The 288358-nt window shown below is 37.8% G+C and overlaps 1 protein-coding gene across 1 annotated transcript; it reads right to left on the minus strand.

Moving 5' to 3' along the window:
- Positions 1-18692: 18692 nt before the first annotated feature.
- Positions 18693-232232, minus strand: PRDM5 (PR/SET domain 5). Its single transcript, XM_080797672.1, has 16 exons — positions 231891-232232; positions 212398-212481; positions 159135-159257; positions 135116-135290; positions 132674-132848; positions 131401-131493; positions 131011-131132; positions 127201-127280; positions 122444-122528; positions 120835-120992; positions 102000-102093; positions 97521-97681; positions 94343-94436; positions 68728-68813; positions 29028-29132; positions 18693-19881 (listed from the first exon to the last, which is right to left on the minus strand). Exons 1-16 carry the CDS (start codon positions 231981-231983, stop codon positions 19717-19719), a joined length of 1893 nt encoding a protein of 630 aa, XP_080653798.1. The 5' UTR covers positions 231984-232232; the 3' UTR covers positions 18693-19716.
- Between the last annotated feature and the right edge of the window lie 56126 nt (positions 232233-288358).

A 288358-nucleotide genomic window follows, 5' to 3' on the forward strand; every position in this document is an offset into this window, starting at 1 on the left:
GAGCTTGAAGTCTGGAATTGTGATGCCCCCAACTTTGGCTTTCTTTTTCAACATTCCTCTGGCTATTCAAGGTCTGTTCTGGTTCCATATAAATTTTAGGATTATTTTTCCATTAAAAAAAAAATGGAGGGTATTTTGATAGGGATTGCCTTAAACGTGTAGATTGCTTTAGGTAGAATAGACATTTTCACAATATTTGTTCTTCCAACCCATGAGCAAGGAACATTTTCCCTTTTTTTTGTGTGTCTTCCTCAATTTCTCTCATGAGTACTTTATAGTTTTCTGAGTACAGATTCTTTGCCTTTTTGGTTGGGTTTATTCCTAGGTATCTTATTATTTGGGGTGCAATTGTAAATGGGATTACTCCTTAATTTCTTTTTCTTCTGTCTTGTTGTTGGTGTATAGAAATGCAACTGATTTCTGTGCATTGATTTTATATCCTGACACTTTACTGAATTCCTGTACAAGTTCTAGCAGTTTTGGAGTGGAGCCTTTTTGGGTTTTCCACATATAGTATCATATCATCTGCAAAAGCGATAGTTTGACTTCTTCTTTGCCGATTTGGATGTCTTTAATTTCTTTTTGTTGTCTGATTGCTGAGACTAGGACTTCTAGTACTTTGTTGAATAGCAGTGGCGATAATAGACATCCCTGCCATGTTCCTGACCTTAGTGGAGAAGCTCTCAGTTTTTGTCCATTGAGAATGATATTTGCTGTGGGTTTTTCATAGATGGTTTTGATGATATCGAGGTATACCCTCTATCCCTACACTTTGAAGAGTTTTGATCAAGAAAGGATGCTGTACTTTGTCAAATACTTTTTCAGCATCTATTGAGAGTATCATATGGTTGTTGTTCTTTCTTTTATTAATGTACTGTATCACATCAATTGATTTGCAGATATTGAACCACACTTGCAGCCCTGGAATAAATCCCACTTGGTCGTGGTGAATAATCCTTTTAATGTACTGTTGGATCCTATTGGCTAGTATTTTGGTGAGAATTTTTGCATCTGTGTTCATCAAGGATATTGGTCTATAATTCTCTCTTTTGGTGGGGTCTTTGTCTGGTTTGGGGATCAAGGTAATGCTGGCGTCATAAAATGAGTTTGGAAGATTTCCTTCCATTTCTATTTTTTGGAACAGTTTCAGGAGCATAGGAATTAATTCTTCTTTAAATGTTTGGTAGAATTCCCCTGGGAAGCCATCTGGCCCTGGGCTCTTATTTGTTGGGAGATTTTTGATGACTGTTTCAATCTCCTTACTGGCTATGGGTCTGTTCAGGATTTCTATTTCATCCTGGCTCAGGTGTGGTAGTTTATATGTCTCTAGGAATGCATCCATTTCTTCCATATTGTCAAATTTGCTGGTGTGTAGTTGCTCATAATATGTTCTTATAATTGTTTGTATTTCTTTGGTGTTGGTTGTGATCTCTCCTGTTTCATTCATGATTTTATTAATTTGAGTCCTTTCTCTTTTCTTTTTGAGAAGTCTGGCCAGGGGTTTATCAATCTTATTAATTCTTTCAAAGAACCAGCTCCTAGTCTTGTTGGTTTGTTCTATTGTTTTTTTGTTTTTTGTTTTTTTGTTTTTTGGTTTCTATTTCATTGATTTCTGGTCTGATCTTTATTACTTCTCTTTTCCTGCTGGGTTTAGGCTTTCTTTGTTGTTCCTTCTCTACCTCCTTTAGGTGTAGGGTTAGGTTGTGTATTTGAGACCTTTCTCATTTTTTGAGAAAAGCTTGTATTGCTGTATATTTTCCTCTCAGTATTGCCTTTGCTGTGTCCCACAGATTTTGAGCAGTTGTGTTTTTATTATCATTTGTTTCCATGAATTTTTTCAATTCTTCTTTAATTTCCCGGTTGACCCATTCATTCTTTAGTAGGATGCTCTTTAGCCTCCATGTATTTTGGTTCTTTCCAAATTTCCTCTTGTGATTGAGTTCGAGCTTCAGAGCATTGTGGTATGAAAATATGCAGGGAATGATCCCAGTCTTTTGGTACCAGTTGAGACCTGATTTGTGACCCAGGATGTGATCTATTCTGGAGAATGCTCCATGTGCACTAGAGAAGAATGTGCATTCTGTCCCTTTGGGATGGAATGTTCTGAATATATCTGTGATGTCCATCTGGTCCAGTGTGTCATTTAAGGCCTTTATTTCCTTATTGATCTTTTGCTTGGATGATCTGTCCATTTCAGTGAGGGGTGTGTTAAAGTCCCCTACTATTATTGTATTATTGTCGCTGTATTTCCTTGATTTTGTTATTAATTGGTTTATGTAGTTGGCTGCTCCCAGGTTAGGGGCATAGATATTTAAAATTGTTAGAGCTTCTTGTTGGACAGAACATTTGAGTATGATATAGTGTCTTTCCTCATCTCTTACTATAGTCTTTAGGTTAAAATCTAATTGATCTGATATAAGGATTGCCACCCCAGCTTTCTTCTGATGTCCATTAGCATGGTAAATTGTTTTCCACCCCCTCACTTTAAATCTGGAGGTGTCTTCGGGTCTAAAATGAGTTTCCTGTAGACAACATAAGGATGTGTCTTGTTTTTTTTATCCATTCTGATACCCTGTGTCTTTCGATTGCGGCATTTAGCCCATTTACATTCAAGGTAACTATTGAGAGATACGAATTTAGTGCCATTGCATTGCCCATAAGGTGACTGTTACTGTATATTGTTTCTGTTCCTTTCTGGTCTACTACTTTTAGTCTCTCTCTTTGCTTAGAGGACCCCTTTCAATATTTCCTGTATGGGTTGGTTTGGAGTTTAAAAATTCTTTTAATTTTTGTATGTCCTAGAAGCTTTTTATCTCTCCTTCTATTTTCAATGATAGCCTAGCTGGATATAGTATTCTTGATGGTATGTTTTTCTCATTTAGTGCTCTGAATATATCATGCCAGTTCTTTCTGGCCTGCCAAGTCTCTGTGGATAAATCTGTTGCCAACCTAATATTTTTACCATTGTACATTACAGACTTCTTGTCCTAGGCTGCTTTCAGGATTTTCTCTTTGTCACTAAGACTTGCAAGTTTTACTATTAGATGACAGGGTGTGGACCTATTCTTATTGATTTTGAGGGGGGCTCTCTGCACCTCCTAGATTTTGATGCTTGTTCCCTTTGCCATATTAGGGAAATTATCTACAATAATTCTCTCCAATATACCTTCTTTCCCTCTCTTTCTTCTTCTTCTGGAATCCCAATAATTCTTATGTTGTTTTGTCTTATGGTATCACTTATCTCTCGAATTCTCCCTAGTGGTTCAGTACTTGTTTGTCTCTCTTTTGCTCAGCTTCTTTATTCTCCATCGTTTGGTCTTCTATATCACTAATTCTTCTGCCTTATTTATCCTAGCAGTAAAAGCCTCCATTTTTTATTGCACCTCATTAATAGCTTTTTTAATTTCAACTTGGTTAGATTTTAGTTCTTTTATTTCTCCAGAAAGGGCTTATATATCTCCAGAAAGGGTTTCTCTAATATCTTCCATGCTTTTTTCAAGACCAGCTGGCACCTTGAGAATTGTCATTCTGAACTCTAGATCTGACACATTACCAATGTCCGTATTGATTAGGTCCCTAGCCTTCATTACTGCCTCTTGTTCTTTTTTTTTGTGGTGAGTTTTCCCGCCTTGTCATTTTATCCAGATAAGAATATATGAACATGAGAATAAAATACTAAAAGGCTGGTAACAACCCCAGGAAAAATGTGCATTAACCAAATCAGAAGAGCCCCCAAATTGTGGGGAGAAGTAAGGGGGTAAAAAGAAGTTCAAAAAAAAAAAAAAGAAAGAAAGAAAAAAGAAAAAGAAAATATGTATATTAGTCTGGTGACTAGCACAGGGTCACCCACTTAATTTTGGGAGTATTTTGGTTTCTTAGAAGAAACTACCTCCCAAAATTTTAAAGAAAGAAAGAAAGAAAGAAAAAAAATATATATATATATATATGTATATATATATATATATATATATATGTGTATATATATATATATATATATATATATATATAATTCTTAAGTGTCTTTGCCCACGGCGGAATTGCAATGCCCTTGCCAGGGGTCGGGCTAAGTAATCTGCTCCGGTTTGCTCTCAGGATTTTGTTCCCTGAATGCTTTCTGTAGAGCTCTGGAGGATGGGGATGAAAATGGCGGCCTCCCAATCTCCAGCCCAGAGGAGCCGAGAGCTCGGGGCCTCACTCCTCAGTGCACCCTCAAAGAAAAGCACTCAAACACTCCTGTCTCCCTGGTCTCCAGCCATGCTCTGAGCTCACCCAGCCTGTGATGAGCATTTCTGTCTCTGGCACATGGCCCCACTTGGAGTCTCCAAACCCAGCAGATCCCTGCCACTCTCCCCAGAGAGAGGGGGGGTCTCCCCAGATCTTCCACTTATAGAGTCCCTGCTCAAAGAGCAGTGGTCTGACTGTGCCATGGATCACAGTCCAAGGTAACCCCAAGCTGAGAGCTCACTCCTCTGCTCCGTCTCTGTAGCCGGCTTCCCCACTCTAATACCTGCAAGCTCTGCTACCCTCAGATACCCCCGATCCCTCTGTGACCCTGCGGGACCTGAGACCACACTGTCCCTGCGAGGACTCCACCCCCGCTTGGCCTCTGGAGTGATATCCTTCAGTGGAGCAGACTTCTAAAAGTTCTGACTTTGTGCTCCATCTCTCCACTGCTTTCCAGGAGCCGGCCCCTCCCCCTGGGGTCTATCTTCCTGTTGCTTCAGATTCACTTCTCCACAGGTCCTAACTTTCAGAAAGTGTTCTATTTTCTGTTTCTAGAATTGCTGCTCTTCCCTTCGATCTCCTGTTGGATTTGTAGGTGTTCGGAATGGTTTGATAACTATCTAGCTGAACTTCTGCTACCTGATGTCATCTCAGCCTGCTACTCCTCCGCCATCTTGACTCCTCCCCTATTTATTTATTTAAAGTTTTATTTTGTTTTGTTTTGTTTTAGAGAGAAATAGAGTGTGAGTGGGGAGGGGTGAGGGGCAGAAGAAAAGGGGAAGAGAATCTCAAGCAGTTTCCATGCTCAGGGCAGAGGCTGACACGGGGCTCAATCCCAGAACCCTGAGATTATGACCTGAGCCAAAAATCAAGAGATGGAGACTTAACCAACTGAGTCACTCAGGCACCCCTGATCATCTACATTTCTATATGAATTTTAGAATCTCTTCATTAATTTAAAAAATGACCTACTTAAATTTTTGTCTGGATTGTGTTGAATCTATAGATCAATTTTGGAGGAATTGTCATTTTAGCATTATTAAGTCTTCCAATCTATTAAATAAAGCATACCTCTTCACTTACTCAGGTCTTTCAAAATTTCTCTCAGTAATATTTTGTAATTTTCTGATCTTGCACATCTTTTATTAGATTTATCTCAAAGTATTTTGTATTTTTAATGCAGTTTTCAATTTCATTTTTTAATTTCCATTTCTGATTATTCCTAGTATATGGAGATAGCATTGATTTTTGTATAATGATATTATAGCCTACAAACTTGCTAAACACACTTATTATTGAATTGCTTTCTGTAGATTCCCTTAGGTTTACTATATAGATGATCCTGCTGTCTGAGTGACACTGACTAGCACCTTCAACACAGTACTGAATAGAAGTGGCAAGTGCAGGTACCCTATCTTACCACAGATCTCAGGAGAAAAGTATTCAGCCTCTCACCAAGAAGTATGATGCTAGCTATTGATTTTTACTTTTGGTCTAAATAAGGTTCAGAAAATCCCATTCTATTCCTAGTTTGCAAGAAATGTTTGTCAGATAATGATGTTGAATTTTGTCAAATGCTTTTTCTGGGTCTATTGAGTTGATAGTTTCATTTTTTATTTTTTACATTGCTAACACCATGAATTACATTTATTTTCAATTGTTAAACCAACCTTGCTTTCCTTGGCACCAATTCCATCTACTGACTCTATGGTTTGTGAGACATAAGAGAAAAAGTATCCACCAACTCAAGTGGGCTTGTATCAGCAAGTTGGAAGATGAAGCACAACATCAAAGAAAACTAGAGGAGAGCTTGCTGACAACAGAGAGACAGTTTCATAAGATACAAGAGAAGGGTGAGGGCAGTAACAGCAGTGCTTCAGGGTGGCTGATGGTGAACGGTGTGGGTTGTGTTAGGAACATGATGATTCGGAGCATTATAGGGATGAAAATATGATAGAGCATTTAAACAGTTGGGAAACTTACACCTTGAACATTGACTGAAAGTGCATGGCTTAGATGAATGCTCTGAGAGTCCAGGAGCTAACAGAATCATCCTTTATGTGAAATCAGTTGTGGCAACTTCAAGTATTTGCAATATCTGACTCTTGCATGTTCTGAACAACAGTTCAGACACCGTGGTCTCAATACATGCAGATTCTTAGGATGATGCAGGTCCCAGAGACCGTGATATCTGGCATGGCGTAGGCGAGAGATGGCCACAGAGACTCATGCCTGATATGGCATCTATTGAATCTGAAATACTAAATGGTCTCCATCTCATTTTAGAAGGACACTGTCTACATAAGCTCTGGCCAATCTTTGCTGCCTTAGCTCCTGACATCCCATCCTTGAACCTTAACTCAGCATCTAGGAGCCTGCTTCTTGCAGATCAGCACCACTCCAAGAAGGCAGTTGTTTTCCAATCCATTCCCAGACTCCTGTCACTGGGTCTGCCTATCTGCATAGTATTAATGTTACTTATGGTGCTTCCAACCTATACAACAACATGAGTGGCCTGAGCATTTATTAAGAGATGCTCAGAATGGTATAGTATACCTGTTGAAAATTTCTCTGTATCACTCCCCTCTCTACTTCTCCTATTATTGACCTCCTTATTTTAGGGGGGTGTTCTAACCCTTTCCATTCCCACTGAAGTAAATTTTGCTATATCCAGTTGTATCCAGACATAGAAATCACATTACAAATGTAATCCCAGAACCCTGATCATGACCTGAGACAAAATCAAGAGACAGAGGCTTACCCAACTGAGTCACTCAGGCACCCCTGATCATCTGCATTTCTATATGAATTTTAGAATCACTTTATTAATTTAAAAAACGGCCTACTGAAATTCTTGTCTGGATTGTGAATTATTGTGAATTATTGTGAATTCTTTTGAATTATGATATTTTGTAAACCTCTGCCACTGTTCTCTCTCATTGCTGAGTTAACATTGGGTTGATCAATATATGATCAAGAATATTATACTTATGCTCATTTTTACTTATATCTGAAAGATATATTCAAGTCATACTTGAGGAGTTAATATGCTAGACTGGAATAAAATGGACAAGTTTAACTTTCATTTTGGTTACAGCCATGACTTTGGCATTTGGTGGTCAGCAGAACAGCAGAAGTATAGTAAGAACTAATTCTTAGTTAAGAATTAGTTAAGAATAAGAACTAAGAGTATAATCCATTTCACAATTAAATGCCACCTGCAGATGGGAAGCAATTGAAGCAGCCCACAACATAGCTCTACCACAATAGGCAAAAACTCCAGGGCTGATCCCTTGACTTCTTCAAAGTGCAGGTTATCCTGCAGGTTATCGCTAAGCTGCCAGTCATATTTGCAAATATCTTTTAGATCAGTTAACACTAATTAAATAGCTGTTGTTTAAAAACTATAAAAGCCATCAAGTAAAATATCACAGAAGTTTGTAGTGTGTGTATATTCAAGTTGATGGTCAGTAGGAAATCTTGGACAGGAATATGTTGAAGGTTGCCTTCTGGAAATGGAGCTACAAATAGCCACAGTTGCTCAACACACTGACAAGATTAGTTCTAGTAATGCTAGTTGCTCTAGAACTTAGTATATGTTTTGTTTTCTATGGAATCTCAGTATTAGAAGCCAATGGCTCCTTGAGCAGCTTTCTTTCAACTAGTTAAATGCTATGTTGAGTTTAAAAAAATGCAATTTTTAGATTGCCTCGGTGGCTCAGTTGATTAAGCATCTGCTTTTGGCTCAGGTTATGAACCTGGAGTCCCAGGATAGAGCCCCACACTGGGCTCCCCACTCAGTGGGGAGACCCCTCTGACCCTCTACCACTCTCATGCTCTCCCCTCTCTCAAATAAATAAAATCTTTAAGAAAAAAAAAAAAGAAATTGCAATTTTCTTAGTGAGAAACAGTTGAGAAGTTCCCCACTTAAACACTGCAAGGTAAATTCTCTTTACCCAAATTCTCACCAGTTATAAAATCTATTGTTATATAGCACATGAAAAGGACATTAAAAATAATTGGAGCCAGGGGCACCTGGGTGGCTCAGTCAGTTAAGTGTCTGCCTTTGGCTCAGGTCATGATCTCAGGGTCTCTCCACTCAGTGGGGAGCCTGCTTCTCCCTCTCCCTCTGACCCTCTCCCTGCTCATGCTCTCTCCCTCTCAAATAAATAAATGAAATCTTTAAAAAATAATAATAATTTGAGTCAAGCTCTATAGACTAGACCTTGTCAGTTGTTTTAAAAGATACTCCAAACCCTTGGTTCTCTGAAATATAGTAAGTAAAATTCATTTTGAGACCATTATATTTTTTCCAGATTCCAAAGGGAGAAATCTAAAATCTAAGAAAACGATTAGAATTCCTTGAAAGTGTCTTAGGACATTTCTGTATAAAGCTTGCCATGTGTATGCATGTACACACACATATACACACACATTAAATGCACAATTAGAAGACATACCTCCAGAATGCAGTCCAGCTGTGGATTTACCTTTGCAAACTATAAGTTCTTAAAATAAAATAAGTATATATATAAAGTGTGTGTGTGTGTGTGTGTGTGTGTGTGTGTGTGTGTATAATCTCCTTTTGGCCTGTTTCTCTGAAGAACCCTGACTACTGTGGGGGACTACACAAGGGAGTAGATACTGAGAGGCATGATATATCAGGTGACAATCTATTGCAGTTTGTCCTTGGGTCCTGTGTCATTTCCTGTCTTCCAATAAGCAGTTTCCAAGATGGGATTAGACAGGTATTAAATTTATTAGAGAAAATGTGAAAGATAGAGGAGGAGATAGCCAGAGAATGCACAGAGCACCTTCAGATTGTGATTCAGGTCACTCCTTCCTCTGTGAAAGAAGAAAGAAAAGAGTTTGGGGTAGTATGAGCCTCAGACTCTAGGTGGGTCTAAGAAAGATTCATCCAGGCCAATGAGGAGTCTTTAAGCCAAAGTTGCACAGAGGTGTCCTGAGGCTCACTGGAATGGCCTCCACTATTACTCCTGAAGTCAGAATCCGAAGCATGGGCTCAGCATGAAAGCAGTGGAGGACCTAAAGGGGCAATCCCTAGAGCCATCATTCGGCTATGCTCCACACAGGAGAAGCTCTGAGTAGTACATATTCATGGCCACCGCAGCCCCGAGAGATCCCTGTGCTTTCCATATTGAAAATACATTTAATTTCTGTCAAGACTCCCAAGTCTCATCCAATCATGGCATTGGTCTTTGAGTCCATAATCTCATGATCTGTATCTGGTGCAGGTGTAATTGAGGATCCCCACATGAACTCTTCTTTATCCAGAGACCTGAACAAAAAGACAAGTTATCTGTTCCTAGTAACCTGGTAGGTAGAAGTGAGATAGGAATGAATGACTGCAATAGACATTCCCCTTCAAAGAGAAGAATGGGGTTCATTTTCTGGGAGAAATGGAAGGGGAGTGCCTCTTTCACTGAATATAACTATCAAACCTGGACAGACTGTATAGAACAGTTATTTGAGAAATCTGAAATGTAAATGATGGTAAATGGATTATGGAAGAAGATCAGAATTCAAGCCTGAATAAATCTATGGTGGGTATAGGACATTTTCCCCCTGGTATCCCTGAACAAATGAAGTGGGCATTAGAGGGCAAATAGAAGCCCGCTAGTTCTGGTGCACAAAGCAGGAAAAGAAACAAATAAGACTCTGAGAGAGTAAAGAAATACTCTTATTCCACCCCTTTTTCTTTTCTTCTGTTCTCTCATACTCCATCCACTAAGTCATCCCATGGTGATGAGACATAGCCAGAAAAAGAGAACTGCAGGAGCCAAAACCCTGAGGGAATAAAAATGTGCTCTCTGTTCAGTGGAAGCTTCCATACAAGAGCAGTGTCCAACTCTCCTCTCACTGCTTTTTCCTTTGTTCTGGGAATTGACTGTGGATGCAGATGAAGTTGCAGAAGTATACAGCAGAGCAGAGTAATGTGGAGTTGGGGACCAAAATGAGGAGCTGTAGGGAACTGGAAAGACCAGAAATACTGTGGAAGGGGAGAACTCAGAAAAGCAACCTCATAAAGATGATTATGAACTCTTGGGCTGAATCCTAAGCTGTGAATCTGATCTGATCCTATTTTACACGCCAAAAATTTTAGGAGCTGAAATAATGATATGCTACTACACAGGTCAAGGACTGACTACAGGGTGGCACACATGTGAGGTAAATCCAAATAGCACCACAAAAAGGCAATGCAAGGAAGTTTGAAAACTGATTTGGAATGGACACTGGAACAATAGCCTACAGAAGGAAGATTGGAACTTGTGAACTGAACTCAACCAATTCAACTGCCTGCTTAAACAAAAATATCAACATTCTACATAGGATTTAAATAAGACCCAAAGTTTAAAATGTCCAGGATATAACACAAAATTACAAAAAAAAATAACCAGGAAAATCTCAACATATATGGGAAAAGAAAATGAACTGATGGAATGTGAACATGACACAGATGTTGGAATAATCTTACAGCAAGCAATGGTGAACACCTTGAAAACAATGGAAGTTTAGAAATGCTCAGCAAATAAATAGAATATTGTACTAACTGGGGTTCTCCAGAGAAACAGAATCAAGAGGAAACTTCATTCTCCTATTCTCTCCCCCTCTCTCTACTTAGTAAGAGATTTATTACAAGATATTGGCTCATCAGTTATAGAGGCTGAGAAGTTTGACAATCTGCTGTAAATTGGAGACCCCCCCCAAAAATAAATAAATAAATAAAAATCTGGTTTTGTAGTTCTAAGGGATAAAGAAGAATATTACAAGAATAAAAAGTTCAATTCACCAAAAACCCCATAACATTCCTAAATGAGTATGCACCCAATAAATAGAATGTAAATAAATAAAGTAAAAACTGACGGAACTGAAAGAAGAAACAGACAAATCCACAATTGGAGACATCAACATTCCTCTCTCATAATAGAAAGTAATAAATAGAACTAGCACCAAAAAAAATCAGCAAGGCTGATTAACGAAAGAATCTAACTCTCGACTCTACAGAACTGACTCTACCCAACAATAGAATACATTTTTTAAAGTGTACATGGAATATTTTTCAAGATATATCATACCTCAGATCATAAAAAAAATTACAAAATTTTAAACATTGAAATCATACAAAGTATTTTTCTGGTCATAATGGAATTAAATAAGAAATCAACAAGAGAAAGGTAACAGAAGTCTTAAGTACTTGGAAATTAATCAATATACTTCTAAGTTATCCATGGGCCAAAAAGTAAATCTCAAGGAAAATTAGCAAATATTTTGAGCTGAATAAAAATGTAATGTATCAAAATTTATGGAATGTAGAGGGAAATTTACAGCATTAAATGCTTTTTTAAGAAAAAAAAAAGTCTCTGATCAGTCATTTAAGGTTCTACCAGAAGCAACTAGGGAAAAAAAAAAAAAAAAGAGTAGTTATTCTAGAGCAAGCCAAAGGAAGAAAACAAGGATAAGAGCAGAAGTCAATGAAAGAGAATACAGAAAATCAAAATAAAATTTAAAAAAGTTGGTTCTTAAAAAAAAAAACAACAACAATATGACTGATAACCCCCTAAGTAAGACTGACCAAGAAAAAGAAGAAAAAATAAACTAATTATCAATATTAGGAATGAAGAAGATATTGCCACCTCAAGATAGTAAAGCAATCACAAAAGAATGCTCTCAACAACTATGCACATAAATTTGACAATTTATATAAAATTGTCCCATTGACCAATTATTCAAAACCTACAAACTACTAAAACTCACCCAAGATGAAATAGATAACTTGAATAGTCTTACAAGAAAATAAAACTGTCTCTATTTACAGATGACAAATTTGGAATGAGAGGCACACAGGAAGTCCTTAAAAATTCTGAAATCCAGCTGGACACAGGCTGTCAGAACTTCCATTCAGGGCCTGGGCACTTTTCTTGATTAGATCCCAGGTCTGGTCTGTAGTTGTGGTTCTCATCAATCGTTCTCCTTCTTGGTTCTATCCTGAGGGAGGTCTTTCCTTTTCCATAGGAAATGGCCTGTGTTTGAAATTTTTTGAATAACTAAATAGTTTTTCCAGTCTGCTTCCTTCCTATAGAACATTGGTGTCCAGATGCTTTTTCATTTTGAACTGACTCAGTCCCTTTTAATCCAAGCTGATGCTCTTTGGGTATTCTATGAATCTAACTGAAACTTACTCCATGTCCCCAATGCCACATCAATAATTCTTTTTCAGACATATGTTTCTGTACTTTGCATGGAATGACAAAGTGCCATGGAACAACACCCTTAACATGCCTAAAAATATTTTTTGTCTAGTAGAACTGGGGCCTACCAGGCACCACCTTCAATCTTTCTGAGTTTGTAATGAAGGCTTTTATAGACAACATTTCTGACTTGATTTTCTCCCTAAGGCTGTTTCTTACTTTGAGAATCTGTTGGCTAAAGAAAAAGGCCCTGGCTGGAGAGATTAGAAATGTAAAACCTTTCTATTTTCCTCAACCCAGCAAGATTTGAATAGATATTTCTTCTCAATCTTGTTTGCCAACTTATCTTAAGTTTCTTAATTTATCTCTTTTCATATCTTACTTACCACACACAAAGAAGTCAACTGCAGTTTCATCATCCTGTTGGAAATCTCCTCAAGCTAGATCCACAAGTTCATTAGGTACAAATTTCTAACTTCCATTTTACTACAGGGATATTCATGAATTGTTTTATGATGAAAACAAAAAACAAAAAACAAAAAAAACCAGATCACTATTTTTCAAAGTTCCAAGAGCAGTTTCCCCAACATTTTTTCAGCATCCATTAAAATTTGTCTGCCATTGCTCCAGCTTCTGCCAGCAGCTTGTCACTTTTTCCAGCCTATATATCCACTGCCTGGTCTCAAAGCCTATATGTCATGTATTATAGGTTTTTCTCAAAGTAAAAACTCTCTTCATGCTAATAAATACTGATTTCTGAATGTGTTATCTGTTACAACAACCCACCTTAAAACTTAATAATTTCAAACAATAATTACCTCTCACAATTCAATAGGTTGTGTGAGAGGTTCTTCTACTAGTCTTGCCTATGCTTCCTCTTGTGACTGTGTGCAACTATGTTGACTAAGAGCTGGGTTGGATAGAATGGCTAGGTCTCGCTCTTCTTATGTTCTCTCACCTTAAAGATGCTGACCTGTCTTTCTTTACATGATAGAGGTTGGCAACATTCCCAAGAAGTGAGACATAGCTTTTTGATTATGTTTGTATATGTCCCATTAACCAAAGTATGTGATAGGCCAAGCAAGGGCTGAGTCAATATGGGAAGAGACCTCATAATGCAGAATACATTTTCTGATTTATTTCTTACAGCAAAGCCAATAAGTAGATCCTATTAAATCCACTTCACTGTTAAGGAAATTAACATATATCAAATTCAGACTCAGATTTGGTGTTGTATAAGTGTGATGTGATTGATCTCCAGTAAGAGAAGAGAGAAAAAGAAGTCAGGAGATGGGGGTTTACTCTATGTTGTATAACATATATGCTTTAGGAAAGACATCTGAATCCTATATTGTAATACTTTTACCTGAAATTTTAACTCCAATATATCCAGTTTTAGAAGAGCATTATACTCCTGTCTATAGGACATGCACTTTGAATTTCTCTTTTAATCCCCATGATTTTGTGCCATCCTCTCTCTCAGGATCTCTAGTAGGCCATAAGCTCCATCCCCTTTATTGAATCAGCATGATTAGGGGTAAGAAATAGTTTTTATCAGTATAAAGCCAATTGGCTCAACTCACAAATTATTTTAATGATATCATAATCAACTAAATTCGTCTGCCCCAATTTCATATCTTATAGTCCGAGCAGAAAGGATACAACTTAATATCCTAAATATCATAATTTGAGTCTGGGAACAATACCAACTTGTCACTCTCAAAGCCCCGCTGAAGGTGAAACTGGAGAGTACACTAAAGTTATGCAGAAGCTGAACAGCGCAAGAAACAAATTCCACGTGAAAAGAGCAGGAAGGGCTGAAGGGTGCACTTAGCTTGTTGTTCTTGACACTGCTCTATTTTAGTTCTAGTCCTGGAGAATGCCATGTGCTCTATTTGCCAGGCAGAAGATGAGCTGCGAACTGTTAGTTCTTTCACTAAGTGATAAAACTCATTAGCAAAAATGTGAGGTCAAGAGAGGATTTCTTAGATTTCAATAATAAAACTAGACTTGAGGCTGTCGAAAGTTGTGACTGGTTAATTTCAACATTTAATTTTTTGGAAGTCTTTTTTACTATATGAAGCATTCCACAGAAGACTCACCAGTCTGCCAATTTAAATAGGAGTTTTAGAATCAATTAAATGTGGTATCTTCCCATCTCCACACTTTTATATTCCTACTTAGCACAGGAACTATATATTTTGCTTTGATTTCATAGAAGTTAATTTCAGGCCCTCTTTTCATCAAAGTCAATTTCAGCTTTTCAGATGATTGCTAATATTTACTTTAGAAAGGAAAAAATATATATATATATGGACTCGGAAGCCAATGAACTTCCTTTTTTTATGGGTTGCTTTATCAAATATTAAAGAATGAACAGAGAATACATTGTTTCAACAACTGAAACCCAATAAGGGTGGAGTATTTGTTCAGACTTCAGCAGTTATACCTGCATCCAAGCTATCAAAGCCCCTGGAGTATCTTTTAAGGAATCTCTTTTGCTTTAAGCTGTGCATCAGTAGCTACCTTGGGTCAGTGAAAACCACACAAAGGAGGGTTTAGGATTATGTCTACAATGTCAGGCTTCTATCAGATTTACACGTTGGTGATTATGAATTTCATATGTTGGGCATCCGAATGGAGGCTACATGAGACTGTGGGAAAGGCAGGGGAAATTCATCATCACACAGCATTGCCAGACAGGATAAAAATGTGAAATCTTACCATAGGTTGTTTATTAGAAACACACCTACAATTTACATATACACACAGAACAGTTTTCAGTAGAAGAAATGGGGGGAAAAGGTATACCAGTCAAACATTATGCAAAAGATGTCAGACAAAATTAACTTTAAAGAAAGGGCATTACTTGATATTCTCCAAGAAGACAAAATTTAAAAATGAAGTAATGTAATGTTTCAAGTGTCTCCTGTGAGCTGGGATTCTTTTCATTTTTATATTATTTTGTAAAGGCAAATGGATTTTTTTGTGTGTGTACTTTCTAAGTGGAATTAATTCCTAGTAAGTTTATAGTGCTTCTGTCAGAAACAGTGATATTTCATATGAACTCCTTTACTTTAATTTAGATAATCAAGTTTCAGTGGTCCCACATCCTTTCTCCATTTTCAGCATATAAATTATCAACATTACTCAAAATCTCAGTTTCCCTCTGTTATGTAATATGCCAAGGTGGCATGGGCCCAAGGAATAAAATCTTATTCTAATTGCCTACATGTTTACAGGATTAGTCAGTTAAATATGCCATCAAATATTTAGGGATACTGTTTTGTAACAAATATAAACATTTATTTTACAGTATTGTGTTAAGCATTTTTTTTAAGAAAGAAAATAAACTCGGACATTGGATCAGCAATACCATTAGTATAAGATAGCAAGCTGTTGCACTCTGTACTATTTCATGAGTCTAGGAATTTAGAATATTCTAACATGGCCCAAGCTGAGGGCTCCAGAGTTAGTTTCCTATTTTGTCATACTACAAATTAACAACCTGGGGTAATAACACAGTTTTGAGCCCAAGGTAGTCAAAGCTGTGGGAGTCTGCTCCAAAGAACTACTGCCTTCATTGACTCTGAGAAATCAAATTTAAATGAATGCATCATCTCCAAATCCACTCCTTGGAGATATATGGTGATAAGAAGGATGAAGATGATGATGATGATTTTTTGTATCAGGGAAGACTTACAAGACTGGGGCAACACCAAGAGAATGAAACACCACTTTTGAAAAAAGGAATACCTAAAACATTAGCTATAACTTTTAACACCCTTACATTATACTTGTGAACTTCAGGATATTTTTGCTCAGAGATGGTTCTATGAATCAAGTTTCCTGAGTTTCCTTTGTCTTTAGTGATGTTCCTTTTCACCTGCTGTTTATGTATACCAACAATGAGATGAGATTTAAGGAAGTCGTTTTTTCTTATTGCCCTGAGACCAACTCGGCGTAAATTTAGAGATATTTTCTAGATTTAGAAATGGTTAGAAGTAAACTATAAAGGCATGAGGCCTGGGAGTAAGAGCAATTATATTTCCTTCTTTCATTAAAAACAAATTTTAAATATTCATTTGGATTTTACTATAGAACTGTGCTAGTTAGTTTTATAGTAAAATACAATGCTAATACCAACTGTGGTAGTGATTTATACAGATTTATTATAGATTTATAGAAAAATAAAAATGCTATTGAAGTTCTGCTATATTTACAATGCTACATTTATATACATGCACATATACCTCAATATTAATGATAAAATCTTATCGTTTTAAAGAGGGACATTTCCTCCCACCCACCCATCTCTGTATACTCGCAACCATAAGATAAGTTTTCATAAGCAATGTTTAGATTTGTGAAGGAAAAAAGTGAGCATTTCCAATACCTAACCTCTTTCCTTTCTTCCTTTCCAGCTTTGGGAGACACAAAAGCACACAGAATTTTATGCACAAATTAAGGTTTATAAGACCTGTGATCTATATTCACATATACCCAATGAGTTGGCTGCAACAGGTCAGAAGAATTAGAGCAAAGTAATGTCCTTGCATTGTAAAGCACTGAATAGAAGTGATCCTCTGCAGACGCACATAAACCCATGATATAAGAAACATGTTTCTTAAAAGTAGCATTTTAACTATCCTGTATAACCCTAAGAATGAATCACCAATGAATACTTTTATGGTGCAACTGTTGATCATAATTAATCAATAAAGTCTCCCACCTAGCCAAAAACAACCAAAAAAAAAAAAAAAACCAAGATGGAAAATAATATAAGCTAGTGATTGTGAAACAAGAAGGAATTCAAGATATGTAAATATCTTGAATGTTAATACCCAAAGGCAATGATTATAAGAGGATATCTGAACCTACCCATATTATTGAATACCTCTTAAAATTATGTACCCCTGACTTCATGGGTACCTGAGACTTTGGCCTGCTCCCAAGAAAGTACTTGAGCCATAGTCTTTTATAGCAGAAAAGCAAAGAAAGACACTTCCAAGTGGGTATCTGTACTCCAATTTGCCAATAGAACTTCTCCTCTGTGACTATTTATATTTTTAATTCTCAATCAAGCCTAAAAAAAAAAAAAAATCAATTCTCATCTTTTTGACATTCCTGAGTGATTTAAAAGTTGCAGGATGTGAATACTAACATATCTGAAATGCTTATAAATAATCATCTTTTGGATAAAGGTAATAGCACACAGCCTTCTAAGGACTTGTTTTGGTTTCAGGGCTTTGAAAAGAAAAGACTCTGGACCAGTAGGTCTTTCCACACCATTTTCTCAGGTTTACTTGACTATGAACCTTAGTCTGGTAAGGCCCAGTACCTCTTCCTCATCAGTTTTATTCGGCAACATGGTGACAACATGGTTTCAAGGATAATTTCCAATTACACCAGATCTGTCAATTTTGAGTCATTGAGACTATACAAAATTGGATTTGCCTTCTTTTCAAGTTTCACATTCATCACATAATCGGGATATGAAGCTTCCCATACAGAGGAGGTAGCATCCAAAGGAAGGAATGCGCTTAAATAATACACACTACCCAATTTTACAGCTGTTCTTTTATATTCAAATGATATTAAGCACACTGTCATGTTAAATTGAAAACATTTTAGATCTAAAAATATACTGTTGAAACAAATGACATAGTGAGAAACAAGGCCAAAATCTATTTTTATAAAATATAGTCTATAATTTCAGATAAAAAATGCTACATACAACCATACTTAGATATCTTCTAAATTATAATCTGAGATTTATATTTTTTAAAAGTTTTCTCCAGTGAATTTCAAATTAGTATTTTTAGAGTTTAAATCTCTATACTGAATCTTTATGTTTCTCTTTAAAACTGGAACTGAGCAAAAATGTAATTCTAAAACAAGATTCCTGACTTCAAAGAAATGTGTCTTCAGATAACCTTTCTCCTTAAAACATTAGAACCAATTCCCTTAAAACTATACTTCCTCTTTTTGACTGAGCATTAAGTAGAAAAACTCATGATTTGGACTTCATTTTTATTTTCTTCTGGTTTTTGTATCCCTTCATGCTATTTTGACATCACCATTACATTTTATCAAACCTTCTCTCAAAACAAGTTGCTCATTGTATGTTGCTCTCAAGTATGTTATTGAAATATAACCTAAAGGAAGAGATTAAGCTTCTTGCTTCAATTTCCCTTATGTACCAGTGATAATTTCAACCATAACAGTTGCCAGATTTGTATTTTTTATTCTGGATTCCTAATTATATAGGACAATTGAGGGTAATTCAAGAGTGTTTCAGAATCACATACTGCCAAGATTCTGGAAAATGTCTTTTGCAAAACAGAATGTTAATGCTCTGAGGACTCTATTATATCTGCACCAACACGTTCTGAATGAGAAGGTAAAGGGCTAGGTCCATCATAACTAATACTGTAATGCCACTATGTGCTGACACTGTCAGTCAACAAATACTGAGAACCTATTTTGTTTCAATTTTTAGTTACATAGGTTTGTATGTTGTAAATTTCCAAAGATAACTGGTATAAACTCAGGAGGATCAGTTTGATATATATTTAAGTGTATGGTCTTGTACAGATCTTATGAAAGTACTGCAGACCATGAATCTCTGTATCTAAATGATTAGAGGAAATAATGTTAGAATTGTCTAAAATGAATCTAATTCAATAGATGCTTTAATTCTTAAATATCTCTTTATTTTAAACTGAACTATTGTAGGGAGCTATAAATAAGATCAACTTTTGGTCTGTTTCACAAAATAGCAAGTTTTATCCTGTTATCATGCTTGATGCTTTAAAAACTCTTGACCTTATCCTCATCTGCAATGAAATATTTTGGTATGTTAATTTCTTTCTGGCTAACTCAGTAGTAGCCAGTTGTAGTAACCAGCACGTGCACACACAAAGATGACAATAAAATAAAAAGGCCCAATAAAGAGTGTGTTAATAAAGTTCATTACAGAGAGGTGGCCCAGAAGGAAAGCCATGACTCCCTTTTCCATTTTATAAAACAGAGCACAAGTAGTATTTTGCAAGGCTACAAATTTGTACCATTTTTTGGTAGAAGTAGGATATTCGTTCTTTCTTTCTTTCCCTTTTCTTTCTTTTTTTCATAAGCATCTACAAACTCTAAAGGTAGGCAAATAAGAACTATGAGACCAGTGAATTACTTTAAGCTACTTCTGCTATGCTAATCAGGTGAGAGAAATCTGGGTTTCATATTAGGAGCCCTTCTAAATGGTTTAATTCCTTTTCAGCTACCATTAGCTGTCAGCTTCACCGTGGATATTGTCCATGTGCACTTTGAGGTAGTCATTCCTTGTAAACTTCTTATGGCAAAACTGGCATTCTGCCAGTGGACGATTGGGATTGTGAGTCATCTTGTGTCGGATCAGCATTTTCTTTAGGCTAAAAGCCAAGTCACAAACCTAGAAAAGACCCAAAGATACCAATCACATTATGCTGAAAAACCTGAAGATATGCCAATTTATCATTTATACAATATACATTATGCATCGTCCTATTATCAAGTATGTACTGATGGGCACAAACACAAAAATTGCTTGAAATAAATGGAATTTAACATCCCAACTAAAGGGTAAAGAAAATTAATTACAGTTCCCAAAAGCTGTTTGCATTTAATGTGTGTGTTCTTTATACCCTAGCCACCCTCCCTCCCCCTCTGCTACTGTATTTAAATATGTCTAGAAATACAACTCCTTAGGAACAATGTTTTTCTTCCCATGATGGAGTGTATTGACAATTTCATATTAAACCTGTTAAACAAAAAGCCTAATGGCCCAGAGGGCACCGCTCCATATGACATAAATAGCATAAGACATGTCTTACCAGTGATCCCTTCGATTTAGTCCCATTTATGAAGTAAAAGGTTAACACTGCTTTAAGCACCCTAAGTGGAAGTTTTTTACCCACAACTCTAATTCTTGATTTCTTATTATATACACTCATTTAACTAAGTCATCTAACATGTTTATTTCATATAAGCTCTGCCGCATTGCCACCTGGCCCAACAGACATTAACATTCCAATAAAAATATTAAATTACCACAGAAGATGTAAGGTCTTCCTGCGTCAGTACTTTCCCACTTCTCCTGAGGTAGCTTCCTCTTACTGATTCCTCAGGGAAGCCTATATGTTCTGTCTGCCAGAAGTCCTCTGTTAATTGCTTTCATAGTAGTTTTTACTTTCCCCTTTTAACACTTACTCTGAATGTAATTACTTATTAGGTGATTTTTTTTTTAAATTGCCTCCTTACTGGTCTAAGAAACATTAGGGCAAGAGTAGTTATTCCATAAATATTTGTTGACTTAAAGAAAGAATGGTAGACAAGATGTTAGATGATAGGTAAAAGTCTTATGAGCAATGTAAGTACATCAAAGGCTGTGGAATAATTCCAGAGATCGAAGCAGGTAACTATAGAGATTATGTTCAAATAAAAGAAACTCTAAGTTTTCAAACGGCCTTATAAGTATCATCAAAATTTGTTATCATAAATAACACAGAATTATAATGAATCCCCTCTTTTCTATTTCCCTGGTTCCTTCTCTAAGCCCCACGTAATGAACAATTAATGAACAATAGATACCAAATTCTTCACTGGCTTCCCACTGAAAGTAGATTCAAAATAAATTCCTTACCATGGTGAAAAGGCACATCAATTTGCTCTCCAACTTCACTTGCATCCCTTCTTTCTCATGATGCTCCAGCTCCACATGTCTTCTTACCTAATACCCAGACTCAGTTCCTTCCCACAGGCCACGATTTATACTGTTCCCTGAGCCTGGAATGTTCTCTTCCCTGTGGCTGACTCCTTCTCATCTTTTAGGTTACTTAGAGTTACTTTCTCAGAGAATTCTTCTATAAGTATTCTTTTATGCCTCACCCTTCTCCTTTTTAAAACTGTTCTCAGTCTTTATGACAGAATGCAATTAGGTATTTATTCAGGTTTATTTGTTCAATGTCTATACCCCACAGGAATGTGAGTTCTGTGAGCAGAGGGGACATAGTGTCTAGTTCACTGCCTCAATTCAATGTCTGGCACAGGGACTAGGTTGAAGGGCTAACATCAGCTTTCATTATGTGCTAGGAACTACTCTTTGCAATTTATAAACAGTAACTTGTGATATCCTCACCTCACCCTTTTAGGCAGATATTAGTACTATGAACCTCATTTTACAGAAGGAAACTGACACAGTCACTTCAGTGTCTCAAGCTGGTTGCCCAAGGTCACAGAACTAGGAAGTGGTTTCCAGGATTTAAACCCACGCAGTCTGAGTTCAGAGTTTTTACAACCCCAAGGACAGACTATTATTAAAGGCTAGAACTTCAAACAAAGATATGTGAGCTGACTGTACTTTTTCCATTTGCCTGGCTGACACCATTTTTAAGAAATAAAAACCTTTTTGAAAAAATAAAGGAGGTTCTCAGTTCAGCCCACCAGTGTATTGTGAGGGATATAAGTCAAGTTCACTTACATGGTCACCATGGGAAAATTACAGCAGCAGCAAGCTGAAGAAATGGAAAGAAAGTTGAGCAAGATCCTGAAGTCATTGATAACGGCTCTGAATTAAGGAATTCTAGAAGCTCCACATAGGAGCTGTGATGAGAACAACCCAATGGATTTTTGAATGAGGGCCAGGTAGAGGATTAAGTGTCAGCAGAGAGTAGCTGATGTCACAGTTGTGAAAGTGACTACCTACACATTAAAAGCTATGTTTTCATGAACTTAAATGTAGTCATTAAGAGACTTCAAACTGATGTTCTGTATAAATCAAATGCAAGGACATTCATGGTCATTTTAAAGTTATGGGAAAGCATGAAAGAATTCAAATAGTGCAACAGGGATGCTTCCTTTTCTTTATTTCCACTTTAAGTTCTTAGCCAACCCATCCACCTACTCCAAATTAGTATTAATTCACCTGCCAAAGAATAGGAAAATATTTATTCTTTCTCTAGGCTGGCAATAAACTAATTTTGTTTTAAAATGAAGTGAAACAACACATTTATCTAAGTATCTTGAGAGATAATATTAGAATTCTATACAAACATCTTCAGTTAACATTTATCAATAGCATACAATGTGCCTTGCCACTTCAGTTAGAAACAGAATGACAATGAGTACTCTGTCCTGCCCTGTGGAATCCATAGTCTTAGTCTTAAAGAGAAATATTTTTTGATGCCATGAACATACTGCTAGGAGAAGGAACAGAAGAGAGGACAATCAAGTCTTCCTGGATGTATGGACGTTGTCATGTTGTAAGGTGGGGAATGATATCCCAGGGAGAAGGAAGAGAACAAGCAAAGGTACAGGGGAGTAAGAAGCACGGCCTAGGTAGGGAGGTGAAAACATTTCACTAAGGCTGAAGAAATAGATTATTGGAGCAACAAACTGACATAAATAAGTAGGAGAAAAAAACCTGAAAAAGAAGTTAGAGTTGAAGGCTGGAGCCAAACTCTGGAGATCCTGGTAATCATAATAAGACACTGGAAAGATCTTCTCCAAGTTGTGGGGATTCATTAAAGGATTCTGAATAGAGACTAAAACGAAAATATCATTTAGTCACCAAGCTCAGAGTATGACACTGGAGTCAGCATGGCCAGTACTGTGATTCTACTCTAAGTCAGAAATTACTTGGATATGAACTAAGATAGCACTTACTGTTACATTGATTCATGCTTTTAAAAATATTCACTAAACGTTTCTTTATATGCCAGGCAATGTTCTAGGCCTGGGGACACAGCAATGAACAAGAAAGAAAAAAGCTCTTTTGTCATGGAACTTATATAATAGATGATAAATAATTAAACCAACAAATATGTAATATTTCACGTAGATGTAAGTGTCATGAAGGTGAAGAAGAATAGGGTGTGAGGGGTGCCTGGGTGGCTCAGTGGGTTAAGGCCTCTGCCTTCGGCTCGGGTCATGATCCCAGCGTCCTGGGATCGAGCCCCACATCAGGCTCTCTGCTCAGCGGGAAGCCTGCTTTCTCCTCTCTCTCTGCCTACTTGTGATTTCTGTCTGTCAAATAAATAAAAAATCTTAAAAAAAAAAAAAAGAATATGGTGTGAGGGTTAAGAAAGTAATGGAAATAAGGAAGAGAAGAATTTTACCAGAGAATTGAAATAAGTACAGGAGAAGGTTATAAAGATACCTGAGAAAGGTATCCCAGTCCAGGGAAGGAGCCAGAAAGAAAGAAAGAAAGAAAGGGGCCCTATTCATTGAAATATACTTAGTGTGTCTGAAAAACAGCAAGGAAGTGCTGTGGCCAGGGTGAGGTGGATGGTGGTGGTGAAGTCAGAGAGGTAGGGGCAGAAGGGCAGGGGTGCAGATCTGTAGGGACTTTCAGACCATGGCAGAATTTGGTTTTCACTCTAAATGGGAAGGACAGTCACTGGAGGGTTTGAGCAAAGGAATGAAATATAATGCATATGCAATCTATATCTAAAATATATAAAATCTGAATCAGGTTCTAGAAAGATCACTCTGGGTCGCAAGCTTAGGACAGACTGGGAGGAGCAAAGATCAAAGACAGATAAATTAAAGAACAACTGCATTACTGTAGGAGACTAAGATGTAGCTGGGGAGATGTCAAAAGTGTTCAGATTCTCAACTTACTTTATTTGTTTTTTCTCAACTTACTTTAAATGTACATCCAATCAGATTTGCTAGTGGATTGGAGGTCAGAGGTGTGAAAAAGAGAAGAGTGAAAGTGGCAATGAAAATTTAAAGAAGGTAATAAGTTTGAGAAATACATAGAGGGAAAGACTGTCAGGAGTTACTGGGACTGAATGGGAGAGCTAGTTGGGTTTGGGCCCTAGAATCCTGACTTGGCCAGTTACAAGTGGTAGAGAAGAGGTAAGTCACTCAACCTCAGTGAGCCTCATTTGCTTCACAGAGGTGGAAATAATACCTGGGTACTTCTGGGGTACAGGGCAGATCAGTAAGAATATATATAAACTGGATCACTGTGTCTTTCTCACAATAGAAGCTCAACTAGACGATGCTATTGGTCACGGCTTAGGGAAAAAATGTCTGGCACAAGCCTCAGAGCTTTGGTTTGGGTTATATGGAGATGGTGGGGCCCTCAGAAAGATGTACAGGTAAAGAGAACATGTTGAGTGACTGAGAAGGCTGGGAGATACTGATTTCAGTCTGGAATATAGGAGAGATGTCTTCCAGGCAGCTTCAAAGTATCTGCCTAGAGTTCGGAAGAGAAACCCAGGCAGGAGAAAGAGAGATTTGGAAGTCCTCACCATAGGGATAGTAGCAAAGATACTAGAAGCTCAATATCTGTGGCACACTGGGGGAGCTGCACAGCATGGAATGACTGCATCTAAGGGGCTAGTGTTGATGAGTGAAGTGGCATTTGAGCAATATTATAAAGAACTGAGGTCAACATATATCAGTTTTTTCTTTACAGTTTTGCTCAAATGCCACTCAAATGTCATACGTATGTGTGTTTTGTGTGTGTGTTTGTAAATGCCAGTCAGGAAGTGTGAACAAGAAATAAAGAGGACTTTCCAGGAGGAGGAAGTGGTGCATGATACCATAGGGACAAGGGACAGAGATGCAGAACAGCGTCACTGCTTCAGGTGACTCAAGAGTTCCTACAAATAAAATGCAGACTACTGACAGATAAGAGATTATTAAAATTTTAGTAGTAAGAACTGACAAAAACCAGAATAACTTTTCAGTCACGTAAGAAGGTGGATTTTACCCTATGGGTTGTGAGACACTGTCACAGAGAAGCACATGATTAGGTTTACTTTGAGACAATCACACTGGGACATAAAAAGGATTTTAAGAGAATACTATGAACTGTATGCCAACGAGTTAGATAACTCAGATGAAATGAACAAGTTCCTAGAAGAACACAAATAATCAAAACTGATTCAAGAAACAGAAAAACTCCAGAGACCAGTAACAAGTAAAGAGATTGTATAAAAAAACAAATAAACAAACAAACAAAAAAACCAACCCACCAAACAAGAAAAAAACTTCCCAAAAAGAAAAGTCTAGGACAGTTTCACAGATAAATTCCACCAAAAATATAAAGATGGATTAGCACTAATCCCCTCAAATTCTCCCGAATAACAAAGAAGAGGGAGTACTTCCTAATCTATTCTATGAGGCCAGCATTACCTTAATACCAAAGCCAGGCAAAAATATTACAAGAAAAGAAAACTATAGGCCAATATCCCTTTTGAATATAGATGCAAAAATCTTCAAACAAACAAAAAACAAAAAAAGAAAAACTCTAACAGGCCAAATTCAAAGTCATGACCAAATAGATTTATCCAGACCACAACGGTTGATCAACATAAGAAAATCAAACAATGTAATACACCGCATTAACAGAACAAAAGATAAAAAGAATATCATCTCCATTGATGAAGGAAAGCCTTTGACAAAATCCAACACCCTGTCTTGATAAAAATACTGAAAACTAGTTAAGAAGGGAGCTTCCTCAACATAATAAAGGGCATTTATAAAAAATTCACAGCCAACATCACATCGAATGGTGAAAAACTAGAAACTAATGCAAAAGAATGGACCCCTACTTTACACTACATTCAAAAATTAAACAGATCAAAGACCTAAATGTAAGAGCTAAAACTATCAAACTCTTAGAAAAAACAGGAGAGTAAATCTTTATGACCTTGAAATTGACAAGTCTTAGATCTGTCAAAAGCAAGCTCAAAAGCTTGCTGAGAAAAGGAAAAAGGAAAATGTTGAGAAAAAGGAAAAAAAATAAATTAATTAATTGGATTTCAACATTGAAAAAAATTTTTTTAAGATTTTATTTTTTTTTTAAAGTAATCTCTGCATCCAACGTAGGGCTCAAACTTATAAGCGCCAGATAAAGAGTTGCACGCTCTACCGACTAAGCCAGCCAGGCACCCCCAACATTGAAAAGTTTTGTGCATCAAAGGATATTATTAAAAAAGTGAAAAGATAACTTACGGAATGTAAGAAGATGTCTAGTATCTAGAAAATACAAAGAACACTTACACTCAGCAACAAAAAGACAAAAAACAAAATTTTAAAATGGGAAGAAGTCTTGAATAGATATTTCTCCAGAGAAGATACAAATGCCAACAAACAAGTATATAGAAAGATGCTCAATATTATTAATCCTTTAGGAAATTTAAATCAAAGCACAATGAGATATCACTTCACATGCCCTAAGGAGACTATAATTAAAAAAAAAACAGAAAATTACAAGTGTTGACAAAGATGTGGAAAAACTGGTATTCTCAGGCATTGCTAATGGGAATGTAAAATGGTGTAGCTACTATGAAAAACAATACAGAAGTTCCTTGAAAAATTGAACAGAATCACCATTTGACACAGCAATTCTACTCCTAGGTATATGCCCCAGAGGATTTAAAACAGGTACTTAAATACCTGTAGGCACATGTTCTTCTCAGAGCAATTCACAACAGCCAAAAGGGAGAAACAACCCAAATGTGCATCAATTATAAATAAACAAATTGTGGTATATACATACAATGGAAAATCATTCAGGGAGTGATGTACTGATACAAGCTACAATGTAGATAAACCCTGAAAACATTACGCTAAGTAAAAGAAGTCAGTCACAAAGGTCACATCCTGTGTGATTCATTTACATGAAATATCCATAACAGGTCATCTATTCAAATGAAAGAAGATTGGTATTTGTCAGGATCTGTGGAAAGTAGGGAATATCTCCTTAGTGGGTATGGAATTTTATTTCAGGACATTGATGTCTGGGCATGAGATAGAGGTGATGATGGCACAACATTGTTAATGTACTCAAGGCCAATGAGTTGTTCACTTTAAAATTATTGATTTTATGTTACGTGAATTTTATCTCAATTTAAAAAAAATTATGTTGGCTGGGTGGAGAACACAGGGAGGGTGCAGGCTATGTACTGCTAGTGGGACTGGAAACTGAGAGGAAGTAATAGATCTGAGTATTATTTAGGAAAAAGAAAGACGGGGAATGGGTGAGAAAGGATGACTTCTATCCAAAATTAGTAGGTTAAGAGGGTAAGATTTTGGAACAAAGACAGCCTCTACTGAGCAGGCTGCATTTCAGGGAGGTTCTGGAGGCCCTCAATCTCTATTCAGTGGACCAGTTTGAGCCACAAATAAGAACCAGAGACTTTTGAAAAAAGGATAGAAATAGATGAGATAGAAGTAAATTGAAAAAATAATGCTTGTAACATTACAGTTGTTGTTGCTGTTTTTTAAATAACATCATGGTCCAGTTTACCTCAGGAAGTAGTCGACAAAAATATTGAGCATAAAATGAAAGTTGAGTTGAATGTGATGCTAAGAAGGTGTCTGTACACAGTTAATATTTAATTTCTATGTCCCATCAGTTATTTGTGTAGCTGTACAATTAGGTAATCTAAACAGGTTTTGCCTATATGAAAAGGTTTCCAATAAAAGCACTAATGAATTAAACTAATTGAAATTATGAAGCTGGGGCTGTAATTCCAGTTCAGGATAGAGCTACATGTGTAAATTTCTTTCTTTGCAAGTATTTCTTGCCTTACAGAAGTTCACTGTTCATACAGGTATTTTTATGAGTAGGCCCACCGGGAGTACATTGTTGCCTTAACCTTACCACCAGAGTTTCATGGACGGACAAGGAAAACATCTTGCGTTTGTGAATTTCCTTTCATGTGGACTGCTTACACCGTACTTTATCCGTTGGGATATGCTAATGGGACGAAGTCCTTGAGTTTCCCTCCACATTTAAAGAGAATTCTCTACTGTGCAATTTCACACACTACAACTTTAATGTTTCTTCTTCTGCTGAGAGAAGCTCTTCTTGCTATTTTTGTGTTAGAAATAAGCATCCAAGTGTTTTCCCTAAAGCCTGTGTCAATCTTCTGTTGACTGTCAATCTTATACAGAATTGTGACACTGTTTATTGAGAAACCAATTTTTTCCCTTAATTAGTTAACGCTCAGATTCATTTTACTGATGGTGGTAGTATTTTTCCTTTCATAAATAGTGTAAACAACTGTGTTTATAATTTCATTTCAATTCAAATGTCATTAGCAGAAAATCTAAACAATTAGCAATATTATTGAAACAAGTAGTTTGTTCATGTTTTAGAAATTGATGGTTAGGCTGTAACAAAATAAATAGTATCTATGACCAGTTGAATCTCTGATTTAAGTATCATGAACCTATCAAAACTCTGGGTAGACACATGAAAGCTGCCTTGAATCATCACACACTTATATCTTGAAAGAACAACTCAACTACATTAAAAAAGGATGCAAGCGTGCCTTAAAGAAAATCAGTTTATTTGCTGCCAGCAAACTAGGATGAACAAAACAACTCCATAGTGGTTACATGGATATTATGCAATTAAAACATACCAGCAGTGCAAGATCTCAACAGAAAGAGCAGCCTGCAAAACATACACACACACACTCACACATAAACACATCATGTGCAGACACACACACACACACATACACACACACACTCTTCCAGCACATCTGTTACTGGAGGACACTGGGGAAAGAAAAGAGAAACCAAACTCACGTCACACTGAAAAGGCTTTTCTCCAGTGTGCGTCCTCTTGTGCTCATCCAGGCCTCGCTTCTGGCTGAAGGCTTTGCTGCACTCTGAGCACTTGTATGGCTTCTCCTGCAGTCAATGGAAAGAGATCGCCATGAATCTGAGTGAACTTAGAGCCTTCCCTACTAAGGTATGCTGGCAGTGGTGTGGTATTTTATCTAGTTCTGTAGGGTGCCACAGCAAATCCAGAGGGGTACCATGAGTTATTTTAAATGCTCGTGAGGAATAGCACCACTCCACCTCTGCTGGACAAACCGTACTATATGTATATGAATGAATATTATGCAGCCATCAAAAATGAAGTCTTGCCATTTGCAATGATTCAGATGGAACTGGAGGGTATTATGGTAAGTGAAATCAGTCAATAAGAGAAAAGACAATCATCATATGATCTCACGGATATCAGGAATTTGAGAAACAAGACAGAGGATCATAGGGGAAGGGAGGGAAAAATGAAACAAGACAAAACCAGAGAGGGAGACAAACCATAAAAAACTCTTATTCTCAGAATTCCCCCATATTTTCTTACATGTTTTAGATTGATGATTCCCCCCCCCCCCGTATTATCAAAGAAGTTATGAGCACTATTTCTCTTAGTGGTTATCCTTAACAATTCTACCATATACATTTAACACAATTTAAAATTTATCCTACTGAATAACAAGTCCTGAAGAATGCTCCTGTCTTACATGTAACGGGTAGCAGTATTTTATTTGTGTCTTGATTTTTAATCCCGATACGGAATCATTATTACTTTACATACCAATGTGGTTTAGTTTTATACATGCTTAACAATTTCTTCACTTCTCATCCATTCTTATCTGACTTTGAGAGGATCTGATGATGGTAAATTCTGTTTTTATTGGATTGAAAATGACTTTATTTCTCATTTGTTATTAAATGAAAGTCTAGAAATCCAATTAGATGTATAACAGACTCTATTTTTCATGTCTCTTAACCATTTCCATCTCTTTGTATTGTGCCATATGTAATTTCCTTAGATTTAGTTGATCAATTATCTTCAGGTACGAATAACCTGTTAAGAGTTTCATTTGAGTTTTTAATTTATATTTTAAACTTTTGTAAATTATTTGATTCTTTTTGATTATGCTTAATTTTTGATAAAATCTTATTTTTTACTCATGTTTGCTTATATATATTTCAAAATATTCTGGACATTTGTATAATTTGCCTCATCTGATAAATCATTATCTTAAGTTTTTTGGAAATTTAATTCTGCTATTTGTGGTTTCTCCTGTCTCCTGCTCATGGCTCTTGTTTCCTTGGGTGTTTTTGGAATTTGGAATCATGGGCTCATGTTTGGTGGTCTTTATCTGTTGAAATTCTGTGACCCCTAGGTTGAGGGTAAGTCCCTCCAGACAGCATTTGTGTTTGCTTCTGCCAGGCATTCTGGGATGCTATCAATCAAAGACCATTTTAAGTTTATTTCTTGCCTTAGGGTTTTCTGGTCAGAGAAGCATTTTAAGTCTGAACTCTAAACATACTTGAGGGAAAGACTGTGGTTACAAACTCTAAGGAGAACTCTTTCTCTAGCCAGTAATTACTCTGAGACAATTAAATGTACAAAGCACCTCCATTTGCCAAGGTAGATTATTTCCAGCTCCTGATTTCATTTTGAGTATCATTTTTCTAGGGTCCCAGCACTGTGGTGGGATGTGGTTCCATCTTCCCCTATAACCTAAGCCCAGACCTTGCTTCCTTTTCCATCACCATTAAAAACCTAAACTTGAGTTTACAAATACTGGCAAACACCCCGAAGGTGTTCTCATTCTCAACCTCACCTTATCACTCTGGCATCTGGCTGCAGTTTGCTTTGTTGGATCCTGGGAATTACTGTTACCTCTCCGCCCCCCTGCCACAAGTTCAGATATTTGCTATTTGCTTTAATATATCCAGCAAGGATAGGTGTTTTGTATAGGGTCTCTATATTTTAAACGACTGTTCAAAGTTAACAGAAAAATACTACATTTTCTTGGCAGTCCAAAAAATATATTTACTGCTTTTTTCATATAGTCTAAATCAACACAATCTCTTTTCATATATTGCATGGTTTATGGTGCCTATTATTTCTTCAAATATTGCCCAGGGGTTTTTGTTTTGTTTTTGTTTTTTTTAAGAAAAACTTGAAAATGTAACTGTAAGTATTTAAATCAGAAATTTCCTGGAGTTCCTGGGACTTGTTATATCCAAACATTTTACTTAAACTTATATTTTAAAAACATATAAAGATATATCAATATGATGTATATGAAAAGAAAAAAAGGAAAGCTCTTCTCCCTACCCACAATTTACCCACAGAACAAGATCTTGTAAAGAAGTAAGAGGCACATCACTGTGGCAACTGCAATGACAGGTAAGTATCTGTCAGAAAACAATCCAAGAGGAGGGGAGGAGTCAAGATGGCGGAGAAGTAGCAGACTGATATGACATCAGGTAGCAGGAGATCGCTAGATAGCTTAATCTAACCATGGCGAACACCTACAAATCCAACGGGAAATCGAAGAGAAGAAGAGCAACAATTTTAGAAACAGAAAATCGATCACTTTCTGAAAGGTAGGACCTGCGGAGAAGTGAATCTAAAGCAATGGGAAGAGAGACTGCGGGGGGAGGGGTCGGCTCCCGGCAAGCGGCGGAGCAATGGAGCACTAAATCAGGACTTTAAAAGTCTGCTCCACGGAGGGACATTGCTCCAGAGGCTAAACCGGGGGGAAGCCCACGCGGGGTCAGCATAACCCCAGGTCCCGCGGGGTCACAGAAGGATCGGGGGTGTCTGAGTGCCGCAGAGCTCGCAGGAATTAGAGCGGGGAAGCTGGCTACAGCTACAAAGCCGGGGAGTGACCTCTCAGCCCGGGGTTACCTTGAGCCAGTCGCAGGCTGGGTGGGCTCGGAGCGTGGCCAAAGGCCACGGAGACGGAAGTGACCGGGCGCTTTTCTCCAAGTGCCAGAATTGAATGCTTTCCTCCAGGTGCGACCGGAGACCAGGGAGGCAGGGGCGGTTGGGCGCTTTTCTCTGAGGGCGCACTGAGGAGCTGGACCCCAAGCTCTCAGCTCCTTCCGGCCAGAGGTTGGGAGGCCGCCATTCTTCATTCCCGTCCTCCGGAACTCTATGGAAAGCGCTCAGGGAACAAAAGCTCCCAAAAGCAAACCCAAGCGGATTACTTAGCCTGGCCTCTGGCAAGGGTGGTGCAATTCTGCCTGCGGCAAAGACACTTGAGAATCACTACAACAGGCCCTTCCCCTAGAAGATCAACAAGAAACTCAGCCAAGACCAACTTCACTCACCAAGAACAGCAGAATTCCAGAGGAGGAGAAAGCAAATCTTATCTGGACAAAATGACAAGCCGGAAAAACTCACCACAAAAAAAAGGACAAGACGCAGTACCGAAGGCTGGGGACCTAATCAATATGGACATTGGTAATATGACAGATCTAGAGTTCAGAATGACGATTCTCAAGGTTCTAGTCGGGCTCAAAAAAGGCATAGAAGATATTAGAGAAACCCTCTCCGGAGAGATAAAAGCCCTTTCTGGAGAAATAAAAGAACTAAAATCTAACCAAGTTGAAATTTAAAAAGCCATTAATGAGGTGCAATCAAAAATGGAAGCTGTTACTGCTAGGATAAATGAGGCAGAAGAAAGAATTAGTGACATAGAAGACCAAATGACAGAGAATAAAGAAGCTGAGTAAAAGAGAGACAAACAAATACTGGACCACGAGGAGAGAATTCGAGAGATAAGCGACACCATAAGACAACACAACATTAGAATAATTGGGATTCCAGAAGAAGAAGAAAGAGAGAGGGGAGCAGAAGGTATATTGGAGACAATTATTGGAGAGAATTTCCCTAATATGGCAAAGGGAACAAACATCAAAATCCAGGAGATGCTAAGAATGCCCCTCAAAATCAATAAAAATAGGTCCACACCCTGTCACCTAATAGTAAAATTTATAAGTCTTAGCGACAAAGAGAAAATCCTAAAGCAGCCTGGGAAAAGAAGTCTGTAACACACAAGGGTAAAAACATTAGATTGGCAGCGGACCTATCCACAGAGACCTGGCAGGCCAGAAAGAACTGGCATGTTATATATTCAGAGCACTAAACGAGAAAAACATGCAGTCAAGAATACTATATCCAGCTAGGCTATCATTGAAAATAGAAGGAGAGATAAAGAGCTTCCAGGACAAACAAAAGCTGAAAGAATTTGCAAACACCAAACGAGCTCTATAGGAAATATTGAAAGGAGTCCTCTAAGCAAAGAGAGACCCTAAAAGTAGTAGATCAGAAAGAAACAGAGACAATATACAGTAACAGTCACCTTACAGGCAATACAATGGCACTAAATTCATCTCTCTCAATAGTTACCCTGAATGTTAATGGGCTAAATGCCCCGATCAAAAGACACAGGGTATCAGAATGGATAAAAAAAACTAAACCCATCGATATGCTGCCTATGAGAAACTCATTTTAGATCTGAAGACACCTCCAGATTTAAAGTGAGGGGGTGGAAAACAATGTACCATGCTAATGGACATCAGAAGAAAGCTGGGGTGGCAATCCTTATATCAGCTCAATTAGATTTTAAGCCAAAGACTATAATAAGAGATGACGAAGGACACTATATCATACTCAAAGGGTCTGTCCAACAAGAAGACCTAACAATCTTAAATATCTATGCCCGTAATCTGGGAGCAGCCAACTATATAAACCAATTAATAACAAAATCAAAGAAATACATCGACGGTAATACAATAGCAGCAGGGGACTTTAACACTCCCCTCACTGAAATGGACAGATCATCTAAGCAAAAGATCAACAAGGAAATAAAGGTCTTAAATGACACACTGGACCAGATGGACATCACAGATATATTCAGAACATTCCATCCCAAAGCAACAGAATATACATTCTTCTCTAGTGCACATGGAACATTCTCCAGAATAGACCACATCCTGGGTCATAAATCAGGTCTCAATCGGTACCAAAAGATCGAGATCATTCCCTGCATATTTTCAGACCACAATGCTCTGAAGCTCGAACTCAATCACAAGAGGAAATTTGGAAAGAACGCAAATACATGGAGACTAAAGAGCATCCTTCTAAAAAATGAATGGGTCAACCAGGAAATTAAAGAAGAATTGAAAAAATTCATGGAAATAAATGATAATGAAAACACAACGGTTCAAAATCTGTGGGACACAACAAAGGCAGTCCTGAGAGGAAAATATATAGCAGTACAAGCTTTTCTCAAGAAACAAGAAAGGTCTCTACACAACCTAACCCTACACCTAAAGGAGCTGGAGAAAGAACAACAAAGAAAGCCTAAACCCAGCAGAAGAAGAGAAATCATGAAGATCAGAGCAGAAATCAATGAAATAGAAACTAAAAAAACAATAGAACAAATCAACGAAACTAGGAGCTGGTTCTTTGAAAGAATTAATAAGATTGACAACCCCTGGCCAGACTTCTCAAAAAGAAAAGAGAAAGGACTCAAATTAATAAAATCATGAATGAAACAGGAGAGATCACAACCAACACCAAAGAAATACAAACAATTATAAGAACATACTATGAGCAACTCTACGCCAACAAATTTGACAATCTGGAAGAAATGGATACATTTCTAGAGACATATAAACTACCACAACTGAACCAGGAAGAGATAGAAAACCTGAACAGACCCATAACCAGTAAGGAGATTGAAACAGTCATCAAAAATCTCCAAACAAACAAAAGCCCAGGACCAGACGGCTTCCCAGGGGAATTCTACCAAACATTTAAAGAAGAATTAATTCCTATGCTCCTGAAACTGTTCCAAAAAATAGAAATGGAAGGAAAACTTCCAAACTCATTTTATGAGGCCAGCATCACCTTGATCCCAAAACCAGACAAGGATCCCATCAAAAAAGAGAATTACAGACCAATATCCTTGATGAACACAGATGCGAAAATTCTCACCAAAATACTGGCCAATAGGATCCAACAGTACATTAAAAGGATTATTCACCACGACCAAGTGGGATTTATTCCAGGGCTGCAAGGTTGGTTCAACATCCGCAAATCCATCAATGTGATACAATACATTAATAAAAGAAAGAGTAAGAACCATATGAGACTCTCAATAGATGCTGAAAAAGCATTTGACAAAGTGCAGCATCCCTTCCTGATTAAAACTCTTCAAAGTGTAGGCATAGAGGACACATACCTCAATATTATCAAAGCCATCTATGAAAAACCCATTGCAGATATCATTCTCAATGGAGAAAAACTGAAAGCTTTTCCGCTAAGGTCAGGAACACGGCAAGGATGTCCGTTATCACCACTGCGTTCAACATAGTACTAGAAGTCCTAGCCTCAGCAATCAGACAACGAAAAGAAATTAAAGGCATCCAAATTGGCAAAGAAGAAGTCAAACTATCATTCTTTGCAGATGGTATGATACTATATGTGGAAAACCCAAAAGGCTCCACTCCAAAACTGCTAGGACTTGTACAGGAATTCAGTAAAGTGTCAGGATATAAAATCAATGCACAGAAATCAGTTGCATTTCTTTACACTAACAACAAGACAGAAGAAAGAGAAATTGAGGAGTCAGTCCCATTTACAATCGCACCCAAAACCATAAGATACCTAGGGATAAACCTAACCAAAGAGGCAAAGAATCTGTACTCAGAAAACTATAAAATACTCATGAAAGAAATTGAGGAAAACACAAAGAAATGGTAAAATGTTCCTTGCTCCTGGATTGGAAGAACAAATATTGTGAAAATGTCTATGCTACCTTAAGCAATCTACACATTTAATGCAATCCCTATCAAAATCCCATCCATTTTTTCAAAGAAATAGAATAAATAATCCTAAAATTTATATGGAACCAGAAAAGACCTCGAATAGCGAAAGGAATATTGAAAAAAAAAAAGCCAAAGTCGGTGGCATCACAATTCCAGACTTCAAACTCTATTACAAAGCTGTCATCATCAAGACAGTATGGTACTGGCACAAAAACAGACATATAGATCAATGGAACAGAATAGAGAGCCCAGAAATAGACCCTCCACTCTATGGTCAACTAATCTTCGACAAAGCAGGAAGGAATGTCCAATGGAAAAAAGATAGCCTCTTCAACAAATGGTGCTGGGAAAACTGGACAGCCACACGCAGAAAAATGAAATTAGACTATTTCCTTACACCACACACAAAAATAGACTCAAAATGGATGAAGGACCTCAATGTGAGAAAGGAGTCCATCAAAATCCTTGAGTAGAACGCAGGCAGCAACCTCTTTGACCTCAACCGCAGCAATTTCTTCCTAGGAACATCGCCAAAGGCAACAGAAGCAAGGGCAAAGATGAACTATTGGGATTTCATCAAGATCAAAAGCTTTTGCACAGCAAAGGAAACAGTTAACAAAACCAAAAGACAACTGACAGAATGGGAGAAGATATTCGCAAACGACATACCAGATAAAGGGCTAGTATCCAAAATCTATAAAGAGCTTAGCAAACACAACACCGAAAGAACAAATAATCCAATCAAGAAATGGGCAGAGGACATGAACAGACATTTCTGCAAAGAAGACATCCAGGTGGCCAACAAACACATGAAAAAATGCTTCACATCACTCGGCATCAGGGAAATACAAATCAAAACCACAATGAGATAGCACCTCACACCAGTCAGAATGGCTAAAATGAACAAGTCAAGAAATGACAGGTGCTGGCGAGGATGCAGAGAGAGGGGAACCCTCCTACACTGCTGGTGGGAATGCAAGCTGGTGCAACCACTCTGGAAAACAGTGTGGAGGTTCCTCAAAAAACTGAAAATAGAGCTACCCTATGACCCAGCGATTGCACTACTGGGTATATATCCTAAAGATACAAACGTGGTGCTCCGAAGGGGCACGTGCACCTGAATGTTTATGGCAGCAATGTCCACAATAGCCAAACTATGGAAAGAACCTAGATGTCCATCAACAGATGAATGGATAAAGAAGATGTGGTATATATACACAATGGAATACTATGCAGCCATAAAAAGAAATGAAATCTTGCCATTTGTGACGACGTGGATGGAACTAGAGGGTATTATGCTTAGCGAAATAAGTCAATCGGAGAAAGACAACTATCGTATGATCTCTTTGATATGAGGAAGTGGAGATGCAATGTGGGGGGGTTGGGGGTAGGTAGGAAAAGAAAAAAATGAAAGAAGATGGGATTGGGAGGGAGACAAACCATAAAAGACTCAATCTCAAAAAACAGACTGAGGGTTGCTGGGGGGAGGGGGGACTGGAGAGGGTGGTGGGGATATGGACATTGGGGAGGGTATGTGCTATGATGAGTGCTGTGAAATGTGTAAACCTGGCGATTCACAGACCTGTACCCCTGGGGATAAAAATACATTATATGTTTATTAAAATAAATTCATTAATTAAAAAAAAAAGAAAGAAAAAAAAAAGAAAACAATCTCAGACAGGACCAATTATCGGGATGACATCCTAAGAGAGTGATGGGAAGTTTCCAGGAGAAAAAGGCAGTGAGAAACAAGGTCTGAGCATCACTGATTAAGAACATTCTTCTCATTCATTCCTAAATTTCCTCTTAGCAGGTACTGTGTGGGTAAGCACCCTACAGTGCCCCATGGGTACTGAGAAATGTTCCAAGTCAGCATATGGAGATTTTGACAAGACAAGGGTTTTGCAGTTATCATGAGTTTTCAAAAACTCAAATATGTATTATACATTGGCTCGGATTGAATAAGTAACATTTTACACACACACACACACACACTCACCCCCTCATATATTAGTATTTTTCAAATTGGTCTTTGTCAAATAATCACTGTTGATTATTTTAATACACTTTATTTACAAATGCCACTGAAATTATATTACCTTCACTTATTCATTTTCACCTATAAAAGAACAATCATGTGTTTCTATGTGTGCGTTAGCAGGGAGGTGGGGCTGAAATTGATAATGTTAGGTTCCTCCAAGTAAAAAAAAATTGAGAATTATAGTTGGAAAAGGGACCCATTTGATGAAGTAGTTCTGGGTCTGCCTGCATTCACTCTTTTCTACCAGGAACCATTTGAAACCAAAGATTCCCTGGGATTTTGTCCTAAGATTATTAGCTCACAAAGGACTTTGTAATCACACTTCTACGTCAGTCTAGAAAGAAAGGTTCTCTGAGTCCTTAGGCCATAGCAAGTATAGTAGGAAGAACCCATGATCGCCTTTCATATGTCTGTCCATCTCTTTTATCCCCAAGTCTTAAACAATCTATAGTTTTCCTGAAGATAGTGCAAGGAAGGTTATAATTCCCTGACAGATTTGGTGAGAATGCCATGTACTGCTTCTTGGAAAGAACTTTAATGCCCACCCTTGAAAAGATTCCTTTTTTTTTTTTTTTAAAGATTTTACTTATTTATTTAGAGAGATAGATAGCATGTGTGCCTGCAAGTGTGTGAGAGCAAGTGGGAGGAGGGGCAGAGGGAGAGAAAATCACAAGCAGACTCTGTGCTGAGCATTTGAACCTGATGTAGGGCTCAGTCCCACGAACCTGACATCATGACCTGAGCTGAAATCAAGAGTCAGACACTTAACCAACTAAGCCACTCAGGCATTCCTGAAAAGATTCCAATTTACAGAGAATGGTACCAAAGCAAGTATGAGGGAATTCCTGACCCAGTAACCAGCATTTATACCAAAGGCAGAGCCAGATGATCACAGATCACTCATCTCAAATTTAAGAAAACCAAATGAACAGAAATAGGAAGGAAAAAAAAAGTGCATTTTATTTTTCAGAAAAAAAGAAGCAAAACAAAACCCTCATCCCCCTTCTTTATTAATTTCTTCCCAATTATTCCTAGTCTGCCATATGAAAGAGATACCACCTCTCCTATGGTAAACGTAGTTGGGCACAGAGAGTAAGCTGAGTGGTACAAAGACACCTAAACCTGTTCTTCCTCTCTTTCTCTCTGGGAATTGTGAAAAAAATCTATGTCACCTCTAGAGCATTCCTAAGTATTCCTACCCCTAACTTCTCAGTCCAGAAGAATCCACGCTTGTGTGCAAGGAAGGAAGAGAACTTCAGTCTCTAATCTTCGCTGTCTGCCCTTACTATAAGGTTCACTGAGGATGACAGGGACTAGACAGCTACGTAGTGGTTGATGCAGCAAGAGACCATGTGACATAGGAAGCTTAAGAGATCTTTGAGTTCTTATTGTCAGGTTAGGCAGCAGAGGTAAGGCTGAGGTACCTGCCACTTTCCCAAGTACACACTGTTCCACAATCTACAGGCTGGTGTGGCTGAAGTGTTTAAGCAAGTTCGGATACCAATGCACTTCCAAAGGCCCCATCGCTCCTCCCCCACGAAGAACCCATACACTAGCAGCATTTTAACATTAACCATCTCCTAACTCCACTAATTCTCTTCCTCCATCTCTCCCTCCATTACAAAAATCTTTAATATGGGTACAAAATCTGATTCAATAAAATATCATGGAAATTATAACACTGTTTCTGGGGGGAATATGTAGTATAAATTACACATTTTAACTCATTAGCTGGATTTAACCAGAGACAAAATGATTAGGTCCTTGATTAGTTCTGTTTCTGAATGATTACACAGTTTAACTGACAAATAGCTGTCCTTTGTCATCATAACTGGGGAATCATTACTAAACGGAGGCAATCTATTTGTCAGTTAAACTGTGTAATCTGTCAAAAGCAGAATTAATCAGTAGTCTAATCAGTTCTCTTTAATCAAACAGCATTTGGCAGAATTCATTCAGAAGGTAAGATTTATAGAGCTCTACATCTTGTACATTGTTATGTAGCTAATAATAAGTCCTATTTTTGTATTGCTAATGACCGTCTATGTAAAAAAATAACTTCAAATGCTATCTTTTTTCCCAACATGAACTGAATTAATAAATCTCAGAACCATTTTAGAAACAAAGTCACATTTAAGAAATCTTGGAGGGATCTGAATGTTGAAGTTCTTTAAAATAGTAATTTATTGGAGGCTTCCTCTTAGTTTAGCTAAGGATCGCTTGCCAGGAGATAAAGAAGCATGCCCCCCACTACAGACTAACAAAGATAAGGATGGGTCATGGGTAGATTATCTGCATGCCACAGGTAGGCATTGTGACTATTACCTTGATTGTTTTATGTTAGGCCCAATCAAATAGAAACAGAAAATATAACAAGTGAGCTTTTCCCCTTGTAGTCAAAGGTCAGGTAAATGGTGTAAGGAAGTCATAGAACGATGGTTAATAAATGTTCTTTCGTGACCCTGGTGGCCTGACTCCAATGATTGAGAAATAAAAATTAGTAAGCAATTAAAACAGGCCAACGAGTAAGGACGGCGAAGACTGGCAGAGCCTGTGGTATTCTGAACATACATAAACACAGTTGGCTTATGACAGGGTTCAACCTATGAGCAAAACACTGGCTTCTTGGTTGTTATATAGTATGTGGGTATACTTGATGGACAAACCTTTCCCCTATTTGTCTTGCTCAAAGCTATACTTAGGCCAGAGTGCCCACACTGTTGATGAAGTAACTTCCATGTGAGCAACCTGAACATCAAATACAATCTGAGAGAAGAAACTCATCGAAGAGGAATCAGATGTGGAAATAAGTCTCTTTGTCTCTCTCTCTCTCACACACACACACACATACACACAAGTATATTAGGATATAAAAGTTATCTTTTGTTCCAAATTAACTTCATTTGATTATCTTTTCTAGACTAAATATTTCCAGCTATTAATATTTCCCCTATCAGAGTTCAGAAAAATGATGTCTTCTGTCAGATGATTATTTCTCATTTCTAAATTTAAAAGAAAATCTTAAAAACCTCATGACAGAGGAATTTGGCATAAATTTCTTAAATATGAAATTTCTAAGTAAACAAAAATTTTATATATCCCTAGTTCCCCATTTTCTCAGCTGCTGCAGCAGTGGCTGACTTTCTCCTGTTGGGCACATTACAAACCCTGGCAGAGATGAAGTGGACAACTTTGACTAAATGTAAAAGCATCATATTTTTATAACATTTGGGACAAAATCATTTAACTGTCAAACTCTTCAATCTGCAAAAGGCCTCGCTAATTTCCAAAGCAGAATGTAGAGACTCTCATGTAAGGGCAGGTCACATACAAACAGCCTTAGACTCTTGTCAGCCTGGTAAGACCCATTTGCCAAATCTTCCTTAGGCAAGGCACAGACAGCCTAAGTCCTCCACAGTGGTCTAGAGCAGGATTTCTCAACCTCAGTACCACTGATACTTAGGGTAAGATAATGCTTTGTGTTAGGGAGCTGTCTTGTGTACCCACTAGATGTCAGTAGCAAATACCTCTCCCCTCCAAATTTATTCCCCAATTGTGCCAACTCAAAATATCTCCAGATGTTGTAAAATGTCCTTTCAAAGGCAAAATCACAGAAGTGCCATACAGAAGAGTACTTCCTGAGTTATCTGCAGTGAAAGATTGTACTTCTCTCAGTGTGTTGCTGACTGATACTGTGGCAAAGTAGGATGAAAATGAATTACTAAAAAAATGATCATGCACTTGGATGTGCAACAATGCCAAAATGTTACAAAAGTCCTTAGTACTTCCTCACAATTTCTGTACCTATCTCATCACGGGTCAGAAACAAAGAGTTTGTGGGCTGGTACCAGTCTTCAAGCCACATGTTGGCTAGCATGGGTCTAGACCAAAAATGTCTGATCACAGATCCCCATGATTCAGTTGTATCATCTTCTAAGTGAACAAATTATGTCATACACCTTATACAAAAGATAACTACCGAAAGAATTACATCTAAATCTTGGATTAAATGTCATTTTAGTATTATATATACAAATTCTAAATTCTATGGTTGGGGTAGTGGAGAGGTTATAAATGGGAAAAAAAAATGTTTGTTGTATCTGAGTGAGGCTCCATGTTGATTTACTCTCCTATTCTCTCTGTTTCTGTGGGTTTAAATATTTCCTTACAAAAAGTTAAAGGAAACTACAAAAAGTTGCTTTCATTTTATTATAAAACTTAAAACATCATCATTCTCCCTCTGCTTCAAAGATCTTGTGTGGGTTTTTTTTTTTTTTTTTTTAAGGGAAACTGTTTCTGGTATCACAAAGATGGATCCTGTAAACATTTAATCATCTCAGAAGTCAGAAACGCTCGGGGCACCTGGGTGGCTCAGTGGGTTAAAGCCTCTGCCTTCGGCTCAGGTCATGATCTCAGGGTCCTGGGATCGAGCCCCGTATCGGGCTCTCTGCTCAGCGGGGAGCCTGATTCCCCCCACTCTCTCTGCCTGCCTCTCTGCCTACTTGTGATCTCTGTCTGTCAAATAAATAAATAAGATCTTTAAAAAAAAAAAAAAAAAAGAAACGCTCAGAAATGCGTGCTCAGAGAAGACCAGTGCTCCAAGGCCCGGTCCCACTGCCAGCCACAGAAACACATTCTCGCAAGTAGATTCCTGACACCCAGCTCCTCTCCCCCCAGGCCCGCACACCCGTGCTCTTCATTCAGATTCCTGTCCAGAGGAGGGGGTCTCTTGTGCTCTTGTCTAGTTGGCTCAGCATCGTACCTTACGTGGTATTACACACGAAAGGTCCTCCAAGAAAAATAAATGAGAGCTCCAGGCATCAAGCGTCCTGCGGTGGCCCTGACACGGACCAGAGGTCAGCCTGGACACCTGCTCTTGAGGGTGGCAGAAACTGTGAAGCCCATGCTGATATTTCCAGATTTTTCTGCTTTACTAGGAGCCAGCTAATTCTCTTGGTAAGACTGGTTTTGTGACCAAAAGAGGACTACTCAATTCCATAAAACATCCAGTTCACGACAGAGCCGCAGGTGGAATCAGGGGAAACTTCACGAGAGCGGCCCCACGGGCTGCTATTACACACAGCTGAAGGGACAGATCTACGGCCCGCAGGGCGGCTGCCATATATCTAACAGCTCCCCTTAATGGCCCTGTTTCTGGAAGTTCATGTGCCACCAGCTGCACACAATCAAAATGCACCGAGTTTCCCTCTAACGAGCAGCCTTGCCTAGAGAACTTCTTTTACAGATGTTTATAGCTTTCGTGGCTTTTTATTCACCATCTTATTTTTATAGCTGGTGTGATCTTTCAACATATGACAAAACATACCCATGGCCTAGTAAACAATGCACCTAGAAACTGTAACTCTTCGGGAAGCCTACAGAAAGCTAGGGGAATATTTAAAGCAGGTTTCTACATAACACATCCATAATTGGTTTTGCATTGGAGCTAATGGAAAACACACTTCCTATAAACTAGGAAAATGACTGCACAATTCACATACAGAAAACTAAAAATAAGCACAGTAAATAGAATATAATTCTTATATTAAAGCGTTGTATACAAACTTTAAATAGAAACAAGACGGCACTCAGTCCCTTTTTAACACACTCTTGAGGCCTAAAGAATAATGTATATAAGTTAAATAGCTAGAAAAAGTTCTTTATCACTTGCACGGAGGTGACAGAAGAGCTTGTCTGGCATCAAGCAAGCAAAGAAGCATAAACCAGCTCAGAAACCTTGTTTTCCTGGGGCTGCACTGGTGACTCAGACTGGTCATCTGGAATAATGAGGCAAATGGACCTAACTACATTTCTCCCTCGTATTCTCCCAGTCTCTGGCCTGTGGACTGTGGTTGCCTGCACACCTCAATCATCCAGGGAATCTTTTTAAAAACGCTGATGCCCGGGCTCCAGTCTCAGAGTGCCTGACTTAGCTCATCCGGGGCCTTTTTTAAAGCTCCTGAGGTGCTTCTAATGGGCAACCAGAAGTGAGAACTTCCAACTAGATCCACCGTCCTCTCAAGTAATAATGATACTACTATGAATAAATACAACAGCAGCAACAATAATCCTGTTTCCCCTCCTCTTCCTATGGTTCTCTCCTACCAAGGCACTACCATGTATGTTAACAGAATGTCTATTTCATGTTGGCTGGTAAAGCGCTAGGAACTTCTAAGCATCTTTTTTTCCATTAAACTGTTAAGCAATGCCACAGATTTGGCACAGTTATTCTCACTTGCAGATGAAGGAGTATTAGTTTTAAAATATGACCAAGGTTACATGATCGGGTAGGGAGGGCAAAACTCAAATTACGGCATGCTTACTTCAGCACCAATGTCTGTAGTGACCTCGTCTTGCGGCTTCCTCCCCATCAAACCCCTTCCTCCAGGTCAAGCACTGCGGAAGAGGCTCCCAAGCCCAGACAAGAGAAAGAATCTTGATAAGGCTGAGCTGCCTGCATGTGGAATCACGTGGGAGCTTCCAAAAATGTTGATGCCTGGGGCCCACCCCTGCAGAGAGTGTGATTTCACTGCTCAGAGGTGTGGCCTGAGCTTTGTCATTTTTAGAGGATCAGAGGTGACTCTAATGTGGACTCACGTTTGGAACAGCTGGGCTAAGAGAGTGATGGTAATTCCATTTCCTTTTCAGTGATGGGATGCGTTTAGATCGGAGCAGGTCAAGCCACTGTGGTTCCTGAGCAGAGGAAGTAAGTTAATGGGGGATTCTGGAAAAGGCTCTTTGGCCTCTTGAAGCTGACCAGGTGCGGATGTGAAGCGTGGGCTGCTGCAGCCACAAGATAGCAGGAGAGGAGCTGGCCGAGGACGGCAGGAGATGATAGAACCTGAGCCACTGAAGACCTGTGGAGCCACCATCTTCACCAACCAGGAGGCGGCCCTGCCTCTGAATTCTTGTTATGTGACTTACTAAATCTCTTTATCATCTAAGACCTTTTCAGTGGGGCTTTTGGTTGCTTCGGAATGAAAGTATTCTACCATTTCTTTCTTCCTCATCATCGTGCCATATTCCAAAAGCCCTAGTGACACCGAAACTTCTTGCTCAGACTGAAGTACAATGCTGCAACAGTAAATCAAAAACTCAAAGTCAGTGGCTGGCTATTAAAAATGACCATGCACAACCTAGTTTAAGAGCCCCAGCTCTAAAGATGGGAGTGAGCGTTCTTTTGGACAGCAGCACTTATCTGATACACATGAAGAAAGTTAGAAAGGAGCTGAAAATATATTTGCTGATAAGAAGTCTGAGAACAATGTGAGATTTGGGCATTGTAAAGGATGTTCTTTGTAGTCCTTGAAAGAAAAGGAATGCTGGTTAAGTGAAAGAGTGTTGTTATTTAAATTATCTAAAGGGAAGAGACTCCTTTCCCTGCATAATAACTATTTAGATTTTTTTCTCAAAGATCTTACAAAAGAAGACTAATCATATGAACACAAAAATTTTATAATAAGGAAAAAGTTATTCTCATTGATCTTACAAAATTATAAATGAAACTCTGAAATATAAATGCAAATTATAACTAAAATATGAGAATATATTAGGGAAAGAAGTAGACGTGAGTAGAAGGGAAATAAATATAAAAATATAAAAGATATATGGAAAAGATAAATGTGTATGTGCATCTATATTTCTATCTATATGTTTTGATAAATATACATATAGTGTCCAAAAATACTGAGTTTCATATAACAATCAGAAATGAAGCCAATCAGTGGTGCCAGGGTGGCTCAGTCAGTTAAGCATCTGTCTTTGGCTCAGGTCATGATCCAGGAGTCCCCGGATCAGGATGGAGCTGGGAATGAAGCTCCCTGCTCAGTGGGGAGTCTGTTTCTCCCTCTGCCCCTCACCCTGCTCGTGTTCCCTCTCTCTCAAATAAATAAATAAAATCCTAAAAAAAAGAAAAGAAAAAGAAAAGAAGTCAGTCCTGACGAGACAAATTGTTAGAGCTGTGAGAACATAGGACGCTAATGTGACTGCCTTATTAGATGTTATGTATTGTCTTCAACACTTTTGTGTGTTGTATCCTAAAAATTTGCTAATGAAAATCAAAGTAAGTCTTAGAGATTTGAAACAGCCTCAATTTTTTGGGGGGGTGGGGGGGGGGAGATGTTCTAGGTTGTTTCATTTACCTATGGGATATTTCTGAGAAATTTGGTCTCAAGACACAATAATGCACCACCAAAGGCAAACTTAGGAAAAACAAATATTAATTACTTCCTTTAAAAAACATCCTTTTCTATATTTAGACTAGTAGCTTAAGCCTACCTACCCGTTAATTTAAATGTTTCTAGCTCTATTTACAAGTGATCTGATAGCAATCAGAATAACCCCCATGATTAGATGGTGGTATAATTGAGGGTAAATTCATCAGCAAAAGTCTCTGTTGTGTACTGAGCCAGACACTGTGTTAGGAACTGTGGGGGACACAAGCTTTGAGACACCATCCTTATTCTCAAGAAGACTCTAAGAGATTTGCAAAGGGCAGAGGCAGTAGATGGAGTCGAGGTTTACTTGTCCACCAACCTTCGATTTTTGTGGCTACACAATTTGAAATATAATATGCAGCAAATACCAAATATCCCTGTCAATTAAGGGGCCATAATACAGTGGTACGGGCTACAAAGAAAAATGTGAAATGAGAACACAATATAGTCACAGACTCTCACATTTAAGAAGCAGATCCAATTAGTCCACAGAGAAGTGATTTAATTCAACTTGCCTACTTCCAAAAATAACAAGCATGCTTTCTGACTTATGTGATGGTGGCAAGTGTAATCCATCTTTGGACAAAACTACAAACTTTATTCAGAGGTCTACAGGAGAAAGGAATTATGTAAATGCAAAACCCTAGAAAAGGGATATCTAATTCTAAAGGAATAACATACTTATCCCATTACACAACTTTGAAAATAATAAGAACACAGCAGAAAGGTGCCATCACACATGCAACTAATTCGCCCATGGCCAACGGAGCATTCATTTCAGCCAAGTTTATGTCAACAGGTGAAACACAACCATCAAGGCACAGGCAGAAGTCAGAGGAAATCATATCATCAATATAAATTACATTTCTGAATCAACACACTCCGCAGATGGCAGCGAGCTGGTAGCATAAACCCACCCCTTCAAACCTCAAAAATTTTGAAAAAAAACAGTGTCTATTTGCACAGGTGAGGATTCCAAGGCTGTCCTGGCAAAGATCTTGCTAGATTTGAATGTGCTCAAGTCATACAATATTTTTTTATTTTTTTTTAAAGATTTTATTTATTAATTTGACAGAGATCACAAGTAGGCAGAGAGGCAGGCAGAGAGAGAGGGGGAAGCAGGCTCTCTGCTGAGCAGAGAGCCCGATGTGGGGCTCGATCCCAGGACCCTGAGATCATGACCTGAGCCGAAGGCAGAGGCTTAATCCACTGAGCCACCCAGGCGCCCCAAGTCATACAATATTTTGACAAAAAGTCAATCAGTCTATAAGGTTAGGAAGAGAGAGAGAGGGAAAGAAAGGGGGAAAGAAAGGAGAGAAAGAGAAAGGAGGGAAGGAGGGAAGGAGAGAGGAAGGAGAGGAAAGAAAGATAGAAAAGAGAGAGGGAGGGTGGAAGAAGAGAAGGGAGGAAGGTGGAAAGGAAGGAAGGAAGAAAGGGAGAGAGAACAGGATTATTATAATAAATGGGAATATTTTTGTTTCCCAAATTTAAGTATCATAAACATTTTTAACCCAAAGGCAACCACAGAACATTATTTTTACTCATAAAATTAGCATCTTCACTCTTTCCCCTTTTCATCTGAATGGTTTTGTTCTGCAGGTAAATTTGAGCTCAGTCTTCTTTCACAAATGGGTAAGTATCTTGTGAAAAGTTTTTGTAATCTCTGGCGGTACTACACAGACTCCACAGGCTGATATATACTTCCTACCTTTTGCAATATACCATTCTTACCCCCAAAACAAAATGACCTACCATCACCAACAGTAACCAGTAACAAATCTGATTTTGCCTCTTTTTTTTTTTTTTTTTTTTTTTAAGATAATGGTGACTTCACTCACCAGCTTCTGATTGTCTGGGGTTTGGTATGTTCCTTGAGAAGAGACTTCTCATTAGTTTATTTTAAGAACTCTGACTAGTATGACCAACTGTCCCCATTTACCCGGGATGAGCTGGGTTTCAGCCCTGGAAGCCCCACACCTGAAGAATCTCCTCAGTGTGGCAGAGTGCAAGACGATGACAAGTCGGTTTCTACATTAAACATCACCACTGCCTGCCTTTAGGAATAACGGCCAGTTGTAACAGCCCATTTACACACCATTGAGGGACTGTAGGAATCATCCTGACAGATGTGCTCCGCTGTCACTTGATAGGACAATACACTATGATTCTGTAACACAAGGCCTGCCTACACTCCTCCTTGATCTGTCTCCTGCTCTCTTACTCCAGGTACAAACAGTCAGTCTGTCACCTCATTGGCAGGATGAACTCAGCTACTCAGGACAAGCACTGACTGTCCCCGATGAGAAGAGTGGCTTTTCATCCCAGCTACCATAAGTTAAGATGCTGGAGGACGAAGGACAAAGGATGGCTGAGGAGTAAGAAGACCAGTACTTCCGGGGGAAGTGCCAAGTGTTTGATTGGACCAATCAAAACGCTTCCCCCCCACAAAAAAAGGTGGGTTTCGTTTTGTTTTTTTTTTTTTATTTTTTATTTATTTATTTTTTTGTTGTTTTATTTAAAGGAAGAACATTTTGACAGAGAGAGCTACTTATGAGCTGTCAGAGTTACTCAGAAATCATCCAACACATTCTCTCTCAGCACATATTAGGTAAAAGAAAAGACTGTATTGAGGCAATTTCCTTGTTTTTACTCAATTGCAAGGCACAGAGAGCCTAATAGAATTGCAGATCTCAATTCTGACCCATTCCTTTGCATACTAAGATGATCTTGTTTAATGTTTTCATTCTTTGTAACTGATCCTTGGTTTACATACACCAGTCCCCTCAGAGGATGCTAACATTTAAGAAAAGAATTGCCAGAACAATCTCTTAGAAATTTGTTCTCTCTTTTTATCCTTGCAGTGGCATTCGTTTTTCTACTGGTAGCCAAATACCCTCTAAATCAAATCAATGTAAATGATACATTTGGTGGAAGATTCAAATACCATGATTTTTATCATGTGCACAAAGGAACTGAGCCACAAAGAGGCCCAAATCTCCAGAGAGAGGTCAGTGAGTGCACGGATTTCCTCTCAGATTAAGTACAGAACTGATCTCCAAAGACCTCTCCCCAAAGAGGGGTCAAAGAACATACACTGGTCATCTCAAGACACAAAAATGAGGGTGGGGATGGGCAGGAGGCCAGGCCTCTGGGGCTCCAGACTCAGGACTGCATGAAAAGGAACAGCCATTGAGCACGCGGCAGCCACAGCTCCAGCAACAGCTCTTAACAGGACACATGTTGAAGAACTAACTCATGTCCTGCCAATGGGGAAATATAAACAGAATTTAATATTTTGAAAATTCAAAATTTAGCCATTGAGTCATATATTACTTGGTGATAAACTGTCCCGCATGTTAAAGACTGTGCTGTCGATGGAATGTCATTTCTTTGGCAATGACTTGGTATGCTACTTACATGTCTAAAAACACATGTTAATTTTTGTTCCTTCACTTCTGTTGCCTCTACAAAGCCAAATATATATAATAGATCTGAAGCAGTCATGCACGTCACATTCCAGCAAAATGTTGCTTTTAATTTGTACTGGAGAGTAAACCAAGTATGTTCACTCCGTGAATAGGAGGAGCTGAAACAGCAGCCACATACATAACAAAGGTCTCTGTATATATGTGTATATACGTATAGTCATGCAGAGATCGATACATATAGATACGATGGATGTGATAATGACGAAGGTTTGAGTTAAATAGAATTAATTCAAATTAATTCAATGTAATGCATCTTGAGGCTACTCCTGGGAAAACCTCTAGAACCGTCCTCACTGATGTGCTGAGTTTTGGCGCTGGGATCCACCTGCGTCTGGCACGAATGCTCTGGGATGTTTGAGACCTGGAGTAAATCCAGGCTTTAGGGCTTTAAGGCTGGGCAGCGAGGCAATCAGGGAGCCTCAAGGTAGTTGTCAATCTCAAGGAGGTTCTCAAGCATCTGTCACTGTTTGGTAAGGCAGAAGGTACTTTCCACTCTGAAAGTACCACTGAAGGACCTCAGCCCATCCATTTTCTGGCATGATAACAATCAGTCCTTGGATGAGTGGCTTCTGTCACTCCCAACTTTAGCCTAGCTCATCCACTAACCCTGGAGAGAAGGGCTGCAGGTCTGATTACCAGCCTCCAGAATCTCCTGCCCATGACCTGCCTCACGATTTCCAGAACACCCAATCTCAAATCAGTAATCTATCCCATGCATCTGTTACAATCTGGCATCAAGACCACAAACAATGAGCACCATCATAATCATTGTAAAGCAGAGTTTTACAAAGAAAAAGAAAAACTTTAGAAAAAACAATACCTCTGATAGATCTTTCAAATGCAGATAAATTTTAAAAATAATAAAAAAGTACAAATAACATTTCATGACAAAAATTCATTGAAAAATTGCTCTTGATTTTGGTTCCTATTATTTATATTTATAATCTTGAACATATAATCATATAGGGAACTAAGTTGAAAAATATATATATATTTATATTTTATTTGTATATTTGTAAAATTATTAAAAGTCTATATTTATCTTCATATATTTAGAAAATTATAAACATTATATATATATATTTATATATTTATTTGACATATATTTGTTTTATGTAAAAGAATCAGAATATATATTCTGACTCCATGCAACAATGATTTCAGAGAACACTTACACTAGGAGTTTCCAAACATTCATAAAAAGAAAAAGACCAATTCATTTATTCTTTAAGTGAATTCTGTTTTTGTTTTATAAGCACATGACATCATAGAACTTGCTATAGTCCTTCTTTTGTAGAAACTCCTATCTTTTACTTTTCCAGCAAACACCACCCAGCCCACCTGCATATTCTGCCTTGTGTGGCCTTAGAATCATGGTATTAACTTTATTTTTGTTTGTTAACTAGTTGGCTGATCTGTTTTACTTTTTTAATGTTATTTTTAATTTAAATCCAGTTAATTAACATAGAATGTATTATTAGTTCCAGAGGTAGAGGTCAATGATTCATCAGTCTTACATAATACCCAGTGCCCACTACATCACATGCCCTCCTTAATGTCCATTGCTCAGTTACCCCATCTCTCCAGCCCCTCCCCTCCAGCAACCTTTGGTTTGCTTCCTAAGATTAAGAGTCTCTTATGGTTTGTCTCCCTCTCTGATTTCATCTTGTTTTATTTTTTCCTCTCTTCCCCTATGATCATTTGTCTTGTTTCTTAAATCCCACATAGGAGTGAAATTATATAATTGTCTTTCTCTGACTGACTTACTCTGCTTAGCATAATACCCTCTAGTTCCATTCTTGTCATTGCAAACGGCAAGAATTCATCTTTTTGATGGCTGAGTAGTATTCCATTGCATATACATATATACCACATCTCTTTTATGTATTCCTCTGTCAATGGGCATCTGAGCTCTTTCCATAGTTTAGCTATTGTGGACACTGCTGCTATAATAAACATTGGGGTGCGGGTGTCCTGTAACTTTTTTTTTTTAAGAGAGAGTTGGTACCTGCAGGGGTGATGGGGCAGACAGAGAGGGAGAGAATCTTAAGCAGGCCTCAAGCACAGTGTGGAGCCCAGTGTGGAGCCCGACACTGGGGCTCCATCTCATGATCCTGAGCTGAGATCATGACCTGGGCCCAAAATGAGAGTTGGATGCCTAACCAACTGAGCTACCCAGGCTCCCCCATGGCATTAACTTTTTAATATTCATACTTGAAGACTCTCTGGAAAGAAATGAAGTCACAAGAAAGGATAATATCTGCATTACAGATTTCCTAAAATGAGTAAACTAACTACAGAGAAAAAATACACAACAATAGAAAATACCCAAATCTATGGCCCCCAAAAAAGATAATTTAAAATTGAGAACTGAAGTTGAGATTAGGACTGATGGAAAATGGGATTTGGCAAGCAGCACACTTAAATATTCTTCAGGAGCAGCGTGGCTGAAGCCTGTCTACCAGCTATGACTCTCACACCCCAGAAGGAGATTTTCACTCTACTGAATCACAACTGATAGAGAGAATAAGGATTGAATCTGAAGCATAAAGACAAGAAAGAGATAGCCAGAGGTTTAATGCTTCTCAGGGAAAGCAGATTTTTACTTCAATATAAATATGGTTTGGTTCAGACTGTAATGATATATTCTGGGAACCACTAACTGCTTCATAGATTATAGTGAAAAATAAAGAAATCAAAGAATAACACCTCTTTTATGGAGAATAAGAGTATGTTATAGATATAACTAGGTTAAAGTTATGGATATAATAAAGTTATGGATATAACTACAATTTAAACTATAACCAGAATAAATGACCTCTATCCTAACGGCCCTTTGCTTCCTTCATGAATTTAAGAATAAATCTCACCCTAAAAACCTAGAATTACTGAAATCAAGGCTTTTAAAAAATATTCACAACCTCCTTAAGATGAAGGCAGTATGGCTGAGAGGCCCAATACGTCCCTCAAAACCATAATTCACTCAACCTGACCACTGGTCTTCATATCAACTTACCATATGTCCTACTGGGAGTCATTTCTGGCCTAGATGTATTTTCCTGGAGGAATATATCTAAAATAGTCTAAAATATTATGCCAAAAATCGACCCTCAAAGATCTGAAAGGTTCTTACATTGAAAATGCTGTTTTAATTTCCAATGATGCAGAGCAACTACAAATGAGGAATTTAGGTAAAATGTGAGGAGTAAATCTTCCACGTTGAAACTGCACTTATTAAGATGGATTACAAGGGGCATGAAACATCCCTCCCTGATGGCTTTCAAAGGATTAAGAATATTTTTTTACTGAAAACAGCTTGAAAAGTGCAAGTGAAGGGAAAATGCCTGTAGAGGTCATACTGGTACTGTGGAATAATTTTTGATGAGGAGTGTCCTTGTAAGAGTCCTCTTGGAACATCCTCACAGCACAAACCCTGGGGACTCTGCAATGCGGAAGGAGGAAAGGACAGCAGTGGACTTAAAAGGTACTTAGCAGTCACAAGTTGTTTTTGAACTGAATGAGAACTAGGCACCAGCTTTCTTGGGGTATTTGTAAAAGATGGGTTCATACAACTTGGAAGTTAATCCTTTAGAACATCTTGATAACTATATATTTATATATAGTTATATATATATATAGAGAGAGAGAGAGAGAGAAAGAGAAAGAATAAAGATTTTTAGTGATAAAGGCATCTAATTTTTAATCTTTGTGCTGCCCACTAGTCATATGACTGGACAAGTTACTTAATCTCTCTAAACCTTACTTCCCTCTTTGGAACATGAGATTTTTTACCTGTGTCACTGGATTTTGCTTAATGTCATGCTTGGCTCATAATAAGAATTCAATAGGGTATTTTATATATTACTAACCTGCTTTTTTCTATGTATTATTAAAATACACACATAAATAATGTAATTCAAAATTGAAAAAGGCACACAAATTATGAAAATATACCTGGGGTGATTTTATGAAGAAAGGAAATGTATGAACCTCGATACAGCATTGCTCTTGAAATCCATTAATGGAACCTTCATATAAATAGTCCTTTATTTCAAGATTCCTATGATACTTCAGTAATTAAAGTCCCTGAATAGAGTGCAAGATGAATATAAAATTCTGTTTCAGAGAGAAACTAGAATAGAAAATGTGTTACTTTTCTAAGAATAATGGCCCCATTTCTTTTAAAAATTAATTGTATATTGCCTATCTCAAAAACAAAGAAAAATTATCTTTATACACATCACACAGCATGTACTTTCCTTTAAATCCTGAAGTATATTATTAAAGTCTAAAGATAATATAGTGGTAGCAAGGCAGCAATCATCATTTAGCAGAAATGCTAAATATTTATAGAGTTTTCTTTTAGCTAAATCTGCAAACTGCCATACATATACTCTTTGTTGATACAGCACGTTCACAAAGGAACTGAGTAGATGTCTCTGAAATAACGACATTATTATTGCAAAGGGGCTGGCCAAGCCAGGGGGATAAAGTTTTTCTCTGACACCACTCTGCCCAGCCGGTACAGAAACAAGTTCAACTGGAGAGAGCAACCCCAAGATTATACGCCAGGTTTCCACTGAGGGCACCATGGGGAATGAAGAGACAGTTGTGTCCTATGTTTTGTTCTCACAGTAGGAATAGTAGTAACTACAGCTTTAACAACTGAGTTGCATTTTGTTAGTCTTAATATGAAAGATAGTTTTTGTATAAAAAAATCTGATACAAAAGATGAACAACATGTTAGTTTAGGGGATAGAGTTAACTGGAGGAAACACTTGTCTTTATTTCACAGTTTTGTATTTGTAAGCAGAAAACCTCTAGGATTCTTGCTTCTATTCTTCCTTCATTTCCTCACTGGGGGAAAAAAAAGCCTGTGTTGACTCATTACTGGCTATGGAATCAATCGTATTTTCCTGTCTCAGCACAGAAATCTCCTCGTGGTCTTGTGGAACTTGCCTAGTCCCCCACCTTATGCTCAGTTCTCTTCAACACACACCACGGGCTCCCCCACTGGGCTTCTCAACAACTCACAAAGCACAACTTCATGACTTTGCACACAGTGCTCCGTTGATTTGGCATGCCCTACCCCCAGTTCTGCTTCTTTCCTAAGAAAGCTCATACTCCTGTTTTCTGACCCAGTTCAGACTTCTTCAGTGAACTCTATCTGGTCTCCCTCGGGCAAAGTGAGCTGCTATATTTTGCACATTCCAACATTCCTCTTATACATGGATCCTCTCTCTGGAAGAAGATCCATTTAATAATGTGAGAGTCTGTCTCCCCACCAGGTATACAGAAAACTCTTGGTGGCTGAGAACAAGTTTTAGAAAGTGTGTCCCTTCACCACTAATGAAGACCTATTTAGAAAGTCCATTTTTACAGAAAAGATATATAAATACCAGGTTAGCTATAAAATTATAAAACATAAAATTACATTGTTGAATGAGTAAATGATATAAGCTCTAAAGAAAAAAGAAAGAAAAGGAAAACTAGGCTCTAAAACTGGAAAAAAAAAAAGAACAAATATAGTATAATTAATGTATCAGTAAAGTATGTCCATGGCAGAGGTGGTAGAGAAGGCTGGATAGAAAGTGGTTCCTGACCAGGAGCTTTAAGAAGCTAAGATCTCCACAGACAGAAGTGGGAGAGGGGGAGAGGATGAGGAACAAAGAGGCCAGGGAACAAGGATTATTCTATCTGTACCGTCAAGAAACACTGAAGCAGAAAACATTGTGAACCTCGGGATAAAGATGCCTGGTCCAGACCAGCCAAAGCTGAGAGTGTGTGTGTGTGTGTGTGCACGCGCGCACGCATGCACATGTGTGCTCAGGGGGAAGGAGGGCTGGAATGGGGAGCTGCAGGTGTATGACCAGTGGGGCACGGGGCACCCAGGGCCACCCTGTCTGTGGACCAGCCTGAAAGTAGTGAGAGATCCTTTGGGGTTGCTTCTGTCTGTTGTGTTTTCTTTGGTAACTGAGACACGTCATCAAATCAGACCTTGTAAATATGACTGTGGCAGCCATACATGGGATGGATTAGACCAGCATTTCTCAAATTGTGTTTTACTCAACACTAGCCCCAGTGAGATACAGTAGAACATACATACATCCCCCCACACACATTCACTCACTCACTCACTCTGCTTAAATTGGCAAATGCTAGGTTAAACAAACCGCAAGAGGTATCTTTACTGCTGGGCTTTCCAGAACCTGTAATAGGCTTCCGGAGATGACAGAATTCCAAGAGGATGACCGCACATATGGCTACTACTTCCTCTCCCTTGGCTTTAATGCCATCTCTTTTCTCCTGGGTCTCCTTCAGCTACCTTAGCTGCTCTTCCTCGGTTTCCTTTTAGAAAATGTTCTGCTGCTCAGTCATTTTCTTTTCAATCCATGGAGATTTCAGGAATGAGCTTTCTACTCCCACAGACTAAATTCCCATGTTTTTCCTGACACCTTTCTTGGTCTGCACTCTTGTCCCAGAGTGAGGCAAGTGCCCCTCTTCTGTACCCTGGGGACACTTCTATCACAGGCCCTGCCTTGCTCTAGCTGATCATCTCCTTCAGATGCTCTGTCCAGAATCCTTCAGGGCTAGGACTTTTTCTTAACCCTTCCTTGAATACACAGTACATAACACAGAAGTTGGCTCAATAACATTCAGTTGGCCAACTGAGACTAAACATAGGCTCTCCTAAATCTTAAAGAGTTGCAATCAGAAACCTACCACATTGGTCAAAGGACGTTTCTTTAATCAGGAGTCCTCTATATATGCAACTAATATTTGAAGTCATTGTTAAGCAAAGTTAAAATGAAACTGTCACAGAAACCTCTATGATAAATTCTTTTTGTTTTTGATTTTTAAGGCTTTTGTGAGATAATCAAGATAAACCGTATGTCATCACAAGTATTTGCAACTTACCACATAGGGATCTGATTTTATTTCCATCATTCAGGATAACACTAATGTCAATCAGTTAACCAAATATTCCATAAATAATCCCTTCAAATGAAAATCTATCTAAATTTTACGTTATTCACAACCTCAAAGTTTCATCAATACCTCAGCTAAAATATCGTCTCAGCTGTGGGAAGAATCCCAGACTGAAGGTTATGTGACAGATGGGGGGGAAAAAAGGCACTTACATCTGTCTTTGTGTACCCTGCTGGGGCAGGAAAGAGTTGCTCACTTAAGATGCTGAGAAGCGCTCTCCCATCAGGTCTGGAAGGAGGATGGGAAATGAGGCCTTTTGATTTTAGGCACAGTTGTTGTACTCCTTGCTCTAAAGCAGTGGGAAAAAGAAGGGAGACCAAATGGATCCTAGGAAAAAGCCACCAGAAAAGGATTTGCTGTTTTTCTAGGAATGGTTAGCCTGGGGGTATTTTCCTGAAACACTCCCTTATCTCTACCCAAAACTCCCTGCACAGAATAATCAAAACTTATTGGCAAGCTGAAGTGAGTCCAAGGGATCACTGAATCAGAGAACAAAGAGATCTCTAAGATTTAAGAATAAAGTAATTTGAGGGGCGCCTGGGTGGTGCAGTGGGTTAAAGCCTCTGCCTTCGGCTCAGGTCCTGATCCCAGGGTCCTGGGTTCAAGCCCCGCATTGGGCTCTCTGCTTAGCGGGAAGCCTGCTTCCCTTCCTCTCTCTCTGCCTGCCTCTCTGCCTACTTGTGATCTCTGTCAAATAAATAAATAAAATCTTAAAAAAAAAAAGTAATTTGAAAATCAGAGTGGGGCTGGCACTAGCCAATAATCAGCTAGAAACAAAGTATTTAGCAGAATCTAACAGAGCCAACATTCTAAGGCCACAGACCTCCCAGGGCTTCTCCATGGTCTCATCATCCATCCCCTCTATTCACTCTGGAAGCCTCCTTTATTAAGATGATGATGATGATGATGATGATGATGATGATGATGATGTATGCCATGATCCATCACATAAAAAAATCACATAAAATTACCTGAAACTCCCAGGCACCTTGTATTATAGATTGAACCACGCATCCCTCGCACCGAGCATAACTCTGGCACACAGTATATATAACAAACACAGGCAGAAGAAATAAGTTCTCCTAAATCCTGGGATCTAAGAGAGACAACCTTTAGATCAATGGTCACAACCTCAATTCCTTGGCACAGTGATATATTTTATTTGTAAAATGATTTCTCATTACTAAGAAGGTACTAAACCTTGCAAATTACCTACTTTCTTTTCTGCGAATGAGATGGGTTTTCATGTTATTCCCTAGTAACATTGTTCTCATTGATCTCCATCCAAATGCTGTCTTAAATGAGCAATGACCCACGGGAGACGAGGCTGAAGCTCGAAGGACTGTATATGGTCTACGCTGCAGCCTGAGACACACAGCCCACGTGAGCTTTGTCTGCCAGGTGTGTCAGGGCAGACAAATGGAGTAGCGTGGTTCCATTGGAGAACCCCAGACTTTCAGCTTCCCTCTTCAGCAAACAGAACTCTGAGGACAAAGTCTTTAGAGCCAGTTAAGAATAGCCCAAGAGGGCAATCAGGGAAAAGCTGGCCCAGTGTACATCCACATGGTACACAAAGCACAGAGCAACAGGTGTCTAGTCATCCATTGCCACCTGGACAGAAAGGACTGCCTCCCGCTCACTGTAACCTAGGGAAAGGCAGAGACGCAGGTATAACAGCAGACAACAACACAACAAAGAAGGTCCAGCAAGACACAGGAGAGGGCCATGACAAAGGCATCTGGACTTCAGGACGAGGTTTGGTGCCGGTTATAGACTTGGGACCCAGTACCTTCCCACTCCATCACTTGTACACCTGTTACTGTTTATGACTTAAAATAATGTCCTTATTGCTTATCTTTCCTGATGGACACAAGGCAGGGCTTGTGACACGACAGTTTCTGGCACACAGTGGGCATTATCACAAATGTCTGCTAAATGCACATGCTCTTGTCTTCTTGAACCTTTTGAGTATGAGAAGAAATGTCTGATTAAGCAAGAATTACACTTCCTATCACAGACGGGCTCCAAACACTGAGGGCAGGGATAATGGTTGAATTGTCTATTGCTATATTCTCAGTCTGTAGCACCCTGTAGTCCTTCAACAAATGATTGCTAAATAAATGAATGAGTGAATTCATATATCTTAGTTAGCTATAGATTTGTTGGTAAATTAATATAGTTTACTTCTGATATAAGTTTACTTCATTCATTCAAAAGTCTATAACCACTAGGAGCCTGGCACACAGATGCTAAGGAAAAAGGACTGGGAAGATTTCTGTCTACATGGAAGTCACGATCTAAACAAGAGAAACATATAAACAAATTATAACAGTAAGTTTGTTAAATTCAAAAACTGAGGTTTGTGTACTTTAAACAGCTTCAGTCAGAAAGTGTCCTAAAAGTCCCAAACAGGAGATGTCCCAATTGTTTATTCATGATCACTACATGGGAGCAGAGACTACCTGTAATTGTGTTTGCCAGACCACCAGCCCCAAAGGCAAGAATTACATATTCTGAATTACATCTGAGATGCCCAAACAGATAGCATTCCCGATCATAACACTGCCAGGTAACCCAGTTTCACACTCTATGGTCATCATTTCACTTTCTCAAAAGCATTGCAAAGAAAATTTATGATGGTGATGAACCTATTCACTTTAGCCATCCCAAAATCACACATATTATAGGGCCTACTATTTAAAGGAAAGGTCTTAATTTAGCTCATTTATATAAATTTATATATTGCGTAAGCAGATTTGCCATCAGACTTTGAATGCAAAGTACTGAAGTAGTACGTAAGTATCATGAGAGACTTAGTGGTCACACATTTCTTGATCTCTGGAGTCCTTTTCAGAGCACCATATACTTTTTAGACAATTGTTAGTACTATTCTTTAAACTATATTTTAAAAATTGTATTTCCTCAATTACAAAACATTGCTAAACATTGCTAAATGATGATATCACAATCCAACAGCTAACTTATGCTTAGAAACATGTTTGTATGTGCTTACTTTAGCACTTTGTCCAGAAATGTCAACCACTTTAAAAGGCAGAAGCATATTATATAATTAAGATTGTACTTACTCAGCATTGTGCAACATTTAGCACTTGTTCCAGTTACCTACTGATGCATAACAAGCCATCCCCAAACCTAGTGACATAAAGTAAGTAGTTATTTCTCATGGTTTTGTGGACTGGGTTTGTGGACTGAATGTGGGCTGACATGGTTTTGAGAGCTGACTGTTAGAGAGGCATCAGTTCTCAGTCTCTCTTATAATTGCAGTCAGTTGGCTGCAGCTAAAGTCATTTGAAGTTTCAATTAGACGAGGTGTCCAAAATGGCTTCCTCACATGCCTGGCAGTTTGTGTTAGCTGCTGTGTGGAGCGCCTATCTGTGACATCACCACAGGACTTGTGGTCTTCACAGCATGGTTCCAAGAGACACAGGCAAAAGTTACAGGCTTTCTCAGGATGGAGGCTCTGAACTCCTAGAATATTAACTCTGTTGTATTCTAGTATTGGTCAAGCAAGTCACTGCAGCCAGCCCACATTCAAAGGGAGGGAAGTTAGACTCTACCTGTGGACGTAAAGAGTAGCATGCGCATGCAAGAAGGGAAGAGTGATGGCAACCATCTTGAAGACACCATTACCACACTAACATACATTATGTTTCAGGCAAAGGGTTCTAGGCTTGTTCATTTGTTTCCAAAGTATCAAGTTAAGTAGAGAAATACTGAATGATAATGTAAGTACCATTAAAAAAAAAAAAAACCCTCTGCATAAAAATCACATTTGATGCCTGCAACCAGTTCAGTCCCTCACATCAATATAACTCTAGCCTTGTAACCCTAAATACAATAAAAAGAATTTAAAACTCACAAAAGACTTTTGTCTGTTTTCCTATAGGATAATTTACTTACCGAATAAATTTGTCAAAAGTATGAAATGCAATTTAAGTTTTCATCTCTTACTATCAAAGCCTACAGAAATTCAGGGAACCAATCATCACATTCTAGAATGCCTGGACCAGAAGTCCTATTTAAAATTGGGAACATCATTTGATGTGCCAGAAAAGTATCCCTAACCAGGGAACCAAAATGTTTCTTTGCTGGGGATTTTAAGAGAGCTGACTAGCTCATGAGCATAGTTGCCCAGAGAATTAAAAAAGGAGGTGCTCTGCCAAGTGGGTCGATGACCATCAAAAAGAATTTTCACAGAAAAGAAAAAGGGAAAAAGAAAAAGAAAATGATGCTGTCAGTCCCTGAAAGGGGAGTTATTTTTCACATGGTCTGATTTCCCTTTTACAAAGGGAAAGGCAGCTTACTGCGATAGAATAAGAATGTTCAATTTCATGCAGGTGCATTTTCTGAGCCAAATAAAATACAACAGTATCTCAAAGCCATTTATCTTAAATGATTCATTTGTAAGGCCTCTAAAATTCCCCAAGAAATATGTGTAGAAGCAACCAAAGATTTATTAATTCCAAAACCGCATTAAAGATGTTTTCAAGAAGAGTGGCAACGAGCCATACCCTTTTGTCCCCACAAGCACAAAAGCCGGTGAAATTTAGAAAAATCCAAAATAGGAACACATTTCAATGCTTTTTCTCAAGTCATAATAAACTTTTAAAAGGTTATTAAATTCGTTTTTAACATCTTCCTCTTTTCTAGATATAAAAACACTCTAAATCTAAATTTCTAAACCTACTAGCTACTCTTCCTTCTCTACATGGAACATCACCATATCCTGAAGTGCCCCTTCCAAGCATTTCAGGTTCATCTGGGACTCCTTCCTAGTCTTCACCTCCTATACGTGTTACATGTCTATATGTACTTTTCAATACTATTTTAATACTTTTTCAAATTTTTTCAAATATTTTTCGATACTATTTCAAAGGTGTCTCTCATATACGTTCCTACTTTCAGGTCCAATGGACACCTGGTGTGGGCTCCCTGTCTAGCACAGCTGGCTCCCTCCTGCCTCCTGACTGGGTCTCCCTGCCTCTAGGATGGCCTCCTTTCATTCATACTTGAAGACACCTTCTGAGCAGTCTTTCTAAAAGAGGGCTAATTGTGTCATCCCTCTACTCAAAATAAAACATATTCACACAAAATAACTCGCTCCCAGGATCCATCTCAGTTCCTCAGTCCCAGCCTGTCGCAACTGCAGCCGGACTCCGACATGTATCCTCACACTCAGTCACGGTGGAGAGGCCACCCTACTGGATCTGGAGCTACTCTCTCTCTCTCTTTCTCCCTGTGGTTACATCTGCCTAGCATGCCCTCCTCCCTATTCCTCAAAGCTCGACTCACATACCACCCTCTCTCTCTAGCGTTTCCTGGAATGAATTTACCCACTCCTTCCTGATTCAACAAGCTTGCTTCTGCATTTGTCTCTAGGTTTTTAAGGAATGCCTCATAATGTGTTCATGAAGATTGTAAGCTGATTCTTACCCTTAAAAGACCCCTTTTTGTTCTCCACCAAGGCTACAAAAATCCTATACACTGTTCCTGTAGCTGGGAAAATTCTTCTTGCCTCTTCTTCCTCTCAGTGTCCACTTCTCACTCCTCCTCTAGCATTGGCACCCACAATGAATGAACGCTTCTCTTTCCTTCAACATCATGCTTACATTACATCCACATGGTGTGCCTGATGGGTGCTCTGGTTGGATATTTTTGTAGAGTTTCCAAATTGCCTCATTGGCATATCACCCCCAGAGCCTCCAGATAAATTCAGCAGTGCCTGATGCCCAGGGACTCTGAGATGTCCCACTTCAGTCTGGCCTCAGGGCCCAGGGTCTCACTGCATGGTGTCGGAAAAAAGTGCCAAGTGCACATGTTTGTTTAACCCACCAAAAACCTGAACTACCTGAGGATCAGGGACAGGACATTTCATGAAGGAAAATTAACAAAATATAAAACGACATAAAAGACTTGCTGTTACTGTTAACCACTGGCAATTACTTGCGTTTTCCTATTTGTAAGAACTAATCTGGCTATTCCCACAAACAAGGCTGGACAGACAGCTGTGATCTTGAAACTTATGTAAGTTAATTGGATTTCTATGTGGTGTTCAAAAGGCAGCCTCTCTGAAATAACTTTCTAATTGGTCCAGGTGCTTTCCATGTTGAAATTCAAAAGTGATTAAGTAAGATGTGAAGCCTTCTGTAGTAAATAATTACAAAAACGATTCCTTGTTTTTGGACCTAATGTTTACAAAATGGATATTTATGAGCAATGTGCCACACTTCAGTGAGAGTGTTTTGGCTCAATGTGTCTAAGGCAATAAAAACCTAAGGTCCATAATTTCCAGATGATTTTTGTTTCTAAGTGTAATTACTAACTTGGGACTTGAGACATTACACATAAAGATATCTACCTCAGATATAATTTAGGGTGCTCAATAAGACCTTTCAGACAAAAGAACTACAGAGATAAGGAGGGGAGGGTTGGCCAGAGTGCCTAGAGTACCTCTAGGCTTAAAATCCCTGGGGAAATTAACACTGCCTTCTGAGGTTGTTCATCGAAAAGACTTGGTTTGAAGCCACAGTGTCCCAAACTTAAGAATCCTTCCCACCCACATGCAAAAGAAGTCTTCCTCCCCACAAAAAGCTGTCTCCTTCAACACCCAAGCAAAGAAACCAGCCCATGAATGGGAAGGAGTGAAGTTAGATAGGAGAGAACCTAGACAGAGATGAGAAGTGGCTGATAATGTGTCGCCCCGTGGGAGGCCTGCCAAGCTCTGCCCTGAGGCAGACTGACCTTGTCACATCCTGGGAAACAGAATCCCTTTGTCCAAACCTAACACAATGGCCTAAACCACATGGGCCTATAAACGGGGATGCTTCCCTTACTAAATGGAGGTGTTGACTGGTCATGGAGTATAAGACTTTCTGCTTCCATCTGCTTTCTAAGCAGAAAATTAATCTAGAGACTTTAAGTACAAGAAGTTATCCCAACAAACCTAGACAACTAAGATAAATTACTGCTTTGAAAATGTGAAAAAAAACAAAGAACATCACTTTCACCCTAAAAAGAAAAAAAAAACCACAAAACACAAAACAAATAAACAAAAAAACCCCACTGGATAATCTACATCATTGTTTTGAACCTGAGGTCATGGGATGTTTTGTGAGTCCCCAGACAAGAAGGTGAACTGAAGGCCGCAGAGAAAGAATGCAAGAACTCTTTCCCCTGGTCACAGCACCAAGGATGAGGCAGCTGTCAGCTCAGTCAGTGGGTAGGAAGAAAACAAGTAAAACTTTCAAGGATTCTTAAAGGTCCACGGTGGGCTATCGGGATGGTTCAGATCAGAACGGGGGGACCCAAGGACACTGGAAGTCCATACCATCCATAGCTTCTTTTCCCTTGGCTCCACCAGGTGCTGGTGAGAAAGATGAGGGGCAGGCCGGGAGGACTGGAGAGCCCCGTCATGATGCTGGCTGCAGGGCCTGACATGGTTTCAGGGTGGAACAGGCCCACCAAAAGGCACTTACCTGTGTTCTGGTCACTGTGTGGCCATGAGGTGGTAACTGGCCACTGCCAGGGTATAAGCACAAGGCCACAGACCCTTCTGACTCAGGAAATGAGCGACTTCAGTCTCTGCCATGACTTCTTATCTCCATCAGGAGGCAAAAGCCATCAGCAACTGGGGGTGAGGCAGGAGCCCCTTGCACATGCTGGTCCCAGGTGAGGGGCTTTGCCTCTGGGGAAGAACAGAAGCTTGCCCACACCCTGCACCCTGCAGGAACTCAAAGGAGAGGCACTCTTGGACCTGCTTTTGCTGGAGATACACACTGATGTGGAGAAGAGGTCTACCACTGCCAGAAGAGGAGCAGCAACCTCACTTATGCCTAAAACTCTCCACTGACACAAGGCCAAGTTCAGCCACCTGCCCTGTCAGACCTGTGCTATAGACTCTTCTGTGATGACAGAAATGTTTTATAACTGTGCTGTCTAACACAGGAGCCACAAGCTATGTGTTCTATGAATCAGCTTTAATTTTGATTAAATTCCAATTCCATGTACTTACAATTAATTACAATTACATTTTCAATAGCCATATGTAGCTTGTGCCTAGGACACTGCAGCTCCAGACCTGAACAAAAGCAGAGGCAGAATTTGCCCACCACTGGCCAAGGGCAGGAATGCTGAGAAAGTTCCATTTCAGAGGCTCAGGTACATAGCACCTGCCTCACTCTATTGCTTCAGCAGGAGAACCAAGAGAGCCCTCTGTCCCACTCACATCTCATGCTGAGTAACATGTACTAGCAGACTGCAATCAGTAAAGGGACAATGACAGAGAGAAACCTCTACTGTGGCAAAGGCATACAGCGTCTGTTTGGTAGAGGAGAATTACTGTAGAAAACCCCTGACCATCCAGACTTCCCAGTAAGAATGTCAAAATTGCAGCCCACCATGGGAGAAGCTTAAAGCCCACAGTACCTATAGCAACAATAAAACCCAAAGCTCATTCAACTATGGACTAGATTGGCTCAACCCCTTACATTAATGGCCTGGAAGAAAGAGAGGTGTACCTATTTTTAGGTATAAATTATATTTAGCTTGGTATCTACTGTTCTTTTACACACAGTAATTAGGCACTGAATAAAAATTTTGTGTGCCATACAAAAAGCAACTCACCCAAACCCATTATCAATAGGCAGAACAGACAACACAACAAGATCAAAGGATGGCCCAGATGGTGAAACTCTCAATCTAAAATAACTATAATTAATGTGTTAAAGGATCCAGCGAAAAGGTGGACAACATGCACGAACAAATGGGTAACAGCAATGTGGAAGTAATTTTTTTAAAGCCAAATGGAAATATTATTAGTGAAAAACATGGTATCGAAGATGAACTCCTTCAACAGGCAGACTGGTAACAACAGGAAAAGTGAAACTGAAATTACATGAAACACAAAGAAGAAGAAGAAAAACATGGTGATTAAAAATCAAAAAGCAACCAAAGCAAAACGAAACCAAAAGAGAACTATCAAGAGCTATGGAACAACATCAAATGATCTAACACATGTACTCAAAATCTTCTAAGAAGAAGGAAATAAAGGGACCAAAGAAGTAATATTTAAAACATAGCTGAGAGTTTTCCAAAAATATAGTTATTAATAAAAAACAGGATGGATACAAAGAAAAACACATCTAGCCCAATATAGTGTTAAAAACCAAAAATAAGGAGAATGTATACTACATTGAAGGAAATGGATAAAAGGACTTACGCTGTGGCCTCTCCATAAAAGACCAATGACTATTTAGCCTTTTAGTAAAATGTGGATTCTAGCAAAATCATCTCCCACACTTGTAGCCCTTACTAGACCACATAAACGATAACTAGAGTGAAAGCATTTTGTGTTCCCTCGCTAAGGCATCCGTGCAGTAACCACAGAATGCGAATCTGAGGGTACAGGCATGGCATGGCATTTTGTGCAGACTAACCAAAACTTCTCAAAGATGTAACTTGCTGAATAGTACAGTTTTTGTTGTTGTTCTTGTAACGGAATTAAAATGATCTTTTGAAATAGGACAAAAACTCCCAGAATTAGAACTATCTAAATACTAAATGTAATGTAAATACAAAACTGAAACTGATACGTGTTATGGTCCAAATGTCATGATATCGTTTTTGTATTTGGTCCTATAAAACCCAAGTACTATTGGGAAAAATGTGAATTTGCAGAGATTGTTCCTCTAGAACTTTTTAAAAAAGTCTCTTGGATCTTGATATTAATTAGATTGTATCAGCTGATAAACAGTTTTTGGAAAGCTGCACTAATATGCGAAGAATATCTGTATCCATTCGATGTTTAGGAAATGTAATTTCAAAACTAAAGCTGACTGTGATAAAATACAAATAATGCATGATAAAGAATTAAGGAAGAGTTTGAGGCAAAACCTGAGAGGCTCAGATCTACTTACCCTGTTCCTCTGGAGTGCTCCACTAATTGTATGGGTTTCTGTCTAAAATCTGGGTGCTTGTAGTTGAGGCCCTGTCAGGTGTTCCCTTAATCAAAGGCTGGGATTTGTTTTCTATAGTGCTCAAGAGCTGTTAAGAGATACCACCTGCACCTGGACACCTCCAGGCAGTTTCAGGATCCTTGAGTCAAGGCTCAAATATTCAAATGAACATGAGGCTTTTAAATTTGGGGTCGTTACTGTAGTTTGTTTAGTTTAAAAATACACAAGAAAGTACACCAGTCAGTAGAGTCAAAATATTTAAGTAGATGAAAGGCAAACATATGTACTAGGTAAGGGGGTCGACTCTCCAGCTGATCTACTTGGGTTCCCATCTCAGTTGGGCTCCTTACTGACTTTTAAAAAAGGGATCATAATAATATCTACCTTATAGAGGCCTCAAAGAATTTTTAAATTTATTAACAGGTTGTTATGAGATCTAAATTTTGGGAGGCTTCTTAAATGAATATGAGGGTCCAGACAAGTACCTGGCATGGGATTAGTGGTCTTGTATTTATAACTATTTGTATCAGCCTCATTAATAAACTTTATATTGAAACAAAGTAAAACACTAATTAATTGAATTGGAAATATCACACTCTCTTGAGAGAACCCAAAAGGTAATTTTTTCCTGCAGTGATTTTCTTCTGTCGTATAATCCTATCTATCATCAGCAATCATGTGCAATAATATAGTTATGTATCCCATCAAGCCCAGATATTGGTTAATATCACTAGTTTGGCTGAGAAGAACCAGGGTCCCTTAGTTTGTGCGCTGGCATCTTTAAAACGTATTATTAACACCACTATGAAAACTGCACACATAAGATAACTTCCCAAGCTGAACTAAAACTAACTTAAATCTCTTTAATAATGTTCAAGGTGAAATAAATATTTAAGTCATATCATTATAAGCAGTCATATTTGTCTAATCCTTTATTGTTTATGAAGTAATTTTATATTCAGTAAGTACTCCAATTACTAATATTCATGTAATATAAATATGATGTTATAAACCAGAAGGAGAAACCTGCTATCGATTTGGTTTAATGAGTAGAGAAGCTGCCTCTGTCCTCCACCAGAAAGACAAAAAGAGTGATTTTCTTCACAAGACCTCTGGGGGTATCTTTTATGGCCTACAGAACTGAAGCGGAAGGCCAGAATATTATTATACTGGAAAGGTTATTATTATTATGTGTTTTCTCTAACGTTTTTATTTTATAGCTAAGGTAAAAAGTGAAATCCAGGAACGGCTGAAATTAGAATTGCTCTTAGGGGATGAAGCAGGTCTCTTCAAAGCTGGAAAACATGTCATTTATGTACAGACAATAAGCACCTTTAAAAGGCCAGACTGAGAAGGAAGAGGGTGGAAGATAATGCAGTGAAAAGAAGGGTAAAGCAAAATCAAGAACTATTCAAAACATCAAATTTCCAAGTGGAAAGTTCATATAAAGTATCTCACCGTGCCCTAAACGGAATAGTGATTAAGAAATGTAGCTGGATGGAGGGCAAGCTGCTCCCGGGTTTTTCCGTAGCCAGGGAGGCACATGCTTGAGTTTGGGAAAGCCGTATGTAACAGAATGACAAGAGAGCAATGAGAGGTGTTGACAGGCTAAAGAACACAGGGCACCCTTGGAAAAGAATGGAAGGCAGTACCAGGCAGCACCATGTGAAGCGGTGAGTTGTCCTTTCCTGTTTTCTGCCCCTTCCAATAGCTTACATTATTTTCAACATCTTTCTTGCAAATGTATTTGCTCATGGGTATTAAATAGTGGTCACGTGCTTACAGACACGCCTCTATTCAAGAATGTTCCTATTACTGTCAAACGCTCCGCGAGGCAGTGTCTTTTATACTTTTCAGTCTCAAAACGCTGCGATCTATTTATTTGGCAGTTTGCCATTTATAATTCCTGTTACTCCTAAACACTTATTCCTAATTCAAAGAATGGGGACCCATTTGGAGTTTGGACTTTTGCTTCTTTCATTATTTTGTCTTTTTTTTAGAATGGATCCCCAAATGTCCATCATAAATACAAACATATAATTTTAGATATATCACTTTTACTTTCTCATGTCAAGTTAAATGACTTCTCAAAAAAACTAAGTATAGTTTTATAATAAGTATTAATGAGACAGAAAATCATCTTACCCTGGTGTGAGTCCGAATATGCATCTTCAGTCCATCATTTTTACTGAATCCTTTTTCACAGTAAGGGCACTGATAGGGACGCTCGCCTGCAAAGGAAGTCTTCAAGTCAGAAAAAAGTAAACCAGCAAAGCAAGCACTGCCATCACTCCCTCAACTTGCAGCCTCATCACCACATACACTCTTGGCACTGCCAAAAAGAGGCTCCCTGCACACCTGGGCTGACACACCATGGGGGCTTCAGGGTAATGGACCATGCCTTCCCCTCCTGTGGAGAGAGACTGAGCCGCAGAGAGGGACTGAGCCCAGAGTGTGTTTCAATATTGGCCAGGAGCAGGCTTCCTGTGTATTCCTTTTATTTATTTTTATTTATTTATTTTTAAAGACTTTATTTATTTGAGAGAGGGAGTGATTGAGAGAGCAAAAAAGCAAGGGCAGAGGGAGAGGAAGAGGGAGAAGCAGACTCCCCTGCTGAGCAGGGAGTCTGACATGGGGCTTGATTCCAGGACACTGAGATCATGACCTGAGCAGAAGACAGATGCTTAACCAACTGAGCAACCCAGGTGCCCTGGCATATTCCTTTTAATACTTGAGCCCAAATTAAATCTCCTGATTTTAAGAATCTCTTAAAAGGATTTTACATTAATCCATTCATTCTGTCCTGCACTACTCATTTCAGGGGTTTACTGATTCTTTGTTTTAAAAACAAAGACTTCATATTATCTCTCAGTTGGGGTGATGAGTTTCAAAAGAATTTCACACATTGATACAGGTTAAACAGAACCATTGGCAGTTAATAATTGATCCATATCTGCTGATGTAAGTGAGTCTCTTGCATCTAGAGGTCATTATTTAGAAAAGAGCCATGCCATTTTTTTAAAAACAAGTAAATATACACATCACATTTAAAAAATTCTATTATGAAATAGCAAAAATGTGACAAAATTTAGTCTCCAGGAGGAATCCTCTAGTCAAAGCCTAATTATTTAGGAAGAACAGTAACTCAAATCACTACTTATTCTTTATTCTCTCATTTAGCAATGCACTTAACACTGCAGGACGCTGGACGCTGCAATCAAAGACGTAAAACTTCCTGTATGTCTTTCCTTTCCCTCTGGGACAGGGAGTTTCACAAGCAGCACATGTTAGTCCTTTATTCCTTCAGGTCCCATTTGATCGTCATTCTTGTTCAACATGGGTATCACTCACATTACTCTAGCTAACTTCCCTATCAGGTCAACAATGAACTCCTTGTTGCTCCAATGGTCACTTTTCATTGCGGTCTTCCTTGACCTCTCCCTAGTCCCTGACACTGCTTCATAAGATCACAGTGACATTCTTGAGGGACCTTGCTCTACGAACTGTGTGTTTTCAGCAGTAACATCACCGGGGAGCAACTATACAGAGGTCCCAGCACAGCTGCATTTTCCCAGCCTCTCCCTGAGAGGGAGCACCCAGGACTCTCCCCTTGAACTGCGCACTGTAAAATGATGACAACTATCCAAAATGGAAATAAATAAACAAATAAACAAATAAAATCACAATGGCAGTACAGATACAGGACTCTTTAAAGAACTATCTAGACTTGCCAACTTCTTCATGATATAAAAATCAACCTTTATACTAGGTCGGTAGAACTGGAAATTTTGACCTTATGATAATCACCACCCTAGGAAGGTGTTTCTTCATTGTCAGAAGAATAAGGTGTGTAGAGTCCAATTTATTTGAAAAAAATTGAAAGTATAATCTTATTCTAACACTGAGTTGATAATACATATTTATCTTAATTCCAGACCTCTCTGTTGAGACCCAGTCTTGAGATAGCCATATGTCAACCAGGTATCTTCATTTGGATATTCCATAAACAGCTGAAATACAGCATTCTGAATTCATGTCTTCAACTTCTGATCCTGGATATCCTGCATATCCTGTCCTGATTAGTTATACCACACTCACCCAATTACCAAATAAGACACTTAGCCCTCCAACATACTTCTTTTTACTCACTGCCCCCGACATTGCAGTCTCTAAGTCACACTGACTGCCCTTCTCTGATTATTTCTAGAATTCTCCTTGAGGATGTGATAAAAATGAAAATAATATTAACAGCAGTAGCAACAGCATCGACAGTAGAAGGAGTAATAGCAACAACTATCATTTATTGAATTCTTGACCATCTAACCTTTACCATGCATACCCACCCTCACAAAAAAAGAACTGAAACATACAGTAAAATGCTAATGCTGATGGTGGTAATTCCTGAATCACAGAATTCCAAATAGTTTTTTTTACTTCCTTCTTCATAAAGTATGAAGAGCAAAGTAGTCTTTTAGATTTTCAAAATTTGTTTTATTCTAGTGATAATGAAGAATACGAAATGTTTAATAATAAGTCAATCAACAAATCAAATCTAGATTACAAATAAAGCATGCTAAAAACAGTAAAGTGGTTTACACTTACAAAAAGTCATTTCAAAAGTTTTCTAGCAAGCCTAATATAATCTAATATTCATGGCTATTCTCTCTGTATAGCTTTAGGTGTTTTCTTGCTCTCCAAATACCAATAGAATAGCCAGCAAACAAAAATCAAAGACTCATAGTCATCAGGTGAATTATATGTTAATTAAGCCTAATATAATATATACCAGGTTATTATTTTCTTTCATAATAGCTAAAATGATTAAGCAAGGAAAGAGATATAGTTAAGGAATTTTAGAGAATGGAGCATAACAAATTCACTCCCTACTTTACCTAGTGTCATAATATAGACATTTTCTCTATAGACATGAAAACGTTGAGTTTTGTTAGAAGCACAGATTTTCTCCTTTTTTTAGAACCTGATTGTCCTGAATTTGAATAATACTTGTCCTCTTTCTAGTTTTAACTCTGGGGAAGTTATTCAACCTCACTGAACCTCTGAAAAATGGGATAAATTGTATCTATCTCATAGGGACAGTGACCATATATTCAGGTTTGCCTAAGGCAGTCAGTTTATGCTGGTTATCCCAGAAAAATGATTAACAGTACTCCCTTCACTTTCACCGGTGTCCCAATTAGGACAATAAAAATACCCAGTTAACTATTATGGTTTGAACTATGTCCTTCCATTCATATGTTGAAATCCTAACCTTCTCCCTTCTAAAATGTGTCCTTGGAAATGGTATTTGAGTAATGTGGATCCCTCCTCTAATCTGACTGGCATCCTTATAGGAAGAGGGCCATGCAAAGACAGGGACATACACAGAGAATGCCATGTAAAGAGCACAGCGATGCTGCCACAGGCAAAAAACTACCAGAAGCCAGGCCCTACAACAGATTCTTCCCTAGTGCCTTCAAAGGGGATGTGACCCTGCCCACAGCTTGATCTCAGACTTCAAACCTTCCAAACCCTGAGAATGACAAAAACCATTGTTCAGCTACTCAGTGTGTGGTACTGTACAACAACAGTTGTAGCAAACTAATACAGTCACCTGATGCACGATGTTAGCTATTATTATTTTCAGAGAGGTATGTCTACCTCTCTGCTGCCCATGAGACCTATGCAAACTACCCAGAAGGGAAACTGGTACCTCTAGAGGACTGAATTTCTGTCACATCCCTACTCCAACTCTGAGATCCAGTGATACTGAGCTGGTGTGTTTGGGAAACTTGGGAAACTCCAACTCTACTCATTCATTCTACTCTCCCAGAATAGAACTCCAGTTTTAAAGGATGTCCCTGGGTAAATGGCTTTGATAAACAAAATGCACTTGAAATCTAGAGTGTGTGGTTTGAAAATCAGCCCAATACTGTACATGAAACTGCTATCTTCTTTACCCATTTGGTTGGAGCACCTTTCCAGGAATCCTGCCCTTAAGACTCTGAGGACAGATTCTCGGTCCCACGGAATCTGAAGCTGCAGGTTACCTGTATAAGTCAACATCCTAATAACTACTAAAGTCATTTGCCTAATTTTCCTATACTAAAAGAAGCTGTTATTCTTACTTTTTTTTTCACATTATACATATGATACCTTCCTTATTTCAAATTATTGTGATGAATATGTCTCTGGGAAACACTTTTGTCTACACATAAAATTATTCTGGAGCAAACAGCGACCAATCTTCAACTTGAGTTAACCCTGAGAATATAAATCTTTCTTTCTTACTTGAACACCCCCAGTATATAGGTTCTGATGTACAATATGAAGCAAATCCAAGAAACTACTATTTTTTTTAAGACTTTATTTACTTATTTATTTGAGAGAGAGAGGGAGAGTGTGTGTGTGCGTGAGTGAGGGGAGGGGCAGAGAGAGGGGAAGAAGCAGGCTCCCTGCTAAGCAAGGAGCCTGACATGGGGCTTGATCTCATGACCCTAAGATCATAACCTGAGCTGAAACCAAGAGTCAGATGTTTAACTGACCCAGGTTCCCCAAGAACTACTATTTTTTTAATATCTCTTATAGATTTAGACATTGTCTTCATTTTGCTCAGGCTAATTAAAATGTTCAAATTTTGACTAACCTGAATATTAATTAATCTAGGAATTAGCTAAAAACTATAGCTAAAAACAATCTAAATGGAAATAATAATAGCTGAAACATATAGAACCTCTGTTCTATTCAGAATGCCTAATGTGCATTAGCAATTTTAATTCGTGCAACCTTATGATCTAAATATTCTATTCCTAGCTACAAATGAGGAAAGTAAACCACTGAAGGGATAAGTACTTTGCTCAGGATGACACAGCTATAAAGTGGTGGAATCAGAGTTTTAACCCTTAACTCTAATGCCATTACATAAATTAATAATATGGCTAGTATTTTGCATAAATTAGATTAGCCTTTCTAAAGTTTTTGACAAAAACTTGGCTTCTTGTAATATCAGTTAACATTAACCAGATCTTTCTGGTTGGTAAATTCAAGCATTCTTTTACTTATCAAAGCTCTTCAGGAAAAAATAGGGGGCAGGTCAGGAATGTGTGTTATGTCTCAAAGCAGGTCCCAAGTGAATGCAAATAGTAACACAATATAAAGCTATGCATTGAAAACTATATATAGGTAGCCACCTTCAATATTTAGAAGATAAATACAATATTGGCAAATATCTATGAGATTTAACTACCAATAGTCAAATTTAATGACCATAGTAGCACAAATAATATTGATGTGTACATAATGGCAAAATATTTTCCACTTAACTAAGGAAAATAGATGAGTTCTTTGCAATTGCTTTTTTCTTTAAATTACGTTCTGACACTAAGCATTAAAATCCACTTGTGTTTTCTTCAAACATACCAAGGAACAAACAGAAGCACTGATGGCAATTGTAGAAGGTTAATTTCAAGTTAACCTTGAAATTATCCAAAGTGAATACTCCAGGAAGCTACTTTTGTCATGTATTAAATATTTTTTGAGCACATACCCTCTTCTCATTACTGTTCTGGGTTTTGGGAATGCAGCTGCAAATAGACTCACAAAGCCACCGCCTTTTCAATTTTGCTAGTGTAGTGAGAAAGACAAGAAAAAGTAGAGAAAAACCCCAAGATTTTCAGATACTGATAAATTACATGAAGAAAATAAAACAAGGAGATTGGTTTAAGGAAGACCTCTATGGGAGTGGGCCTAAGGACTGAGCTAAGGTTGTTAGGAAAGGCAAAAGCAGTAAGTGAATACCAATGCCAATCCTTGATGTTACCTTCATATGACTGAAGCACACTCTTTTTTTTTTTTTTTTTAACTCTTCATATTTGAATTAGAATTATTTAAGCTTACTGGGCTTGAAATAAGTGCCTCCAAATTCTCACTGCTGGCATACCTGAGATGGGAGTAGCTTAAAAGTATTTGAAATGTGTGGGGAGAAGTGTGGAAAATGTCCAGAAAAGAGCTCCAGAAAACTGGAGATGGCCTTCTAGATGCAACTAGTGATAATGAGAGGGGACACCAGAATGCCACATGGAATACCTTATAGACTCTAGGCTGGCCCCAAAACAAGTTACCCAACTTGAGTCTTTGAAGAAGAAAATGCACTACAACAACCACCATCCACTGGCAAATATAACTAAAAAGAATTGGAAAAAGCAGATTCTAGTTTAATATATGCCATTAGAACGATGATTTATTGATGTTACCATTGTTTTATGAAATATAATTTTAATTAAAGACATCAGAAAGAACTCTAACCTTCACCAAGGGACTAACATATTAATTTTGAAACAGAATCTTAAAATGCATGAAGGGAATACACGTTAGCATGCATCTCCATGAGAAAAGGATCTTAAAGCCAAGCATCACTGACTACCCATCTATTGCTCCAAACTAACTCAATATTCAACATCTTCATCCAAACATTTTCTTAAGATCAATGTTCATGTAATATGAAATGAATAAAACAAAATCTTGCAAACCTTGATATTCTTAAATTAGCCCCTGGATTTGATTAAAGAAATAAACTTGACCACTCTATAAAGGGGATCAGAGATCAAATTTTGTTTCAAGCTACTAAACATATTGAATACAACACACTTAGCAATAATGACCATGATCAACCTTGAAAATTAAAAAGTGTTAAAATGACTAATGGTTAAAATGATAAATTTTATGTTTTGTATATTTTACCACAATTTTAAAAGAGAAGTGTAATGCCAATGAGCCCTATGCTTTGAAAGACTTCGTACAAGCAGAAAAGCTTCGATATATAATGCATACATTTTAAGAGATTTTGACTAAAATAAAAATGGATTATTTTCAGAAAACAGTTTAATAATTTTAACTTTTATTTTGTCAACACGTTTAAAACCTGTAAGATTTCAGAGAACTCTCATAATTTTCTAAAAAGAGAAAAAGATATATATACACAGAAAATGTAATTTAAGATGCAATAAAGTTAAACTCTCACTTTCAATGACTCCAAATTAAATAATGTTTAAATAATTAAATAAGGTTTAAATATTTTGGAGCCACAGTTTTACTTTTTACATTGAGTTTTCTGACAAAAATCAATTTTGGAGAGGGCAATTTTCACCTTGAAAGTGTGTGTTTCATGAAAAATAAGATGGTTCCATGTTGCTGAACTTCAAAATACAAGCTTTATATAGGAATTCTTTAGAACGTTAAATTTGTTTTCCACAATATCATGAGACTGGCTTGTTTTGCTTTTGTGGACTAAGGAAATTGTTATAAGACATCAAAGTGACTTATTCTAAATAAAAATTAAATAAAAATGTAATGGGGCAAGCACCAACCAATCACTTTTTCAATTCCACCATTCCAATCCCCTCAATTTATGGAGCATCTAATAAACTAAAACTACACCACAGAGAGAAGTGAAATGCTACCCTGACAGATGGGAGTAGCTCAAGTTCTTCTTGGCACTTTTCTATCATTTGAAATACTTCTTTTTTTCTCCTGTAGCAAAAAGAGCCATGAAACCCCACTCACCTCACTGAACCTCACATTGTTACTCTTGGAATTCTCCTATTAATCAAATCCTGCAAAAATATCACTTGATCTGAAGAAATTAAGTCCAAGGACACCGTCTTTGAAAGAAAAACAAAGTCTGAACTTGACATTTTCTCCTTGAGTATTTACAGAGATACTCTATTTTTAAAAGTTTAAAGAGCTTACTATTAGAAGGAAATGGGTAATGGAATATAAAAACAAAAATTTACTAAATGTGGAGATCTTTACTTCTCAAAATACTTTTGCCACCTGAATCAAAACAAATCAAGCCTTTTTTTTTTTTTTAATGCAAGGTTCTATGAATGAAGTTACCAAAAAAAAAAAAAAAAAGTAAAGTAAAAGATGCAGTCTTTTCCTTAAGAATCTTACAGTTATCAGTATCCATCCCTCATTTCTGAAGAGAAGCCAAGTCAAATGAGATGAGGGTCATAAGAAATCAGAAAAATAGGAGAGTCACATGCTCACTAATTTTCTCGTCTCAAATAAAGACGCCATAACTATTTATGGGTTGAAGGCAAAACAAAAACTGAGTTTTATAGATGTAAACAAAATAGAATACACGATGCAGAATAAAAAAGGACAAGAGTTACAGAATTATTAGAAATATGTAATTAGCTAGGAAAAGAAAGTCAAAGACTCCCGACTCAAGGCTTCAGTCAACCAGGTGTATAAATGATACCTATCACATGTGATTTGTCTGAGGGAGCACACCACCTTCACGAAGACCTTCATGTGCACACCAACAGAAGCAAAGGGGACTGCTTCACAAACAGGAGAAACATCTGAACAATCCAGACACTAGCAAAGTTTTCAGTGTTCTGACCAAGAAAGAAAAACTCCTATATGAGTCCTCCCTAATACTGTGTAGAGGGACACCGTAAGGTAGGTAAGGAGAGAAAGGGAAGGTAATTACTGATTTGGTTTTGTTGGTAGGCAGTGGGAAAACTAATCCTTTCACCCAGGAGTTCCCCGTGTTTAGGAATTTCTACCAGAAGTTTTATTTAGCCCCATATTTATGAGCATAGTTTGGGAACAGTGGTCCTGGGGTGATGAAGCTCTCTCAGGAGCTGCATTTGGAGGGGCTTTCTGTTAACAGTGCCAGCAAGAAACAATCAAGAGTATATAACTTTGAGCAACAGGAAGCCCTGAATTCTCCTCACCCCCAAACTAGAAAAGGAATAAAACCTTCCCCAGCCCTGATGCACACTTGGGAGTCGTGGGAAAACAACACACAGGAAAGTTGGTCTCAGGGGAGAAACTGGTAGCAATGGCAAGAGGAAGCAAGTATCAGAGGAAACCTAATCTCTTGTACTTTTCCTAAACTAAAGGACAATGTTGGTATTCCAAATTAAACAGAGGTACCTATATAAGATTAGGTAGTAATGGATTAATAGATAGAGCTGCTGAGACACAGTTCATGAAAACTGTTGCCTGGGCCACTTCCATTTTTTAGGATCTCAGTTAAAAAAAAAAAATGGGGAGGAAATAAGATGGCAGAGGAGTAGCAGACTGAAATAACATCAGGTCCTAGCAGTTCAGCTAGATAGTTATCAAACCATTACAAATACCTACAAATTCAACAGGAGATAGAAGAGAAGAAGAGCAGCAATTCTAGAAACAGAAAATAGATCACTTTCTGAAAAATAGGATGTGAGGAGAAGTAAATCTGAAACAACTGGAAGATTGACCGCTGGGGGAGGGGCCGGCTCCCAGCAAGTGGTGGAGCAGCAGAGCACAAACTCAGAACTTTTAGAAGTTTGCTCCACTGAGGGACATCACTCCAGAGGCTAAGCGGGGGTAGAGCCCTGGTGGGGACAGTGTTGTCTCAGGACCCACGGGGTAACAGAAAGACCAGGGGTGTCTGAGTGTGGCAGAACTCCCAGGTATCAGAGAGGGGAAGCCGACTACAGAGAAGGAGCCAAGGAGAGAGCTCTCAGCTTGGGGTTACCTTAAACCATGATCAAAGGCACAGTCGGGCCACTGCACTTCGAGCAGAGACCCCCAAAAGTGGCAGATCTGGAGAGACTCCTCCTTCCTCCTCCAGGAGGAGCAGTACAGGAGCACACGGCAGGAATCTGCTGGGTTTGGAGACTCCAAAAGGGGCAGTGTGCCAGAGATAGAAATACTTGGTCATAGGCCGGGTGAGCACAGAGTGCGCTGGAGACCAGGGAGACAGGAGGGATTGACTGCTTTTCCTGAGGGTGCACTGAGGACTGGGGTCCTGGGCTCTCGGCTCTTCTAGGCTAGAGATTGGGAGGCCACCATCTTCATTCCCACCCTCCAAAGCTGTTGGAAAGTGTTCAGGAAAAAGCTCCTGAAAGTGAACCCGCTCAGATTACTTAGCCTGGCCCCTAGCAAGGGGGGTGCAATTCCGCCTCGGGCAAAGACATTTGAGAATCACTGCAACAGGGCCCTCCCCCAGATCAGCAAGAACATCCAGCCAAGACCAAGTTCACCAATCAATGAAAACTGCGGAACGCCAGAGCTAGGGGAAAACAACGCACAGAATTCACAGCTTTTTCCCCCATGATACTTTAGTCTTGCAAAGTTAAATATTTTTAATTTTACATTTTTCTTATTCTATTTTTTTAACTTTACCTCTTTCCTCTTTCAACTTTTTTTTTAAATAGTTTATCTTAATAATACCTTTTAGAAAACTTTTATTTTCATTGTTATACACATAGTTTATCCCTTCATTGTGTTTAACCTTATTTTTGGTATACATATACTTCTTTTTCTTTAAAATTTAGGGATACAATTTCTTCTAATACATCAAAATATACCCTAAATCTAGCACATGGCTTTGTTCTAGTCTTCAGCCTGATCACATTCTCTCCTTTTTTTTTCTTTTTCTTTCTTCTTTTTTTCTTTTTCCAACCAACTTATCAATTCTTTTTTTAGAATCTTTCTTTAATTTTTATCTTTACAATCATATTCCATCCCTTCATCATGTTTACCCTTATTGTTGTATATATGTGTTTTTTGTTCTTTAAAATTTGGGGAGATACTTTCTTCTAAAAGAACAGAATACACTCAAAATCAAGTGGGCAGCTCTGTTCTATTCAACAGTCTAAAATATATCCACACATATTTTAAAAATATTTTTTATTTTTTCATTTTTATTTTTCCCACTTTCTTCTCCCCCCAGTTTTGGAGTCTCTTCGGATTTGGTTAACATACATTTTTCTGGGGTCTTTGTCAGCCTTTTAGTATTTTATTCTCTCATTCATATATGCCTATCTGGATGAAATGACAAGGCAGAAAAACTCACTACAAAAAAAAGAACAAGAGGCAGTACCAATGGCTAAGGACCTAATCAATATGGACATTGGTAATATCTCAGAACTAGAGTTCAGAATGACGATTATAAAGGTACTGACTGGGCTCGAAAAAGGCATGGAAGATATGAGAGAATCCCTTTCTGGAGAAACAAAAGTACTAAAATCTAACCAAGTTGAAATCAAAAAAGCTATTAATGATGTTCAATAAAAAATGGAGGCTCTTACTACTAGGATAAATGAGGCAGAAGAGAGAATTAGTGATATAGAAGACCAAATGATGGAGAACAAAGAAGCTAAGCAAAAGAGAGAAAAACAAGTACTGGACCACAGGGGGAGAATTTGAGAGATAAGTGATACCATAAGATGAAACAATATTAGAATAATTAGGATCCCAGAAGAAGAAAGAAAGAGGGGGCAGAAGGTATACTGGAGCAAATTATAGTACAGAATTTTCCAAATATGGCAAAGGGAACAAGCATCAAAATCCAGGATGCACAGAGAACCCCCCTCAAAATCAATAAAAATACATCCATGCCCCATCATCTAAAAGTAAAACTTATAATTCTTAGTGACAAAGAGAATCCTGAAAGCAGCCTGGGACAAGAAGTTTGTAACATACAATGGTAGAAATATTAGATTGGCAGCAGACCTATCCACAGAGACCTGGCAGGCCAGAAAGAACTGGCATGATATATTCAGAGCACAAAATGAGAAAAATATGCAGTCAAGAATACTATATACAGCTAGGTTGTCATTGAAAATAGAAGGAGAGATAAAAAGGTTCCAGGACAAACAAAAATTAAAAGAATTTTCAAACAGCAAACGAATGCATACAGGAAATATTGAAAGCGGTCCTCTAAGCAAAGAGAGAGACTAAAAGCATTAAACCAGAAAGGAACAGAGACAATATACAGTAACAATCACCTTACAGGCAATACAATGGCAATAAATTCATATCTCTCAATAGTTACCCTGAATGTAAATGGGCTAAATGCCCCAATCAAAAGACACAGGGTATCAGAATGGATATAAAAACAAGATTCATCGATATGTTGTCTACAAGAAACTTATTTTAGACCCAAAGACATCTCCTAATTGAAAGTGAGGGGATGGAAAGTGATTTACCATGCGAATGGACATCAAAAGAAAGCTGGGGTGGCATTCTTTATATCAGATAAATTAGATTCTAAGCCAAAGCCTATAATAAGAGATGAGGAAGGACACTATATCATACTTAAAGGATCTATCGAACAAGAAGATCTAACAATTGGAAATATCTATGCCCCTAAAAAGGGAGCAGCCAATTATATAAACAAATGAATAACAATATCAAAGAAACACATCAACAATAACACAATAATAGTAGGGGACTTTAACACCCCTGTCACTGAAATGTACAGATTATCTAAGCAAAAGATCAACAAGGAAATAAAGGACTTAAATGACACACTGGACCAGATGGACATTACAGATATATTCAGAACATTCAATCCCAAAGCCACAGAATACACATTCTTCTCTAGTGCACATGGAACATTCTACAGAAGAGATCACATCCTGGGTCACAAATCAGGTCTCAACTGGTACCAGAATATTGGGATCATTCCCTGCATATTTTCAGACCACAATGCTCTGAAACTAGAACTCAATCACAAGAGGAAAGTTGGGTATCTTCTTTGCAGAAATGTCTGTTCATGTCTTCTGCACATTTCTTGATTGGATTATTTGTTCTTTGGGTGTTGAGTTTGATAAATTCTTTATAGATTTTGGATACTAGCCCTTTATCTGATATGTTGTTTGCAAATATCTTCTCCCATTCTGTCAGTTGTCTTTTGGTTCTGTTGACTGTTTCCTTTGCTGTGCAAAAGCTTTTGATCTTGATGAAATCCCAATAGTTCATTTTTGCTCTTGCTTCCTTTGCCTTTGGCGATGTTTCTAGGAAGAAGTTGCTGTAGCTGAGGTCAAAGAGGTTGCTGCCTGTGTTCTCCTCAAAGATTTTGATGGATTCCTTTCTCACATTGAGGTCTTTCATCCATTTTGAGTCTATTTTTGTGTGTGGTGTAAGTAAATGGTCTAGTTTCATTTTTCTGCATGTGGCTGTCCAATTGCCCCAACACCATTTGTTGGAGAGATTGTCTTTTTTCCATTGGACATTCTTTCCTGCTTTGTTGAAGATTAGATGACCACAGAGTTGAGGGTCTATTTCTGGGCTCTCTATTCTATTCCATTGGACTATGTGTCTGTTTTTGTGCCAGTACCATACTGTATTGATGATTCCAGCTTTGTAATGGAGTTTGAAATACAGAATTGTGATGCCACCAGCTTTGGCTTTCTTCTTCAACATTCCCCTGGCTATTTGTGGTCTTTTCTGATTCCACACAAATTTTATGATTATTTGTTCTATTTCTTTGAAGAAAGTTGATGGTATTTTGATAGGGATTGCATTAAACATGTAGATTGCTTTAGGTAGCATAGACATTTTCACAATATTTGTTATTCCAATCCATGAGCATGGAAGGTTTTTCCATTTCTTTGTGTCTTCCTCAATTTATTTCATGCATATTCTGTAGTTTTCTGAGTACAGATTCTTTACCTCTTTGGTTAGGTTTATCCTAGGTATCTTTTGGTTCTGGGTACAATTGTAAATGGGATCAGCTCCTTAATTTCTCTTTCTTCTGTCTTGCTGTTGGTGTATAGAAATGCAACTGATTTCTGTGCATTGATTTTAGGTCCTGACCCTTTACTGAATTCCTATATGAGTTCTAGCAGATTTGGGGTGGAGTCTTTCTGGTTTTCCACATAAAGTATCATATCATCTGCAAAGAGTGAGAGTTTGACTTCTTTCTTTGCTAATTCGGATGCCTTTTATTTCTTTTTACTGTCTGATTGCTGAGGCTAGGACTTCTAATACTATGTTGAATAGCAGTGGTGACAGTGGACATCTCTGTTGTGTTCCTGACCTTGAGGGGAAAGCTTTCAGTTTTTCCCCCATTGAATATGATATTCACTGTGTTTTTTTTTCATAGATGGCTTTGATGATATTGATGTATGTACCCTCTATCCCTACACTGTGGAGAATTTTGATCAAGAAAGGATGCTGTACTTTGTCAAATGCTTTTTTCCGCATATATTGAGAGTACCATATGGTTCTTGTTCTTTCTTTTATTAATGTATTGTATCACATTGATTGATTTGCAGATGTTGCAGATGTTGCAGCCCATGAATAAATCCCACTTAGTTTTGGTGGATAATCCTTTTAACGTACTGTTGGATCCTACTGGCTAGTATTTTGGTGATAATTTTTGCATCCATGTTCACCAGGGATATTGGTCTGTAATTCTCCTTTTTGAGGGGGTCTTTGTCTAGTTTGGGGATCAAGATAATGCTGGCCTCATGAAATGAGTTTGTAAGTTTTCCTTCCATTTCTATTTTTTGGAACAGTTTCAGGAAACTAGGTATAAATTCTTCTTTAAATGCTTGGTAGAATTCCCCTGGGAAGCCGTCTGGCCCTGGGCTCTGGTTTGTTGGGAGATTTTTGATGACTGCTTCAATTTCGTTACTGCTTATGGGTCTTCCATTTCTTCCTGGTTCACTTTTGGCAGTTTAATGTGCCTAGGAATGCATTCATTTCTTTTTTTTTATTTTTTATTTTTTTATTTTTCTTTATTTATTTGACAGACAGAGATCACAAGTAGGCAGAGAGGCAGGCGGGGCGGGGGGAGGAGGCTCCCCGCCGAGCAGAGAGCCCAATGTGGGGCTCGATCCCAGGACCCTGAGATCATGACCTGAGCCAAAGACAGAGGCTTAACCCACTGAGCCACCCAGGCGCCCCGGAATGCATTCAATTCTTCCAGATTATCTAATTTGCTGGTATAGAGTCACTCAAAATATGTTTTTACAATTGTCTGTATTTCTTTTGTGTTGGTTGTGATCTCTCCTCGTTCATTCATGATTTTATTAATTTGTGTACATTCTCTTTTGTTTTTTGTCAGTCCAGCCAGGCGTTTATCAATCTTATTAATTCTTTCAAAGAACCAGCTCCTATTTTTGTTGATCTATTCTACTGTTCTTTTGGTTTCTATCTCATTGATTTCTGCTCTGATCTTTATGTTTTCTCTTCTTCTGCTGGGTTTAGGCTTTCTTTGCTGTTCTTTCTCTAGCTCCTTTAGTAAACAGTTGGGTTGTGTATTTGAGACTCTTCTTGTTTCTTGAGAAAGGTTTGTATTGCTATGTACTTTCCTCTTAGGATCACCTTAGCTGCATTCCAAGGATTTTGAACAGTTGTGTTTTCATTTTCATTTGTTTCCATGTATTTTATTAATTCTTTAATTTCATGGTTGGCCCATTCATTCTTTAGTAGGATGCTCCTTAGCCTCCACATATTTGAGTTCTTTCCAACTTTACACTTGTGACTGAGTTCTAGTCTCAAAGCACTGTAGTCCAAAAACATGCCAGGAATGATCCCAATCTTTTGGTACCGGTTGAGACCTGATTTGCAACCCAGGATGCGTTCTCTTCTGGAGTAATGTTCCATGTGCACTAGAGAAGAATGTGTATTCTGTTGCTTTTTGATGGAATGTTCTGAATATGTCTTGACGTCTATCTAGTCCAGTGCTTCATTTAAAGCCTTTACTTCCTTGTTGATATTTTGCTTAGATGATCTGTCCATTTAAGTGGTGGGGGTTAAAGTTGTCTACTATTACTGTATTATTGTCGATGTGTTTCTTTGATATTGTTATTCATTTGTTTATATAATTGGTTGCTCCCATGTTAGGAGCATACATATTTATAATTGTTAGATCTTCTTGTTGGATAGATCCTTTAAGTATGATATAGTATTCTTCCTCATCTCTTATTATAATCTTTGGTTTAAAATCTATTTGTCTGATATAAGGATTGCCATCCCAGCTTTCTTTTCATGTCCATCAGCATGGTAAACTGTTTTCCACCCCCTCACTTTCAATTGGGAGGTGTCTTTGGGTCTAAAATGAGTCTCTTGCGGACAGCATATTGATGGGTCTTGTCTTTTTATACAATCTGATAGCCTGAGTCTTTTGTTGGGGCATTTAGCTCATTTACATTCAGGGAAACTTTTGAAAGATATGAATTTAGTGTTATTCGAACACTAATATATTCTAAATGATCCCTCTTTTTAGAGTCTTTGTTTCACTACTTCATTTGGTTCATGATACCACATTCCAAGACCAATGTCACTCCCTCACTCTTCCCTCTGTGCCTCTATCCACCCTCTGACAAACCCTGACATAACCATTATAGCTTTTGCATTAGAAACTAGGGCCTTTGATATTTTTGAAAAAAATATTTAAAATTAGATAATAATACTGTCAGTGAAAATCAAAACTGATATTTCTCCCTCTCTCTAAGTTGTTATATGCACTTGTCACTAACCTCCCAAATCAACCAGGGGAGCAATGTACAGAAAGAGAAAAAAGAATAGGAAAGAAACACTACATTCCACTGATGTGATCAGTGTTCAAAAATTATCTGAAATGTCAAAATAACATGGAGAACAAAAATCATGTAGTTCAAGACTTTACAAATGACTTCTTAGGGAAAATCTAAGGCTCTGAAAGTGTGATGTTGAGACTATCATTTACTTCTGTGCAGATTCTACACTCAACTCTTCTGTGAATTCTTAGTTTATCTGCAGGTAAGAGAACATTCAATATGAACTAACGTTAGTAATTAACCAGTTAGAAAATAAATAAAGCAAAATAAGCTTCCTCTCAATATAGGCAAGTTATCTTATTCTTATAAAAATGTGATAAACACGCATTAAATTTTCATTTGTGTTCATAATGACTTTGCTAATTGTCTATTTTTATTTATTAATAATTGTCATATTGTATTATTGTTGTTTATAATTATAGCTACCATTTTTATAATTTTGAACAAATATTTGAAAAAGAATGAATAAATTCCTTTAGAAAAAGAATTAGAAAAACAATGGCTAAAATCCAAGTATAACCAAATTATAATATACTGATCTTTTATTTCTAAGCTGATCACATATATTTACTAAAAAAAAATTAACTATTTCCTAAGACAATGATTTATTACTATAGTCAAACAACAGTGTGCAAGCAAGCCTAGAACAGAAGGGCCAACACAGCCGGTATCTATTAACACGAAAAGTTGGTTGGAACTGTAGGCAAGTAATTAACCTTCTGGCCCAGAGCTTTAAAACCCCAAAAGCAGTTCCTAGAATTTCTTTCATAATTTATGAACAACTGATGGAATTTATGTCACAACTGATGGAATTTATGTCACAGTGCATGGATTCCCTTGTGGAATTAACCCCAGCTCTCACTGACCCTAAGGAGTTATAAACCAACAGGAGAATGTGCTCTACTATTTTGGCTGACCCACAGAGTGCCATCCCCATCACTGTAGCATAGGAAATCGGATGATAAATTACAGAGCTGCCTGCCAGGCACAGACCTAAACATTTCACCTTCAATGATGGCAACAGCAAAACACACTACATGCACCCTCAGTCACCCCAAACCAGCCATGTCTGACAGCAAACCCTCTTCTATGTTCTATAGATGATCTATATTCTGCTGCTAAAGGTTATAAAAAGATGATGATGATGACACTGGGAACAGAAGGTCAGACCATATATCAAGGGAGGTTGCATAACTGTGGTTAAATATGGGCGGGAATAACGAAGACAAAGCAAACAGCAGCCGTGGCAGCAACAGCTCACATATCGCATGCACACACTATGCTAGGCACTGGCAAGGTTTCTTGACATAGACTTTTCATTTGTTCCTCAAAGCAATGCCATGATGCTGGGACTCTTGTTCTTTTGTTTTCTTTTTCAAGACTTTTATTTACTTATTTGACACTGAGAAAGTACAAGCAAGAGGAACAGCAGGCAGAGGGAAAGAGCAAAGAGGACTCTGCTGAGCAGGGAGTCTGATCTGGGGCTCGATCCTAGGACCGTGGGCAGAAGGCAGATGCTTAACCAAGTGAGCCACCCAGGCATCTCCACTGGATCTGTTCTTACCCCTGTTCTTTAGATGAGGAAACTAGGCTTTGAAAGGTTAAGCAATTTATTATAAAGCTCACACAGGGAGGAAATGAGTAAAATGGAATTTGAAAGCCTAGCTTATGACTCCAGGATCCATACTTTGGATATAAACTAGGTATTAAATACCAAAAAGTAGAGATAGCTCACTTTGTGGTGGGAAAGTTTCTCCATAAGTGGAATTAAATAACAAACTACAGATCCTCAAGCTTCCAAGTCAAGATTAGTAACCTCAATTGATTGCTATATCAGCAAGATACTGTCATCAAATATTATGGAAAGAATGTATGTAATTCTACAGTAAGTTCAAGAGTAACAGTAAAAATCAGAATAAGAACTAAAAATACTAGCAAAGTGTATACTGAACAAAGTTGAAGCCTTAGTTTAGCTCTAGAGGAACAATATACAAGTAGTGTAACCTTACCAAATCACTACATTTTGTGGGGCATGGGTTCAATGAAGAGGCTTAAACTAGAAATTTATGAAATTCTTTTCTATTCTAAAAGTGAAGAGTACTGTATTTTAATAATCTATAAAAGCAAACGCCTTGTGCACACTTGCTATGCATGTTCTTATTCTAATCATCTAATTATGAAGAATGAATGGACTTCAGAAGGCAAATACAGGATTTGTAAAACATAACATTTTCAAAGTTAATGGGAAAAAAAAACTCACAAAGTTTTGCTAGACTTCACCTTAGCAGTACAAAATGGAGTTAATCGGAAGGAGAGAGAAAAGGAGGGGAAAGAAGGTGAAGTGAGGATACAACTGGTTGATTACTTAAGGTAGTAAAGAATAAAACCAATCAAAATGTGAATTGGAGAAGTTTTTAAAATTTTTTTAAAGCACTATTAACAAAAAATTACAATAGAGATATAAATACTAAGACTCCTCCCAGAACTAACAGCAATAATCCAATAGCTATGTTCTCACTGTCTTATAGAATGGCCATTAGTCATGAACCAATAAAATAAGACCTGTTCTGAGAAAATTTGTATGAAGGAAACTTCCTTTAATACTCCACAAAGCAATACCATCACTATACTAAATAGGAAATGATGAAAGATACCAATTGGCAAACTGGAAGGAAGAAACACAGACAGGAGTCCTGTTTTCTCTTCATAAAACTTGATGTTATTTGATGTTATAAAAAAAAGAGAATTACCTTCCCAAAATATTGATGGATAGTTTGAATACCACAAAAACAAAATGAAATTGACACCTTCAACATAATGGGAAAACCATGAAAAGATTATTATCTCTATAAAAATCCTATCACATTGCACTGTATTCAAATGTACATCCACTCACTAAAAATCCCAACTGTCAATAATCATTTCCTAGAAATTAAAAAAAAAAGTAATCCGTCCAACTACATGACATTCTGAAAAATGTCAAACTATATAAACATCAAATGGTTTTCTGGAAAACGAATCTATGAAGACAGTAAAATTATCAGTGGCTGCCAGGCATTGAAGGTAGGGGATAAACAGGCAAAGCACAGAGGATTTTTAGGGCAGTGGAAGTACTCCGTATGATATCATATTGATGAAGACACACTACACATTTGTCCAAACCCACAGAATGTACATCAAGAATGTACATAACGTAATGTGGAGGGAGGGAGTAGGTGGGAATATCTCTGGATCTTCCCCTCATTTCACTGTGAACCTAAAACTCTAAAATATATAGATGTTTATATCTATATTATTATATTATAACTATATACATAATATGCAATTATATATATTTATATATAAATATATAATATTATAGATATATTTATATCTAATTATAGATAAATATATTCTAAAAAATAAGGCAAATAAAATCTTAAAAAAATAAGGCAAATCTAAAAAAAAGGCAAAAAAATCTGGAAAATTAAATTTAATGGTCATTTTCTCTGTACGTTATTGCCCCTTATAAAGGTGACTCAGGAGAAAATGAACACGTGAATGCAAAATACACACACACACACACGCACACACCTTCCATTTCACTCTAAAAGATAAAATTTTCATACTACTAAAATAATATGTGACTTTTAGAATTCCATTCGTCATCTTTTATACTGAAGAACTTACAGAATGTGTGTAATTCTTATAATTATAACAACTGTGTAGCAGCTGTATAGCAAAAAAGAAGAGATAACACAAGAATAAAATAGAACTAAGTAAAATAAAACAGAATAAAATAAAATAGAAATAAAAGTCAAAAGATTTGGGTCTTATTACCTTGACTCGATAGGTCATTTACTTCTCTGAATCTCATCTTCCTTAACTAGAAAATGAGAATGGTCTTAGAAACCTATCACACTTACTGTGGAAGGATTAACTCAGATATTTGAAAGAGCTTCTCTCCTTCAATAAACTTGATTAAAAACCTGAGCCTGATCTGCCCTGCCCTCTTCAGCTCAGAATCCAGTCATGGAGCAGATATGCAAAGTAAGTATAATATCACAACTGAAAAGAGATGTTTATATATAGTAAGCAACGGAATCCCCAAATCTCTACTAGATGAGAGGCTACGAAGAGCAAGAGACTATAATATCCTCCACAATTGTTTGTAATTATTTCAGTTCCTGTATAGTGGACTTTGTCAAACAAAATGGACAGGGTATTTGTCAGGACCAATTTCCTCTACCTTTTTTCTAATAAGAATTTTAAAAACTAGGCAAGTCCAAGTTAAAAAGAGTCATGGTAAGTTTTTAGTGCTGGTTGGCCAAATATTGTTCTTTATTCCTTAATTTAAGCACTGTAATTTTACATATATTGGTGAGCTAAATCTTAACTATTAGTTAACCATGCCATTAACTGTCATTTATTATACAATTGTTTCAACCTATAGCATGATAAAGCAATGGGGTAAAGAACAGAAAGGAGAGCAAAGGGCCCAACTTTATATTTATAAATATATGCTATATAAATATTTAATATTTAATATTTATATAGCATATATTTATATATTATATATTTATATATTTAGTAAGTTTTTTCTTTGATTCTAACATTTCTCAAAGTGAATTCCATGATTGTATAGTTAATTTATGAAAAAATGATTTTATGGTCAATTAAATTTAGATTAAAATCCAGGACTTCTCGCTATGAAGCCAGCATTCTTTCCACCACCCCACAGGTACAGTAATTGTTTGTAGTTTCTTTTATTTATTCAAGAAGCATTTGCTAGTTTCTTTCTCCATGCCAGGCATAGTAAACAAGTGAGTTATCAGATATGGGCAGAGCTCTAAGGGAACAGAGAACTTACAAATGACTAAAGAAGTATGAGCACTTGGAAGTGTGCTGTGTTGAAAGAAGTTCAAGACAGAGCATACCCACCTAATGTGGTGGGAGTGAAGGATGGTCACGTGACATATCATGGAGAAAGTTACATTTACTTGTAGACTCGGGAAAAGTGAAAGAAGCCTAATAAGTGAGCCTGGAATGTCAACTGGAAGAGGAATTAATAATTGATGAGTCTCGTGATAGGTAAAGGACAGTCATTTTGCAGAAAGCCAGGGTAAACCACGAGATTTATAGTAAGATAACAGCGTGACTGGGTAAGCCTTACCAACTCTTTAAGCCTTCTTTTGTAAAAAACAGATACACTTTACAATGTATTTAAAAAAAAAAAAAAAAAAACTCCTAAAAACTCTACGCCAATAGCAAATTTCATGGAATTCCCTTTTTGAGATGACTAAGCATGCAGTAATGAAGTTCTGCTTCTTCAGAAGAATCTGAGTTTTCTCTGATTGGCATGACTGTTAAGTGATGGAACAAAATAGAAAGTCTGTTTATATTTAAAGAATATAAGTCTTCCTGTCGAAAGAACTAGGCTTTGAGGGACATTCGAACAAGATGAAAGCTGTGAAGCTGGATGTTCAGGAAACAGTTCTTAGCAGCACTTGGCTGGCATCTGCATACACTGAGTTGTTCTTACTGGAATAGAACACTCCCACTTTTAATTACGAAAATTTTCAAACACGCAGAAAAATTGGAAAAATAGTACAATAAGCCATATATATCCTTACTTGGATTTAATGTCACCATATTTGCTTCCTCACTCTTATTTGTCCCTTTTTAAAATATATTTTTGCACTTCTTTTTGCTGCTTCATTTGAGAATCAGATGCAGAAACATGTCACATCTAAATAATTTATTTTTTCTTATTTATTTTTTAAGATCTTATTTATTATTTGACACAGAGAAAGCAGGAGAGCACAGGCAGGGGGAGCAGGAAAGGGAGAGGGAGAAGCAGACTCCCCACTGAGCAGGGAGCCCAGGTGAGCCTCAATCCCAGGATCCTGGGATCATGACCTAAGCCAAAGGCAGACACTTAACAACTGAGCCACCCAGACATCCCAGATCTAAATAATTTAGCATAAATCTAATAATAGCAGTTACATGTATAATCATAATGTTAACATATTTTAAATATCTTATTAGACAAGAAACTTATTATGTGAAGACACAGAAAATCTTCAAGAAAATTCAAGTTGTCCATATTTATAATAAGAAGAAATAACCAGTTAATGATTTAGCACTTAACCTCTAAGGCCTTTATATATAAATATATTATCCTTACAAAAATATACCATTTTGTTTTTGTAACTTATATTTCTTTTCATGGTAACTAATACATGATGTACTAGTATATCATATTGCTCTTATTGCTTACAGTATATTCTAATTTACAGATATACCATAATTTATTTAACCAGACTTCTCAATGTTGAATTTGCAAGCTCTATTTCCATTTTTTTTCCACTATTATCCACAGCTCTTCAAGGAACAGGAGACTGTTCTTTTTTTTAAACAAATTTTACTGCCTATGATCTCCTTATGGACTTAGAAATCAAGCATACTATGGGTTTATGCCTAATAAGGAAGATAAAAAGCCAAGGACAACTTTTGATGTGACAACATTTAATTTTAAGAAAGAAGTTGGTGAGAAACACATAGTTCAGAATTTAAAACACCACTAAAAATAATTTTTCCAACCAAGTCCTTCTTTCAACATTTATTAAACAAAAAGGTCTGGTTAATCAGGAACACAGCCACCTAAATGCATTTTTTCCAACAAAAATGCATTTTTCAGGGTAATACATTTTTTTAAAATCCTGTGATTATTTATGCCAGACAACATGATAGTAAATTAGCTTCTTATCAACAGTCAATCAAGATTATGCTTATAAATTATTAAAGTTTCAATATATTTAATGATTTAGGATCTTGATAAACTTTGAAAGGAAAAGGAAAGATATTGAACATAATATTCTCAGAATGATATCCTGTAAGAAGGAAAAACCTAAGAAAAGGAGAAAACAATAATATACGAAATTATATCAATCACTTGTTTCTACAATCAGGACATGGTGCTAAGCCTCTGGCATAATTTTAAGTCCACCGGCCCTCAACATGGCTCTCTACTGCTCTTTTCCTTTTGCTTCTCTCTTTTCTTTTTGTTGTTCTCTGCTTCTGTTTTGGTCCCCAAAACTTCACTTTCCCTGGATACCTCTAAGCAAGAAGACCTCCTTTCTCTCATTAGGATATCCTATTATTCTACATCCATCATGTATAATGTTTGATATGTTCTTGGTTATAGGTGTCATTTAAAAGTATTTAAGAGGCCATGCTAAGATTACAAATACTACTTTGACATTATGTCTTTTAGCTTTAGCCAAAAAATTTCCAGAATAAGAAATCATGTTCCACTGCTGTCCTTTCCTTTGCCTATGTGTAATAACTGTACTATTGATTCTTTGGCCTAAGTAAGCTAACATTTCCTCACCCACAAAATAGTTACTATGCTAGACATCTACTGCCTGAGATACTGGGAGTACAGTGATAAAGTCAAATACTCTCCCTCTTGAATAGGGAGCAATGTAATCCAGTTACATTTTATCATATACAGTCCAGCTACTGAAAACCATTAAGATTCAGATAAAATAATCTGGCTATCAATATTTAGAGTATTTTTTCAAGTTTTTTCAAGTATTTCTCTACATGATAGACAAAATCCAGACAAGGTTCTGTCAAGAATATTTAATTGTTTAAATATATTTGCTAATGACATATCCAATTCGGGATTAGTATCCAAAATATGCTAAGAACTCATACAACTCAAGACCAAAACAACAAATAATCCAATGAAAAAATGTGCAGAAGACATGAACAGGCATTTTTCCAAAGAAGACATCCAGATGGCCAACAGACATGAAAAGATGCTCAACATCACTCATCATCAGGGAAACCCAAATCGAAACCACAATGATATATCTCACATCTGTCAGAATAGCTAGTATCAAAAAGATTAGAAATAGGGCGCCTGGGTGGCTCAGTGGGTTAAGCCTCTGCCTTCGGCTCGGGTTATGATCTCGGGGTCCTGGGATCAAGTCCCGCGTCGGGCTCTCTGCTCAGCAGGGAGCCTGTTCCTCCCCTCTCTCTCTGCCTGCCTTTCTGCCTACTTGTGATCTCTCTCTGTCAAATAAATAAATAAAATCTTTAAAAAAAAAAAAAGACTATAAATAACAAGTGGTGGTGAGACTGTAGAGAACGGGGAACCCTCATATAACTTATTGGTAGGAATGTAAATTGATACAGCCACTCTGGAAAACAGTTTGGAGGGTCCTCAAAAAAACTTAAAATGGAAGTACCATATGATCCAGTAATAGCACTTCTGGGTATTTACCCAAAGAAAACGAAAACACTAATTCAAAAAGATGTATGCACCTCTATGTTTACTGCAGCATTATTTACAAGGGCCAAGATATGGAGGCAACACAATGTAAATATCTATTGACAGATAAATGGATGAGAAATGTGGTATATATACACGATGGAATATGACCTAACCATAAAAAGGAACAATATCTTGCCATTTATAAGAGTATGGATGGACCTAGAGGATATTATGCTAAATAACTGAAAGACAAATACCCTACAATTTCACTTATATGTGGAATCTAAAAAACAAAGAAACAAAAAAACAAATACCACCACCAACAACAAAAAGAGAAACAGACTCATAGAGAACTAACTAGTGATTGCCAGAGGGGAAGGCAGTGGGGGATGGGTGAAATACGTGAAGAAGATAAGGGAACAAACTTTAGTCACAAAATAAGTCATGGGAATAAAAAGTGCAGCAGTGAGAATATAGTCAATAATACTGTAATAACTTTGTATGGTGACAGATGGTATGTTAGACTTATCCTAGAGTTACCATGGTGAGCTTTTTATAATGCATATAACCATTAGATCACTATGTTGTATACCTGAAACAAATATTCTATGTCAACTATACTTGAGTTAAAATTTTAAAAAAGAATATTTAGTTGTTTATTCAGGCTTCACTAGGGCACAGCCCTCCTTCATGGGAGAAATTGCACAAAAAGTCAGAAGAAATCAAGGGACGATCCCTTTAGGAAGTAATCCATGGCATACCGGACATTACGGTTGCATCACCCTCATATCCAATAAAATCCTACAGCGTCCAGGCAATATTCCAAGAACTTTCTAAATTTAAAAAAGCCACATTTGATGTCAGTTATAGGAAGGAATTTTGAGAGGAGGCCCTTAGCCTTCTATAAAAAGTCAAACTGCTATTCCCTATTCCTCTATTAGAACAGAATATACAGTAAATCATAATTATATCACAACCAAACATTAGCCAAATTATTTCCATTTCAGATATTTAACTTAATTGGGAAAGTAAACTTATTAAAAATTTTTCTCCAGTAAGGAACTGGATTCTATAAAATCTGAAGGAAGAGAAAACAGCTAAGACTATATTTCTGGTTTTAAAAGAATTTGATTTAAGTCGTTTTTATCACCAATTACAATCTACATACCTGTGTGGCTACGGATATGAACTCTCAGTGTACCACTGCTGGCAAATTTCTGGCCACAATATGGGCAGACTTTCTCCTTTTCTCCTGTATGTGTCTAAACAGAAAGGAATAAAAAGGGTCGAGGATAAATATAAAGAATTAGGTAAAAATGATTAAGTGCCTCTGACAATGGTAAATCCTTTTTTTCCAGGATTATGTTTCATTAAAATGATTTAGTATCACAATGAGATTTTAAACAATTTATCATGAGTATTCCCACTGGTTCAAAAAAAAAAAAAGAAAAAGAAAAAACCCAAAACCTTAGAATCATGCATTAGTGCTAATTTGAAAATAATTCTGCAGTTTACTTTTTAAGCCTTTATGGAGCCCCCAAGTAAAAACGATTAAGTTATACAAAACCAGTATATGCTGGCAAAACCACATAATCAAAATGGGGTTACAGCTGCCCTTGACTGCTGCCAAGAAACACTTCCTTAGAAGCATTTTTCACATTCTTTGTGTGTATTTAACTCTTGAGGACAGAATTAATCTCAATAAAGTAATCTGTTATTTGCATTACGCTTGCCTGACTGGATTGATTTTACGGCAAAGCAGAAAGAAATATAAATCTGACTTGATCTTGAAAATCAGCAGGTGTTAATTGAGCAGTCAGTTTGAAAGAACATCCTTGCCCTCAACATACCTTTAATCTCAGCATAAAACAACCACACAAGGAAAGGTGAATATGTATCATCAAAAGTGAATTTTGACAGAATGTTAGAGAGTTTAAAGAAAAGAGCAAGCTCTTCCAAAGAAAGGAGACAGATGGAGCTTTTTAAACTTGTCTCGCAATCTCATCAGGAGACCTTATTCTACCAGCATCCAAAATAGGTCATTCCAATAAATGAGAGGTCAGAGCTACTTTTCAAGTCCCATTGTTTTTCAAACTTAGGAGAAGGGGAAAAGAAGGGAGAAGAGGGAAATTACTTCAGATATCTGCACAGTGTCAGTGACACTTTTTAAATTTTTTTTTTTAATTTCAATGATGACCTACACATTAACGAAAGCATACAGCAGATCATCTGGGTTACCACCACAACACAGAGTTTCTAGGGCCTGTGTTTGCATTAGGTTTGTGCAAATTACTGGCACTGCCATGGGCTAATGTAAAAAGAATGGGAAAGCTTTTTTGTTTTTCTTTTTTTTAAATATGTTCCCAGAAGGGACACACTGGCAGGGATAGAGTGAAAGGAGTAGGGCAGTCTCATCTCAGAAAACCACCAGTGTAGCAAAACATTCTCCATATTAATTGCTAACTTTAATATAATTAGTTTTATAGCCTTATTGGTATTTAATTTGAAAATTTCCACATTTGAATTATAATCTGCATTTGGATAGACACTATTGTATTTGTGGTTTTTAAAACAGTTATAAACTAAATACCTTAGTCAACATCAGTGTCCTTTTAAATATTTTTCCATTGAAAATGATTTACATTATATTCAAATTTCAGAAATATAATCTAACCAACTGCCACACTAGCCAATGACACCGGCTACAACAGACATCTCCTTGATTCTGCATTTGGCAGGCACTTAACTTTCCATTTTCACTCTAAGTTCTTATACAAAACAGTTATACATTCTTTATAGTAACAGCCGTTACTCCCATGGTCCCCATTATGGCTCATTTTAAAGGAAATGGTATAGCATTTTAACATAGAGCAGACCTATATTCTTCTCATTCCCTGACAGAAGGGGCAAAATACATCAATTCTTTCTTGACTAGTGTATATTTGCTTAGAAATTGTGTATATCTATTATTAAAACATTGGATTATTCCAAAGAGGCAACTACCAATTTATTTATTGTATCTTTATAAATTCCACAGAATTTCTTTTGCTGCTACATAAGTATTTCATGGCTCACTTACATGACCTGACTTGTCAGTGGTACAAGTTTCAAACCAAACAATATTCAGTCAACAATAGTGAAAAGAATTAAAATGCTTCTTTGGTTTAATTCAAAAATATAACTTATTATTAGGTATGGAATTTGGTTAACTCGTTTTAAAAGACATTTAAGGTATAACATTAAAATATCTTAAATATAGATAAGAAAGCATGATCACTATGACAATATTGGTAAATGTATGAGACAAACACAAACAATGCTCCGCCACGACAATCTGTGATTGTGGACAAACAACTATTATCTCTCTTGAAAACTCACTATTTTTTCCCAGGTTGATTAAACATAACACAAATTTATCAAATTCATACAAAAAAATAATTCAAGCAAAGAAAGGTGAAAGACTATCCTCTCCAGAAATTTGAAAGGAGACAATATTATTACTGAACATTAAAGAAACAGGTAATGGACAATTCAGTCCTTTGATACAGCCACACTAAGGACAGGTACCAAAATAAAATTCACACTGAAATACGAGTCACTTCCTCACACTCACTTAGCAGTGCACACTAAGTAGCCGCATCTATTACACTTCATAGTCATTTCTAAAGTCAACATTAAAATCTATAACGGTGTTTGTTATACTATGAATATTGCTATTTTTGAAAATACCCCTAAAATGTACTTACAAACCAAATAAAAATAACCTCTTGATTTGTTTAAAGTAATTAGCATAATGTGAAAAAGATAATCTCCAAATCACTGTAAGAACCTCATTTTATTTGAGTTAAGCAAATACTTATCAAGTCCCTCTTCTGTACCAGAACTTCCCTAGGCCTAGAGATGCAAGATGAAGAATAGTTCCAATCCTAGAAAAGAGCTCAATCTAATAACTTGTCAATAAACACCTGAATTAGCTCTGAAAAATAAAATTAAGGCACTGATCATTTTTATGTAAAAACCTACATTAATTCAAAAACGTACAAAAACTGACAAACTTTCACTCATCAAATACTTTGTACAACCCATCTATCACCATAGCTCAGTGCTGTGGTGAAGAATTCACACTTCAATCTAGGTTCACCTTCATCCGAATTATAAAGCTCTTCTGAAAAAGTAAAGAGAACAGACATTTTCTGAAGAGCTCATATAAACCATGCATCCCTTGTCATTTGGAAGAAATATGTTGATTAATTAATATAAAATTGATTATCACATTATAATTAGCATGCATGCCCATACTGTTGAAGTACATAATTCATTCAAACTCACAGAAGGCTTCTACTTACTTTCTTATGACTTCTAAGCACTGAAGGTGTAACAAACGCCTTATTACAGAGCTCGCATCTGTATTTCTTGTGTCTTTCATGGACCACCTGGACGTGAACATTTAAGGTATCCTTCCTTTTAAAGGTAGCATCACAGTGATGGCACTTGAAAGTCCTCTCACCTTAGAAATGAAAACATTAAATAAGAGAAAGATCAGATGCAAGAGCCGAATGACGTTATCTCCCTCTCATGGGTACCAGATATAGCGTTCTTTTCTCTAAAAAGTTAGCCTTATTACTAACAATTTATCATAGTCAGAAAAGGTAATTTTTCACATCTTTCAATTCCGCATTTGCTCATTCATTGTGTGACCAGCGGGAAGTGCTTGAACCCTCTTACATTCTCAGACTCTTTAACTGGAAAAGGTGGAGACTCAATTAGCTAACTTTCTAAAGGAGCCATGAACTTTCTTTAGAAGTGGGTCTTTCTCGGGCAGGGGCTCAGGGTTGAGGCAGATTCTCATGGTGACAAAAGGCTTCTGTCAAGCAGAGTAAGTGGCCTTTGGGGCCCCTCCTAAACTCCCCTCACTCCCACCACAGCCCTTACGGCCTTTAAGGGACAGGGTAGAATAGGGTCATGGGTAGCGAGATGGGGAGGGAAGCCCCTGCAGGCACACAGAAATGGGTCAGAGCCAGACCCCTGTTAAGACAGGAGAGGACTACGACACCCCTTTCTTCCTCAGCACTATCTCAGGAATTTGGACTCGAGGCTCCCTAACATGGTCCTTGGTCTGCTAATTAATTTAATTACCTCCCAGGCTCTCATCAGACAGGTTGGCGGGTTGCCTCTCAGAAAGGCAGCTGGATTGGGGCAACTATCCTTTTCTACCCTAGAGCCCCTGGGTACCTGTGAGGATTTTCACCTTGTTCTCATTTTACAGCCTAGGCCCACAGGAAAAGCAACTCCACAAACTCTGTTTCGGGATGTATGGTATGGTATTTTTTAAACTTGCATATGCATGGGAAGTACCTGATTATGCAAGTAAGACAGACTAGTATTTGAATATATCTTCCCCTTTTAAAAAACAATTATATTAGTACAGATTCACATATTATATTCACTATGAGACAAGATAACTTTCTACATTGCAATAGATTACCTCAATTTCAACCAAACTCTTCCTACTTCCCTCCATTATAACTAGCACAGACTTAGAAATGTGAAGATCCTACTATTTCTTCATACCAAATTTAAGGAAGGAAGGACAAAAAGAGGTGAAAAAGAAAAAAAGAAAAAGACAAACGATGCTTTTCAAACAGAATTATGGCTCTTAAACTTAAAATCTTCGAGAGCCCTGATGAAATTTGATGCTTGGAACGAAGCTACATCCAAACCATGCAAGAATTGTGTAGATTCTCAGAGGTATGTTTATATGTTGCCTTTGTGCATTTTTGTTGTTGGGTACTGTCACTATAATCGAGTTTGTCTTTATATATCATTTTAGATTTAAATACCTCATTTGTATAAAATATATAATCAGTAATAGTCAAAGAAATGATCAATGACATAAGATTATAAATAAAGCAAAGCAACTCAGGAACAATTAAAAAACAAAAACAAAGGTCGCCTGTATAGCCAAGTAGGTTAAGCTTCAGACTCTTGGTTTCAGCTCAGGTCCTGATCTCAGGGTCACCAGGTCCAGTCCTGTGTCTTAGAGCTCTGTGCTCAGTGGGGTGTCTACTTAGGATTCCCTCCCTCTCCTTCTCGTTCTGCCTCTCCCTGTCCTCCTCTCAAAATAAATGAGTAAATGTTTACAATTAAGTAAATAAATTAAAAAAAAACAGTAATTCTCCAAGATTTCTCCTATTAAAGCATTTCCATTATACTATCACATGAATCAAAATATTGATTCCTATACAAAAACCTCATCAAGCTATACCAAGGGAGTCCTTACCTTTCTTCTTTCAAATTTTAATTCCAGATTTCTTTGTTTTAAGCTTATCAGAATTTTTTTTTTAACTCTGAAGAGATTTTATCTGATGTTATCAGATTTCTTTGCCTTAAAGAAATAAACATAGGATTAAAGATAGGATTTTTCCTATCTTAAAACCAAGAAGCAAGCTAGTAACCTGCCTTTCAGTTTTCCATATGTTAGAAAATAGCAATAATTTCCAAAATAATTACGACGTTATTCTTCATATTTTGAGCCAGAATGCTGATATAAGTTTCTAAAACAGCCTGCATGTTTTGAAGTTAAATAGGTTTTCATTTTCATATTGTGTAAGATAACATTTAGTATTTTGTCTTATTCTGTCTCCTTCTGGTTTTTCCCATCCTTTTAGCTCACTTGCCTTATCTGATGTTTAATTTTACCTTCAATAACCCACTTGCTCAGTCAACTACAAAGCTGATTTCCCAACCAAATGTCTTGGTGCAGCTTCATAAAGCCTGTGATTAATGTGCTGACCAACATTATAATAAATACAGAATGTGCAAACACAGTCCACACCGCTGTTTCAATCCTCTCTCAAGTGTATGGGAACCAATCAGCAGAAATCAAAATTAGTAGGTTCCTTATAATAAAAATTCCTTGTTGTTATTGAAAGTAAGTAATTTTCATCTATCCAAAGAAAAACTTCCTGAGCATACAGGCCAAATTTGGCCACAGAAGTCTTAATAGTAAGAATGAGGTTCCCTCACCCCAATTCCTATTCAAAAATCCATTCATCCCATAATGATTTTTTTTCTTAATCAAATGAGAGCGTGATGGGATGGAAATTCCTGCTGTTACAGGGCAAATTTTCTTTCTTTTTTTTTTTTTAAGATTTATTTATTTTTTTGAGAGAGAGAAACAGAGAAGCAAGGGAGAGCACGAGTGGGAAGAGAGGGTGAAGCAGGCTCCCTGCTGAGCAAGGAACCCCAATGCAGGACTTGATCCCAGGACCCTGGGATCATGACCTGGGCCAAAAGCAGCAGCTTAATCAACTGAGCCACCCAGGCACCCTAAATTTTATTTCTTAAATGCATGGCTGTCCTTAATAAAGAAAGAGAAAGTTGTGTTGACCAATTCTCAAATGTAGAGTGGCACGGACCTTAACACTATCTTTTCTGTAGGAAAAGAGGCATTTCATCATGATCATTGCCACTTAGTATTTTCAAAAACTTTACTACGCTGAGCGAAATAAGTCAAGCAGAGAAAGCCAATTATCATATGGTTTCACTTACTTGTGAAGCATAAGGAATAACACAAAGGACACTGGGAGAAATCAGGGTTGGGGAGACAAACCATGAAAGACTGTGGACCCTGAGAAACAAACTGAGGGTTTTGGAGGGGAGGGGGTGGGGGGTTGGGTGAGCCTGGTGGTGGGTATTAAGAGGGCACGGATTACATGGAGCACTGGGTGTGGTGCATAAACAATGAATTTTGGAACACTGACGAAGAAATTAAATTAAATTAAATTAAAAAAAAAAACTTTACTATCTTTGGCATTTTGAATTGTAGACACTTCTACCTGACCAGACAAAATTTCTTCCAAGATACTATCTTATCTATACTGTTGTCATAATTGATTAATTGTTTTACTTTCCTCAGAAATATTAAAAATTTAATCAGCAGTAGTAACTTTGTTTCAGAAGATGTTCCACTGATTAAACAACTCAAAAGCAAACAATACAAATATCGCCTACCTTATGCCATTTTTTTTTTTTACTTTTAGATACAGTAATGTAACAAATGTCTGGTTCTTTCCATATCTGAACACAGAACTCACTTTAAAACTCAGCTTAGTAATAGCATTTTCTCTGAAATAACATAATATAAAGTGTCCTTTCAGCAATGTGGGTATAAGGTGTTGTATTCTAAAAATAGCTCTTTGCATGGTATGTATGTGTATAACTTCTCCCAAAAGAAAAAGAAGTGTTCCTACCAAAAGAAGTTAAAAAGTCAGAGGCAGCATGTAGTAAGAAAAGAAAGCACCTGACTGTTGGAATCTGGATGCTGTCTCCAGAGCTAGAACCCTACGTATGTCACCATGTTTCTTTGGGTCTGCATTTTCTCTACTCCCCTCGCATTAACAGGTTAATTTAGATGTGCACTCTGATCCTTTCCAACTTGAAAAGTCTGTGAGCTAATAAAATCATTCCAGACATCTGCATATTTTAACCATTATACTTGAAAGGGAGCAAAAATGTCTATTTCAGACAAATTTCAAAGATACTTTACTGAACATAAGATAAGATTTTATACACAAAATTTAAATAGTGGAAAGAAATGATATAAAATAAAATGTCTCATAAAACAATTTATCTTTATGTGGGAAAATAAAGCAAGGATAAAGGAAGAAAAAGAGAAAGGCAGAATTACCAGCCCTTTTTACGTTCAAAAGCAGATCATGTAACTACATACAGGTCCACTTTTGTGATGCCAACATTCTCAAGAGTTATAAGAACGAAGTATGAGATAATTCAATTTGCCCTCAACTGCTTGTATTGTGACTTACTGTTATGTATGAGCAGGTGTCTCTGCAAAGAAAATGGGGTTCGGAACAAAGCTTTACATTCCTCACATTGGAATGGTCTCTCTTCAGAATGCGTCTGCAGATGAAAGAAACTGAGTCAGGAGGGTCTAGAATCATCTAGTCATGACAATAATTGGAAATTGTATTCATGATGCGGGAGAGGAAGGGGAAGGTAGACAATATCTTGTTTCTTCTGGTGACGTTCTTTTACCATAAAACTGTAAACACAAATACACTATGTTCACAGGAGAAAAACAACTCTATTTTTAAATTCTCACATTAATTATATATTTGATAAATAATAAAGGAAATTGTTCCTCTAATCTCAAAATGCTAATCTGAATATACCCAGACTTCTCAGGATTTATGCTGCAGAGTAAAATGATTTATAATTTCTCTGAAGACTAAACCTTCATTCTTACTGGACAGGCTTTCACTATGGTAGTACAACACTTTCAAAATAATCAAAGGAAAATGGTAAAAGGAGACAGTTTCCACCTTCTCCCCTCAACAGCACTGAATAAGTTCCAGTAATTTTTAGTCCTAGATACCATTTACCCCCTAAATTAAACTAGAACATTTGCTCATACTTAAACCAAGTAACATTCATTAAATATTTATTTTGTGTACTGCTATACTCAACACTTTACATGAATTTTTTCACCTAATTCTAACAGTAACTTGATGGACAGTATACTATTACTGTCCCCATTTTACAGTAACTCAAAGAGTTTTGGTAAATTGCCAGAGATCAAACAACATAGACGCAGCAAGTACCTTTAAACATGGAACAAACAGAAATACACTGAGAAACAATAAACAACAGAAAACCAGAAATGAAAACAAAGCAAACAACAAAACAGTATGCTTATTCACTTCTCCTGTTTTTTATCACACATCAGTATTAACCTGTTTGGCGCAAGTCAGTATATAAAATCCTATTCTACCATGGATGGCAAGATAAATGCTAAAAACCAAAAACTGAACTATATTCTCTTAAGATAATAAAACACATCATATAATTCATTAGTTTTTATGATACATGTGGTATAAAAATAAAGGGAATAAATAAAGCACTTTATTCACAGCATAAAGATTTAAAAATTTTCTTAGTTTAATGTACATTGTAATATTCAAGATGTACATATTACCTATTAACATAATGTGGGTGAAAAGGGATTACCATGTCTGTTTTCAGTTGTAAAAAATATAGAGAAAGGATGAGGGGAGCAAATATTTAAAACTTGGGAAAAATTACATGTATTCAAGTGTGTTATTTAGCCTCATAAATGAACATGATAACTGGGAAAAAACAGAACAAAGAGTAAGTTTCTTTCATTACATAAAATATATGGACACTTAGTATAGCAAAACATGGCATTTCAAATTGGTAGAACAACAGTGGACAGTTTGGTAAATGGTTTTGAGGCAACTGTATTGGCATTTAGGAAAAAATTAAACTGGATCTATTATTCATTCACCCCTTTCAATAAATCCCATTTTGATTCAGCTTTTTTTTTTCAAATGTGAAGAACAAATCCTCAATATACTAGAAGAAAATATGAGTGAATTGTTAAATACATTTTGAGCAGGAAAAGGCTTTCTAAGCATGCAGAAGCTCAAATATGCAGATGAGAGAAGGCATTAAATTTAAAATCATAAGGCAAAAATGTTTGGTGGCAAAGAATATTTGCAATATGAAATAAAAATTTTAAGCTGATAATATAAAGAGTTATGGCACATTTACAGGAAAAGATGAAAACTCAAAAAAAAAAAAAAAAGCAAAAAGATTCCTCCAAGTAGCAATATCCTTCATTACTTATTTTGTGCCCAGGCCATGCTATGCACTTCATGCCCTTATATGTCAGTCCTGTTTTACACACGGGGAGATAGCAGTAAAAACAGAGGACTAAGTCCTAGCTATCACGGAGCTCTCCCACTGGCAAGGAGAAAAAGACAATGAACAAACCATAAAACATGAAGTACATGCTATAGAGAAAAATAAAGAAGGGAAAGGGGATAGCAAAAGTTTCAAAGAAAGGGGTAGCAATTTAAGTGGAAATTCTAGCTGAGAAGGTGACTCAAGAGAAGAACTGATGGAAGTGAGGGAACAAGGGCATGTCTCCCTCTGAGGCCTCTGGGCAAGAAACACTACGGAGGCCAGTGTGGTGGAGTGAGAGGAAGAAGTACACAAGTGGGGAGATGAGGCTGGAAAAAAATGGAAAAAGAAGGAGAAGGAGAAGCAAATCGTGTAGGATCTGGTTGGGCACTGCAGGAATTTTGTTTTTTACTGGAAGAGATAAAAAATCTCAAGTGAGTTTTGAGCCAATTACATTTCATAGGATGCTTTTGTCAACAATGAGTAATATCCATTTCATAGGATGCTAAGGTGGGTATGCTGAGAACAGGAGAGAGGGGGACATGGGAAAGCGGAGAACCCAGAGAAGCAACAGCAAGAAACCAAACAAGAGATAATCAAGTCCTCCATCAGAGTGGTAGCTACCAACGTACAAAGAAGTGGTAGATTTCCAGATATATGATGAAAGTTAACAGGTTTTTGTGGAGAGACTTGAATCTCCCTTCGCAGACATGGATCTGGTAATTATTTACATAACAAAAACTCTTTTAAAAAAACACCTAAATGCCTACTGACAGACATAAACCTGGTTAACTAAATTTGAGTGGCTACTGTATATTTATTTTGATATGGAAAACCCACTAGAACATATTTTGAGTGTCAAAAGAACGATGCAAACCATTATAGGTAGAATACCACAGCCGCAAACATATACACATGTAGAATGAGGTGTGGGAAGATGTCCTACGAAACACTGAGGAGGGTTTTCATAGTAAAGCAGAGAGTGGTATTTGATGGAGCCTTTGCTTTCTTCTTTATACCTTTCTTTGATATTTAGTTTTCTACAAAGGGTAGATAATATTATTACAAAAAGAAAGAAGCTTTTGTCTTACAGCATTCATATTGGAACAAAGGGTTGCTTTAGTCTTCCAAAAGTATGATATTCCGCCCTAACCAATTCTCTCCCTTTTTCCAAATCTAGGACAATATGACGTGTGGCTATGATTTAGTAGCTTGATGATGAAATAACTTGGGATAGCATGAAGGCTCACACCTCTGTTAACCAAACCGAAGCCACAACATCTAGATATGGCCTGAAGTCAAGAGCTATTTTATGTAGTAAGCCGTTAGTGCACAGCCAGGTGAATAAATATTTTTGTCAAAGATTCCAATACCACCAACAGAGTTGTGATGGCATGATCTGTCAAAGTCTCAGCATAATATACTTTACAAGTACCAAATAAAATTCAACTTTTTAAAGGGTGCTTATGTTTCCATTTTTCATCACTAAAGGGTGCCGAACTTTTCACTGACTTATTAATTACATTATCCTCCCCCCACTTAAATGCCAAGTCACTGATGACATAACAAATGAACTTGTCCATGAACTGTATGTATATCTTATTATGTATCATATCATAAACATATATCTTTTTATGCACCAAGTCTGATTGTTGTTGCAGATGTAGAAAACACATAAGAAAATATGTTCCACTATTTATAACACCTAATAAAATGTCTCAAGAATGCTTCAGGTTTTCAACATAATTTTTATACAATCATCACCAAATTAGCACGTTTCTAGCCATACAAACCAAATATTAATTTCATGAGAACAGAATAAAATTCTCTTTGGGCCCATTCACAATTAAAAATTATAACCTGGACTATCACCAATATATATTGCTCTGTAGTAACAGTATTATTGGTAATGATATTTCTTCTTTGGGTCATGTACAAAGCAAGAAACTATCTTAAAATTCAGGGGAAATAACAGAAATAAAATACATTTGGATAAAATATTCCTGAGATACATGTGTCAGAACTATTCTTTTTTCTTTAAAAAAAAAAAAAAGAGTTTTGTTATTGAAGTCTCAAGTCTGCATATCATAAGCATATTACGATCCCACTGGGTCACATAATAAACCTAAAGCTGCATAAAATGTGTGTCATCTGGCTGTTTACAAGGTCCGTGGATTAAATTTTTACTGTCAGCTTTATAAATGGCTTCCTTAAAGGGCCTCGTCCTCACAAAAATGAATGGAAACTAGAGAGATATCAAAGAAAGCAGCTCAGCGCAGGAAAAGGTAGCTCATTTCACACAGATAAGTTAAGATTATAAAACGGAGGTTGTGCTCTTACAGAAGTATAGCCTTTCATGGACAAGCCCAACCTTTCCTCTGCTTGAAAAGCCACAATTCCATTAGTACAAAGCCGTAACTCCATGGATCCAACTACTAAAGCCTCAAGTTTATACCCTGATCAGGGCAAAGGGAATTTGCTAAAAGAAGGAATAATCACAGACTTGCAGAAGTCTTCCTTGGAGGACAGCAATTCAGACTACCACTCAGGGAGTTCTCCCCCCTACAACACTGCTAAAACATGGCATCTCATATTTCTAACCAAGGATGTTTCTAACAAATACTGCTTCAAATGCATGACCCTTCAGGCTAGCTGACTTGACCATTAATTTCAAAGTTCTGCCTCTGCAATGGCCACTATTTATTACAGGTAGCCCAGAGTCATTCAGAAGAAGTTTACTCTCTCTCCCACAAGGAAGCTCTTTGAATATATGGAAACAGCAACCATATCCCTTCATAAACAATTGTAATAATGAGACACCGGCAGCTTCATTCATGAAAATACGGCTGTCGGGCACACCACAGGAATTGTGAAGCAGAACTTTGTGAATAGAAGTAGGCATTCTAATTTTTATAACTCATATGGAACAACTCACAGCAATTATACCAGCTCCTCTAGTGGGTAACTCGTTTGCTATGCAAGATGGCTAAATAAATCGGTAATTCTGCAATGAACTTTATGTGCCATCCAAAAATAAACAAGCGCAGATACCTAAAGTACAAACAGACAAACAACAATGGATTGTTGGATTTTATAGGATTCTAATCTTATATAAAATTATACTCTAAAAATTAATACCAGTTGTTGTGTAATAAAGTTTTCATTAAATGTAATAGGAAAATAATAGTAAAAATAGGATAAAAACTAACAAATAATAAGATAAAAATAGGATTCTCACAACACACCCCTCCCCCCAGCAACCCTCAGTTTGTTTTGTGAGATTAAGGGTCTCTTATGTTTTGTCTCCCTTCTGATCCCATCTTGTTTCATTTTTTCCTTCCCTACCCCCCAGCCCCCAACTCTGCCTCTCAAATTCTTCGTATCAGGGAGATCATATAATAATGGTCTTTCTCTCATTGACTTATTTCACTCAGCATAATACCCTCTAATGCCATCTACGTTGCTGCAAATGGCAAGATTTCATTTCTTTTGATGGCTGCATAGTATGCCATTGTATATATCTCCTGCACATTTTCTTTATCCATTCATCTGTTGATGGACATCTAGACTCTTTCCAGAGATTGTGGACATCACTGCTATAAACATTCAGGTGCACATGCCCTTTCGGATCCCTACATTTGTATCTTTAGGGTAAATACCCAGTAGTGCAATTGCTGGGTATGTGATATGGTGGGTGCTGTGAAGTGTGTAAGCCTGACAATTCACAAACCTGTACCCCTGGGGCAAATAATACATTATATGTTAATAAAAATAATTATTAAAAAAATAGGATTCAAATATTTGGCCAGACAAGATAGATAAATAGACAGATGCTAAAATGTGTGTGTGTGTATGTGATGTTTGTGTGTTTAAGCCACCATCCAATTATCTAAGTGTCACATCACCGGAGGACATATTCTCAATGAAACCCTCATGAAAACTAATCTATTTTTCACCCTAATACAGATATAAACTAAATTAAAAAAAAATCACAGTTTAGAGTCAGTTTCTAACTTTAAATATAAAACATCCAAGATGGGATATTACATTCAAAGTCTATTCTCTACTGAAAATACTGCACTTCAGCATATTTTAATTATTACATACAGTTCTCATTTGTACATTTTTAGTTTTCATTGATTCAGATTTATGACATTTGCTGGTATAATACAAATTTTTTGTTCATTTGTCTTGTTTTTCACATTCCACATATAAGTGAAATCATATGGTATTTGTCTTTCTCTGCCTGACTTATTTCACTTAGCATAATACCCTCTAGGTCTATTCATGTTGTCACAAATGGCAAGAGTGCGTTCTTTTTTATGGCTGAATAATATTCCACTGTGTATATACCACATCGAATTTATCCATTCATCTATCGATGGACATTTGGGTTGCTTCAATATCTTGGATAGTGTAAATAACAGGGGCACATACATCTTTTTGAATTAGTGTTTTTGTAATCTTTCAGTAAATAGTAGTGAAATTACTGGATCATATGGTATTTCCATTTTTAATTTTTTGAGAGCTCCTATACTGTTTTCCATAGTGGTTGCATCAATTTACACTCCCATCAACAGTGCCAAAGGGTCCCTTTTCTCCACATCTTCACCAACACGTGTCTTGTCTTTTTGATACTAGCCATTCTGACAGGTGTGAAATGGTATTTCATTGTGGTTTTGATTTGTGGTACAAATTGTTATATGAGAAGAGTATCTATTTTTCAAAAATATATAGCTTTCCATTTAACTTAGCTTCCAAATTTATATTACCTGCCACCAAAATTTTGATATCATTTAAAAATCCATTAGAGAATAATATGAGAGCAGGGGTTATAAATCAGGATCTCAGGGGTGCCTGGGTGGCTCAGTTGGTTGGGCAGCTGACTCTTGATTTCGGCTCAGGCCATGATCTCAGAGGTGTGAAATCAAGGTCCACATCAGGCTCTGCGCTGAGCAGGAGCTTGATTTATTCTTTATTCTCTCTCTTCCTCTCTCTCTGCCTCTCCCCAGGCTGGCTCGCTCTCTCTCTCAAATAAATAAATCTTCAAAAATAATAAATAAAATAAATCAGGATCTCATTCCATACCTAAAAACAAATTCTTCATGGATTAAAACAGTAATAAAGAGGAAACTAATATAACTTTTAAAGGCCTTGATAAATGCTGTGTAGTGTTGGAATAAGAAAGTTTTCTGAGTAAGACCTAAAACTCAGAAGCTTTCTATACTCAAAAGCCATAAAACTCATAACCCATGTCATACTTCAAAACATAAAAACGTAAAACTTCTTTATTCAAAGGATGCAAGTTGATAGATGGGGACAAATATTAGAAACAAAAATAGCAAAGGATTAACATTCATAATACCTATAGAGCTCCTAGAAACCAATGAGAAAACAGCCAAATGGTCCAATAGAAAAGTGGATGAAGAGAAACCTATAAGCATTTCTAAAAAGTAATGTGAATGGACCATAAAATTATAAAAAGAATACAACTTCACTAACCATTGCTTAAATGCAATGAAATATCACTTTTCCATTCTCAGATTAAAAAAAAAACCCTGACAAAATCAAATGTTGACTGTACAGATAAAGGGGCACTTGAATCACTGCTAAGTGAAAGAGCTTGTTCAGAAGGCAGTTGGGCAGGAGCAAAACTTACTATTCTATTAAAGAAAAACTTTAAAGAAAGCTATTACTATTCATAAATTTCATAACTAAGATATATTTGCACTAATGCTCTTGATATACATATAAAGTTTCATGTAAAAGAATATTCACTGAAGTATTGCCCAAAATAAATGTAATAGTTACAAAAAATGAGTAGCTTTATATGGACCTACCTGAAAAACTCTCCAAGTCATGTTAAGGCAAAGAAGTAAGTTCCAGATGACATCTATGTCCTAATATCACTTACATTTAAATATACTTATCTCCCAGATGGGCAGCTAAAACCTTGTGCTTTTCTCCAAGCTCTATCCAGAAGAATGTTCTCTTATACAAAAACAACAGTGTGACATGTGGAAGTTACTGAAGATCTGACTAAGGACATGAAGGAGATGGCTGGTATGCATTACACTTGAAAAATTCACGTCTTATCTAACACTGTGGAATCTCTTTCCAATAGTTGGTTTTCCCTGTTCCTAGACTATCTTTCCAATTCTGCTACCCAAACACAACTCTCACTTTCTTATTTCTAATCTTCACACTCCAACCCATTATAAATAGTGAGAAAATATGTCAAAGGCATTATACTGAGGATAACAATTATATTTTACTCTGTACAAAATAACCTCTAATTATTAGGACCACCAGCCTTCAGATATAGTAGTTAAGTGTGGTCATAATTATCAATTTGTAGACATAATGTGTACAGATTTAATATATTTAAGAAAACCCCAAAAAGTAGACACAGGGGAGTGAACTAGAATTGTGGGGGACCAGGGAAGGTAGGTGCTGTTAGGGATCACGACCTAAGTTGCATAACTAAGTACCCATGCGTTCATGTGTGTTTTTGAGATTTTATTTTCTTAAGATATCTACTACCAAAAAAGGAAAAAAAATTTTAATCATATTTAAAAAATAACAAAAAAGGGGTGCCTAGGTGGCTCAGTCATTAAGCATCTGCCTTTGGCTGCCTTCAGATCAGGTCATGATCCTGGGGTCCTGGGATGGAGCCCTGTATCAGGCTCCCTGCTCAGCGGGGAACCTGCTTCTTCTTCTCCCACTCCCTCTGCTTGTCTTCCCTCTCTTGCTGTGTCTCTCTCTATCAAATAAATAAATAAAATCTTAAAAATAAAATAAAATAATCCAAAAAATGTCATCGTCCTCTCTTTCAATATTTCCAGCTTTAAGGTTTTAAGGGGGTTAGGGATGTACACTTGATTAGGCAGGTTAAGTGAAAGAAGTTCGAAATCCTGGACTGGGCTGGGCTAGGCTGTAAAAAGCAGAGCAGAGAGTAAAGCTGATATCCCACTTAAGGTGAGCTCAGGAGGTAAGCATTAGTCTGAAACTTCAAGGCAGAGACAAGACTTGGAGGCCAGAGGTTTAGGAGTCGAGGCCCTGTTCCCAGAGGAATACAGATGAAGGAAGCTCTGAAGGGCAATGAGCAATGATTTGGTTCTGGCAAACAAGAGGAGGTACGGTCTCCAGTCAGTGACTCTTAAGTTAATATCTGGGGGTGGGAAGAGTGGAGGGAGTAGAATAAAGCTAGGAGGGGGGTTTCTCTATTAACATCCAAGAATAAAGGGGAATCACTGATTTGGCAGTAAGTAAACACCAAGTCAAGTATTTATCTCAAAATTACAACAGCTCAAATTAAAGGTTTAAAGAGTAGTACTTAGGTATCTCAGACTGTGTAAACTCAATTAGTGTAGAATGAATACAACAAGGATTTCCCAGTGTATCACCAGACCACTAATACCCTCTTAAAATCAAGAAAGAAGAGTATACAAACAGCATTGCAAATGTGGCAAAATGTACTGCAAATATATGTATGTTTTAAATCACATCTCATATTACAACTACTACTAAGAACATTAAATCTTATTTATTTGCTATGATCTTTTTACGGATTTTATTTATCCATATTATTTATGTCACATTCAAAGCACAATGTGGCCAGTAAGTGCTACGAATTAAAGTATAGAATCTATCTTCAAACTTATAGTTTAATCTGGAAAATAAAGTGCTTATGTTAGAAAGTATACAGTGCTATCTCATCATTCACTGCAGAAAAAATTGTTTTAATAGGGTAAGTGATTTGCCATTAGCTAAATAAGCTTCAGACAAACATCTATCTCTTGTTTCTCTCTGTCAGATTCAATTCCTGCATGCCTCTCTCAATGTGAGCATCTCATCATTGTGAATGTGCTTCCAGAAAACAAAAATAGATAATTTTGTACAACTGAGCACCTTGAATGAACCACCCACTGCTTTACTTATAGCAGATGTAAGGGGAAGAAATGTGGTACAAAGTCAAAGGAAAAACTGACTGTGATGGACTTACTGAGTGATTCTTTCAGTCTACAACATGACACCTTCCTTAGAGATTTTCAAAGAGTTTTTTTATTATATAAAATTTATGCCATATTTTATATAGTTTTAGAATCTAATCCATGATTCATTTATGGAGAGACTTACGCTTTCCTTTAATGAAGGCTTAATAAAATTTTACATGGGCAAAATCTGATCTGCAATGTCTGTCAAACAGACCATGACCAAAAAAGTACTTTTTATATTGAAATTCAGCATACATACACATACACACATGAATGTATTATTTCATTAAATTGCCCTTATTCTTATATTTTCTATTCTATTCTTTAATGTCCATTCATGACCCAGTAAACTGATTTCAAAACACAAAGTGGTCATGGCCCAGAGTTTGGAAATCACTGAATGAGATATTAATATAGAAGGCCCAAAGGAATTATTCCACGAAAGGGTGTGACCAGGGTTCCTCATAGGCTTCTAAAGTTCATCTCTGGAGGGTTATGTAAAGGGTCAGAAAAGGCCCTTTATTTGAATAGACATTCCTCTGTCCCCTGAAGCTTGTTCATGACTTCATCAGGACAAAACCTCTCTGTATTCATTTCCATCATCAAGCATGTAGTGCCAGCTTCATGATCCAGGATGACTGAGTCCATCTAGAGGTCCTGCCTATAGCAGGAGGAGGGGAGCCCTATACACCTTCTCTCATTTTGCTTTGCAATAAATTTGATAAGGAACAAAATGGAGGGTGAAGACTACTTGACTAGAACTACAAGTTCTAAAGTGACTGACTGTCCAGTTATGATTTATAGATCTAGTTAGATCCAGATGAACAATCATTATTTTAACTAGGTCCAAAAAATTCAATTAGTATTCAGGTCAAATAATTGTCAGAAAGGGTTAGGGAGAGGAAAAACTAATTTTGACCTACTGAGCCTATATAATTGGCAAAATGATGGAACAAGTTATTAAGTTTTAGAAACAAAAACCATCCCTTTCAAGTTTGGCATTGTCATAATCACACTGAAAGATAATATTTCCTTTTCAAGCAAATCCAAATGTTAAGAGAAGAATGACTCTAAAATGAATAAAGTAAGTATAATAAAAATGCAAAAGTTACATAAACAAAGAAACCAAAAGAACAACTATTTTATTTAAAATAACCACCTTTGGTTGTGCTATATGATGGAGATCAGTTAGACTCAGATTTTTTTTTCCCCCTAATTTCCTTGCATATCCTTATTTTTCAGTTTCCTAACTGGCCATTAATGAATAATGATGGAAGAAAAAGTTTATCTGCTTTTTCTACATAACTCTTGGAGCATATTTTAGACTTTTTCACTTAACCATATACCAAATACATGCTAGGATCATACAGTCAGAAGCACATTTGTCTGTAGTAGAAGGATTGAATGTGCTTTTCACTTTGGAAATTATAGGCATCATTGTTTCTATCCTTCCCAAGACATCATTATTACTTTCATATGATTTATGGCTGAATGTATGCGAGATGGTGCAAAGATCCTGTGCCAAATTCCCATATGGCATATAACATAAGCCAAACTGAAAAACTCGTAAATGTGGGTAGATCAGTTTCATCAAAGAATGGAGCAAGAGAGTTCCAGAGACTGAGCAGGAAACTAGCCAGATAATTTTTTATAGTCATGCAATTCCAAAGCAGCAGTAATGAATGTGGTCCTGTCCCTGATCATTTAATGCTTGAGTTAAACCTAAGGGCAGTCAGCAAGAAATTAGGCAGAGACAATTTGGGACACTATCAATCAACTCTTTTTATTCTCTGGTAAATCTAACTTTTTTTTTTTCCTTTTTAGGCTAAAGCTAAAATTATGTCACTAACTTTTTAAATGATTTAAAATAAAAAGAATGATGCTTTGATGTCTCAATAAATATTGAAATAATAACTATAACTCCAATGGACTGGTATAAGAGAAACATAAGCAACAAGTCATTTTAAAAGATGCTATATACATATTACTTAACAGCATGCTAAAATATGTTAACCAAAATCAATAAGCAAGCAGTGCCATAGCCAGCTGGGCAAGCACTCCAAGCCCCCAAGCTTCAACTGCAATTCCACCACAGCCAGTGAGCACAAAAGGCCCACAAAGGGAACATCTCTCCAATGTCTGGGGCTGGGGGGAAACTCATGGCCATGGGGATTATACTTCTGAGCCCAAGAGTTATAGTAATACAGGCCTACAATCAAGAAGCGAGAAAAATCCCAAAAAGCAAACTTATCTTCCACCTGAAGGAGATAGAAAAAGAAGAACAAACAGAGGCCAATGCCCGTAGAAGGAAGAAAATAATAAAGATTGAAGGAGAAATAAATGAAATATAGAATACAATAAACAAACAATAGAAGAGATGAATGAAACCAGGAGCTGGTTCTTTGAAATAATTAACAGAATTGATGAACTTTTGGTCAGACCCATTAAAAAAAAAAAGGAGAGAGAGAAAACAAGTAAAACTGGAAGTGAAAATATGAAAACAAAGTAATGATTATAACGTTGTTCACTGAACTCAGAAGAATGGATGAAAACTCCAAAGCCGAGATAGAAAATATAAGAAAGTACCAAACAGAAGTCACAGAACTGAAGAATATAATAACTGAACTGAAAAATACACTAGAGGGGCTCAACAGCAGACTGGATGAAACAGAAGAACGGATCAGCAAGCTAGAAGACAAAAACAACAGAACTCTCCCTGATAAAGCAGCAAAAAGAAAAAGGAATTTAAAAAAGTAAAGACAGCTTAAGCAGCGTATGGAACATCATCAAGCAGAATAACATCCACATTATAGGGGTCTTAGAAGGAGAAGAAAAAGAAAGTGACATAAAACTTTTTGAAGAAATAATGACTGATAATTTTGCTAATCTGGGAAAGGAAACAAACATGTAGGTTCAGGAAGCCCAGTGAGATATCCACACCAACCCACGTTATAATTAAGATGTCAAAAGTCAAAGAAAGAATCTTAAAAATAGCAAAAGAAAAATTATGTGTTATATACAAAGGAAACTTCATATAGCTATAAGCAAAGTTTTCAGCAGAAATTATGCAGGCCAGAAGACAGTGGCATAAAGAATTCAAAGTTGCAAAGGAAAAAACTCCCAACCAAGAATAGTCTACCTGGCAAGGTTATTATTTGGAATAGAAGAGCTAAAGTATTTTCCAGATAAGCAAAACAAAGGAGTTCATCACCATTAAACAAAACCTAAAAGAAATGTTAAGTGGACTTCTTTAGCCTGAAAAGAAAGGGTGCTAAGTAGTAACAAGAAAACATATGAAAGTAAAAATCTCACTGAAAAAGGTAAATATATAGCAAAAACAGTGGATTAATCATTTTTAAAGCAATTATAAATGTTAAAAGACAAAAGTAATAAAATTAACTCAATAGTTAAGGGATACATAAAAGATGTGGAATGTGACATCAAGAACATTAAAAAACAGTAGTTTTTTTTAACACCATATTTATACCAATGATAAGTCATCCAAACAGAAAGTAGAAATCATATAGAGAGAAACTCTATAAGTAAATATAGGTTTACAAGACACGCCACATTATACCAGATGTACTTAACAGATAAATATAGAACATTTCATCCAAAAGCAGATATAGGGACATTCTTCTCAGGTGCATATGCAATCTTCTTCAGGATAGATCACATGCTAGATCATAAAGCAATCTCAAAAAATTCGGAAAGACTGAAATCATTATCACACATTTTTCCCAACCATTAGGAAAAAAAAAAAAAAAGAAGAACAAATGAAACCTAAAGTTAGTAGAAGAAAGGAAATAATAATGATCAGAATAGAAATCAGTGAACTAGAAGGTTCTTATAAATAAAATCAGAAAGAGGAGATGTTAAAACTGATACCACAGGGTCCTGGGATCGAGACCCACATCGGGCTCTCTGCTCACAGGGAGGCTGCATCCCCTTCTCTCTCTGCCTGCCTCTCTGCCTACTTGTGATCTCTCTCTGTCAAAATAAATAAATAAAATAAAATAAATAAAAAACCTGATACCACAGAAATAAAATCATCATAAAACTACAAAAAAATTACATGCAAAAAAAATGGATGATCTATAAGAAATAGAAAAATTCTCAGAAATAAACTTTTAAGACCAAATCATGAATAAAAAATAAATAGACAAATTATAGTAAGAAGACTGAATCAGTAATCAAAACTTCCCAGTAAACAAAAGTCCGGGACAAGATGGCATCAGTGAATTCAACCAAACATTCAAAGAAGATTTAATACTTATCATTCTCAAACTCTTCCAAAAGAAAACTGTTTAGGAGGGAATGTTTCCAAACCAATTTACAAAGACAATATTACCGTGATACCCAAATTAGACAATGACACCACAGAAAAAGAAGATGAGGAAGTGGAGGAGATGAGGAAAAAACAAAACAAAACAAAACAAAACATTATAAGCCAATATACCAGGAAAAAAAAGACACAGAAATCCTTAACACAATATTAGCAAACAGAAGTTAACAACACATTAAGATCATATACCATGATCAAGTGGATTTATTCCAGAGATCTAAGGATGGTTTCAATATTCACAAATCAATCAACATGATAAACCACATTAACAAAATGAAAGCTAAAAATCGTATGTCCATCCCAAAGAGATGAAGAAAAAACATATGACAAAATTCAACATTCACTTATGATAAGAATTTGAACAAAGTGGGTATTGAGGGAATGCAGCTCAACATAATAGAGCTGTACATAACAAGTCCACAGCTAACACCAAACTCCATGATGAAAAGCTGAAAAGTTTTCATTTAAAATCAGGAACAAAATAAGGATGTCTATTCTCTCTGTTTTTATTCAACTTAATACTGAAGTCCTAGCCAAAGCAATTTAGTAAGAAAGAGAACTAAAAGGCATCCAGATTGAAAGGAAGAAGTAAATCTGTCACTATATGCAGATGACATGATGCTATACATAAAAAAATCCAAAGACTTCACAATAAAGCCGTTAGAACTAATAAATGAATTCAATCAAGTTTCAAGATACAAGATTAACACACAAAAAACCCACTGCATTTTCATACACTAATAAGAAACTATCAGGAAGAGAAATCAAGAAAACCTATTTACAATTGTATCAAAAAGAATAAAATACTTGGGAGTAAATTTAACCAGAAGTGAAAGATCTGTACTCTGAAAACTGTAAAACACTGATGAAAAAAGCTGAAGACACAAATAAATGGAAAGATATGTCATGCTCACGGATTGGAAGAATTAATACTGTTAAAATGTCCATGTTACCCGAAGCAATCTATAGGTTTAATGCAATCGCTACCAAAACTCCAATGGCATTTTTCACTGAAGTAGAAACAATAATTCTAAAATTTGTATGGAACTACAGAAGACCTCAAATATCCAAAGCGATCTGGATCAAGAACAAAGTCAGAGGTATCACATTTCCAAATTTCAAACTATATTACAAAGCTATATAATCATAACAGTGTGATGTTAACAAAAAATAGACACATAGATCAATGGAAGAGATTAGAGAGCCCAGAAATAAACCCATGCATATATGGTCAAGAGAGAAGGCAAGAATATACAATGAGGAAAGACTAGTCTCTTCAATGAACGGTATTGTGAAGACTGGAAAACCACATGCAAAAGGATGAAACTAGACCACTATCCTACCAAATATTCAAAAATCAATTTAAAATGGATTAAAAGCTTGAATGTAAGACCTGAAACCATAAAACTACTAAAAGAAAACATAAGCAGTAGACTCCTTGACATCAGTCTTAGCAATGTTTTTCAAATCTGGCTCCAAAGACAAGGGCAACAAAAGCAAAAATATACAAATAGGACTATATCAAACTAAAGAACATCTGCACAGCAAAGGAAACCACCAACAAAATGAACAGAATGGGAGAAGACATTTGCAAATCATATATCTGATAAAAGGTTAATATCCAAAATATATAATGAACATATACAACTCAATAACAACAACAAAAAAATCCCATTAAAAAATGGAAAAAGGATCCAGAAATGGAAAAAGGATCCGGATAGACATTTTTCTGAAGAAGACATACAGATGTCCAACAGGAAAAGATGATCACATCACTAATCATCAAGGAAATGCAAATCAAAGCAACATGACATATTATCTCACACCTACCAGAATAGCTATCATCAGAATGACAAGAAATAACAAGTGCTGAAAAGAATGTAGGGAAAAAAACCCATATACTGTTGGTGGGAATTTAAACTGGTACAACCACTATGGAAAACAGTACTAAATTTCTTTAAAAAATTAGAAACTACCTTATGATCCAGCAATTCCACAGATGGGTATCTATCCAAAGTAAACAAAATACTAATTTAAAAAAAATATAGGTACCCCTACATTCACTGCAAAATTATTTACAATAGCCAAGATATGGAAACAACCTAAGTATCCATCAATAGATGAATGTATAAAGAACATGCAGTACATGGCTATACAATGGAATATTACTCAGCCACAGAAAAGAATAAAATCTTGTCATTTGAGACAACATGGATGGACCTTGAGGGTATTAGGCTAGATGAGATAAATCAAACAGAGAAAGACAAATACTTAATAATTTCACTTATAAGTGGAATCCAAAAAAAAGAAGGAAGGCAGGCAGGAAGGAAGGAAAGAAAGAAAGAAAGAACTAATAAATAGAACAAAACAAAATCCAGATTCATAGATAGAGAACTGAGTGGTGGATGCCAAAAGGTGAGGGGGTTTTAGGGGTAGTATGGGTGAAGGGATCAAGAGACACAAATTTCCAGTTATAAAATGAATAAGTGATGGGGATATATGTACAGTATAAGGAATACAGTCAATAATATTGTATTCACTTTATATGATGACAAATGGTAATTAGACTTACTATGGTAATCAGTTTACAATGTATACAAATGTTAAATCATTATTTGTATACACTAAACTAATAATACGGTATGCCATTTATACCTCAATAAAACCATTTTTTAAAAATCAAGAATTCTTTATCACATCATAAATACATCTTAATATACATTATTAAGATGTTGAATGTCTTTGGACAAATTTTCTAAATTCAACTAAAACATTATTTATTATCAACACAGAGTAGATAAGCTAAAATTAATACATTCTGAAATAAGAACCAGAGTAAAGGTAAAGCATAGGAAATGCAAAGAAAAATTAATTAAGAAAACTCAGAGATCATAACTTAGAGTCTTATCAGAAAAGAGGAAGGGGTGGGGCACCTGGCTGACTCAGTCAGTAGAGCATGTAACTCTTAATTGCAGGGTTATGGGTTCAATCCTACTTTGGGTGTAGAATTTAGCTAAAAATAAAATAAAATAAAAACTTGAAAGAAAAGAAGAAGGGGAAGTGAGGTCATGCTGACTGAAGGCAAATGTCAACTTGTCTTAGGTATTACTAATGCAGAGAAAAGAAAAAAAATCTAGAAAAATAAGCTAAGGTCATGGGTAGAAGACTCTGAATGACAGGATAACATGCATGCACCATAACTTACATAGCCATTGGAAATCTACTCCTAATATTAGAGTACAAGAGTGATAGAGTTGCACTGTGGAAAATTTATCTACGAGGATGGATAAGTGGAAAGTGACAAGTAGTAAGAATCTAATTACATGGGTATTAAAGTAATGAAGATGAGCAATAATCAGGATGATAGGATGGCAAAGGAACGAATGACCATGAGTCAATGTAGAGGGTAAAATCTTTACAAATTGGCTTCTAAGGGTGCCTGGGTGGCTCAGTCAGTTGGGCTTCCAACTCTTGATTTTGGCTCAGGTCATAATCTCAGGGTTGCGAGGTCAAGCCCCAAGTCAAGCTCTGCACTGGGAATAGAGCCTGCTTAAGATTCTCTTTCTTGGGCCACCTGGGTGGCTCAGTTGGTTAAGCAGCTGCCTTTGGCTCAGGTCATGATTTCAGGGTCTTGGGATCGACCCCTCAGCAGAGCCCTCAGCCCTCAGCAGAGAGCCTGCTTCTCTCTCTCCCTCTGCCTGCTGCTCTGCTTACTTGTGCTCTCTCTCTACCTCTCTGTCAAATAAATAAACAAAATCTCGAAAAAAAAAAAAAAATCTCTCTCTCCTTCTCCATCTGACCCTCCCCTGGTCACTCTCTTTCTCTCTCTAAAAAAAATAAATACATATGTACATACATAAAAATAAAACCAATTTTTAAAAAAAGAGCTGGCTTCTAATTTTAAAAAGGGTCTAAAGCTGACGAAACAGACAGGAGTAAGTATATGCTTCTCTCATTAACAGATAGGAGAACCTCCAGAAGAGATGTTATCTGGGGCATAAAGAACGAAAAGGTCATTCTGGAACATGCTAAATTCATTAGGTTAAAAGATATCCAGTTATGTATCAAATAAAGAAAAATAAATGTGAGTCTGAAGACGGGGTTAAAGAAAGAAATCATTTGGGATTTGCTGATATAGAGTCGATGGCAGAAGTCACGGATGTAGCTGACACAGAACCTAGAAGAAGTCCACCTCCTGGGGGAGGAGACACGAAAGTGTCCAGAGAAATTGGCAGAACACCTAGCCAAGTATACACCAAAGATGAAGAGAATTTCAAAAAAGCTACCATGAACAAGGGTGTCAAATTTTAGAGAAAAAAAAGGAAAAGAAGAAAAGACTTTGCAATCAGTACAACACTGGGAACATTGGATGACACTTTGCTCTACGAACAGTTTCAGCAGGAGGAGGAAGACAGAAACAAGGCCAGGGTGGGGTTATGGCATGAGTGAGGAGGTACAAAGTATAAGCAACATCGTCCTCTAATTATTCCACATGTACAGCATGTCCACATATACAAAAAACCCTTTAAAAAATAAATGATTAGAAATCAAATCAGGAACTCAGCAAAAATAATAATTATATTAATAAGGTTTTACCTTCTTGTGATTCTTGTAAACATTTCTGTGGGCAAATCCCTTTCCACAAAGCTTGCATTTGTAAGGCTTATCTTCACTGTGTATTACTTTGTGGGCACCCACTTGATCGAGTCTCTTGAAAGATTTATTACAAATCTCACAATTGTAGGGTCGTTTTTCTGTGAAAAATGAGTGGAGACAATCTCATATCTATATAAAGGTAAAGGATAAAAAGGGAAATAGCCTTACCTTATACTACTTCTGATGGATAAGTCAACCAAAACACGATTGAAACAACTGAGAAAAAATCTACTTACCAATCCATTTCTGTTAGATATAGGAGCCTATTCACAAAAGAAATGTGAGCTAGTTCTCTTATAGACTCATATTGTAAACTACATGCATAAGGCAGCTGAGATCTAAGGATAAAATTTGAATTCAAGGAAAAAACCCTACTTCCGGATGAAAAATCCGCTGATAGGTGTGAGTTTAAACCAGGGTCACAACTCCAAATGTCAAGAGTGGCCTGACAGTGATAAAAGTAAAAGACAGACCTGCCTCCTACTCAAACAAGTGGACCCCATTTGAGCACACCTTCAATTCTCAGCAGAAACGACACACCTAGGTTATTGTATAAAATCCGTATTCATGCCATGTTCATGTAATGTTGATCACCAGATTTAAAAACCACTGTTTGTTTCAAACAAAGCATATCTGAACAGACCACCGGTGTCTGATCTCCTATTTTCATTTCTCAAAATATCTATATCTGTCTCCAAGCAAAGTGGATATTCAAAAACATTCTGACTTCAATGGCCTCCAATAACAGACATTCTAAACCACAGAAAGATACTTCATAAAACAAAATTTATTCTCAGACCAAATTTTTGAAAAATCTGTTTAACAGACCTATTACTCAAACTTGCTTAAAATGGGGGCGCCTGGGTGGCTCAGTGGGTTAAAGCCTCTGCCTTCGGCTCAGGTCATGATCTCAGGGTCCTGGGATGGAGCCCTGCATCGGGCTCTCTGCTCAGCAGGGAGCCTGCTTCCCTTCCTCTCTCTCTCTGCCTGCCTCTCTGCCTACTTGTGATCTCTGTCAAAATAAGTAAATAAAAATCTTAAAAAAAAAAAAAACTTGCTTAAAATGAAGTTGTAGGTTTAAAAACGTATTCTCAAAATGCATTTATAAATTTCTCATTAACATTTATCAGTACCCTAGTTAGAATATAAAAGTATGTAGAAAGGTAGAAACCATAATTGCTGAATTCCTCCTAAAATTCGGACACTATACTAACACAATACATGATGATCTCATTTAATCTTCACAGCAAATTTGAAAGGTAGGATACCTTTTCACAGATAAAGAAAAGAAGCTAAGGTTCAAACAGGAGTAGATTAAAAATTAAATGGTGACTCTGAAGATTTTGTGTATCATTTAGTCCAACCACCTTGGCTTTATAAACAAACAGGTCTAGAGAGGCTAAGTAACTTGTTCAAAATCACATGACTAGTTAATGACCAATCAAGTACTAAGAGCCAGGTTTCCTGATTACTACTCTCAGAGCTCCTGAAAATGACAGAGTGAATCTTTCACAGTGATTTCAGTTTGAATGGAAAATATATATTTTACCTGAGTGAGTGATCATGTGACGTTTTAGCTGATTAGCTGAAATAAATTTCTTCATACATTCTTGACAATCAAATACTTCATGAATCTGCAATAGGTTAAGTAGACAAACTATCAAAGCCAAATAAATTAGAGCAAAAGTATAAACATGTGGATAGCTGTTACTGTAATATCAATGTATTATAATTCAGCCCTAATTTGTTCACAGTGTCTTATATAAGTTGAAAATGCAATGAACATGGTACCAAGTAAAAACATATCATTAAAAGAAAATACAAGATTGGAGAGGCACCTGGATGGCTCAGTTGGTTAAGTGTCAGCCTTCAGCTCAGGTCATTGATCTGTCCTGGGATCCATCCTTATATTGGGCTCCCTGCTCAGTCGGGAGTCTGCTTCTCCCTCTCACTCTCCCTCCCCACCCTCTCTCTTTCTCTCAAATAAATAAAAAAAATTTTAAAAAAAGGAAAGAAAATACAAGATTGCAGCACACTATTTAAATATGTTAAATAGCTGACCCATTTAGTGCACATTACATTTCTACACTCTGTAAGAAGTTATACCTAATATCCATTAACTCCCTGTTATGCACAAATTTAGATTTGGAAATATGTAACCTATAGGTAATAAGATTCCCTTTACAGTAGTCAAACTATTTCATATTTAAATATATATAGTACAGAACAAAACATTATTTACCATGAAAGGCAAGAAGATAATATGATTCTGAAAGACATTTAGCTCACAGTGAGATTCTTACATGACAGGAAGGCCACAATAAAAAGAAAAGCTCAGGGTGTCTGGGTGGCTCAGTTGGTTAGGCCACTGCCTTCAGCTCAGGTCATAATCCTGGAGTTCCGGGATGGAGTCCCACAGAGGGCTCCCAGCTCTGCGGGGAGTCTGCTTCTCCCTCTAACCTTCTCCCCTCTCATGTTCTCTCTCACTCTCTCTCTCAAATAAATAAATAAAGTCTTCAAAAAAAAAAAAAAAAAAAGAGGGGCGCCTGGGTGGCTCAGTGGGTTAAAGCCTCTGCTTTTGGCTCAGGTCGTGGTCCTGGGGTCCTGGGATGGAGCCCCGCATCAGGCTCTCTGCTTGGCGGGGAGCCTGCTTCCTCCTCTCTCTCTGCCTGCCTCTCTGCCTACTTGTGATCTCTCTCTCTATCACATAAATAAATAAATTAATTTAAAAAAAAAGAAAAGAAAAGCTCAAAAACCATAATGAGTAAGATGAGGAGGAGCATAACCTTAGCAAACAACTGGCTAAATAATTATTATAATTGGATATTAAATTTAGCTCTTTCCCTCCCAGACACTACATCAGAGAAATCATATAGGTGGTATGAAAAAGTAGAAGCCCAGTTTATGATCAGAAACAATGCACAAAGTTCTAAAAGGAATGTATTACAAGAAGTCTTGTATGAGAAATATCAACCGCCCCAATGAACAAAAGCATCACTTGTTTTGCCAAAGATTCAAAAATAGTGTTCTTGTTTCAACCTCATGAAAGGTAGAGCTCACAATACTAAACACCAGAGAAGCAAAGGCCCTTCTGCAGAAAGCCAGGTACTATGCTTATCCCTGCAGAATAAGTAGGGCCCCTACAGAGAAGTCAAGGCAGAGGACCATGAACTGGCACAGCAGTGAGTCATGAGGGGAGGCTTGGGTTGTATTCTAGAGAATGTCTCCCTTGATCTAAGTGGCCATGGAAGAACTCAAGACAGAGAGAGTGAAAAGAAAGGATAAGGCAGGGAAACAAAAGCTAGGGCAAAGTTAACAGATCCCAGGTCTGCAGTCTGTGCCTTAATTCTGTGCCCAGTCACATGGCAGGTCTGAGACTGCCTACCCACCTCCTGCTTCTATCAGCCCTGACTCTTGGTGAGTCAGTTAACTCATCTGGGAAGAGCAGAGAAAAGGTAGATAAACAAGGCAGAGGCAGAACGATGTCATTCCACTGGAGTCTAACTTATGTCCCCACTTACATACAGTGCCACCTCATCTCAATGGAGTCCAGAGAGTTCTAGGATTCCTCAGAAAACAATGTGGGCTCTGCACAAGTACTCAGAAAGCAAGAACTATGCAGTACAGAAGAAAAACTTTCAGGCTGAGCCATTTTAAAGACAGCTTCTTCAATCATCAAAGACCCTCACCATGGCTTTGGTTGAACTATGTTTAAGGAGCAATGATATTATGGGTAATGTCTATTTAAAGACAGTATAAAGAGATTCTTATGCTTAAACTCTTTGTTTCTGTAATATGTGCCTTTTATAATAACAATATACCCTTAAAAAAGATGATGTGCCTTCTAAACCACACATAAATGAAAACATATTTAGTTTATTTTCATTTTAATATGAAATTTATATTAATATACTAAATTTTTAAAATTATTCATTGATATATAAAATGTTAACTGTTAAATAAAATACTGCAGCATAGTACCCATACTTGTTCACTTCTTAACTCTAGTGGCTCCTGAAACATGAAGTATTTTTAAAGGTTCAATTGAACTGATTTTCCATAATTACAAAATAGAATGTTCACTGTACAGGAAAGCATTTTTGTATTGACTATCTTACTTAGAGTGGAAAATTCAGGTCCAAGGTATGTTTAAAAATCCCCAAAAAGCTGAATAAAACAATCAGATTTCAAGTGAAAACGACAGGTAATAACACCATTTATTTATGCCTAATGCTAAATAAAGCACAATTTTCAAAATCTCCAGCTTACTAATTGATATGGTGGGTAACAACTACAATCTGAAGTCCCTAGTTAGATAATTTTCAAGAAGGATCATAATATGTCTAACTGTAACACAGGATAGTATACAGTAATTAAGACACCAGTTTAGATTATGATGTAATTTGGCATATTCATAAAGCACCCTCTACTGGCAAGGGAAAATACTGCAACCAAACTCTATTAGACATTCAACATAGCAGCTGTTAAGAGTCAAAAATGGTAGTCAGTAAAAGCTGCCTATGGATTCTGAAAGGCTAAGTTAAAGGAGCCATGCTAAAATGAAGGAAGTGCCACATTCACCTAATAAGTTAGTAGCATTTCGCAGAGATAACTTGGGTGCTGTGTTCTACCACCACCAGGTAGTATTTAGATTTGCCAAAATACTCCTTGGGGAAAAGATTCTTGTATTATGAAAAAAATAAATGGAAAGTAGAACATTTTTCAGAAATATGCCCTACAACCAACTTTGCTGAAACATTCTATTGCGCAAAAATCTTTAATTTGGCAAAATATCTTACACTTCAACTTCTTAAGATTTAAACAGACCAGAAATACGTACAAGTACAAAGATATTTAAAAAATATCTATTCAATTGGATTTAATCTCTTTGTCTCAGACCAGGGTCTTCTTCAGAAGCCATACCTGTGAAGTGAGCAGTACAAGTACTAAAACTGGAATGATACAGTGAAGATAAGAATGGTCTGTGCACAAGAATTATGTACAAATTCTTCAAGTGTTCTATAATTTTTAAACAATCCCATAAGAAAACCATTTGGAAACCGAAAAGAAAAAAAAAGTTTCATGGCACTCAGAGAAAAAAAAAAGTTCCAAGTCACATTTAATAAAAGAGAGAACAGACACCCAATGTACACGGAGTGTTAGGGACAAAAGAAGATGTCACCCACTATCCTCAGTCTCAGTCCACCGTTTGTTCCATTATTTCCCCCTGAGGATCACAATCACCCAACATATAAAATAAAACCTCAGACATCTTTTCCATCTAACTACCTCATGTGTTTGTAGATTAATCCATGACATATGGTTAGAGCTATCAGATTGAATATCATATGAACTTTAATGTCTGTCAGATTACTTTGGAATATAGCAATATACAAACAAAAAGATAAATTAATTTTGTAAACCACAAGAAAAGTAAAATTTTATATTCACTAGTACCATCTCTTCTCTTCTTCAATATTAAATCACTAAAAGAAAATATTATATGTTCTTAGATATTCTGACAAAACAAAATGTGAAATTATAAAATAATCATTTGTCTTTGTTATTACAATATAAGACAATATGATATAATATGAATTTTTCTAGACTTTGCTATAATAAAAACAAAAATTGCAATTCTACTTTAGTTCTATTCTATTGTAAATTCTATTAATGAGGGCTATTGTTGTTAGGGTTAATAACTACAGTGTATTTTTCAGGTTAAATTTCCACATAAAAAGAGTAACTTAGTAAGTTTTATGCTTATTACAAAATGTATTAAATCTATTTTCTGCAAATATAACCATTTGCTCCTGCTAACAACCCTCTGACATACTTGTACATTATTTTTAGTTCTTCAAAACAATGGAGTTCTTGTTTTTGTTTTGCCAGATTTAACCATAATATGCATCCATTTTAATAGCTAAGTGCTATTACAGTGCATATTATAAATGCACAAAACTATATGTTTTCATCAAATATATGGTATTTCCTGAGCAAACAGCAATTGACAAAGCTTGAAACCAGGATGAGGTGTTGCAGTGACAGGCTCAACTAGATGTCACATTTTGCATTGGAGAAATATTTCTACTAATTCTGAGTGATTAAACAACCCAAAATTTATTTTTGCAAGAGCTTACTTTTCTGTATTATCAGCCTTGCATTTTAGAATATGTTAGTATATAAATTAATGACAGAGCTCTGTCTCTATAAGTATAAAAAATCAACTAAAATTTTTCATGGCAGACACTATAAATGACTAAAAGATCTTATATTCTGATGAGCATTAATCTTTATCTTACTGACCTTTCTATGTTCCTGCAGGCTTGATGCCGAAGAACACTTTTTATTGCACACTGAACATATGAGCTTTTTCTTAGGGTCCCCTAAAATGGAAAGAAAATGTCGTCATGATTTAAATGAGAAAATTAGAAGGAGCATCAGATATAATGTTTCTAGGTGATACATAATTTCTAAACAGGTATTTCATCTTCTTAACTTAGAATTTCAAAACTGTCAGTGTTATAGTTATATCCATTAAACTGCATTTTAAACCCTTTCTTTTTAAATTAGAAAAATATTCAGCATGATATACCACTTTCTACATAAATAAAATAGTCTTTCACCTTTCCATAAACTAATGTAAAATTTTTAAAAGCATACTTATATGGAAAATTGTACTTGAAATTAATCAAATGTGTTTACAAAAAAACTTATGAGATTTATTAACTCATAAGTTGATTTTGCTACTTGCTTTAAATTTTAACAGAATATTTCATTTAATCATATGGATTTTTTAAGATGGAATTCATAGATTATTCTTTCCAGCACTAGATTCCTGCAAAATCTATGAACATACACTTTCTCATACTAATATTAAAAACCAGAAAATAAAATCAAGTACAATAAAACATTAAACTGGCATTCATATTAATATACAAATCAAAACAAGCCCAATTTTGTCTTCCTACATAGTGATTATAGTTGTTCATTTCATATTTCAAATTTCACAGTGGTTATAGGAATGAAGACTCAATAAAACATTTTTTCAAATATGATGTAATAATAGTACCATCTGCACTACCACAAATAACTGGAGTGGGTTTTTTTAATGTTTAATTAATGAATTTCAAACATATAAAAAGTAAAAAATAATATGAGGAACTACCATGTATCCATCACCTGGCCCCAACAATGACAAATCCGAGGCTATTCCTGCCTCAACTGCAACTCTATCTCCTATTTATCTATTATTTATTTTATCTATTTATTTATCTATTTATCTATTTATTTATTTATCTATTTATCTATTTATCTATTATTTATCTATTATTTTGGAAAAAAAATTTTTTAAAGTTTTACAGGATGATTTTATCATCCAACTGTGTTTATGAAAGAAAAATACTTTTAGAAAAAGAAAAATATGAATTTTGGTCTTATCCTTCAAGTCATTTATTTCAAAAATAATAGCACTATTTTTAGCATGCTGAATATTATAGCCAAGAAAATTTTTCTTAGTGATTGACAAGTAATTTGGCTACTGAGGGAGAAAATTCTCACAAACAAAATCAGTATTCGCTGTACATATAGACTGAATACATGAAGGTCGACTGAGAAAGAATATTCCTTCTTTTCCAGCTCCTACTAGATGGCATTTCCCTCCTTCAATCCATAATCTTTTATTGCTCTATCTTATCCCTCAAACCAGCTGCCCCTTGAGACTAGATCCTATCCTTTCCAAACACGTAGGTCAGAGGCTGAGGGAAAGAAGAGAAAAAGAAGTGAGACCTCCCCAACCATACCTCTTACTTTACTTTCATCTTCCTGCCACTGTCCCTCCAGCTATCATAGGCAGTACACCATACCCTCACCCCTACCCTGTAACCTTTCCTTTCCTCCTCATGTCTTCTATTCTTCATCCTAGGACTAAAATCCCAGTTCTTTTGAGAAAAAAAAAAAAAAAAGTTTTTTAAACTTATGACAATTTGCCTGAAAGTACAGACAAATGTTATCTCCCATAAATACAAAACCTCTTGGTTTTAGTATCCACAGAACCGAAACAGAAGAAAAAAATGGAATTGGGTTAAGGAAGTCCAGCCTTTCTATGTATCCTCTGTTTCCTCTTTGGTAACTTGAAGATCTTCACCACTCTACCAGCCTCCCTAGGTTGAAGGACAAGAGCATCTACAAAACCGTAACTACACTTTATACTATTTTAGTTTTGCTATATTCAGGTAAGTCTGATTTTTGACTTTCAGATTCAACTTTCAAAAACATTCAGGAACACATTATTTATGACGGTAGAAGATGTATGAGAAATTAATACAACCGTACTGAATACATAGTCATCTAAGTACTGTGAGTTTCAGTACAATATGGGTTAGGTATGCTGCCAGGCATTCTACAATCACGTGTGTGAACAGTGCTTTGCTTTGCTATTCTGAATGTGGAATACTCTTCCTCCAAATGTTTGTGTATCACACAGAAGAAAGAGGAGAAGCAAAAGAGGGGCTATGAATGAGAGACTTATTATGTACTGATCCCAACAAAAGGTACATATAGTAACCTCTGACTAATAACAGTATGTTCCGTATTTTCTATGTTTCCACAACACAGAAATATTAAAAAAATTCATCTTATAAATTATTTCCTACAAAGTCAACATGAATTTCCAGAATCCGTAATATTATAATATTCAAGGCAAATTACAAGAAGCCTCAAGAAATTATGCTTATAGCACAGCCTGAAGACCACATGCCCAATGACAAGAATGCAAGTTTCCAGAGTTTCAGTATGCATCTGGTTTTTTACTTAGTTCAGCAAAGTTAACTTTAAAAATGACATGAAAGATTTGTCATAATACATTGCAGACAAGGATGGAGAAAATTAAGAACAGCATTTTAAACATAACAGCTTAAAAAAAAAAAAAACTACGAAGACAGGTCTATCAAAAAGTTATGCCTGCCTTTTGTAAGCACAGGGAAGGCCCAAGTATAATGAATTCAGGAAAATGCCATCTTCCCTAAATCATCCGTATATTCTTCAAAAGGAAAAAAAGAAGTCAGAACACTGTAAAGTCCTACTGAAAGCATCCTGAAGCTGTATTTTGCAAGCCATCCTTTCTACCACTTAGAACTTCCATACAGAGCTCAGACGTAGCATGAGGCCCACACAGGGATGCCCAGTGGGAGCCAGTAGTCACACTCATACTCGCTTCTATATAACTTTAACATTAAAGGACAATGAACAGAGGATATGGAGGCTGAGTACTGATTACCCTTTTCTCATGCATGTGAGAATAAACAAGACAGGAGAAGAGAAATCCACTTTCCCCATATCCAGAAAGACATCTTTCCACACATTTCCCAGAAGCCAAGGACAAATGTAAACACATGAGAAAAGCGTAGGTACGGACGGATATGAGGAGTTCCACGAAGGTCGGCCTCCTTTAAGGAAAAGACACCGAGGAAGCAAAAAGTTAACTCTGACAATACAGCCATCTGTTCAACTCGGCGCCATAGATTTGGTTCCTGAGCCAAAATACATTTACCATGTGCTAAACAGATACAATCTAAGTGACAGTCAAATGTTGTCTTTGTTTTATTGTTTAGCTGCCCATTAGAAGGCATTCAAATAGTATCTGCTTTATTAATCCAAATACATTCAATTCCCATGTCAAAATGCAGTAATTTTCTCCAATATAGAAGAAATATAAATTTAAAAAATGGAATTTTACTGTAAAAATATTAAGACATGAGAGCATTACACAATAGTTTTAAAATATGTTTCTGTAAAGAGAAATTTCGTATTTCACCTGTAAATTGTTACTTAAAAATAGTAATTCTTAATACACCTGCCTACCAAGCTCCAGTAGATTCTAGCTTAGGTTTCCAGCTATGATTACTTTAGACATAGGAAAAATGACAAATACTGCTGAAATCAACTTGAACAAGAAACAGTGTTCAGTGAAAGAAAAAAGTCCCCTGCCAGAGCTCCACATCTGTGTGAGTCCAATGGAAAAGCAAGCTCTCTCCTTGAGAGCAAGAATTAAAAACAGATCACTGCAGCCCAGGGAGAGAAGGCCCCTTTAAGAACGACCCTGCAGGGACTTCTCACCAGCATGGACATTTTCCTGGTGTCTTCGGAGAGCATCCCTGCTCTTCAGCCTCTTCCCACAGCTGTCGGCCTTGCACACAAACCGGGCATCTCCCCGGCAGGTCTCCTGATGCTGCTCAAAACTGCAAGACAACCAGGCAAGGGGAAAAGGGAGAAGAGATGGTGAAGCCATACTTAACTAATTCTTACATCATGGCCAAGCTTTTGCAATGCGAGCTCTCTAGCAGAGTTTCTGGGTCATTTCATGCACTACCTGGGCAGGTAAAAAGGAAACATTTAAATTCCCACTGCAGCCCTGTGATACTAAGTCACTACAAAGCATGGAAAGCATGCATGCTAAAAATGACCCACAATTAAGTAAAAGCCATCTGAGAACTCAAGACACAAAACCTCGATGCTGAACTGAAGGAAGAACTGCAAACGGAACACTGAAAACTTCGTGAGGAATCCTTCAGACTGCTTTTCGCCGTGCACTGAAGAACACTGAGAGAATACAGAAAAAAAAAAAAAAAGAAACAAACAAAAAAATAAATAAATAAAAACTGGAAATGTAAGACAAAAACTTAAGAAAATCTCTCTACTTTAAACAAAATCATATTTGTGATCTCTGTTTTCATTCTGTCTTTTGCCCTGTAAATTTTTTATCAGTACCTCATTTAACTGTAAGACCCAGCTCAGCAAAAGTGTATTTGGTTAGATTCAATAAAAGCTGACAGGACTGCAGTTTTAAAGTCTATTCACTAAAAAGTATATAGCCCATGCTTTTTTTTTTTTTTTTAAAGCCTGTAACAGAATTTCCAAATGTTTAATCTATTGCTATTATAAAAGTTCTTTTTAAGTTTTGAGCAGAAATTCTTCATCGCAAATTTCATAAGCAACGTGGATGCATATAGTATGTGAAAATTATCTTAATATAAAATATAGCATGCTTCAGAATTTTACTTTAATGAATAAATAAATGAAATCGTAAGTCTCTATTAAAGATTTCTTGCTCATATACAAAGTGACATTCTTAAAATAAAAATACATGTATCTACCTTTCACTTTTAATGAGTGTAAAATATTTAAGTAAAAGACAATATGCTATTAATATAAAGTCAAAATAATAAAGGATGCAGAGCAATGTGTGGGATCATTTAATGCATCTTAATGTCATATCCTATACCTATTCATCTTTAAATTATTCCTCTTAAGTTGTCATGGAATAAACAGTGCTTTTTTTCCAAAATGTCCATTTCCTTGATACTCTGAACTCTCTCCATTTCTTAACTTTTCTTTTACTGATTTCTGAGAAGATCAAACGTAGACAACTGAAACTTGATCTGTAACCTCAGAGCACTAACTAAATTACACATAACTGAATTTCAGCTTAGTAAACCAATGAGCTTGATATTTAATGGCAAGTAATTAAATGGAGAAAGACTTATTAGCATAAACAATGCTCACTCGCTGAAGTTCATAATCAGAATGTTTCAAAATCAACATATTATACTAAGATAAGTTAATGACAATGACAACATAGAATGTTTACTATCTTCCTCCTTCCCTATCTCTTTCTCACATGCACACACGCATATGCGCAAGTTAGAAACTGTAAAACACATCAAATGGAATAGTTAAAGAAGTATTAGCTTATAATTTTGATATTCTTTGCTATACGCACTGTCTTTGCAAAGCCTGCTTAACTGGGAATTTCTTCCCACAGTTCTTGCACTTAAATTCTTTCTCCTCGGTAGGTTTCTGGTGCAATGTCTGAAGATGCTCAGCAAGAATTTCCTCGCTGGTAAAACTCGAGTCACACTGGGGACAAGCATAGTCCTCTTTACGGCCAAGGGAATCTGCACATTGACAAGGAAACAGATTTATAAGACAAAAATTAAGAGTCAAGAATTGTTCAATTTTAACTTCATTTTAAAATCAAAATTGTGTTTAACAGTAACAGAATAGTAAATGCTAATCTCTGAGTATTAATAATATTGTCCATGAAAAATAATAGGAAGTGTTACTAGAGAGAAATACATTATCATTTAATTCCTTTCTCTTATTCCAGCAAATTAATACAAAATCAAAATCAATTGTTAATTTACCCTATAATGTTCACTTTTCACATCAAAGAGATATTACAAATGTTGAATGAGAAAGCAAAAACTTTCCATGAGACAGGTCATCTTGAGTTCACTGAGTGCACAAGGAGAAAAAAATCCAACCAAGGCAAACTACGTGGAATCACCAAGGGGAATCTCACATACATGTGAAAAAGACCAAGGTCATAAAAACAGCACTCATTATGGTAGGTGTAGTGAGACTCCACTGCGTCTCTGGCTTGTCAGTCCCTATGGACCGTCACAGATCCACCCAAATTTCTCAAAGTACACTATTTACATCACAGACTTTTTTCTGTATTAAAATTGTATTAAATAAAAAGAGATTTAGAAAATTTAGAAAATGTGAAGAAAATAAAAATGACCAAGAATCCTGTAAGGAAGAGAAAACCACTTAATATATTCTCAAGTCTGATTTGTCTTTTGTCCATTCATATCTTCCACACAGTCTGATAATTACATTTATGATCATACTTTTTATGCAATTTCGTCTGTTGCTCTTTTTTTTTCCATTCAACATTTTCTCAATTAAAAAAAAATAGCGTACCATATTATTTAACTAAACTCTCCATGGTTTGACATTTGAGTGGATTATTTGTTTCTTTTGTGTTGTGGGTTTGTTGTTCTATGTTCTGGGTTTTTACTGGGGGAGTTGCTTTTATTAATAAAAACTAATTTCTAAAATAAAAATAGCAATAATATTAATAATGTAAGTACCTGATTCATACGTTTTAAGTCTCTTTAAGTTTCTGTTGATTATTTTTACAAAAGTAATGGAATTTGGTATTTGTTAACTGAAGAAAAATTCAGGATGATAATAAATAAGCAGGAGACTCATTTTTAAGCTAAAATAGTGGACACAATAATAACATGCCCGGGGGTGTGACATTAAAAAAGTAAATACTAAAAGTACATCATAGGGAAAGACAGAAATATTGTAATTCACATAAATAAATAAATACCCCTCAAAAAGAAAACACAGAATAATCAGAAATAGTCGCCATCACCCAAAGTCTGAAATGTAAAACAGCAAAATGCATATTTGAAAGACAGAACAGAAAGCCTGTCCTCATCTTCCCCTTAAATAATCCAACTAAAATAAAAAAACATAAGCAGAGGCTGGCAATGCTGGCAATCCTTATACTTTGTCAGCCAGTAACATACAGTTCGAATAGGAAATTCCTACCATGGTGACTAAAGAAACTAGTGTCACTTCTGAAATGGCTTTGCTAAACAAAATGGAAAAATAGCCTCTGGTAAATTTCAGCCCATTACAAAATGTGAATACCTATAACATCACTCATATTTCTTTCAAACCCCAGCAGGAGTAAAACACAACATAACAGAAACAAGTCCCAATAATAATTGATTATTCCCCAGCAGATGGCAAACAAGCGACATCCCTGGATTGCAGGCCTGATCAAAGCGGGTCAGACCTACAGTCCACACACTGTTTCTGGTTACCCAGCTGAAACAACCTAACAGTTCTGCAGGCCTCTACAGTCAGAACGGAAAGAGATTTCCAGAAGCTCCAGATTCTCCAAGGATCTCTAACAAGAGGGAGGCCAAGGAATAATCCCAGAGGGTCCATCTAGCAGTGCCCTCTGGACACCTCTGCACTTGCCCTTCCCCAGATGCAGACGAGAACGTAACATCTCCAAGAGTTAGTGACTTGCTCAGTTACAAGACTGACTAGTAGCAAATTCAAGGCTGGAGTACAAAATTCCTCATTACTCACCACCCCGGACGTACCAGGGAGAGCAGTGAGAGCCAGGAGCTGGCACTGACCTTAGCAGTCCTATAGGGTACATCTATCACCCACGCCCTACATTCTCCTCCTGCTGGAAGAAAGATGGGCTTACAACCGGATATCCTCTGAGAGTAGTTCTAACCACAGCTATTTTGACAACACCCTATGATAATGCAACTATAATTCACCCACAGTTCAAACCGTATTTCTCCTACAACTTCCATTCTCTCAGATCACCAGTTAGAGGCAATACCTTTTCTGCCAGCTGTTGATTGTCCTTTAGAATTTTTAACGTCCCCTTCTTTGATCATTGTCATAATTTGCTGTTCTTCCTCATCGGCCTCCATGTCACTGTCCAGGTAGCCGATCAGCAGCTCTGTATCTGTTTCTATATCTTCAATTGCCAAATAGAAAATGTTTTCTCCTTCCTGAGACAAAATTAAAAAATATGCTGTTGTATGACAAATAATTTTAAAAATGTTGATCCACTCATTTGTTTCTAATAGTAATGAAGAAATCATTTTAACATACATTGAGTACCATGTGCCCGCTTTTTATATCTCCACCTGATCTAGATATTGAAAAAGGAAACTGACAACATTCAGTCACCTGGCAAATAAAATACAAATATATATTACAGACAGTGACATTTATAGATATCAAATGAAAGGCTATTTCCATTTCTAAAAGTGAATTTCATATTGTTAATTTGCCTAATGCAGTAACACCTTGTGGAGGTCCGTAAATGCAGTAAGAAGAAATTTGTTAAGTAATGGTATCATTTCTGCACCTAGAGAACAATGTGCTATCAATGACCCAATTATGATTAATATTAAGTCCAAAACCGGAAGAAAAAAAATTACAATTTATAATATAAGCCAGAGGAAAAGCAAATGAACCCTAAAAGAATTTCCAAAAAACCTAGACCAGAAATAGAAAAAAGACCAGGCACCTGAGAGGTTCAAAGAATTGACTAAATCATCCTGTGTACCTAAATTCCACTGAAATGACAGGAGAGCAGAAACGAAAGGAAGTTCTGCTATCAATACATCAATTTTTTTTTTCAAAATTCTAGAAGATTAGAAATCAGGGTTGAAATGATAGATAACTACTCAGAAGGAATTTCAACCCATAACAGACACAAGAAAAATGTTACAAAGAACCTACTTCCCAAGGAAACCCCAGAGAAACTTTACACTTGGAATGAACTGGTACAAAAAGCCCCTCTGGGCCTTCGGCCAATCACCAGGGAGGCCAGAACTGGGGCTGCTTAGCTCGCTGTCCCCAGGAGAAACACCCAGAATTGCCGTCTTTTACATAGTTGAGGATTTGTTTTGGGAGGGCTCCTAGTTTGGCTGCTGAGGATAAAGAGAAGCAAAGCATAGCCTGAATTTATTGAACCTTGGTGGTAGGCAAGGGGAGGGAAGGACAAAGACAGTAAGTTCCACCAAGGAGTGAAATTCAATAACGGAGAGAACAAAGAACAAAGCCTTCCCTCTTTGGCATTATCACCACACTCTTGTTAAGGAGGAAGAGACAAGAGGAGGAAGAAGAGGTGAGGTGAATGGGAGAAGGAAGAGGAGAGGGAGAAGAACGTGTAAGACACGTATGTGTGTGTGTATGTATTTTTACATAAGCAGAAGCCTCATGAAAAGTCGGGAAAAATATGCATCAAACTGTTACATGGTTATCGTTTGGAGGCTGGGAGGAAAAGTAGTCTATATTCAATACTGTTTTATGTTTTTTTGTTTTGGTTTTTACAATGAAAAGAATCTTCATAATTTTTAAAACAATATATATTAGAAAAATCCATGCAAGAAATGGAAATGATGATCATATTCATCATTTCTGGTCAAGAAAGCCTTGATGCAAAAGTTCGAGTTATTGAACAAATCTAACCATCAGCCACAGTTAATTAAAAGATGTTTCTATAATATTTAGAGCATCCTTGGAAGTTGTTTGAATTTCAAACCTGCAGAAACTATAAAAAAGTTATTTCTAATTAAGAACACAATGAACTTCTATACAATTGTTACTCTTTGTGCAACAAAAATAAACAAAAAACAATACAGACACTCAACAAAAGAGAGGTCTCTTTTTAAATTAACTCAGAAGTGGCAATTTCCAGAGTTTGGAAACCACTTGCCAAGAGTTACCCAAAGCAACAAATGAAGATTTCAGAATACAATCATAAATTTTAGTGCTTATCTGATCAATAGACAAGAAATTTAATTGAACCATCCTCCAGAATATTAATCATCAACTTTATGATGGCCTTCATAGCACCAAGAAAAGATAACATTTTTTAATTTTGAAACATGATAACATTCACTTAAACTGCAGTCATAAAACACAGCATGCCTATTTAGGAACTCCATAATTTTAAAAAATTAATATACCAGTTAAAACCTCAATTTAATAATAAAAATAATAGCATTATAGCCACCAAGGGCCAACTACATGTCTTATCTGTATGCCAAGATATGGTACGAAGAGGTATTACATTACAGGTATTATCATTACAGGTATTATTCCAATCTATTTATTTTATAGAAATATAGATACCTTTCTATGTATAATTCCTACCACTACCCAGTCCAAGAATCTCTTCCTTTCATTTGCTACCATAATAATTTTAAGAAGTATCCTCTTAGATGGCTTCCTTCCATACACTTCACTAATTTAATTGCATAACAACTCTTCATTAATATTGTTCTCCTTCTTCAAAAGTTTCCATTGCCAGAACCTGCCAGATTCCTAATCACTGGAACTCTCTTGAGCTCTTAGGGCGTATTCCTCACCTGTAGGCTCACCCCCAAGCCCAATTCCATGTCCACTGGCAAGAAGGATTTAAAAGGTGTTGACCCAAAGTCCTGGGACTCAGCATCAACTCCCTGTTGTCATTAGCCTGGCTCTGACCTTGCGTTTCAGCTTTGATGACTATTCTAATATTCAGATCCTGAAATTTACTTCTTCTTATAGCCATCATTTCTGGTCATTGGGTTTGTGGCTTATTCCCCTGAACATAGTTCCCTCCATAAGAAAATCACTCCTTACATTTACACGTTAGGGTTTAACACCTTTCTGGACTCTGCTTGGGGTCTGGGGAACTGCTTATGGTTCCTGTTATGGGGTCCTGGTGTTTTTGCTGAAAATGCTTGAGCTGGGGGCACCAGGATGGCTCAGTTGGTTGAGCGTCAGACTCTTGGCTTCCACTCAGGTCACAATCTGAGGTCTGGGATTGAGCCTCCAGGTAGGGCTTTACACTCAGCACGAAGTCTTCTTGCCCTTTTCCCTCCTCCTCTGCTCCTCCCCCTGCTCATGCTCTCTCTCTCTCAAATAAATAAATAAAATCTTTTTTAAAATGCTTTGGCTGAAAGAAGCTGTTCAACATGATGATCTGTTCAAAAGCAAATATTCCTTTTAAAAAAAAAATATTTATTTATTTTAGAGGGAGACAGAGAGTGTGTGTGTGAGCACAAGTAGGGGGAGGAACAGGAATAGAGGGGGAGAGAACCTTCAAACAGAATCTACACTGAGCTCACAGCCCCACAGGATGGGAAGCCAATCTCACAACCTGAGATCATGACGTGAGCCAAACCAAGAGTCCCACACTTTATGAACTGAGCCACTCAGGCACCCCAAAAGCAAATATTCCTCAGCCAGTGGTTTTCATTGTGTTGGTAATCAGGATACAACACAGAGTGAGTGGTGTTACAATTGTTATCCATCTTCTGCATTACTGCCCATCGTTCTGAATTTGTTTCTTAGTCTTGTTTCAATTTGCTTTATTTTTGTATATCATTTTCAGCTAATTATTTGTACTGCAAGCTGCTTGTAGCATCAAAAAGCTGCAGTAGCCTAAATGTCCAGCAACAGAAGTTGGAATAAATTAAATACCTAGCAATTGGTTTTAAAATTTACCAAATGTAATTTTGAAGGGAAAAAATATATATGTCGTGTGTGTGTGTGTGTGTGTGTGTGTACACACATACATACAATGTGCCCCCACAAAGAAAAAGATATAAACAAACATATTAATGGAGCTTATTTCTAAGTAGGGACAATTTTAAGTATTTTGCAGAATCTTCTGCTAGTCCATACGTTACAGTGTTTCTAGAATTAACAGGTGTTACAATAAATAATAAAGAGACCTGGTTCTTGATATCCTGAAGTTGTACCTCATAGGGACTAAACAGCACAGGCTTTGGGCTGGCCAGGGTTCAAAGTCTCAAAACACCAGTTTCTTCATTTGCAAGATGAAGAAAATTAACAATGCTTATCTCACAGGCTGGTTGGTTGTAAGAATTAAAAGAATATTTGTAAAATCGGGTAAGGTGCTTGGCATATGATAAACATTCATGAATGGCAGCTCTGCTATTATTATTATTATTGTTGTTGTTGTTTCATCATGATATAAAACTTGAAAGACAGTGGTTAAAACAGTCCTTTTTTTCAAAATTTATTTCAACCCAAGTGCCACATAAAGTTGCTATGACAATGCTGCTTTTGACTAAATTTCATTTGGCCAAATTGCTCTTGGCCAAAATATAATTCAATTCCATTGACTGCCTACCAGAGCTCTGAATTACTTTGGATTTCTGGTTGTCACGCTCTGTTCTCTTGTTAACACACTAATGCGTCACTCTGGTTTGGACCTTCGATCCCAGTCACCCGTCTGAACTATTCCTAACGTGACCAGCCATCTGCTTTGCTTGCAACTGAGGGGTTTCCCAGGACATGGGGCTTTCACAGTTAAAACTGAAAGAGTACTGGGCAAACCAGGACAGTTGGTCACCCTAACTACACCCATCATATTCTCCAAAACCACATTCTGAACTCTACTTAAGATTTCCTACCAATAATATTGACTGGGTCCATCCCCCAATCTCTAGCTCCAACTGAGGGTTTTCAACATATAGAATGAGTCCTATCTCCAAATATGGCTCCAAAGTCTTATCAAATAGACTCCCATAATCTGAACCCACTTTGTCTTCTCATCTTCAACTGTCCTTCAAACAAAACTGCATCCTATTCTTTAGACCAACTGGTATACTTCCTCTCAGAAAACACTGGTCTCATTCCTGCCTTAGTACAATTGCAAAAACACCACTTGGCCTCCCTGCTACAACTCCTTAGCATCATCTGAGGCACAGACCATTTTCGTCCTTCTCCATGAAACCTTCTCTAATCTACTAAATGCATGTAGATTCCAGGGGTTTTCTCTATACAAAATGCTTTAACTTTATTGGGCATTTATAATTTATTTCTGGGGGCTTCATCATTTAATTCATATCAGGAAATTCTAATATGTGTGATCTTATCTTCCCAAAGATAATTTCCTCAAGGCAGCAAACAAGAATTACCATGTGTTGCCCACAGCATAAGCTGTACTCATAACAGTTGTTCAACATTTTACAAATAATGAAAAGTACAAAAGAATACTAAAATGCTTGTGTCTATGGAAGAAAACACTTATTAGTAAAATGTCTGCAGATACTTTCCTTTATGTGCCTTTGGTGGTAGGCTATTAAAATAAACCAGGTCACAGACAGTGGTGACTTGGAAGGATGATGGCAGACAAATAACGGAGATGGTGAGAAGTATTAAGTATGATCTGAAGAGAAAGCAGATGCTATTTCCTGACAGAATGTACATGCAGTATGAGAGTAGAAGGGTCGAAGATGAGTCCGCGGTGTTACAGTTTTCCCTCAAGCATTCACAGATGTTACTCTATTTAATAACAATTCTTTTTAAGGTCCAAAATAAAACACCAACTTTAGATTTTTGTTTTGAATCTGTATCTTTTCTGTAGATGTAAATATATTTTCACGTGGTCCTTCACTCAGGTGCCCAAGAATATTACCCAATTCAACCATTTTTTTAAAGATTGTATTTATTTATTTGAGACAGAAAGAGCGAGAGAGAGAGAGAGAACAAGCTGGAGGAGGGTCAAAGGGAGAGGGGAAGCCAGGCTCCCCGCTAAACAGAGAGCCCGATGCAGGGCTCGATCCCAACACCCTGGGATCATGACCTGAGCTGAAGGCAGACACTTAACCAAATGAGCCACCCAAGCGTCCCCAATGCACCATTTTTAAAGTTAATTATTGTTCTTCAAGAAATCTGCAAAGTAAGAGCGGTTCATAATCCCCAATTGAAAAAATATATATATTTTAGTCATAAACTACTTTCAAAGCTCTTCCTTTGGACAGAGACAATATACTCAGATAAGTAAAGTATGGGAGAACGTTATCTGTTTCTCTGAATGATACTAAAAAAAAATAATGGTGGCTTAGATTTTATTAGAGTCATCATTTTGGTAACATCACATATGGAACTAAAATTTAGAGACAAACTTACACTCACAAGAGCTTCTCTGAATATCTTCATTGTCAGGGTTTTTTAAACAAACTTAGGTAATGAAGATAAATAAATCCAGAAAAAAGGTAGTAACCTGGCTGGGATGATTCAACAGAAAGCTGGAGATGGTGCCATGTGGTAGAGCTGTTACAGAGCATTCTCTTGAGGCAGGTGCTCCACCAAAATCCTAATGCACCAAAATAACCATTTCTGAATTCATAAAGTAGAAAAGGGCAGCCATATAAATACTGTTATATTCAACTGTCACGTAGTCTGAATAAGTAACTGTATGGATATGGTCCTAAAAACAGATACTATCATCAATGTCATTATCTCTTTCCATACTAGTAACCTACTCTTAGCCCACTGGGTGTCTTAGCACACCGGTTGGGAAGTTCCATCACAGGAATGAGCCCAGGGGTGATGAAATCAGCCCCTATGCCAGAGTAAAAACTCAGATCTAGAGAGGAACACGAGGAGGCAGTCTTTAGACTTTAAGGCTTTAGAATCAGACCACAAACTGACACAACTCTGTCAGTTTCTGCCTAAGTAGGCATCCTTCCTTATCCCTATGGGCCTCAACTGCCTCATCCATAAAGCAGAAAAAATACAATTTATTTATGCCTTGGATCTTACTGCTAATTTCTGGTAAGTGGCTAAGAACACATTAAAGAAATAATACCGGGGTGCCTGGGTGGCTCAGTGGGTTAAAGCCTCTGCCTTCGGCTCAGGTCATGATCCCAGGGTCCTGGGATCGAGCCCCTCATCGGGCTCTCTGCTCCGTGGAGAGCCTGCTTTCTCCTTTCTCTCTGCCTGCCTCTCTGCCTACTTGTGATATCTGTCTCTCAAATAAATAAATAAAATATTTAAAAATAAAGAAAGAAAGAAAGAAAGAAATAATACCTCACACCAGTAAAGCGCTTTGCAGTTTTCTAAAGATTTCAATTACTTTATTTCATCAGATTTTCACAGTAACCTTGTAAGATACAGATGGAAATGTCAAGTGAATTTCCTAGGACATTGGACAAAGAGATTCTACTTTGGAATCATATAAACTAACTTGGGATTCTAGCACACAACTTATTAGCAATGTATCCTTAGGAAAGGTTATCTTAACTTCATTTAATTACCTTATCTACAAAATGGGATCAATAGCACCTACCTAAAAGATTAAAAAATAAGAAGTATATAAAGTAAGCGTGATAGACAGTAGGCACCTAAGAGATGGTCAGCATCAGGGTCCATCTCCCAGAAGAACTCCTCCAACCAGTGCACATTTTACAAATGGGAAAGTTGAGGCTCATAGATGAGAAATGAATTGCAATGCTCACACTTAGTAAATTCTAGAGCCAGTCTAGAATTAGAACTGTGAGAACTGGCATGATGAGGTCAGGAGTGAAATAGAATTAATCATTACAGCTACAATTTCAATTTTACTGGATTAAATATTTCCTAAAGGAGCCTAAAATAACCCAATGCATTTAAGGGCTAAAGGGAATTTGTCTTCACATAATTTTTTTATTTTTGCTGCTTACTTTTCAATGACTCCTAAAATAATTTCCTTTTTTAGGAAAAGTTCAGACAATTATTATTTACTATGTTGCCTCAATCTCATGCACAGGAAAAATTTATATCCTGTTATGTAGATATGATATTAATATATTCTTAAAATAGCCACTTATATGCCATATACAAAGTAAGAACGCTTAATTAGGAGTCAAGATGGTTCTTCTGCCTTTGGCTTTCCCACTTGGGCCCTCTCACCTTGGGCGAGTCTCTTACCATCTTTGGAACTCTTTTACTTCATCTGTAAAAGGATGGAGGTAGACTTCATTATCTTATCCCTTCCAGAGCTAGATTCAATCACAAGTGAAATAACTTCTTTTTGAAGGGCTAGTTAACAAAGCTAAAGAGGGAAACACGCATACAGAATGATGTGATCACTGCTGTCCCTCTCAGACTTCACCCTGTGAAGAGGAATGCTGGTATGGAATTAAGAGTGGAAAGCTGGGTACACAACCTTGTAAGACTGGGGGAGGGGGCTTCTCTGAAATTACACAGAATAATGAAAGCCACCACTTAATAAGATTTTCTCAAAGTGACTGCTTCTGTATTGTGGCAGTAGCTAGAACCAAATAAACTCACAATGCCTTCCAGTCTAATTCTTTCCGATTCTATCACTATCACAAAGCATTTACGCTTGGATATACAGGTGTACCTACTTTTCAAATTTCCTATCTCCTTCCAATACCCAAAATCTCAAAAACCTCAGCTTTCTTTGACAATTTGCCCACTGTCCCTTCTCAAGTACCATGCCCCACTAGGAAAGATTTCATGAACTCATGCATTTGAGGTTCAGTTCTGTTATTTCAAAACAGCAAAAGTAAATGACTCTTGTTTTGCAAGGAAATGTCATCCCCACTGTGTGCAAATAAATAAAACTCTAGAAGAGGCCAAGCGTGATTCGGTGTTCCAGCTGCGCCTGTATGTGACTTAACTTGGTTTCTGTTTACTTGTTGGCAGACTGTTGTGCACATATGGATGATGTAAGAAAAAATCGTGATTGTGAAACTGGAAAAGACACAATTCATTGTATTAAAAAGGTAGTAAGTAGTGAGAATTCAGATTCTCCAGCCAAAATGACTAATGACTAATCAACACAATAGGAAATCAACTTCAAAATTCTAGAGGTTACAAACTGAAACTCTACCAGTGTGGATGAAAAGAAAAGTTTGGACTCCTACTTAGTTATCGATAGAAGCAGGAGACAAGTGACAAAGGTGGAGAAAAGAAAATGTAATGAAATAGGAAGGAATTCCATATTTACTATCTTCTCACTTAATTCTTCTTTACAAAAACTCTAATTCAGTCTCCACCTGTGTATCAGTATCATTTCTGCAGAGCTCAATGTACAAAGCTGAAAAATATCAGTAAAAATTCATTTCCACAGTAAATTTCACAAAATATATTAATACTCATGTAACAATAAGAACAAAAACCTTTAAAATAAGGTCTAACTGTAATAGACCATCGCATTCTTATTTATTTACTCCCATCCCGGGAGGAAGACTGTACCAAATAGCGATGTAGCTCAGAGTCTCGCAGTGGTGTCTGTGAGAGGTGGGTACTGGATCAGGCTTGACCGCATGACTTCTATCGACCCATGAAACATGACTGGAAGCAAGGTGAGCCATGTCCAAGAGAAAGCTTTAAGAGAGTCATCATGTCTGGGTGACTGCTCTTTCCCTTCCTCCAGGAAAACGCATGTCTCTGGTAAGGGCTGTTCCTCTAGAACCAAGTGGAACCGAACGTTGGAAAAAGTCACAGCCTCCAATAGCCTGAACTTGTGTGGACAAGAACTAAATCTTTGTTGCTATAAACCACTAGGACTTCAAGGTTACGTGTTAGAGCAGTCTTCTTGGCAAAAGTTGACTGATACAATGATTTCAACAAAATAATACTTTTTAAATTATTTTCTTGGTGAATAAGAAGAAAATGTCTTGAAATCAAGGCAAATCACATGCAGCAGGAAAATGACAGGTGTATTTTAAAGAGTGAACTGTGTAAAGTAATTTAATTTCATGTTTATGGTGCATTAATCAGGTCCTATAAAAATGAAGTTTTAAACAAATGTAAATGAAATGGTCCCCTTTCTTTTTTTAAAAGATGTATTTATTTATTTGAGAGAGAGAAAGAGAACAAGCACATGGAGGGGCAGAGGGAGAAGAGCAGAAACAGACTCCCTGCTGAGTGCAGAGTCCTACACAGGGCTCGATCCCATGACCCACGAGATCATGACCAGAGCTGATCAGGTGTCAGATGCTTGACCAACTGGGCCACACAGGAGCTCCTCAAATGGTCTCTTTTTTTTTTTTTAATTTTTTTTTTTATTTAAAGATTTTTATTATTTATTTGACAGAGATCACAAGCAGGCAGAGAGGCAGGCAGAGAGAGAGGCAGAGGCAGGCTCCCCGCTGAGCAGAGAGCCCGATGTGGGGCTCGATCCCAGGACCCTGGGATCATGACCCGAGCCGAAGGCAGAGGCTTCAACCACTGAGCCACCCAGGTGCCCCAAATGGTCTCTTTTTTAATCACAGCTCATAATCGGCCACAAAGCAAAGAAACTGTTTAATATGATTCCCAGGAATGAGATACTATATTAGGCAAAAAACTAAGTCCATAAATAAAAAACAACAATCACTAATCACTAATATATACGCTATCTTTCTCTGAGGGGCTCAAGCAAAGATAGTTATCTTCGAAGCATCTTACAGAGCAAATCTGACATCATGGAGAAAAAAGTCAACAAAAAAACCCAGAAGAATAAAAAGAAAATTTTGCTACATAGAAAACATATGATTTGGTCCTGGGAAATGGAGGTTCTTCACAGAAAAAAACCTGTAACTCAGTTATTTTACTTAGATATAAGTTATCAATATTGATAGACCAAGACACTTTAAAATAAGATTATGCTACAGGGAACCGAGTGGCTATTTTATACACAATCAATTAAAGAACATATTGTGTTTGCATAGTATATTTGCTCTATTTTACATCAGAATCTCTTATAACCGACCTCCACTTAACACATCCCCAGATTTACCCAACACTCTGCATCAAATCTGCCGAACGATGTCCCAAGTCTTCTCAGTGAGCAGCCTGCTCTCTGCTTTGCCCACACACCTCTGCCCTCACCACCTGACTTGTGTGCTTGCATCCCAAGAGTCCGTTGTGTTTGTTCCCACAGGTTTATGTCACTTGTACAAGCTATTTAATTAGTAACTTAACTAAATGTTACATAAACCAAAGACATGAGTAAGAAAAAATGCAATTGTTTCTAAGAAAATCAGTTGTGTATTTTGAAAAGACTCAAGGTAAGGCTGTAAATAAAAAACTGTCAAGATACAGAAGGCAAAGCAAATCTAAAAGATGGGGGAAAATCATAAATCTGGACTGCACTCAGGTTGCTTTACAAGAAAGAGGATTTACTCATACTACTTTAAAAATAGCAAAACTGAGTGCTTTAAGGAGTCATTATGAAAAAAATATGATAGCAAACACTAGTGAGAAAACCTATACTCATATACTCATGGCTTTGGTCATAAATCAAAAAAAATTAAAGAATCAATGTATACTTATAAAACTTAAAATAAAATGGTTGAAATATCAATTCTATGATCCCTACTAGCACAAACTTTTTCTATTACCTGACCATGTATTGGTCCATATCATATCAGAAAAGAGAATTTCAACTAAATTATCATACAACCGAGTCTGGGCAAAAGTTCCCCACACATGCCTCCCTAACCGTCTATGCTGTCCCTATCAAAGTTTACCATCCTAATCTGTATTTATTTAGCTCTATCCCCAAATGGGGCTATAGGCTCCATGCGGGAAGAGATTATAACCTCAAATTATATATAAATTATCATTCCCAAAATATTTATTATTCTAAATGGGATCAGGATTAGCTAAACACAGGTCTCTCCTACCCCAAAGATCGCTGGTTCCCTGTGGGCAGGCCCTACATCATATCCACTTACATAGAAATATCAGTACCTGACTCAACACCTTGCTCATGGAGGCGATCCACAAAGGATCCACTGAACTGAACTAAGTAAGAGAAAAATAACTGTCCTTTCCTTTTGAATTAATAAGACCATAAAGGCAAGGGTGTCATTCAGGAAAGTGGAAGTTGCTAAAAAGGGTTGGGGGGGGGGCGCGCCTGGGTGGCTCAGTGGGTTAAAGCCTCTGCCTTCGGCTCAGGTCATGATCCCAGGGTCCTGGGATCGAGCCCTGCATCGGGCTCTCTGCTCCGTGGAGAGCCTGCTTTCTCCTCTCTCTCTGCCTGCCTCTCTGCCTATTTGTGATCTCTGTCTGTCAAATAAATAAATAAAATCTTTTTTAAAAAGGGGGGGGGTTGGGGGATCAACTTCCCCTTCCCAATGAATTCTTAAGAATTCAAAACTTAGCCAACAATTGAGAGTGTTTTAACTAACTGGAAATAAGAGAACAGATTAGACAAGCAGATGTGCTTCCTGGAAAGAGAACCAGAATCAGGCCAAGCACACTCCACTCAACATACCAAAACTCAACTCAAAAACCTAGGGGAGAAGTTGAATGTCCATTCAACACATCTATTGCTGCACATAATGCACACAGTACCGCAGATACCCACACTCACAAGAATGCCCAAGCCAGTTCCTACTCTGTAGAACTTTACATGCTCTTGGTGGAAAAGGAATAGAAATTGGATAAATTACCACAAAGAGCAAAAAGGGCCCAAGACAGTTGTACAGAGAGCAGCAGCTCTGCAATTTTTAGAGGCAGTTCCACAACAGCGTTTGAAATTCACTCTGAACCCTGTAAGCTGGGTAAATTTTCGACAAGGTAAGATCGAGGGGTAATGGGTCTATTAAAATAGGGAAAACGATGGGGCGCCTGGGTGACTCAGTGGGTTAAGCCTCTGCCTTTGGCTCAGGTCATGATCTCAGGGTCCTGGGATCGAAACCCACGTTGGGCTCTCTGCTCAGCGGGAAGCCTGCTTCTCCCTCTCTCTCTGCCTGCCTCTCTGCCTACTTGTGATCTCTCTTTCTGTCAAATAAATAAATAAAATCTTAAAAAAAAAAATAGGGAAAACGATGTTGGCAAAGTCACAGCATTGCGAAGGGTGGTTTAGGTTATGGCAAGCAACAAACCTAGCTATAACCCTGGGTATTGCAGAAAAGTTGCAGACAAGTCCACTGAAAAGGTAGCTTTGATGTTTGGAGTGACTGAGAAGTCAGGCACAGATGGAACGTGCCCTGCGAATTGCAGCATTTGAAGAAAATTATAAGGCAACCACCTCACACTAATGAGACAGGGGGAAAAAAGGTGGAAAAGTAGAAACTTAGAAGAAATTCTGTCCATCCAATCAATATGACTATATATTTTATGTATCAACTTGACTAGACCACAGGATGTCCAGATATTTGGTCAAACATTATTCTGGGTATATCTGTGAGAGTATTTTCAGATGAGATTAACATGTGAATTCACTGACTGAAAACAGGAGCTTGCCCTCCCCAATATGGGTGGGCCTCATCCAATCAGCTGAAGCCCAACAGAACGAAAGACTGACCTTCCCCTGAGTAAAAGACAATTCCTCCTGCCTGACTTCCTCCAAACTGGGACACTAGCTCTCTCCTGCCTTTGGACTTGAGCTGAAACATGGGTTGTGTCTCAAGCCTGAGAGTCTTCTGATTTAAACCACAGCCTCAGTTCTCCTGGTTCTTTGGCCTTCAGACTCAGACTATTACATCAGCTCCCCTTGGTATCTAGCTGGCTGGCTCACCCTGCAGATCTTGGGACTTGTCAGCCTCCATAATCATGTGAGCCAATTCTTACAATAAGTCCCTCTACACACGTATCCACTGATTCTGTTATTCTGGGGAACCCTGACGAATACAATCAAACTTGAAATTTAAGATGTTTGTTACATTGCTACAATAGAATCTATATGATAAAAAACTAAAGTACATTTGATTAAACTTCTAGTCAAAACATATCAACCTAGACAAAAATGTAACATTAAATAACCTACAGATAATTTCAGAGCAATAATCTTTCAATATCAATAGTTTTTAATTCTACTTCTTTTCATTTTAATGAAGATAGAAGCACTTCTTATAGAGATATGTAATTCATTTGAGAAAAAAAAAAAAATTAGCCTATATGTGCCAAGAGCTATGCTAGGACGAAGTATACCACAGGGAAATAAACTGCACACAGCACCCACCCTCAGAGCTTATAGACTAAGTGTATGCCATTAATCAACCACCATCTTGTATGCCATTAATCAACCACAAAAGAAACGGAAAATAACCTGATGAATCCAAAGACAGTGAGAACATGGTGCTTCTAGAGTATATAATGGAGAGAGCTGATCTCAACTGGAGTTCAAGGATGGTTTCCTGGCAATATGATGACTTAGCTCAGATTTGAAGGATACAAACAGAGGAATGTAGCAAAGGGAAAAGGGAAAATGCATGTGTGCAACAAGTGGAAAGAGCTGGGACATTTAATAGCTGGGTAAAAAGGAGTATAAGCTGCAAACGGAATGAAAATGAGTGGCTAGGAGATGAGAGTACTTCACAACAGATGAAAAGCTCTGCTCCCCTACTTCCAGGCTCTATAAACTTGAGCTCAGCCTTTTCATCTGCAAAATGGGGATATTACTCCTTTGCAGGGAGAAAGGCTATTAAGAAATTAAGTAAGATAATGTTGACGCAAAAATATGACAAATTTTTAAAATGGACCAAAATAGCAATTTGAAATCTCACTTCATAAGTACAGATAATCAGTTTTTATTTTTTTTGTTTTGGTTTTAGTTACTGATTGACTTTCTAGGGGTTAAAATTATGATAGGGTTTCCTCTGGCTTTTAGATGATGTCGAAAGAGTTAAAAATCATATGTGTTATTGAATGGCAAGATGTGAAGTATCTTCAGGGATTATTATATATCACTTTCGTATACAATATGGCATTGGTCATACCATGAATTGAAACAAAGCAAAATATATTTACAGAAGTTTAATACAAGCATAAAATGTCCAGTAGTATGATTCTAAATCTAATAAAGAAAAAAAAAATGAGGAAAGAGAAGAAAAGCTACTTACAAGCACACTACATTCCAAAGTCTAGAAATGGGCACATGGAGTTAAGTCACATAGGGAAAGCTCTCAGGAGCCCAGTTGGTTTACATGCTATTGCTAGAAGAAGAGTCAGGTTGAGTCTCACCAAGAGTGACCATGTTTCTTTTTCCATCCTGAAAAACTAATAGAATGGAAAGAAAGAAAGAAAGAAAGAAAGAAAGAAAGAAAGAAAGAAAGAAAGAAGTAAGTCAGTGAGGGAGGAGGGAAAGGAGTGAGGGATGAAGGAAGGAAGGAAGGAAGGAGGGGGGAATGAGGGAGGGAGGGAGGAAAAAAGAAGGAAAGAAAACAAACTAATAGAACAGACGGATATGTAAACCACCATTAACTGTGCGTAGCCATATGTCAAAGGACTTACTTAACCGCAGGAAAAGAAACCAGGAAATGGTGCTTTAATCTCTGTTCATTGAGAAGAATTCAATAAAATGTTCATTAAATACCAACTTAAGAAATAATGAAACATTAGTCATTTGATTATGCATTTAATTAAGTATAATAAAAAGTGTGTATAGTTTTGACATAAGTCAGCCATGATGATGATATATTTAATTACTTCCTAGACTCTTGTTAAACTCCAGAAAAGGGAAGGCCACAACTCAAAACTCAGAACTCCTCTTTCATTCAACTCTGCACCTTCCCGATGCAATAAAGCACCACAAAGAGTGGCCTACAACTCAGTAATGAATCTTCCTTTTTCCCTTTCCTCAAGCAGTCTTTTTGGGATCATGTGAGACTTCCCAAGAGGACTAAGACACAATTAAGGATGACTAGATTAGGTTCTAAGAAACATGTTTCCTAAGGTTCTGTGAGCCGGTTTCTCAAATTCTCAGAATTTAATATACTTAGCTGAAAACAGTATAACTTTATTGTTTACTATAATCTTTGTTGAATTGAACTGAAAGACATATAAATTATAAGACAAATTTTACACCTTCTTTTGAATATTTTATTAATCCAGTGATGGAACATGAAACTTCATATATTTTTTGTATTGAAAAGTAGTGGCTGAACCTTTTATGAGAATTCACTCATGTACTGGATGGCGTACACTTTTTTTTGAATAAAAATTTCCCTAGAAAACTCAACTCCCCTTCATAAAGAACTGTCACTAATTCTAGAGTTTTGTGTTTATGCATTAAATTAGCCTCACTTTGCAGCTTGTTTATTGACTATTTTAATACCAATCATTAAAAAAATGTAAGACTCATCATAAAATGTATCTCCAATTTTTTAAAAAAAGCCATTTTCTTCTTTATGTTCATACACAAAAAAAATCTTGCCTGGAAATGAGTGGTATGTATGCTTGGCTTTAGTTGTCTAAATTTTAGATTTAAGACTTAAATGTGTGTGTGTTTGTATGTGTGTGTATTATTTTAATTTCCTCCTCTGATAAATGGGGTATTCATGTTATTTGCTTTACTGAATCTAACACAAATGCCTCTTCTTTTCACTATATTTTTAGCGACTAAAAAATTTTAAACTTTCTTTTTAGTCTTTACCATATCTCTTCTTAAACCTTGTAATGATATAGCACAATCCCAGTGTATTTAATGCAATGTTGATTAATTTTTAAATACTAATCTTTCATTATTATTATTTATTAGGTAATTCAAAAGAAACTACCAGTTCACAGCAAATACCATCTTTCGCATGAACCTTTGCCATTTCACTATTCTATATCCAGGTTTCCAAGTTAGTCCAGGCTGGACTGCGGGGTTCTTAGTCAATGGAATTATCTTAATCTAAGGTTCTGATTATCGGTGGTAACAACTATAAAAAAGATCTAGGACTTAACAACAAGGTGCTGTTGGCCACACAGTTATCTGGCTAAGAGACAAAGTACTTACAGTAGACTGAATCATGTACACACACACCAGTTACATATCCTGCACTCACAGAGTAAAAATGCAATACTTTGCCACACCAAATACTCTCACGTCCCTAAATTACAGACCAGAGTTCAAGTGGAAGCATTTGCCTTCTGTTATTTCAAAAGAAACAGACATAGCTTTCTTCCAAATTGACAAGGCAACTTCAGCCAGGTGTCCCACATCAGGAGAGAAGCTACAGAGAGCAGAGGAGGCCAGGTCACCTGGCACTCGCTGAGCCCCAACTGGATACACCCCTGCTCACATGGGCGGGGAGAAAACAAAGAGCGCCGAAACGGACTGTTCTTGAGGAACTCAGCCCAGTGACAGAAACATACAGAAGTTAATCATTTCTCTAAGTCAGCCCACGGCTATATCACTTAGTTGGGATTTCTATTCTGGAGATACTGGGGACATTTTAAATAATTTTGTTTCAAATTTTAAAAATTTTAAAGTAAATATTAAATAGAATTTAACTTTAAAATAGTAATAATAAATTTAAATTAAATATAAAATAGAAGAGTCAGCACTTTTCCTCCCAGAAGAATAATTTCACAGAATTCCCATTTTAAATTCTACTTCATACTTTCACAATGACCAATCCTGTTAACAAAGGTCCCACATCAACCAGAAAATGAACATTCTCCAGCACTCCAGCTTCTCTTTGGTTGATGTCACAGAGGTGGACTTTGCTGGCTTAGGAATTATGAAAGCATAGGAGTCTCTGAAATGATTTCTAGAGACCCTACCTACTCACAACAAGCATTCCGCATTCTATTTCTTTTTAAGACTTTATTTATTTATTTGACAGAGAGAAAGCACAAGTAAGCAGAGCTGCAGGTAGAGGGAGAGGGAGAAGCAGGCTCCCCACAGAGAAGGGAGCTCAATGCAGGGCTCCATCCTAAGACCCCGGGATCATGACCAGAGCTGAAGGCAGACACTTTAAGGACTGAGCCACTCAGGCGTCTCACAGCACTCTGCATTCTGAAAAACAGATGAGAGCAGGCAAAAAGAAAGTCTTATGTGTTCTCTAAGAAACAATCGGCCTGCACAAAACCCGCTTCTCTACAAACGCTGAAAAGTGGCTTAACATCATCATAAGGATCTCAAACCTGTCTTTGAGGTTGCCAAACCACTCTTGCTAATAAAGGTCTCTGCACAGCACAAGCCACCTTCCCCACAGGACACTCCTAGCAATCTTTCCAAGGAGAAGACAGGTCACAGAACCACAGCCTGTACAAGGGCACAGTAAACAGTTTTCAAGGGGCCTAAGTGGACATATGGTTTCCTGGGCATCCAACAACTGAGGAGCTGAGGGGCAGGGCACCAGGCTCCAGCTGCCATGGTCTAGGGCAGGCCCAACAGGATTTAGTCATGGCGCATAGCAGGCCTGAGTGGTTATTTGCTAGCACGTCTCCGACATGCTTGGTGTTTACACTAGATACCCTGAGAAGATTTTAGAATAAATAAAACAGATTTTGCTCAGTTCTATATAGAAACAAAACTATAGAGACAAAAACTATAAATGTGACAGAGCTGTGATAAAAATACTTGCTAAATTATATTGGCACACACAGGGTCCAGGTGTTTTGCTTATGTTATCTCGTTTAATTTAATCACCACAAAATCCAGTGAGGTAGGTATAGTGATCATTAATTCACAAGAAGGGGGGCACCTGGGTGGTTCATTCGTTGAGTGTCTGCCTTCCGCTCAGGTCATGATCCCAGGGTCCCAGGATCAAGCCCCACCTCAGGCTTCTTGCTCAATGGGAAGCTGCTTCTCCCTCCCCCACTTCCCCTGATAGCGTCTTGAGTGGAAGTAGCAGAAGAAACCACCTGTATGGTTTCTGGATTGAGAAGCTCAGGAAGTCCCACCTACTCAAAACTTTTCCCTACACCCAAACTGACATGCTCTGATCCTGAAATTTTCCTATCACTAATTTCAAGAGATCTAAATGCTAACTTTAACACATTTTTAACACGTTAGGTAGCAGCTGAGGAAAAAGGAAACAAAGGGAAAAAGAGGCAAGGACAGATATTGCCTAAGCATGACCTCTGTATAAAAGAAAAGAAGGTGCAATGCTTTTGAATGAACACAGGATAGTTTGAGAACTTAACATTAAGATCAAGGAATACCTGATGTAAATAACTCTAAAATACGTATATCTTTAAATTAAACTGTTCTGCAAATGTTCAGTAGTTTCAAAAATATCCAAATAGTAAGTTGAGAAACATGGCAGGTTTTTAAAATCTGCATTTACTCCTTTGTAAATTATCTCAACTCTAAGGTATTAGAGCACAGTGGTTTTAGAGGGCCGGCAGGGAAGACAGATCACCTGGCTTCAATTCCTACCCAGCTACTCAGTGGCTGTGTGGCCTCGGCTAGTTACTTAGACTCTGAATATCAACAACATCATTTGGCAAAGGGAGGCAACAATTGTAGCACCTCCCTCATAGGCTCATGGTAAGTATTACGGTTATAACATACCTAACCACTTATTAGCACACAGTAAGTATTCAGTTAGCTGCCATCGCCATCATCATTATTAAGGATTAACAGATACATTTCAAGTATCAACTGATACATTATCACTACACATAACTTAAAAAGGATATTTCTATAAATACTCACTTGACCTGCCAATAAACTACAAACTGAATTAAAAGAATAAGTTGATAAGTAATACAATAATTCCAATACTTCCCATGAGAATATGTGGCCACAGTAGGACTAGTACTTAAAACCTCATAGGACCAACTGCTTGTAATTGTACCTCAGTTTAAACTTTTACCTAATGAAAGACAAATATGTACATTACTATAAGATAATCCATTAAAAGATCTGCAAGTTATCTTACTGATATTTTTGTGGTGTTACTGAAGAAATCATTAGACAGCTGCACCTTAATATTCTATAACCGATTCTAGAAAATATTATAAAAATACCATTTATATAAATCTGATAGGAAAAAACAGAAATATAGAAGAAACTGAATTAAAGAAAAGTATAATTTTTATAAATGAAAAATCCTTTCAATTTTTTTTGGTTGCTTGGTTGCTAGGTTGGTACCACTGTGATTTGAGTGCTGCATCACCATTCAATAAACCTGTGGATCTTGTTTCGATGACAACGGAGAAAGTCTTGTCTGTGCTTTAAAAACATTCAAGTTGCTTCTCTCTTAGGGAATCCACATCTGATCTCCCAGCTCCACCATTCTGAAATATCACATGTCACCAGAAGACTCCAGGATAGACTGCCTAAGACCTCGCACAAGGCAGAGGAAGGAGAGAAAATAGTATGTAATAAAATAGCTCTCCTGGTAATGGGAAAACTAAACTGACATCAGAATTGGGACAAAGCTATGCTGACATCACAAGTTTGGCTCAATACCTGGAGCTCTCTTAACTTATTTAGGCAATCCACACAACCTGACATCCCTCGTGAGGTGTACCAAAACCCAGATGTTTTTCCATATGCTCCTTTTTCTTATGACACCAAGCCACCTTTTCATTTATGTTGATAACATACTGCAAAAAAGTCCCAGGGAAGGGATGCCTGGAAATATGTCCTTAAATACATCTCTAAAATATCCCACTGGGGCGCCTGGGTGGCTCAGTGGGTTAAAGCCTCTGCCTTTGGCTCAGGTCGTGATCCCAGAGTCCTAGGATCGAGCCCCACATCGGGCTCTCTGCTCAGCAGGAAGCCTGCTTCCCCCTCTCTCTCTGCCTGCCTCTCTGCCTACCTGTGATCTCTGCCTGTCAAATAAATAAAATCTTTAAAAATAAAATAAAATAAAATATCCCAAGAATTCACAGTCTCAACTTTGAATAACATAATTCTGTACCTAAATAAATAATTTTCTATGAAAAGATAAGAAATTTTTAAAAGCCTGTAAAATCCTGAGTAGGTCAAATATTTTTTTAACTGTTACTTTTTTTCCTTTGGTGTAACAAAATTAATTTTTAATAAGAGTTGCCCATTTTTTTTATGTAGCCTAAGAATTCTTTTGGTTCATTTTAAGCCACATCTTTCACACTTAGAATTTTCTGGTTCAGTTGGAAATACTTTTCAGAAGCCTGAACATATAGTTCAACTAATGATTCTGAAATGTGTGCATGTGGGAAGAATTTTGTTGCTTACAAGAGCCTTTAATAATTCATACATTTAAATCATCATTTCCAAAGCAAATTTTCCAAAATCAAATAAATTGCAAAACTACAAGTAAACTAGGTCTCCAAAAAGGAGTTCCAATCATCTGCCAAAACAGACCTCAAATTCTTAATCCCTTGTCCAAAAAAATTGGACCAAGTATTGACGTTTTCCACCAAGCAAGCCACATAGCCACAAATGTTTCTCATTTACTCCACTCCTGGGACATACAGCTCAAATAAAAAATTTCCTGAATACCCCAAATTTCAGATACAATTTGGAATGTAAATGATTCATAATGTTATGCAGGAAACATTATGATCTTCTCCTACCAACTCAATGTTTCTGGAATGTAACCCACAGGAGATTATCCCAACGAATCAGAAGGCTGACATCACCGTCAGCCTTGTGACCCAACTATTATGTCCCCTGCCCCTAGCTCAGATGTGATTTTGAACTCTGAACACTCTGCTACTCCAGCTACCGTTCAAGTAAAACAGACATTCCACCAAGGGAGCTAACGAAGATCCATACTGTGCTCTGTGGCAAGTAACATGGTTACAGTGCACTCAACCCCCCTCTAAGGAAAGGCCAAAACAACATTAAAAGGAATTAAAGGCACTGTCATCACTTGTGCACCAAAAGACTCCCCCAGTGGCCTCTGAACAGATTCTAATTAAATTCGAGGGTGAAACTTCACAGAACCTCTAGTTAGTTTATGAATCCTATTCCAATCCCACCCTGCTTTACCTCCTCTAAGTCAAATAATTTCTGGGAGTATCAAAGTTGCAACAGTCATCCTTTTGCAGATTCCTCCTCTCTTTCAAGGAAAGAAGCACAGCGGAAGAAGAACACTGTACTAAAGGCCCAAAGGAACATGAAAACTGTGTGACTCTTAGCAACTGTGGTTACTTAAAAAGAGAGACATGCGGGTGGTCCCATATCATGAAATAAATAAACAGGGCGTGCAGTCATGAATGTCGGTAAGAGAAGATGAAGATAAACACCTACTAACGTAGCATTCCACTACCTAAAGGGATCATGACAAGCAAAATGTACAGTGAAAGGTAACTCTCCAACAAGCCTTATCTGAGAGAGCCTGACACAAAATTCAAAGCTGAGCGGGCAAAACCTTGGAAGTCTGGGCAAATGGAGAGAGTTACCGATGCTACAGAAATAACAGCCAATAGGAAGAAATGTCTCAAACAAAAGGCATCTGAGCAAAGGTTAAAGCTATTATTTAAGCATAAGGAGAAAAGAATCTAGTTTAAATAGAATAACAGTCTCTAAAACAGTAATAAAGAAAGAACACAAAACAGTGGGTTTGCCTAAAGTAAATTTCATGGGTCTGTAGGCTTTCTGATAGTGGTAACATTCACAAGGAAATACTAAAACTGAGTCTATAAATTAAAATTATGAGTTAACTGGAGATGCTGTGAGATGACTGCATCAGGAAACCACAAAAAATATATATAAAATAATTGAAAAAAAGGTTAATATTTACACATTTTAAAAAATCAATTGAAATCTGTGGTTGGATCAATGTATGTCACGGGTCATCTAAAAAATGGCTTGAATATCTCTAATTGCCGAAAGATCCTGTTTTCCAGCCCAACCTAGACTGTTGGTAAGAGGCATCTCTCATTTATCCAGACCAAAAAAGACAGTAATCACATTGGTCATCCAATACTTATTTAAACTGAGAAAATGTGGTTAGCTAGTAACATCAGGAAATGGAATATTCTAGATGACCATCTTTTCTGGTTACTTTAAAACCCAATTCTGCATATTTTCCCTCTTGTGACTGTTGGTTTTACACTTGAGTGAAATCAGCATAACCCTCAGCAAATATTAAACCTAGAGTTTTTCTGATCTAAGTAAATGACACGATGTTTATGAAGCTTCTAGAATAGTACACATGGTAAATACTTAAGGAAATACCTTATTCTTTTCCTTCTCTCTTACTTCTACCAACCATTGTTTTGCTTCTTCTTTTGCAGTTTAGGATCCAGAAGCTGTGTTTTCACATGTGATCAGCCAATTTCCCCCAAAAATGCAATGTTTCTTTTTCTACTAATCATCTGATCAAAGAGTTTTAACTAGAGGACCCCTCTAAAAACATATTGCCTTAACTTTTTCTCTTCTTGGCTTAATTTCTACTGAGGAATCACCTAAGTTCAAACATAGTTTCTATCAGAGCCCAATGTTATATGAAGCACTATACTAGAATACAGGAATACAGAATTCAATAAAATATGGTTCCTACTTAGGATGGTTAATTTTACATGTTAACTCAACTGGGCAACAGGATTCCGAGATAGCTGTTCAAACATCATTCTGAGTGTTTCTGTGATGGTGTTTTGGCATGAAATTAACATTTAAGTAGATGGACTTGAGTAAAGCAAATTGCCCTGCACAGTGGGGGTGAGCCTCAGCCAATCAGTTGAAACCACCCCCCTACCTCCCACCCCCCTGCAAATTAGAGAATTCTCCTACTTGACGACCTTCACACTGGAATACCTGCTCTTCCAGCCCAACAGCATGTGAAGTGGAACATTGGTTCTTCCTTGTTCTACAGCAGCCCGTGGCTTCTAGATTCAAAGTGGGACATTAGCTCTGCAGAGTTTGGATTTGGCCAGCCTCCTCCGTAACCACATAAGACAATTCCTTAAAATAAATCTCTCTATAAATAGATAGATAGATATAGATAGATAGATATAGGTATAGATATAGATATCCTACTGGTTCTATTTCCTTGGAAAACCCTGACTAATATACTATCTTCAAAAAGCTCAAAATCCATTCATGAGGATATACCCACATAAACTTTCTCCATGAAGCCTTTCCCAAAAATAACACAGAATATTGCACGATGAGCCAAATAAACCGTCCAATAAAGAAACTATCAATAAATGTTCACTGAATGAATTAAAAGTACTTGAAAATGAGATCTGCTAAGGACAATATCAGACCACATAATTCATTCCCTCAAGAATTCTCATAAAGAGAGTGATCTGGTGTCAATTTACAACTAGACTTGCCCCTTTCCTGCATAAGCTGAATGGATGGGATTTCTCTGCTTTATGAGTTAGTTACTGTTATTTGAAGCAGGTCATTGGGAATAAATTTAAAACAGGGAGTGCAGTTATAAATTAGTTCATTCCCCTCACAGTGCAGAGTACAAATAAGAAGCAAATAAGCTCACTTGAATGGCAGCCAAGTTCTTCTGTTCCTGAGATGGTGCCTCATGAACAAAGCGAAGCCAGTTGGAGTGTCGTGGGTTGGTGGCATCCAAAATGTATAGAACTTCTCCCTTACTCCCACGAACCTGAAACATAAAAAGCTCCTGAATTTGTACCTGAAGTCCGTATTGGTCATACTAAACATATCAAGGGTAGGATATGATATTTTTTCATAAGCATATACCTTTGTTATTGACAGGTGTTGAATAGATGCTGGATTAACATCCAGTCTTCCCCTTAAACATGTGTACAAATAGAGTCTCCTATTTTATTTGGCAGATGTCTAGATGACTCACAATTGCAAGCAACTCTCAGAAACATCCTGTGTTGATAGCTCTTTTCTGGTTAAAATTATTTGTTTGTAGGTATATTTTAATATACGTGTTGCAACTGCAATCACTCAGGGGATAACCATAATTGCAACCTGTCCCCTTTTTTCCACAGAAGAGGCTGGTTCCCAGTTGAGGGGACGGAGCTGGAGCAATCCTTTCAATTCCTCTCTCCACCTGTTTACTGAATCATTTCCATATGATGAGAACTTGCTAATGAAACCAGTGGAAGTGGACTCCACTGAGCCACATTTTCACATTTTTAACTAGTTGATGAATAAAACAGGTTCCATTTTGTTTTTTCATGGCCTGCTCATGGCTTGCTGAAGACAGTGGGCCCACTGTCTTTTGTTTCATGCCATAAACCCTCCTGGTCAGACCCACTGAAGATTCAGTTGGAGAGAGGGAGGAAACTTTGAAAGGAGTGGAGAGTCCAATGGACATTCTTGAATCCAAGTTGCTTCAAATGGAGCTTCTCCAAAGCCTCTGGACTGTAGGTTATCAGGCACTGCTCAGTTCAGTAATGCATATGTCAATCTCCATCCAACTCACTCTGTGTTTATATTCAACTGGAATCCAGGGGAGGGGGAAAGAAGGAATGAGTGATCAGCACTTCAGATCTCTAACACCAAGTAACACAAATATAAGAACAAAAATTCATCTCTGCAGACTTGGGGTGGGGATAAACAAATTCTACATTTCCAAAATCTTATTTGATAAAATAAAGCACAACCAGCCTACTAAGGTATGTATTTTCACGACACATTTGGCCAATCATGCAGTCACTGGACATAATTTATTGATTCCTACCACAGGCCAGCTTCAGGCACTGGGAATCTTTCAGTGAACAAGACAGTTGAAGCTTAGTATCGCAGCACTTAAGAACAAACAAGCATAGAATATAACTTCAGGTAAAGAGAAGAGTTGTGAAGATAATGAATGCAGAGAGAGAGGAAGCAGAGTGAGGAGAGCCCAGAGATCTTAGAGGAGACTGAGAAGAGTTCTAATGAAGGCAGGCACCACCAGCAGCCAGTGGAGAGCTGGAGAGTGCCCCCAGACAGACGGAACAGCACAGAAAAGGCAAATAGAAAGGCTCTGTGAGTGGAACAGAATGAGCAACGGAGAACACGAGGGGCACTGAGACCAGACAGATTGCACAGGCCCAGTCACACACTGATGTACAGACTAGGAAGCCATCTACAGAGACCTCATTATCCCCCCAAAACTTAGACACTGAAAAATCTGCTGCACATTACAAAAACTTGTGTATCAGGATTTTAGCATATATTGTCCAGAAAAAAGAGTTTGCCTGTCCCTACTACCTTATACATTCACTGCCATGTTTCTCAAACAATTCCTGTTTTCTTCAATGCCAAACGATCCTCAATAATCATTTAAAGATCTCGCTAATGAGATGCCAGACCTCACTAAGAAGGAGGAATTTAATTTTTGTTATTATAATTGCTAAAAGAAGAACTTAGGACTATAAACACCTACTATTTATCTCTCGCATGTTTAGGTGAAGCTATGGAAATCTGTAATTTCTCATGAAAAAAACTCACGCTGAGAAGATCTCCTTTGGGAGGCAAGTGAAAATTGTACTGTTCCTGCTTACCCCTTGAGGTGGAACCCTCACTGCCCACTACCTCACTGCCCACTGATAGATCGAAAGGACCTTCTGTACCTCTCCTCAAAGAGGACATCAGCTCAACTTTCTTTAAGCAGAGTAAATAAATCATTTTAAATATTTGGGTATAAAGTCTCCTTTCTTGGTTCCTCCACAGCAACAATAACAAAATTGTTTATACTGACAAACAGCTAAATTAAGCAGAAGGAAAGGCAAAGCCATTAAATACTTGAAAGAAAAATTTCAGAACCAACTGTCAGGTGGAAGCTAGACTCTAGCAGAAGGACTACCCCAAGGCAGAGTCCCAAATCCCTAAAGGGGAATTATAGAGACAGGAGTTGGGGTGGTAAATAAACTACACATTAAAAGCCTGGGAAGACAAACATCCTGACCTTGTAGCTTCCAAGACCTTGGGGCAGACAGATCAAGAGCCAAAGTGCAGAGCATGCCCTCTCTTCTTCGACCTCTGCCCCAGGGTAACCCCTAGACTCATCCTAACTCACTTGCACTATGGGTACAACCTCCCCTCCCCCCAGGAGGAGGCTGCCAAGAAGGTTCTGGCACAAACCTCACAGGGTCAAACTCTCCCTCCCAACCTGTGGGAGGAGTTTCCCAAATGACTGGAAGCAGCCTCTAATCATTAGAGACCAGCCCACTGTTAAGGCAAAGCTCCTCCTCCCCAGAGAGACCCAATAATACCTAATCCCAAAACAACCTAGGACGGGATTTCACCTCCCAGAATATGTCCCCTCTCCCATCTTAAGAGTGTCCGTTAGCAGCCTCTAATCATTAGAGACCAGCCCACTGTTAAGGCAAAGCTCCTCCTCCCCAGAGAGACCCAATAATACCTAATCCCAAAACAACCTAGGACGGGATTTCACCTCCCAGAATATGTCCCCTCTCCCATCTTAAGAGTGTCCGTTTGCTTTAATGAACTGCTTTGAACTACTTTGTGCTTGCTGCTTTCCTTCTGGCTGTCTTTACTGGAGTGCAGATCCCCACATAAATCTTCTGGGGAATCCAAGGACTGAGACCTCCATTCACACAACAGACTCTCTCTCACCCTTAACACTACTACTGTTGAAATCCACACAATCCAGCTAATTTTATGTAGGGAAACACCAATGGCTCTGTCAGTGACATATCTCAGTTTGAGAGGATAGCACTACTTACAGAAACCAGTCAATGGCCCTTCTAAGTCATACATTTGTTGCCTGGTATTAAGTACAGTATATATCAGATGTGCTTGACATTTGGAATTCTTTCTTCAAAGATGTGAAATATAACAAAGATTTCTCCATGAATTATAGTAAGCACATTTTACCAGGGGCATTGTTTGTTCTTTGTGTACTTCAGCTTTCTCCCAGGCCCTTTGGCTCCAACTATGTCCAATTATTCAGTATTAGTGACTCATTTCCAGTCCATTAGATGTAAGTAAGCACTCTCTGGTTATCTATAACCTTCTCACACCATATTACACCTTAAGAGACAAGTACAGTTTAATTTCATATTAAAATCCCGATGAAATCTGTCACTTCCAATACATCCAAAAAAATTTTTTTTAAGATTTTATTTTTATTTGTCTCAGAGAGAGAGAAAGAGCACAAGCAGGGCGAGTGGCAGGCAGAGGGTGAAGCAGGGTCCCAACTGAGCAAGGAGCCTGATGTGGGGCTCAATCCCAGGACCCTGGGATCATGACCTGAGCCAAAGGCAGACATTTAACCGACTGAGCCACCCAGGCGTCCCTAAATACATCCAAATTTATATATTGATTCACTTTTACTTATATTTTCATAACAACACTATCATGTACTATAGTTGCTTACATATTCATAGTTGAAATAATTTTTTTGGTCACTAACAGACCCACTGACTGTTTATTTTATTCTGAACACCCTACCCAAATGACTTTTAAGTTCCTCCACAATCTTTGCGGGCCACCTGTCTTCTCCAACTTTCAAATGCCTCATTCCCCTATCCCAGTCTTCAACACTTCACTGAACCTCTTAGATTATCTGCACACATGACTTGAACCTTCCCACCCTAACCACAGCATTCTCCTCATGAAATATCTAAAAGAGATATTCAAAGATCATCTAAGCCATCCTTCTTCTCCAGAAAAATCAAGTAAAACCTCTCCAGACAGATGGCTACTATTAAAGTCTCCATTTATCTATTTCTAATTTAATACTGAATGCTGAGGTAATAAATTGAACATTTTTAAAGTCTAACAAATGAAGAAGATATTCCTTAGTATCATGTTCTAACATCTAACTAAGCTCTGGAGCCAAAAGTGTATTTTCTTTCCTGTCGAAACTGGTCTTCCAAATACCATCATCTTTCATTTGAATTTTCATGAAAATGAAGTGTACTGGTTACTGTCCTAAGAGGATCGTCTTCTGCATGCCTGGGGGCCTGTAATGAAGTAAACGTCCTCCTCTTGAAATAAAAACCATCTCAATCCCAAACCCTGTTTGATCTGCACAGACTTCATAAGCCAGCTACACAAAAAAATTAGCTAAGGTAGGGAAGGAAAGGCAAAAGAAATCCTCATATAAAAACAAAAACATTCATACTTCCACATAGTTGTTTAAATGTCAATGAATTTGCCACTTAATGGTAAGTGTAAATTATAACTATGTAGGAATTTGGCAGGTTCCAGTCTCTGTTAAATGCTACTGACATCACTTTTGAAGTGTCCAAGAGAACATGCTAATATGCCTCTCTCCCTTTTTTTCATTCCAGAGATTAGTAGTACTAAATATGTCACACTTGATTTTATCTTCCTACCCCGTAAAGAACAGACAAAATCACAACAAAAACAAACAAAAATCAACTCAATAAGAAAAAATCCTAACTTGTTTTTGTTTTTTTTTTAAGATCTTATTTATTTATTTGGCAGAGAGTGTGAGTGAGAGCACACAACAGGGGGAGAGGCAGAGGGCAGAAGGAGATGGAGAAGCAGGCTCCCCACTGAGCAGGGAGCCCGAGGAGGATCTCCATCCCAGGACCCTGGGATCATGATCTGAGCCCAAGGCAGATGCTTAACCTACTGAGCCACCCAAGCGCCCCCTAAATTGTAACTTAAAGGGGAAAAAATGGCAATTTTTTTACTAGGTAACCAGTACAAATTTTTTCTCCTGAATTTAAATATTTTCTGTGTTAAATTGGGTCAACTACAGACAGAAGAGCTTATTTACTATGTGGATAGTTAATTTTCACAAGAAAAAATCCACAGTGTTATTTACTCTACTATTCTCCTTCTCTATTATTCTGAATGCCTGGGGAAATTTTTACTGACTATATAATAGGACATCAGGGCAAAGCTAATCAGTCTTATTTGTCCCCAGACATGGCCAAATGTAACCAAGTGAATTTTATTTAAAATATGGTAAAACATAATGGCAGTGAAGTACAGTCAGTTCCAAAATATATAGTAATAATGTCCTTAATGAGAAGTCCCAGCATGTTATAGGTTTACTTCTTAAATAAAATATATTTCCCTTCCTATCTTTCCACAAGGCTTTTCAAAGAAGCTAGTTTTAAGTACTAAGATTTAAGGTATGGATATCTTTAGAGTATACAATGTCATCATATCTTTATATTTAAAATACAGGCATTTTCTTTTGTGATTGTTTTTAACTGAAGTTAGGTCAGATGCCCTGCCTTCAGTGTCTAATTAAACAGATTTCAGGGTATCTTCAGAAGCACAAAAAACAAGTTTGCTCACCTAATCAATTCTGACAGCATAACACTGTCATTTTTTTTAAAGATTTTTATGTATTTATTTGAGAGAGAGAGTGAGAGCAAGAGCAATCACAGAGATCACAGAGGGAAAGGGAGAAGCAAACTCACTGCTGAGCAGGGAGCCGCATGCGGGGCTCCATCCCGGGATCATGACCTGAGCCGAAGGCAGAACTTAAATGACTGAGCCACCCAGGCACCCCACTTTGTGAGATTTAAGCCACAGAGAGACCCACTTTCAGAAATCAGCAAGGACTGTCCTAGGAAACTAGGGATTTAGGGTTCCTAAACAAAGGGAATGGTTTTTTTTTTTTTTTCTGTTGATTTTTCAAAGGATTCTGTTTAAAATTCTTGCTTGCTTTGGGCTTATACACACACTCACACATATATAGACACACATGGACACACACAAACATACACATATCACTGAGGTGTATCTGCTTATATCTAACCCCCATACTATCTAATCACTCCAAACTTGGATTCCCACATCTTCAGATGGAAAAGCAGACAGAGAGAAAAACAGATTTTTACAGATCCCAGTCTCTTTAACTGAACAGCATTCAGAATATAATGCACAGGAAGTTAAATAACTTAAAATGATTCATGTGAAAAATTAGGTCTGTTGTTCATTATAAATAATTAGTGCCCTAAGTATGTCAAGCTGAAAGGAACGTCAGAAAAGTACTCTGGAGTGGGGAAAACGCTGGTGTTACACAAGCTCTGACTATATCACTGCGAGTGAATTGTTCCCTCTCACGGAGCTGAGCCCAGTGTCCTGGGCTCCAAAATGGGGTTGACAGTCCCTCCTCCTGGATCTCACAGAAACCGTGCGAGCACCAAATGAAGCAAGATGCAGGACAGCACTGCACACCAGTGGATATCTGCAATCCTAAAGTACTAGGAAACGGAGGCTCACGGTGGCTCACAGACACCTTCAACACAAACGCCGTTTTCCAATGGCACAGCCAGAAACATCCGTACCGTTTTTCTGCAGTCCTAACTTCTTCCAAGGAACAAACGTGAAAGACATCCTAAATACCACGATTCAGATCCAAACACATATTCAAACAGCACCTGCCTCAACCCCTGAAGTAAGAATCCAGATACCATCTCAGCTGAATCAGCCGAAGTGGCACGTGTTGCTCTGTGACCAACTGCCATCAACTCCAGCCCAGTCCTCTTCAGTAGTTTTAATTCCTCTTACACTTATAGACCTTCAAATTTCTGAAGACCAGAGTCCCTCCTCTTTGTTTTCTCTTCTGCAAGACGGGTAATGTTCCCCTTGTCTGATCTGACTGAGGCTCTTTCACTATCCTGGCTGTCCTCTATGGATGCACAGGAATCTGCCAACACTCTCTTAACACAGGACGTAATATGGCATACAAACGGCCAGATGACCCACCATGGGGCGTCACATCTACAGATGCAACTTAAAATCACAAAGGCTTTTTTGGCTCCCTACCTTACATTTAACTGAAGTTTCCTTTATAGTCAACTAAACTGTATCAAGCACATTCTCAAGATACAGTCAGACACAAAGACAAGTCTAACTGAGCACCTTGGTGAAGTTTATGTAGGTAAGCAAATCCTATCTATACTTAGGCAACTGACCACTCCGGGTTGGATACTTTTTATTTGGGGATGGTCTTGATAAGTATTTTATTCACTAAAAGCTCAGCTAATTTTTTTTAAACATTAAGTCTTTTCTAAAAACTGCCATTGCCTTTATTTCCTTTTAAAGTTCAAAAATATCTTAGGAGAGTAATGACAGACTTAATGTAAAACTTTTTTTTAAAAGATTTTATTATTTATTTGACAGAGAGAGAAAGGGAGAGAGAGAGAGGGAACACAAGCAGGGGGAATAGGAGTGGGAGAAGCAGGCTCCCCATCGAGCAGGGACTCTATCCCAGGACCCCGGGATCATGACCTGAGCCGAAGGCAGAAGCTTAACGACTGAGCCACCCAGGTGCCCTTTAATGTAAAACTTTTAAAAGCACTCCTTTTTTGACTCACATCTTGCCTTTCAAAGTTACTTTGAAAATTGAGCTTTTTTTTTTTTAAAGAAGGAATAACTGATATAAACTGGAAGATACAGTCAAAAGTGCATGATCTTTTCCACAGTAAATTTATGAGACAACCTTCACATTGTAGCCATGGTACCTTTCTATAGCTTTACAAACATGTTCAGGTATTCCGATTTCAATGACATTTTGGATAGAAAAGTCTTGATGCATAAAGAATAAGGTACAGGCACCTGGGTGGCTCAGTCAGTTGAGTGTCTGACTCTTAATTTCAGCTCAGGGCAGAATGTCAGGGGTCTAAGACCCAGCCCCATGCTGGACTCCATCCTGGGCGAGGAGCCTGCCTCGGGTTCTCTCTCTCTCCCTCTCCCTCTGCCCCTCCTTCTGGCCTCCCTTCCCACAGCTTCCCCCCACCACGCACTCTGTAAATAAATAAATAAATAAATAAATAAAATCTTAACAAAAAAGAATAAATTCGGCTGACATTAGCTGGTTACACCCATTGCTTTAGGGGTTTCCTGTAAATGGTATGTAAGGGTTAGTGTGTGAATACTGTAGCATCTATTTTGACAACTTAGTGGCTTATTTGTTTACTTTTTGATTTTTTCAATATCATAAGGCAAATGACTTCTCTATAACTAAAGTGTTATTTCACTGACAAATTAGAAAACCATATTAATAAAGTCAATATGTCTCCTGACAGTTTGGTAACATCCATCAGATCCATCAGAAACAATTCACAGAATTTCAAATCTAATTAGTTTTATGAGACTACAGTATTGCTCAATTGTTTAATATAGATCTAAAAACTTACACAGACTTAAAGCCTTGAAGTCAGCTTCAGGAGAACATTCTCTGTGGCATATTAAAAGGGTAAACAAAATGTGCCAAATAATAATAAGCAAATTTGAGTAGCAAAATTCTAATCACCAGACATGAAATCACTAGAAAGGTTGTATAAAGAACAATGATAATTTCCAAGATTCAGAGATCACAGTTTGATGGTAGAATAAGATGCTTTGTATCTCAACTTCCAGGCAAAGGTTATGGAAACACTGAATAACAAAGAGCAGAGTGCAGTCCATAGGGAGAAAAAAAATGAAAGAAAAAATTCTACTTTTCCTTTGATCCTGATCTTCTAACCCAAGTTTCACTGCTATAGTCATCATGTTGTCAGACTTTTTTCTAAAGTACATGGTTTTTTTCCACAAGCAATTAAAATTAAATTTACCCAATCCATTTAAATTAATTATATTCTCTTCATTCACATCTTTAAAATGTACATAACTTAATACAGGCCAAATGAGCTGTTTTTATGTAAGAATGAATTTACGATGATGTCTCCCAATTACTAAAGTTTATCCTTTCCCTCTTCATAATTCTGGGATGAACAGATTCTAAAAAGTGAGATTTATCTGTAAACAACATTAAACAACATTTATTGTACATTTCTTTGTCAGTTATTTTAAAATGTACTATGAAAGGCAGAAATGAAACTCTAAAAGACAGTTTCTTTCCTCAACATCTTCAGTATTAGTGAGGAAAGAGAAAACAAATATTTCTTTAACTCACAAAGCAATGTGTACTGATTATTATAAGGTGGCATACATATATGAACTTCATTCATTTCAAAATCATTTAGTACCCATGGGTGTAAAGCAAAATACAGTGCCAGGTTCCAAGAATGGACCAACATGAAAAGTCAATGTCAGAGCAGAGAAGAGTACATTATAGAAAACTTCCAATCAAGAAGATGTACAAAAAGAATAAACTTAGCAGGCCTGAGACCACCAGGCTTAGAAAGTCACCCTTTAAGACTGGCCCTTGGCTGGCATGTGGGAACTCGGGTTCTCAGAGTGTCCCTAGTCTACAGTAGTGGACAAGGATGGCTCACTGTGCTTACACTGAGTAAACAATTTAGTTTACACCTGCTCTTCTTCTATAAATCTGGGATTTTTTTTAGTTTTTTTTTTTTTAAGCTTTTACTTACCTATTTGGGGGGGGGGGGCGGTTGACACAAGCATGGAGAGTGGTGGGAGAGGAAGGAAAGCCGGTTTCCTACTGAGCAGGAAGCCCAATGTCAGGATCGATCCCAGGTCCCCAGGATCATGACCTGAACTGAAGGCAGATGTTAATGACTAAGCCACCTAGGTGCCCCAAATGTGGGATTTTATAACATGCGAGGCAGAAAGTACCCACAGGTCCCCAGTATAAATTGTGGGTACTAAAATTTAGTACTAAAGTACTAAATTTCTAACAGACTTCCTTGTACAGAAATATCACATGTGTGGCTTCTCTCTACTGAGAGAAGAGTGTGCTCTGCGTGAGCCCTCTTGGGAGGGAGCGAGCATAAAGAAATCCACACATGGGTTTCTATAGACTCCTGGGCCTTTTCTCCTTATGATCTGACTATATAACCTTCCTAGATCATTTCAATAAATTTTAGCCAAGAGTAAAACTGCATGCTGAATCCCATGAATGCTTCTAGTGAATCTCCAAATGTGGGAATGGTCCTGGAGACCCCCCACCCCACCCTGCACCCTTCCACCCCCATTCACCCTTGCACACAAGATGAGTTCAGGCCAGGTGCTGAAGGAATGGATACAAATTTGTCAACAGAAGAGGCAGAAGGTCATTTCAAAATCAACAGCTTCATCGCACACATATTTAACTTCCACAAAAGAAACTATATCCGTTCAACCAAAGGAAATAGGAAATGAAGAAAAATAAAATCTAAAATCAAAGAAAGAAAACAAATTTGAATATTAAGGACCGTTCCTTTTCACAGCCCACAATTTTAATTATAGGAGGTTCTTGCCCTAAGACCTGGTTTCAGAACCTAAGCCCTGCATAAGATAAGACTCACTATAGAAAAAATTAAACCAATGATTGATTTTTTTTTTAACTTACTAGATACCAGATTATTACAAAAGGATACAACACAGGAACAGCCAGCTGGAAGAGATGCATAGGGAAAGGTATGCAAAAGAGGTACAAAGCATCTGTGTCTCTCTGAGTACACCTTCTTCCCAGCACCTCAGTGTGTTCAGCAATCTGGAAGCCCTCTGAACACCCTACGTTAGGGTTTTGTTGTTGTTGTTTTGTTTTTATAAACATATAATGAATTTTTATCCCCAGGGGTACAGGTCTGTGAATCGCCAGGTTTATACACTTCACAGCACTCAACATAGCACATACCCTCCCCAATGTCCATAAGCCCACCACCCTCTCCCGACCTTCCGACCCCCAGCAACCCCCAGTTTGTTTTGTGAGATTAAGAGTCAATTATGGTTTGTCTCCCTCCCAATCCCATCTTGTTTCATTTAATCTTTTCCTACCCCCCAAACCCCCCACATTGCATCTCCACTTCCTCATATCAGGGAGATCATATGATAGTTGTCTTTCTCCGATTCAATTATTTTGCTAAGCATAATACCCTCTAGTTCCATCCACGTTGTCGCAAAAGGCAAGATTTCATGTCTTTTGATGGCTGCATAGTATTGCATTGTATATATATATATAACACATCTTCTTCATCCATTCATCTGTTGATGGACATCGAGGTTCTTTCCATAGTTTGGCTATTATGGACGTTGCTGCTATAAACATTCAGGTGCACGTGCTCCTTCTGGTCACTACATTTGTATCTTTGGGGTAAATACCCAGTAGTGCAATTGTTGGGTCATAGGGTAGCTCTATTTTCAAATTTTTGAGGAACCTCCATGCTGTTTTCCAGAGTGGTTGCACCAGCTTGCATTCCCACCAAGAGTGTAGGAGGGTTCCCCTCTGTCCGCATCCTCACCAGCATCTGTCATTTCTTGACTTGTTAATTTTAGCCATTCTGACTGGTGTGAGGTGGTATCTCATTGTGGTTTTGATTTGTATTTCCCTGATGCCGAGTGATGTGGAGCACTTTTTCATGTGTCTCTTGGCCATCTGGATGTCTTCTTTGCAGAAATGTCGGTTCATGTCCTCTGCCCATTTCTTGATTGGATTATTTGTTCTTTGGGCGTTGAGTTTGCTAAGCTCTTTATAGATTTTGGATACTAGTCCTTAATCTGATATGTCATTTGCAAATATCTTCTCCCATTCTGTCAGTTGTCTTTTGGTTCTGTTAATTGCTTCTTATTTGCTGTGCAAAAGCTTTTGATCTTGATGAAATCCCAATAGTTCATTTTTGCCCTTGCTTCCCTTGCCTTTGGCGATGTTCCTAGGAAGAAGTTGCTGCACCTGAGGTCGAAGAGGTTGCTGCCTGCATTCTCAAGGATTTTGATGGATTCCTTTCTCACATTGATGTCCTTCATCCATTTTGAGTCTATTTTCGTGTGTGGTGTAAGGAAATGGTCCAATTTCATTTTTCTGCATGTGGCTGTCCAATTTTCCCAACACCATTTGTTGAAGAGGCTGTCTTTTTTCCATTGGACATTGTTTCCTGCTTTGTGTAAGATTAGTTGACCATAGAGTTGAGGGTCTATTTCTGGACTCTCTATTCTGTTCCATTGACCTATGTGTCTGTTTTTGTGCCAGTACCATACTGTCATGATGATGACAGCTTTGTAATAGAGCTTGAAGTCCGGAATTGTGATGCCACCAACTTTGGCTTTCTTTTTCAATATTCGTTTGGCTATTCGAGGTCTTTTCTGGTTCCATATAAATTTTAGGATTATTTGTTCTATTTCTTTAAAAAAAATGGATGGGATTTTGATAGGGATTGCATTAAATGTGTAGATTGCTTAAGGTAGCATAGACATTTTCACAATATTTGTTCTTCCAATCCAGGAGCAAGGAACATTTTTCCATTTCTTTGTGTTTTCCTCAATTTCTTTCATGAGTATTTTATAGTTTTCTGAGTACAGATTCTTTGCCTCTTTGGTTAGGTTTATCCCTAGGTATCTTATGGTTTTGGGTGCGATTGTAAATGGGACTGACTCCTCAATTTCTCTTTCTTCTGTCTTGTTGTTAGTGTAAAGAAATGCAACTGATTTCTGTGCATTGATTTTATATCCTGACACTTTACTGAATTCCTGTACAAGTCCTAGCAGTTTTGGAGTGGAGCCTTTTGGGTTTTCCACATATAGTATCATATCATCTGCAAAGAGTGATAGTTTGACTTCTTCTTTGCCAATTTGGATGCCTTTAATTTCTTTTTGCTGTCTGATTGCTGAGGCTAGGACTTCTACTACTATGTTGAACGCAGTGGTGATAACGGACATCCTTGCCGTGTTCCTGATCTTAGCGGAAAAGCTTTCAGTTTTTCTCCATTGAGAATGATATCTGCAGTGGGTTTTTCATAGATGGCTTTGATAATATTGAGGTATGTGTCCTCCATGCCTACACTTTGAAGAGTTTTAATCAGGAAGGGATGATGCTGCACTTTGTCAAATGCTTTTTCAGCATCTATTGAGAGTATCATATGGTTCTTATTCTTTCTTTTATTAATGTATTGTATCACATTGATGGATTTGCGGATGTTGAACCAACCTTGCAGCCCTGGAATAAATCCCACTTGGTCGTGGTGAATAATCCTTTTAATGTACTGTTGGATCCTATTGGCCAGTATTTTGGTGAGAATTTTCGCATCTGTGTTCATCAAGGATATTGGTCTGTAATTCTCTTTTTTGATGGGATTCTTGTCTGGTTTGGGGATCAAGGTGATGCTGGCCTCATAAAATGAGTTTGGAAGTTTTCCTTCCATTTCTATTTTTTGGAACAGTTTCAGGAGCATAGGAATTAATTCTTCTTTAAATGTTTGGTAGAATTCCCCTGGGAAGCCGTCTGGTCCTGGACTTTTGTTTGTTTGGAGATTTTTGATGACTGTTTCAATCTCCTTACTGGTTATGGGTCTGTCCAGGTTTTCTATCTCTTCCTGGTTCAGTTGTGGTAGTTTATATGTCTCTAGGAATGTATCCATTTCTTATAGATTGTCGAATTTGTTGGCGTAGAGCTGCTCATAGTATGTTCTTATAATTGTTTGTATTTCTTTGGTGTTCATTGTGATCTCTCCTCTTTCATTCATGATTTTATTTATCTGGGTCCTTTCTCTTTTCTTTTTGATAAGTCTGGCCAGGGGTTTATCAATCTTATTAATTCTTTCAAAGAACCAGCTCCTAGTTTTGTTGATTTATTCTATCTTTTTTTTAGTTTCTATTTCATTGATTTCTGCTCTGATCTTCATGATTTCTCTTCTCCTGCTGGGTTTAGGCTTTCTTTGTTGTTCTTTCTCCAGCTCCTTTAGGTGTAGGGTTAGGTTGTGTATTTGAGACCTTTCTTGTTTCTTGAGAAAGGCTTGTATTGCTATATATTTTCCTCTCAGGACTGCCTTTGTTGTGTCCCTCAGATTTTGAACCGTTGTGTTTTCATTATCATTTGTTTCCATGAATTTTTTCCATTCTTCTTTAATTTCCTGGTTGACCCATTCATTTTTTAGAAGGATGCTGTTTAGTCTCCATGTATTTGCGTTCTTTCCAAATTTCCTCTTGTGATTGAGTTCTAGCTTCAGAGCACTGTGGTCTGAAAATATGCAGGGAATGATCCCAATCTTTTGATACCAGTTGAGACCTGATTTGTGACCCAGGATGTGATCTATTCTGGAGAATGTTCCATGTGTACTAGAGAAGAATGTGTATTCTGATGCTTTGGGATGGAATGATCTGAGTATATCTGTGATGTCCATCTGGTCCAGTGTGTCATTTAAGGCCTTTATTTCCTTGTTGATCTTTTGCTTGGATGATCTCTCCATTTCAGTGAGGGGAGTGTTAAATTCCCCTACTATTATTGTATTCTTGTCGATGTGTTTCTTTGATTTTGTTATTAATTGGTTTATATAGTTGGCTGCTCCCATGTTAGGGGCATAGATATTTAAAATTGTTAGAGCTTCTTTTTGGACAGACCCTTTGAGTATGATATACTGACCTTCTTCATCTCTTATTATAGTCTTTGGGTTAAAATCTAATTGATCTGATATAAGAATTGCCACCCCAGCTTTCTTCTGATGTCCATTAGCATGGTAACTTGTTTTCCACCCCCTCACTTTAAATCTGGAGGTGTCTTCGGGTCTTAAATGAGTTTCTTGTAGGCAGCATATCGATGGGTTTTGTTATCCATTCAGATACCCTGTGTCTTTTGATTGGGACATTTAGTCCATTTACATTCAGGGTAACTATTGAGAGATATGAATTTAGTGCCATTATATTGCCTGTAAGATGACTATTACTGTATATTGTCTCTGTTTCTTTCTGATCTACTACTTTTAGGGTCACTCTTTGCTTAGAGGACCCCTTTCAATATTTCCTGTAGAGCTGGTTTGGTGTTTGCAAATTCATTTAGTTTTTGTTTGTCTTGGAAGCTTTTTATCTCTCCTTCTATTTTCAGTGATAGTCTAGCTGGATATAGTATTCTTGGTAGCATGTTTTTCTCATTTAGTGCTCTGAATATATCATGCCAGTTCTTTCTGGCCTGCCAGGTCTCTGTGGATAAGTCTGCTGCCAATCTTATATTTTTACCATTGTATGTTACAGACTTCTTGTCCCGGGCTGCTTTCAGGATTTTCTTTGTCGCTAAGACTTGTAAATTTTACTATTAGATGAGAGGGTGTGGACCTATTCTCATTGATCTTGAGGGGGATTCTCTGCACCTCCTGGATTTTGATGCTTGTTCCCTTTGCCATACTAGGGAAATTCTCTCCAATAATTCTCTCCAATATACCTTCTGCTCCCCTCTCTCTTTCTTCTTCTGGAATCCTAATTATTCTAATGTTGAGTCATCTTATGGTGTCACTTATCTCTTGAATTCTCTCCTCGTGGTCCAGGATTTGTTTGTCTCTCTTTTGCTCAGCTTCTTTATTCTCTGTCATTTGGTCTTCTATGTCACTAATTCTTTCTTCTGACTCATTTATCCTAGCAGTAAGAGCCTCCATTTTTTATTGCACCTCATTAATAGCTTTTTTGATTTCAACTTGGTTAGATTTTAGTTCTTTTATTTCTACAGAAAGGGCTTTTATCTCTCCAGAGAGTGTTTCTCTAATATCTTCCATGCCTTTTTCGAGCCCAGCTAGAACCTTGAGAATCGTCATTCTAAACTCTAGATCTGTCATATTACCAATGTCCGTATTGATTAGGTCCCTAGCCTTCGGTACTGCCTCTTGGTTTTTTTTTGTGTGTGTGTGTGGTGAGTTTTTCCACCTTGTTATTTTGTCCAGATAAGAATATATGAAGGAGCAAATAAAATACTAAAAGGGTGGCAAATGCCCCAGGAAAATGCGCTTTACCCAAATCAGAAGAGACCCCAAATCATGGGGGGGGGAGAAAGGTGTTAAAAAGAAGTTCAGAAAAAAAAAATTAAAAAAAGAAAACAAATAAAGAAAAAATATAAAAAAGAAAAAATATATATATATATTAGACTGGTGACTCGCACAGGGTCACCCACTTAATTTTGGGAGTATTTTGGTCTCTTAGAAGAAACTACCTCCCAAAATTTTAAAGAATGAAAAACATATATAAGGGTAAACACAATGAAGGGATGGAATATGCCTGTAAAGATGAAAAAAAAATTTTTTTTAATTTCTAAAAAAGGAGTTGATAAAGTAAGTTGGTTGGGAGAATAACGAAAAATAAAGTGGAGAGAATTTGCTCAGGCTGGAGACTAGAACAAGCCCGGAGCTAGATTTACGGTATATTTTGATCTATTAGAAGTTGTACCCCAAATTTTTTAGAAGAAAAAAACCCTATGTGTATACAAAAAATAAAGTTAGAAACAATGAAGGATAAAATATGACTATAATAGGGACGCCTGGGTGGCTCAGTTGGTTAAGCAGCTGCCTTCGGCTCAGGTCATGATCCCAGCATCCTGGGATCGAGTCCCACATCGGGCTCCTTGCTTGGCGGGAGCCTGCTTCTCTCTCTGTCTCTGCCTGACACTCTGTCTGCCTGTGTTGGCTCTCGCTCTCTCTCTCTGACAAATAAATAAATAGAATCTTTTTAAAAAAATGACTATAATAATGAAGTTTCAAAAAGATTATTTTTTTTTAATGAAAGGTATTGTTAAGATAAACTAGTTAAAACACATTAAAAGAGGAAAGGGTAAAAGTTAAAAAAAATTTAGCAGAAGCAAAAATAAAAAATAAAAAAAATTAAATTAACTACAAGACTAAAGAATCACGGGGAGAAAGCCATGAATTCCATGCTTTGCTTTCTCCTCCTCTGGAATTTCGCTGTTCTCCTTGGTAAGTGAACTTGGTCTTGGCTGGATTTCTTGTGATCTTCTGGGGGAGGGGCCTGTTGTAGTGATTCTCAAGTGTCTTTGCCGCAGGCGGAATTGCACTGCCCTTGCCAGGGGCCAGTCTAAGTAATCCACTCGGGTCCGCTTTCGGGAGCTTTTGTCCCCTGAACGCTTCCCATAGAGTCCAGAGGACGGCAGTGAAAATGGCGGCCTCCCAATCTCCAGCCCGGAGGGGCCGAGAGTTCGGAGCCCCACTCCTCAGTGCACCCTCGGTGAAAAGTGCTCAATCACTCCTGTCTCCCCGGCCTCTGGCTGCGCTCCGAGCTCACACAGCCTGTGACCGGTTCAAGGTAACCCTGAGCTGAGAGCTCACTCCTCAGCTCTGTCTCTGTAGCCGGCTTCCCCGCTCTAATACCTGCGAGCTCTGCAACACTCAGACACCCCCGATCCTTCTGTGACCTCACGGGACCTGGGGCACGCTGACCCCGTGTGGGCTTCACCCCAGTTTTAGCCTCTGGAGCGATGTCCCTCAGTGGAGCAGACTTTTAAAAGTCCTGATTTTGTGCTCCATTGCTCTGCCGCTTTCCCGAGCCGGCCTCTTCCCACCACAGTCTATCTTCCCGTCGCTTTGGATTCACTTCTCTGCAGTCCTGCCTTTCAGAAAGTGGTCGATTTTCTGTTTCTAGAATTGTTGCTCTTCTTTTCTTCAATCTCCTATTGGATTTGTAGGTGTTCGCAATGGTTTGATAAGCGATCTAGCTGACCTCCTGCTACCTGATGCCTCTCAGCCTTCTACTTTCTCCGCCATCTTGACTCCTCCCCCCTCCAATGATTCATTCTGATGTGAATCAATAGGCTCCAGGATCCTGGGATTGAGTCCCGAATCAGGCTCTCTGCTCAACTGGGAGCCTGCTTCTCCCTCTCCCTCTGCTTGTGTTCCCTCTCTTGCTGTCTCTCTCCCTGTCAAATAAATAAAAATTTAAAAAATAATCATAGTAAATAAATAAACAAAAATAAAAGCAATGAGTAACTGCAAAATAAATACCTGGGTATAATCTATTTATGAAATTGATATGAGGTAGAACCCAAGGAAAGTTGCAAATACTCCAAAACTGTAAGCCTGAGTGATCAGTCTCACAGATACTAACAAGAACTGAAAAGCCAATGTCTACATGAAGGAAACAGTAAACCAACTTGGTAACTTTCACATACAAAAAGGAGACCTGAAAAGAAATGTCCTTTTGGAATTAAAAACCAGAGTTAAGGCAAGAATGAAAGATGAGTGGTTAAGTGTTGATTTGGAAGCCCTCAATGTTGGTACCTAATATCTAAAAAATAGAGTATAGAAGGAGAAAATCTGACAGACTAACCCTCTAGAAGCTTTGATTCCCAAAGCAGACAAAACCATAGAGACAGGCATATTTCAGGTAATTACAGGAAGGAATACAAATACAGATTTTAAATAATATATATGTTACATGCAACAAAGAAGAAAGCAGGTAATTCTCACATCTTCTTTCCACACATCTAGCCCATCAGGTTGGTTGGCCAACAGTTTGCAACTCTCCATCTTTAAGTCATACAATGACACAGTGGAAAGACGGCAAACTATGACCCTCCCATATAATTCACAGAAGGCCCTTACATGACACAGGATAGTACCAGTAAGGGTGATTTGAAGCATGCCACCTGAGTTAAGGAGTGTTCAGAAAAAGAAGTCTTCTCCAAGAAGCTGATCTCTACTTGTTCCTGAAACATTAAGGTTCCTCACTCAAAATTTCTAGCTAAGGCTCTTACTTCCTACCATCCAAACATAAACAGAAGAACTGGCTCAAAAAGGGCCACACATCTATGTTGTACATGCTTCTGTCTTACTGCAGCTCACTTTCAAGAATTCTGCCAAAAGTCTCACGTTGCCAGGAGGCAGGATCACTGGAATTGGAATATCTCCCTGTTACAGACCAAGCTGCGTCTGGCACCCATAACTGCTCTGGCAACAAAAGGTCTGGCAAGGAAGGCCATCCAAACCTTGGACACAAATATTGCAGTAGAGGATGCTTTCTGGCTTAAAAAAAAACAACAAAAAACAAAACAACAACAACAAAAAAAAAAAAAACTGGGGCTTTTCCCTTGATCAGCTTTTCTTGCAGCTAGTCTTATATACCCAGGGGCCCAGAGAGTCAATGGAACTAAGAACTCACCCTTGAGGGAAGCCCTTCAGAAAAGGACTCTTGGCCATTCCAGGGGATCTTTCAGGAAGCGTGATCCCTTCCAGAGATGCAGGCCTATAACTGGGCCACCTGGGTGGGCCCTCCGACTCTACCACTCGAGCCCCTCAGTCCTCACTCTCCAATCCCCTCACCTCTGAGGCCAGTTCATGGACTGTTTAAGAACATGGACAGACACTGAAATTTTCAGTCTGCTGTAGCGGATTCAACCCTGACATTCAACCCTGCTCTCTCTATCGTAAAATCCTAAAATTACATTTTTAATTTGTTTTTCTCGTTGCACAGTCTCTCATTATCAATCTAGTCCCTAAATGACTGGGCTCTTACCCTGCTTGCTTTATAGCCAGTGTAGTCCTTCTAGTCACTGGATTCCTTTTCCTCAATCCCAACCTTTTTTTTTTTTTTTTGACAGGGTTGCAGCCCTGCACTGTTGGATTTGCCCCAGGCCAGAAGATGAAGGCCAGTTCTGCCCTGCCAGCTGGAATTCCTTGGTCCTCTACATGCCATTGGTCCCACTTCTCTGGGATGTGTAACCAGAATGGTGGATTATACTCCCCGCACATCAATTTAGACCCTACTCATAGACCGATGTCCTGGATTCTCATCTACCCTTGAACTCAAATCTTAATCAAACCTGGACCTGTCTCTGGTTTAGATGCTCACATCTCCTGGCCAACAGCATCCACCAGGACCACCACCTGATCCAAACTTCCCTAGTCCAAACCCTCTCACCTCCAGGAAAGCTTCCTAAACTTTTCTTATAGTATTTTCATAATTGAGTATTCTTCCACATTGATTTAAAATCTATCTTCAGGTTCTTCACCCTGCCTTCAGAGCTCTCTTTGTAATTCACACATCTCCTCATACCAGTGTCTGTTTAAAAGCTGCCCATTGCCCATCAAATGTCCAAACTCCTTAGCATGACATACAAGGCCTTCACATGCTGACTTGTCTCTTCTCAGCTCAAGCCACTCTACCCTCTTTCCACTGCACTGAGGACTCAGTGTGAGCACCTGACAATTAGTTTTTCTGACTGTAATGTAAATACCTGACATTAAGATTTGACTGCCCCAACATGTATTGCATGGAGCGCTGGGTGTGGTGCAGAAACAATTAATTTTGGAACACTGGAAAAAATAAATAAATAAATAAAACAAAATTTAAAAGAAAAAAAAAGGCTGTGCTCTCCAGTATACTACCTGGACCTCAGCCAGGAGATTAGGGAGGGGTATTAACTCTATAGGTATTTCCTGCAGCATTAGTAGTAGTTCTATAATATGAAAGAGTGAATATCACACTATGTTGAAGGCTTCATAACTGGGAGAATGAGGGTTCATGAGCTCTTCAGTAAAACCTAACTTTTACTCTGTATCTAAGACAAAATAGTAATTATTCACTTACTTTAAATGTATCTTTATTAATTATAAGTTATTGATTTACTTATTTAAAGAGATGTACTGTTTTTATAAGAATGATAGATGTTTGTCATTAAAGATAAAATAAAGCACATTCAGTAAGTTAAAAAAAGGATTTGACTGCCCGGACATCGCCTTCAAAGACCTCCATCTTGAATGACGACATTGACCACCACACAGCTTAAGAGCCTGGCTTAAGAGCCTGGCTGCCCCATTCATAAAGTTCTCTTTTTAGAGAGCTCGGGTTGACAGGGATAACTGACCTTCTGACCACTTGTTTTCCCCTTCCCGTGCTTTATTCCTCACCCACTCTTATATTTTAAATTCATAAAGAGTGAACCCACAAAACCCTGGACACCCCACCCTTAACTCCAAAAAAGGCAGAACCCCAGTTTCCATGTGCTTTCATACCCTCTCTCTCTCTCCCAAGACCTCACTGTGTGGTCCTAGGCATGCCATGTACCCCCAGGACCCACAAGTAATAAACATTTTTTTCAAAGTTCCCTGATTGTTGTTCTTGCAATCATAATAAGAACCGTAAGGACCAGTCCAGCCACAACATTGTCCCCAGCTGGGGAAATGTCTCTGGAGGCTAGCCAAAAAGTAGCATGGACCCAGGTGAGTGCCCCCAGGAATTCTTCCGGGATACCCAGCACTACTATCCACAGGCTGAGACTGACCCAAACACAAGCACACACGCACACACCCTGTCCCAGGCTGTCTAAAAGCACACATCCCCTTGTCTGGAGCAGGGAATGGCACTCACGCTTCCATCTGAGATGCTCACATGAGTCAGATTCCATAATGATGAAAGTCTCCCATTTGGATGAGTATCATATTACTTCTACCGAACATATGCTTTGTATTTAGTCAAATTCATTCTCTGAAAACTGAAACATAAAAGGATCCTGCTTTAAAGAACAAATAATAATAGTAGTAACAGCTAACAGTTATTGAGTGTTTATTATGTGTCACACACTTGGTTAATAAGCACCTTTACACATAATATACAATATATTTCTCAAAACGAGCCCATGAGGTAGGTGCGACATATTAACCACATTTAAAAGATAACGAAACTGAGACATGATCAGAATAACTTATCTAAGTTTTCACAGCTCGTTAAATATTGACGTTCAGGTTCAAACAGAGACAGTTTGATTCCAGAGCCCATCACATTATACTAACTCAATATCCTCACAACCTTGGTCCCTAGTTGCCAACTGGTAAGAATTCTAAGAATCACTCCTCATGACCGTTGAGAACACCTTCCAGTTTGAGTGGAGGTGAAACCTGTGAGGGCAGTGAGATATCACTGCTATGATCATGCTATCTCACAAAAGGGAAAATACCGCTGGGGAGCCTCACTGGTCACACAGCTGTTTAAAACCCTCAGATTTTCTCTGGCTGGTAAGCAGAGAAGTCAGAGAGCCAGGAAGCATGAGAAGGATTTGACATGAGAAGGATTTTCCATCTTGCAAGGCTGCCTGATAGGGAACCTTAAGAGATCTAGGGATTGCAAGCTGCCTCTAACCAGCAGCCAGCAACAGAACAAACACCTCAGTCCTAGAACTCCAAGGAACTGAATTCAGCCAGGAACCTGAATGAACTTGAAGCAAACTGATCACTGAAACCTCCAGACAAGAGCCCAGCCTTGCAAAACCTTGATATGCCTTCCTAAGACGCTTAAGCAGAGAACTCAATGCAGACTTCTCACCTACAGAACAGTAAAACTTAAAAAAGGGTGCTGTCTTGAACCACTAAGGGTGTGGCGATTTGTTATAGGCAAAAGCAGAAAACTAATACCCAACTCCTGGTACCAAACCTTGGATTCATTTTCTACTGCGGCACCAAGATTACCACAAGCAGAAAAGCTTAAAACAATACTCATTTCTTATCTCATAGTTCTGTAGGTTAGAAGTCTCAGTGGGTATGACTGGATTCTCTGCTTGGAGTTTTGGGGAAGACTGTAGGGATCGGCTTCCAAGCCCCTTCAAGATGTTGGCCAAATTCCAGCTCCTGGAAGCTGTCTGACCAAGGGAGATCCTCACTGTCTTGCTTTTTTCACTTCAGATGAGATGATAAATGGTGATTTACAATCTACATTAGCTACATAAAAATAATGCAAATGCCTTTAAGAAGAATAAAAATGTTTAATGTAAGGGATTTAGTCTTATATTAAATGAAGGAAGGGAGGAAACGAATAGAGAAGGGACCTACTACATATTATTTATAAATTTTAACACTAATTCTTGGGTTACAGAGATAATCAGTTTCTCTTATAAAATTGAAAAAAAAAGTTTCTACATTTCCCATTTCATCAGTTTTTCCCAAATCTTAAACCTTCAGTTATGTTTTTTTTTTACATTTATTATACAGCTGCCAGTATATTTCCATTAGTATAACAGATATCAAACTTGCATCAAGAATTTAACACATAAGGAAACCACTTACCATAAATATTTTTCTATTACTTTTTCACCTTGTAAAGACATACTGAACCATTAAAAATGCAGACGTAGAACACAATAAAGAGAAGAAGTTGGGGAAACTGATGCTCAAAGGGTACTATATAATATTGGTTTGAGGTTTTTAAACGTGTGCTTACAAATCTAGGGCTTTCCTTGAGGGAGTGTTTTTAAGTTTGCAACAAACGACCTTTAAAGGTAAGTCACCTAAAATTACAAAGTGGTAACAGCACCTTCTTTGTCCAGAAATATCACTTCACTAGCAGCTGTTAACACAAAGTGAGAAAAACTTGTTCTATGCATACACAAAAGCTCTAATATTAAACTCTAATGATCAGCTCACTAGACCCATGACATCACCTTCCAAATGTGTTCACTGGGGAAGACAGACAACAACATCAGAACGTCAGAAGCAATGAACTCCCGCAAACAGAACTCCTTATACATGAGGGTAGTATCATGTTTTATCTCACGAATAAACATAACATTTTATTTTCAATAACAAACAGTCCCTTACTGACTCTAAAATCTACTGCTTTACTCAATATTGTTAGCCTACTATACTTACCTTTTAATGGTTTTCTCCTACAGAAATACCTATAGCTCTTGAGCTTTTACCTACACAGAAATTGGAAATGTTCCTATCCAACATCACAGTTCTTTAACCAGATGTTTCGGAAAGCTGATTTTTTTTTTAATTTATCTTAGAAAGATAATATAGTGCATATACTGTTTACGTAACATTTTCTACAGAGTTTGGAGCAGCGTCCCATAATCAGACACAGTCTGATTAGACACAGTCACATCTCTGCACTAAATGTATGAACAGTCATGCTAAATAGGATAAAAACAAAAGGCTACAAAGAGCCTTACATGAGTTCAAGTCAGGTTTTGCTGCTAAATAAAATGTATATCTTAATTTATATTTGGTTTTCAGGAATTTGGTTTTCAGAGCTTTTTGGAGTTCAGATTTCCAGATAAAGGTCTACAAACCTAGAGGTAAAAAAGAGTACTTAGACAACCCATTAGAGTCCTTTTTCTCTAGAGAAATCTGATAAATTTATTGGAATGATGGCAGGTGCTCTGGCAATGGAAAACACAATGCCACAGAATTAAAGAAATGTGGGAACAGAGATTCTGAACATGCTAAATCTGTACATGATTGTATGGATAGTAGGTACCCTTTAATAGCGCTGTTTAGCACTACGACTCAAGAAAACAGATTTTCTTTGTGGAGGACTACTCCCACACTCCCTTTCATCTAGAAGGGAGTGTCCATAGACAAAAAATAGGACATAATACTAAGATCCAGTCTCTTCCAAACACGAGAATATACTCCTCTCCCAGTCCCCTGCAATCTACTTATTAATATGCAAATTGGAGACAACTTCCAAATCCTGGTGATATGTCAACATAGCCCTCTTTTGGGTTTCAAAATTTCTATGAGATTCGTAAAATACAAAACCATCTTAAATGTGGACAAAAGAATATGTGTTTCGACTGATCTCTAGGGCCTAACCGAAGGAAAGATTTTGGAAAAACATGACCCGTTCATCAAAAGTTAAAAAGTAACAAATATGCACATCAAAGCATTAATTATCTAAGCTGTCCTAAAAATTCTTCAAAGAACAAAGCATTTTCAGAATAGTCATTTATCATACAGTAAAGAAATTATAGGCCACATGATTAGATGAAATTTACTCTAGTCCATGAACATTAATCTTCTTTATATAAAAAGAAAACATGGAATTCATCAGGTAGAATTTTATGCAAACTTTCAACAATGTTTGGAAAGCCTCCACTGTATGTAAAGAAGTTACATGAAAGCTAGTATTCTTGACTTGTAGAAAATACCACACCTAACTTAAGGAAAAATTCATTAAAGCTACTTTTTTATATTAAACACAAATTAGAGCCATAATTTGTTAACTAAAACAGACCAAAAACTGAGTAACCACACAAGAGCTTATATACTCAGATACAAATCCATCAAGCTGCAAATAGAGACTCCTAGCCTGCCCGTTGTTCTCACGTTTAATTTACCACATAGTAACAGCAAAAGGTCTTGGCAAACACAAAAATGTAAACTACCCTGAATACAAACAGAGCCTGTGTCACCATAATATTAAAGAATCAACAGATGGTTGGCATCAGGAGACTGGCACAAATACAAAAAACTAGAAAGACAAGTAAATAAAAAGACAAATGTGTAGAAATTGAACAAGGTATGTCTGAACCTCATTTGCCATATTGAAAAAAAAAGAAACTCTCATGTCAACACAAAAGTGATCTGGAATCTCTGTTAGGATCTACACATCTGAGGTCTTGGAAATACACAGGCACGGTTAAGGGGTGTGTGAATTACAGAACAGAAAAGCCTGCCAAACTCTGCCTGAGAACACGTGTAAGGAGACTGTACATTTTTTAAAAACAGAGAGGAGGGAGGAAGAAAAGACAAAAGAGGAAGGAAGAAGTGGAGAGGATGAACAAGGAGTAGGTAGAGGAGCAAAGGGGAAGAAAGTGAAGCAAGAGGAAAAGAAAGACAGAAGAGGTGAGAGGTGCAACTAGCCTCTGACTCCAAGATTCAGCCTACACATTTCAACCAGATTAAGGTTGAGGTTTCTAGAACAACAGGATGTTATGACTAAAACTGAAAGAAATACATAGATTCTTCTATTATTCCACAGTCCAGCATGTGGAGACAGATATTCTAAAGTGCGGTAAAGTCAGGAACCGTAGCCTGCCTGAGGTATTCAGAGAGCAGTAAGGAGAGGCTCTTAGGCAGCAGTAAGGGATGGAGGGAAAAAAGGGCCAGGTCCAAGTAAAGAGACTAGCAAAGGCACAGATAGGTGGCAGGGGGTTAAAGCACTATAAAAGTATAATGAAAGAGTTAAGTGTGAAGCAGGAAATATTGAGGACAAGTGTAGAGAGGTTAGCGGTGGATCAGTTCTTGGGCTCTGTATGGCACTTGGACGCACTTTGGAAAAAGAGTGTATGTAGCTCACCATCAACCCAGAGCAGACTCTTGGCAGTCCAGACTCTTCCTAATGGAAAAGTTTATTAGCTCAGAGTTCTAGGCAGGCTTCAGACTGGGCAGGCAAAAATGGACACTACTAGATTTCGGGCTTTTTGTGGCTGGAACTGGTATTTTTCTAGCTTCTCAGTCTCTTTTGCTCATAGGAGAAGGCACAAAGAGTTTTTGTACAGCTCCATCTTGCCAGGTTTCTATCTAGCAGAGGACTATCCTGCACAGCTGCCTCCTACCTCCTCCTAGTCTAAGTTCCCTCCCCTTCCATCAAAGGGGAACTCTACTCCTCTGACGGAAAAGTTTATCTCATGTTCATTAGAAACATACTTCCCTCCAGTCCCACATGTGTTGTATTGTTTTGTTTTGTTTTTTAGCCTGTCCTCAAACAGGAAAGCTAAACCACCACCATCTTCCTCATGACAACATATTAAATCACAAGAAGACAAGTATGATGAGAGCCCCAGTTCTCTCAAATGACTGAGAGGTCACAGTTTCCAAACCCTGTGTATGGCTGCTCTCCATTGAACATCAGCTGTTTACCAATTTCTGGATCCACAGCTAACACCCAGAACGTGACACAAGACTCCTGATACAGTCTGACCAGTGCACAGTACAAAAGCACTATTCTCTGCCATGATTTCAACACTCTACTTCTTTTATTGTAGCCTAGGCTTTTGATCTAGCTGCTAAGTAATACTGCTAACCAAAATGTCCATATAAATCAAGTAAACCCTTAAGACACATCTGAGTCAATATCAAGTCTGGTATCCCCATCTTAGACTTCAAAAATTGACTTTACATTTAGCCATACTTCATCACATAAGGATTTGGTCTATCATTCTACTTACTAACAGCATTTGAATATCAACTATATATCTTAAAACACTGTCTATCTCTCATACCCACTTGGATGGCTACTACTAAAGAAAACACTAACAAGTTTGGCAAGGAAGTAGAAAAATTGGAACCTTTGTACAACACTGGTGGGTGAAATGGCACAACCACTGTGGAAAATACTATAGAGGTTCCTTAAAAGGATTTTAAAAAATAATAAATCCAGTAGTATGATCCAGTAAACTCACTTCTAGGTATATACCCAAAAGAATAGAAAGCAGGATCTCAAAAAAAAAAAAAAAAAAAAAAAAAAGGTTTGCACGTCCATGTTCATAACAGCACAATTCACAATAACTAAGAAGTGGAAGTAACCCAAATGTCCATCAACAGATGAATGGATAAACAAAATAGGGTGTACATGCACAATGAAATAAAATTCAGCTTTAAAAAGTTAGGAAATCCCATCACATGCTACAACATGGATGAATCTTGAAAACATTAAGCAAACTGAAAGAAGACAGCCACAGAAAGACAAACACTGTATGATTCCACTTACATGAGGTATCTAAAGTAACCAAACTCATGGAAACAGAAAGTAGAATGACAGTTACCAGGGGCTGGGGAGAGGAGGATACAGGAGCTGTTTAATGGGTACAGAGTTTCAGATTTGTAAGCCTCTTCTGGGTTTACATAACCATTAAACATTAAATATTTGACCTAACTCAAGCTCTATCATACCCTACCTGTTTCTAGTGTTTGCCACTTTCCTAACTTAACTACTTCCAAGCAATGCGTCTGGTATTTCATTCCAAAATTCTGTAGTTGAACTTAATCATTTCCCAAATTTACCTTTTCCCCACTGGGGACTTCTTCGCCCTATTCTCCATGACTTCTCAAAAAATAATAAACAGTTTCTTCAAGAACAGCTTTTCTTTCAGCACCAAGTATATTATTTTTTCTGGAACTGCAGAGAGAATCTAATTTAAACAGGTGCTTTCTTACTAGCTCCTCATGCATCTTGGGATATTATCTACATTTTATAAAATGTTTATCCAGATTTGGGGCTATTGTCATTAATGAAGATTTTCCCAACTGATCAAGTAATCAAAATCAGGAACTCAAAAATCCAACAGTAAAAATTCCATTATTTGAATCAGAAGATTAATATATGAAGTCCATACTAATGACTTTCATTCCAGAACAACAAAACTTGGAAAGTGGGAGTAGGAAGTGGAGGTAGTAAAATGTTATCTTTTCTTTGTCTTTACTTGTTAGATGAAAAAGAGATAATATGGAGAATTTAAAATGGGATGTCTGCTTCAAAATCTCAAGAGAAGATTTTAAAAATGAAACATCTGAGTTAACTCCATTTGACTGGTCTCAGTTGTCACCGCCTTCCTAACAATAGAGGATATTATTTCAATATGAAGATAATAGCCAATTTAAATCACAGCCAATGTACCTAATGGTAAAACACATAAAAGATGACATTAAAATCAGGAATAAGACCAGATTTCTTATCACACCACCATTAGTTAACACTGTTCCGAAAATGTCTTCCTTTTTCTTGTCCAGTACTGAAGCACTTGTAGGTACATCTGAGAAAGCTAGTCCCTGGCTATAGGTTTCTATGTCTTTCAGAAGCACAAGAGCCTCCGGGCCTACTGCCTAGGGCCTGAGACGAGAGGCAATGGCAGTGCCTTGTAAGGAAGAGGAAGAAGAAGGCTCCTGCCTAAGTGTGGCCTGTGGAACAGGCAGCAGAATTATCTGTCTTGCTCTCAGGCAGCAGGTCACAACATGGGACTGTGGATGGGCTCTCTACTCTAGCAGGCAGTGGATGGACAGTGCTCTTTGCCTATGGTGAAGTGAAGAGGCACCCCCCTGAAGAACTGACTGAGATATCCGAAGGGGACTGTGTGGCTAAATCAGGTGACTGAAGGCACGTGGCCAAACCTTCTGCATCTCCCTATTAACCGACCCAGGACCCTGGCCCAGGCCACCCTGGAAGTCAAGGCCTGTGCCACACAAACACGGAAAACAGACTGAAACAAAGATAGGGAAAGCTTTCAGCTTGCATGCCAATTCCAACTGCTCCACGGTGCCTGCCTGGAGTGCTGTGCTGACAATGATCCGGAGAGAAGGCGGCCAGGTTGCCTTCACCAGACGCAGAATTAGAAATATAGGTCAGGGGTTTCTTCCCCAGCCAGTGTCGGCCAGTCCCAACACTTCAAATAACTCAGGGACAACCCTGAAGCCATAGGTTTCACTTGTGCCCAGGAGGCCAAGCAACTAAGAAGGTTGAGCATGGTTTCTCGGGGCCAGGCCAAGTTAGAACGGGACTCGCCCCAGTATCCATGAGAAAACTGGCCGTACAGAAAGACTGAGCCAGAATTAAATGTCAAAGGAAATGCTGGGAAATGATTAATCTAAGGGCAAGGGGAAAGTGTAATGTGGATAGAGCAATGAAATTAGTGACAGATTCAGTAAAAAGCAATAAACAAGGAGCAAAGTACAAATGGGTGAGCGTGTTGGTAGCTACTCCTTAAACAAGAAAGTGCTTCCCGTTATTTCTTTTTTACAGGGAATAGCTGTGTAAACAGTAGGTACCCTGTTGGGTCGGATAAGTAATTTCAGTAAAGTTATTGCGAAAACATTTTTATGAAGCTATAAAACCATCAGTATTTCAAGCGTATACAGTTCGCTCTGCTATGATGTTTGCCCAGAAAGTATCAGTTGGGTTCCAGTGTGACTAGGGAAAAATTTCAGCATAACACAAATTTTGCAACTGCTTGTGCAAATTTTGTCTCCCAGAAACACTAAGTGGATGAAGAAAACTGCACCTAGTTGAACTGAGCCACAAAGAAATACACAAAACATCCACCTCAAATACCTACCACCTACCTCAGTTTACCATCTGTGTTATGAGACATACCCACCCATTTTGGGTTTTACAACCTTCCATCCAATTTCAGATAATCCTCCCTCCGCCACCTCTCCGTAACTCACAAGTTGCAACCCTCCTGACATATACTTCCACAAACACAGTTCAGGTCTTTTTAAAAGCAAATTGACATATTTATTAGAGTATTTACATATTGCTTAACCATTTAATATGTGTAAAACTACTACCATTTTTACTAGATTCTTATATTTTATTTTATATGTCACTGGAGAATTTTTTCACATCATGCCCTAACCCCATTTTTCCCATAAATCTCATAGATTTTACTGAGCAATTTTGCACAGCACACTGAATTCTGGGAACACACATATCACATTATAGCAGGACTGACTATACAGCCAAATAGCTAAAGAGAAACAAGATCCAAAAACATAAAGACCCTACAGAGTAAAAAAGTTGGAAAAAAAAAACATGAAATAAATCCCAGGTCTGATGTATATTTCAGGAAAAATTAAAATTTTATAAGCTTTATTTAGTAGAGACACATCTGATGAAGAATCCAAGTATTCTACTTACAACAAGTCTTCGGAATCCCCAGGACACAAAGGAATGCGTGTAAAATTTTAGAAAAATAAAAACCACCTTCATTCTCTATTGCTATAGGAACTAGGGTGTATTCTGTTTTATGTAACTTAAGTAAAATACTGGAGAGAAATTTATAATGTCATATAGAATCAGTCAAATCCACAGGAATCCTTAAAAACAAAACAAACTCTTATAGGGCATTCGTTTTAAGACTCAAAAGAATTGTGTCATTGAGACCTATCCAGAAAAACCTCATCTGAGAAGTATCACATATAGTTTATTATAAATGAAAAATATTTTATAAGAAGCATAAAGACTGGGGCGCCTGGGTGGCTCAGTGGGTTAAAGCCTCTGCCTTCGGCTCAGGTCATGATCCCAGGGTCCTGGGATCGAGCCCCGCATCGGGCTCTCTGCTCAGCAGGGAGCCTGCTTCCCCTCCTTCTCTCTCTGCCTGCCTCTCTGCCTGCTTGTGATCTCTGTCTGTCAAATAAATAAATAAAAATCTTTAAAAAAAAAAAAAAAAAAAAGAAGCATAAAGACTTGTTTGCTGAAAATGACTCCAATCCTAACTGAAACAAGGTAGGTTCCACGAGTCAGAGTTCAGAATCGTAAGCTTAATAAATAAAAGAGCATGAGGTGAGTTCACCTATATTTTTATAGCACCAAATAAATAGAAGACTCTGTTCTTGAAACACACATGACCTTTACAAATAGCAAACAGTATTCTCCCGCAAACACCCACATTTCTGATCATGGCTTCTTTCATGTGCCACATCATTCAAGTTGGAATTGCCAGTGAACTAATCAAGTTAACATTTGTTTAGCTTAGCAGACATTTATGCGGCCAGCTGCTGTGATAACCATATTCTGTTCCTGGGATAACTTTCCAATTTAGCAATTCAGTTGTTTTTCTACTCCTGTTACCAAAGTTAATTCCGGGCTGTCTCAATGATTTCAATTAAAATGGCCTTATCTTTATTTTTTTTAAGGTTTTATTTATTTATTTGACAGATAGAGATCACAAGTAGGCAGAGAGGCAGGCAGAGAGAAAGGGGGAGGCAGGCTCCCCGCTGAGCAGAGAGCCTGATGCAGGGCTCGATCCCAGGACCCCAAGACCATGACCTGAGCCGAAGGCAGAGGCTTAACCCACTGAGCCACCCAGGCGCCCCAAAATGGCCTTATCTTTATACTAACTTCATGTTTAATGCCCAGGAAATCATAAAATGTGGTATGTACAGATCTCTGGCCACATGATAAGACAGAGAATAAAATAAGGAAATAGTTTTTAAATACTTTTAAAAAACTGGCAACTTTGCTTTCAGATCAGATGTCAGTGAAGTCACCCAGGTAAATCTGAAATCGCAAATAAATATAACCTATTTTCAATAATTATGTTTATATTATTGTATCATATTATATTAAGCCATATTATATATTATTATCATTTATAATTCCCATAATGGTAACTAAACATTCCATAGAGAGTAGTATAATTTTTTTCAGCAAAAGTAACTTGATTTTTGAGCAGCTAACTTCTATAAAACTTTATCTCTGTACTTTACTGTATCTATGACTCTGTAAGAAACAAATTCATTGAAGTCACTTCTTAATTTAAAAAGCAGTCTGTGGGGCACCTGGGTAGCTCAGTCGGTTAAGCGTCTGCCTTCAGTTCAGGTCATGATCTCATGGTCCTGGTATCTAGCCCCACGTCAGGCTCCCTGCTTAGTGGGGAGTCCACTTGTCTCTCTCCCTCTGCCCCACCATTCATGCTCTCTCTGTGTCAAAATCTTTAAAAAAAAAAACCCCTTATTTTTTCATTAAAAAGATAAGTTGATTAAAAAAGGAGTAAAAGTAATTCAATGGAAAAAAATGATATTCTTTTCAATAAATGGTTCTGGAACAGCAGGACATATACTCAAGAAAAATAGACATAGACCTTGCACCTTCCAGAAAAATAATTTTTTGAAATGAATTACAGGCCTAAATATAAAGGCAAAACTATAAAGCTCCTAGAAGGTAACATAGGAGAAAACCTAAGTGACCTTGGGTTTGGTGATGGCTTTCTTAAATACAATACCAAAAGCATCAACCCATGAAAGGAAATTCTGAGTAAAGTTCATTAAAATTTTTAAAAAACTCCTGCACTGAAAAGACACTATGAAGAAAATCAAAATATTAACTATGGACTGGGAGAAATTCTTTGCTGATATATAAAAGATACAAAGAATTCTTAAACTTCAACAATAAGAAACAAAATGAGCAAAAGATTCAATGGATGTCTTACCTAAGAAGATGTACAATTTGCAAATAAGTATATGAAAAAATATTCAACATCTTATGTCATTAGGGAATTGAAAATTAAGACACCAATGAGATAGGACTACATATTAGAATTGGCCAAAATCCAAAACACTGACAATATCAAATGCTGGAAGGATGTGGAACAACAGGAACTCTCACTCATTGCTGACAGCAATGCAAAATGGCACAACTACTTTAGAAAACAGTTTGGAAGCTTTTAAAAAAAAACTAAATATATTCATCATACAATCAGGAATCATGCTACCAGGTGTTTACTCAAATGAGTCAAAAATTTATGTCCATACAAAAATCTGCACACAAATATTTATAGCAATTTTATTTATAATTGCAAAAATTTGGAAGCAACCTAAGAAGTTGCTTTGAGAGGTAAATAGATAAACAAACTATGGTTCATTTATACAATGGAATACTATTCAGTAATAAAAATAAATGAGCTATCAAGCCACAAAAAGACATGAAGGAAGCTTAAAATTCACATTATCAAATGAAGGAAGCCAGTCTGAAAAGGCTACTTACCATATTATTCCAACTGTATGACATTCTGGAAAAAGCAAAACTCTGGGTACAGTGAAACTATTATGACTGAGTGAAGGAAGAGAGGGATGAATAAGCAGAACACAGAGGATTTTTAGAGCAATGCCACTATTCTATAAGACACTGTAATGGTGGACACATCAGTATACATTTGTCAAAACATAAAGAATGTACAATACAAAGATATACATCTTTGTCAGAACACTTATAGAACGTACAAAGCAAAGAAGTCAAATTTAAACTACAGAGTTCAATAATAATGTATCAATATTCGCTCATCAACTGTAACAAATGAACCACGCTAATGCAAGATGTGAATAATGAAGGAAACTATGTGTGTGGCAGGGCAAGGGAGACTACATAAGAACTCTCTGTACTTTCCTGACCATTTCACTGTAATCTAAAAGTTCCTTAAAAAGTAAGGTCTATTATTTAAACACACACATACACACACACACAAAGAAAAAGAAATAAGCTGAACCTAAGATCAAGCACCAAATGTATATCCTAAAGTAAAGGATACACAAATTAAAATATTAGGGTTTTCTTCAAAAATATGACCTTTGCTGCTATCCAATTCTGTCATGAACTAAGCCCCAGGGAGGAGCTCAGGTTACTCCTGACATGGTCTACACCAGTACTATCCAACAGACATATACTATAAGCTACATATGCAATTTTAATATTAGTCACATTGAATAATAATATAAGATTAAATTAATTGAAATAATATATTATTTAACCTAAAATTTCACAATATTATTTCAACATGTAATCAACATAAAAGTCATTAATAAGACATTTTACGTGCTTTTTTATTCAAACTCGTTGGAATCTGGGTGTATTTTACACTTACAGCATACCACATAACAATTTGTATGCTATATTTTAAATCAGAAATACTTAATCTCCATTTAGATTTCATAAAATTTATAATTTAAAAAAAGTTCATGAAATTGTTCGAAAGATACTTAAAATTTTCCCAATAAGAAATTATATGTGCATATCTACACTGACAAAACTGGTTCAACATTTTTATAAGAATTGATTTGACTATGAAGAAAATGCATATCAGTTTCAAAACTACATCTATCCAAGTTATGTAAATTAATTATCTTTTATATCAACAAAGTATCCATTAAATTGAATTCAGAAAGACTATACAAATGGAAAAGTCTACATTTATCATTATTAACAAACCATTCATCAGATTGTTCTTGTAGTTTTTTACAGCAACTCTACTTAACAGCATATACTGTAATAAAAATGATCTATATAATTATCCATTTTTAAGACATATAAAGACACTGTTATTGATCTGTATTGAAATTTTCAATTTCAATGACCAGTTAGGCTATAAAAATGCTTTTCTTTTCCTTGGAGCTTCAAAGTTAGCTCACTTATATGCAGTCTGATACTGGTGAGAAAACGTAAATCACAATGAAATTATTCTTTGTCTTTGATTATTGAGTATTTGTCAACTCTTCTTTTTTCAAGAGTTAGAAGTACAGTCATCTTTGTAAAACTCTTCCATAACTCAACAACTGAGTACTGGCAAAGAGCACAAAATCATTAAATTCATTGTCTTCTACTGTTTTTAATAATTCCAAACTGGCAATGATTAAAATAATTTGCACATAAATGAATGAACTTAGTACTGAATCTGTAATACTTTTCCTAGACTCTATTTCAGGAAACTGAATGCAAATATTTTCAGTAGGTATCATATAGTAGAATTAGGTCATATGGGAAACATCTCTCTTTTAAAAAATTCCATAAATCTTGATATTTTGATCTATCATACCTGAAGTACCACCCTCCATGAAAAACTAACCATATAAACATTTTTTTTTTAAATCTACACCCCAAGTTCATTTATTTAGGCCATATATTGATAGTTCTTTGTAAATTTGGAAATCCTTTGAAACAAGCTATGTGGAAAGTATTAACTGGTGGTACCTCATGTCACATGACTCATCTAAAGCCAAATAAAAATATGTGCAATATTTCAAATTTTGGCTCAATTTGATATTTATTGTCAGAATGACCATGTATTCTACAGGCTATTGCTCAATCTTTCACTGTTACGCTTTTCCTTGTAATTTTCCCCAAAAATCTGATAACTGAAATAATTTCTCCTATAATCTCCCCAACTGAAAATGTTTTTCTTTTTCCTTAGAGTGAGAACAAAGGTGGACAGAATTATACTCTGCCAACTGCTGAAATCAAACATGTTTTTATTATACATTTAAATCTGATTTCTGGCAACCAATTTCATAAGTTCTTTTCCTAATATTGAGAAGAAACTTATCAAATTTACTCTGTGCTTGCTGAAAATACTTGTTCGTATAGTCATCCTTACTACCTTTGTTTCTTTTTTTAATAAGAAAATAGCTTTTGTACTCAATCACAGAAAATAAAACTGTCATTATTGTGAAATTTGTGGCATGTGTTCTCCCATTCTTGTTCTATCTTTTCGTGTTCTAGTTTCTACATCTCTACTCAATTTTGCATCAGTTGTCTATTTCATATGCTTAAATATTTTTCTGTACATTTTTACACTAGAAAGCTAATGATATAGTAACTAAACCACTGTAATGTCTATAAATACAAATAAAATACATACACCACATAACATATAATAGTTCTATAAAGCTACCAATCAAAAAAGTATTGTAACTCATGCTGTTTACATAAAATATTAAAATAAACACATTATAATGTTGCATGGGTGAGTAAAAAATAATCATTTGATTTAGTTTCAGAAAACCATTTGAATTATTCTGCTGACACCAAATAAACTTTCTATAAAATATTAAAAAACAATGCATAGGCCTGACATACACCCACAGTACAATGATACCTCACATGATGCAACAGAAAAGTACAACGCAGTCTTACAAAAAAATAAAGCACTGCTTAACTGAAAAATATTTTATACTGCTTTAGTTTTTTAAGTTAAATTTTAATTATTTAAAAGTAAATAAAATTAAAAATTCAGTTTATCAGTTATACTAGCCAGATATCAAGTGCTCACAGCCCCATCCATGTAGCCAGTTGCTATCATACTGGACAGTGGAGGTCTGTACACTTAAGGTTAAATAAGGTGTTTTTAAAGTGTTATTTTAGAAGATCTTTTAAAATCTTTTAAAAGATTTTAATGTCAATACATTACTCAGGTTGTCCCCCTTGGCCCTCATCCTTTTAGCTCTCAGTACAAAGAAACAAAGTTATTAACTATTACAAGGTTAGGAGGTGACAAATACCAGTTACTCTAATGCCCCAGCACTCTACTTTCTTCAAACTGATTTTCTCTTATTTTTCTAAATGTCTTCTTTTTCTATCATGCAACCAGAAATCTAAAAACACAGGAAATGTGATTACTACTAATTTCATGTAATTTCTTTATTTTTACTTATGCAATAAAAACCAAAACATATTAACAATTCCCAATAAAATTCCCAGGACTGCTACAGGTTCTACTTCCAAAAAATGCATATATTCATTGCTCAGAGATCTTTCTAAGGATCTGAAATATTTTCCCTGAAACTAGTCCTAAGAAGTTAATGGAACATTCAATATAAGGACTTAAAGTGTTCAGTATATTACTTAGAGAAACATGGCTCTTTAAAATGTAATTTTATATAAGATACTGATGGGTACAAAAATATTCAAAAATGACTGCTAATAGGTACAGGGTTTCTTTTTGGGGTGATGAAAGTATTCTAAAATCAAATAGTGCTGATGACTCTACATTCTATCAACATACTTTAAACTACTGGATTGTATATTTTAAATGGCGACTTTTATGATATGTGAATTATATCTCAATAAAGCTGCTACATAAAAGCATTCACAAATGCCTCCTACATTTTATATGTAAACTATTAGTGAAGACAAGGCTTTCTCAGTAATCACATCTCAGATGTGCAATATTCGCTACTGAGTATGTTGAAATAAGACAGACATAAAAAATTCATGTAATTCCTACTACTATTACATATGTATGGAAAAGCACACAAACTGATTTATAAGAGAAGACACAGGAAAAAGAAAATGTGGGACTTTAACTGCATGTATATTGCTCTAATTTTTTATATCATGTAGTCACATGTGACTTGTGTAATAAATAATGTTTTGAAAACATAATAATCTGGTTGATACATGCATTTCTCTTCATTTACACTATCCCTCCCTTCCTGTACACTACTTGAAATACTTGCCCTAAAATCTAGAATTATACTTTTAACCTGATTACCAAAGACTCAAGTCCTAATAACCAAAGACTTTAAATTAGTATGCTTTCTATTCTCCCCAATCAAAACATTTAGAGAGGGCGCCTGGTGGCTCAGTTGGTTGAAAACTGCCTTCTGCTTAGGTCATGATCCTGAAATCCCAGGATCGAGTCCCGTATCGGGCTCCCTGCTCAGTGGGGAGTCTGCTTCTCCCTCTGACCCTCCCCCTCTTCTGCTCTCTCTCTCTCATTCTCTCTCTCAAATAAATAAATAAAATCTTAAAAAAAAAAACATTTAGAGAATATAGAAATAGTGGAAGATACACATACTGCACTCCTTACCAGATACTGAGCTCTACCTTCTCTGTCAGGTATTTTTGGTATCTCTTGGTAAACCCACCACCTAATATATCATCTGGAACAGAATAAGCATTGAGACAGAGTTGCTGAGTGAACCAATAACATCACTCTCATGGGGTGTATACAATCTATCCACCCTCCTCCCTCAAAGAACACTAAATTTGTTCCAATATCCACCCCCACCTAAAAAGTCTATCAAAAAGCTGATCTACAACAGCTCCACGTTATATCTGACTGGGTAAGAGCATTTTTGCCAATTCAAGAATGGATATGTGACATGTTAGGAAGCAGGTTCTTGAAAAGGTGTTCTTGCTTCTTATGGATGCTATCTCATCTGAAACCTGCTTGGTACCTGCCATCAGCTTGAGAATTAAGCCACTATGAAGGTCAGCAAAGTAGAGAGCCAAGAGGTGGAAAGAACTTGGGTGCATTCAGTAAGCTAATTAATCAACCATTCCCAAAACCTGTTTAATTATTCAATTTCCTCTTATTTGAGGATATGTCATTATTCAAATAAGTTGGTGGTGCTGTTGTTTATAGCCAAATGTATCCATTTGGTGCTCTAAGTTGATCAGAATCACAAATATGGTGAAAATACTCCAATACAGATATTGAGTTGTTTTTGTTTTGTTTTGTTTTTTTAACCAAACTACTCTGCCTAGATTCCCAATATTGTTCTAATCATATTTCAGGTTTGGCTGAATAACCATAAGTTGGTTGACAAACTCAGGTAGCAATCAGCTTGTGAAGGGCAGACAAAGGACAACCACAAAACAAACTTCCAGAAGTAGAATTTCCAAAAGACATGTAACATTCAATTGCTTTGCTTTATCCCTTATTAGAGGACTAGTGTCTGGAGGGATGCACTATAACATTTGTTTTAGGATTCCAGCATTCTACAAGGCTTCCTAGGTGGTATCCTCCCACTAATGTCTACACTAAGTGGTTCCATTTGGAACCTAAAACAAAATGTTATCGTCCACAAAAGAAAAACATTTGGTAAAGAGACTTCTTTGTTCCAAGCACCTAAAAGGACTTCTATAAACATTAAAGAAAAATAAAAGATTTTAAAAGATTGAAAACATTTTTTCCAAAAACTGAAACACACTGGAAAGCTGGGGCTGAATCAAGTTCCCAAACATCAGAACAGCTGTAATCACAAAATAACTGCAAAGAAAGAAAAAAACATCTAAATAGAATGTCCAGTTTAATATCCAACCAATCAGCTCCTTTAAATACCGTATTTTGGTCAAATCATCATCTTCACAACAGTGAAAATAAAAATGTCTACAAAGTAGGCAAACCCAACACAGTAAAAGACCAGAGAAATAAAGAAGTTTCTTCTTTTTTAACCTTTAAATTACATCTTTTCTAAGAATGCCAATGGTAAAATTGTGTAGACATTTATTCAATATATTTCTGAATATCGATGTCAGCCAAACTTATTGTGGTAATCATTTTGCATTCTATAAAAATATCAAATCATTATGCCATACACCTCAATCTAGTATAAAGTTATATATCAATTATACCTCAATAAAAATATTTATGGAATATGAATGATTTATTCAATATTATTAAATGACTTTAACTTTTACTCAATAATACTAATGTCCTAGATCTGTGCTAAGACCTAAGGGGTACAGATTAATACGACAATGCCAGGTCTTCCAAAGTTTACAAGGTAGTAATCTCCCCATCCCCCACGCCCTCACTCTCACTCTCCACATGCCTGATCTCACATCCGTCACCACCTTCCACCCATATGGTTCAGGCTAAACACTCAAAAGTGATTCTGAATTCTTCCCTTTCAACACACAATCAATCAGCAAGTCTTATCGGTGTTAGTTACCTCCAACAACATACCCCAGAAGCCTATCACCTCTCACCAACTCCGAATGCTAAGGTCCAGGTCCCTGCCGCCAGCAAATCACTCCTGGACCACAGTCACAGACCCAGTGTCCCTGCTCCACTCTTGCCTCCCGCTTCAGGAGTCTGTTCACCACCCAGCAGACACAGTGTTCTTCTAAGGGCACGAAGAGGACCACATCATTCTCCTGGTCCAATCCTTCAGCTGCTGGAATAAACCTTGTGATCTGACCTATACCTGCCTCTCAAACCCTATGCCCTACATGGGGCCCCTCATGCACTAACCACTAGCCATGCTGGTTTTGTTTCTGGCCTTGAAACAGCCCAAATTTATTGACATCTCTGCTCCTCCCCGGGCTCCTGATCTAGGTATTCTTCATACAGCTGTGCTCTCAGTATTTAGGTTTCCTCACAACTTGTCAGCCCTGCTAGAGTGAGAAAGTAGAAATTCATGTGCTGGGCATTTTAGCTCACTGTTCTGTTCTATTTTTTAAAGTAAACTTTTTGTTGAAATGTAACATAATTACCCAAAAAATGCAGAAATGTTAAGTGTATAGATAAACGATCTTGAAGTAAACACATCAACGTAACTAGCAGACAGATCACGAAACAGCACCCAGAAGACCTTCCAGGTCCTGCTCCGAAGTCACTATCCTCACAATGAGGTAACAGCAATCTCGATTTATAATTTCATAAATTAGCCTTACCTTTTTCTGAAATTTATATAAACAAAATCATGTAGACTCTTTGTCTCCAGATTCTTTCACGCAATGTTATGTTTTTGAGATTCACGTTTAAGCACAGTTGTAATAGAAACCTTTACAATACACTGCATTTGACCATTTACTGACAGGTGGACATTTGGGTTATTTCCAGTTTGGGACAACCTCTCATCATGCTGCCAGGAAAATTCTTGTACATGGCTTCTAGTAAATATATGAACATATTTCTACTGGGAATACACTTAATGGAATTGCCACATTGTATCATATTCAGCTCTAGTAATACCACTAAATAGTTTTCCAAAGTGATCGTATTGATTTAAAAAACCCAGAATCTTGGAGTGCCTGGGTGGCTCAGTGGGTTAAGGCTTCTGCTTTCACCTCAGGTCAAGATCCCAGGGTCCTGGGATGGAGCCCCGAATCAGGCTCTCTGCTCAGCAGGCAGCCTGCTTCCCCTACCCCACTGCCTGCCTCTCTGCCTACTTGTGATCTCTGTCAAATAAATAAATAAAATCTTTAAAATTAAAAAAAAAAAAACGAATCAGTGTAAATGAGTTTCATATAATCCTTGGAAATATTTGACATGATCTGTCTTTTTAATTTTAGTCATTCTGGTGAATATATCATGGCATCTCATTACGCTTTTGGATTGCATTTCCTAGATGGCTAATGAAGCTGACCATCACTTCATGTTTATTGGCCATTTGGATAACTTATTGTGTGAAGTACCTGTTCAAGTGTTTGTCCATTTTTAATTTTTTTAAAATCAAATTGTAGTTCTTAATATATTCAGGATACAAATCCTTTTTCAGGCATATGCATTATAAATTTCTCCCCCGTTGTGATTTGCTTTTTCATTTTCTTTACCGTATGTTCTGATAAACAGTTTTAATTTCACTGCTATCCAATGTGTCATTTTCCCCTTTACAGTGTTTATTGTTAATTTAAGAAACCTCCACCTACCCTAAGATCATAGAGGCATTCTCCCACATTTTCTTCCAAAGGTTGATCGTTTTTACCTTACAGGTTCACATTTATAATCACATTAAATTGATTTTTCATATAAAACATGAGTTAGGGGATAACTCTTTTTCCATAAGGATATCATTCTGACCACACACTGTTATTGAAAATTCCATCCTTTCCCTACCGTATTGATAACATCTTTGTGAAAAACAGTGTTTACTTGTCTTATCCTTGTGCCAATACTACGGTATTAAATTAGAATGCCTTTATATTAAGTCTTGATATCTGATAGTGTAAGTCCTCCAGTTTTGATCTTTCACTTCAAGGCGGCTTTGGTAATTCATATCCCTTTGGATTTTCACATCAATTTTACAATCAGTTTCCACCAAAACAACCAACCAAACAAACAAAACTTTTTAGGATTTTTAATGGGATTGTATCTTTTGAAATCTACTGGTTTATGCTTTATGCATATGGTTAATTGTGGTAAACATTCCATGTGCATTTGATCAACTGTCATAGGATAGTACTCTACATACGTCAGTTAGGGCATGTCTATTAATTACATTGACCAGATTACTTCTCTGTCCTTTCCCGTTTTATCTTCTTGCTTATTCTCTCAGCAGTTGAGTCAGATATGTTTAAGTCTCCCATTAGGATTGTTTGTCTATGTCTTTTGCTAGTTCTTTCAGTTTTTGCTTTCCCATTTGATTATGTATATGTTATATATATTATATATATATAATATATACATATCTTTTAGCATACTGACCCTGTTCATTTCTAGTAATGTTCACTTCTTTTAAGTCTACTTGTCAAATACTAGTGAAGTTCCACCTGATTTCTTTTCATTTGCATGATATATCTTTTTTCATGTTTTTATTTCCAGGCTTTCTGTGTCTTTATATTTTAAAATTGTCCATTAAGGAATATCACGTTGGTTTTTGCATTCAATCCATTAATAATGGTCTTTTAATTGAAGTATTTAGTCCATTTAAATTTAACATAATTATTGATCTAGTTGGATTGATAGATACCATATTAGTATTTACTTTCTATATGACCCAATTGTTTCTTTTTTCTCACTTCTTGCCTGATTTCTGTATTAAGAAGATTCTTTTATTATCTAATTTTTTCCTTTAATTTACTTGTTAGTTAAATAATCTTTTACTATTATTTTAGAAAATTTAGTTAAATCTACTTGATGATGCCAGAACTTTGTAACTCTTAAATTCCCTGTTTCCCTTTGCCTTTCAATTTTTTTCTTATCATTATATAAGCTGTACATATTTTTAAACCCATAAAATATTACAATTGTTTAGTACCACCAACATTTATATTTATTCATCCAAATATTTACCCTCTGTTGCTATTTACTCTATTCTGCATTTCCATGCTTCCATCAGAATTCATTTTCTAGTATTTCTTTGGTGTGGCTAAGTTGGGTTTTGCCTACCTAAATACATCTTTATTTGCCTTTAATTTTTTGACAAAAACTACCTATTAAGAAAATCAAATTTGGAAATCAAAACTACTTATTAAGCAAATCAAATTTCGAAGGTCTCAAATTTACTAAGGAAAAAGCTTCAAATCCTTTATATATACATTAGTTTTACTCTAACAAAGAAATCTATACACACTTTTAAGCTTTGGAGCTATTTTCTTTCCTTTTCCATGAAAGAAAAACACAATTTAAAAATAAACAGGAACAAATATACAACAGAAAATGTCAATTCTAAAAAATCTTACACAATTTGGATGATTCTTCATCAAGTGGCAGAACTCAAGTCATCATTAGAAAAAAATTTTATTTTAAAGGTACCATGATAAATTTAATTAGTCATGCCCAAAGACAAGTCATGTTGTCTAAATACCCATTTAATGCCATTATCTTTTCAAATTTGCAGCTGCCCATCCTCTCTCCCCTTTTTTTAAAACTAAATACCCAAACATCTCAAACTTAGTCTTTCCCTGTTTAATATAATTCCATTTCATTGTTTTTTTTTTTTAATTTAGCAATGTGATAATGGTGGTATAGGATATAGGGTGATAATGCTAAATGTCCATATTTATATGGAGACATAGTATACGCTCCTAGCCCTTTGGAGAAAGAAGTAGAAGTCAAGGATTTTTAAGCACAAGGATGAACACTCTCTAGATTTCAGGAGAGCAAACAGAGAAAATTGTCTTCTTTCCCACAGCACATGATGATATGTTATTTCCACACCAATGCATTCACATTTTTGAGACAAAAAGGGATAGCAAGTAACTTGGATCAGAAATGGATAGACACTTTTTCCCATTATATTTTGCTCAAGATAGTCTCCCATAAGTAGAGAGTCATATCATAAAGAGAAGAAAAACATCAAAAAAAAAAACCTCTTTAAAACAAAGCAATTCAACACAAAAGCAAAAAATATAGAAGATGGTAACTTGCTCCCAGAAAATATAAAATTTTGAGAAATAAAAGGAAGGCTGGAATCTATTAGTATTCTGTTAACCCACTTCCGATCTTCCTATTTAGTCTTTCTCGTTCTTCCACATCATCACCATTTTCACCTCCTTCTCCCTTTATCCTCATCTTCTTCATCATCAATATGTTAAAAGTTTTATTTATTATTATGAAAACCAGCTTCTTCTCCTTCCCTTTCTCTATCATCCATATAAGAAGCTAAATTGTCCTTTAATAGATCTGATCAAATAGCACTTTTTTTTTTTTAAAGATTTATTTATTTATTTGACAGAGAGAAATCACAAGTAGGCAGAGAGGCAGGCAGAGAGAGAGAGGAGGAAGCAGACTCCCTGCCAAACAGAGAGCCCGACGCGGGACTTGATCCCAGGACCCTGAGATCATGACCTGAGCCAAAGGCAGAGGCTTAACCCACTGAGCCACCCAGGCGCCCCCAAATAGCACTTTTTATGAAGTCTCCTAATTTACCTGCTCCTGCATCCAAATCACTGGTGAACAAGGTGAAGAAAGTTGGGAGATTTTTCATGGTACCTCTTCAAGAAAACTTTATTTTGTATCTGACATGAACATTTCCTGAAGTACTTCCTAGATTCCCATTTGATCTCAGTCAACACTGAAAATGGGTCCCCACTCTTACTGAGATGAATGTATTTTAAAGTAAAGATTTTCAGCAAAATTTAAAAAAAAAATTTATGATTCAAAATCTTCAAATTCTGTCACTTTAGTTTTGAGAAAACAGTTCAGTATCTCTTCCTTCTTATCCCTGAGCAATGTAGTCATTTGCACACAGTTGACAAACATTACCCCAAAATTTGGGATTTGGGAAATCAATTATGGCCTCTTGTTAACTGCCTGCAAAGTTCGTTACACTTCTGTTTTACTTTGAAAGTTTTCTCACTGGCTTGTTTGTAAAGTCTATTTCAATTTACAAATCTGTGTATATAAATGCCTCCTATTGTTTTTTCCCTCTCTTCAGTGAGTCTAGAGTGGCAAATTTTTCCCCTGGCCAGGATTTGGAAGTCATCTTGGGTTGCTCATTTAAAGAGAGGGTAAAGACTTAAGGTTAGGATTAATGCTGTGAAATAAATCCAAAACACCAGTCACACAGGGAGATGTTTATATTTGAAGATGCTCAAAGAACTATGCCTTCACTTTTTAATATTTTTGCTGGGTATATAATTCTAGATTGGCAACTACTTTCTATCACCCTAAAGATATTATTCAGCTGTTGATCATATTTATCACCATTTTATCTTTTCTGTTAAAAAACATCTTTTGGTTTATTTATTGGTGTTTCAAAGGTAAGGTGTGTCTCTCTCTCTCTCTCTCTTTTTTTTTTTTCCTGGCTGCCTTTAAGATTGCCTTAGTTTTTAACAGTTTTACTAAGATACATCTAGGTAGATTGTTTTTTGTTTTTGCTTTTTTTCACTGATGCTGCTTGAGGCTAACACAGCTTCTTCAGATAAGCTTTTAAAGAGTTCTGGAAAATTCTCAGCCATTATCTCATCAAATTTGCTTCTGTCCCATTTTCTTCCTATTGCCCTTCAAATGCTAAAAAGTTGTAACATTACAGATATATTAGGTATGTTCACTGTCTCATATATTTATTTTTAGTCCCTGTGCTTCATTTTCATTATTTTCTATTGACTTTTTTCTCCTCATTAAACCTATCTTTTGCTCTGTCATATCTAATATCTAATTCAAATACTGAGTTCTCAGCTTCAGTTATTATATTTTTTCTCTCTTAGAATGTCCACTTGACATTTATACATCTTAATTTTTTTGGCAAAATGGAGGAGGAGAAAATCTCAAGCAGACTCTGTGCTGAGCATGGAGCCCAATGCAGGGCTCAATCTCATGACCTCAGATCATGACCTGAGCTGAAACCAAGAGTCAGATACTCAATCGACTGAGCCACCCAGGCACCCCTCTTAGCACTGAGTCATTTTTAATTAAGTGCTGGATGCTGTATATTAAGAAACTTTGGAGAATCCAGGTACTATGTTTCTCCAGAGTAGGTCTACTCTGACTTCTGCCAGGCAGAGTAGAAAGCATTCATCACAAACTAATTAGGGAGTGAGCCGACTGGAGGCTGGGCTGGAGGTGTGGCAGGCTTTAGCCACTCTCAGTCAAGGACATTCCTACAGCACAGAACTGCAGCGCTTCCAACTGAAAGCGCTGTGCAGAGAGCCCCTCCTCAGCAACATGAGACTGCAGGACACTCCGCTTCTTGGTGGGCAAGAATTCTACTGCTAAACCACCAAGGCACTGATACACTCCGCTTTTTCAAAGTGTGTGGCTGAACTTTAGCATTCTGCTGTGCAGTTTCATAATTCTGCAAATGTCTTGAAGGGGAATCAGCAATGTTTTTACTTCTTTTACCGCTCCAATCTCTACCTGTTCGTCTATGCTCAAACAACTCAGCTCTACATGGGCTGAAATCAGATTTTCAGACTCTTGTTTATAATGCAGAATTCAATTTCCCAAGTGAAAAGAGGCTGCAGGTTGTCATTTTACCTCTCCATGTTTTCCCTCTAAAACCTTAGACATTCTGGTATTCCTTGCTACAACAGCTCTGATGTTATACAAATCATTTTTGTATTGAATCTGTCTTCATAGATCTCAGCAGTAATATTGATGTGTTCAAGTTCCTATCTGACATGCATTTTCTTGCCCTATTTTATTTTCTTCATATCACTTCATTTCTTCATATCATTTATTTTCTTTATATCACATCATACTTCTATCATATTACATATTAAGGATGTTTTATGTCTAACTTTCCCTACTAAAACATAAGTCCCAAGAGAACAAGGGCTTTACTGAATCCTCAAGGTAAAATCAGACTGAATATTGACTGACCCTGGTATTCTTTCTCTCCTATCATGCTTCATGTATCATGACTACTTTTGTCATCTAAAGACAATGCCAAGGTGCCTGGGTGGCTCAGTGGGTTAAGGCCTCTCTCTTCAGCTCAGGTCATGATCCCAGGGTCCTGGATCAAGCCCCGAGTTGGGCTCTCTGCTCGGCGGGGAGCCTGCTTCCCCATTTCTCTCTCTCTGCCTGCCTCTCTGCCTACTTGTGGTTTGTCAAATAAACAGATAAAATCTTAAAAAAAAAAAAAAAGACAATGCCTATTTTTTTTCTCTGTAAATATTCCAAATGTCCTTATTATTTTTCAGTATGAGAGAAGAAAAAAACTAATTCTACTTTACATATTCTTAGTCAAAAACTCTTACTCCCCTCTCTTCATGTTTCCTTACTTTCTCCTCTATAAGAGAGAGGAATTAGAGCTATATTTCCTCGGGTTTCTCTCCTCCATGGTTCCTTGCCTTCATTTGACTGTTGAGACCCTGATGGTCATTCCTCTCTATCCCTGACTCCCTGCTGTAGTAAGGAGACCTACCCTCAGTCTCAGGATGTGCCTTCTACAGCAGGCTGCAGACCTGTCTGTCTCTATCCAGGCTCTCTGGTATCCCACATTCTGACTCTGCTACAAACAGAGCCTGGGAGTCGAGCCACACTTCTCATCGCAGTCGAAGGGCAAATATATTCAGAATCTACTCCACAGGCCCCTCTTGCCTGCAAAGACCAGGATTTAAGAAGCAGAGTATAAAATCCCCACTCTGACCATGGGTTCCAGTCATATTCTCCAATCCAGGTCTTCTGGAGCCATAAACTTAGAAGTTACTCAATGCTCAGTAATGAGGTAGATATTTTAATCTTCGACTGGCTCCTATCTATTCTTCCTTGGCTAGAACTAAAGAGAAACAGAAGGGTTATTAATTAGGACACATCACCAGTGTGTAAGGTCTGGGGGTTGGGAAAGAAGTTCCCCAAAACAAACCATATTTAAAGAGCAATCACAGAAGGGGCCCCAGTTCACCTGGTATATACATTTATTTTGAAATAATAATTTACTCTAACTGTAGGACATTAACAATTCTTATAAACACTTACAAATCTTGTAATCATATTTCCCTAGCTGTATTTTTGAAAGCATGTTATTTACCCAGAGGTACAAAATCTTTTCTGCTGACAAAAATAAATAAAACTACGATTATTTGATATTTTGTATTTTGTAATATACAGCTACCAAGCAGAATGTAATGATTAATAACCCTGCTAATTCCACTAGCCTCAGATGTAAAAAATGCAGTTTTCCTTATCAATCCTCAAGGCAATAGATTTAGAAAAGTAAACAAATGTAAAATTTTTTAAATGCCATTAAGTCACAATCATACAGGTAAAGCTGATTCCTCTCATACTTTATGCACCCTACAATGTGTTACTTCTGGAATCCTTACAAAACTACAAGCTCCTTAAGAGTAGGAGCACAGACTTTTCAAAAAGCAAAGTTTAAGTCTTGTGTTGCTTGTCTACTTAACTCATAGAGATTACTTTTCTACCAAATTGTAGACACTTTTCTTCTAAGGCTTAATAGCAAGAAATCAACCCGTATCTAAGTCAGAGAGATTTTATTTTTTCCTATAAAAACATCACCCAGAATTTAGGTATTTCACTTGACTCTCCAGGTTTTACCTGGTTCTCTGGGTTTCTGTATGTGAGTTCTTAACTAGCTAACAGCAAGAACATATTGTCCAGAGGCCCATCCTCTGTATTACTACCCATCAGTATTACTAAACTGTAGCACGTATTCTGGCTCAAACCGCATAAAGACCACACCACTGAGTACCTGACTACACCTGCTGAACTGTTCAAAGACTGAGAGGAACATGCACCCAGCATGAGTGGGAGAAGGGGGATGGGATTGAGTCCTCACAAGAGATGCAAAGTTTAGGAATGAATGACTCCACCGGAAATGTCAGGAGGACACCGAGTTTTGAGAACTTACCAGACCAGTTTCTAGACAAAAACTTCTATGGAGTATTATGCCTCCATCAGACAGGACGAATACCCAACTTTTGTAGCAACATGGACAGAACTGGAAGAGATTATGCTGAGTGAAATAAGTCAAGCAGAGAGAGTCAAGTATCATATGGTTTCACTTATTTGTGGAGCATAACAAATAATACAGAGGACAAGGGTAGATGGAGAGGAGAAGGGAGTTGAGGGAAATTGGAAGGGGAGGTGAACCATGAGAGACTATGTACTCTGAAAAACAACCTGAAGGTTTTGAAGGGGCGGGGGGTGGGAGGTTGGGGGAACCACGTGGTGGGTATTAGGGAGGGCACAGATTGCATGGAGCACTGGGTGTGGTGAAAAAACAATGAATACTGTTACGCTGAAAATAAATAAAAAATTAAAAAAAAAAAAAGAACTTCCTACAGGCGATGCAAAGGGATGCCTTGGAAAAGGAAAGGAAGACCCACTGAAAACAGAACACAGGTGTTTGTGGAGGATTCAAGCAGACACTGGATTCACCAGCAGCTACTTTGGAATACCTGAATAATAGGCAGGTGAGGAAAAAGTACAATCTGTATTGTATTCTATGGGTACCAAAATTTAAAGGTATGTATGTGCAGGAAGTATAAAAACCCAGAGCCTAAAGAGGAGGTATTTGCACTATGCCTTGAAATACTGAAGAAGGTATTATAGAAAAAGAAGCTCTTGGAGATTTACAAAACAAAGGATGATTGAGTTTTAGCCACAGTACATGAATGGATTTTGGTCTTAGAGCAAGTTTGAGCAGGTACAAACTGAAAGGAAATATACCTCAAGCTCCAAATGACCTGGAAAGAAGTAGACGAAAAGACTGTTCTACAGAATAGAATGCAATACAGACACCTGGGCTCATGCCACTATATTATCCATGGGAAGGAAGTATTTACTATCAGGCACTGGTTTCCAACCTCAAGCTCTGTGATTGCCCTCAGGCCCAAGAAAGAAAGAAATCTTCTACCAATGCACTTAATTCTAAATGAAAAGCAAAAATCTGAGGTTACCAACAAGCCCTAAGGACAGATGAGACTGAGTCTCTTCAGACCTGCATTTCAAATTCTGGTGGCCAACACAGAACGAGGCTGAGGTGCTGGTGAATTCTCTGAAGCAGTGGGCATCAACAAATTTCCAACCTGTACTTTTGGAGGAAGAGAAGGAGGTTGCAGCAGACAGTATCAACTGATCCCATTCAATCCCTTTATATCCTGTCCTGAACCCACAGGGGCTCGCACACACATGTAGGCTCATTCCTAACTGGGCCTTCTAAGTTCTTTGGCATGAAATGGCCACCTAAGGGTTCCTGGCCTTCTCCACCAGAACTGCTGGCCATAAGCCAAGAGTAAAGAGAGACTGAGGAAGGGCTATGCCACATGCTCTCTCACATGACACATTTTCTAGACTGCCCTAAGGATCTGGTTCATGTCCCACAACCACACTAGACAAGGTTAACTACTGGCTGGAGAAGGACAACCTGTCTGAGAACACCAGGTGGTTCACTTTGTAGCTATCTGCCAAATTAGAAAAGACTTAAATAACCAGTCCCAAAGCACCCACTGGAAAGGGTAAGCTCACTCCTCCCCCTCTGAGAGGACTCAAATGGCTCCATGAGGGGAAGACTGAGGAAGAACCAATTATTCTCCTTTCTCTCTGCTCCTTCTGAGTCTGTCACCTCCAAAGCCAAATAACAACAATGGACTGCACTCATAAGTAAAACTCAAGGCTGAGAAGCAGCACATTCGGTTAACTTAAAAGTAATAGTATTAAGGTTAGGAATTCAAAAGATGTTAATTGTTTTTTAAATGTTCCCCCCAAAAGGCAAACCATTAAGAGAGGTTTTCCCTTGTCCTGCCCCCAGACCTACCTGCTTCTCCCTCTCCCCTGCCAGAAGCAGAGCAAAGACTGGCTGACTATCCAAACTGAAAACCAGACTAGGAAGAGAAAAAACTAGAGGAAGGAGTAGAAGGCCATGTGAACTAAGGGGTTAAAAGGATCAAAGGTCTTAGGTGAAAAGAACAGGCTCGCCAGGGGAGACTCTTATCAAAACTCTTCTGAGTTGCATAAAAAGTACAAATATTACTTATTCAAAATATAGATATTAAATAGCAAGTAAAATAAAATAGAGAAGAGCAATCACTAAGTGAATGTAACATTACCTGAACCTACAATGTATAAAATCAATAGTTCTTTGGGCAGCAGAGTGAGAGGATAGGGGTAGGGGTGTGTGAAAACAAGTACTAATGTAAAAACATTAAAGGCCCAGGAGATTAGGTCATATAAAACTAGGTGATCCACTGCTGCACTGTCAGCCACGGACCAGTTCACAAACAGCCTGCCTGCATTTCCTATAGGCAAGGATTTCTTTCAAAATAAAAATTACAATCATTATCTGCTTCACAATTCATAACCGGCTGTGCAAAACATGAACTCATCCCACTAAAATTTTCAGAACAAACATCAAAAGCCATTAACAACCTCTTAAATAACTGCTATTTGTATGTTTATGACTTATGTAGGCAATCTTTTTGTCACATAGATGTTTGATTTCTGAAAACCTTCCCAATTAAAAAAAAAATTAACTACTGAGAAAATTAAGACCTTATAGAAAAATAGTGAAAGACACCAAAAATATGTTTACATTTATAAAATAAACAACTAAAACAGCATGTTAAATTAGGCAAATCAAAAACATTTTCCACTTCTAGTGAGGACTATAGTAGGAACTTCCATTTTCCATCACCTGCATTGCAGAAATCTTTCAAGAATCTCTTCCTCAAGCACCGTTCCCCGCCACCAGCAGTTTCAGCAATATGGATGATGATTAAAAATGTATTGTGTTTGCAGGTAATACACTACGATGGCTTTCTGTGTCAAACTGGCTAGGCTACAGTAACCAGTTATTTATCAACTATTACCCTAATTGTAGCTGTGAAGGTATTCTGCAGATGTGGTTAAGACCTACAATCAGTCGACTGTAAGTAAAGGAGATTACCACCAATGCTGCATATGGTGGCCCTCATCCTATTAGTCAAAGGCCTTAATTGTCAACTGAGGCCTGCCAGAGATGTTCTGCCTCAAGACTGCAAAGTCAACTCCTATCTGAGTTTCCAGCCTGAAAGCCTGCCCTATAGGTTCCAATTTGTTACCCCAAAAATCATGTGAGCCAATTCTTTGTGGGGGGGGGGAAATATATATATATATATATGTGTGTGTGTGTGTGTGTGTATACACACACACACATCTATACACACATCTATACACACACACGTATTTATATATTTTTTTATATATAGATATATAGAGATCTATATACCTATATAGATCTCTATATATATCTCCAACCTATTGGTTCTGTTGCTCTGCAGACTCGAACTGATAAATACACATTCAGAGACTTTTTTAAACTTAATTTAATTTTTGTGTGTGTGTGTGTTCCAAAATTCATTGTTTATGCACCACACCCAGTGAACCATGCAATACGTGCCCTCCTTAATACCCTCCACCAGGCTCACCCATTCTCCCCCCTCCCCTCCAAAACCCTCAGTTCCTCTCTCAGAGTCACAGTCTCTCATGGTTTGTCTCCCCCTCCAATCTCCCCCAACTCACTTCTCTCCATCTCCCAAAGTCCTCCATGTTATCCCTTATGCTCTCCACAAGTAAGTTGAAACCATATAATTGACTCTGCTTGACTTATTTCACTTTTTATGTGTGAGTCTCTACCTCTTGATTCTATCCCTTTCCGATTTACTGATCCTACTTCTCAACCCCACCCTACTCATGGAACCCACCAAATACAATTCTTGGAAATGAGTTTTTTCCAAGTGTTTGCTTCAACAATCTCTATACTTTTACTTCTCTATTTCTATCCCTCGGGCCCTTCTTTTTCTAATGACTAGAAAAGAACAGCAACAAATATACTTGGCATAAACTAAGATGAAAATTCTTATACAGATGTACATTTGCATATACAGATCCCTGCATTAGGGAAATTTCAGATTGCAAAAGACTGTCCACAAAATCACAGTTCTTGAAATACAGATTTAAAGTGGTGTTTTCATTCCAACACAGAGCTCAGAACTGTTTCTAAGAAATCAGAACTACAATTGGGAAATAAAAGTTAAAGGAAAGGTATAATTTCATTTACAGAAATTGAATTCTTAATCCAGTCCAAGAACATGCTTATTTTATAATCCAAACATCCTTACGCATGGAAAACTCCTTTTTCAATAATGAACTGTAAACTTCAGAGTTCTAGAAGAATTGTCTAGTAACATATTTCAACAGTATGTTTTCAATGCTAAACCTTAAAGTTACTCGGGTCCCTTAAAAGTGAAACATTCCAGCATTTAAATAGTCGACTGGAATCAATACCTATTAACTTAGCCTTGTAAATGCACTGAATAGTATAAAGAAAAACATTAAATATTTAAAATAACAAGGTCATCCTTACCTCCCACATCAACCTGTAATCCATATTTTCATCCAAGTCTTCAGGCATTCTCTTCTCTCCAGCGAAGGGTCCAAACTTCTCACCCTGAGTAGTGATGATTACATTGAAAAGGGATTAGTGCAATAATCGAGTTACTAAAATAAACTTATTTTTTTCCTCCAAATCTGCATGCTCAATGAGTGAGACACATTTAAAGTATTACCTAATTTATACAACACAAAATATTTACATATTAAAATCCAACTTAATCTGTTTTTAGCTTAAGAGCCTGAATCCACAACACAGGAGCCAATATAAAAGGGTTAAATTGTATAACATTCAAATTCTGACAAGGCCTCTGGCAAGTGGTCTTAAAATGACAAGCATTGAGTTTTGCCTGACTTGAGAGACAAGCCCACCAGGCAGAAAATCACCTGGTTTCCATAAAAATCACAAATTCATCCCAATTATGAACAAGAAAGAAGTAGGCTTGCCATTCTCAGAGGAAGATTGTTCATAAATAAAGTTTAAATTCCCCTGTCAATCTTTCCAACAGCCAAGGCAGCACACTGGAAATCAGAGGTTCTCAGAAGGCAGGCTTTAGAGCCCACCTGGCATGAGAATCAACATGGACACTTATTTCAAATTCAGAATCCTGTGCTTATTAGAATCAGACTCGCTCAGAGTGGGGCATGGGGAGCTGCATTTTCACAGGTTCCCAGGTGAGAAGCACCAGGGGCTGGCTCCTGCAGTTGCTTGTGTGGCAGGTTCCAGGGCAAGAGACATTGTATTCTCAACTAAGGCAACCAAAGCAAGAGTTTGGAGAGCTCTGTTTAGCGGGGAGCCTGCTTCCCCCTCTCTCTCTCCCTCTCTGCCTGCCTCTCTGCCTACCTGTGATCTCTGTCTGTCAAATAAATAAATAAATAATCTTAAAAAAAAAAAAAATCTCCAGGGGAACTTGATAAACACTGTTGATAAAAGCAACCACCAACCAAAGCAATGCTTTCAGGAGTATAAATTACTTAATGAACAACAGAAAACCCAACTCCTAGAAATAGTAACATGTTAAAGCTTAAAGGAATTACAGCTAACTAACCCAGCCTTTCATTCTACAAATAAAGACAAGAGGTCCTGAGAAGCTATCAAAATGGCAGCACCCAGAAGACGCATTCTTTCATGTTAATTTAGGGACAAAAAATAGCTACAGAGATTCCTCAAATCAAGATTATAATCCTAAATAACCCAGGCACAAGCACACCAAAGAAACCGGAAGACTGCTATTTATAGTTACATGGAGTTATTGATACAAAGTTTAGCAAGCAAACTTCAGAGGCTGGAAGCCAGCTCTGCTTCTTCCATTCTTCCTGCCTCACTAGCCACTCCATGCTAAGACTAAGCATTACGCATCACTTCTCAGGCAGCTACCATGGCCCCAAAGATGCTTTCCTTTTAAAAGTAGTCATTTTTCACCTCAACATGGAACCTTATCAGTATTTAATGGCAGTTAAGAAAAGCTGTATAAGTAATTGAAGAAATGAGGCCTATGTGGCTCAGTCTGTTAAGCATCTGACTCCCCATTTAGGCTCGGGTCACGTTCTCCGGGTCATGAGATAGAGCCGTGTCAGGCTCTGCACTCCGAGTGGAGTCAGCTTGAGATTCTTTCCCCCCTCTCTACCCCCCAACGTTTGCACCCCCCAGCTCGCACATAGGCACACTTGTGTGTGCTCAAGTGCTCTCTCAATCAATCAACCAATAAAACCTTAAAAAAAAATGAAATGAAAGAATAAGGGAGGGGAATTAATACACTTAATACAATTAATACATAATACGTGAACTACTATGGGTCACACTCCAAATAACCCTATGTGGGAATTTCCCCATTTAACAGTGAAGGGCATGGAGAATCAGTTTAAATAACCTGCTTGATAAGGTCAACCACCCAGCAAAGATCAGAGAAAAGCTTAGGAACCACTGGTTTATTCTGCTCAGGCACTGTCTGCTTCACCACACCACCACTCAAAACCCTCACAATAATTGGATGACCCAGTGCCCAGGAAGCTGACCCCTCTCTTCTCACTTTCCATTAACTACAACCTTTAACAACTACGTGGGCCATCCTTGCGTTGCTCATAGTAGTCACTCGATACGTGGACTCTTGTACTGAACGAAGAAACCGACTGAAAATGCTGAGCAGAGAGCCTGATGCGGGGCTTGATCCCAGGACCCTGAGATCATGACCTGAGCCAAAGGCAGAGGCTTAACCCACTGAGCCACCCAGGAGCCCCTAAGTACACACTTTCTAATGCAACTGATCTACCCATGCCAGTCAGTTTCTCCCTGCAGTACAAATTGGGAAGGGGGAAAAAAAAATTCAATTCAGCAGTGTTCAAAGGACTGAAGAGGAGGGATGGGAACCCAAATAAGTGCACTGGAATCGGTTAAAAAGACTGCTTGGTTGCGTGTCTAGCAAGATTATTAAAAGAATTACAGATCTGAAAATTCAAAATAAGAATCAGGACTCTGATTTTAAAGCCTCACTATTAACAGTGAACAAGCACTCTACCCTAAACTCGAAATACCAAACTAGAATAAAATGGCTTTCAACTTTTTTCTTCAACCCACAGTAAGAAATACATCTTGTATGGCAACTTGGCATAGTCACATGAACACACTGAAACACACACATAAAACTAAAATATAAATTTCTTGGGGCGCCTGGATGGCTCAGTGGGTTAAAGCCTCTGCCTTCGGTTCAGGTCATGATCCCAGGGTCCTGGGATCGAGCCCCGCATCGGGCTCTCTGCTCGGCGGGGAGCCTGCTTCCTCCTCTCTCTCTCTGCCTGCCTCTCTGCCTACTTGTGATTTCTGTCTGTCAAATAAATAAATAAAAATCTTTAAAAAAAAAAAAAAAATATATAAATTTCTTGAAACAATACTACCCTTACTCTTCCAGTATGTTATGCACTTTCACTTCACTTTTTCAAAAATACCAGCTCTGACCCAATAAGTTAACTTCACAACTCATTAATAGCTTGCTATCCAGTTTGAGAAACACTGACATAAAAACATACAAAGAAAAAAAAAACATACAAAGAGAAGGCAAATTTCTAAGTAGGCCAGTGAGCATATTAGGATGATCTGATCAACTAAACTTGAGTTTCTGTAGCTGCAAGATTACAAAAATGTAAATAGCCAACTCTTAATTATCCTTAGTGCTTATGGTATGAAAAAAGTACAAATAATTAAAACAATTTATACTTGACTTTAGAGGAAAATTTTGTACTTACTGGACTCACTCTCACTCTGAAGATCTCCCTAAGGATCCTACCATGCTATCCACCCCTTTTCTAACTCCTTGTTCATCCTTGTTTCTGCTACACAAACAGCACTTTCTTCTAATTGTAATTTTATTGCATACTCTGCTTTATTCACTAACCATTTTCCATGCGAAGTCTAACCTAAGAGTAAGCCTCTTCTACCTCAGTGGGCTTCAAATCTGCTTGGGTAACCCATCTGTATAAGGAAGATTTGGGGTACACACCCCATCTATATGTGATTACGTTTTTTTAGTTGAACCATATGAAATTACCAATATTTGACATTTTCAACCTACAAAATGAAACTTTTTCATATGATTCATTATAATAAAAATTATATATACATATGCATTAGCATAACTAACACCGAAGGTGAGATTTACAACCAATGACAGGAAGAAAACCAGTATTTCAAACTATATCTTCTTGAAAATTCAAAAATTTTTGGCTGACATCAGTGGTTTTACTCTCTGTGATTAAGCTGTTGAAGATCTATTAGCAGCAGGAAAATTGTCAGCTGTACTGTCTTCTTACTGTTCACTCTCTAAGGGGGTCACTATCTCAAATGCTTACAAGGTCAGGCCCGAGAGCAGCACAGGATCTGTCATCCAACAACAAACATGTACAGGATGCATTAGGGAAGGACTGGGAGGCAAGCTGGAAAGGCAGGACCACTCAAGCTTTTCTACTGCAACCAAATATTGCTGTATCACAATGTTGCTAGGTATCTACAAGTATTTTGGAGATGCTGACAACTCAAACACGTACACGAAATCACTACTTTTCTAAGTCGGCAATGAATTCCAAGTTTTCAAAACTCTGCAGATCAAAGTGTGACCACAAGACAAATTCAACCTGTAGACAGCGAAAAAGTCAAGGCAAACTCACATCTCAGACCTGCCCAGTTCCCAGCCTGCAATGGTGCTTCTCTGCTGTTTCTAAACAAGGCAGTTAATGGATCTACCCAATAGGCCACCCACTGGACTAGACAATAACTTTTAATAAACAAAAAATGTATGATTATACATGAGCCATTTTCTCTCATTTTGTTTAATATTGGTAAGAAGTTGAAAGCAAGATTTACTGCAGAGCTCTCTCTCAGAACAGTGGGAAAAGCACTAGCTGAGGCTTCCAGAGATCTCGACGCTGATCCCTACTCTGCACAGCTTATCAGCTGTGACACATTAGGATGTCACGAACTTCTAAGCTTTGGTTTCCTCACCTATAAAAGGTAGGGATTTAGAGTACCTGATTTTTAAGATTCCTTCCAGCTCTTAGATACTATTAGAAAGAGATTCCCCAGGCCCAATTAAAACAATTTGAGAATCAAAGAGAACAAAACAGTAATTGATTGAAACACATTAACACATTAATTCTTAATGATTTTCTGAGAAAGAGAAAAAAATTTAAACATCATGCGCCATCATTGGAGGGTAACAACTTGTTAAAATTAGTAGAGGGAAATGGGCTCCTGGATGGATCAGTTAGTTGGATGAGTGTCTGCCTTCAGCTAAGGTCATGATCCCAACGCCCTGGGATGGAGCCCCATGTTGGGTTCCCTGCTCAGTGGGGGGCCTGCTTCTCCCTCTCCCTCAGCCCTTTCGTACGTACCCTCAGGCTCTCTCTCAAATAAACAAATGAAATCTTTTTAAAAAATTAGTAGAGGAAAAAAGAACTAACATTTTGTCCTACCTTCCCAATAATACCCTAGTTCATGAGAACCAGATAACAGCAAATAAAGCTCTTCTTTACAGAGGAATGCTAATTTATAAATAAAGAAGCACCATTTATTTGAATGAAATCACCATTTTGAAATCCCTAAAAATTTAACTGATTCAGGCAAGGGTCATCAATGGATGCTAAGACCATTAGGTAAAAGGTTGATAGTGAAATAGATATTCATCTAGTATCAGCTCACAGATTACTAGTTTAAGCACAAGGTCCCTTTAAATGGAAAAATTACATTACCCCAGTGTCGGCATTAATAACAGTGGGAAAACCAGACATTATATACCCCCTGCTAGAATGCAGTCTGAAGTAAGCCATTCTAGCCCTTCATTCCCCAGTGTGGTCATAGGAACGTAAGAGGGGTGTTTGCTGAACTCTCCAGGCACCTCCAGAGGCAAAAGGGCAAGTGAACATGCGCAGACCTCTTCCCCCTTGTCCTGTCTCTCACCCAGCACCTGGGGAGGTCTGAGCCAGCCAGCAAGAGAACACAAGGAAAAAAACACATATGAGAGTGAGGCGGATGCTTCCGATGATGCCTACTGCTAAAACTGCATTATTTATTGCAACGTAAAAAGTTTCCTGAGGGTAGGGAGAAGTGCTTAATATACAATTTACAGTGCATTAAAAAAAAAAAGTAAAATAATCTATACCTAACTTCTAGATTTGAAGAAATACAGAAGAGAGAGAAGTACATTAAATAAAGCCCTGGGAAAACAATCAGATAAATCCAGATTGTGAGATACTCTACAATTAGCCTGATCTCCTCAGAAAGCCACTATTATTAAAAAGGGGAACAGGAAAAGGGAGACAGTTAAGAGATCTGATGGCCATAACCAAATGTAATCGGTGGTCCCTGATTTGATCCTGGTTCAAAAACTAAACAGCTATAAAAACATTTTGGAGGCAACTGGAGTAACTTGAATATGGGCTGGAATTAGAAGACGTTAGGAAATTACTGTTATTTTTGTTGGATGTTAAAATGATATTATGGCTATTTAGGAGAATGTCCTCATACAGAAATATTGAGGGAAAAAATTATCGTAATGTCTGTAATTTACTTTGAACTGGCTCAGCGAATAAAAAAATATACATATAAATAAAATAAATTATATTACAGTGAATCAATTGCAGTTGAATCATTCATATGTGAAATAATGGTAATTTTTCACAGAAGAAGTCTAGGGTCCCACTTGGAACATAATTATATTTCAATGTTAAGCTACTATGCATGTGTTGCTCTCGCAGTACAATTAGGCCTTCAGCAAAGTGTGTTTCTAAAAAGTTCAGAATGAAAAATATCCAATCTTTTTTCTCTACTATGACTGTCGGGGCAGAGACAAATCGCCTCACTATATCCATACTCCTTAGTACGGGAATGCTGACTTTGTTGAAGGTACTAATGTATATAGGTAGAAAAACTACATTTACCAGCTTCCCACTTAAATAGGGAAGAGAGCTAACAACATGCAAGCAGAAATCATTATATGAACCACCACAAAAGCTCTTAACAGGATAGCTAAGTCAACTGGCAAGTATACCCTAGGGCCATGGTTACTACCTCTTTCTCCCCACCTGGAATAAAAGCAGGATAGGTGGAACTAAAGCAGCCACCTGGAGGCCAAGAGAATGCAAACAGTTCCACCCCAACATCTTAAGCCACTGAACTGATAGCAGTAAATGCCTACATGCCAACTTCTTGTTATAGGGAGAACATAATCCCCAAGGTTTAGATTACTGTAGTTGTCTCTATCACTTTCAGCTGACAGAACAAATGTCAAGGAAAAGAAATGCTCTAGTACCCAAGACATAACAGAATCATTCTTTATGAAACAAGTCCCTTATAAAATAAAAATGAAATGGGAAATGCCAGAGAATTGTGAGGAAGAAGAGATCCTGGGTATATGGTGCCCTGCATAGAGCACCTTCCAACCCTAAGCTACTTGCTTCTCCTGAGCAAAACAACTGCTACTAGCATGTCTGGCCAACCGAACCTAAATGAAGCCTTAGGTTCTGGCAAAGAACACGTGTGAGGCATTTTCTCCAGTGGACTAAGAAATAAACTGGAAATCAGCAGAAGAGCCAGCACTGAGGGCTGGAAACTACAGAATGCAGAGAAAATTTTGGAAAGTCAGAGATGGGGAAGGGGGCCACAGCCTAGTCTTCTCCTGGCCTTCAGTGCATGAAAGTATAAGGAGACCAGACAGCCGAGGAACAGGGAATTGACAGCCTATCTGCCAGAGCAGGTTCATGGCGATACAGACCCCTTTGCATATAAGGAAGGACTGACACCACAGAGGGTTTTCTAACACCTGGTTTTGGGCTTTGGTAAAACAACCAAGGCAGACTGCCTATACAAAGAGGCCCAGCTGCCTGAGAGAGAAAGATCAGGAAGGAGAATGAGAACCACACTCATAAAATAGAAATTCTGCAGGAGACAGAATACTTCAATTAAAAGGAATACCTCAAGGGGTGCTGGGTGGCTCAGTGGCTTAAAGCCTCTGCCTTGGGCTCAGGTCATGATCCCAGGGTCCTGGGATGGAGCCCCAATGGGGCTCTCTGCTCAGCAGGGAGCCTACTTCCTCCTCTCTCTCTGCCCGCCCCTCTGTCTACTTGTGATCTCTGTCTGTCAAATAAATAAATAAAACCTTTAAAAAAAAAAAAAAAAGAATACCTCAAGAGAAGAAGGAAATTTAAAGAGATTCATGTAGAGTACTGAAACACACACACACACACACACACACACACACACACGAGTGGGAAAAAAACAAACAAAAATCATGATTTTCCAACTAAGTATTTTTAGAGAACGAGCTGAAAGAGAAATAGATTAACCTGAAAATCACTCACCCAGTCAGGAAATCCTTTACAGTCAGGTGGAGGAAGAGCTACTTGATGATATACACAGATTCAGAGAGAATATTAGCCACATGATGATGAGAAAAAGAATCACAAAAAGTCTCCAACTAAACAAATGAACCAGAACAAAGGAAAGAAAATGGCAAAAAAAAAAAAAAAGAGTAGCTGGCATAGGCATACAAATGAATGACAATTAAGAGAGTAGTTAGACTATGTAGGGTTAACTAACAACTCCTGAAAACAACAGGGATATACTTTTCAAAGATATTCTATTAAGTAACACACCATTTCATGGGAACCCAAGGATTGCTGGGGAAGAACAGCAAGAAGGCAAAACCATCCCAAAAGTTGCACACTATGTGTGGTAGCAGGGGAGGGAAGAAGAAGAGGGAAGAGAGAGGGAAACAGAATATCTCATAGAAGGAATTGTGTGTTTTTGTGGGAAAAACAGCTAAGCTCTACCTATCAGACAAAAAAATCATCCATCTGACTGTGAAAGAGGGAAAGAGTAAGTAAATCACTAAAGAAAAAGAGTAGAACTAACAAAGTAATTAGAGGGGGAAAATGAATGAACAGCGACTTGGACACCAAAATAAGGAAAATTATAAAATAAGTTACAATATAAAATAAATAATGAGCATAAAGAAAGATGGCAAGAGTGAAATCAGCTATTGCAGCCATTAACCTAAATATGAAGGAGTTAAATTCTCCTATTAAATGAGACTGTAATACTGCATTATGAAATATAATCTAGCTACACGATTATAAAATATAAAAGAAAATGATAAAAGCAAATTTAAATGAGTAGATACAGAGATACAAAAAAGGCCATAGTGTCGCTTTTAGACAAGAATTAAGTTAATTGCTGAATGCAGTAAATAGAATTATATAGTAATTATTATATAGTAATAAAAAACATTATTTATGCAGAAGATATAAGAGTAAGAAAACAGAAGTATAAAAATACTAATATGCCCAAACTTTCAGTTATAAAATAAGTCATGAAGATAAAAAATACAGCATGGGTAATACAGTCAATAATATTGTAATAATGATGTATGGTGATTGACATGATTACACTTATTGTGGTGAGTACTGAGTAATGTACAGAGTGGTTGAATCAATCTGTTGTATACCTTAAACTAATAAAATATTGTATGTTAATTATAGTTCAATAAAAAAATGGTTAAGATGGCCAGTTTTAAGCTATGTATATTTTATCAAAATAATTTAAAAATTAGCCAACTTTTCACCAAAAAAGATATATATCTACTATATAATACAAATGTATATTATATACATACAAAGAATTAAAGTGAGAGACTTTAAAATCTCTCTTTCAAAACTGGACAGATTAAGTAATAAAAATAGTAAATGGAGTCTTTTGGGTTTTCAACATTCAAAGGGGAACATGCATCCTGATATTTACAGCACCCTTATTAACAATGGCCAAACTATGGAAAGAGCCCAAATTTCCATTGATTGACAAACAGATAAAGAAGATGTGGTATATATATATGTGTATATATACATATTTGCATAAACATATACACACAGCAGAATATTACTCCATCACCAAAAAGAATGAAATCTTGCCATTTTGCAATGACACGGATGGAAGTAGAAGGCATTATGCTAAGCGAAATAAGTCAGAGAAAGACAAATACCATATGATGTCACTTAATGTGGAATTTAAGAAACAAAACAGATGAACATAAGGGAAGGGAAAAGAAAAGAGAGAGAGAGAGGGAAGCAAACCATAAGAGACTCTTAATTATGGAGAAAAAATTGAGGGTTGATGGAGGGAGATGGGCAGGAGAGAGGCTAAATGGGTGATGGGTGTTACGGAGGGCAGTTGTGTAGAACACTGGGCGTTATATGTAAGTGATGAAACCACCTGAAACCAATTTTACCACATGTTCACTAACTAGAATTTAAGTAAAAACTTGAAATAAAATAAAATAAAAATAAAAGCAAGAATATTTTTTAAATGCCATTAATTTTAGAGCACCTGGGTGACACAGGTGGGTAAACCTCCAGCTCTTGGTTTCAGCTCAGGTCATGACCTCAGGGTGGTGGGATCGAGCACCATGTCTATCTCAATGCTCAGTGCGGAGCCTGCTTAAGTTTCTCTCTCCCTCTCCCTCTGCCCCTCCAGCTCATGCTCACTCTCTCTCTCTCAAATACATCTTTAAAAAAAAAAAAAAAAAAGCCATTCATTTGAAAACTTTTTTAAGTTAAATATCCATCAAGAATTTAAAAAGAGTATCATTCCTAAACTATAATACAAAAGGCCAATAAACTATAAAATGATAAAAGACATCAAACCACATATTAAAGAAGTTTTTTAATCACAGACACATCATATTTAAACTTCTAAAATACAAAGGAAACTAGAAAAATCTTGAAAGTAGAGGGAAAAAAAGACATTATGTACAAAGTAAGACTTAGAGCAGAATTCTAACCAGACACTATGTAAGCCAAAACAAACAAACAAACAAAAACAAGTAAGCAACATCTATAATGTAATGGGAAAAAAAAATAAACTGTCAACCTTAGGAACATAGGAAAATACTTTTTCAGACAACCAAAAACTGAGAAAATTGTCAGCAAACTGTGATATTAGAAATGTTCAAAGAATATTGCTCAGGCATAAGGAATATGATACCAGACAGAAACTTATTTCAAAACAAAGTAGTTAAGAGCTCCAGAAATGTTAAAGTTTATATATGGATAAATAAGGAAGACAATTCCTCTTATTTTTTAATTGCTCTAAAAGTCGACTGATGAGCTAAAGGGAATATAGTAAAGATGTAAGGTTTATAACATAAAATAAAATAGATGAAAATAATGGCATAAGTGATGGGAAGGAGGATTTGCAAGTTTAACTACTATATCTCGCCTCCTCTTTGACACCTCTGCCTGTGGTCTAACAGAAACCTTAAAATCAATTTGACTTCATCTGAGTTCCTGATCCTCCCCCTTCAAGTCTGCTCCACCCACAATCTAGATCAGTCTCAGCTGCTGATGGACAATCCAACCCTTCCAACTTCTCAAGTTAAAATCCTTAGACTCATCTTCGATCCTTCCCTTTCTGTCCCCCTCACTCATCAGCACATTCTGTCACTGCTATCTTCAAACTACCCACCCAGAACAGGCACCATCTTGGTCTAAGCCACCATCTTCTCTCAGCCAGATCACTGCAACAGAATCCTAGCAAGTCTTGCAGGTACACACTTGCCCTGTGGCCAGCTATTCTCAACATAGCAGTCAGAGGGACCCCTGATAAACTCAAGCCAGATCATGTCACTCCTCTGCTCAAAGGCCTGCAGTGGCTCCCCGTTTTCACTCAAAGAAAAGTTGACATCGTCACGATGGCTCTTAGTATACCTCCCTTCACTGATTCTCTGACCTCACCACTAGTACATGGTCTCTGCTCACTCCCTTCCAGCCTCATTGGCCTCACTGGCATCCTTGTCCGCAACAAGCAAAATCACACCTCAGGGCCTTTGCTCTGGCTGCTGCCTAGAATGCACTTCCCCTCGAAGTCTACTTTCTTCCCATCCTCTAAGGCACTAACCAAACCTCCCTTGCTTAGTGAGGACTCACCGGACTACCTATTCATAGTAACATCCCCAAACCCACATCCATGCACTCTGCCAGCAGTCTTCCATACCTGGCTCTACCTTTTCTTTTTTCCGTAGCACTTATCACATTTTAACATAGTATAAAATTCATCTAATATGTTCACTGTGTAGTTTCTGTCTCTTCTCAGTAGAATGCAGGCTCCACAAGAGCCGTAATTTCTATTTTGTCCACTACTGTACTCATAATGGCCAGTACAGACTTTGATCACAAATAACTATGTAAAATACAATCTGCATAAATGGAAATTATGGCATACTGAGAGCATAAAATATATTCAGTCATTAAAAATAATAAATTACAGCCAAAGTAGATGACTTGAAGGGACTCCCATAAGATACTATCGAAGGGGAAATGTTCCATGATGAAATGAGTTTACTCTTTTCTCATTTTTGTTCAAAACTCAAAAAATGTCCTCACTTTGTAAAAAAAAAAATAGTAATTTTTTGAAAGTGTACAAGTGGATGTGTGTCCATATTGTGTTTTATGAGCATGGACAAAGTTTATCAGTATAGAGGAAAAAAAAAACTTTTTTTCAGTGAGAAGGATATATGGAATGATCTGAGTTCAAATTCTGATTAATCCACTTATTATTGATACAACCTTTCTCAAAATCCATTCCCTCAACTATAAAACAAGGATAATAATGGCCACTTTGTAGGCTTGTTGTAGGACTTGCATATGAACTGTGGGACGCATTCAGTGACTGTGGGGTCAGTCATTCCCTCTTCTGTCACTAGCAACTAAGCCCGTGCCTAACAATTTCAGATGCTCAATAAATATTTGTTGAAAAAATTAACAGTTGCTATTATTATCACATACAACAAAACAAAATATGAAGTTTCTGAGAAAAAAAAAAAAACAGTCTAAGTGGATTAGTTATACAGTTTAAAATCTGTAACACCAGGGAATACAAAGCTGCACTGAGTCACTATCCTAGAGTGTCAATGTGCAAACATAAAAAAGAGATAGCACATATGGCAGGCATCAATGGTGATGATTTTCCCACTGATTATGTTTCCAGATTAGTTATCATCAGCCACCAGGAAATCTAAGCAAATGTTCATTGGCAGAATTTTAGCCCTAGCATAAAGATCCATTGTTTCTTCACTAGATTCACCTTCCAAGCTGATCAACAAAACACTTTATTCCACAAAATCCAGTCTCTTCATATTAACATTTATGCATGGTGATTTTTCCTCTATGCTTTTACTTATTTTTCTTTTCAGGGTACCTCTCTCTCCCATATGTTTTTCTGGTACCTCTCCCCCATATGTTTTTCTAACTCTATACAACTTGTGATTTTTTTTTTTCTGCTTATTTTCATAAACTCAGATTTGAACCTTTCTTTCAGGTATTTTTCACTTGGGATTTGACCTCACTAAATGTCTTTACTGCAAATCCCTCAAAGAGAAGCAAGGTGTTTGCCTTGATTTGAAAGAGAGTTGGTATTATGGTAGGCACAGGAGCTTGAGAGGAAGCTGTTAGCTGCAAGGCTCCATGCAAAGCTTCTCTGGGCTTCGGTGTCATTATTTGTAAAATAAGAATGGATAAATTTAATTACTTCTGAAGTTCTTTTTCTACTTCTATGAATATACTTTTTCCTCCCCCTTATAAGGGAACCACTCATTCAGGTTTTATTGCACGAATGACAATTCCAAAGATCTTCTCCAGAATCAATACTGAAAAGAGGCAGCAGAATATTCATCAACGTGGCAGATTTGCAATGGGTACTTTTTATCAGGACCAGTATGTGGGGAAGGACCCATCCATTAGCCATCATATAATGTTCCACATAAACTAGGCAAGGAACAATTACACTTTGGAGCCCAGGTTGGAGAAAAATGGCTCACCAAAAAGGTTTACATCCTCATCCCCAGAATCTGTATGGTACTTTACCTGATAAAAAGAGACTGTGCAGATGTAATTACATTAGGGATCCTGAGATGGGGAGATTACCCTGAATTATCTGGGTCGGCCGATCTAACCACTTGGGTCCTTATAAAAGAAGCAAGAAGCGTCAGAGTCAGAGAAGGAAATATGACCACAAAACCAGAGGTCAGAATGATATGGGGTAAAGGAATGAGCACAGGAACATGGGCAGCCTCTGGAAAACTGCAAAAGACAAGGAGGCAGACTCTAGAGCCTCCAGGAGGTATCAGCTCTGCCCACTCGTTTTAGATTTATATTTTCCAGAACCATAAGATAATAAACTCGTATTGCTTTAAGCCATGAAATGTGTGATAATTTGTCACAGTAGTAACAGGAAACTCATACCCCAGCACTGTTCATAAATTTTGCCCTAAAAAGTAGCTGTATATAAAATCCCAGGATATCTGCACAAACTTTGAACTAGGAACCTACATTTGTCCATGAGAAAGGCAAAATAGAATGCGACACTGCCCTAGGGTTTGTGGGCACAGGATGCCACTTGGGAGCCACTTGGGCAATAAAGCACAAGGTTGAGAGGGAAGGGGGCCAGGAACAGCCTAGTTCCTGGCACTACCAGGAACTAGTGGCACTACCCCAGTGGGGCCAATTCACTACAGATGGTGTAGAAATAGGCCTTGGCAATGCTCTTTACTGCTTCTTCTGGAACTGGGGGACAAAAAATCTGGGAGACACATAATTTTATTTCATTTAGACTTAGTTATTTCCTTTTCAGCTTCAGCTTTCCTGCTAGTCTTTGGTTCTTTTTAAAAATACAAACCCAGGGGCACCTGGGTGGCTCAGTGGGTTAAGGCCTCTGCCTTCGGCGCAGGTCGTGATCCCAGGGTCCTGGGATCAAGCCCTGCATCGGGCTCTCTGCTCAGTAGGGAGACTACTTCCCACACCACCCCTCACGCCTGCCTCTCTGTCTACTTGTGATCTCTGTCAAATAAATAAATAAAATCTTAAAAAAATAAAAAAATAAAAAATAAAAATACAAACCCAGCTCAGCTTGGGGAAGTTAAAGAACTTCTAGATAGAAGGGAAAATAACTGAATATCTGATCAGGTAAGGCTTTAAGCCTGCTAGTAAAGAATGAATTGGAAAGGAAAAAAACTTTTAAAGGTCAGCCTAAAGACAAATGCAAAATTGCTGACAAAAAGTAATGATCCAGCAAGTATTTAATCTGCAAAATGGGGATAATAATAAACCTTCGAAGACCACTGTACAATAAAATGAGAAAACGTATACAAGTACACGGTGAACAGAAAACGCTGACTTCATAAGGTGTGACTGTGTGCGACCCTTTCAGGCTACCGTAGTTTCCAAGACAGTACTTCAGTGGAAATGTTTCAACAACTCCTTTCGTCTGCAATACAGTCTGTCACAAGGGTTACTAGCCCTTAACACACCACTTCTGTTTTACTCCCAACAAGTCTACCTACAAACTGTTCAACTCCATCCAAATGGATTAAGAGCACAAAATCTGATCAGACTCACAGCAATCAGTATACCATGGGTCCACCACTTAGTCTGGAGTCACCCAGGTAATACTGGAGGTGTCACACCAACAGATGTATGAAGTTAAAATGCTCAGTAATACAGATATTTTAACAATAATAATTTGACTGACCCCAAGAAATTCAACCCCTCCATAAAGCCCTCTTTGATTCTCTCTGCATTTTCTGATCACTTTACTGTAATGATGAAGCGGGGGGGGGGGGGGGGGGTAGGTCTTTCCTTCTGAACTTTTGCAGCACCTCTTACCCACAGTTTCACGCCTCATTTGGTTGACTATCATAGCGCCAGTGAGATCGGGTGGAAACTACTTCCTTTGCTGTCTCCTTGACCAGACTAAAAACTACTCTGATTCAGCAACTCCAATGCCTAATATAATGTCTGGGAGAATCAATCCAGAGAAACAGACTGAAATTATCGTAATAATCTTCATGATAATTTGTACTTTTTTACTTGTTTACTGTTTATCTCTCTGCACAAGAAAAAACGCTCCTTGTGGAAGAAGACCATGTCTGTCTTGCTCACCTGTGTACCCTCAGAGCGTAGCATAGTGCCTGCCACATATGAATGGCTAAAGCACTAAGTCAGAGAAGAAAAACCAACTGCCTGCAACAGACCTAAAGGAAAGGAAGACTGGCAGTACTGTATTTCCTGCCTTAATCCTTTCCATAAAATCAGAGAATTTGAGAGCTTGAAGGAACCTTGTGGTTCACCTTTCCACATTTTGGGTTCCAAGCATGTCAACCACCACCACCCACTGATTAATCTCATTAGCCATGAGGGGAAATAAATAATGGTCATGATATAAAAAATGTAATGTCATAAGGTATTTGTTTGCTTAACTTTTTTTTGTATGTATATTTAATGTATTACCTGTGAGTAATAATATTAATTTTAGTCTGCACAGTACTTTATAATCTAAAATTCCACAACTTCATTGAAGCATTAAAACTGTGCTCATGAGGGGCACCTGGGTGGCTCAGTGGGTTAAAGCCTCTGCCTTCGGCTCAGGTCATGGTCCCAGGGTCCTGGGATCGAGCCCCGCATCTGGCTCCCTGCTCAGTGGGGAGCCTGCTTCCTCCTCCTCTCTCTCTCTGCCTGCCTCTCTACCTACATGTAATCTCTGTCAAACTAATAAATAAAATCTTTAAAAAAAATTATTTAAAAAAAAAAACTTTGCTCATGAGATAACACGTAGGAGACACTTAGAACGGGGTCTGGCACATGGCAGGCAAAGGTGTCCACCCTATCCTCATCATTAGCACCGCAATGTATATAACCATGAAGAAACTCAGGCATCCTTTTTCTACTCAAGGGCCTTCCAACAGTCTCATCCATTCTTTCTCCAAGGACAGTTCATGGCTTACACAGAAATCACTACCAAAGGACCTTCAACTCATCTAACCTCTAATTTTTATAATGGCAAGAAAAGGAAAGGAGATCCTTTCCTTTTCACTTTATTGTCACTATGCAGACTTTCTACCAAAAAAAAAAGAGAGAGAGAGAGAGAACACAAGAGAGGTAGCAGGCCTGCAAAAAAAAGATAATGGCCGGGGCACCTGGGTGGCTCAGTGGGTTAAGCCTCTGCCTTCGGCTCAGGTCATGATCCTAGGGTCTTGGGATGGAGCCCCGCATCGGGCTCTCTCCTCAGCGGGGAGCCAGCTTCTCCCCGTCCCCTCTCTCTGCCTGCCTGTGTGCCTGCTTGTGATCCCTGCCTGTCAAATAAATCAATAAAATCTTAAAAAAAAAAAAAAAAAAGATAATGGCCAAAGAAAAACCTAGTAGGGCTGAGGTGGAGCCAGGACATTAGGTGATTCTGCTGCAGGGAACCCATTCTAGGATAATCACTGCAAAAAAAGGGGGGGGAGACGTGGATGAAAAAAAGGATTAAGGGGTCCCGTTGTTAAGGACATCCCAAATGGACCTGATCAATGTAGTGGGAGTGGAGTATCTAGAAAGATACTAATCCAGTACCAGTCTGGATTAGATTTTCTGAATGTGAAATCAATAGATGACTTGCATTGCAATTATTTTTTTAAAAATAGAAATGTTATATGAGATTATGTGTTAAAGAAGTGTGACAAAAATTTGTAAATTCCAATGTGTATATATATATATATAACATGATATATTCCACAACTATTTAGAATAGAAAATATGAAAACTTTAAAGTAAGGTCTTCAATTTAACTGCTGAAATACTGTCTTCTCAGGCCCCTTGATCCTTGATTTATGGCCAGTAGGCCTATTAAAGGTAACTTGGAAAATATTTAAGAATCAAGAAACTACATGCAAACAGGTAAGGGATGCATGGACATTTAGCTTCAAGCTGACCACTCAGGTAAAATCTATTCCTCAGCTTCAGCATGGACCTTGGCCTTTGGAAGGCAAAGGAGCTCAAGCCTAACTCCAGGTTGTTTCTGGCATCAATGAACCTGTCCATGATCAATAACCTTATGACTGAGTATCCTGTGATCATAACTAAATTACGTCACTACTAGTGTGTCATTTGAATTCAATGCAAACATCTACATATTCATCTTAAATATAAGTAAGCATTCTGGATTAAAATCTCTATGTGTTCTATATGTTGAAGTTACAAGAGCCAGGAAAAGATAAGTGTCTATTTAGTACTGCAATAATAAAACAGAATAATATATGGTGATTTTGGAAGCAGTTCATTCTATACTCAAAATAATTTTAAAACTTCCAAATAATCAAGTACATGGAAAAATAAGTTGAATTCATAAACGTATCAAAAGAAAGTACATTGGCCAGCTGTTTCTAAAAACCTTGACAGTAATGTAAGACAAAAACTAGGGATTATGTAATAATTCTAATAGCTGTATAACTTTTTAATTATAACTATTAATAACAATAAACAAAATAAGAACTGTGTTAAGAATTGTGTTTGCTTTTTAAGTAGTACACTTAGACCTGAGACCTTCAAGAAAACCCATCTGGGAGTTTCCATATCCTGTGAGAAAAGATTAAAAGCAGAATTTCAACTTCTACTTTGAAAGAATGTTGACTTCGACATCTACTTCTTTGGCAAAAACACCTATTCATAGGTTCATCTCAAATTCAGATAAAGTGTTTATTCCTGGTTTTCACCTTTGAGCATTCGTCCAAACTCCCATTTGAAAAGGTAAATATGGGGTTTGCTGTTTGCACGCTTATCCTAGGAGATACTTATAGGTCATGTTGTCAAGGAAGTCCCGCAGCACCTGTCGATCTTCCTGCTCTTCAGGTGAGGGGGTGGACAGAGATTTACACCCAGAGGAAAGGCATCCTAATGTCTTTGAGTGCATTCTGTGAACCTCTTGCTAGCATACCTCTCCTAAACAAGCCTGCTCTTGCCGCCAAACTTCCATTTTTCAAAATCCCTGATTCGGGGAGAGGGCAGGGGAGGGCGCGAGGAGGGAGTACCCGGCAGGGATAGATCTGAAAAGAACATGAGCTTTGGAACCAGAAGCCATGGATTTGAAGCCTAACTCACTAACTCGGCGGGAAATTCAACCTTGCAGTACTTCTGTTTTTTCATCTCTTACACGAGGATTACTGTTCTCAAGGGAGTTGCAGGGGTGACGTTACTTAATGTAGGTCAAGTTCCAAGTACTGACCTTGGCCCAAAGTATCTGCTCAATAAACGGTGGCTCTCACTACCCTGAGCATTTCACCACTGCCTTCGTGGTTCCAAATTTTACATATCCTGTGACGCAGCTGTAACACAGGTCTCATCAACTCCAAAGGTCTGGAATTTTCCAGCAATCTCTCCTCCTAGGCCTTTGCCTTCAACATCCAACATTTCCAGGCCGTTTCCGTATGTACAGTGCAATGTGCCTGCCTTGCTCATTTGCCGCTAAATTTCTGGAAGGAGCGATCTAGCCAGAGAACATCCTAAAGCAGAGAAAAAAGATGAGAGAGTCTAAGAATGTCTCGTTGGCACCTCCCAGAATCCACAAAACACATTATGAAAGGAGGGAAAGCAGTTCTGCATGCCTCAATGAGATCCTAAGGCCTGTGCAGAACAGCGCTCCGGGCGCCGCCTCCAATCCCTACAGGGAGAGCGAGGCGCTTCTGGCCACATTTCCTCATCCTAAAGGAAGAAAAGAGGCGACGGGGCTGCGTGCGCGCCTAGGAAGACACCCGCCCACGCGCGGCTCCGCCAACGCAAAGACGCAGCTCCCTCCCTGAACCGAGGAAGAGGGAGGCTCCATCCGGACTCACTTCCTGCAGGGGAAAGGAAAGACATCTTGCCGCAGGGCGGCCCGCGGCAGTTCCGCCCCCGGACCAGCCGGCAGCGGAGCGCGCCCCGCAGGCACTTACGTGGCGCAGCCCGCTCGGGAGGCGCGGGCAGGCGAAGGCCGCCCCGCCAGCCCTGGCCTCCCCGCGGGACCCCCGATCAACCCCGGCTAAGGGCGACACCCGCGGAGCCCCCGGCCCGGCGGAGGGGCGACCCCGGGAGGCGCACAGAGCGCGGCAGGAGCAGGGGCGCGCAGGCTGCCACCGGGTCACCCACCTTTCTCACTCTGCGGGCCGTGTAGAGCCCCATCCCGTCCTGAACCCGGGAGGACTTCAGGGAGAACCTGTCCGGCACGTACATGCCCAGCATTTTCCCGGCCGCGGCCGCCGCCGCCTCGCTCAGCACCAGCTCTCTGCGCCCGGGCGGCGACACATCGAAATTTGGGGTGCTGGGTGGAGGGGAGAGGCCGGCGGGAAAGGAGGAAATGGAGTTTTCCTCCCAGAATCCCCACCTCCCCGCCGATTCCAGGATCCCCCGCGGCTCAGCCCCTCCTAGTCCCGGGTCTGGCTCAACCCGGAGCCGCGGCGGCCGCTGCTGCCATTACTGCCGCGGGGGCGCGGGGGGCGCGGGCCGGGGCGCTGCGGGCGCAGAGACGCCGCGCGCTGATTGGCCCGAAGTTGGCGGCTCGGACCCGCGCCGGGCGCGGTGCCGGGAGCTGAGCTGACCTCCGGGACTCAAACCTAGAGGCCGGCGAGAAGAGAGGACCTGCCTGCTCCTCGTGCCCCGCGCGGTAGCTTACGGACCCGCCCTAGTCCCTCTTAGGGTTTTGGCCCGCTAAACTAGCAGTATTCCTAAGCGGGGAATTTTACTCTTTTTAGATGCAAAACGAAATGGGCCGTGACACAGCTGGGGGCATCCTCCAAAACAATCTTATGGAATTTCAGACTCTGAAAGTATTTTTACTGCCCAGCCACTGAAAGCCAACCCTGAGATCTCGGAACTTTGGGTGCTTCTCACATCTAAGTTCTGCGTCTTTTTTTTTTTTTTTTTAAACAATTCTTGTTTCAGGGATTTGAAGTCATAGGGGATCAGTGAAAGGGGGTGTACACAGTCTGCAACTAATCCGTTTTAATTCAAAATTTGTCGCGAACAATTTATTATTTAAATCCAGCAGAAACTAGTTTTTGGATGGTGCTGTAACCCAGGGAAAGTTCTTACGGTTCCCAAGATAACACCATTTCTGAGTTCTCTTTTGCTTGGAAATCATCAGACCTGTCATAGATCACCAGACATAAGCAGGAGAGGTGGGGGAGTTGGGAGGGAACGCCCGAACAATAGAATCCTGTATCACAGCAATGAAACAACAGAAGTCTTGTTTTAGTCGTTTTAATAAAGTTTGGTATTGCTCAGAAGAAATTTTAAAAGGCTGTTTTCTCCTTTAAGACAAGCTAGGAGCTTTCTATTCATGTCTCCAGATATTCTTGATAATTTTCTACTCTGAGGTCTTTTGGAATTCATTTGATGGTCCTATAAACATTTGATGTTCCTTACAAACCATTAAAAATAGTAATTCTGACAACATTAAAGACCACACTGTTAAAAAATATAATTCAACTAAATAAATTTTAAAGATTTTATTGGCTGCATTCAACAATCCATGAATGGGGCAGCATGCAATCTGGCAAAGAGAAAAGAGCATTGAGGAGCTGTACTAAATGAAAGACTTTTGGGCAGAAAAAAGCAGAAACAAGGAAATTATACTCGACAAAAAAGCAAATTGGCTGTTGAAGGTTACTTTCTTTTAGGGGATGGCAGATATCCATCTGGCAGATTACCTATCTAGTGCTCATCAGGCAACTCTGATCGACTGGTTTAAAATTACATTTCTACAAGAGCCAAAAGCAATTAAGTTGAATCTCAGTTTGGTAACATGGAGCTTAGCATAAGTGACTCCATTTTGAGCCTGTTGTATTGCTTTCAGCAACACACACACATCATGGAAATGATTTCTATTTCTTGACTTAGAAAAGCCTTGGGACGAAAATAGCTCCTCATTTCTTAAGTAGAAGAATTTTATTAAAATCATATAATAACAATATTTGGAGATTTCAAAGAATAGAATAAATTATTCTCTTTTTGGAAAATGTAAGGGCAGCTTTGTCAGGGGTGACAAGACAATGCCTTAATTATTCTTGGAGTTTCCATCCCTTTAACCCATCACTGAAAATACTGTCTAACCTTCTATAGGAAGGAAATGAATCAATAAATACAGTTTGGGGCACCTGGGTGGCTCAGGCAGTTAAGCATCAGACTCTTGGTTTCAGCTTGGGTTGTGATCTTATGGTCTTGAAATCAAGTCTGTTGTTGGGCTCCATACTCAGTGTGGAGTCTGCTTATCCCTTTGCTGCTCCCCACTCACATGCATGCACACACTGTCTCTCTGTCTCTAAAATAAATAAATACAATCTTCTGAGTAACAAATATAGTTTATTTGAATGGAATCTGAAATTAGATATTATAATCATAACATCTATGTAATACGTACTATGTAAATCTACATAATGTGATAGGTGTTTAGCAAATATTTCTTGATTAAAAGTCAATTCTGAGGCTAATCTGAGATTTTCAAACCAGTGAGTGAATGATATGCCCAAATTTCACTAGTGCCCCAAAGAATCTGGACTAAATCGGTTTTCCTGGAGTCCTTTAAGCCAGTGCTATACCCAAGCTAGACCAGTTCCCCTGAGTGCAGATGGAACCAGATCACAATCCAGAGGGTGGCCATGGCGTTTACCCCAGAGCACTCAGTCCTTTGTCAGACACAGCCTTTCAGTTCTGGCCCCAAAGCCACACTGGCTTTTCGGTCAAATGCTCTGCCATGTCTGTTTGGGCACAGAAGTTTCCACAGCTTTTGATTATTAGAAAAGAAATGTTTTCTGGTTTTGGTCTGACACAACCCTCATTCACTGATGACCCTTGTTTGGCATATCTCCCTTTTTGTTGCATGTTATGTTTCTGGGGAGCAAAGTTGTCAGCTTGAGAATGCTCATCTTTCTGAATGTACGTATCTTTATTAACAAATAGTAAAAAAAAAAGTTTGTAAAGATAAGTCTGAAAGTAATAAAATGAGAAACTTTCCAGATCTTTTATGAATCTCTGTCAGGGATTTTGTTACAACTGGCACAAACAGTAGATTTCATCAAAGACTACAATGTTCTTTTTACCTATATGATGGGAATGTTCAGAAGATCTGCCTAAAAGATGGAAAACAGTAATAAAAAGCTCTTAATAATAATCCCTATTACAACACATAAAAAAGGATACATGTTTGCCAAATCAAAATGCATAATAGTGACCGGAAATTTGATTTTGAAGCCTGTAAGACAGTAGTTGTACAATGAGTCACTTCTTAGAACTTTAAAAGCTAGAAAGTGACCTTTCAATATTATCTTTGAAAAACGGGAAATTAAAAGTCTGCTTTATATCATGAGTTTAAATCCGGTCTTTAAAAAATAAGTAAGAAAATCAAAATATTGACATCAAAGTACTACCATGCACCTGATTTACTTATTCTAGAAAATTTTGCACTATTTTGATGCAAGAGAAATGACTCTATAAACATTTCTCCTTTTTTTCAAATTTGCTTCTGGAGGAAATTCTTTTCATTGATATGCTTAAAGCAAACTCTACTTATTGAATTCAATCTTCTGTGCTGGTGCAGGCCTTGTTTTTTATTACAAGGAAAGACTTGAATGATGATTCTATGTTAATTAATTATTTTACCAGAATTCTTCTGATTGTGTTTTGGTTATTAATGACGTTTCCAACTGCCATGATAGAATAAAAGCCTGATAGGGGGAAAAAAAAAATCACTGAGGGTTATTTGTCTTTAGTTTCTTTAGAGTCAGAAGGATTTTGTAGTGAATGAATATGAAGCCAAGTTTCCTGAGAAGAAAAGAATAAAGATTTACTTGGTGTGACTCAAAAAAAAAAAAAAAAATCTGAAAATAAAATCCATCGTGTGGTTGTTGGATTCTTGTTCTAGAATCATTTATCCTTAGATTCTACAATAGCAACAGCACCATGAAAAGATGACCCTGAAACCTGAAAAAGTCTGCATATTTAATTTTCCTTAATCTCTTGGTTTTAAGTGATGATACCAAAGACTTGGATGCAATACCAGAACATAATCATAAAATCCTTTAATCAGAAAAAACCTAGGGGCACCTGGCTGGCTTAGTCAGTAAAGCATGCAATGCTTAATCTCAGGGTCATGAGTTTGAGCCCCACATAGTTGTAGAGATTACAAAAAAACAAACAACAACAACAAAAACCATGAAAAACCTAGAAGCTATTGGGACTAGAGTGAGTAATGTTGTAAAAAGGTAAGCCAAAGGATAAATCAGTGGTCATAGCCTCAAAAATCAATGCTGTTCATGGAGTGGCGTGTGGAGGGTAGAAGGAAGCAGAAGGAAACTAAGGCAAGGAATCCAAGGAGGAAACCAAGGATAATGGTTTCCATGCATTGAGCTTAATATATACCAGAAATAAGACTAGGTTCTTGGTATCCATTATTCTAAAGCCCTAACAGTCCTACTGTAAACAGTCTGGCAAAAGTAAATTTTATTAGACCCATTTTACACACCAGGAAACTGAATCCCAGAGAAGTGATCAATCATAAATCAATTTCACACATCCGTGAAGGGTTGGAGGTAATTCAAACCCAGGACTGGCTGATTCCTATGTCCTTGATTCTGCCTCCTGCTGATTCAGTCTGGTTCACTTTCCAGTTACACTTCCTATGAGGCTTTAGGAGAGAAGGAACACTCCACTTACCTCTCTCTCTCTTTCCCTCTTTCATCTCACCCCCACTCCCCAGTGCCCCATCCAGCTCCTCCCTTAGAACCGGGCAGAAAATCTGATTGGCCAAAGTCCATAAAATACTTACTCTGTTGTCAGATGCTCCAGTTGGGTTCAATCAACTGTGTTGAAGAGAAGATCAAGTCCTGTGATTCTCCAAGGACATATCCTCTGCAGAGAATGACTGTAAGATAAGTCACTGGTTTAAAGAAATTTTCCCTGAACCTGATACATATTTTGAGGCTTGGCCTATTTAAAATCATAGCCTAGCTCATCCATACATTTCTAATCCACAGAAGTGATAATTATAAGAAGAATCAGTTATTAACCAAAAAAGCAACACCAATGCTCCCATGTTTGTCAGAACCTCACAGTTTGTTCTACTGATTTCCCTTTTCCCTTATTGAAATAAAATGGTGATTTCAGAGCTGAAGTATTATGAAGGGGGCGGTGGGTTGTAGGGGGGCACCGCATAGCATATCATTCAAAATGAGACATGAGAAATCTTAAAGTAATCATTTTCTATAAACTCTCTGAAACTATATAGAAAGTGAAATAATAATTATTGTAGTAATACCTTACTAATTATTTATCACAGAGAGGCACAAACCATCCTTTTCCTTAGAAAATGTTATTTCAAATAAACATCACAGTTGAGTGCTAATATCTTGGTGATCTCTCTATCACAAGGGGCACATACACAACCAATGATGTAATTCCCACTGAATCGGGGTCTCCATCTGGCCTCCTCTCTACCCTTTCTTTCTCATGTTCAACAGCTTGAAGTTTCACATAGTATTTCATCATTAGAAAGGTAATCTAACTCTATCCTCTCAGGCTGAGTGTGTGATCACAGCAAATTAACACTGGCTATCACTAATATTAAAATTTCCAATTGTAACCAAGGACTATATTAACATATTTTACATGTGGACGAAGAATATTGTTCTTTATTTAGTCCAACGGGCGAGTTCAAGACAGTAGAGTTCATTAACATTATTTTCCTGTGTTTTAAAAAGTCTTTGTAATTAGGCCACAGTATATTAATATCACTTATTTCTAACACACCAACAAAATTTTCTGTGCTAAAGTGGGTTTATAGCTCTTAAGCTTTTATATCCAAACTTAATTTGAGAAGTCTTTAAGTTGTATACATGACAGAAATAAGAACCAGTATATTATTCTGAAAGTTACCAATACTGCTTGCCCTGAAGGTAACTTAAACCTATTGTTTTAAGAAACTTGTCAACATATGGAAAACCAAATTGGAAGACTTCTGGCTATGTGACAGGCATATTCTCAGGAGAGAAGATACCAAAAAATTTAAATAATCAAATACGGCAAAAATAACACATCCTCTTATACCATTGGGTCCAATGTTTCCTCTGTGAATTATAATCCAGCCAGACTTTGCCCTGCTCTTCTCTTTGCCTGAGGAATTCAGTTATTATAAGTCTCTCTTTATTGAAGGTCACTATGCAGCTGTGAAAAAAAAAAATTGGCATCATGCTGATTCTTCAAGTCATCAGTTCTGAATATTTCTGCAAAATTTCACCATAAGGAATCTTAGGCCTGAAGGAAGCAAAAGAGTTTTTTAAAAAAATCACACAGACCATATTAGAGTCTGTGGTAAATTATATAGGCTACCCACAAAAATAGCTTCTGGAAATCTCTTCCCCAGACACAACTGCCAAAATAGTCTCCCTCCTTTGTTTCCACCATGGGGGAACTCCTTTCTGTTAGGAGTGCTTCCCAGTCTCTGCTGGAGTGGTAGGGAGTCATGGAAACAGTAAGGATCTGGGAATCAGAGTATGAGTTTGAGTCACAGAGCTGAGAAGTATTAACGTGAGACCACAGGAAAGGTTAATAGCCACTCTACAACTATAGTGAGGATCACACTGCCATCTTTGCAGAACCCTGGACACAAGACAGGTTCAAAAGCAACAGAAATTATTGTTACTGTTATTATTACCTTGGATTAGGACTACGTCTCATTGCTGTACGCTAGTGTTCTTCACCAAGCCTTCTAGGCTTTGCTCTAATTACCCAGAAGTGAGTCTATTAATCTGCACCATGGCACATGGCAGCCCCCGATCATCCTTCCAGGACAAGAAGAGTGTCCTTAATATCTGCATGATGCTGGCCATGGGACAAGGATACTTCCATAGAGATAAGCAGGATACTAAAATTTTCCAGTGAGAACCTGAAGGAAACAGTTCTTCTCTGGGCTCATAGACCACTGTGTCTCCCAATGGGGGAGGAAATAAACCTTCCAGAAGTTACAGGATATTAATTTTACCAGTTTGAAGTGCTTGATTATACTCCCCATTTACTTAAAACTTTGTAGATGGTCTTTAATTTTTAACTCAAATTACGGACTCCTGGCAAGAAGGGTTTATAGAACTCATGATGTGTCAAGCACAAAGAATAAGCAATACAAGCGACATGACTTTGCAAACTCAACAACGCATGAAAATAATGTAGTAGCCAATTCTACTACTTTGGGATGGGAAGAAGAGAAAAGGAGTCTATTTAATGCATTTCGAAGGTTGTCCCATACAACCTATGTTTTTGCCCAGTTGGAGGCTGAGTAATTTGTGGAGACTTAATAGTATTTCTGTCACGCTAGCATGTATATTACTAATAGGAAGGGAACAGAGATATGAAGATATCTCTTATATATATATATATAGAGAGAGAGAGAGATATGAAGAGATATATATATGTGTATATGTGTATATATATATATATATATATATGATATCTCTTATATGAAGATATGAAGCAGTCCCTTTAGAGACAGAGTGCTATGGTCCAGCACAAACACACAAATCTTGCTGAGCTCACGGGAGAAAAGAAAGCCTCTTCTAGACATCAGTTGATGACAGTTGATAATCTATGGACAAAATGTTTGAGGAAGTGCATAAGTGAATATGAACCCCAGCAACAAGGTTCCTGAAGGTATAACTTGATATGACCTTTTAACCTCGAAGAACAATTGTGGGGACATATTAAACATGGTAGTCACAGAAGAGGATTTGCAAGGCCTGAAGTGAATCTTTACACACAAGGTTGGGAAATGGAGAGACATGGCCCAAATAGTGACACCCAACACATGCAGAGAGTACATGTAGTAAACTGCACATAGCAAATTATAAATTGGTGTGAGGAATAAACTGCAGGTCGTTCCCATTAAAGGGATGAGCATGATAATCTCAAACAAATCTTTCATTAAGAACTGAAAAAGTTCCTCCCAAATTAACTAAATATCAATGGTAGAACTGAATGACTTCTCTCTGTGTTTTGCCCTCAGAAGTCTGGTGCCCAGAGTGGGCAAAGGCACAAGAAGCCAATCCCTGGCAGAATTCTGTCTACACGGGACTGACTTTTGTCTGGGTACACTGCATCCCTCTAATATTTAGCCAAGATAATTAAGGTCAACACCCAAAAAACCGGACCCATATGAGATCATTGTAATGATCACACAATGAGAACGTAGAGATGAAATAATATGAGTTAATCTTAAAACTATTTGGTTCACTTATCTGGATTCCTGGGTCCAATATTGCACATGTATGCTCCTCTTCCATGCTTCTATTTCCTTTCCCTTTTCCTGACAGTCTCCTGCAGCTCCAGTGTTATTGTATGCTATAAAAAATATTTTACTCATGCAATCACAATGCTTTTTAACTTTCAAGCTCAGTAGGGAAAAATATGGAGGTGTTTAATTCTCCAGTTTTATATATTTTTTTTCATGGGAAATGAAAGTCAAAATCTGAAAAGTAGCAACTTGCAGTAAAACACTATTTTTCTTCTTTTCCCAATATGTCTAAATGGCATCAAGTTCAAATACTTTATTGCAGATAATCCTAGCCAATTTAAATGTCCAATTTCTCACTAAAACATGAATCAGGAAAAGTCAATATCTTTGCAAATGTGATTCCAAATTTTGCCCTCAGATAGTCTAGCTGAATTTCCACTCACTTCAGGGTGAGTTATAAAAAGTACATCTGAGGGAAGAATTTGGCCCAGGAAACTTAAAATGATTGTAGGGTAAGTACAATATTTCTTATGCTTATGGTTATATAGTAGCTGCAGAACTTCCAAAAGGAAGACATTAAAAATCCATAATACAACAAATTTAATTTAAAACATAGCAATTTTATATTAACTACATAGCATAATATAATTAAATAAATTTAATTAAAAATATAGCATAATATAGCAAATTTAATTAATAAGTTGCTGGGTGGCTCAGTTGCTTAAGTATCTGACTCAATCTCAGCTCAGTTCTCAATCTCAGAGTCATGTGTTCAAGTCCTGTATTGAGCTCCATGCTGGGTGTGGAGCCTACTGCAAAAAAAAATGTTAATTTAACTAGCTTTGAAGAGTTTTAACTTATTTTAAAGAACACACTGAATAAAGAGGGTTTTTTCATTCATTTAAAAATATTCATTCAGGGGCACCTGGGTGGCTCAATAGGTTAAAGCCTCTGCCTTGAGTTCAGGTCATGATCCCAGGGTCCTGGGATCGAGTGCTGCATCGGGCTCTCTGCTCGGCGGTGAGCCTGCTTCTCCCTCTCTCTCTCTGCCTGCCTCTCTGCCTCCTTGTGATCTCTGTCTGTCAAATAAATAAATTTTTAAAATCTTTTAAAAAAATTTATTCATACCATCACCTCTTTCAAAGGATAAATATTTCTTATCCCAATAATATTACATATGACAATTAGCTCCAATGTAAAATCTGAAAAATTTCTAAGTACTGACTATATTAAGAAAGAACCTTTTTGATCCATGTAAGATATCTAGTTGCAATCATAGGAGTCAAACACTGGTTCTTGGAAGAATAGACCATGACAAACAGTAAATAGCTAAAATAACTAAATAACCAAAACAAACTGACTTTATTTTTGTTTGTTTGCTTGTTTGTTTTAGACCTTTAGTGACACGACCTCAATATGTTTATCACTGATTTTTCTACTCTGGAAGCAGTTCTGCCAGCATCTGCACTTGAAATACTGACTCCCTGAGGAACAGATGCTTTCGATTCAGATTCATTTCATTCTTTCTTGTCTTGCCTCTTCCCATAGGGCTGGCACTATCCATAGCTTAGACCCTCAAAGCTCTACATTTGATTTTGCTACTCTCGCTTCTCTTTGTTTGAATGCCTTATAAACATCACTGCTATATTCCTTAAATATTATCTTGATGTTCTCTTTCTTCAATAACTTGAATAGTTCCACATACCAACTGGATATTCCAAAAATCCTTATCCTAAAGTCAAAAGGTTGTCCACAGCCTTGTTCTGTCTCACCCTTCCAACATGAACTCCCACTATTCTTTTAGGCTCCTCATTCAATCAAATTCACTTATTGTCTCTTTCCTCAAATTTTATCACCCCTAGCTCAATGCTGTGCTTCCCTTTTTCCATCGCCTGAAATGTCCTTTTCATTACAAACTTCTTGTTTAACTTCAGCCATCCTTCCCAGTCCAAATTATGTTTCATCTTCTCCATGAAACCATCTCTGATCACCCAGATTGGAAGCGATCTCTCCCACTTTTATAGAGCCATAGTTTTTGCTATCTGTTCATTTTCAATTTGGCACTTAAAAATCATTGTCTTACATTGTTGGGTGTGTGTAGTGTGTGTGGGGGGAGGGGGTTCTTTCTCATTTCTACCTAATCCAATTTTAAGGTCTCCAAAGGTGGATACTATGTCTTACATTTTCTATCCTTATTTGTCTAGCACCCCACTTATTTTTCCTTTAAGGTTTTTATGTATTTATTTGAAAGAGAGAGAGAGCATGAGAGGAGAGAGGGAGAAGCAGACTCTCCACCGAGCAGGGAGCTTGATGCCGGGATACAGAGCTCAATCCTGGGACTCCAGGACCATCACCAGAGCCAAAGCCCCACCAACTGAACCACCCACCCACGCACACCCACTTTAAAGGTAGTGCTAGAGTACAGAGGAGCCACATCATACAAGACATGCCTCTGAGGGCTTCAGTTTGGAGCAGAGTCGGTGACAATGGCTCCCTTTGGGGCTGTGTCTTGCCCAACTTGCATGGCTATGAACAACAACTGGCGGGTATACAGAATACACTTAACCTTTACACATGTTTTTCTACCTTTCTTGTGTCATTTCTCTAATTCTTTACAACAAAAGTTTCTCAAGAGTTGATGGACTCCTTTGACTTCTTACTATTGAGGAACAGCAGAATAAGTCATCTCAAAATATGTGTTTTGGGCATAAAAGATTATTAAGAGCTGATTGTTTTTGAGAAACAGCAGACCCAGAAGAAGATCTGAAAATAGAGAAGTTATCCTCTACAAGGGAAATTTACATTTATAAAGGAAATCTTCATCTGTAAGATGGCTCCCTTTAGGTGCCCGGAGGACAAAGGTAATTTTAAATCACAGGAAGCTCGTTTATGGAGAAGCAGTGACTAAAATCCACATAAGGAACCTTACTCCTTAACATGCTTTTCCTTCTAACCTCCCATTTAACTGGCTTCTTCCCTCTTCCCTCAACATCTTCTGTCTTAAGCTGATGATGGTATTTAAGATGGTGGCTTGGAAAAAAAAATAAATAAAATAAAAATGAGTTAAAAAATAAAAAGGTGGTGGCTTGGGCAACATGCACATGTGAAATACTTCTATGTTAATAAACTTCTATTTGTTTTTCTTTTATTAATCTGTCTTTTATTACTGGGGAGTCTCAGGCAAGAACTCAGGAAGATACTATTTTTCCTCCTCTACAATTCTGGTGACAAGCCCCCTTGTTCCAAAGCCTCCAGATAGTATTAAAAAATAAACTGAAACATACTAAAAAACATACTAAATACTAAACATACTAAAATTAGTAAGACATTATTTGGCCAAAAATCGATTCATATTGGGCAGCCTCTAATGGGAAGCAGTGAGCAGCTCTTCAATGGTGGGAGGTGGAGAGAAACTTTTTATGGAGAAAAGGTGGATCCAAAGTAAAGAAATCATTGATTGGCAATAGCTTAAAGCCCATTTGGCTGCTCATGATTGCTTGTCCTTGGTGTTTTGACTTCATAAGCTTAAGGCATTTACAGACTTAGAGTTTGGTTTGCTTATGTAAGCCACCACAGCACAGAGCCACATAAGTCTAACGATCTCCTTGTTTAACCAGTTTAACAACGCGATCTTGGGAAACCAGCAGAAATCCGTGCAGGATAAGAATTCTTACCAAATTCTTACCAAATTCTTACCAAAGTCAGCTCTTGGCGATCACTGTCTGTAGGGTGCTGTCCACAGAGAAAGGTTACATTTAATTTTGAATTTTCTTTTTCAAATTCTAATTAGCAGGAGAAAAACATGTATAAAAATTAGTTCTGTGAATTGTAAGTCTTCTGAATTTGGTTTTGGGGTGCCCAGTGGTTATTGCTCCTTTCTCTCCCAGGGATTGCTATTGGTTTCCTGTTTGTCTAGATTTGTGTCCTCCCGACTGTTACCAGCTCAGAAATTTTCTTGCTTTCTTCTGGCTGTCCTTGAGAGTAGCCCTGGATCATGGGAGGACTGCATCTTTTGTACCTTCTTTGGGAAGGCCTCTTGCATCCATGGTTAAGTCATAAAAAGATTATTGGTTTTGATTTTGAGTCACCTGTACGTATACTTCTATTTTAAAAGATAAAAGGAGGGGCACCTGGGTGGCTCAGTGGGTTAAAGTTCAGCAGGGAACCTGCTTCCTCCTCTCTCTCTGCCTGCCTCCCTGCCTACTTGTGATGTCTGTCTGTCAAATAAATAAATAAATAAAATCTTTCAAAAAAAAAAAAGATAAAAGGAAAAAAAAACTTTTAAAAGGGGTTCAGTGCTAATCAGCAATATTTATTGTTTGTCTTGGCTGATCAGGAATATTTATTTTTTTTAAGATTTTATTTATTTATTTGACAGAGAGAAATCATAAGTAGGCAGAGAGACAGGCACAGAGAGAGGGAAGCAGGCCACCTGCTGAGCAGAGAGCTGGATACGGGACTCCATCCCAGGACCCTGAGATCACATCCTGAGCCAAAGGCAGAGGCTTGACCCATTGAGCCACCCAGGGGCCTTGTTTATTGATAATAAAATGTTTGAAAGGATTTTTTATAAGAGGCTCTATGGTTAGAAGTTGGCCTAATGAGAGCCCGATAGGAATTTTTGGGGAAGTGGAAAGGGGGCTTCTCTCTTTTTTTTAAAAAACGGACATCACTTTTATTTTTTCTTCTTCTTATTATTTTTTTTAATTAATTTCTTTTCAGCATAACAGAATTCATTGTTTATGCACCACACCCAGTGCTCTATGCCATACGTGCCCTCCATAATACCCACCACCTGGCTCCCCCAACCTCCCACCCCCCGCCCCTTCAAAACCCTCAGGTTGTTTTTCAGAGTCCATAGTCTCTCATGGTTCACCTCCCCTTCCAATTTCCCTCAACTCCCTTCTCCTCTCCATCTCCCCATGTCCTCCATGTTATTTGTTACGCTCCACAAATAAGTGAAACCGTATGATAATTGACTCTCTCTGCTTGACTTATTTCACTCAGCATAATCTCTTCCAGTCCCGTCCACATTGATATAAAAGTTGGGTATTCATCCTTTCTGATGGAGGCATAATACTCCATAGTGTATATGGACCACACCTTCCTTATCCATTCATCCATTGAAGGGCATCTTGGTTCTTTCCACAGTTTGGTGACTGTGGCCATTGCTGCTATAAACATTGGGGTACAGATGGCCCTTCTTTTCACTACATCTGTATCTTTGGGGTAAATACCAAGTAGTGCAATTGCAGGGTCATAGGGAAGCTCTATTTTTAATTTCTTGAGGAATCTCCACACTGTTCTCCAAAGTGGCTGCACCAACTTGCATTCCCACCAACAGTGTAAAAGGGTTCCCCTTTCTCCACATGAAAGGGGGCTTCTCTTACAAGTGGAAATGGAACTGAAGGAGAGAGAACAGTCTGAAGTTTTTGTGGAATGATTTATTGAAATATTTCAGAGACACACAATTCTAAATCTAAAACATAAGAATCTTTTGATTTCCATCTTAGTTAGAAATCTCTGGCCTTATAAAAGAAGGAAATTGAAGAAAATGTAGTTGAGTAGGTGAGTCAGTCCTTTGATATTATTCAGACTGCAGATATTGTAGAACAGGACACTGGAAATAGAACTGTCCAACATGTGAGAAAAAGAAGGAAAATTTACATAGTAATTACCTAGACCTCAGATAATGGGCTAATATGCCCCAAAACTCCTTCTTGGAGGAAACAACATCCTTTCTCTGTGCCTTCGAGATAAATTCCCTACTGTCTCCTCTAGGACTTGAGAACCATCTCTAGGAAATGCAAACTTTAAGGAGATGGTTCACATTGGAAGGAAAAAAGAGGAAAGAGCTGTTTGGAAACTAAATAAATGGAAAATCAAAGTCTCCACAAATACTGTAAAAAGCTTTAGCCATCCTAGCAGGTAATTTCAACTTAATTAATTTGCCAGAAACACAATTTGGATATAATTATTCTTTATTTATAAACTAGTGAGTTTTTTTTATTATTGTACCTGTCTGATGACTAAAATTTTTAAATGAAGCTGTAAGATCTCCACACTTATATGACCCTTCTAAAAAGTATAAGGCTGAGTCGAGAGAGTTGATTTTGTCAGTAACTAACAGGATGATCTTGTAAATGCCACAGACTCTCACATCAAAAGGGCCCTCTGAGTACCTGCAACCATCATAGTTAAATTCAGAAGGAAATGAATGAAGAAATAATACTAAAAAAGGAACAGAATACAAAGCTCAGGGAAGGAACAAGAATCAGATTCTCATGAGTCCTCTTATTAATACCACACACAGCAAAATAATGATCAAAACCTTAAAACAAGGGGTACCTGAGTGGCTCAATGGGTTAAAGCCTCTGCCTTCAGCTCAGGTCATGATCTCAGGGTCCTGGGATCGAGCCCCACATCGGGCTCTCTGCTCAGCAGGGAACCTGCTTCCCCCTCTCTCTCTGTCTGCCTTTCTGACAACTTGTGATCTCTGTCAAATAAATAAATAAATAAAATCTTAAAAAAAAAAATCTCAAAACAGGTAACTAATGAAGGAAAAGAGAACCAAACCTAGAATTTTATAGCCAACCAAGTTGCCATTCAAACATAAAGGCAAATAACGACATTTTCAAATACAGATGGATTCACAACATTGATTGCCTCCAAACTGAAAGACTCTGAAAGATGTGATCCAGCAAGAAGAGAAATGAAAATAAGTGGAGGCAATGATGTAATTAACAGTGATGAGCAAAAAATTAAGTAATTTTACATCATTATGTGTTGTAAAACTTCAAAAATCAGTTAATATATCAACCCAGACCTATAATTCTCGACATTGTTGACACAGCAAATAAGAAGTATACATAGGCATGGGGAGAATGCAGAGGAAAGCAGAGGTGAGTGAAAGCTTGTTAAGGTTTGGACCTAATTTTGATTAATTGGCTCTAGATATTGTCAGAGAAAAAGCTAATATAAGTATATTTGTTAAAATTTTCAGGATATTTTGAAGAAGTAGGAAAAGTAAAAAAAAAAAAAAAGAAGAAGAAGAAGAAGGAGAGAATAATAAAGAGAAAACACAAAATAAGAGGAAAAAGTCAAAACATAGACATAATCACCATCAATATAAAAGGGTTTAAATTAACTGTAAGATGTGGAAGCAACACAGATGTCCAAAAGATGATGTTTGAACAAAATGTGGTATAAACATACAATGGAATACCATGCAACCTTAAAAAGGAAAGACATTCTGACAACTGCTACATAGATGAACCTTGAGGACATTATGTTAAATGAAATAAGCCAGTCACAGGAAGATTGATACTATATGATTCTACTCATATGACCTAACTAAAATAGTTGAATTCTAGAGATAGAAGGCGGTTGTCAGGGACTAGGAGGAGGGAGAAATGGGGAGTTTTTGTTCAATAGGTGTAGGATTTCATTTTGCAAAATCAAAACATTCAACAGATTTGTTGTACAATAATGTAAATATTCTTAACATTACTGAACTATAGACTTATAAACAATTAAGATGGTAAACTTTATGTTATGTGTTTTTATCACAATTACTTTTTTTTAATTATTAAAAAGAAGAAAAAACTATGAGATAAAGGCACTGATTGGACTCAAAAAATAAAAGCCAAAGCAGAGTCCTCCAAAGCACAACTTCCCAGAATCCTTCTCGGAAGGACACACAAGCTAAGTTGACTAGAATGTATACTAATTAAGAAAAAAACAAAATTGAAATTATGTCACAAAGACTGAACATACTGAATAGAACAATAAAATTAAAAATGAGTAATAACCAAGTATTTAGAAATTGCCAACAAGAAAGAAAGCCCTACACAACAAAAACCCACAGGGTAAAAACACAGTGGTACTTAATTGAAAAGATATACAGCCTTGACTATTTAAAAAAAATAAGAAGTATTAAAAGTAAATGAACTATATCTTTTAATCAAAAAACAATGGGGTGGAAAAAGCAAAACAAGCCCAAAGAAGTGGAAGGACAGATAAAACCATAGTAAAGCAATAAATTAATAAAAGAGAAAACAACAAAAGAATGAATAAATTGATTAAAACAAAAAGTGGTATTTGAAAAAAACTAATAAAAAAGACAAATTAAGGGCAATTATAATCAAGAAAGATGTGAGGATGCAACTAATAATAATTGGGCCATAAAAGGGACCATTAGGGATTCAAAGAGTTTTATAAAATTACCAGATTGCAGTTACTACCATCAGTAATCTTGGACCAGCGAATTCGGACATCCTCTACATGGATTGGATCATTTTTCTGGGAAGCTATAAATCACCTAAACTGGAAGTAATGGAAAACCCAATAGAACAACAATAACATAAGCTCAATAGATAATTTACAAAAGGCACCTGGCTCAAGACAAATTTAAGATCAGGGAGTCCACAATTCTTCGTTTGTATGAACAGATACATAATTTAGTCTAAATCTAGCCATCTAATCTCATAGTCTATAATACTCTGAATTAAAAAGTGGACAAATAATGCCACAAGAAAAGAATAGTTTTATTTGACTTTTGAACGTGAATTAAAAATGCTTTCATGAGGGGCACCTGGGTGGCTCAGTGGGTTAAATCCTCTGCTTTCGGCTCAGGTCATGATCTCAGTGTCCTGGGATTGAGCCCCGCATCAGGCTCTCTGCTCAGCAGGGAGCCTGCCTCCTCCCCTCTCTCTGCCTGTCTCTCTACCTACTTGTGTGATCTGTCTGTCAAATAAATAAATAAAATCTTAAAAAAAAATTCTTTCATGATATGTTAATACATTAGCCAATAAAATTCCACAGTGTACTAAGAAAATACCTAACAACATCCCAGATTTAAAATAGACTGCAAGGGTGATTCAGTATTAGAAAATCTATTGTTTTGGGGTGCCTGGGTTGCTCACTGGGTTAAGACTCTGCTTTCGGCTTAGGTCATGATCTCAGGGTCCTGGGATCGAGTCCCGCATCGGGCTCTCTGCTCAGCAGGGAGCCTGCTTCCCCCTCTCTCTCTGCCTGCCTCTCTGCCTACTTGTGATCTCTGTCTGTCAAATAAATAAATAAAATCTTAAAAAAAAAAAAGAAAATCTATTGTTTTGATTCCCTATATTATCAAGTTAACAAAAAAATAATTTAACAGTTGGCCTGAAGTTTTCAAATAGTTTTACATATATTAATCTTTTTTTTTTTAAAGATTTTATTTATCTGTCAGAGAGAGAGAGAGAGCACAAGCAGGGGGAGCAGCAGAGGCAAAGGGAGAAGCAGATTCCTCACTGAGCAGGGACCCCGATGTGAGGCTAGATCCCAGGACCCTGGGATGATGACCTGAACTGAAAGCAGCTGCTTAAATGACTAAGCCACCCAGGTGTCCCATCTATTAATCTCTAAAAAGAAAATCATTGGCAAATTAGAACTCAAAAGAAAAGTCCAGAATCTAAAAATGGACATAAACCAGAAATTAGGAGCAAATGCCATACCTGAGAAGAAACATTAGCACAGTCATTAAGAGGTCAATGTTGCAGTCTGCCTACCGGAATTTGAACCCAACAGCCCCACTTCCTAGCTGTTGGATTTGCATCTTGGACAGGGAGAGAAACAATGGGTATGATCATCTTCCTTACTCTCCCCTTTTCTTTCTCTAGTTGAATACCCTTCTTTTCTCCCTACCCTCACTCTAACTTCTCACAATAGCCTCTTTCCATATAGCAAATTAGGAGAGGAGGGAGCAGAAATTCCATCCACGTGTCTGTACTCTGATTTGTCTGTTTTGGGATTGGTTTTCTCAAGGACTGATTCTTCTTTACCTGAGTTACCTCTGTCGCAGACAAACCCCTCCCTACTGAGGGGCAACTTTATGCCCTGCAGCACTCACATGCCAATAGAGATCTCCAGGTGTAATGCTCAACAGCTCAGCTGAAGGACCAGCTGGACAGTCCCAGGGCCTCAGTTTCCCTTTGCTATTCTCCATGCTCTTCTAGGTGAAGTCACAGGGAACCCCTGGAGTCCTCTTCCAGATACTCAAAGGCTTATAGGGAAATAGGGTGTTAGTGTGGCTTTTCTAGAATATAACCTTGGACTCATACAGACTAACTCTGGTCCCCTCATGACCAGCAAGGATGAGTTACTACTATAGCTATTCCCTTTTCAGAGATCTTCAGACAAGAATCTGGCTCTAGTCTTTATGTATAAGCACACGCTTAAGTTTCTATAGATGTACATCTCTTTCACTACCCCCAACCTTTAGGAATGAGAACAGAATGGTGGACTTGTGAGCATACGGAACACTTTCCAACAAGTACCCTTTGTTTCCAAATTCCCTGTTTCTCTCATTGGTAAAGACTGTCAAAGCAGGGTAACCTTACTGGCATCTAGGGTCAGACTGGGAATCTTCTGCCAAGGATCCCTTTGAACTCGACCTCGGAGAAATTAGTAACTTTGTTCTCCATAGAGATCTGTCTCCACTGTTAGCCTTATACTATTTGGAAACCCTCAGCGAGACAGGATAGATTTTAATCATCTAACATAGCTATGCATAAAAATGGAAACATTAAAATTATAAGAGGAAAAAAATAGAAGACTATCTCCATGACTTTAGAGTGGAGAAAACTTCTGAAAGAATATTTTTTTAATGTAAAACACTGGAACAATGGAGCACATCAGAATGTAAAACTTCTGAACCATTCAAGAAACCATTATTATATTCAAAGTCAAAGGTTGTGGACTCAGAAAAACATTTGCAATACAGGCAACACAACATACTGGCAGAAAAAGACAAATACCTAAAGGAAAAGTGGGCAAAAATGAAAAAGTAAATAAAAGTGAAAATGTACATGGCCATTGAAAAGATGGTGAACTTCTATAGTCCTCAGGAAAAGACAAATTGAAGCCACAGTGAGATCATATTTTTAGTCCCATCAGTGAGGCAAAACTCTAAAGGCTGAACAAAGTCCCCAAAGTTGGCGAGGTATGGGGAAATGGGTGCTCTCACACTGTACAAAGATAAAGTGTGAGATCCATTTTGGGGAGAAATTGAGTAGTTATGTGTTAAACCTAAGTATGTTCATACTCTGTTACTCAGCAGTGCTACTTCTAGGGAAGTTCCCACTCTTACAGAAATACTAGCCCATATGTTCAGGGAGAGTTGTAAAAGACTGTTGTCACAATATTCATTGTAATTGCAATGATAAATTCAAATATGATACAGTCACAGAGCAGTTATGGCGAATCAGCTAGATCTGTGTGTCTCAAGATGGGTGGGTCTCAAATACATAATTTTCAGCAATAAAAGCAACCTGTATAATTTTTATGCAGTATTATTTACATAAAAATAACAACAAACTAAGCTATGCTATACATTTTTATGGATACTTATATGTAAGTAAAAGATACTGAGGTTCTGAACAACATAACGTTACAAATGCATAAAATGGCTTATCTCAGCAGAGTGGGGGGGACTGGGATCAGAGGTGGTTTTTAACGGTATTTTAGCTTTAAACACAGTGTTCTAGTTTTTTACAAAGAAAACGGATCTTTGCAATACTCATTTAATTTTCAAAAATAAAAATGAAGTTAAAAGGAGAATACACTTTGGAGACTGAAAAATGATGCTTTAGTTTCCAGGTCCATGTGGAAAAATTATCTAATGTCTGAAAATCAGTTTCCTTTTTTACTAAAAGGGGATACTACTATATATATAGATACATATGTAAAGTCTATAGAGATATATGTATGAGGGGTATTGGATGATTTAATGTTTATAACACGCAGAGCACTGTGTTTATAGTCGGTACTCAAAAAATGCCAATTTTCTTTCCATTAAATGACAACAGAGCATGCACATGGTGCTAAAGTTTTTCATAAGGGTGCACCTAATTTGTGGGCTCACAGTCCATATTTAACCTATCTGAAAAACGCTTGACCAAGGGGATGGGAGAAAACTCAAGCCCTAAATTCAGACGTGATTCATTAACCTGTATACAGCCTTGACTTCTCTTTAAAACTCATTCGACAGCTTTGAAACACTGTATTTTCCCCAAAGGAACTAAAACATTATTACACTAATTATTTTAGAAAATGAGGGAAAAGAACCAAAGGTCCTTGAAAAAACTTTTTTTTTTTTTTTTGCCTCTTTGACAAATATTTCTGGGCACAGTAAAATTAAATATCCCATTGTAAAAAGTTAAAGTGCCCCCAATTGGGATATTACTTTCTGAATAATCCTGTGGATATTCCCAGTTTGAGCACCAAACCGTAACTCACTCTTCTAGGTTTGTTAGAATCGTAAACTGCCAGAGTACAGTTTTATGAAGGACAGAAGGACCTCAGACTGAACTCACCCAATTAAACAGATTAAATTTTAGCTGTGAATTCAGGCCAGGGCCATGCATTATTTTTTTTACTACAGAATAAACATAAATTTACCAATGCAATGAAGCTTGCAGCTGATGAAATTCTTTTCTCCAATTTTCCCAATGGAAACATTTATTTATTTAACTTCGTTTATAAAGTTAAAAAGGAATCTAATGCACCTAATGTAGAAAAATGAAGAAAGAAACATCTGTAACTCAGAAATAAACATTTGGGACTAAATGGATTCTTAGTTATTTGTGACCTATTTTAAGTCGAATTAGATGCAAGCACAGAGGTGCCTAATTCCACAGAGTAATAAAATCTACCTTTAAAATATAATGTGTCAGTGCCCAAGTAGCAATGGTGATAATGTGCCTAAAAAAATACTTGGCTTTAAGAACTGTATGTCCAAATGCAATTACTGTTGCAAGATTTAAAAAAAAAATTGGTTTAAGTCAACCCATATATTTTCTTTTACAAAAGGATAATAGTCTGAAAAGAATGAGAATAAGTTGATATTTGTAAAATCGTTGACAATTTGGGGTCAGAAGGAGGAAGCAGGACAGAGGTGTTACTTATAAAGATGAAGTGTTACTGTATCACCTTGAATTTGCTTTGTCCTTGATTCAGGAATTAGTCATTTACCTTATACAACAACTTAAGGTATCATAAAGTCATTAACACTTCACCCTGTGACAATGTATATAAATACGAAAAAATAAGGTACCATCTTTCTGCAGTAACTGGCACATGATGTAAATGGCTTGTAAGGAATGTTTGCAAGAATAGTACACTAAATATAAAAATTTGTCCATCGACATTGCAAGAATTCATAATACATGTGTAATAAAAATGGTAATTAATGAGTATTTGCACCATATAAAATTTCTTTTAACACTTTTCCCCTCAGAGAAGTACAGGGATAAATAGATCAAACCCCTCAAGACACCCTCTACGTCTTGGGAATAGTGCAAGTTACAAACATTCTATCTCAAAAAACATATGGCCTTATTGGTTCACTTTCTTGTGGGGATTTTCATGGCATTCTAATGCCTGAGAAGCATGAGATCAGCTAGAATAGACTGATGCTTTTTGAACAAATGTGTAATAGTTTGGGGCTTCAACTGGGGGTCCCTCTCTTGTGCATATACATAGAAAGCACACATGCATTTACTCAAATGACCAGGTTTGAGGAATCAAAAGCAGGAAGAAAATTATAGTAGTTTCCAGATGCTGTTATAATCATATCTGAATTACCCATCGGCAAGGACCTCCTGCCAGGGAGAAGAGTAATGAATCCTGACAGATGGGACACCTGGGCCCCAAATCAAAGCAAATTCCCTCACCCAGCAAGGCCTAATGTCGCCGTCCCTACAGAATGCCCTTCCTTCTCCATGCTGACTCTTGACTGCATGGCCTCTGCCACTTTTCCAATTTTATTTGCTACTAAACCTCCACAGGAACCCTTGTTCTACTTTTTTTTTTTTTTTGATTCCAACAATCAAACTTATCCTTCACCTTGTCCAAACACACCCACTGCATTCATGCTACACCTGGGGCGCACCTACTTGCTTTGACTGCAATTTCTCCATTCACCGCCCTGCCTTCCAGTTTGCTTATCCTTCAAACCTAAAAATTAAAACAAAACACAGACAACACCACAGACACGTACACACACATATATCCCTCACCTCCTCTTTGAGGCCCTCCTTGATCATTTCAGAAGAAATGATGTTTGTGTAATCTGAACATCAGGTGCACTCGTCCCTATGGTCTCTTTTCCTTCAGCTTTTTGGACTTTGGTTATAGGTCCTTTCTCTCCAAGCATGGCAAACAATTGCGAGAAGAGGACCAGGAATGGGGGTCTTATGGAAGGGGTCTGTCTTATTCACATTCTAGGAGCTACAAAGTTCTCTCTGTAACTCAATGTCTTCAGTTGCAGAACAAGGTCATTGGGCCCATGAATCTCTAAGATACCTTTGAATTCTAAATATTGATACCTGACTCTGTAAGTTTTTATTTCCTGATTTCATATTCTTTACTCATTGTTTTTAAGTTAGCAGGGCTAACATAACAACATACCACAATTTTCTACTACCTTTGCCTTCTATCACCTAAGTATAATTGACAGTTGGTCGTAATCTCCCGACTCAAAAAAATGTCATGAAAACAAAATAATAAGAAAGATTTTAAAGCACATTGGGGCTATTGATCAGGCCCTACCAATAAATAGGAGCTAAACTATTAACATTTCAAAAACATATTGGCCCTTCCAGACCATAATAATGTGGCTGTAACATGGACTCGTTATATGGATCCTGATATTAAGCCTAACCCTAATGATACTTAATAACAAAATCCCTTTGAAAATCTGATCCTCTATGAAAAGCAAGTGTCAAGTTATTGCATTTCTTTTTCCAAGTTGATTGCCCCCTTTTAATCTCTTGGAATTTGTAAAATGCAATATCTTTTGGAGCTAATCTGGTGATGAAGATTGGAGAGTGGATTTAAACCAAATATGAAGTACATTTCTCATGTAATAAATGTAACATTGATGGATTTTTAATAAACTTATTGTCAGAATACTATGGTTTCTGTCTTTCATCTCCTTCCTAAATCATTCAAGCCTATCTCTGAGATTGCAGATTTAATAAATCCACATTAAGTTCTAAATCTAGAGAAACCTAGCCAAGACTCATACTGGTGTTTGCCAGTGCTCCTACAGCCCTCAACTTTTGTAGCAACGCAGGCAAATTCTGATGTCAAATTCAGGAAGTGGCGTGAAACTCTTACTGAAGCCTGCACAGCTTGCCAGTATTTCCTAAGGGGGGAAAAATCTGCATTCTGAATCAAATAGTCCAATTCTGAAAATGAATTTCCTCAGGAATTCTGAGGTGCTGGAGAGACTAGATAAGACCAGTGAGAGGTTGCTGGGCTCCACAAATATGGACTAGCATGGGTCCAGACCTCGATGGTCTAACCTGTGACTCAGGGTTGCTCTTTCCTTGAATCCTGCCCCTCATCACACATCCCACTCTACCTCCCACCCTACCTCCCACCCCCACTCTTTACTTTCCCACAGAAAACGAAGAGGTGCTTTCTTGCCAAACTCCACACAAGTTAAATTCTATCCTCTCGCTGGTTGGCCAAGATGTCAGTATTCCTTCAGGCTGTCCTTATTAAATCATTTGCCCTGGATTCAAAGACGTTCATAAAAAATAAAGTACATAATCTCTCATGCACAAATATATAACTCGGCATTTCAATTTTACTAGCCAAATAAATATGTATTGATCTTTTGAAATGGTGTAAAAGTGACCCATTACTTGGAGTACTAAAAATGTAAAAAGGCATTGGCTTTTGTGGCATTTGGATGGCTCAGTTGGTTAAGCCTCTGCCTTCAGCTCAGGTCATGATCCCAGGGTCCTGAGATCAAGCCCAGCAGGAAGCCTGCTTCTCCCTTTGCCTGCCACTCCCCCTGCTTGTTGCTTTTTCTCTGTCTCTCTCTGTCAAATAAATAAATAAAATCTTAAAACAAAACAAAAAAACCGCTTTTTTCAACTTGCTGTATTTCCAGCAACTGTATTTTATTTTAATATTAAATTATAAAAATCATAGTATTCATGAAATGTATCAACTAGACTTTTAAAGATCATTGTCCAAATCTATTTTCAAGTTGTTAATTAATGATACACTTAACTTGCTGAAGACAAGTTTAAGGCTGATTTTCTTTACTAATTAAAACCTTGCAAAATACATAATGCGTAACAATTTTAAAATTCATTTCCATTCTGCATTGGTAAAGAGAGGACTTAAAAGTGATTGCCAATTCTATTAATTACATGTAAATCTACCCGTAATTTTTCTCGCTTTCTTTTCTACTCATCTTCAAATTTCTTTTTTTTCTTATTACTAAAAGTGGTAAAACACAAAATTGTACCCTCCCTTCCGGAAGAACACAAGAGTCAACTATTTCTTACTATTCAACTACAGAAACTGCCCACCCCTAGATGAAGTGGTACACTGTAGAGAGTAACTGTTTCTAGATTTGTTTATAGTAACTCTTTATAGATATGTGTTGTTCTATATTTACTTCAATAAAATAAATATTGTTTGGTAATGTACAAAAGCAGTGATTAAATTTTTGTTACGTTTGATTCTACAGTGAGCAAATATAAAAGGTATTCTTTTAGAAGTAAATCACTCATTGGGTTAGGTCATTTAAACTAGATTTACACAAGATTTTATCACTTTAAAGCTAAATTCTCCCTCATTTTCCTTCCAGGCAAAAGGAAACAATTTCAGTAAATACAGGACTTAATGGCTGTGTGTCTAAGCATTCACCCCAAGGGTTCTCCTTAAGGCTCACATCATGGTGTACCATTCTAGGTAATTTCCCCTAGGAAGCACAGGTCTTCTGGAACTGTACGTTGCTTTCATACTCAGTGATATTCAACAAACTTCCCAGAACCTGAGGAAAGCAAGCTTCCACCATAGTCGAGTATAAGAATTTTGCAGAAAATTAACTGCAAAAGTGAATTCATCTGTTATATCAACCTTTTTATCCAATCAATAGTGAGTACTCAATCCATCCTTCTTCAATTAAACTCTTACAAACAGTAATTATAAATATTAACCATTAATACTTCAAAGGATTCATACATTAATATGATAGGAGGTATAGCCCTCCTACAATTGATTCTCAACAACCCACTTGCCATCTCTTCTCTTGTCTTCCTTAAACCCATCTTCTTTTTTTTTTTTTTTTAAAGATTTTATTTATTTATTTGACACAGAGAGAGAGAGATCACAAGTAGGCAGGGAAGCAGACAGAGAGAGAGGGGAAAGCAGGCTCCCCGCTGAGCAGAGAGCCCGATGCGGGACTCGATCCCAGGACTCTGGGATCATGACCCGAGCTGAAGGCAGAGGCTTAACCTACTGAGCCACCCAGGCGCCCTTAAACCCATCTTCTTATGGTCATGTATGTATTCCTTCTTTTCTTCTTGTCCTTGCTCATTTAAATCCGTCCATCTGGAACAATCTGTCCATTACTTTTTGCCAGTCCAAACCTTGAAGTTTCCTTAATTCATCAGACCACATCCCCTTCCTTACACACAAGTTGTTTTAATATCAAAACAGTTGCTGAGATGTGGACATGGTATCACTACTATAGTTCTACTCTTGATTTCCATGAACAAATAACATTTTGATTATAAGTATTTTATATTTATATGGATGTTGCACAATTTTTCAAATAAAGGAAATTATAGAGGTCTCTGAGAAACAGTGTACTATAACTGAAAATTTGCTTCTTTAATTAGTTTTTGACCCTGCTGTCTACAAAGCTAGTGACTGGCTTCCTGATGCAATATGATATTTATGTATGGTACCTACTAACATTTAAGAAAATTATCAAGCCCCCCATTTATTTAAATACTGCACTTCTATTCATAGTGACTCACATATTTTTCACATACCTTCTAAAAGGAAGTTCATACCATGATAAGTTACTATAGCATGTAAACAATTTCTCAAATGTCTCATACATTTGAAACCCAACATCACTTTGGCTATATTTTTAAGTGATGAGAAATTTTATTTTAAGAAAGATAATTCATTCCCTCTTCTCTAATTGATGGCTATTTTCCATGGCTGAGTTTTATACTTTCTCTTTAAACCACTCAATTTCAAATTGAATTTTAGTATCTTAAAATAATGATACAATTTTATCACCCCCAAAAAGTTTAAACAAAAGAAAAATGTTCTTCCAAGAATAAAAATGGATGAATGATTCATTTATCCAAAATCTTTCTTTCATCAGTTGTGGGGACAGTCCTGTGTAGGTGTCACCCAGTGGGTGTGCCCCTTTACCACCAATCACCACTCAATGCCCATCATGAAGCAAGTCTGGTTCTGCCCACTCCTTCCTCTCCTAGCTCCCTTATCAGTTGTCCTTGCATCTAACGCGCCTCTTTCCACACCTCAGGCCACAAATCCATAAATCAAGGTATTTAGGCTCAGAGTCTTTGTCAAAATCTGTAAGATGCCTTTTCTGAACTTCACTCCTTCAAGAACAGAAGGATGGGGGTCAAGAGGCATTGCTCAATGGTCCAAAAGAAGGCAGCACCACAGATTCCCCAGGAGTTCTACTCGACTCCTTACAATTCCTAGATGGATAAATACCTGACCTAAGCTACTATCCCAAGCGTAATAGGTGACAAGCGTGAAAAGCTGTCACCATCTCTGTCTTTGTTGGTATTAACATTTTGGATACTTTCCCCTTATTACATCTTTTACTTGTGTACAAGATTTTTCTGTATTTAAGAGTGGAGAATGCAAAACTTCAGCATTTCAGTGCTAAATGTCTCTTAGTTATCTTTTCAGAGGAATAGCTGTCTCATGGGAGGCACTCTAGAAATATAGCCAAATGAATATTTTTTTTAAAGATTTTACTTATTGGGGTGCCTGGGTGGTTCAGTGGGTTAAGCCTCTGCCTTTGGCTCAGGTCATGATCTCAGGGTCCTGGGACTGAGCCCCACATGCGGCTCTCTGTTCGGCAGGGAGCCTGCTCCCCCCCACCACCCCGCCTCTGCCTGCCTCTCTGTCTACTTGTGATCTCTGCCTGTCAAATAAATAAATAAGATGTTAAAAAAAGAAAAAGATTTTATTTATTTATTTGACACAGAGAAACACAGTGAGAGAGAGAGCACAAGCAGGGAAAGTGGGAGAGGGAGAAGCAGACTCCCTGCCAAGCAGGGAGCCTGACATGGGGGTTGATCCTAGAACCCTAGGATCATGGCCTGAGCAGAAGGCAGGCGCTTAACCAACTGAGCCACCCAGGCACCCGTAGCCAAATGAATTTTTTTTAAAAAGTAAAAATTTTAAAAGGAGTGTCAAATTGGCTGAAATTACAGACATCTCAATAACTATCACAATGCCCAGGAGAAGAATATAATAGTAAGAAATAACAATAAGCATTATTTAGAAGTTGCTATTATTATAAAACTCAGTTCCAGCCTAGTCTGTCTTACAAAATCTTTTCTCATTATTCATGGCCAGACAGGAATTTTTGTTTGTTTTGCTTGCTGTTGTACTCTTACTGCTTAGAACAGTATTTGGTACATAAAAGTCCTCCGTAAGTACTATTGAATAAATTTGTGAATGAACAACAACAGCAACAAGAGAGGCTAATATTTATGAAGAACTTAATGGAAAAACACTGGTTGACTTCCCACAGGGACTTTTTCATTAATCCTAACAAAGGCAAGAAACTTTTAGATTATTTAGAAAAAGCTATTCAGATACAAAAAATTGAAACAGAACACTACCTGAATGATCTAAACACCTCTAAAGGTGTACGCATACAACTACATAGAAAATAATTTATTTTACCTAGATTTACATAATTTAATAAAGTATAAAATAGTAATAAAATACAAAATTTTGCCTTAATTATCTTGTTATTGCTTGGAGTTTCCATATTATTGTCTTACTTCACAATAAACTCTGATTATCAAGTAGAATGTTAAACTATTTAACCTAAATTTTACTTACTGAGGTTGTGGTAGAAAGCATTTGAGATGACGAATGTGAAACAGAGAGCAAGACTTAGTATGTAGTAAGTGTACTAAGTGTTCAATAAATGCTATTTATTATTATTTCCTAAAATACTGTTACCCAAGGAACACTTATAAGGCAAATCAGTGGTCAAGATTTGTATTTCAGCTGAGAAGGTATAACTGTGACAGCATTGTACTCTTCTCAAAAGTAATTTATATTATTTACTTGAGAAAAATCTCAAGGACTTAAATCATGAGTGGCCCATCGTTTTACTCACAGTGTCCACTGCAAGTTACATAGGGAAGGGGACAGGAGTGTGACTGGCTGGAACTCAACAGAGATATGGGTAATCATTAATAACCTACCTAGGTAAATGAGAAACAAAATGAAAAATGTCAAACTATGTGTAATTTTCCCTTGGAAAGCCCAGCTTTACTTAGGTGAGGATGAAAAGTGTGATGGGCATATGCTGATCCCTCTTTTGCAGAAGACAATTAGAAGAAGCCTATGGTCTCCAAACTTGCAGTCAACACTTTGAAAAGTGTGCTCAGGATCGATAAGGCACAATACTTAATGTCTGGCTTCAAAAGATGTTTCTTGAAGCTGAATTAAATGAAAACTCCCAGAATCTCAACTGTCTTGCTCCTTTTAGGATCTATGGCCAATGGAGTGCATTTATATGAACATGTGACAATGACATTAAGGGAATTAATAAGGTAGAGGGAAGAGTCTCAAGATTGCACCTTTGAGCCAGGGAAAGTGAGATGGGGAAGCTGAAAGGACTTCGTTTTAGAAGGGCTCCATCTCTACTGTTTTTCTGCTAGGCCCATTTACTCATGTCCCATAGTTTGCCCCTGAATAAGCCAAAGGAGCTATGTTCTCACTTCAAGAAGGGAGCGAGAAAGTTAATCCTTCTCTGAGTTCTGTTTTAGGCTCCAAACACCTGTTATCACGTAAGAAGAGCCAGATTCCGAACATGTTCCAGGACATTAGCCTCAAACAAAACTCAGCTTCAAACAAAACTGATGCTCGCATCAATATCCCTGCCTTGGGTAAATTATGGATTAACATTCACTGTTCACCGGACACTCACTTGTGATTGGACCCTACCCTGGACTCCTGAAGGTACACAAACCCTAGACCCCTTTGTAATATACACTCCTAGCCCCAAATGATGGTGAGACTCATTCTCCTTTCCGAGTCTCCCAGGCACTCTGCCTTCTATTCTGTCTGTCACTCATGCTATTAAATAAACTGTTTTCACTTTCTCCAGCTCATGTTTGATTTCTTTCCTGCATGAAGCCAAAGACCCTTGAGCTGGTCCTATGGGACCCTCCCGTGGGTTGTCAGACCCAGCCCCCCTGCTTCAAAAGTAAGCTTTCTCCTCTTTAACTGGGAGAGTGCATGTTAAAACCAAGGGATCTTGATGTCCTCTCTTGCTGAATTCTATTCGGGCAACTGAATCATTCTAATTCCTTAACTTCCCAAACAAGTTCTTAGGGAGTCTATTAGTAAATGCAAATTAGTGATGAAAGAAAACTGTGAAGCATTTCCAGAGTTCACTTCAATTTTAAATTGCTATTCAAATTTATTTGTTTATGCAAAACACATAAAAATTACTCTGAAAATGATAATATCAAAATCTCAGATGAAGATCTTTAGTATAAGTGCCAAACTGTGGAAGATGTTAGGTTATTAAAATACACATCTTAACTTACAACATGTAATCTTTTACTACTATTAATATTCCTTATATAATAATGACTCTTTGTTGACTGACCACAAATCTACCCCAGAGACAAAGCATTTAGTGGCAGGAACCATAAGAAATTTCAGAATCAAACTTTCCTTCCATACTTACGTTTTCTTTTTATTTTAGTGATTGAGACATTACAGACAGAAAATCAGACAAGGAGTATCTGATTCATATTCTTGAAACAGAGGCAGAGACCCTTGGACATGTGTGTTTCTTTCACAACACAACAAAAAGTCCACGACTTTTATAACACTGTTCTTTCCTGACACCTAAAAGAACAATGTAAATAACGACTTCAACAAATCCATGAATAATACTTCCCAGTGCTGAGTTAGGTTTTTACTCACTGTGTGTCAGAACTGCAAAGCAAATAAAATCAGAAAACTGTAAACCTGCAAGGAACTCCTGGAAGGTTTAAGATAATGTTCAAAAGAACAAAATTAGAGCCAGAACTTGGAAGACCAACCCCCACTAAGCTTTTATAATGGGCGACAAGTTTCCTTGGGTGCTGCTGAGAGTATGGAAAACTGCTGGGCCAGTTTTTGGCTGGGTCTTAGGGTTCGGGTCTGGAAGGTGACACCTTACTTTATAAAAATTGCCTTTGACAGCTTTTGTACTTGCACAGCAAAGCTCCGCACAGGGCGGGCCAGTGGGGGGGGGGCAGTGGGGGGCCTCCCCTTGCGCCACTGGTGGGAGGGACAAGGATTAAGGCGAGGATGTGGTCTCACTGCAGGGGATTGGGCAAGGTCATATAATGTCTCCTGTACTACATTCTGCTTCTGAAAGATCGAGCCTCATGACTCCTTTTCCCCTTCACAGGCTGGTGTTGATAGGACCAGGACAGTTAAAGATATAAGACCTGGAACAAATCGCATTGACATGAACTCAACACAAACCACATGTTCACTACTGATTTCAAACTTGTGTTCCTCAAAAGAAATCAAAGACATAATCTACTTTCTTAAACAATTAAACAGGCCTTTTGTCAGTATTTAAGAAGGCCCTTCCACCCTTAGGGAAAATGCTACCCCTCCTCCTCCCCAATTCCATAATGTTGTTTTCTTTGCCTACACTTTCGATGTTGTAAAAAACATGTTTTTTCTCCTCTAATGTATTTTGACTTGCTATGAGCAAATGATTTATAAAGATAAAAATTGGTAACATTTGCCTCGAGAAGTTATTTCAAAACCGTTTGACTTTAATCAGTATTTCAATCTAATCCATTAATTTCTTAAACCTCAGAAATTACAGGAGTATCATCACCCCCCACTAAGTTAAGTTTAGGTTGAGTTAGCTTTGAAGAATTTTATTTTTGATCAGCAGAAAGCAGCTGAAGAAAGTGACATTATGCTCTCAGTTTGCTACCTCACATGGAAGAGGCTTTCATTAAAATCATTTCTCAATTTTATAGAGTTTCTTCCCCTCCATTCTATTCATATATCAAAATAATATTGCCAAGAATGTTGTCTTTCAATGCAGATTTCCTGATTACCACTCAGACTCAAAGGTACATAAATAAATAAAATTTTAAAAAGAACCAATTCTGTGGGTCCTGGAGAAAGGACACACACTAATGCTTTCGCCTGACTTTTATTGTCTAGATTGCCTGCTTTCATTCCCCAAGCCATTTTGCCTCCATCCCAAGCTTTTACGCTATACATTATTATAAAGTTCTGTTTTCTTTTACCATGGGAACGTAGACACTTAAGATAATTAATTACCATCATCATTATTTCTTTGACTAATTCCAAAAATTACAAAGCAATTTAATACAGAGACTCGTCTTTAAAACCCTTTACAAACCTAAGCTAATTTGCCATTGTAATTCGCCAAGAATGGCTATTATCCTCTCTTTATAAAGGGGTAAACTAAAAGGTTAAGTGAAGAGCTTAAGGCTACTGAATAAGTTAGTACCATTTCTGGGAGTAGATCACAGGAATGCCAGGTTCCTGCCTTTAAGCTCCAATTAGAATACCACGTTCATAAGAATGGCCTATTGAAAAGTCTGAATAAAGGCACATTTTACTCAAGACACTTTCTTCCCTTTAAAAATAACTGAATAAAATCTATTTCATTCACTTCATTTTAAGTAAGTCTTTCTGAATAAATGTTTATTATAGAACAGTCAGCATTTACAGAAATATATAAAGAATAAAATAATAACCACATACAACTCAGAGATAGCCAGTAGTATAATTTTGAGTAGATGTATGTTTTTTGTACATAAATTTACTTTCATTTCACAGTTACGAGTATGCTTGAGTTGAGATTTACAAAAGGTTTTTCACTAAAATATACAGTATATACACAACATTTTCACGTCAGCTTAATTTTTTCCTCAATTAAAGCAAAGGCAAAGTGTCATTAATGAACAGAAAATAAGCACAATAGAACCAAGGATACAACCTGAGGACAATAGCACATGTTTTCATAAGAGATAGTCTAGAACCAAGGAAATGAAGGCTTTGATTATAGGGCAAAGGAATTTGAGTTTGATAAGCGAAACTGTCACTCACAAACCTGAATGCCCCCATCTCTTAGTGCATGATTTCTCCCAAAGCTCAGAAGTAAAAACACAAGAGACAGCAATCACAGTGAACACTGACTGAGCGCTTCCTCTGTGTCAGGCACTCCTCCAAAAAAATGCCAGGAGAGGATCCAGGTTTTGTGGGATATCGAGCTTAGGCAGTTGTTTGTGTGTGTGTTTTGGCGGGGGTGGGGGGTGGTGATACATGAAAGAAAAAGAATAAAAAGTTAAGACACAAGACTGAATATGAAAGCAAAATTTGCTTAGAATGAAAAAAAAATGCAGAATAGATTATAAATTTTTAATAGCTGAGAAACAGATAAGCGCATTATGCAGTATATAAATTAGACCCCAAAACAAATTTTGAAAAGCTAATGAAACCACAAACATTCTAAAATCCAGGGGAGAAATATATAATATATTGGACATACTTCTGTAATAGCTTTGCTGCCTCATTTTTGGTGTATTCCTTTTGATTGCATTTCTGATGATAAAGATTTAGTGATATCATTTTCCATAGAGAAGAGGAAGTTAATTGAAATTTAGCCCTACTTAAGATTTATTTTTATTACTAACAGTTTACGAAAGCATTTTGTAGCTTCACAGATCATTAATGGTAAAGTTACAGAAATAGTCCAGATTTTTGTCAAGTTCAGTAAAGACTCCTACTATTTTTTTTTCTTTTAATAAACTGTAAGACGTTGGGGCATTTCAAATTCTGTGTGCGTGGTGGGGGTGGGTGTGCATGCAGGGAGAGATCACACTCATTAAATTGATAATTAGTCAGTTTTTAATTGCTATCTTTGGTTGCCACGGTGGTTATGAGTGTTTTATATATATCTGTCACTGTCATTATTTAACATGCAATCATGAAGAAATGCAAATATTGGGGCGCCTGGGTGGCTCAGTGGGTTAAGTAACTGCCTTCACAAGCATCATGGTCCCAGGGTTCCTGGGATCAATCCCTGTGTCAGACTGTCTACTCGGTGATGAGTCTGCTTCTCCCTCTCTCCCTCCCCCTTCCTCATGCTCTCTCTCTCTCTGAAATAAATAAATAAAATCTTTAAAAAAAACCACAGATCTTTTTCTAGCATGGAAATGATTCACTTCTCTTCATGAACTGATTATCAAACAATCCAAGAGCCTATTTATTATTGTTTTCAAATCTTGTCTTCCTTTTAATTGCAGCCTTTGAAATAATCTGTTTTTTTAATTATAATTTTCTTCTAACAGCAAAATAATTTACATTGATTTCATCACTTACCTTAATACTTTCCCTTCAAATTTCATTAATTTTTATGGAATTTTCACTGAGTTCCTTAATAAGTAGATTTAAAGACAACAAAAGATATGACCGAATCAAATTTTTCACTTATTCTATTGAAATATTCTGAGGTGTCTTTCCAACTTACAGCTAAAATGATATATTAGAACTTCATTGAATATGCCATAGGCATCAGAAACAAAATGTAAGCATTGGTTCCTAGCTCTGTGCATTTCACATCTAGTTTCTCCACCATTATCCACACATGTCAGCACTGGACACTGTTGAGCATGCTCAGACCATGACATCTAACCCTGCAGTGTTTAGTCATGCCACAGGTTGGGACAGCAGTGTTTCCGGAAATCACATCTACATGAAGTAACTTAACTAGAAGTAACTTAACTATACAAGAAGTTGTGTGAATCAGACAAAAATATCCCCATAAACCTAGACTAAATGAATCCCCAACTCAGTTTTACCTTGGCTACATCCCCAAAATGCCATAGGCCGCTCCAACCTCACCCACCCAGAGGGGAACTGTGATGGAAGTAAAGCTGGAGTAGAAAGCACCACAAGTCATGACCAAGTGTGGATGCAACATCTTATTTTTGTAAATTTTATAAGAACATATAACTATACAAGTAGATTTCTAGCCACCAACCCTCCCCACCAACCCCTACCTACCCTGCTAAAAGTATTAGAGTTTTGGAAGGAACCTGGGAACATAAGAGGCTCTGAAGCTTAAGCTTCATTAGTTTCATGGTAAATCCACCTCAGATTATTTATCTATAGGCCGGTCCTACAAAGTAAGTACTATCATTACCTCCAGATGAGGGAATTCGGAAAGACGAAGAAACTTGCACAGAGTCACAGAGCTAGCAGGAAACAGAACCAGAATTTAATCCTAATTGTTCAGTGTGGAGCTCAAACACAAAACTGACAGTTCATCATGGGCCAGGAGCTACACCGAGCACTTACATTCACTACTTAATTCTCAGAACAAGATTATATTATAAGTATTGCTATTATCCCCATTCAGCAGATGGGGATAATCAAGAAGCAATGAGATTGTCATCTGTCCAAGGTTCCCCAGCTGGTAAGAAGTGGAGTGGGATTTAAATGCATGTCTCTATGTAGAGTCCACACACTTAACACCTTCAGCAGCAACCACTACACACAATATTCTTATGTCATACATGGTTATTATGTGGAAATATTATGAAGTAAACAACAAATCCACTTTAAAATATTTTAAAAGAATTTTTGCATTTGCAGAGAATGCTTAGAGTTGGTGCTTAGAAGTCTTGTAAATGGTAAGCATACACTATTTTTATCTATGGAAATTGACATTGACTATAAAAGCACTGAGGATTTTTGCACAGGGAATGACATGATAAAAATACTATTTTAGGAATGGTGCCTGGGTGGCTCAGGTAAGCGTCTGCCTTCAGCTCAGGTCATGATCCCGGCGTCCCTGGGATCGAGTCCCACATCGGGCTCCTTGCTTGGCGGGGAGCCTGCTTCTCCCTCTGCCTCTGCCTACGCTCGCTTACTCTCTCTCCCTCTCTCTCTCTGCCAAATAAATAAATAAAATCTTAAAAAAAAAAAAAAAAGAATTATGTGAAGAGGGGCACCTGGGTGGCTCAGTGGGTTAAAGCCTCTGCCTTCAGCTCGGGTCATGATCGCGGGGTCCTGGGATGGAGCCCCACATGGCACTCTCTGCTCAGCAGGAGGCCTGCTTCTCCCTCTCTCTCTGCCTGTCTCTCTGCCTACTTGTGATCTCTCTGTCAAGTAAATAAATAAAATCTTAAAAAAAAAAAAAAGAATTATGTAAAGTAATAATGGTTGAACCCCTGCAATTAGCTGAGCTCATCAAGTTTGGGAGGTTCCAGAAAGATGGAGAGATGTTTCCAGGTATGAGAGGGTACAAAGCCAGGATGGGAGGCAGAACCAGAGCTGGCAGTGGTGGGGAGGAAGTGTCAGTGAAGAGGAGAGAAGACCAAGAATGATTACAAAGGAGAAATTCAAATGGTGAGAACTGGAAGCCAAGCCAAGGCATGAAAAATTCAAGAAAGTCTAAGTGGTCCGAAGACCCAAATGCCTAACAAGAATCAGAGATGGAGACTGAGAAACAGACATTCGAATTCTTTTATTAAGTGGTCAGAACTGTTGCAATGCTGGGCTTTTAAGCACTGAGAATAAAGGGATTTGAAAATCCACTTGCCAGAAGTTAGGGATGTTATGGAAGCTTTTAAATATCCTCCTAGTCTTCAAATGTACTACCCTTTTCACATTTTTATTTGCTTCAAGTGCAAGAGGCTCAGAGAGAGGTACGTAGGGAATATTTTTAATCAGTATGCTAAATATGAGGCCTTCAGTGAGAAGAACACAACCTCGGGTTCTTTGAGGGCAGGGATTATTTATTTTATTTTTTAATTTTCTGTGTCCTGCATAGAACATGGCACCGGTGGGGTGTCCAGTGAATGGCGAATAAATGCAATGGGCATGGCCAGTAACGGAGCAGTTGGTAATCAGAGCTTTGATTTTTAGGTCTGCTGTCTCCTGCACTTCATTTAGTATCCTAGGATAATGACCAAATTTGAAACTGACATTTAAATGTTCTATATACAGAGTCACCAGAAAATAATATGAGGTTTGAGGATAAAAATAATTTGTTAAACCATGTAATGAAACACATTATGACACTCTCTGCAACTTCTCTACGCAGTAGCTGTTCAGTTTGGGGGCGGGGGGCTTACCTCCAAACTCCAGCAGTGAATCCTAATTCCTAAATCAATCAGGCTAATTCCTGATCTCTTTTGCCATAGAGCAGGTAACTTTTGTTCAGCCCAGCTGAATGTGGGACAGTTGCCTGGCTCTGGAGATTATTTCAAGGATGGTCTCATCGGCACAAAAGTCAGGAAAATTTCTGGGGATTCTGGCATCTCTCCTTGCCTAGGGACTGTGATTGATGTCATAAGGCAAAAAAGCAGATGTCCACTCAATGCTTCCTTTTGTGGCTCCACTTTTGTAAAGCTTAAGCCAACAAACAGTGTCTTGGAGAAGTGGAGAGTAGAGCAAGTGATCCTTCTAGACTGGGGGAAAATGGGGATCTGTGGGGCACGGGGGAACAACACTTACTCCCTGACACAGCCCTTGAAAGGTGCTTGGTATGCTGAAAGAGGTCAGTTTTGAGCCACTAGAATGTCCATGGCCAAGGGTAGAATAGCAGCATCAGAATGAGCAGTCCTTTTGGGTCTATTTAGGCCATAACCGTCAGTGTCTTCTCAGTGACCAGTGTGAAAAGATAACCCACTGTAACCAAAGGACCTCTCTGAGATATCAGAGCATCTATAAAACTCCAGGACCTTTGCACAGGGAACCTAGTAATGACTGAAGCTGAATTATCTTCCAGTTTGACGGGATGAGGGCTTTAAAGAAAATAAAGAAATAAAATTTTGGATTTTGCTTACTTGAATTTGTGAACTGAGACTCATACTTTCTTCAGTTATCTTCCACATTATAGTAAAACCCATAACACCTAACACCATGGCTTAAACAGAAGCAATGCCTCACCAATGTATGATGGATGGATAGAGGGATAAATGGTTGGATAGTATTTTAGAATGAGATTTGAAAGCAAGTGCTCTAACAGAGGCTATGATAGTTCCCATATAGGGGCGCCTGGGTGGCTCAGTGGGTTAAGCATCTGCCTTCGGCTCAGGTCATGATCCCAGGGTCCTGGGATGAAGCCCCACATTAGGGTTCCTGCTCAGCAGGGGAGCCTACTTCTCCCTCTCTCTCCTCCTGCCACTCTCCCTGCTTGTGCTCTCTCTCTGTCAAAAAATAAATAAAATCTTTAAAAAAATGAACAGTTCCCATAAAATAACTTTGAGGATGATGAGCAATGATCAGAGGTTATTCAAATTCTTAATACATCTGTAGGAGTCAAGCTTAGCAAGGTTATTCTTTCAGTTGAACTGAATTTTAATAAAGTACGTTAAATCTGGTGTTACCTTACATCTGGGTCACTGAGGCCAAACAAAACTGAGTAGAAAAGAAAACAAGAGAACTCCAAACTGCACAGAGCTCTTGATGATTTGAATCAGTGCTGTCTGCTCTGTCATCCAAGCACAACAGAAGTGCAGGTGCAGCAAGGGGATAAAAGTCACAAAAAGAGCACATGCGATCTTGAAAGTCACAGAGGTTATTCACCGTGTAGGAGAGTTAACCAAGTGATTAAGTGGCTCCAGCATGTTTTTGAAGCCTTGGTTTATTTTCCCCTATGCGGGGATTGTCCTTTTGCAAAACTCCATAAATTAGGTTCTGATGTAGGGACTACTTTGGTCTATCAATTAACTCTCTACTTTTAGCAGCATAACTGTACAATAAATTAATTATGAAGTCTTGAAAGAGCTTTAACAGTCATAGTGTTTTTGTAATGTTGTTGAACAGGACATGGAAGTTTAAATTCCATGCTGGCAATTTCCCGGAGAAGTAGGTTGATTTTATAACTGAAGCTTTCCTAATGGGTAATTGCCAATTGACCTATGTTCGATGTGAAGTGTTAAGTATTTCAATCAGCACAACATTTATTAAATTATATTTGAATGTTGATGGATAGCTACAGAGGATAGCTAGAACTCTTAAGAGACTATAGACAGTAATTGCCAGGGAAGTAATATTCTTACTGGCAGAAGAATGGACACATTCTGAGTGTTTTCAGAACTAACAGTACATTGGGAGAAATATTTCAAGGATGTACTCTATAAAAAAAAAATTACCTCACAACTTTGCATTCCCATCTATACATGATGAAGAGTATCATGCAAAATTGACCCCAAGACAGATTTCTCCTGATGATAGATGAAGTGTAGAGTTACTGCATCCTGACAAAATGAAATTCTTTGAAAACACTGTACATAACTCTATATCAATCTTGGAGTGGTTGTTAATTCTAAAAAGAATTGAAACTGAAAAGGAAGCTTATCAGTTGCACAGGGTTGAGGACAGCTTTTCATTGTTCTGGATCTGCATGGAATACGTCTTCAGCTGGGATGGTGTGCCTTAAAACCCTTGGCTACACAAATTTATTCTGCAATTTTCCTCTAAACCATCTCGTGCATGTCTTATTCATTATTTATAAAGTTCAAAAGACAGAGGTAACAAAACAAATGTACAGTGACAGGAACAGTTGCATTATAGCAGCAAAACTAGTCGTAATGAATCCTCTGACCAGGATGTCCAGTCAATGTGCTTGGAGCACAGACTTCAAAATTGTCAGTCAATGGGAGGAGGAGTGAGGAGAAAGGAGATACTGGGGAAATAGTTATATTCTGCTCTAGCTTTGCTCACAAACTTGATCAAGGACCAAGCACAGCTTAAAGTCACATTGCCTCTATTTTCCTTGGGTCATTATTCTCCCTCTTTCCATGACAACAGGGAAAATTTTTCACCCACCAAGAAGCCTAGGAATGTTTCAAAACAGTGGAAAATCATCTTGGTGGAATGGCAATGGTTCTCATCTCACATAGGTTCCTTCTGGTTTGGCCTGACTGAGAGGTCATTGACCATGACTGAACATACAGGGGCCTTTTATAGGACACCCTACTCCGTCTTTCTTTCTACTCTTCTTTACTAGAGCCACTTTTTCCAAAGCACTCCAGGGGCTGTCACCTCACTAATTATTATCTGATCTGTCTCTGAAGGCAGGAAGTTCACATATGACAACAAGCCAACATAGTGTAAGATCCTCTTATAGTCCTCTACAGCACACCAGCAGCAAGAGGATGAAAGGTTTTAAGGTGGGTGTCTCTAAGGCCTTCACTTTGTTAAGTGACTGAGTTTGTCCCAAGTCCTAGGAAGAAATAGTTCAACAATGTAAGTCCTCTTATTCCATTGAATTCTCCTAAAGTAACTCCTTTTTTTTTTTTTTTTTTTTTTTTTAATACTACATATCCTCCCTTCCAAGTACTAACCAGGCCCGACCCTGCTTAGCTTTCGAGATCAGACGAGATTGGGTGCGTTCAGGGTGGTATGGCCATAGACTACATACCACATATCCTTACCTTCCAACTGACCCAGGCTTGGCAGCTGTTTTTGACAATTTTCTGAACAAAATTTGGACTAAGACTTCTTAATTTGCATGTTAGAACCTTCAAGACACTGCAGCGATACGCTGGGATACAAGAAGTCAATGGAACATGCCAGATCCTTCTGTAGTGTCACTTTCATTGAAAGGTTTGAAGAAAAACTGTTTTTTTTTTTTTTAAAGATTTTATTTATTTATTGGTTAGAGAGAGAGAGAGAGAGCGAGCACACCCAGGCAGACAGAGTGGCAGGCAGAAACAGAGGGAGAAGCAGGCTCCCCACCAAGCAGGGAGCCAGATGTGGGACTCGATCCCAGGACGCTGGAATCATGACCTGAGCCGAAGGCAGCCACTTAACCAACTGAGCCACCCAGGCGTCCCAGAAAAACTGTTTTGATGTTAGAGACTCCCAAGAAATTTTAGTACAAGCACATCTGCCTTTTTTCCCTTCCTGGGCTCTGCGGTGTGGACCTGAAGACTTACTTTTGTGAATACGTAAATGAAGACAATGAACTTTAAAATCTGATGTGCACAGCCTTCGTCTTGCCATCTCACTTTCCTTCCACTCATCCAAATTGAGGGCAATAAAAGGTGAATGTCAGAATGACCAAAATTGTTTTGTTTCCAGGATGACTCTATTTGCAGGGTCTGAGAGAGGAATTAACCAAACAGACTCAGACAGTAGATGATCCGAAGAACGGTACTTGGAAGAAGACGGAGAACTGGCCTTAAATCCTTTGCTGCTTTGTTAGCCTTGGGCTACTCTCTTGATTCAGCTGTGGAAGGTACTGATCAAAAGTTTTTGAGCTTGGGGCACCTGGGTGGCTCAGTGGGTTAAAGCCTCTGCCTTCAGCTCAGGTCATGATCCCAGGGTCCTGGGATCGAGCCCCACATCGGGCTTTCTGCTCAGCAGGGAGCCTGCTTCCTCCTCTCTCTCTCTCTCTCTGCCTGCCTCACTGTCTACTTGTGATCTCTGTCTGTCAAATAAATAATAAAAAATAAAATCTTTAACAAAAAGTTTTTGAGCTTATGGGGAAAGCTTCAAGGGTAGAAGAAAAGGGCAAAAATCTTGGATCAGGTGAATTAATTCGCTGTTGTCTGAACAATAATGGCTAGCTTATTAAGCTGACATAACATCATTAAAAAAAATCTCTGATGATATTTAACTTCATGAAGCAAGACTGCTTCAATGAAAGTGAGGTTCAAATATCAAATAAGCAATATTGATTATAGGTTATATATATATATAAATCTTCTATTTATATATATACTTACATATATAGATTTTCTATTGTTAACTTTTAAAAATGTATTACTTTAATAGTTAAAAAAAAGCATATATATTATGAAGTAAAATGTAAAATTAACCTATATGATTATGATGAAACAGGACATAAAAAATTTTTGTAACATAGTGAGCCACTTTGGAGTACGTCTGTAAATCTCCCTAACATGTTTGTTTGTTTGTTTTTTGATAACTTGTGCTTACCTGAGTGTTCTTTTATGTAGGCAGATCTCACAGACATGACAGCTGAGAATAAATGAGGTAATGCTTAGTATTTAGTACTGTGCCTGGTTAAGTTTAGTCACTGTTGCTGTTACTACTATTAATTTTATCATCATCATCATCATCATCTTTGCTATCACTATCATTCTCAAAGTAGAAAAAAGTAATTCCAAGGCAGATTTTAGCATGTTGGATTTGGTCGTTCCTCAGTCTCCTTTGAAGGAAGTTTCCATTCTCTTTGAGATTTGCTATTCACTTCTTAGAATACCTCACAACTGTTTAAGATGAAGAAAATGGGAATAAATAGGATTTTACTATATCACAATAGGTGGTATATCTTCATGCTAAACTTGGAAAGATCCAAGTATGTATTCTCTTAACCCCTCAGAACAGAAAGAGAACTTTCCCTAGTAAATATACCCAGGAAAATGAAGTCAAGTTAACACGTGTGACTGTTGTCTGACAGTATGCATACCTTAATGCTGAGATATTTACATATGTGTGTTATGGATATTGTTGAAGAAAGTGAAGTTGCTTTTGAAGTTCCTCCTTAGATATGAAATTGAATTCCATAGGTATCTCTAGTCTTTGAAAAAAATCCATGGCATTTTAAAACAAATTGTTTTGAAGGCGTCTTATTTATTTAATCAGCATTTCTTCTACATTTGAATGAAGAATTTAAATTAGTTTTAGATAATGGATACGCTTTTTACTGAAAACTCTACTTTTTACCTTTGTGATAGGTATAAAGCAGCACGAATGCTCCTGGCCAGTACAGAATTGCTCCAAATTGCCTGGTCTCCCAAGCACTTGTGAAAAAGCACCATTTTGTTTTCCTAAATGGCCAGTGGAAAATGAGGGAGACATAGGACTATAACCCAATGAATGAACTTGTGAAGGCAACTGATACGCAGCCACAAGCTAAAGGAATCATACGACCATTTGGATTATTTCTCGAACTGTCTGAATTCAGTAAGACATAGCTAATTTTCTTCTGCCTTTTGCATTAGTTTTACCAAGAACAGAAAGGGAATTAGGCCTTTGAGCTTACTTAGTACTAAATGACAGACAAATCCTAGCCCTGGGAGCAATTCCATTTTCATTTCCCAAGTCTGATCCTACAAGTGATATGGCCTCCTTCCCACCTTATTGCATGAAAGCACCTTTGGGAGTTACCTTATCCAAGTTCACAATAGAACACCTCATAAGTCATGAACAAAACCTATTAAAAAGCCTAAGATTCTTAGAATTCCTCTATAAAATTATTCATCTAAGAATTTTTATTTTTGACATTCAAAATACATTTCCAGGCCAATTCTAAATCCTCATGATTTGATTCCTTCAACTTCCCAGGAAAGCACATTCTTAGTTTCTCCAAATTGTGTAGGGGACATCACAGGCATGATGGCTCCTTCTCATGGCTCAGACTTCCCACTGGCAAGTGAGATGAATAATGATACAAGTCACTGTCCTTAAAGATTTGCTTTGAGAAAACATACAGAATTAAAATAAATATGGAGGAGTATTAAAGCACTTAGTTATATATGCTTCATAATTAGTCCTATGAAGGAAAATCATTCCATAAGTATTAGGTGAGAAGAATAGGAAGCTTACATATAAGTGCTAGAAACTGCAATCCTGATAATCTCTTCAAAAAACTCCGGTCAGTTTTTTGGTTCACAGTCAGCCATGTTCAATTTATGAAGTTGCCAATGAGGCAAGCCAAGGTCATATGAAACAAGTACGGAAAATATCCTTAAATCTTGTTTTTGGCTGCAATAAGTTATCATTAATTTTGCTCTAAGTTTTAAGAAGAGGTTTGGTTTTTTTTTTCCTTACTACAAAATCAAGTTTGTGTACTTGAAGTTAGACTCTTGGACTTAAGATTTTAGTGAATACCCCAGAAATGGAAAGCTTGCACTTAAAGTCAGAAAGAAGTCTTCTAACCATCATTCTACATAAAACTCGCTTTTCACCTGGTATTGTTCTTATGGTCAAGATGTCTTGATTATCCTTTACTTGGATCTGAATATGACAGAAATCAGAGCAGAAGTAGAATTATTCTGAATCTAAATTATGTTGAAATGAGCAATGCCATTTATTTCACTATGAACAACGTAATGTACATAACAGAAAAGTTATATGAGACTTGAAAAGAGATTATTGAGTGTTCTTTTGTTGTAGTGCTGGGCTTGATATGTTTGACTGTCTGGAGTATATTACAACTCTGTAGAAGCAAAGGTGAATTTACAGATTTTTGTCCATTAGAGATACAAACAGTTTCTGTCTGGTGGAACTGATAACCACAGACATTAATTACCCTGTAAGATAATCACCAGTTGAGTTCTAATGTAGCAATTTTCTTCCAACATTTCTTTGTGAAATTTCAGATAGATATTTCTTAAATGTCCTTTGAGCCAATAACAACTCTTTATTGGTCCTTCATTTATTAATGAGTTAAATAATATATTTGATACATGTTCATTTTATGTTTGACTAATAGTATAATTGTAAACTGTTTGAAAATTATATTTAACATACCCTACATTGTAAGTTCAAAATAATAATAATAACCAGAACTAACAAAGTTAGCAGTGTGTAAACCTAACACTACAAAAGTAGAATTTTTGGAACTGACACCTCAAGGATCTGCGGTTCCATTTTTCCTAATTTCAGTTGACATTCTTGAAGCAAGATAACTGAGAAGAGGAAAAAAATTTTATATCTCTTTCTAACCCCATCCTCACATCAAATAAATCCCTAAATTCTGGGTATCCTACCCCCTTAATACTTTTTCCTTCCCACTTTTTATTTTTCAAAGTTTATTTATTTATTTAAGTAATCTCTACATCCAAAATGGGGATTGAACTCAAAACCATGAGATCAAGAGTTGCATGCTCTTCTGACTGAGTCTGGCAGGTGCCGCTCCCATCTTCTTAAATTTTGAAATATAGTCAACATATGATGTTACATTACTTTCAGGTGTACTACATAGTGAATTGACATTTCTATACATTATGAGACGTTCACCATGATAAGAGTAGTTATGATTTGTCACCATGCAACCTTTTATAATATTATTGACTATATTCCCTGTGCTGTGCTTTTTATCTCCATAACATTTAATTTGTAACTGAAGTTCTTATCTTTTAATCCCCCTCACCTATTCCACCTGTTGTCCCATCCTCCTCCTCTCTGGCACCCACCAGTTTGTTCTCTGTATGTTTGAGTTCCCTTAGTTGTTTTTTCTTCTTCTCCTTCTTGTCCTTGTCCTTGTCCTTCCGCTTCCCCTTCCCCTTCTTCTCCTCCTCCTTCTCCTCCTTCTCCTCCTTCTCCTCCTTCTCCTCCCTCTCCTCCCTCTCCTCCTTCTCCTCCTTCTCCTCCTCCTCCTCCTCCTCCTCCTCCTCCTCCTCCTCCTCCTCCTCCTCCTCCTCCTTCTTCTTCTTCTTCTTCTTCTTCTTCTTCTTCTTCTTCAAGATTTTATTTATTTTGAGAGACAGCGAGCAAGCACAAATGGGAGGGGGTGTGGAGGAAGGAGGGGCAGACAGAGAGGAAGAAGCGGACTCCCACTTGAGCAAGGAACATGATATGGGGTTTGATCCCAGGACCCTGGGATCATGACCTGAGCTGAAGGCAGATGTGTAACTGACTGAGCCACCCAGGCACCCCTTTAGTTCTTCTTAGACTACATTCCACTGATACCACCCCAGCCCAGTGTACCCTCATCTCTGCCTTACTACAAAAGCTGCCTATCCAGTCTCCTCATTCCCGTCTGTCTACCTCTACCTCTGTCTCCCTACCTCTGCCTAGCCAGTCTCCTCATTCCCATTTCTGTCTCTGTCTACCTCTCCCAAAAGAGCCAGTGTGCTCTTTTGAAAATATTTACCTGGTTATTGTACTCTCTGTTTAAAACACATCAGTGGCTTCCCATGGCCTATAACTTAAAATCAAATAGTTTAATTCAGGTTCAGGTTCTAGTTCACCAGTCATGTCCTGGCTATGGCCTCTCCATTCTCTATGTCAAGAGTCAGCACGCTTTTTCTCTAAAGGGCCAGATAATAAATATTTTAGGCTTTCCAGGCCATACAGTCTCTTTTGCAATTGCTCACTCTTCAGTCATAGTGCAGTCAGTCCCTTGCCAATCCCTGCTCTAGCTCATACTGGCCTTCTTTCAGTACCTTCATTAAATTGAAGATTTTCCTACCCCAGGATCTTTGCTCACACTGCTGTGTCCATGCCTGAAACACTTTCTTATCTTCCTCATTCTAAAATACATATGGTTACCATTCTTCTCTCACATTTGGCCTGCTTCACACATGTATATAATTAATTATATATAGGCATCTGAATGGCCCTTTGTGAAAAGTTACTTCTGGATGGCTCTATATAAAGTTTCATCCTCACCCAGAAAGAACATTACCTTCCCAAAGACCTAGAACAGATCTAGTATAAAAGAACCCAATGGTGCCAGGCTGAGTGGGCCCCATCCCTGCAATGACTATAAATTTTTAGGTTTTTCAGAGGTGGGATGGCTTTGGGCTTTGGGCTAGGAAATTGGTGCTAATTTGCAGTTTTTGAAAACCTTTCACAGCCATACCTATCACTGCAGCCAAACTAGTTTATTTTAAACCATCTTTACTGGTAGAAGAAGAAGGAGGAGGAGGAGGAGAAGGAGGAGGAGAAGAAGGAGAAGAAGGATGATCACCAGATCTCCTTTGCTGTAAGATCTGGAAAGCAGAAGGTCCTCCTTTGTGGAAGTCCATTTGAGGAAATCAGAGTTAAAACAAACGTGAAACAAGTACACAATCCCCTTTCCAAATCAGGGTGGAATGTTGTCTTAAATCATTTCATCATATAAATGGTATTAATCCCTGGGTTCTCTTCTGCCCTCTCACGTGAGATTATGTCCAAGAAGCTACCATATCTCAGTAAAGGCCAATTACCTGATGCTAAAATCTGATCCCTCTTTGGAAATTATGTCTCTGGCATCTATACCTAGAGCAAAATGATACATTTTCACATATGCATTGATGGCATCCAAATTTCTGAGATACACAAGATGCTGTTTTCACTTATATAGAACATAAAACCATTTTGAAAATGCTGCAGCTAATATTTTAGCCCATTCCTTAGAGAAGAAACAATGGGTATGCCCCAGAAGGTCAAGTTTCTTCTTAGGGTAGTCCATGAAAGGTTCAAGATTTACTTAGATGGCTCTGTGCTTAAGGTTTGATAAACTGGGGCAACTGCCCAGGGTCATGTACTCTTTGCTAGACAAGGGAAGCAAGGCTGCTATAGAAACCAGCCAGACACTACATGGGAAGAAAGTAAGTGAACGAGCAGTTGGTGTTAACAGAACACCTTAGGGATTGATGTCCATGCGATCAGCATGTAAAATATTAAGCGTCCCATTTACAAAGCTTTGTCTATGTCTCCTACCCTGCTTAGATGGGGGACTGCCCTTCTGAGTCATCCCCTTTGGAGGTCTCTTTCTCATCTAAGTTTGATAATATTAGTCATTCTTTCCAATCAAATTTAACTTACAAATACTTCAGATATAAAAGAGTGAAGTAGATTAAGTGTGGATTTCTCTTCAAGCCTGACTCCCAACTCAGGGTTTTCTGTGACCCACAGACTCTAGTTTCCCTTCATAGTTAATCATGAAACTATCTTATGATTGTCTCTTACTTGATTTGGCCTGATTTGCCTACCGTTTTTATTCCTGTTCAGTAGATATAATACTTCAATCCCTTGCTGCCTTTCTATGGGAGGTGAGGTTTTGTATGTATGTTTCGGTATATTAAATTTTCTTCCTCACCAAGAGAACACCTTTTGTTCCATTTCAATGCACCTCAGACAATTACACACAGCAGGTCCTCAGGGCATAATTATAAATTCAATTTGAGGGATGCCTTGGTGGCTCAGTAGGTCAAAGTGTCCGACTCTTGATTTCAGCTCAGGTGGTAATCTCAGGGTCGTGAGATTGAGCCTCTTGTAGGGAGTGCAAGCATGAGTCTGCTTGAAATTTTCTCTCTCCCTCTCCCTCGGCCCCTCACCCACTTGTGTTTGCTTTCTAAATAAATAACTAAGTATTTAAAAAATAAATTCAACTTGGTTGTTTTCTCTTGAAATATTGGTTTTCTTTGCATATACACTACTTAAACAATCCTCCTGACACCTAAACTATGACTATTTGTAGAGAGTGACCATGAGTTCTTTCCTTCTTTGTATGAATTGGGATCTAGAGTAAATTTGGAAGATTTGTATAGGCTGGTGTTTTATAGATGACACCAATGAGTGTTGTCCCTATTCTTTTAACAATTTTCATTTATTTTATGAACAGGTACTATATTCACGTTTCAAAATCAGAATGCTATAAAAAGATTTATGTAGATAAGTCTATCTCCCATGCTCTCAGTTCACATAATTCCCTAGTGCTAATCATTTTTGGTTACTTATTTGTTCTATATATCCTTTTAGTAGTTATGCATATATATTCTTATTTTCCCTCTTTCCTATATAAAAGGTAGCACACTAGTGCTCGATTCCCTATCTTACTCTTTTCACTTAACAATATATCTTAGAAATCTTTCCATATCAGTAAAAAACAAGTGACCATGCTCCTCTCTTTTCTCTCCTGTCTCTCCTCTCCCCTATCCTCCCCTCATCTCCCCTCCCCCCCTCCTCTCCTTTCCTCCTCTCCTCTCTTCACTTCTCCTATTTTTTACTATATAGGATACTTTCAAGTTTCATATTTTACACTTAAAATCCATGTGAAATTTATTCCATAGAATCCTATGAAGAAAATTCAACCTTGCTTTTTTTTTTTTTCAGATGGCTATCCAGTTGTTCCAAACCATGTCTGTCTTTATGCCATTAATTAAAGATATGTCCTTTGACACATCCTAAACATCTGTACATATCTGAGTCTATTTTGGGTTTTTCTACTTTGCAGTATTGTTCTGTCCATCTGTTCCTGCCCAAGTGTCATGTAACTTTATTATTTTATTATTAATTACATTTATTAACATATAATGTATTATTTGCCCCAGGGTTACAGATCTGTGAATAGTCAAGCTTACATGTCACAGCATTCACCATACCACATACCCTCCCCAATGACCATAACCCAACCACCCTCTCCATACCCCCTTCCCCCCAGCAACCCTCAGTTTTTGTTTGTCCTGGAAGCTTTTTATCTCTCCTTCTATGTTCAATGATAGCCTAGCTGGATATACTATTCTTAACTGCATATTTTTCTCATTTAGTGCTCTGAATATATCATGCCAGTTATTTCTGGCCTGCCAGGTCTCTGGATAAGTCTGCTGCCAATCTAATATATCTACCATTGTATGTTATAGACTTCTATCCTAAGCTTCTTGCATGATTTTCTTTTTGTCACTAAGACTTGAAAGTTTTACTATTAGATGATGGGGTGTGGACATATTTTATTGATTTTGAGGGGGTTCTCTGTGTCTCCAGGATTTTGATGCTTGTTCCCTTTGCCATATTAGGGAAATTCTCTACTATAATTTGCTCCAGTATACCTTCTGCCCCTCTCTCTCTTTCTTCTTCTGGAATCCCAATTATTCTAATATTTTTTTGTCTTATGGTATCATTTATCTCTCGAATTCTTCCCTCGTGGTCCAGTAGTTGTTTGTCTCTCTTTTGCTTAGCTTCTTTATTCTCTGTCACTTGGTCTTCTATTTCACTAATTCTCTCTTTTACCTCATTTATCCTAGCAGTAAGAGCCTCCATTTTTTTATTGTACCTCATTAATAGCTTTTTTAATTTCAACTTGGTTAGATTTTAGTTCTTTTATTTTTCCAGAAAGGGATTCTCTCATATCTTCCATGCTTTTTTCAAACCCAGCTAGCACCTTGAGAATCATCATTCTGAACTCTAGTTCTGACATCAATGTCCATATTGATTAGGTCCCTAGCCTTTGGTACTGCCTCTTGTTCTTTTTTTTGTGGTGAGTTTTTCTGCTTTGTCATTTTATCCAGATAAGAATATATGAAGGAGAGAATAAAATACTTAAAGGGTGCAAAGACCCCAGAACAATGTATGCTAACCAATTCAGAAGAGACCCAAAACTGGGGGGAGAAGAGAGGGGGAAAAAAGAAATAAAATTTTTTAAAAAAATATGTATTAGATTGGTGAATAGAGCAGAGCCACCCACTTGATTTTGGGTGTATTCTGGTCTCTTAGACGAAACTACCTCCCAAAATTTTAAAGGAAGAAAAACTTTATATATATATATATATGTGTGTGTGTGTGTGTGTGTATATGTATATGTATATACATATATACACACACACACACACAAAATAAGGATAAACATGATGAAGGGATGGACTATGACTATGAAGATGAAAGTTTAAAAAAATCCTAAGAAAGGAATTGGTACGTTGGTTGGAAAAAGAGAAAAACAGAAGAGAGGATGAGAATGTGCTCAGGTTGGATACTAAAACATAGCCATGTGCTAGATTTAGGGTATATTTTGATTTATTAGAAGAAATTGTATCTCAAAATTTTAAAGAAAAAAACCTGTATGTATACAAAAAATAAGGTTAAATACAATGAAAGGATTAAAATATGACTAGAACAATGAAGGTTTAAAAAGATTTTTTAAGAAAGTTATTGTTAAGATAAAGTAGTTAAAAAACATTAAAAAGAGGGAAGAGGAAAAGCTAAATATATAGAACAAGAAAAAAATAAAATAAAAAAAATTTAACTTTGAGAGACTAAAGGATCATGGGGGAGAAAGCCATAAATTCTATGCGTTGCTTTCCCCTAACTCTGGAGTTGTGCAGTTTTCATTGATTAGTGAACTTGGTCTTGGCTGGATGTTCTTGCTGATCTTCTGGGGGAGGGGCCTTTGTGGTGATTCTCAAAGTCTTTGCCTGAGGTGGAATTGCACCGCCCTTGCTGGGCGCCAGGCTAAGTAATCTGCTCGGGTTTGCAGGTTCACTCTTGGGAGCTTTTGTTCCCTGAATGCCTTCCATACAACTTTGGAGGACGGGAATGAAGATGGTGGCCTCCCAATCTCTGGCCTGGAAGAGCTGAGAGCTTGGGGCCCCATTCCTCAGTGTGCCCTCAGAGAAAAGCAGTCAATCCTTCCTGTCTCCCTGGTCTCTGGTGCACTCTGTGCTCACCCAGCCTGTGACCAAGTGTTTCTATCTCTGGTGCACAGCCCCATTTGGAGTCTCCAAACATAGCAGATTCCTGCCACATGTTCCTGTGCCACTCCTTCTAGAGGAGGAAGTAGGGGGTCTCTCTGGATCTGCCACTTTGGGGGTCCCTGCTCAAAGAGCAGTGGTCCGACTCTGCCTTGGATCATGGGTTAAGGTAACCCCAAGATGAGAGTGCACTCCTCAGCTCTGTCTCTGTAGAAAGCTCCCCCACTCCAATACCTGGGAGCTTTGCCACACTGAAATACCCCCCAATCTTTCTGTGACCCTGCGGGACTTGAGACCACACTGTCCCCACGAAGGCTCCACCCCTGCTTAGCCTTTGGAGCAACTTCCTTCAGTGGGGCAGACTTCCAAAAGTTCTGATTTTGTGCTCTGCTGCTCCACCACTTGCTGAGAGCTGGCCCCTCCCCTCGTGGTTTATCTTTGCTCACTTCGGAGTCACTTCTCCACATATCCTACTTTTCAGAAAGTGGTTAATTTTCTGTTCCTGGAATTGCTGTTCTTCTTCTCTTCTATCTCCTGTTAAGTTTGTAGGGTGTTGGGAATGGTTTGATAACTATCTAGCTGAACTCCTGGGACCTGATATCATTTCAGTCTGCCACTCTTCCACCATCTTGGCCCCAGTCTCATGTTACTTTGTTTATTAAGATATTACACTTCATTTAAATGACTAACAGGTCTAGTCCATTCTTGTTATACTTACTTGTTTTTCAGTTTTCTGAGATATTTTTACTTATTCTTACAGAATAACTTCAGGATTAACTTATTTGGTTGCAAACATTTGTAACTTAATTGAGGTTTCATTGACTTTGTAAATTAACTGGTGAAAAAAATCACATATTTATAACATCAAAATTTCTTACTCAAAAACACATGTCTTTCCACTTACTCAGATCTACTTTGTGTCCTTCAAGAGTCTTGTAAAGCTTTCTTCAAATAACAGTATCTTAACTCTTAATTTATTTTGATTTGTATTTGCCTTTTTAACCTTTGCTGATTTTTTTTGTTTAGTTTTTCTGAATCAGTTTTGTGAATCAGTTGTTAAATACTAAAAAAAAAGTGAGAATAAACATTTATACTTATATGTCTCATCTTAGTCTTTTTTTTTTTTTAATTTTGTTTATTTAGGTGACAGAGAGAGAGAGATCACAAGCAGGCAGAGAGGCAGGCAGAGAGAGAGAGGGGGGAGCAGGCTCCCTGTTGAGCAGAAAGCCTGACGTGGGGCTAGATCCCAGGACCCTGGGAACATGACCTGAGCCGAGGGCAGAGGCTTAACCCACTGAGCCACCCAGGTGCCCTTCGTTTTGTATTACTGTCTCTGTCAATAAATGTTTTTCACTATGTGATCTCTTTGCTTATTTATTTATTTATTTATTAATGAGAGAGGGGAGAGACAGAGTAGAAGGAGAGGGGCAGAGGGAGAAGAAGAGAGAGAATCTTAGGTAGGTTCCATGCCCAGTGCAAAACCCACCATGGGGTTCAATTTCACAACCCTGAGATCATGACCTGAGCTGAAATCAAGAGTTGGACACTTTACCAACTGAGCCACCTAGGTGACCCTTTTTGTTCTTGTAAAAAATATAGTTTCAAGTCTTAGAAACTTTGTATTTTTGTTCTAGTGGTTTCTTGAGTTCCTGCATTTTCTAAATTACCTATAGTCTCCAGGTCCACTTCAGTTGTAGTCTAATGACTTCATGTGTCTGTCTCCTCCCTTAGTTATGGTATATATGTTCTGTGTGGTCTTCTATCATTTTTCAAAATTTCTGTAGGACAGTTGGGTTACAATGTTCACCACTATTGTGACAATATTTTTAGGAGAATTTTCATTATCTATGGAAAAAATCCAGCCTCTTATATATATATATATATATATATATATATATATATATATATATATATTTTATTTATTTGATAGAGAGAAATCACAACTAGGCAGAGAGGCAGGCAGAGAGAGAGGAGGAAGCAGGCTCCCTGCGGAGCAGAGAGCCTGATGAGGGGCTCGATCCCAGGACCCTGAGATCATGACCTGAGCCGAAGGCAGAGGCTTTAACCCACTGAGCCACCCAGGCGCCCCAAAAATCGAGCCTCTTTGCTTCAGTTCCCTTTATAGTATAATTCATAGGATCTGTGCTGCTTCTTTCAAAAAATGTTTGAATTTATTTGATTTTCCTGGGCCATTAGCAGAGGTTCCAATGGAGGAAGAGGTGACCCAAGGTAGCATTCTAAAGTTCATAGCTCAAGAGCTCCCTTCTCTGTTACTAGAGCAGAGTTTTTCAACCTTGGAACTATTGACATTTGGGGCTTGGTAATTCTTTCTTGTGGGGTTGTTCTGTGCATTGCAGGAGGTTTTCTAGTGTGACAACCAAAATGGCTCCTGATGTTGCCCAAGTCATCCTGGGCTGAAAATCACTGTGCTTTGGGGCACCTGGGTGGCTCAGTGGGTTAAGCCTCTGCATTCGGCTCAGGTCTGGTCTCAGGGTCCTGGGATCGAGCCCCGCATTGGGCTCTCTGCTCAGCAGAGAGCCTGCTTCCCCCCTTTCTCTGCCTGCCTCTCTGCCTACTTGTGATCTCTCTCTCTCAAATAAATAAATAAAATCTTAAAAAAAATGAAAATCACTGTGCTTTAATGAAAGACTTTTTCTTTAATCTGTGTAATCGTACCTCCTCCGATAGCCAGCATCATATCTGATTCAGGAGGGCTTTTGCCTTCTCTCTTCTCCCCATCCAGAGGCCTCCTCCTGACCATCATCAAGAGATATCACTGCCTTCTGAGAATGCATTTGGTCTCAGATCTGTATGGTGCTAGATCTCTCTCTCTCTCTTTTTTTTTTTTTTTTTTTTAAGATTTAAGATTTTTTAAAAGATTTTATTTATTTATTTGACAGAGAAAGAAAGAGATCACAAGTAGGCAGAAAGGCAGGTGGAGAGAGAGGAGGAAGCAGGCTGCCCACTGAGCAGAGAGCCCAATGTGGGGCTCGATCCCAGAACCCTGGGATCATGACCCGAGCTGAAGGCAGAGACTCAACCCACTGAGCCACCCAGGTGCCCCTGTGCTAGATCTTTTAAATCTCCGCCACCTATAGGCTCCTTTGGCTCTAGTCTTCACCTGTTTTTCCTCTGTCTCTCTCCCCATTCTTGGACTGGATATGAGCATTATTCAGCATTGAGCTCTATTTAATCTCCACACTGCTCTCTGCAGCTCCTTCTTATGACACTGTTTTCTCCTGGGAGTCGATATTTTCTAGAGACTTGGAAATCTGTCCCTACTAGCTTCCTAGCACTCTGTTCTTGGGCCTTGCAGTTTTCCTGCCTTTGCCTGTGGTAACACCTTTTCCACATAATCTGTGGTTTAGGGGGTGTCTACATTTTGTAGTTTTATAGAAAATGCAGTTTGTGGGAATTTTTAGGGTCCCTCTCATTTTTCTCCCTTATTTCTCTGTAAGGGTTCAGGAAAAGTGGGAAATTTCAGAACTAAATTGACCATGCTCTTAGTAGAACCAGTAGTCCTTTTAAAATGTATTTTAAGTATTTTTTCTTTGTAGAACAACATTTTTCTTCGGTGGATAGTGGATTGGCACCTAGCATCCACTGAACCTCCTTCTGGTGAGTTTTCCTTCTTACACTCCATGCAAGAGTGTTCAGAAACTGGCTGGAGGTCCCGGCTATTGGTAATAATCATGCAGGGTTTTGAGGACCATGGGGACAGAAACCATCTGCTGCTATTCAGCTTTTCTGCTATGAAGTACAATCCTTGAGACTTGGGGATTTTTCTTCATCAGAGGTAAGTATCCAATCACATCCTTGGTTAGTGGCCAGATGCAGTAATGGCAGTAACAGCGTCAAAACCTCATCCCTGGGTCTCAGCTAAGGCAATCTGCTAATTAAAAATTTTTATTTTTAATTGTTATAAAATATTCATGACATAAAATTCTTCATCTTAACCATTTCTAGGTGTACATTTTGATAGCAATAAACATATTTACATTGTTGTGTAACCAATCTCCAGAACTGTTTCATCTTGTAAATCTGAAACTCTACACTCATTAAACAGCAATGCTCTATTTCTGCTGCCCCAGAGCCCCTACCAACCACCATTACATTTTCTGTTTCTATTAATTGAATTATTCTCAATGGATCATACAAAGGCATACATTATTTGTCTTTTTATGATTTCTTTATTTCACTTAGCATAATGTCCTTGGGATTCATCCATGTGGCATGTGTCAGAATTTCCTTCCTTTTGAATGCTGAATAATATTCCATTACATGTATAAACCACATTTTCTGTAGCTATTCCTCTGCTGATGGACATTTGCATTGCTTCTATCTCTTGGCCACTGTGAATGATGCTGCTGTGAACCTGAGGTAGTCTGTGTGCTTTTAAAGTCAACAGTTCCACTGATAGCCCCTGATTCCAACCAATCTAGCCAATGCTAAGAGTTTGGCAGGCTGGTTCAGCAGCGTTGGTCTGAAGTGTTCTTATTCGGTCCTTCCTGAGTTTTGTGTTGTTTTGTTTTAGATTTTTAAACAACTAGATTGCTTTCTCTTTATGAATACTAGAACAGTTTTAATTTCCTGCAGTTGAACCTTGACTCAGCCAGTTGTTAGTTTCCAAAGAGTTGAAGCCACTTAATGAAATGGGAAACTAGCTTGGTTATCTGACTTACTTGGATTTGATTAAATACAATCCAGTTATCAGTGGAAAATGGGAAATGGTAAGAGCAAAATAGTTATTTAAATTATTCCCTGGAATAAAGGCCTTTGAAGGCAAGGCTTGGGTAGGCTGGGGGCTGTTGTGATGAGCTATTGTGTGGGGAGTACAAGGACGTGAGAGCAACATGGTTTCTTCCAAATTCTATACAAATTTATGGAAGAACTGTAAGCTTCAGGGTTTTAAATTCTTAGTTCACTGAAGGGCAGTTCATTCATAGGCTTTCTTGGTCTTTCATATGGAATTTGGAATGTTGATTGGGAGTGAGGGAAGCTGAGAGTTGAAATGAAGACATTTGCAGGGATTTAGATTAATCATAGCACCCAGAGCCCAAGCTTCACTGCACCTTGCTTGTCAAGAACAGAGGTGACTCACCTCTTTTTCCTGAGAGACGAAGGTAGGAAATATTGCTATTGAAATGGGCTTATAGCTGAATGCCACTCTCAGTCACCGGAGCAAAGACAGGCATGGTTATCAAAGTAGGTGGGAGGGTAGGAATAGTAATCAGAAGGTTTTGACCTTTCCTCTAGAGAACTTTGGTGATAGCTACTGGATAAATGGGGATCATCAACCTGAAAAAAAAAAAAAAAGAGCAACTAACTAAGGTTTTAGAATATCCAACATCTAGCAAACACAACAGTATGACTTGAATGATCACAGTAGATAGATATGATTTCTCATGCAATTTCCAGAGGTCCATCACTGAAGAGGGCACACTGATAAGGCCTAAAGTTTGGTTTGCAGATATTTATGTGGCACATCACTAAAGGGACCTGTGGCCATTTACTGAAGTTGCTGTGTACCTAGACTTTTTCAGAGATTACTGGGCTCTACTCTGATGCTAAGGCTGGTCACTTAAATAGCACTGTGTTCTACCAATCACAGTTGGTTGGAAATCAGTGCATGAAGCTCAGGTGATACAGAGAATTTGGGCTTAAGACTGTCTCATAGTGACATAATGGCTTTATTATTTTTTTTTAAAGATTCATTTATTTATTTTAGAGAGAGAGGTAAAAGGTGGGGAGGGAGGGGCGGAGAGAGAGGGAGAGAGAATATTAAGTTGATTCCATGCTGAGTACAGACCCTGACTCAGGGCTAGATCTCATGATCCAGAGATCACGACCTGAGCCAAAACCAAGTCGCTAGCTCAACCTACTGCGCAACTCCTCTTCCCTTTATTTACGTAGATTTTAAACAGGAATAATTAGCAATTAGCAGAATATAACAGTGGCTCACTAACTTATGAAGTAAGGCTATTCTAATGAAAATGCCAAGAGGAAGCATTTGTAACCATCCTTCCACATCAAATTGTTAACCCAACGCGGTGTTGCTTTTCTGGAAGGATTACAGATGTTAGTGTCATCTT

Source organism: Martes martes, assembly GCF_963455335.1.
Source record: "Martes martes genome assembly, chromosome: 2".
NCBI lineage: Eukaryota > Metazoa > Chordata > Mammalia > Carnivora > Mustelidae > Martes > Martes martes.

What these genes read in the sequence shown, in the direction of transcription:
- PRDM5 (XM_080797672.1), bottom strand. Translation starts at nt 231,983, where the DNA reads ATGCTGGGCATGTACGTGCCGGACAGGTTCTCCCTGAAGTCCTCCCGG. An exon ending in ATCAACAGCTGGCAGAAAAG is followed by an intron (nt 132,849 to 135,115) that starts GTATTGCCTCTA and finishes GTCAATGTGCAG; the next exon opens with ATTCCCTTGGCCGTAAAGAG. An exon ending in TGCTTAGAAGTCATAAGAAA is followed by an intron (nt 94,437 to 97,520) that starts GTAAGTAGAAGC and finishes CTTTCTGTTTAG; the next exon opens with ACACATACAGGAGAAAAGGA.